Source organism: Accipiter gentilis, chromosome 8 (genome assembly GCF_929443795.1).
Source record: "Accipiter gentilis chromosome 8, bAccGen1.1, whole genome shotgun sequence".
NCBI classification, from domain to species: Eukaryota; Metazoa; Chordata; class Aves; order Accipitriformes; family Accipitridae; genus Astur; species Astur gentilis.
Genome location: NC_064887.1, coordinates 17356459 through 17623331, shown reverse-complemented (window position 1 = coordinate 17623331; position 266873 = coordinate 17356459). Strand labels below are relative to the sequence as shown.

General features: G+C 38.9%; 5 protein-coding genes across 7 annotated transcripts; 2 read left to right on the top strand and 3 right to left on the bottom strand.

The window, feature by feature from the left end:
• Positions 1-35195: 35195 nt before the first annotated feature.
• On the bottom strand, positions 35196-126303 carry HS2ST1 (heparan sulfate 2-O-sulfotransferase 1). Its single transcript, XM_049808305.1, has 7 exons — positions 126009-126303; positions 57863-58101; positions 51378-51463; positions 47066-47204; positions 43416-43513; positions 42054-42211; positions 35196-40995 (listed from the first exon to the last, which is right to left on the bottom strand). Exons 1-7 carry the CDS (start codon positions 126130-126132, stop codon positions 40769-40771), a joined length of 1071 nt encoding a protein of 356 aa, XP_049664262.1. The 5' UTR covers positions 126133-126303; the 3' UTR covers positions 35196-40768.
• A 755-nt stretch (positions 126304-127058) lies between these two features.
• On the top strand, positions 127059-155664 carry SELENOF (selenoprotein F). Its single transcript, XM_049809393.1, has 5 exons — positions 127059-127204; positions 130137-130304; positions 143131-143194; positions 152141-152190; positions 154664-155664. Exons 1-5 carry the CDS (start codon positions 127136-127138, stop codon positions 154793-154795), a joined length of 483 nt encoding a protein of 160 aa, XP_049665350.1. The 5' UTR covers positions 127059-127135; the 3' UTR covers positions 154796-155664.
• A 19654-nt stretch (positions 155665-175318) lies between these two features.
• Positions 175319-201943, bottom strand: SH3GLB1 (SH3 domain containing GRB2 like, endophilin B1). 3 transcript variants are annotated; one of them, XM_049809390.1, is made up of 11 exons: positions 201742-201943; positions 197023-197164; positions 194245-194373; positions 192343-192476; positions 191860-191952; positions 189654-189740; positions 188222-188245; positions 182684-182773; positions 182049-182149; positions 176797-177028; positions 175319-175792 (listed from the first exon to the last, which is right to left on the bottom strand). In XM_049809390.1, exons 1-11 carry the CDS (start codon positions 201811-201813, stop codon positions 175685-175687), a joined length of 1212 nt encoding a protein of 403 aa, XP_049665347.1. In that variant the 5' UTR covers positions 201814-201943; the 3' UTR covers positions 175319-175684. The 3 variants fall into 3 exon arrangements, with proteins under 3 accessions (XP_049665347.1, XP_049665348.1, XP_049665349.1); XM_049809391.1 differs by having other exon boundaries at positions 189702-189740; positions 201742-201942; XM_049809392.1 differs by lacking the exons at positions 188222-188245; positions 189654-189740 and having other exon boundaries at positions 201742-201940.
• A 9684-nt stretch (positions 201944-211627) lies between these two features.
• LOC126042364 (calcium-activated chloride channel regulator 1-like) lies at positions 211628-229778 on the bottom strand. Its single transcript, XM_049809388.1, has 14 exons — positions 229603-229778; positions 227665-227805; positions 227284-227434; positions 226519-226636; positions 225619-225787; positions 224525-224752; positions 222536-222760; positions 221240-221417; positions 219362-219468; positions 216366-216590; positions 215937-216204; positions 214577-214741; positions 213481-213708; positions 211628-212110 (listed from the first exon to the last, which is right to left on the bottom strand). The coding sequence occupies exons 1-14, from the start codon at positions 229759-229761 to the stop codon at positions 211683-211685; spliced, it is 2790 nt and encodes a 929-aa protein (XP_049665345.1). The 5' UTR covers positions 229762-229778; the 3' UTR covers positions 211628-211682.
• Positions 229779-242674: 12896 nt separating this feature from the next.
• ODF2L (outer dense fiber of sperm tails 2 like) lies at positions 242675-265231 on the top strand. Its single transcript, XM_049809389.1, has 15 exons — positions 242675-242809; positions 243293-243425; positions 244718-244854; positions 246395-246457; positions 246681-246752; positions 248540-248656; positions 251841-252056; positions 253353-253462; positions 254848-254983; positions 255548-255658; positions 256821-256925; positions 260357-260442; positions 260529-260691; positions 261587-261712; positions 263700-265231. Exons 2-15 carry the CDS (start codon positions 243305-243307, stop codon positions 263826-263828), a joined length of 1692 nt encoding a protein of 563 aa, XP_049665346.1. The 5' UTR covers positions 242675-242809; positions 243293-243304; the 3' UTR covers positions 263829-265231.
• The last annotated feature ends 1642 nt before the right edge of the window (positions 265232-266873 follow it).

Below are 266873 nucleotides of genomic sequence, written 5' to 3'. Positions count from 1 at the left end.
AAACCCAAGCCTTGTTGCTGGAACTAATTTTTAAACAGGCTGTGTGTGGATGAAGCAGATCAACCTTGGCATTTTCAAGGTGCTTTCCCAGGTCTTGGTGTCTCATGAACCTGGAATTCCTTCTCTAGTGAGAAGGAAAAGCATCTAACTCTAAAATTCATCTTAGTAAGTGTTTCCCAGAAGCCCCTTGACTTCTCCAAGGTTTGTGGGCTCTCAACGGCTGACACAAGACTTCCATGAACATGAGGTAATGAAACAGCTAGAGATTTGGTCATAAAAACTCATATAATGCTTCCATAGCTTTTAGGTATGAATGTTTCACAATGTCTGGATGCACAAATCCTCAAAACAGAGTCCTTTTCGACAGGAGCAATTGGTTCCTATTAACAGCATGAGACCAAGCACCAGATGCACTGAGGGGCCAGACTCGGCATCCACAAGGGAGAAGAGGAGCTACAAGCCCCCACCCCAAACCATGGGCAGTACCAGCAACTTAGCTATCAAGGAGACAGGCAGTGAGAATGGGACTTCAGCCTATGCCTTGCAGGCAGGTATGCGGGAGCCATCACTATTTCACCCATGGCCCTGGTCTGTCCTGTCGAGGTACCCAGCACAGGGACTACGCTTGCTGAGCTTGCCAGAAGGGTATGAATTTTTAGGTAGCTGTTATCATCTGAAATCTCCCCTCCAGGCACCCCAAAAGCTCCTCTCCTGGCTCACAGGGCAAGTCCTGGACTGTTATCCCTGAGCAGGCTGATTTATGTCAGGCTGCTGACAAAGACTCAGAAGGTGCCTACCAACAGAGTAAAGCAACAAGATGTTTAACAGTTCTCCTCCTGCTATAGTTTAGATATTGTCACCCTTAAAAGCAATGGACTGAGCTACTTAAAAGTAATAACTCCCTGTACCTTTTTTTTTTATTCTTGAAGCCGTTCTTACATGCAGCATGAGGGGAGGTTATCTGGAAGCGTAGCAGAGAAATCCGTGTGTTTTATTGCAGTTGGATGGCACTACCAGGAAACTGAAAAAGCTTTCAAACTTGCTATCAATCACTTGATATATGCAGGAGGTGATCTTTATTGATATGCCTCTAGTCACCAGCTGAAATGGTTTGTCTTTCATTATACCCTTTATAGGAGGCCTTTTTCACTGCACTTGCATGGCAGTTTCTGCAGACCTGGTAACAGTGAACAAAACTCATTTCCCAAACCAAGCTTATTGGATAGAATATACATATTTTTTTTCCTGGGATGTAGCAGGCAGAAAACGCTCTCATCTGACACTTTCTTGGCTGCAAGGAGAGCAGGTCAGTGGTACCATTAATGTCCTACAATAGCAGGCATAGAAAAGAGGTGAGGAACGGATTTCACTCTAGACAAAATGATCATCGCTATGTCAGGATTGACTTCTTTGTTAACCCAACACTGTCATACCTATTAGCATGAAAAAAGGCAGGGGTCATTTAGCACAACCCTATTTATTGAGTACTGGAAAACACACCTTCCAGCTCCTGTGAGTCTTAACAAAGCTGCAAAGAGCAAATCGCAGCAGTGTGCTCTATCCCCATCTCAGGTCCTCTAGGCAGCAATTATAAAAAACGGTTGTGTTATCGCCACATTTCAAAGTCAGAGTATGGCCACACTGATGTGTGGCTTTAAACCCAGCAGAGCTTGATCTATTAAACACATAAAGGGGTCTGTGTGTCAAAGGAGTCTGGCCTAATCATGGGACAGAAACAACAAACTCCCAAATTCAAACCCCAGGTTTCTTTGGCTATTTGACCAACACTTCAGAGCACATCCATACATTTTAAATTTCACACTCTAATAGGAATACATAGCAATGCTCTTTTCAGAGGTGTTGCGTTGATTAATAAGCTTGTCACCAAGGATGGAAATTGCTACATAAGTGTTAAGCGCTGTTAACTAACGAAAGACAATTCCATACATTCTGGTGGAATCCAGAGAACTTCAGCAAAATTTATTAGTTTCATTTGCATATATACTCTGTCTGACAACAGTGATCAAGCTGGTGAAAGTTATTTCAAATGTTTGTTATGCTCCATGACTGCAGAAAAAAATAGAGTCAAAATTCTGGCTCACAAGGCAGAATTGTGCCTGCTGAAAAATCTTTAATTTCTGAAATATATAGAGAGCACAAACAAATACTTCTCTCGTCAAATTTGCACATGCCTCAGTGATATTTAGCTTAATAACTGTGCAAAGAAGGAACAGTATTGACGAAGTTAAAGTACAGAACAGCATTCTGCAGGAAAACTGCTAATGCTTTCCGTTTCAGCCACATGTCCTCATTAAGGGCTCAGGCTTCTTGGCAAACTGGAGAACATCTGTTTCAGGCACTTCTAGCTCAGTTGTTTCTGTGATTGACCTTCAATGCCGTATCACCAATGTGAAACACTATGGACCAGCTGAGACTTCCCTGGCACAGGGCTATGGGCACTGATTTTGGATTCTCAGAGGTCAAACCATGGTTTTCCTCGAATAAAACAATTTGATGAATCTCTGTATTTCTAGATTGTATCATCCTTTTTGTGAAGACTTCCTGTGGCAGAGTTTGGGATTAGAAACTAGGTCCTTAAACTCCCATTTCTATGCCTTTGCCACAAAACCATGGTTTCTCTTGATCAGCTTTGTAAACAAACAAACAAACAAAATCAGCTGAGCAAGACTGGAGGCTTCTGCCTCCAGGACTTCCAGAGAAGAGGCCTGCTGAGTTTGCGAGCAGATGGGAGGCTGCAAGGGTCTCAAGAACATAGGATACTTGTCTGACACTGGCCTACTCTGTGATGAAGCAAATAATTTTACACCCAGATCTTTCCCTTTTCGTTTTTCTGGGCCAAGGCTGTCTCTTAATTTATGTTGGTGCTGCATCCCCCAGTACAACAGGGTTTGGATGGCTCCGTGTGCTGCTGGAGTATGGCTTTCTCTGTGTCTCTTTTGTTCTAATCAACCATTTGGAGGTGAAGAGAGATTTATATCTCTTTCCATTGCATCGCTATGGAAAGAAAAAAGAAAAAAAAAACCAACAATAGGCATAATTTCCTGCTATATTTGTACACGCCCATTTTGCCAAGGGATGTGCTGTGCATCTACTGTGAATTGCTGAAAATGTAAGGTAGCTGTGAAACACGATGTTCTTGTGTTTACCAAGAACCACCAGCCCTTTGCCTTTAACAGAAGATCTGTAGCCTGAACAGGCAGCTTTAAGAGCTCTCCTGACTCAGTTGCAATCAAGATACCATCTACTTAAATAAGCATTTGTACTCCCAGTGATTTTAGGAGATGAATTACTGATCTTATTACCATAGTAAATACCCTTGAGGCAATGCACAGGCCAACAGAATATTGCTTTCTGCTGGTACAGTACCCATTTCCAGGAGAACTCTAGGAGTATTTCTAGCCATATGGTAATAATAAAAGATTTGCTTAGTCTATATTTGCCAGAAAGTCCCATTTGCAGAAGTGGCTTTTAAATCTTTGACACTGTTCATGGGAAACAGCTTGTCAGCTATGAAAATATTCCTACCAGCTCCTGTATATCAGCCTTACCGGTAGGGTACAGAGATTTGCAGGTGGCATAGCGCAGTACCAAGCAGAGCAAGTTTTCAGCTGACATGATGACTGGCAGAGTAACATTACCTTGATGGGCAAAAGCGGCTCTTGCCTGCCAGCAGCAGTGCAACCTGCGGTGCCCTTTGAGGCCAGTCCCCTTTCCCTGCACCGCTCTGTGTCCAGGGAGGCAGCAGGAGCCGGAGAGGGGCAGGGAGTGACAGCCTGTGGGAGGCCTCCAGCTCAAGCACACTCCATTTATTTATGACTGAACCATCACCTGGTCAACAGGAAAAGTTGCCTCCGGGGCTCCATTCTCCTTGGGAATAACAAAAAGGTGAAGCTGGCTAAGGTCAGTGCACAGGAGGCCCTACTGAAGGTAGGAGCAGGTTGGCCATGAATTACTGAGCATCATCTGGTATCACAGATAAGCAGAATGGGTAAGAGACTAGGCAGGCTCTACAATAAGGGATGGATTTAATTAGCAGTTGCACAGAGGGAGCAGACCATAGCATTTTGGCACGAGGACATCCTATATCTGACAGTTACTTAAAGAGACGGGGAGCACCCTATTATAAAAAAATATATTACTCCTCAATGTATTTTAAAAATTACACAAGAAACAATAACATATTGTATTACCCATTCTCTCCAGAGCTGCCTGGTTACACCGGCACTGAGCAGAGCAGGCTTTCTGCAGATATTCTGCACCGGGGCCTATTTAAAAACATTGGTCCAAACTTGGTTCCAAAAGTACAACTCTGCTGAAGTCAGGGGGTTGTGCAGATGTAACTAAAGGCAGATGTTGATCCATATTAACTAAACTATTACATACATCAATCTTACCCAACCATCTGATGCCTTGTCCCATTTCCCAATATTTTGTTTCCCAAAAGTTTATTTAAATTCAGCCAGCTGACAATTTGCAAGCTTCTGGGTAACCCCTTTTTTGTAATTTCTTGCTTGGGTTTGGTTTTTTTTCTTCTTTCTCTCTCTCTCTCTCTTAAAGTTATTATTTTAATGTTAAGTGAATCTTTCAATTATTTTGAAAGTTAAAGACGATTATCAATGCGCAGTTCTAGCTATTCCTCTATTCAGTCAGTAAAAAAACGACCAACAACCACAACAACAAAACACCCAAGGAAAGAAGCTGAAACAAATCAGAGTTCAATTCTTCTTTCTTTTCACATATGTGTCAGCAAAACAATTAATTAATCCACCAGCTCCTTACCTCATGGGTCTGCATTCAAAGAGCAGACAAGTGACTTCAATGATCCCAGTCTCAGTGCCAGCAAATGTTTAACCACATCCCACAGATCAATACAGCTTGAGCAGATGGACCCTCCTCCTGAGGAACTGAGCATGGGACACACCTGGAAAATAGAAAAGTACATCCCTGAACATACCTGCCTGAGTAAATAACCTCTGTTCTTCATTCACCTGAATAAAGCACTGCCCAGTCATTGGAAACAATCAATGAGGGGGGAAAATTATTTACTAATCAATCTACAGGAAAAAGGGTTCACAGAGTTCAGAGCTTCCCTACTGGTAATGCATTTGATTTTCTGTGTTATTACACCAGCTTTGAGACCATACAATACGACTTACTCTGGGCCTTTTCACTGATGACAAGCAAGACCCACCACCGTATCTTGGTCCTTCTCTAAACACATCCGTTTACTAGAGCCCATCCTGTAGTAGCAGATTGCTTTTTCTGAATCATATTTAAAAATCAGTGCTGTAAAGTGTACTCTCAAAAAAAAATAAGGCCATAGAAAAGGTGTGACCTGAATGCATAAGAATTTTTTGAATGAATAGAGCCCTTAATATTTAGTTTTGCCTAATGAAGTAAGGCATGAATGTAAAAGGATTACTATTCCCGTAATGTTCAATTCACACACACAAAGTGTAATTCATGGAACCTGGCTTTAATTTTTTTCATATAAATAATTAATGCTGCATTTAAAGCATGTTAAAATGTTTTATTTCTTAATCAGCTAATTTGACTGAGAAACAAAGATGCCTTTATTTTCATTTTCCTTGACTAGAGTTACTGTAGTAAAAGGTCCCCTCTAGCTTTGGCCTTCACTCTCAAGTTTGCTGCTGCCAATTAGTTTTCTAAAGTCACTATTTTACAAAATGTTTCTCACTTTTTAAAAAATGTAATTGAATGTCTGTACATCACAGAGTTTCTTGTGTTCAGACACGGGGTGTTAAACATTCTTTGGGTTGACTTGGGTCAGCTTTAAAAAAATCTCAGACACTGAAACTTGAGAAGCAGTCGTGTGCTATAGTGTTTTCTCCACATCCTGTTAAGTATTAAGTGGTTATTTAAAATAGAGTTGTTATACTCAGCAACTGACTTAAAGTGCTCGATATAGTTTACAAGACGATTAATTAAATGAGAGCATTGCATGTGATGCACATGTATTTCCATAATCATTCACATTGGCCTATAGTTGCCCTTTAATTTTCATACTAATTAAAGTAACACATTGAACTGCAAATTGTAAATGGCTGCATTTCTCAGTAGATGTTAACACTGATGTAAGCTGAATGGTGAATAAAAAACCCCAAGAATTAAGCAGAGTGGTTTTTGACTCTGATCCATTCAAGTTTCCCTACTCATTCCATTACTGGACCATGTCCATATTTTAACAAGACTGCATTTTTTTCTGTGTTTTCAGCCCCATATTTTTCTGAGGTACAATGTGCTTATTTTTTTGTATTGTGGTGTCTGGTTAGTTGGTTTCCATCTGATACAATAAAGCAGTTATACAGGGTTCACAGTTACAGATTAGTTTTTTTAAGTGGTAGTGGGGCTGAGGTTTGTAATCTGATGGGCAGAAAGAAAGAAAACCGAAATGTGTAGCTATTTCACCAGTAGTTTTACCTCTTAATTACATCTGACCCATTATCCTCCTTGATTCTTGTTCAAATCTTGACACGGCTGACTTGGAACCTGAAATGCAAACCGGAGGGCTGTACTTTCAGGTTGCATCAAGGAAGGGGGAAGTTACTCCCTAGAACATTTACTGGGACTTGGAAAAGAGAAGGAGCAGATAGGAACAATTATCCTGTGGCTCACACAGCTGCTGGCATTTCGACTTGGCACACGCTCTGATGGGGACCACTGCATCCACCTCAAGCAGTCTCCAGCATGTAATGGACATATGGTAATTGCTATTGAATGAGAAGTAACCTTGGACTATAGGCATATGAAAGACACCTTTAAAAAAATAAAAATCCTTGACATAAAAAAACGCTCTGTCAGGGCCAACAGCTCAAAAATTAACAACTAATCACTCCTTTCAATGTGTCCTCCATCTAATTGCTTCCATGATGAGGTGGGGTTTTTTTCCTTTCAGAAATGAGCATTATAAAAGATTTCTTTTTAATTTAAAATGAAAAATTCCTCCACTCCCAGGTGACCTATCCAAGAGAAATAATAATAAGCACTCGATTGCTCAGAGAGCATCAGCTCTCACACATATTACAAGGCTGAGCGTTCATGCTCTTACATCCCCCCACCCTGCTCCCTTCCCGCAGTGTGTCCTATCTCCAGATCCTAACTTGGCTCGGCCCAAGATGTTATTTGTTAAAATTAACTTTCAGATCAGGCTGGAGTCAGTGTACTTGGCAAGGAGGAGAGGAACCAAGACTGCAAGGGAGGGAACAGCTTCTGGAGGCGGAGAGGGAAGCTGCAGCCCGGAGCGGGGGTTTTTGGGGAGGGGAGCGGGCCACAACAGTACTGCAGCAGTTCACAGCAGCAGAGCTGGGTTTGCTCCCAGGTTTGTCGCAGCCACCTTGAGCACTGTGCTGTCCCCAAGTCCCTTCTTGTGGGCCAGCAAAGGCTTCCCCTACATCTGCCCCCAGCCCCCCTGGCTGCAGCCACGCAGGGCTGAGCCCCTGCTCCTGCCTTGGTGAGGGCACCCCAATGTGACCGCTCCCGTGATATGCTTTATTCTAGCAAAAGTCCTCTGAAGTTCAATCGTGGCAACGCTGAAGCGCCACGCATTGCTAAATGAATGGAGTCACGCTGAGGGAAGACTGATAGACTATGGTAATAATGCAAGACCTTTTTTTCCCCTCATAAACCAAATTTCCCATACATTTCTGGAAGATTAATTTAGATTTAGGGACATTTTGTGTGAGGTACTGGAAAAAAGACTCTAAATGCAAGGCTGGTTTCTACCTGACCTTAACTACTACATCAGCTACCACTGCTCCAGTACATTTATATATGGAAATGTACATGCACTTCAGCTTAATTACCTAAGAACTCTACAAAAGAAAGCCTTTAAAATGTTTTAATTGCAAATTTAGTCTTTCCAAGAGCTACACGACAGTGGTATCATCCATTGACTAATTAACCATGTATTTCAGCAAAAAAATAAAATAACTCTTAGCTACATGGATGCAGTCCTGCTTGCCTTAAGTAGATGATGCATGTAAACATGTACACATACAGAATTCATTTGAGTTTGTTGGATTTTGTTTTTCCTTTGAGACTGGTTGCTGTGAGTGTAATGTTAGTTTTATTTTCAAGTTTACCCTGAAACCCTGTTGTAAGAAAGCAGGGGTTATAAAGGAAGAAAAAACAAATCCTAAAAGAAAAAGCTCTTGAAGCTTTCCAACTCCTGTGACACAAAAGGACTTGATGCCTGCTATGTTTCCGAGTGGGAGGTCCAGCTGACTCTTCCACTTGGACACAAATCTTCTTCCCCGCCCCCCCTTGCTTGCTCCCCTAGCTTTCCTTTGCACTAAATATACTACTAAATAAAGTGGGGACTTTCTCTTCCTCTGTTGTAGCCTGCAGAGGTTGCCTCAGGTGGGATATGGCTGGTGAGGCGCAGTCGGGCGGTTTCAGTTGCTGGCACGGCAGTTTGTTTTGCAGAGTGCCAGGCTGGCACTGTAGCCCCAGCGGGACCATAGAGCAGCCCGGAATAAAAGCAGGGCTGAGCAGGGCTGCTTCAGCTCAGCAGGGTGCTGGGCATCCGGAAAGGGTGCTTACACAAAAGCCAAGGGCTCTGGGAAGTCTTTCATCGTTCCAAAATCAAACCCTTTTTACACAGACTCATGACAGCTGGTTATGATGAGCAAATTAAAACTAATTTCAAAGTTACTCTTGGGCACAATTGTCAGGCTTTCATTCAGGAAACTCTCTAAACAAGCACTTAACTTTAAGCAGGTGCCTAAATCCCATTGAACACAGTAGGATTTATACACCTGTTTTAGTGTTTTCCTGGGCAGGGATGGCCCTCAGCAAGTGGTATGTCACATCCCAGGAGTCCCAAAGTCCAGGTGGCTCATTCTCATCCAGGTTTGATTGCCAGTGCCCAGCCAGCACTGGGATCACACCACCACTAACCGGATTTTTATTTTAGTGCGCATCCTGCCACACTGCAAACCTGCTGCATCCCTGCAGGCAGCTCTCCTGCTAACAAGCTGCAGCACGGAAATCTGAGCATGAGAGCCATCTAAGAAGGTTCACAGTCACAAACTGCCACTGTGGATAGCATTGCTGTTCTTTCAAGCCACGAATAGCACATTAGAGCCATTCCTTGAAGTTGTAGCTGGGGCTTTTTTCCCTTTTTCATTCTTCTGAAGACCATCATCACAGTCCTGGCACAGCCAGGATAGCACCGGGAGCCCCAGCGCCAGAAGTCCTCTCCTACTGTAGAAGCAAAGTGTTGGAAAGGGTGCACATTGGTGGTAATCTCCCTTTTACAAGATACAGATGAGACTGCTCAGCGGCAAAATTAGCATGCTGAGAAAAGCTCTCACCCTAGACCAGCAAACTGCAGAGCTGGTGGGAGGAGAAGGGAAAGAAAAAGGGGAGGTTGGCAATATGACAAGTAGTGTGAAGTATTTTTTGGAACATTAACACTGACCTAGGCAAGACACAAAGTTGAAAAGCAGCAAGCATTTTCAATGAATAACGCTCCATGTTTCATAAACTTCCAGTCATTCTTGTTACTTAATTGGAAAGCAAAACCAGAGTTTTCATTTCTCTTCCTCTTTCTCCACTGGCAAGAGGAGGATGGGGAAGGAAACAGAAAAAGAAAGGGTCACCGCTAAGCTTTCTAAGGTCTTTCCTTTTGATACTGTGACTTGCTTTGGTTATTTTTTCATTATGTATTTTCACTAAAATAAAAGTTCTCCAGAAATGCATTTGTTCTTGTTAAAACCAAAATTAAATCTGATCTACCATTCAGGGAAAAAACCTACTGGCTCCAAGGAAGACCACCTCCGTATCAGTGTGCTTACTTATTAAAGAGGGCATGTGTGAGTCAAAAATGCACTGACAGACCAGCATAGGTCAGATCCATGAAAAAAAAAAACCAAAATGGATTTTTAACAATCTTTCAGCCCTCTCTTTATTAGACCTTAATTAAATCAGTGGGTCAAAGCAACCGCGGGAAAAAAAATGGTTCAGCTAGGGGACACTAATCAACCCCTTTCAGTGGACTGAAAGATATCTCAAGCAAGAACTAAGCTTTAAACCAACATCTGCCTCATGTAACACATAATCATAGACATTATTTCTTAAGAAATAAGTATTTGCAGGACTACCTTTTCTTGAAAATAAAAAACCTATTTATAAATGAAAATATTGCTAATAATCACAAGGTAAGTCAGTGAGCGTGCTTGAATGAGGACAACCAGGCAAACCTTTTGGGTTTTGGTTGAATGTCATCCTTACACATGTTGTGAATTTTAGAGAACTCAGTGCTGAACTGAGCACCAGCTCTTGAGTCAGTTGGTGTTGTTGGATTCAGATGATGAGACAGCTGTGTTGACCATTAGACCTGTGAGCAGTAACTGAACCATTTAATTAGATTAATTGAAAGTCTGGATTTGCCTTTTTTTGTCCCCATACACTTTGGCTAGAAAGCTGAACACTCCGTAAGATCCCACCCTTATGCATGACAGAAGGGACAAATTCGGTTACATCAATGCAACCTCAGTAGTATCAGGAAAGCTGAAAGGCTTCATCCCTGTGATGGTGGGTGGCACTTGAGCCACAGTGGCCAACTTGACTGACAGAGTGAGTGCTGGCAATACTCAGCAACAGAGCCTGGCCCCCAAATTAGCATGTAACCACCCTGCAAGAGCTGTATTGTAAATACGGGCAATGCAGAGAGAACATATTGAAAGAAAATGGTTAAGATGAGCACCCTGCTTTGAAGACATAAATGATTGCTTGTGAAGATATTCAAACACAAAACCACCATCCCTGTTCTTCACAGCATACGTACAGCATGCTTGCCCTGCAGGAGCCAAGCCAAGTGGCGAGGCTGAGCTGGCACACAGAGCACTCATGTCCCTCTGTCCCAGCACGAGCCCAGGGGAAGGAAACATGACTCAGAGCCAGAGTTTTCTCTCCTGCTCACTCCTGGCTGCGGGGCAAGTCGACTTCCCCCATGCCTGGGTTGTGGCTGGGCACAAGGAATGCCTCCCCACTTCTTGTCGCTCTGCTGGTTTTTGTGCAGATCAGGGTCATCTTGAATACATCTGATTCTTACCCTAAATGCAGACCCAGGATCCTGGAAGCTCCTGTTATGGCCCTGCAAAAGAAAAGACAGATTTATTGCCTTCTTGATTTATGCCACGTTAGGAGACAATCTTGCATCCTAAAGATGAAAGAGTAGATTTTAATTAAAGTATAGCAATCAGCAATGAACAAAGACCCATTCCCAATATTTATCTATTAAATAACATATAATACCTTAAATTAGCTTACAATTGCAAACCTGCTGGTTCAGGTACTGTTGGTCGTGGCTGTTCTGTAACACTACTAAGGGAATTACTCTCTCTCTTACCTGAAGAGCATTTGGAGCTGCATTACGTGTGCCAGTTAGTCAAGGAGAGTGGTGGTCTCTCCAAACCCCCTGAACGGCTCTGTGCAGTTTTCGTGACAGGCTGCATCCAGGAAATATCACCATGTTGCCATACATTATCTTGCTTTATTATAATAATTATTATTTGTCTCTACTGCTTAAACCACGGTTGCATGAGAAAGTTAATATTTCCAAGGCACTGGGTGGGATACCTTTCCTGGAAAACATGCTCTCAACAGGAAACCCAAACACAGTGCTAGAGAGTTATCTTAAGTAGATTTAAATAATTAAATCCAAAATTCTCAAACCACTTGCTGTTTCAAATTTATTTCTTTAATAACAAGCTTGTTTCAGCAACACACTGGATTAGGGTTTCATTTATTCAAAATTTAAGGTCTGTCCCACTCTGAGTGTTATTTTAAGTATTTAGAGGAATTTTTGTGCTTGTGAAAACCAAGAGATTGTTGCATTATAAATTCATTTCCTCTGTTATTGCACAGGCCATGCACAGTGCAGCTGTGAAAGCGCCGCAAGAGCCCCAGCAGTGTCCTCAAGCTCAACCTAGATGGGCAAGCCTTTGCTTTTGCACAAAGAGGAGCTGGCCCTTTCTTACATCTTCAGCTACAAGTACTTCCTAAACAGCGATGCCGACACCGCTCGGCTGTGCCGAACGAAGAGGAGGCGTTTAATGACAGCGATGACTGCCCACCGGGGAGGTGGCCCAGGTGCAAACAGCCATTTTCGTGCAGGACTTCCAAGAGGGGTTGAGCCCGGTGCCCGCAGAGCTGCACCAAGTGGCGTCAGCAGCTCCTCCAGCAGGTGTTACCTCGTAAGGAAGGGCTCAGCAGCGCTTGCCATCCGCATGAGCAATTTTACAAACAAGCAAGTTTCTTATACGTTCTTCATCACCTCCAGGCATTCATATTCTTTTTAAGTACAGGAACATTAATTAGATTTTGACCGCAGACCCCGGATTTGACTTACCCTGACAGGGTTTCCATTAGTGTAATCTGTAGGGGAATTCACTGTTTTAACATCTGTGCGCCTAAGGCCTATCTCACATTTACTGCCGTAGTCTGAAAAGCCTCCCTTGTAAGGCTGTGTGTTTCTTCATGCTCCCAATTTCACAGAAGTCATTTCAGCACCAAACGGTAATTAGCAAAGGGATGGGCCTCGGCTGACATGAATGCAATTTATTGTTTTCCACAAGGCCCTGAACCGAGCAAACAAAGAACGCAGTCTTGCTGTCTGGCATTTTATTAACTTGTATTGTGCGACGTACCTTACTGAAGGGAGATCTCCGAGTAAATGCAGCAGCTAGTATGCAGTAACATGTGTGCTTTTGAAGAATATTAATTTCAGTTCAATTAGGCAAGTTTTGCGGGACCTCAGCCTCTAAAATAGGACAGCCACTTTTATAATTATCTTCTGTATTAACTTTATCACCACCCGACTTTTTACATAAATGCAACCTTTCATCTTTAAAATGCCAACACTTCTTCAATTTTGGCAACCGTACAGCATTGCTAATTATTTGCTCATTATGTGTGGTTAACTGATGAATCATTAATAAATGAATGAATGGCTAATATATTTTTATGGTAATTGGAGATATAACTGATTGCAGACTTCCTTTGCTTCTCAAAACTGCCCTGAATGAGCAGTAGCTGCTTAATTGTTTACAGATGATATTTATGCTACTGACAAGCTCTTCCCATCACTGTGGTTTATCAGAGGTGAGCCCTCCCTGTGCCAGCCACCGTGGGCATGGAGGGGCGATGCTCTCCCTTCCCTGCAGCCTCGCAGCAGACAGGCACGCGCACGCATTTCGAACGGGTTTCCCACCAGCTCCTGGCGACGGCTGGGAGCAGGAATACTGACACCATTGCATTTATTGTTGGCATTTCCAAGTAATACCATACCGTGACATGGAAATGATACCTTTCTGCAAGTGTTCTCCCGCAATCTGGTTGTCTGCAGTGAGTACCGCAGATAGGGCAGAGAAATCAGGCTCCAGTGACATTTTGTTTTAGCTCCATACCATGCATTACAGTAAATGGCTTATATAACCTCTCGCTGCCAGTGCGCAGTTAATGAATTCAGAGATAATTGCTGGGTTGATTTCTTTCTTTTTTTTTTTTTTTTTTTTTTTTTTTAATAACCTATCTTTCCATAAATCATTCTTAGGGTATACAGTTCCAAAACACACCATTTAAATCTGCTTGACAATTCAAATCAAAAAGAAAAGATAGTAAGATGGCCAAACAAGGCTTCTTTAGCTATGCACACACGTCCTGAAGATCAAGTTAAAAATGCAAAGGAGATTACCAATTCTTAATTATAATTATTTAACCAGGTGGGTAGTTTCTCTAATGAACATTTCTATGAAAACAGAATAACTAATGATGGTCTTAAAGAAGTCTTTGTCTTCCCATGTACTAATGATCACATTTATAAATATGCAGGAAGGCCCCCATGTACATTGCTAATGATAAGTAATTAAGCACCAGGCGTCAAAAGCTATAGAAAAGGGTCAGGGTAATGCAAGAGAAAATTAAAAATGCAATAAAATAAGTTGTGGAGCAAGATTAAATTTCTGGCTTCTGCAGGCCTGGCTATAAAGAAATCTTTTCCCCCTTCAGTATAAACCAGGGCTGCTGTGGGGTATCAAAACAAAATCTTCTAAGCACTTTCATTAGATTTTACTTGCCTCTGTGCTTGTACTCATATTAAAAACAAGTGAACCACCAGCCATTTAAAACAGACGCTGTATTCAGTAAAGCTGCAGTTTCTCTCAATGTTTATGAGAAATCACTGTGACTGAGATTATGACTATCACCAACCTCTTCAGAAGCATTTCAAAACTTCTGATGAAAGAAAACAGGGACATATTAAAATTGAAACCTGATTTTGCCATTATTTTTTTAATCCGGAGGTCTGCGCATGAAGGGCCCGCGATTCGATCCCTGGCAGGGTCCCCACCGAGGAGGCTCAGACCCAAGACGTGCAGAGGGCTGGCTCGAGCCCACGCCTTTGGTTCAGCCGCTGAACCCACACCACAGACCATCGCGAAGCATTAAAGGCAGTTTCCAAACGAAAAAGAAACGGGTTGTCTCTGGTAGCAAAGACTTGTTTGTCTCTCTGAATGTAAAGCCGTTAAATTCAGGTAACGCTGACACTCTTTCCTGGGAGCTCAGCACAGCGCTGCGGGACAGCGGAGGTCCCTGTGCTCCTGCTGGCCACCGCAGCGCCCCGCACCGGCCTCCCTCCGGCATCCGGCATCCACGGATCCTCGCCACGGCTAATCCCCCTGTGCTGAAACCCAGTTTTCTGGTGCTGCAGTTCAGGGTTCAACAAGATGACAGTCTGGGTCTAAGGGAAATAATGTACTATTATTATTTCTCACCGAAAGCAGAATTAAAGTTGTTTTTAAAATCGTGGTGAGGAAACAGTAAAGAGTAGAGGGAGGGAGAGACCGAGCGAGGGGGACGCAAACAAGCGCCGCCCCTTTGCCGAGCACCTCACAAAATGGTGTTTGTGTAGCTGCTGCAGGCCTGCCACATCGCAGGGCCACGGCCTCCCTCAACACGCACCCCATGGGCAGCAACTTCACAAGATTTCTCGGCCTGAACTCAGATTTAACCAATGGGGTAGATTATAACACACACCTCGTATTTAGAGCTTGTGGACACCGTGGCATTAATTGCAAATAATGCTGTGGCATTTCTTTCAGGTGAACCAGTGGCTCTCCTACATTTCTAGCCTTCCAGGACCTCTTTTTGAAAAGAATCTTAAGATTTGGCTTCCAAACCGACCTTTCATTGCCTCACACCGGGTATTTCTAGCACCGCCTTTGGCCCGGCCGTGGCTCCGGCTCTCACACGAAGCACCACGGCCAGAAGAGCGTGCAAGCCCTTGCCGGGCAGTGCGACGTGCGCTGACAAGCCAGCCTGGTTTTCGCTTTTATGGGCTGTGCAGGCCAGCCTGCCTGTTCGAGCTGTTTCATTTTGTCTGCAGTCGAAAATCAAATAACCTGAAATAAAGCCTTGGTGGTGAGCCACTGTGGTACAAGCGAGCGCACTTGGCCCTGAGAGTGGAGCGCGTGCTGCTGAGTGGCGGCATGTGGCCAAGCTCCACCCGGGGCTGAGGCCCAAATCCACCCTCCGGAGGTGACCGTCCCCTGCAAAATGTCTGAAGGGACATCTCTGAAGGAGACATCCTCGGGGAGTCCACGATGTCCCCACTCCGTCACCTCGTTCCCTTGGGGCACGGGGCCGCACTCGCTCTGCCAAATGCTGTGCGAGCCCCCGCGGGCCCACGCAGTCGCACACCCCTGGGACTGCCCGTGCGGGACAGTCTGCACCGCCGCAGTGCTGCTGCTGTGGCCGGGGGCTGCAGGGAGAGGGGACGAGTGTCTGCGCTGCTGCTTGCAACTGCTAAAATACGAGAGGGTAGGAAAAACAGGTATTGAATTACAGTTATCTTCAATTAAAAAAATGTTTATCTTTGAAAATACGTATCTGTTACTGACAAGCTCTGAAAACCACCCCTCCAAGCCTGTCAGTAAAACCAAATGTTAAACGGAAAATATTTGCCAGGATTTAAAATTAGACCTACACATTACTTACAGATGTTTCAATGAAAAACACTTGAAACTCAACCACATAGAGTAATAAACCCCACAATGGTGTATTTTTTTTTATACTTCAAGTTAATTTTTATTATATAAGTAGCCATACGAAGAAGCCATTGCATACTGCTTAAATTAAATGTGGAGGAATGAAATCAGCAGTATCCCTTTACAGCATATGGTCCAGCAAATCAAATTATAAAGCTTTCCACATCTCATTAACTGCAATGAGTACAGTGAGATTTCTAATAAGTCACTTCTTTTTCATGTGAGAGGTGAGCAGTGACTTATTGTAAGTATTCTCACAGGATGACCCTTGCGCTGAAATTAAGAACTAATCTAAAATGGGAAAGGTCATTTGGTCAAGTCTGATCATAACATTTCCTCGTTATTGTTTTAGTTGGCATTGAAGCACATGCTTTCCCAGTGCACCAGCTGAAAAATGCCTTTGATAATTTCACTGACAGCGAGTAACCCACACACTGCCATTTAATGAGTTTGGGCTGGATTAGCTGACAATAAAGAATACAGTATAAATGCTTTTATAGAATGAATTTTTCAGCAGGAAAATTTCATACAGGCGTACTTAACTAATTTATTTGCATTTACCACTGAGATGTCAGTCCAAGTACCGCTCTGGTGAAAACTCCTGGTCCCCAATTAGACAGCAGCCTCCCGAATCACAGCCTCCCCTTGGACAGAACCTGCTCCCCGCCCCCTGCTCACAGCCCACCTGTAACTGTGGCTTTGGTTGCAGCGGGCATGCCGAGGAGAGAACCGCATTCAAACACTCACTTCCTCCTCTGCACAGAAAATCAAATCATTATACAATTGCTCATCATGTGGCTTTGCTTTATGTGGATTCCTGATTTAGTGGCAGATCTGGTCCAGGAACTGAGGCATTCCTGGCTCCCCATCCCAGGCTCAAATCTCTAACCTGAATCCAATCTCCCTTCCGCCATCAGCCTGAAATTGTTTGCTATAGGATATGTTGACCATAAAAATACAGCACAGTGCACAATGAGGGAAACATCTCAAGACAGTGGAAAAGAGAAAGCTCAGCCAGGCCAGCTGAAACACTTGGGAGGAAAATCAACAGGCTGTTTTTAGCAATTACAAAGTTGTTGGCTGATCTGATGTAGCTGGGCAGGAAATTCCATAGTTTTTGGAAACCATTGACAAAAATGTTCTGGCACTTGTATTCTCCATTTTGTACTTCAAGAAGAGTTAATGCACAGTGCCCAAGAAGTTCAGCGAGCAAAGGAAAATGGGAGAGAGCTTTTCAAATATGGAGACGCACCGTTTTCCATGGTAGAAGAAAAAGACAGTGACTTACTCAAAACCTCCTGACACACCACTCTAATGACTGGGCAGTAGCAGGAACGTGATCGTTCCCGCCAGGACGTTTCACTTGGTTATTAACCTCGTGGAAAATTCTGGAGTACTGTAAACGAATCCTCAAAGGATGGATTTCTTATTTGGTCTAAAAACACTGCCTTACTTTTGTGCAGCCACTACTGAGAAGTCTGAAACCAAGCTACTGTTTAGATTAATTTAATTCCCCCTTAATGTTCATTAAATACTAAGTTGTTATTTTAGGGCACCTCAAGATGAGTTGCTGGAGCTAATTTTTGGAAAAAGCAGTGTTTGAGTGCAAAACCCAGCGTGCAGGGGATGTTCACGTCATTTCCTTTGAGCTATTTTAAGCACCTAGCATCAAACCTGTTCAGAAGCCCTGAGGTCCTCAGGTCCAGGATTGGGGACTGGCAGGCACCTGCGCCCACCCCAGGCCCCGGAAAGAGGTGGGCACCTCCATCAGATGGCAAGCAGCCACGGGCTTGCCCTGAGCAGAGGCTAGGCCTGGGATCAGCGGCAGCGAGGAGGAGAACAGAAAGAGAGGGAGGATGGGCACCATGAGGCCGCCCGGTCCCACTGCACCACGGCCACACCTGCGGGGCACCAGCTCCACTGTCAGCTTGTGTTTCCCACGTCCCGTCTGCAACAGCCAAGCCTGCTCTTGCCCTGCATTCCAAAACATTCGGTGGGTTGCACGGTGGTTTTTTTTAAGTCGCGTCTGAAAATTCAGGGGGTGAGGAAACCTTAAAAACACAAGTTGGAGCAGTGACACTCAGACTGCAGAATGCCTGAAATAACTTTTTTTTTTTTTTTTTTTTTGGCAAACATGGTCAACTCTCACATCTCACTAGAATTAACTTTTGACCTCCAGGCCTCAGAGAGTCGGAGTTTCAAAAAACGCAGCTTTGCACAATGTGCACTGAATTACTGCAGTTCTCATGTGCGTACAATTGGATAACCATGTATGCAAAAGTTTAAATTCATTAAGGCCAGAACAATGTACTTTAAAACAACTTGAGTTGTTTTGCCACAGTGAGTTAAGCTGAATGCAACAAAGAATTTACCAAATAAAAGCTCTGCCTCTTCCTTTGTGCAATGATTACGTTGTCCAGAGCACAGTCCTTCAGCACCCCCAGTTACATACCACCGCCTTTAGCATCTGCTGAAGATCCACAGCAGAAGAAGGACAGCATATGATGGCACAGTTGCAGGGCCTTCAGTGAAAAAGGAATGCCTCATTTAAGAAGGCATTTGCCCCTCTCCACTGAATTCATCTGATGCTCTTGCTTGTGCCTACTTACTACATTTATCTAACTGCATATTGACATTCTGGGCATATGGGAAAAAAAATGGGAAAAAGGCAAAGTGATGATACACTTGAACACAGCACCCTGCAGCTGTTCTGGAGGGATTAATTTCCAAAACATGGGGAGCCCTTAGTGAACTTGTAGTTCCTACTTTGAGAGCTTGGCCAGGCTGGTCTGCATGAGGGTTCAGGGCGTACGGCGTGAACGTGAGGTCACTCTCCCAGGCTTGTCAGAGTCACGACTGAGCAAAGCTATCACTTTCCAAACACCAAATGTAGGCAACTGCTATTAGCATTTCCATGCATGTTTTACTTTAAATAGTTGCTGGTTGCTCATCCTTCCCGTAGCTGAAATTACCTACATACCTAAATGCATACACTTGTTATGTGCCTGCATATATTTATTTTAAAATAGCTTATGCATATATAACTCAGAGAGACAAAAGTTCTCCGATGCTTGTTCCTGGAGGGGTAATAACACAGAAATATTTAAGATGATTCAACAGTGGACGGCTCAGCAGATGTCTCCAGCATGGTGCAAGACATTAACGTCTGCTGACTCATCATCGGAGTTAATTCGTGCCTGGCTCATGTTCCCGTCATCTCAGCAGCAATTTAGTACTTGGTAAATTTTCTCTCATCAGGAGTAAATGTTATCACAGACTTGTGATTATGTGCTATTTGAAACTGGTAGAGCTAAAGCCATGTGTGATAATAAAAGGTAATTGTTTACCTTTGAAGTTGATATCTACAGCCTTTGCTGCACTCTGCAGGAAATTGGGCCAGTCCACGACCGCTGGGGCAGCCAGGCTACGTCTGACACCCCTTGCCAGGGCGTGAAAATGAGGTGGGTGCACGTGCATAAGTTGAAACAAGCTAGCGGCACTTTTATAGACTTGTTTCCCCCTACTGAGTGAAGCTGAACACAATAAAAAATTCAGTAAGGAAAAAGTTCCCCTTCTATTTAATGTAATGACATTGCTGGCTAGTGTGGAGTAATCGAATTTTCTGCCAGTGGAAGGATGAGCAATGCAATACCATCTAGGTACCCATAAGCATACCTGAGCATAGACGCAAGTGTCACAGTCATGGTGGAAGGTACGGGAGTGTGTCAGCATGGGGGTGCCTGGTGGCTCAAGCCCAGCCCTAAGCCAGCAGCGCTGCCGTCTTCGTGGGGTCCTGCCACACTTTGGCTGCAAGCGGTACCCGAACACCTGAGGCTGCGGTTTCCTATGTGTACAGCCACCACGTCCTGGGACACAGCACAGCCACCATCACCTCCACATCTAGGACAGGTCACTCTGGCATCCCCACAGCCAATGCGCTCCAGCTGATGGACACCCTGCAGGAGACAGCATGTTGGGTGCTCCAAAGGCAATTTTTCCTTCAGCAGGCAGTAGCTGGGGTGCAATTTCACACCAACCTTAGGAACTGGAGCCATCAGTGCCCAAGCCTGGCTCTCCAGTGACCAGCCTGGCCACAGGCAGCCACAAGCTCCAGCTACCATGAATTGCCTGATCTAAGAAATAGGGAAAGGCGTAAATCAGAAATACCAGTTGAAGGGATTTAGTGTGTGTAACATACGCTATTAACATGCTGTTAGCTTTCACAACTCATTTTCAGCGGCTTATAACTATTCCTAACAGAAATGGCCAGGGAGATGAGAGGTCTCAACATTTTTGCCTGCTTTTCCTTATTCCGCCTTATCCTCCCAAACAATCCACATTGGAATTCATAAATAAAGACATATGCGCATTTGGAGCATGTTCAGATCAATTATCCCACATCTTTTTTTTTTTTGGAGCTGGGAAGAAGGTATATTGCCTAAACGCTAATGCCTATGGATCTTTAATATTAATGTGATGCTCAAGAGATAATTACTTCTCATGAACCGGAATGAGTCTGGCCAAAAAGGTTGAACACATCCAAAATTCAGCTGATTTCAGTGCAGCTAATTCTGGTTGAGGCTTTTTTCTCCCCTGCTGGACACACTGCCAGATGTAATAGAAATAAGCCCCATTGAAACTGGCTGAGGATACGTATCATATTCTGATTGGTAACAGATTTGCAGATGATTGGAGGGGGGGCGACAATTTACTAAAAAACAAAAGTCAGTTAAAAATACTATTATGGTTCAGGCATAACCCCCCATGAAATAAGTGTCTTTCCCAAGGATGATCCTCAGATGGAAACATACCTCCTGCCCTGGCACGGGATCCCAGAAGGAAGTGAGAGGAAAGCGCTTTCTGTAACCCTGCCCATGGCTGAATGCAAGAAAACTCTGGCGCCAATGGGACTTCTGGAAAAAGAAGAAAAGATTAGGTTTGGATTGAACTAAAACCTAGGAGCGGCAGACCTGTGGCAGTATGCTTTGTGGGTAACCTATAGGGAACGGCAAGGTTCAAAGCCAGAGCGAATAAAAGCTGCCTCTATCACTTTACAGAGGGAGAAGCATCTCAGCCTCTTGCATCAAGGCACAGGAAGGGGATAGCCCTCACGTGCCTGTCCTGCAAAGCAACACGGAGCCTGGCTGCCATGAGTACGGCGAGTTAATTCCTGCAGCCTGGTGAACGGCTCCTCACCGTGGGGCTGCCTTCCAGAAAGCTGCCCAGAACAGGGCTGGGAAGTGAGGCAAGGAGCTCCCCGGGCGGCCCAGCTCTGTCCTGGCTCCTCTGTCCTGCTGTGGATGAGTCATATAGGGAGCCGGAAAGGAAATAAATGCAAACACATGGCAGTCAAAATGGCTTTCACAGAAAAGAAAACATCGGGCTGGAGCTGCTGGAGGTGTGCAGCACGGAGTCAGTCCCGTGTGGGATGGGCACCTCTCAGCGCGCAGCTCTGCACGGCCGTCTGCCATAGCACAGGGAGTTACGAACATTTCCTGACTTGCTAAAGCTGTTTGCCAAGGTCAGGCTAAATACCTCGTTTTTTCATAGCTGGGTTTTAAATGTTTAATTTACATGGTCCTGTTTGACATAGAGAAAGGCTGCAAGAGGGAAAAAGGGGCAGTAGAGCAAAGGAAAAAGAGAACAACCCTGCAAACAACAGGAACGGAGGGAGGTAAGAGGAAAAATCTAGCTGGAAAGAATAGATCTGTCTACTTCTAGTATGAAATGCAAATATACACTTAAACACGTAGATTACAAATTCAAATCTGGAAACATCATATATTTATCCCATGGCACTTTTATTTCCCTTCCTCATACAAGGGCTGTTCAATGGTTTTAATTGCACTATCATATTCTCACCTTTCTATAGCACCTCCCTGCAAAGGAAGGAGGTAGCAGAGGTCAACTGTGCTGTAGTAGATCCCTGCTGCAGGATCTCCATTTCCTTTGCTTTGGAAGAAGGCTTTCAGCCAAGCCTGGTCTTGCTGCTCCTCAGGAAGTACCTCTGCAGCTGCTTTTGCTGAGCTTTCTGCTCTGATGGGAGCACCCATAAAACATCCCCATAATTTTTATTTTCGTGGTCTGACAGCATCTTCCCAATCAATGAAAGGGAAAAGACAACTATATTTTCAAGAAAAGCTCTCAAAATTTGATGGGACAACGGACCAAGAGAATTTTCTCTCTTGGCAGACTTACTCTACTCCCCTCCAGAATGATGGGACATTTTACAAACCACGGCAGTACTGCAGGTTCCTAAAAAGTCATAAAGGTTTTTCTCTAAGAATGGTCAACGTAATGATTTTTACCAGACTCCTCTACCAACGCAGTCAGGACCTTGCTATGTGTTCCTGGGCCTTATTCCTTTTACCATCTGGGAAGACCTTTCTATAAACAAAGAAGATGCTGTGTTTTAATAACACAATGCATCTCCAAAGTCAAATAAAATACTCATAATCAAAGATACTCACAGAGCGGGGCCATGACCTTTCAAATGCCTGAGTGATAAAATATTTCAACCCATTAATATTAGCACTTCAAAACTGAGAGGAATTCAGTAGTTATTCCCACATATACTTTTCATATGTATAGCATGGATCTCAGGTTTTATGATGAATACACACATACATTTCAGGTGTAAAGGTGTAAGAGAACAGTCAGCCACGGCCTGTTTTGTTAGCATGAGGCAAGATGCTCTGCTCAGCTTTTGCATAATGATTCAGCCATGACTTTAAGTATTCAATTCTACTTGTATGACTTCTTAAGATTCCCTGCAATATAATTATACTGATGGGAATGTAGAAAGATAATTGCTTTTAGAGAAAAGTTTCTCTTTTGTTTCACATTCATCTGGCTTCCATAAATAGAACAGGAGACCTTGAACAGCAGCAATATGCATCCATGTGTCTCTAGCTATTTATTTACAAAGCTAGACCTTGACAAATGTAATTTGTTCAATAAAATTAAAAAGGATGCACAATAATTCATTTAGACAAAAAGGCTTGAAAAGGAACGTCACCGGGAGCATGCCTCATCACTGGAAGTGATCAGCTGATTCCTGAAGAACTGGCAGGTGCTCTCCTTTCAGAAAGCAGCAGTGAGGTAGTACTTAGGAGAGGAAAAAAGTGAGCTAGGAATCAGAGCATTTCTTTATTCAGGCAATAATTATACAAATTAGATCCATGAAAGCCAGAGAATGACTGTGCCTTGAACCCTCTCTGTGTGCATAGAACAATGGAGAAATTAATAATTAAATCTATTACATATGCTCATAAGTCAGCACAAAAGATACTTCACTAGCTCAAACAATTCTGCATTTTCATTTGAATAAAGCTTTCACACATTTTTTTCTCATTATATATGTATTATATTTTAAATTTAACAGCTTATTTTGTTGCCTTTATGTCTTGAATTAATAAGGCCACACTTTAATGCACTAATGTTGAATAGCATTAGCATGCTTTACAGTCATTACTTGGGGGGGGCGGAATCCCTCGTTTCCCAGTGGCGAAATCAATTTGCCCATAACTTCCTGTCTCCCATAACCTTTGCTAGCATAGCTTGAAACTTTGTGCCACTTTCCTTACCCAAAGACTTGGTGGCTGCGGACGGGGCAGGATCTGAAGGTAACGCTATTCTGTTAAGTTTGCACAAACAGTTCAAGAACAGACCGAAATCTTTTCAGCCAGTTAAAGCAATTAGCAGGCCAGATACACCGGCCTAATGCTACTTCCCTTGCAAGAAATAATTTAGCCTCAGACACACAGATGGCTTAGTGAGTTCTGACCCAGAATTATTTTCCTTTGGCTGGGCGGGGGGACGCAGACACCCGCGGGGCTGGCGGGGGTGCACAGGAGGGCAGGGGCTGGAGGACCAGCCACCTTCGCCCCTTCCCAGCTGGGTAGAAGGACCGGCTGCGGCATCCGAACGCCGAGGGTGGAGGGATGAGGAGACGGGGGAGAAAAACCACCGAGAGACTTCAGATGTAAAAATTACCGAGAGTTCCTCCCAAGCCCTGCTTCCTAGACGGAGGCTGATTCCAGGCCCTCGCAGCCTGCAGCCCACGCAGGCCCTCCGAAGGCTGCCAAGTCAAATAACGCTAATTGCATTACAGATTGCGAGCAGAATTCGCTGTTCTTTTCAACTAAACTGAAGACTTTCCATTTCCATTTTGTTTGGGGAATTTAAGTGGCGTGCGTATTCCTACCGCTGGCCGGGATACGGGGTTAGGAAAGGGGTGGCAATCGCTCACTCAGAGACCAAACGCAGATCTGTAAACTTGAGAAACCAGAGAGGGGAACTGAGGGAGCGTGCCGGAGGCCGACAGCTGTGGGAAGAGCCGCCTTGGCGGGGGCTTGCTGCCCCTCGCCTGCGTTGGGCAGTGCAGCCTGACGAGGGTGGCTGGACCCCGGCCCAGCGTGGGGAGCGGGGACGCTGCCGTGGCTGGCTCGCCCGCCGCGGGTGCCCGCAAACCTCCCGCTCCCCAACATGGGGCACCCGCACCCGTGCTCCCCAGCCTGTCCTGGGAGGCACCGGTGGGGTCAGCCTGCGGGGGACCCTAAGGCACGGCACGGCTGTCACCCAACCCCGAAAATGGGAGCCCGGGGCGAGCGGTGCTGAGGCTGCTCCCCGGGCGCCAGCGGGGGAAAGAGCCCGTCTCCCGGGGCACAACCGCAGCTGGGGGGTGCTTCCTGGGGTTTTCAGCTATCGTCAGCATCACGGCCCAAAATCCCCTCCGTTCCGCAGTACCTTTTGGAGAGAATTTTAAAAGGTTTAAAAACTTCACTAGGGAAAACAGATGCCCATATTTAACTTAAAAACCTTGCATCATCCCATTATTTCCGCAGAGATCTGTAATACAGAAACACACGCGCATGTGTCCTGTCTCTTTTTGCTTAGCTGCACATGTCACATTCAAAATCCCTAACACGACGCAGTCTTGAAGTACTCTGCAATTATTGGGATGGCTCCCGTTATCTGGCAGCTCCAAGGAGAAATGAACTCCGATTTTTGGAGCAAACAGAAATTCTGACAAACCCTCCCATCGTTCGTTTAATACGGGAAGGCTCTAGCCCTCTTGAAAACCTCTTCAGGATTGCTAACCTCACTCCATCAGCTGCAGCGTAATATACATTTCGCACTGCAGCGTCCCTTTCATTGGCGTTTCAGCTGAACAGAGATGTTATACTGTCACGCTTATTTAAGCGGAAGGGCTATCGCCGTTTCTTCATACAATACTGTACAGCTCAAAGGTGCAATAAGAAGCCAAGAAATATGCCAAAAAGGTTTGGGAAAATAAACAACGTCAATTTACTCCTCTAAGTATCTCCATGACAAATTTACCTGGCGGCGGGTGAGATAAAATGCAGCACTTTAAATACCTAAACTAATCAATAGAGAGAACCGAGCGTGCAATCCATTTTCCGAGGACGGCAACCTTTTAAGGTTAATTCTTCATTCACATCAATACGGTGCAAGGGTCGTTATTTAACTTAAAGCAGCCCTTCATTATATTATAATAATTAGGCTCAATTTAGCGCTAAAATTAGCAACCAGGAAAGCCGCCGCGCTCAAAACGAGGGCCAAGCCGGGAACGAAAAACTGACGCCCGCACGATCTCCCGGAGGGGGTTCCCGCCCGCCCCCCGCTGCCAGTCCGAAGCACCGCCTTTGCCGCTGCCGAAAGCCGCCGTTGCCGGTGGCGCTGGCGGTGGCTGGCGGGGGGGGGCGGCCGCAGGCGCCCCCCCCGCCCCTCCCCCCGCCTCCGGGGGCGCGGCGGGGCCCGGCGGGGCGGGGGCGGGGCGGGCGGCGGCTTTCCCGCGCTGCCGCTCCTTGTGCGCCATCTAGTGGCGGCGCTGGGCGGCTGCAGGGCCGGCGGCTGCCCCCCGCCCGGCGGGCAGTCACCGGGGGTATGTGTGTGGTGCGTGTCGTCGTCGTCGCACCACCACCCCCACCCGCCCACCCCCCCCCCCGGCGGGGTTCCGTGGCGGCTTCGCCGCACGGCAGCCTCTAAAGGAAGCGAAACGACGACGGTGAGGTTGTCCGCCGCCGCCTTAACCGCTCCGGTCTGCTCTCGGAAGCGAAGGGCAAAGGGCAGCGCGGGCGCGAGCGGCGAGCCTGTCCCCGCCGAGCGGCGCGATCCCGGCTCCTGAGCCCGCAGCCCCGCAGCTGCCTCCCGCGAGCGGCTCGGGGCCTGAGAAGGAGCGAGCTTGGCAGCCTGCCCTTCCCAGGGTCCGCTCCGAACGCCAGGCCGTCGGATTAGAGAGCAGGCCCTCGGGCGGCAGTTAGGGCCATAAGCAGCACGAATGGCCTTTCCGATGACCAGTCCTGTCGCTGTAACGGTACAACGGCCACCCCCTACGAAGGGGAGGAGGGGAGGGGAGAGGAGAGGCGAGCAGCCCACGCGCTAACCCGGGCGCAGGCCTCGTCCTCCTCCCCACGCCCCGCCAAGAGCCGGCGGCGGCCTGCCGTGGGCGCGGGTCCCATCGCCGCCCCTGGACGTGGGCAGCCGCCCGTGGGTTGGTCCCTGTCCCAGAGCGGGGCCTCGGCGAAGAGCGGGTGAGGACGGGGCCTGGCCCCGCTCAGGCACCACGCGGCCGCGCGGGACTTACGTTACTTGTCGGCCAGATCGCTCCATGGGTTAGTGCCAACAAAAAAAAAATCTCCTGTGTGCCCGTGGGGAAGCCACTGGATACTGCCATGCCTCGACTTTCCCCTTTATAATATAAAGAGAGCTAAGTACTTGTTTTAATCGTATCATAGCACCGTAAAAATCCAATGCTGTTTCCAGTATCCTCATCTCTGAATATCCCTCCTTTTCTAACACGTTACCTGATTTCTGTCCCCTGATGGGCTCAACTGCCGCTCCGTCACCCTTCAAATATCGCTTGGAGAAAAAAACCAAAATGCCTGTGATTAAACAAACAAGACACTGTTTACAAACCTTGCCCTGGAACATTCTCCACTGCGTCCTAAACGACACCAGGGAGCACTGGCGTCTGAGGTACAGCACGCAAGTGGGGACAAACAGAAACTATCCGCACAGCCCTGGGACAGACAGCGCTCTCACGGCCGCCAGCCCGCAACACCGTCACTATTCGTGTACATTCAACTTCACAAGAAGGAAAAGGATTAGCAGCACTTCTGGTCAAAGCAAAGGAGATAGCATGAGTTTAAACCGGCTTTCCCATGGGCACACAGGAAATCTGCAGCAAGACAGAGGGTATGACCGGGGACTTGTGACCATGGTTCACGCTGGGAGTGGCAAGGGGCCACCCCTTCAGCAGTGGTGGAAGGGCACATGCACAAACTTCTGAGATACAAATACGGAGCGAGATTAATGCCTTTCCTCGGCAAAACCTATCAGCAACGCAGTTGCAATTGGCCTAAAAGGTGAATTAAAAGTGAACTCCCTCTCAGCATTTGCATTGGATTGCTTTGCTTTTGACTTTGTTTCTCGTAAGCAGAGCATTACGTAGATCCAGGAAACAGAACTTTAAAAAAAAAACCCAAAAAACAAAAAAATAAAACAATTCTTATATCTATTTATTAAAAACCCCCACAAAACGGGTCTTTTGCCTTCCATGAGAGTCACCTGCAACACGCAGCCACGGAGTGTCTGTCCCCTGCGCGTGCTGAGCGCTGGCAGCAGCCCGCAGCAGTTCCGGGCAGGAACTGATTTCACTGCTTTTCCAAAGGTAAGTGCATCAGCACAGATCCTTGCCTGAGAAAACTGAGAAGTCGGAGCAAACACAGGAGACATGCAACGTCTCTGCCAAGGAGGCCAAGGGAGGTGGCAGAGCCGTGGGGTGCTACTGCGCCAGGAGGGAGGGAATTGATTGCTCAGAAGCAGGGGCAATGGCAGCATGCTCCTGATGAGCACCACAGATGTCACATGCCCTGGACAGAAAGATCCTTGTATCCCCGTAAAAATGGAAAAGCTTCTTTTGAAGGGGGGGGCAAAGACATGTAGAAACACCCAAGTTCAAACAAAGTTTTATGAGGAGAGTTGGAGTGCACTCAGCCTGTAAAAGAGCCAAACGGTAACGGTAGTGGCAGGCCACCGCCTGGGCAAAGGTATCCAATGGTGGTGTATTGTCAGGATATGCTGCAAGTTTTATGAGAGGGATACCACTGTCAACAGGTGATTGAATAGCTTTTCACATAAGGAGCAAATGACGGACCTTGCCAGGGATCAGCAAGGGGAAAGACAGAGACGGCCATTTACCTTGACATCTTTCTTCCACACGAGCCAAACTAATTGCACACGTCAAAAGGAAAAGGCAACGCATGGCTTTTGTCCGCTCCCGATAACGATCAGATAGGCTCTTCCTGTCTTCTCCAGCAGCCCTTCCTCCAACATAGCATGCAGAGGAGTAAGAAAATACATCTTTGAAGGTCAGGTAATGGCCTAATTAAAGTGGAATTCCAACTCCAACGCTGCGGCCCTGCCCTTTTAAAGAACAGTGCTGGGTCAGGCTGTCAGTTGAGGTTTAGTGCACTGGTGCTGTTAGCACACCCCTAGTAATATGCTCTTTGGCTTAACGTGGGTCATTTGACATGCCGGTTTCTAAATAATTGCAGCAAGTGCAAAGAGACACGTGTCAATTTTAAAGCTGTTATTGCCCTGTGTAGCGCACCTACCCCCAGCCCCTCTGGAGATGGGGAGAGCTTGCAGAGGTCATGAGAGCGGGTCTCCCCTCCAAAAACCAAACCACAGAACGGATGATCAGGGACGGGGAGGACAGTACAATGGCCTTTGCAGCAAGTGGTTGGGCAGACTTTAAATCTCTTGCTTGCCCAGAGCCCCCCAAAAGACTGCAGCGATCCTATGGGCATGGAAAGCCCTGGGGGCATCGCTCTCAAAAGCAGGTGTGATGCTACAGCGCTCAACTTGCACAGGTGCACATTTATGGCACAACAGCATTTCTTTAGCGTGTAGTGGAAGGTAATAGTCCTTTTGACAGCGTTACTGCATGGCAAGGACACAGGTGTTCTTGGGCATGTTTTTAGTTGAATGTAAGCCTGAATGTATAGCAAAAAATTAAAAGGTTTTTGGCATGTTCTCATGCTTTCATTCTGTAAGACTAGTCCTTGCTGGGGCAGGCGAAGATGCTTGCTTTCTTTTTCAAAATGAAGGAAAAATAACCTGTCTTTACCCTGTTAAACATTAGTAGAGTTTGGAGAAGAGGGATGTTGGTCTGGGAACACAAGTGGGCAGGTTCTATATAACATGATGTTTTCTACATCTCCCCAATTCTTCCCACCAGCTGCATACTTCATCATAAGGCTATCTGAAACATTTACTAGCCACGACTCTGAAACAACACTGTTCTCAATGGCTACAGAATGCCTAAAAGGATCAGATCACCTTCTCTGATCTTTTTCTCTTTGGTTTTTGAAGTGGTTAATGTAGCGGACAAATGAAGAAGGTAATCATGGCATTTCTCTTCTCTGATCACACAAAACCTCGGAAGCAAGAATCAGACTTAGGGAGAGAAAAGCAGGCGCAATTGCTGCACTCTAATCCCCTAACGCTGCCAGCACAGACAGCTGTTCCTGCTCTGACCCTTTTCCAAATGAGTCAAAGGAGTTAGTTCCAACTTTCAGAAAGTTGTTGTATGTTGCTTTATTTCCCACTTCAGGGGCTAGGATTAATTTTGGAGTCTCGGAGAGCAACATCTTGTACCCTGATATGGCTTCAGCCAACAACAGCAAGTTCAAGGGATTCATAACTCATGACTGGCGCTGCAAATACAGTGCTCCCCAGACACCCACACCTGTTCTTTGACCCTTCCCGGTGCCTGAAACATGATAGGCAAGTACATAATTTATTATTTTATTACATTAAAATGCTAGAGGTTAGTACACTTTAATTGGGAGCATTAGTCATGCCAAGGTGGAAAGTTACATGGGAAGAAGCTTTGCGAAGAGACATAGGAGCCCTTGCAGGGCTCAGGAGGTCTCAGCCGAAGTCCTGGCTCCTCCACAACGTTCTTGCATAGCTGTAGGCAATTCACCTACACCAACATCCCTGCTATATTTGCAGGCAACACACTCCTGGCTTAGGAGTGCAATGAAAAGCCCAATCTTGCTGTTTTCTCAGCAAGAATCAATATCTAAACACCTCAGCAGGCATACCCACCAGGGCAAGGCCCCGTTCCTCAAAATTGTTCCTGTTTTCTGTACCCGACGGCTGGCAGCAGCATCCTTGCTGCCAGCAGAAATAGGAATCCAGCTCGGCCATTCCCTCCCCTGCACGGGCCATCCCTGCTGAAGCAGCAGCGGCCCCACGCTGTAGCTGGGCGAGGGGCAAGCCTGCACACAGGCAGCAGAAAGGATCAGAAGATGCAGTTTCTCAGGACAGATAAATCCCACTTGTGTTTCAGTGCCTTACCTCTGATACAGGATAACAGTACCAGATTTTCTAACAAAAACAATTCAAAGGATAGGAGGGCTCTATTCAATACTATCTGGTAATAATCAGATATTATGGCAGCCACATGCCAATACTACTTACCAACACAGGCTTCCTTTTGATCTACAGCGCTATTGGTTTATGTGCCAATAAAAATATTTATGTGCAATAACACTAACACAGCTCTTACACCAAGTTATCTACAAAGAACAAGCACCTATACTGCTCCCAAGTAGGAGAAGAAAGCTCTTACCTGATGGAGAGACTTTTCTCTACTGGGTAGATGATGACAACGACAGATGCCTAGAGATGAGTAGAAAGAGGAGTAGTGCAAGATGCAGGCATTCACCTCCTCCAATCTACATTAGTCTACTTGCTTCACACGTGCAGGGTGAAACATCTGTCTCTGATGAGTAACTGTCGGGAAGTTGCTTAAACTTCTCAGTTACGCTCTATGTCATCTGACAGACTGGAAAATCATCATTCCTAAAACCAGACACCAATATTCCATAACTAGCCTCCTCCTGCTTTGCCCAGCAGCCAGTTTTGCCCATCACCTGCATATTCTTCACAGAAATTTGAGGCATGAACAAATGTTGCTAATAAGATAAATCTTATTATCTGATGCATTTATAGACAGCTGATGTATCAGCAGCTGAAGCCTACAAACCGATCTGCAGAACCCGAAGAAACACTCCTAATCTGAAGGGACGTTCGGAGAGCAGATTCCTATCCGTTTTTTAAGTGATGTGGGTGGGGTTTTGCCCCAGTTTTGGGCAGGTGGAGAACTTGGCTTTGTTTTTCATTTATGTTGCTTAAAGATTGTTTCTCAAAAATCTTTTAAGATTTTGTTGCTGGCCTGTTTTTTATGGCAGCAACAGCACATGAAAAACAGCTATTTGTTCCTTGAGGGTTCCCCCTGCCCCCACCTGATTTGGGAAGAACAACAGTATGGGGTTTTTTTGATTTATATGGAAAGAGGAAACCACCTTGGGCAAAAAGTCCACAGCCAGCAGAAGCAGCACTTTGTCTTCAAAGACTTAGACACAAGGCTCCCAAATGATTAATGTTCCTAACTCACATTTTTCTTGCAGATGTGATTACAGAAGAGAATATGAAGAAGAAATGATTTTTAAAAAAATTGTTAGAAATGTATTTTCCTAACAAGGAACAACAGAAAACAACTTTCTGGGAAGTTTTAAAAGAATAAAGTCAACAATTACAAACTCAGATGCCAAACTGTTGACGGATGATAATACCTTGGCACCAAAACTAGATATTCTCCTTTCCTAGAAAGTTATTGACAGTTGCTCAACCTGACAAAAACAACCCATGAACAATTTATTAGACAACTACTTACTAACAGAAATATCTAAATTCAGGCTCTACGTTTGAAAAACTGACAAATCCTGTTATCACAACATTTAGGTTGCGTTGCTTTTAGCTATGGAATATCACAGACTCCAAGAAATTTTGAATATCCTGTATGGCTGCGATACCCAGGTCCCCATTTCCTAGTCTTTTGCAGTATCTTTGGAACTAGACAGTAAGATTTCCAGTTATCAATCATAATTGGAATTTGGATAAACAAAATGAGACTGGCATGGGGGAGAGTCTACCAACACTGCTATAGAGAAATGCACGTTCTTTTGGATTTTCAACACACCTTTTTCATGCATATGAGAAAACACAAGAAAAAGAATGATTTTAAATTAGCACACGTAAACAGAACATAAAATGATGAAATAAATTTGAACAGCCGTCTCAATGTCTATGATAAACCAGGACATCAGGGTTTCTCCCTCCTCTCTCGGGTCACAAGGTACACGACTGTCTTGGAAAACACTGTTGTTGAAGGAGCAATAAGCTTTAATATCAGGATCTTTCACTGTGGAAAGCTCTTTTAAATTTGTTTCCTAGGTACTCGAACCAACTAAACCCCAAACTGGACTGCTCAACAGACACTGAGAGGCCATTTCAGACACGCAAAGAAGCTGGGTTTTGAAAGTGCATTCAAGGGTCTGCCTGAGCATGCTTCGCTCCCTCTGACTACTGACAAGGTTTTCAAACTTGGCTTCCAAAGCTGTCTTTGAATCTTTTTGGCTTTGTAATTCACTCTTCATTTATCTTAGTATGATCAAGCGATGAGAACCATGACTATATATGTGTAGACACACACGTGCACATATATATGTAAGAGAACATTTCCTGGACGGGTGAGTTGGGGAGGAGGAGGAGGTATGGAACCACAGTTACACATGAGCTGGCTGCAAAGCTTTAGTTAATAAAACCTGTTGATTGCAGCCCGATTCTCGGCTTGTCAGGCACTTGTCCTGCACAAAAGACTTAAAAAAAATATACACAAGTTAAGTATCCTTGCTAGATGAAGTGACTGTCAGATATATCGGGTAAATGTATCCAAACTGTTGTATGCACAGTCACTGGCGTGCACAAGCCAATTCAGCACAATACACAAGCACTACCTCCAACATGCAGGACAGGGACCTCTATTGCCACCAGAGTCTCAAAGGTGATCCTGAGTAAACACCAAGTTTGATAAAACTCCATATTGGTGCATGATCTCATGTCCTACAACAATACCTGCAAGATAAGACTTGTCCTTTGGAAGGCTTGTGAAGGAATGAAACCTATTACGCTATCTCACAGAGCCAGCTCAGAAAAGGGAGAGGCTGAACACAGATGTCATATTCTCTCACACATTTTTCCATGCACTTGGGGGGAAAAAAAAAAAAAGGCACTGACAAAGAATGTTTGCTGGGGTAGTGGGGGCACTGATGTTTTCCTGTTTTCTCTGTTTTTAAGGGAAAAATTCCCCATTTGTCTTATGAAAAAAAAAAACCCAAACCCAAAACCCAAGAACCCAAAACCTTTGTTGAAAAGTTTTGTGGAAAAACAACGTTTACGGCAATTTTTGCTAAAAGTAAACCTCAGGTTTCCGACCGTTTCTCTGAAGTAGCCTTTAGTATTAACAGATGTCTGGTTGGAATCTGCCCGAGCCAGTGAACTCATTCTGAATGGACACCAAAAAAAGCACACAATTTTTGCTCCACATAAGATGCTTTCTCCCAGACTTCATGGATGTGACTTCTATTGTGCAATTACTGACTATTTTATCTTCAAGAAGCAAGGACCTCAAATGCAGTGCAGACAAGCCTCCCAGTCAACGTAATCTGCTTTTCCAGATCTATAGCTTAGCTACAAGTAGTACTGGAGCAAAGTGCTGGAAGTAGGTATTTGCTCCGGGGTTATAAATAGGAGACATTTCATTTGTCGGTGTACAGGCCTTGCTTGTAATAGCAGCAGCCTTGATGGCTGCAACTTTGAATTCATTAATTCAGTCAAGGGAAGGCACTGAAGATCCAAAGCAGATAATTAGGCCAAAGATAGCCATCATAGCTGTTAACTCAAGGAATTACTGCAATCTCATGTAGCGGTTTATATTTCTGCCTGCACTTTCCTCTGCATTCTTTACAAACTGTCTTCACAGATGCATATATACCCTTTCTTACTGTATCGACCGCTTTATACAATGTTTCCCATGCAGTCACTCATCATTACACACTGCAGTGAGGCAGTCTTGACAAAGCCAGCCTGTAAATGCACAAGTCTCTAGCAGTTAAGCATTCCTTTTCCCCTTGCCAATTCTCCAAGTCACGCAACATTTTAAAAGTTATTAAATTCTAAATAAAGGAGATTAAGGATGCCAAATTCTATTCTGTGCTAAAAATGGCAATCAATATTTGTCAAGACAATAACGTCTTTAGGGCCAGAAGACCATTATTCTCTAGACTTAATTTTTTTTCTTTTTTTGGTAAAGAGACAGTTCATAATATTTTCCAGTAACTGCTGCTTCAAACCCAGAGTTCTGGTTGAGTTAGAGCATTTAAATTATCATACCAAATTAGGTATGTTTCTTGCTCAAAATAGAACAGTGTTATTCCTTCTTAATAATGAATTTATGTTTGAAATACAATGCTTCTTTAGTTGAAAAATACAGATGAATTCATGTCAATAGCAGGGTGAAACAACACACGTACATATACAGCAAGGTAGTGAACTATTTCTTAAGTCATCAGAGGAATGCGATAGCTGTATACTTGAACTATAACCACAATTCCCATGAATCGCCATTTTAATCTATTTTTCTCCAAGATAATATATTATTTTTTTCAATAGGAAGATGGGTAGCTGTTCTTTGTGCAATTATTTTGACAGTCATATTTGTTATGAGAAGTTAATGTCTGTGTGCAGCAAATCTGCGAGTGGATTCAGGACCAGCCTTGCAAACGTGCAGAAAATGGGCAGAGAATGTTTATCACAGTATTTTCCATTTTTATGAGGATGCAGTTGGTTATTATGACAAGGTGAAAGGTCTCAAAGCCTTCATTTTTAGGCCACAGGTGTTCTTTGTAGAGTTTTTTTTTTTAATAAAGAGTATTATTAGTCCTTTAAATTAGCTCTTATTGAAAGTTACCACATCTGTGTTATGTGGTAATGAAGCCAGGGGGAGGTCATAGCAGGGGACTTGTGCTTGAAGAAAACATCTGGACATTGCTTTGACATTCACTAGCAACTTCTTGTATTTTATTAAGAAGTAAGGAAATTATACTGAAATCAAATGCAAGATTCAAACAATAAAGAAAATGAAAATACAGGACCTGAAAAAAATATCTAGCTTTGAACCAAAAACCCCTTTCCCTTCTTTCACTCTCCTCCCATGAATTCCAACCGATGAGATTAATTACCTGTGCAAATGGCAGCATCAGTTAAAAAAAAAGTTCAGCCAGTATTTAATACATATCTCTAACACTACAGTCATTCCGTCTTTCACAGGAGAAGCTACTGTCATTTTAAATAAAGCATTTTTTGTGTTGTAATTTTTTTTGCCTGTCATTTTGTTTACTACATCATTTCAGCAAGAGCTGCAGTGACCTTAGGAAGTCCTGTACCTTTATACAGGCAATTTTTTCCTCCACTTCCCCCTGGCTGATAAAAGCAGAGAGACTTTGTTTCCTGTGCACAATTACACCCATCACTTCCACTGATGGAAGTAGGGAAAAGTCTACTTTCAACAAAAGGGGGATTTAAAAGCCATCAAAATCCTCAAGTGGAAGTTGCTGAGTAACTGCATGATCGTTCTTAATCATCAAGGCTGACAACTAAATCTTTAGGAACTCTTGCATTAAGAAACTTGGCTGGGTCAGATGACCGTTCAGCCCATAGTGCAGGCAGCTAGGAGTGTTTATAGGGCAAGGGTTACAGCACGCATCAGAAATCCCAAACAGAGTAGCGTACCCATGCTCGCTATATTTGCTTGGTTTAAGTGCTTGCTTACAAATGCAAATGACATTTCTGTTTTACTCAAGTTCTTATACCATATTCATCACCGCAGTAACTGAGCGTCTTCCAGTACCACAGTAATGGGTCAGGTCATTTGTTTCCTCAGGCAGGGAAACACGTATTTATCAATGCATTGTTTTAATGCCGGTTTTCTGTTCTTACAAATCTCAGTTTTAAAATTAAGAACTTTCCATTGACACTTGCAGCACAGTGTATACCCTTTGCAAATTTATTACATTTCTGGCAAGAAAGCCCAATGCAAATTCTAAAGGCCTATAAATATATTTGGTTATAGCTATATGAAATTATTACTGATGAGCTACGCTCCAAGCTTGCCCCTGCCCTCCAAAATCGCAATAGCTGCAAACGAAGTTCACAATACTGCATAACGTCCTCCAGAAAAAAAACCAAAAACATTTAATGTGAATGTGACATGCAAATATTAAGACAGGACACCAGACTTCTTTTCTTTCCCCTTCCCACTGGGTGTTTTATTTTATAGCATTTGCATTAGGTAATCAACTGAAACACTTCAACAACAGAAAGCTGGCAGCATAGTAAGGAAAAATGGAGATTATTTCTCAAACAGCTGTGACAAAATGGTTTCAAGTTGGAATAGTATTGCACAAACGAATCAATTTACGTAGGGTGAGTGGGAGCGAGCATCTTCAACATGGATTGTGAGGAAAAAAGGCACTATTTAGCTGTGTGTGTTAAAAAAGAAAAAAAGTAATGAAGCACAATCCATGTTTTTCAAAATTACATTCAGTACTGCTTTAGAAATGCTCACAAACCTGTCTCTTTTTTACAGAAGCTACAGAAAGCTGCTGATGTAAATATCAGACAGTACAAGTGTATGAACATTTATAATTAAGCTCCAGAAAAGTCTCAGGAAGAGGGCTTGTTCTATAAATACTGCTGCAAAGGTTACATAGTTGCATAGGCTTACAGCAAAGGAAGCATCCATGCAACTAAGCAGCCTTACAGTTTCCTTAAGTTTAATCTCTAGTAGTCATAAAATATGCTCCGGTTTTGAAGAGCCAAATTGGCAGTGCACTTGAATCAGGCTTTTCCACCAACTGCTTAAGGAGTACAGTTCAGAGAGCGTCATCCATTTACCTTTTTGTCATATACACACTTAGCAACGCCAGGTAAGCTTAATGGAAAATTTTAGCAGAATTGTAACAGAAAATAAGTGAATTTTCCCTGACATAAAATAGAACTGCTCTGAGACCATAAATAAGCAAATGTTTATTCCTGGAAATTAAAAATAGTTAAGTATCTTCAGAAAAACTAAGTACCCAGAAAAGGCATTTCAAATGACCAGGATGGGCTGCTTCTTCCTCTCCTGTATTGTATAGCTATAAATTTCCATGCCTGTTTGAAAACGAAGCCATGATCAGCGTATCATTAATAGAGAAGACCGCTTGAAAATGAACCCAGAGCAAGCAGGAACATGCACATAGGACATTCTGCACCCTAGCCTTGTGTCTGCTTATAGACACACTAACAAAATAAGAGTGACATTCTTGTTGCATGGCTGCAGAATTATTAGGGGAAGGAGCTAAAAAAACTGTTGCTCTCCTGTCAACACTGCCTGGTGTATCACAAGTGCTGTGCTCCAGGCATGCTGTGGTTATGGCTATGTAGTTACCAGCACAGCAGGACCTGGCACCATTATGCTGACATTAAGAGTTTCAACACGGCTACAGTTTTGCACAAAATCTGGTTGGTAATTTTGTACAAAAAGTACAGAACAGTGTAGCAAAACCTACTCTCAACCATATACATAGAGAGATAGAAAGGAGCATTTCAGCACCTTTCAAACGAACTTAGCCCTGCAAAAAGCCAATCGCACTCCTGTGCAGACACTACAGTGGCTTCAGTTAAAAGATCCATGTTCAGGAGGTTGCATAGTAAGTTTACTGATCATACAACCTGCAACAACAAAATCTACGTATTGCTGCTTTTCATTATAGTCATTAAGGGAAAATACACAAGATACATTCTGTTTATACACTGTAAAATATTTTTAATACCAACAATTTGGATTGTTTCCATTTCTGAATAGAAGATGAAAAGAGCAGGTTATTAAAAATCTGTAAAGCTCCTTTCCCTAAACTGTCTTTTAGGAAATCCAAGTTTGATAGGTCTGAATTCAAAGGATTCTAAAAGTTCACTGTTGACTTAATGGTTGCACTAGATATAAAAGTAGACAGTCTTGATTCCTTCCGTGTTCCACAGACAACAACATTTTCAGAGTATGTCTGGAATGAATACCTCTCCAATTGCAGCTAGCATTTTTAAAAAATATTCCTAAAATTCTTGTTTGTCTCAACTCTGTCAGTTCACAGCAAAGAACAGGAAGTGATACCTCATTGAACAAAATGTGTTTTCTTATATGAACTATGAAAAATATATTGCTCTTAAAAGTAAAAAAGAATTACGTTGTTCTATTATTTTTGTTACTGAATACTCATAATTAAGAAATTCTAAATCCTGGAAGGAAAAAAAAAAGAAACACAACTTTTAAAATTGCTTACAGAATAGAAGAGGTTTCTGTAGACCCTACTGAAACCAGTAGAAGTTTTGCCTATTTTTTTCTAGTCAATACAGAAGCATTTGTCTAAATACCTATTTTATTACTTAGATGAATATTTTATGTTTTCACTTGGTAAACTCTTTTGCTCTCTTAGAGGTACTCTTTTGAAAATTCTGAAGGAGACTCAAGAAGGTAAACTGATCCAAATTATTCTGAAGGAAAACAACATAGTCAAAATAATACCTAACATAAAAGTATCACTGAGTGGACAATCTTTTCTGGGATGATAAATACTAATTTTTTCCCCCAAAAGTTACTGCTTTCTTATGAAAATTTTTAGATCTCCGTTAGCTACTTCTTGCGTATGACTCCTCGGTTCCTTTCTTTAGGTAGGAAACATGTCTTCACGTGTGAACTCACACATCCTATTCCCAAACATGTTGGCAATATTAATGACGTCAATAGACAAGAACTAGAACAGGAAATCTTATGCATGGTTCATGCTATATAAATGGTAAGCTATCAGAAGGAAATTCCCTGATTATTTGGGAAGAACAAAGTGAGATCTATTTTTAAAATTCAAAGGGAAAAATCCAAGAACACAAAGAAAATGCAAGATGTACTTGATAGTCTCTCATTATCCTCTCTGTAATTGGGCTGTTGCTTTTGGCTGCAGACATCCAGTTCACAGACCATTTTCCATTTCCTTTGTTTTCATTACAAGAACAAGCTGGTTAAAGAAACTCCACTTGGTAATTTTAAACTAAGCTTTCAGCATCATCCCTTAGGATTTTAAACCTTTACCACCATTCCTTACTTTGTCTCCTCAGTGCCTTCCCCCATATTAAACCCTGTGAAAAGCACTTTAAGAAAAGGCAGGTGTAAGATGTGTAAATACTCAGATCTTTAAGAAAATTCAATAGGAAAATTCTTGTAGTTCTCCACTGCCATTTGTTATAATGCAGTGGCCCCAAACATCTGTTCTCAAATTTCAATTTACTTCATCTACCAGGTGTTTCACATTGTTAATAATGGCAACTCACAAATTTACAATAGTCACATAAGGCAGTTACATAAATACAATTATGTCAATCAAGTTCACTGCATCTTTCTCAACCAGACTACACATGACATTTTTCTTCTTTCCCTCTTACCATAATAAAAGGACGAGGACTACATTTCTGTAAGGAGAATCCCTGGACAATGTTCTGGTATTGAAGTCAGAGAGGTCACTGAAGTGCATTTCAGCAATGTCCAACAGTTTACCAGGAAGTAGATGTGATGTTTTTCACTTCACACATAACAGAACTGGTGCAAAAACCCACTTTAAACTAGTTACTTTAAACCTTTTGGTCCAAATACATAAAATAAGCAGTATTTACAGCATTTTACTCCTTTTGTAAATGCAATGCTTTAAAACACATTATAAAGCACCTTAGTAAAAATATTCTACAGGTAAAAGTATCGAAGTAGTAGGAAAACCCTAACCATACCACAGCTCACTAATGGAGTCATAATATGGATTCACCAATACCTCAGTTTACAATTATTACAAAGAATCCATGGAGAAACTTAATACTGAATTTATGATTTTTATACCACTGTGTAAGGATCAACTAGAACTGCAGACAATACCAACTTTCTTCATAGTTTTCCCAACCTCAGTCAGTGGTGGTGGGGATAGAAAATAAAACAAAACCCCCACTGCTCTGATTCTTTAACTTTTTACAATATTAATGTGGAAATGATGTTTTAACACTAATGATTAGTTGTAATTTTTTAATAAAACCACATATATAAATATGGGCAATTCCAGCAGCAGCAGCATTTCTCAGCAGAACATGATTAACCATCCCAATCAATATCATGTGACATGGTTCACAAAAACAAAGCACAGATGTCAACCAGTTATTAACACTACTCATGTTGTACACAATCAAAATTTCCATGTTGAAAGCTGGGAAAAATTATTTCTTCTTCACAGAAGTGTAAATGAAAAAAAAAAAAAAAAAAAAGAAAATTAAAAAGAGCATCAACAGAAGCATTTTTTGTTTGTTTATATTTTCAACTAGAACTGTTGTATATTAATTGCTCCAAATTAAAGTGTAGATTTCTTCAGGTAAAGGATATTAACTCCCACTGAAAGTACTAGTTAGATAAAAGAAATGAAGCCTTTGCTTCTGGATTACCAACATAGTTAGCTGGTATCCAACGCCCTGGAGGTGATCCACAGCCCATTTTTCTCAGATCTATAACGAAACGCCTTGGAGGTCTACAAGCAATCTAGTTTCCATGGCTGAGGACTAAGATGACGATGTGACCAAAGATTTAGGTCCATAAATCTAACAGTATAGTGTTCTTAGTTTGATTTAGGGTAAATCTTTTCATAGAAAAAGTTTTGAGCCAGAATATACAGTTCTCCATCTTTTTCCCGAACTGCATGTGCTCTGACAAACTGAAATTGCTCCAGTGCAAATTCATAGAACTCATTCTCCATTTTCCAGATTTCGGACTGTTGTAGCTTGGCAATAGTTTCTTTTGTGGGAAGTTTTTTCTCAGTTGTTTTCCTAAGATGGGACTTCTTTCCTAAATGCAAAATGAAAGCAGTAATTTCACTTTAAAGTTCACATGATTAAAAAACATTTACAGTCCTTTTATTTACAGAGTTTTATACTCTTAGCATGTTGATAAACTGCATTAGAAGTGACAGAATTTAATCCGGGATTTATTAACATAACATGCAGGGTTGGAAAATTGCAGTCTCTCTCACTAAATGTTAATGAATTTTGCATCAGTTCTTTCAATTCTTCCTTCTTACTCTAATAAACCCAGGGAATGAACACTTCATTTAAGGAACAAGATTACTCCACATAATGTACTTGGCTTAAGATTGGTCTTTCAAAATTAATTATTTAGATGTTAATCTGGTATCAAATGTTAAGAATTTTAAAAACTGCAGAGCAAGAAACTTCTTTCATGAGACAAAGATGACCAAAATGATGACAGCATTTTCCCAAAGAAGTGCTATCTGTTGCTTTATAATCAACTTGTTAATACTACATGTCTAGGCTCTATATATCAAAGCCTTTTCTCCCTCTATTTGCAGATTGTAGCCCTGCTAAGATGGACCTTTTCTTTGTCATAAGTTGGATGGCCAGCTCCCAGAAACTGAGCTACTAGCTATATAACAAACGTCTTACTATGACCCAGGAAGATAAGCATGTACTTGGGCCTTTGCATCCCTTGGGCCTTTTTGCACAGCAAACCAGGTTGCATCAAGCACAGCTGATCTCGTCAGCCGGGCTTCTGAGGAAATGGAAATCTGCCCCTGCAAGGCTTTCCAAAAACATTCTGATAAACACCTGTCACAATTTTTCAAGTGTGGAATACTTACAGAACTGCCTTTACCCCAGTCTTAAATATTTACAATTTGTGTAAGGCAGGAGGATACTTGGGTTGCCCTCAAAAATTTGAACTGATAGTCTTTTAAAGAGTTTGTCTCTTCTGTAGGAACATCAGCCAACGGAGAGGCAAAACTGGCAGAGACTCAAAACTAGTCATCCAGGTTTAAAGAATTCACATTTTAAAAAGTGACAAGAGGATGAAAAATCCATGGAATCCATGGAAATCAACCATTTAAATACCTGTACGATACAGTTCTGTGGCACCCCTGAAGAACCGGGGCAAAGCCGCCTCCAATAACATGATAAAGTCTTCAAGCTCTTCAGTAACTCCCACTAGGAAGTATTCATTAATCAGATTGTATTTGGCTTGTTCCAAAGCCCATCTGCTTCCCACATTCCTAAAATGACAGAGAACAATTGCAGCAAATTGTGATGTCAGCCAACAATCCTTGGTCCCTAGATGGGGATTACTTCATAACAGGACGTTTGTATAGGAAAGGCAAGACTCATTTCAAGTTATAACCATTCCTAACTTCATTTCCCTTTCCAGTTTCTCTCATCTGTGTTATCTAAAAATTTGGCGACTCTAGTTATTTTCACTAATAATTCATCCACAAAAAACCAAAGTGCGTGTATAGAGTTACTCTCTATTAATGCAATTTTTTATGATTTACATTTTCTCAATATCAATACTTGCTCTCCACTTTCACATTAGATAGCAGAAATGGTTCTGGTAAGAAGACACCTTCCCTTTTGCACCCTACAAGCATAATTCTGAACTACAAAGTCATTGTGCTTAATGGGAAGACTTCCCTACTGAACGATAGAAATTAAACTAACATTTTTTCCTCCTTTTTATAGCTCTAGACAGAGTAAAAAGACAGGTTCAGAGTTTGTTCTTTCTTTCTCTGCTTCTCCACCTGGCCCAAGCATAGATAGGTATGACCAACAGGCACTGAAAGAGGAGCTCCCAAGTGGTGATTTACTTTGCTTATGTTTGGATAACAGTACCTCTGACAAATAATCGCCCTTGATTTCACTCAGAATCCTTCAAATCATCTATGTCCTTTGTCTTCTTTTTTTTTTTTTTTTTAGTTTGCTAAAGAGTTTTTTAAAGTCTGTGCCATTGTTATAAAATATGCTGCATTGACAGATGGACACTATTTGCTTTTGTTCAGTTTCTACTAAATAGCATTGACTACTAGATGTCTGGTAAAGGTTTAAGAAGATAAATTTATCCTGATCTCAATTATTTTATTATCCGCAGAAACTCTAGGAGCTTGAACAAAATATGTTCAATCAGAAAGACGGATATTGTAGCCTGACATAAGAGAAAAACATCAAGAATCCAAATCTACAAAAATTATTTCTAAAATTGAAAACATGTGTTTTCTCTCACAGCACTGCTGATACAGTATCCTAATATATTGCTTGTGTAAAAAGCATCTTCAAAAGAAAATACGTTACTAAAGTACCTGCTGCTTCACTCTGTCCAGTCCCTCACACTTTCCCCAACTGTGCTACATATTAAAAATTTGTTAAGTTTAGATTTCAGCACTGATATACTTGACTAACAACTTAAGCTACATTTATCCCCCTTACCAGCATTCGGAGCTGTGGCCACAGAAGAACGGAATTTGAAGCCAAAGTTTCTCTGGAGCACAGTCTGAACCTCCAGCTGCCACACATTCATCAAAGGTCTGGAACAAAGACAAAATGGACCTGAGCTTTAAAATCTAGCATATGTATCAAACATCTCAACCTGGTTAGTTGCTAAATGTAGCTGGGACAAAAAAACCACAAGTTATGATATGAAAGGGGAAAAAAAGCCCAATTTTTTCAAGCCTTGCTTTCACGGTGGTATTAGGAGGACCTATTCATCTCAATTAAAATAGTACTTGGACAGACTTTTATCGTTAGAACTAATGAACAATTTGATCTTACCTCATACATTTGATATACCTTTGATATAACCTTGATAAACACTATATGTTAAAACAGGCAAAAACAGTCAATAAGTGTTGGTATCATTATTTTTCCCTTACAAAAGAAGTCACTAAAGATACAGCATCAAATGCCATCAGGATTACTAGAACAGCTGGATCTTTATACCATAGAACACTGTGCATTTTATGTTGTAGATTAAACAATGTTCCATTACATTTCAAATATTATGACAAATAACTGCCATTTCAGAGGCTAATTTGGTTTTGGCAATCACAAGAAGTGAAAGCAAGTTGTTCACTGCATAACAGAATATTCCATACAACATTGCTCTATGTGGATAGACAGCTGTAGCAACACAGAGTTGCAACTGCAATAACACAGTTACAATAAGAACTCCATTAGCACTGGAAAGAATTTGTAAATATTTTACCTAGTCACCATAAAGTAAATAGTTATGCTATTTCTAATCAAGATATAAGCCATGTATCTAGGACAGATTTTTTAAAAAATATTTAATAACAAATAAGTGATCACACAGACAACTTTTTAGAGTGTTTCTTCTGTACAATCACAAGTTTCTATTCACAACAACTATGTAAAAATGCATTTGTTTAATTATTCAGTGTTAGAACAAGGACAATGTCCTTTGCTTCTGTTTTGAGGTGAAGTTTCTGAGACAATCTGAAAAAACCCTACTGTTATCAGGCCAAAGCAGGGATTAACCTGTGGTGTCTTGGTTCACATTTCACTTTAAGTTTATAATAGCTTATACATGTCACATACCACAGATAAAAATGCAGCTTAACTAGGAAAACAAGACATTGGTATGCTTTCTCTAGCATAGTTCTCTAAAGAAATTCTGCACCGATCTATCATGAGTACTTTATAACATCAACATTACCTAAGAACTAAATTATTTAAATGCACCTCCTAACTTATGAATGTATATACTAAATATGAACTGGCATCTGTCAAAAGAAAGACTTCTTTGCTTATACCTGCAGGTTATTTTATAATTAATACACAAAAGCAAGTAAGTAATTTTCTAAGTAAGATGAAATAAGACAGGCCTGCTTCCCCACTTTCTCTTATATTCTTACCTTGACTACCCCATCCAGAGATTTTATTATAGGAAACACTTGTCTTTACAGACTCTGTTCTTGGAGTCAAGCTATCTATAACTGTGGAAGCACAAGTATATAGAAAGAAAATGACTGAAGAACTCTTGCATATAAATGCTGTGGTATGGACTATGGGGGGTGAGGGTGTGAAGTACGTTGAGATTCCTTTCCACTTAATAAAGAAACAATTAACTTCCATTAGAAAGATTGCATTTTTGACCTTCCCTACTTTTCATTTGAAGAGCTCTTAGTGAATCTACTATAACACAGATTAGAATAGTGTTATAGTAGTGCAACGGGGTCAATCCATTTTTGAGCTTACTGAATTTTTTATCTAATGTATGTAAAATTGACACCATCTATATAGGTACAGTTTTCTTGGATACAACATGGAAAAATAGTATTACCTGATTTAAATGAAAGAAACCCTAAAACTTGGCATAACAAATCAATTTCACTTCAAATGACCTAGAGATGCTTACAGGACAAGTTAAAACTGTACGGCAACAACTAAGTCTCAGACCTAAATAAAGTGGTATGATAGTGACAAAATGAAAAAAAGCATCTTTAATAGAAAAACATAAAATTATTAATGCAATGTATTACAAGCATTATAAATAGGAATGCATTTCAACTTCTTCCAGCAAATCAGAGCTTACAGTGCAGTCTACCAAGCAGTAGCATTAGGGATTTTGGCTTAATGTTTCCCAGTGACTACCTAACAAGGCTGTTCAGATTAATTCAAAACTAAACCAACACTGTTAAATTTCACTCTTTTTAATAAATATTAAGTCCTATAAACAGCTTGGACTTGGTAGCATGCTCAGCTTTCCAACTCGTTGACCTCCACCAGGAAGGAATTCCACTGGCCAAATCATGCTCCTCATGAAAAGGAACAGAGTAGGTTACAAAAGATGAGATCCTATCTCTCTTTTTAAAAATCCCTCTATGATACCATATCACCAAATCATTTCTGTAGCCAGTTCCATGAAGACACAGTTTTTAAGCTTAATTTCAATTTGTTCTGCTCGAAGCTTTCCTCTGCCTATGCTGTAGGATGTCTGTATAAACTGAAATACAGTAGCTGAAGATGGCGCCAAACCCTAAATAACAGAGGAGCAGTTAGTTATCAGCTGGAAAGAAAAAGGGAATGGTCTGTTCCCAGTATTTAAAAAACACCGTTTGGATGGGGGGGTGCACACAAAATGATTAGTCACATTTATTAGTTGTTACGGTGTTTATAGACTAAGCTGTCTTCAGTGTGATTTTTGCTTAGTTTTTTTTTTTCTTTTCAAAGTCTCCTGCTATTCACATAGTGCTACACTAAATTGTCAACATTACAGAAAAATTTCATCAGTTTAAGAAAATGTTGCCACTGAAATTTTAGAAAAGGTTTGGCTCTCTAAAGTACAACCCCCCCTTACAGCATATAAAAGCTTCCACACTGTTCTAACTATACTTTTATAAGCTATATTCATATACTTAATACCCTACTTTTCTTCCTGATTTAAGAAAAGTCCAAATCAACATGCTCTAACAAATGTCTTACTGCAAAACATGACAGTGGATGTATAAATTCTTTCTGGAATAAATATATTATGTTCCCATTCTGAAACTGTATTAGTAATCAAGGTTTGAATAATGCTAACCTGAACAACTCTTACAGCAACCTAAGACAGATGGAAGAAGTATAGAAATGTATGAGTCATACTCCAGTTTTCAAGCAGAATCTTTATACAATTCCATTGCAATATTTACATTTTTAAAAAAAATTGCTTGTTCATTATTAAAAAAACCCCAACATCAAAGTCAAAGCATCAGCAGTTCTACAGCTTTTGGTGAAAAATGTCTCTCAGTCTTCAACAAGAAGAGATGTAGATTTTTTACATAGGAGGATAAGCTTAACTTGATACTTACAATTCTGAATACCTGAAAACAATTTTTAATTTTATTTAATTTTTCTTAACAAATTGCAACATACGGTGAATTTATAAGGTTACAAAAACATACTTAATGTTACGCTCTGGTCCAGTACAGACACAGAGGGGGGAATATATAATTTACAAAGCCACCACCGTCACCAAGGCTGATACAAGAACTATTTAGCTTTTATCATGACTTTTTTAAAAATAGTTTTCACATTAACTTTGGTAAGAACAACATATACAATAAAGCGTACTTTACCTTTTTATCCCCCTGTTTTCGCCTCCGTAGCCCTGGTCTGTAATCATCTCCAAAGCGCAGAAAGTAATAATAAGAAACTAGTCGTTCTATAGGATCTCTTACGACATTTATGTAAATAGGTTTCTTTTTAACACCAAATCTAAAGTAAAAGAGAAAAAAAAAAGTCTTTTAAAGGCCAAATCAAAGCTTCTCATCTAATACTTAAAAGCCTGTCCCTACTGATACAACTGAAATCTATATACAGAGGTGATGGTGGTGAGAGGAAGCTTAAAGATCACTTCCTCCCATCCTCATATCCAGTGCATTACGTGGATGTGAAAGTCAGTTCACTTTCAGTTTTCGTAGGATTGTGATTTTAGGCTTTGTTATTAGAGAAACAAACAAAACTGAAACATTCTCACATAATAGATACTAAAAATGTTTCTACAACCATCCTGACTCTAGAAATGCCTTAATTAGTCTAGCAGGCACATATGTGTTTATAATGAGGACAGGGAAGTTTGATACTGATTCCTGCCCTCCTGAACTGTGCTACGCAACGCTGCAAGTGGTTTTCCTGGCAGGTCTCCAGTTGCCAGAGACGTGAACTCTAAGAGAAGGAAGACAGAGCTCAGAGCCCATCCATTACCTAGGCTGAATCCAAATGGCTATGCTTATTAAATATAAGCCTAAGACAGTATCTGTAACCATATTAACTTCTGTATCTAAAGATACAAATTTTTCCCTTAGACATTTACCCCAAGCAAATTTTGATTTACTATGGTACAAACAGGAAGCTTCATGAAATGAGGTGGTAAACTCATAGGACACACGAGAAAGATTTAAACCTCCAAAACTGTTTTGTGCAAATGCTACCTTTCAATGATCTACGTTCAAGTCAGCTTTTACGATACGTTTCTCTGTTTTCTTTTCTATTTGAGACATTACTGTGGCAAATATATATGGTATCCAAACATTAAAGAGGTTATATCACAATGGAAATTACAACTGTGTAAAGTGCCCTGAAGTAAAGCTAAGAGCTGGAAAAAAATTTCTCTTTTGTTCCCACGCAAACTGGTAAAGTGTTCTGCACTGACAGAGGGCCATTCTAGCCTCCTAGCTTGGCTAAAACGGGGACCACTGGTAGTTTTAAGATGCAGTACCTTTATTGATAAAGTGGCACTCCGTAAATTATAAAACCAGATACTGCTCATATGGGGAATCTTAAGTTGAAAAGCTGAAGAACAGAAATATAGAATAAGCAGCAGAAAAGAGGAAGTTAGAAAAACCCAATAAAAGGCATTACTTTGGCAAAGACCAGCACTACAGATACAGAAATTGTTAAAGGCTACAGAAAGAGCAATTGATTCTTCAGATGTTGCTAGTAGAGTACCAATGAATCAGACTGTAGCAGTTAAAGGCAGCATGGCTGACATCTGTCTGTATGCCAGCTCTTACTCCCCACAGTCCGCAAAATAGGAGCGTGTGAATGTTTCAACCATTTTGATGCAAAGTCCAGACTTTGAAGGGCACCCTCTTTCAGGTTCACTGAAGTGCTTGAGACATGCACGTGTGTCCCCTTCTACAGACTCTACTGCAAGTGCTGTAGAAGGCTATAACAAACCATTTTGATATAGTAGCAGCCTTAATCAATAATATGTATCTGTGGGTTAAATGAAGGGGTGAATGTCCTGGTTTCAGCTGGGACAGAATTAACTGTCTTCCTAGCAGCTGGTGCAGTGCTATGTTTTGAGTTCAGTATGCGAAGAATGTTGATAACACTGATGTTTTCAGTTGGTGCTCAGTAGTGTTTAGACTAAAGTCAAGGATTTTTCAGCTTCTTATGCCCAGCCAGGGCACAAGAAGTTGGCACAGGACACAGCCAGGGCAGCTGACCCAAACTGGCCAACGGTGTATTCCATACCATGGGACGTCACGTCTAGTATAGGAACTGGGGGGGGTGGGGGGGGGGGGGAATCGCCGCTCGGGGACTGGCGGGGTGTTGATCGGCGGGTGGTGAGCAATTGCACTGTGCGTCATTTGTACGTTCCAATCCTTTTATTATTGCCGTTGTCATTTTATTACTGTTATCATTATCATTATCAGTTTCTTCTTTTCTGTTCTATTAAACCGTTCTTATCTCAACCCACGAGTTTTACTTTTTTCCCAATTTTTTCCCCCATCCCACTGGATGGGGGGGTGGGGAGTGAGTGAGTGGCTGCTTAGTTGCTGGCTGGGCTTAAACCATGACAGTGAAAGACCTTGAAAATGTTTGTGCTGGATTGTACATTCACATGGATTTGCACATGACCTCACAAAACTAGCTTCAGGTATGATAACATAAGCCACTTACTATTGTAACTTTATTAATAATGATAATAATTTGGCAGTTGCATTGTCAAAGAACTTTTTCTCCAACCATTTATCAGAGAAAGTAGGGAATAAGGGTGGATCAGAAATAAAATTAAAAAAAAAAAAAAAAAGAGCAAAAAAAAAATTTAAACTTTTGTTACTGTGATTTCTACATGGATGGGTTATGATAACTGTCCTCAATACTGTAAGTCATTGACTGAATCAAGTACTTCAAGCTTCAGCATAATTTAAGATGTACTTCTGATATTTGACAATGGACCTAAGTCTGATGTCTGCATATAAGCAGGCATAGAGTTTTCTGAAATATTTTACATCTCTCCACTGCAAGAATGTTCACTACAAGAATGTACCTCACAGCCTTAAAAGTGTGGGCCTTGCCAAGCACAACCAGGGTATTCAAGATATTCTTTCAATAACGAAAACCCAAAGTATGAGAAAGCAAGGTGTTGTAGGAAAAAACTAAATCATCTAGGTGAAAGGATGACAAACAACAAACAAAAGGATAACACAGACCTGAAGGGAATATGCAGATCAAAGAAATCTGTGAAATTGCTTAGGTGCTTTCTAGATGTAAAATAATTATTTTAGTTTAAAAAGTTCTAGTATCTGAAAGCGTTTTCAGCTTTATGAAGTGAGTAATGTATAAAGTAACATTCACCTTTGTTGTTCCAGAAAGGGTTTATTAATGTTCAAGGGTTTATTAATGTTGCAGCATTTTAACTTTAAAAAGGCAGAAAGAAAGCTAACAAAATTTGACACATTTTATTTTATTGAATTATTTGCAATTAAGACTTCTTGCCTGTTACCTTTTGTAAAATTCAGGTTTTTACTTGGTGCCATTGGTAATTTCCAGCTACTACTGTAGCTTTTAGCATTTACTATTATATAATATACTGTACTGGGAATCTACGAAGCTCTCACTTCCCCTTCTCATTCTTTGTAATAAAAAGCTAGAATGAAAAATCAGTGTACATAACAGAACGAATAATTAAAAGCAATGACTAAACAAAAGAAATTCCTACATACAAAAACCTAATTTCATTAAATAAGTGTTTTAATACACGAAAACAATACTGAGGATTGACCACCAGCAAGAGGTAAAAGTAGTGGTTACTATTGTTTGTGCAGTTGAATATGCTGAGATCTGAAAATTCCACTTTCAATTTTAAATTTCATTTTCCACATGCTGCAAGTGCAGGATGAAGCACTGCCTAGTAAGCATCTTAAGCAAAACTGACTTGCCAGTTCAAGGGGAGGTTTCACAAGACTGAGCTGCTGAGGACCACTGCTTTAGAACCAGAAGCAAAAATAAGACAAGAAAAAAACCACATGGAAGCTGCAATTGAGATATGATTCCTGAACCTCTGAAGTCACTAGGAAGATTTTTACCTCATTTTCTTTTAAATTAATTTTATAAGTAGCAGGATTTAATTCCACAAGAATTATTTCAATGTTTTTTACAGCAAGTCAAATTACTATAGGGCAGAAAACTGCTTTAAAATAGAACTTTTAATATTTTTATAAAGTGTAAAGGGATACTCTGATAGAGAAGAACTACATAACTTAAGAGGAAGGTAGTATTAGCTGTTATACAAAACATATTTGAGAATAGGTATCTTAAACCTCCCAGAATGGGAAGCCAATCCTAAAGCAGAACTGCCAGTGTTCCAGAGACAAGCCAGGATTTTCAGTAAAACAAGCTTGTAATTCAGAGAAGGAATACTAAACCTAGCATATAAATAGTTTTGAATGAGACTCGGCTACATTTATCATGCAAAAAGACAAGAGAAAACTGTGAAAATCAAACCCAAATATTGCTCATCATAGAAATTTCAGTGTGTGAATTTTTCAAAACGGCAGTTGTCAGACTTTCATCACTAGAGGGCACTAATATTCCAGCTGGATCCAAGCAACTTAAAACTACTATGCTACTCAACAGATAAATCCAAGGGTAACATACTTTGCAAAGTCCAAGTAAGATATATGTCCATGGTAAAATCCTGGTTTCATTTCCTTCCAGGAAGTCACATTCTTCACAAATCGGACCTGTAGAAGTACACAGCAGAAAGTGTTTCTGCACAGCTGGAACACATTAAGTTTCCCCATACATGGTGTTTTCTGGTTTGTAAGTAAAATCTTACAATGCATTAGAAAAAAAGTCTATTTTGAATATTACCAAAGAACTTGTGCCAGCTAAAATAGACTTTTCTGCAAGCATACAGTTGACTCATTTTAGATCATCACTATTTAATGATCAGAAACTAAACAAAAGCAGAATACAGCAATCAGAACAGCCGTTCAAGGAAAGCTACCACAAAACCATTAGCAAGACAAGCATTTAAATTTTTGTCAGTCCATTTTATTTGTGATTTGAAGCAATAAGTAGAAATGCAAGTACACCTTTGAAGGAATTGTCTGATCTGTATTTAGTCCCTCAAATAAAAGTGTACCAGGTTTACAAGCATGTTCTTAGACCTGTTTTACTGGGACATAAGAAACAAATCTGATGGTTCATTTGCTCCCCCATCCCCAGATCCAATGTATGAGTAATCCAGATATTTTATAAATGTATACAGTGTAAATTAGATTTATAGTTTACCATTTTTAATAGATACCTTAAGCCTAAAATGTCAGTGAAACTTCCATGTTAAAGCATGAAGTAGCTCTTAAACAAGGGCTGATAAAGCAGTTATCGGCAAACTTCACAAAAATAGGAATAGCTTTACATTTCAAAGAACAAAATAAGATACACGCTCCAAACCAGAAAGTATGATCAAATTAAGTGGGACATGCAAATCCTGATATAGCTTGGCTTTATTAAATGAACAGAATATTTTAAACATCAAAGCATTTAACTCTGAAAGTTATTTCAAAACTAGTGAATTGGATAATAAAGAAAAGATGATAAATTTGTACTGCCTGAACTGTCTGAAAATGATATGCCATTTCTGAAGCTGAGAATTAGAAGATAGCATTCCCTGCACATCTACAATATCTTTTCTGTTATACAGTGACATAGATAACCGTTAAGATACTGAGGTGAGACAAGAGAGTCAAAAAAATGAAGGTTTGAGAGCTCAAGACAACACACTAACATTCCATAAGGTCTAACGGATTGAAAGTATCCTGAAACATGATATTTATCATTTATTCTGACCAACCAATTGAGGATTTTAAGAGGTAAGACTGGCCTGCTGCTGTTTCTTCAAACATGCAAACCTCACAGTCTAGGATTTAAGAGGTTAATAATCTTTACTTCTTCAAACACTAGCTCTTGGACTCTCAGGTAAAAAAAAAAAAAAAGCACATTACTTTTTAATAACAGGCAGCATTCATTTTTTCAGTGTACAAGTTTCACAGTCTGTGGCATTTCACAATTTAAAACATACATTGCACAGGAAAACTGTGGCAAATCTAGCTGAAAAAACCTGCACAATGTTATACAATGGTGTTTCATAAACTGCATTTGCTTTCTGTCTGGTTTTGTCTGCAGCACAAACTGGTAATATATCTATGAGACTTTGAATCCAGTTGAACTACCTTTACTGCTACTGAAACAAACCATACTTTCATTGACTGTACCTCTCAAAGACTAATGACATAATATTTTCAGTGGAGAGCCTCAGCTATGAATATTTCTATTTATAGAAAGAAAGTCAAGAGACTTACCTGGGAAAGAAGCTTCCTAAATGCAAAGTATACATTATCCTCCCTTCCCTCACCCCCAAACCCCAAAATGTCATGGTTGGTTGATACAACTCTGCAAGTAAACCAGTTATGCTATCTATTGTGTGTAGTGCAGCATGCATATTAAAGCCTACATTTCAGTTACATTTCCATGAACAAGCTTTCTGAAATCTAGCACCAGCTAGATGAAGTGCAAAATCCCAAGGGTCAGTTCTGTCTTAGATCCCCATGCCACCATCTGGCATCAAAACTTAGATGTTCCAGTAATGGTTAAAAAAATCCTGTATTGTCTTTGCCTTACAACGTTGTTGTCTGCTAAGGAAATAATTTCTATGAACATAGGATGGATGTTCTAGCCTTTTATTAACTTTAACACTAGGCAAGCTAAGAGAAGGCTAGGAAGGTTTTGTAAGACAGCTGTGACATTTATACATCTGCATTAAGATGGACTAGCAACACGCTGTGCCCCTGAGAACTAAGTTTTTAACACCTATAACTAGCCTGCAGGCAAAGGATTATTTCCCTACCCCCAAGCCCATCCTGAGTTTGAGGCATTCCAAAAAATCAGAATTGTTCCAGGTCACAGCCAGCCTAATAAGTCTGGATTCACACATTTTAGGGCAGAGATGAGTATTGCTTGCTGCTTCATACTGTTAAATATGATCAATTTTACCTTTCTTTTCAGGGCTTAGCAGATACTGGAGCTTTCAAGAGACTGAGCAAGCTTCTCCATCTGAACCCAACTGAATAAAATTTGAGGTTACTTGAAAAGTTCAGATAGACGTGAATGGAATTCCTGTGAAGTTGTTTCATGGTGCTTTTATATAATCAGCTACAAAGTTGCTTCACAGCCTTTAGTAAGTGAGAAATCAGCTGAGCTTCACTGAATTAAAAAGCCAGATCAAACGTACTCTGGGGGCGTAAGATGTCCTGAAAGGTAAGTTAAATACATTCAGTTTCTAGGATGATAAGAATTTAAAACAAGTCCCAGTGAGCCAGAAGGAAAAAAAAACCCAACAAAACAAAACAGCATACTTGGTCTGAGCAAAAAGCCCTGGGAAATCTGTGCATGCAAACCAAGGTGATGTAACCTGTCATCTCTGTCCACTAACTGCTTCCACCAACCCCTCTTCTCTATAGTCCGAACACACTCATACATACCCTCTGCCCCCAGAAGGTCATTACCTTGTGGCCTGGTATCACATCAACTTTTGGATATCAAAAAGCCCCAGCTTTTCACATCATCATATTCTAGTTTTGTTTGTCAATTGCTGAATAACTGACTTAAAACTACAAGTAACTGGGGGTATGAATATCACAAGCCCAGTCTGGTGAGGACATGTGAGGATCTTCCATTCAAACTACAAAAAAAAAAGGGCTCCCAAGTAAGACTGAAGACCAACACAGTGTTCCCATTAACAGAAATCTCAGATTCAGATTTAAAAGGCCAAGCATGATGGGATGCCTGAATCAGAATCTCTCTGCAGGAAGTCACTGGTAGCTTAGCTATCCAAATTGTCATACAAGCTAATGACTTCTAGTTAGCTCTAAATCAGAGGGTCAGCAGTGCAGGAAACAGGCTAGCAGCACACCTTTGGCTGCATGCCATGAGAAACCACAAGCAAGCTCAAGGCAAGGGCAGCTGAGAAGCAATTTTGTGAGATGCTGAAAAGACAGAGTTCACCAGTTCAGCCACAATACAGCCAGGATAGCCACCTCGCATGAGCAGTTCTTCCTCAGAAGGAGAAATACAATTGGCACATGTACAGCAATGGACACTAGTACTCACTAGGCCATCTAACTCCAAGAGAAAAATTCTTAAATGTTCAGGAGCACATGACGGTACTTCCACTTCTAACAGCATCACTGCAACTTTTTACTTGTTCCACTTCTGGAACTTCCACTGACAGCCACTGAAACCTTCACCAGCAGAGGAAATAAGTACTGCTAAAGTCAGTATGAGTGTGCTATCCTCTGAGAGGTCACTGTTATAGAATACATTTGGAAGTGAGATTATATATTTTCAGGTCGTTCTTTTGAGAAAAATGGAGAGAGAAATTGCAGGAGAAAAAAGAACATGGAACAGAAAAACAGCAAGCTGAGGGAGCAAAATGGATAATTGTATCATGGCTTTTCTATGTTCACAACAACAGTACAGAGAACGTGTTCTCATACCCTCTTTTCTAATAATACATCAAGACTACATGCTGCAAGACAGAACAGTAATTTCATTTTAAATGTTTTAGATGACAATTTCACCATGTAACAAAAAAGCTTAAGTTTGTGTGGCTGGTATGCCATCCAACTAGCCATAACACAGGCATACTTGTATGGACAAAAAGTATCAGTACTGAAACATGCAAGCAACAAATAAAATCCAACCAAACGACTACTCCAATTTAATGAAAGCAAGTCTTTTTGTTACAGACCACACAGGTCACAAACGCAACATGGGCAACATGGCACTCAGCTTGCTGCAAAGAAAAGGCCCAACCTGTGGAAAGAGGGGCAGTTCCCAGGATCCTGCTGTCAGAGAAGCTGCAAAAGAAAGGAGGCCTGCTGGGAAAAAGTTCCACTTGAAACTAAAATGGATGTGTTAGGGACTCTTATCAGATCATCTCAAATCAGATAGATTATATTTGGAGTGGATTTTAAATAGTGGTTTTTTCAGATTGCATTCAAGAAGTAAAGGTTTCACATATGGGCAGAGCACTTAAAATCTGTTACAGAATTAGAGTAGTTTGGAAAAAGTACATAAGTAGTGCCTCACAGAAGGCTCACTATTTTACAAATTCATGTCAGGCCCAAGACAATCTTCACCTTGCTTAGGGAGATTTCCTTTAACAAACAGTATCACTGATAAAACAATTTTGTCTCTATGATATGTTTATGTATTTTACTACCGGTGCATATACACCTAATGCACTGAAGTGAGCTGTACTGATGAAGGTGCCATGTGAATATTTCATGCAAATCCAAGCCCACAAAGAGTAAGCCTCATCAGCTACTACTCAGCACCCTTGCCATCTCCAGAATTATGCATTATGACTTACAACAGCAAGTTGCTATCTCAATACACTAAACATAAATAATTATTTCTTCTTCTTTGAACAACTACGCAATACAAAGTTTTTCATCAGCAGCAACTCCCAGTTAATGACCATTGAAGAAGAGGAGTATCAATTGTCTAATTAAACAACATAATTTACCACCTCGGACAATAGCATAGTATCAAACGAAGGCAGGACTGCCAGTATTGTATACATGCCCAGCACTGATGGACTTTCATTTTTCAGTAGTTAATTATTACAGTGGAGATGAGGAGGAGAGTTTCTCTTAGGCAAAGCTAAACCAGAAAAGAACAAATCTGATTTGAATGAAATTCAAACAAAAGTAGAAATTTAAGGCACTCTGACAGAAACATAATCTGTGGCTGGAAGTGCAGCACCAAGTATGACCGACTTGAGCATGTTTTTTAATTAACAGACATAGGCTTGTTAAGTCTTTTGAAAAATCACTCTGCTTAGTGCACAGGTCTTTAGTACTTGTTCTATGCAGTGGACAGGACTACAGGGATGGCTACCAGATTTACTCTTAGTAATCTCAGTAATCCCGTATGACACTATCACCTTCATATTTAGGAAAAGATTTCACAACAGCAAAAACCCAACAGTAACACAACCTCACTATCACAACAAAGGTTCCCAGTACTACCCCAAGTACACTCTATGTCCCCTGCACTGAGATCCCTACCTCACTCTTTCTCCCACGTACAGAACTGAAAGTGGAGGGCCCATTACCATCTGCTTCCCCTCACCCCACTCCAGCAGCTGTTCTGTGCTGCTTCTGCCTGTAGGCATGCACTTCTAAAGGAGCTGGAAGGCTCAGTGCTGACATGCTGCAATGCAGAACAGCTCCTGCTTCTGCTGCATATCAACTTAAGATGATCTGCATACATCCAGTAGTACACACCTGAGAGTTTGGAAACATTTGTTTTACAGACAAGGATGATGATATAGTGATGTTTCAGACCTTTGACCTGGGTTCCCTGCATGTGCAGTCACAACGAGCAAAGAAATATTATTTTAAAAATTAAAACAAAATATCTACTCCCTCACCACACCCCACCCCATCCTTCATCATCTTTTTTTAATACTCATCATCTGATGCAGTGGTAGCCACGATCATTTCTAGCCTGGAACTACACTAACTTTAGTGAGAGCTTTAAGTGGATGCAAAGTGACCCATCCTTTAGAGTGCAAGCTATTTACAACCACTTCTTTCTACCGTTTTTTATCACCTGCGCGACCTGACCAGACCTAGTGCCAAAGACAGAAGTATAGCCCTGACAGCGTGGCACAGTGCCTGCACTACTCAGAGAGGAAATCACATAAGACTGCATTCACTGCAGATGGAGATGACAGGCAAATACGCAGCCAAAAGGCAGACAGTTGACAATACAATAAACTTTTACAGTTATAATAACAAAGGTCATTTCTTCCCTAGTTGTACCCCTCTTTAGCTTTGTTTTTGTCCGAGAAACAGATACTTACCACCTCCAGTAGCCAGCTGTGGATTAATTTATTATTAATAAATAATATTCTCTACAAAGAAAATATAAACACATTAGAATTCATTTATATTGGAGAATGTGACATAAAAGCCAATTCCATCAGACCATATAAGTTTGCAAGAGTAAAAAAAGTTTTCTATACTTTCCGCTTGTTTAATAAAGGCATCCCAAATGCAGCAGCTTACCTGATCTTGCAGAGACATAACAGGATTATTTTTGGTTGTATTGATATGTAGAACATGATATTTGTTCTTTGCACAAAGATCATAGGCAATATTTGTGAAGGATGTGCTGGCAGTCTTAGGTACTCTGTTGTAAATAATCACCACATCATCTTCTTCATCCAGTGTCACATCTTGTCGCGGGCCATCTACTGTATGACGTTGCTCTATTTCTCTGACTTCATGTCTTGCAATAGCCCTTTCTGTTCAAGGATGACAAATACAAAATTTTGATGTAAAAATCACTAATTTGAATTTCAAACCATAGAATGCAAATAACCTGGTAAAAAGCAGTAACTCCTCAGCAATAAAGGAAACACTTGCTGTCATATATATTTCTGACACATCTGAAGCAAAACTTAATCTATAAAGTGTATGAATGATAAAAGGTGAGTTATTCTGACACAGAACATGAAGACTAGAAAACAACATGCTTAGGGAACACATACCGTATTCTGTGACTCACACGAATGTTAATGAAAGCCATTGCCTCTAAAGAAAAATCTCTATAATGCACTATCAAAATGGTGACATCCCCAAGATACCCTAAATTTCTATAAAAGACCTATTTAAAAATTATAATTGAAGTAATAACTCAAGCAATTTAGAGAATATGAATTTTCTGAAAACAGTAGAAACACTAACACTAGAGATTTAGTCAATTAACTGTGTAGAGGCACTGGAATTCAGATGAAACCATTGTTTTGTTATTTCAATTGATACAAGCCCCAAGCATAAAGCATTACAATAAATGGGTTTGCAAAATTCAATTGGATTTATTAATTTCAAGTTTGACAAGAATAGAAGCACAAGATGCTTACGAAACAGTTAACAATAAGGTGAAGAGTGATCTCCGAGTACTGAAATACATCAAATACATCAATAAGAAACAAACATAGACCAGCAAGCTATGAATAAGACATTTTCGCAAGGTGAGTACATTGCAAATAAATCATTTTTCCGTTTACGCAAAGGGCAACACTTTGAGTAATTGAACTCTGCTTCAAGTGTTAAAAGCCTATTTGGAAAATAAAACCCACAGTATTACAGCTTCCCCCTTCCCCCCCCGCCGCTGAATATCAAATAGTTTGTGCTGATTCAGACACAGCTTTATTCTGTTCTAGGTAAGTATATACTTGTCCTGGTTTTGGCTGGGATAGAATTAATTTTCTTCCTAGTAGATGGTACGATGTGTTTTGGATTTAGTGTGATAATAATGTTGATAACACACCGATGTTTTAGTTGTCACTAAGTAGCGCTTATCCTAAATTAAGGATTTTTCAGTTTCCCATGCTCTGCCAGCAAGCAGGTGCACAAGAAGCTGAGAGGGAGCACAGCCTGGACAGCGGACCTGAACTAGCCAAAGGGATATTCCATACCATAGACCATCACGCTCAGCATATAAACTGGGGTGGAGTTGGCTGTGAGGGGCGGCTCGCGGCTCGGGCATTGGTCAGCGGGTAGTGAGCAACTGCATTGTGCATCACTTGTCTTGTTTGTGGGGTTTTTTCCTCTTTTTCTCTTATATTCCTTTCCATTACAATTATTATTATTATTATATTTTAGTACTATTAATGTATTACATTTTATTTTACTTTAGTTATTAAATTGTTCTTATCTCAGCCCACGAGTTTTACTTTTATTTTCAGTTCTCCTCCCCATCCCACTGGCAGGGGGGAGGAGTGAGCAAGTGGCTGTGTGCTGCTTAGTTGCTAGCTGGGGTTAAACCGCAACAATAACAATACTTTAATACAATTTGTAATACAGATGTCAAAGCATCTTTTCTGATTCATTTATTGTGATATTGCCTTTAATAATGTATTCAAAGAAATCTGCGTTGGCCAACCACAAGCTGAAGTTGGTATCAGAAGAGTAACCTGTAATTCACTGTATTATGTTCTTATGCAGGGTATAGCTCTTTCTGGATGACACGCTTTTAACAGCAGCAGCTCTTGGCCCTTACTTCCCTGGCTTGCTGTAACCCAGCTCCTTCTACTCTTTTTCATTACATCTCTTTAATTATAACATAAAATCATTTTTAAAGCAGAATCATTAAGCTGTGAACACCACTAGCCTGTAATTCCACATAAATTGTCTTCAACCACAAACTTCCATCTGTCTGAAATGCTTCAAAGCTTAAACTCACTCACTCTCTCATATGCTCGTATCTCACACCCCATAACTAAGTTACATCAGTATGAAAATGTTTGTAGAAAATGCTTATTGAGTATATCTCAATTTTCCACATGACATCTGTTGCTCCCCACTACATCAGTCACAGTTTTTGCTCCTTCCTTTCTCATTTGCTACCTCTCTCATCACTGCTGGCAAACGTCCTATTTTGGAAAGTGATGAGGCAACAGACACAGGTTTCATCTATCTGAAGATGACTACAACAAAAAGGGACCAGCATGTCTACCCGTCCTGCCAGTAACAGATTAGAGGAAGCATTTGGTAGGAGACATAGTTAACCACATAACTGCCCAAGGCTACATGGATACTGCATAGCAGCTAGAGAGACTGAAATGAAACAAATTTAATTTCTATTTTCTACACCAGAGTAGTAAATCTCAGCTAGATTTGAATCATAACTCCACAGACCTCCAGAGCTGATGAGGCTGGCTGGTGCAGAGGGAAGCTTCCCCTTTTACATGTAAGAAGTAAACATTTGTGAGAAATAGACATGATTTGCATGAGGAGTGATGAGAAGTGTTCCTCTAACGAGGTATTTGAAACCATGATGATTCAAGAATTCGTGTGATAAGTGCACCTTAAGGGCTATGCATAAGATATAAAAGATGTATGATTAGATGCAATTAGCAGAAAGGCTATTGCATACAATCACCTTCAACTTCATATGCTGAGAGGGGAAAGCAAGAACCCATGCAAGGAGGAGAACCTTCACAACTGTGAAGTACACAGACAGTCCTATTATCAAAGAATAAGGAGGCTTTATATTTCAAATTAGAATGAAAACTAATCTTTATGATGCAGAACCGAAATCACTTTTTTAAATAACTGCACTAGTTAAAACGCAAAAGCTGAGATGCAGTGCAGGATATAAACCGCTGAAGTGCAAGAGCAGCTAAAGCTAGTGAGAAGCAGATGAAGCATCTGAAAGTGTCTAACTGGTCAGCCATCCTAATGGCCTATTTCACTGTAGTCTATTAATAACACAAGGAAAATTGTAAGTTTTGTAAATATACATGTTATTCCCAGTCATGGATAGTTTGCAGTTTTCCTGTGAAGTCAGGAAGCTTTTTCGTTACTTTCTGAAAAGTCAGTTTCACTCTTAAAATGGCACATGATTTGAGCCGTATAAATTTTATTTATTTATTTATTTATTTGGGGAGGGGCAAGAGGTCCAGTGATGGTAACATGCAACTGAGAATAGTTTTGGGGATAACTAGTTAACCAGGAGTTAGAGAATTTGAGGAGTTGATGGGCATTTGATTAACAACTTCATTTGCTCTTCTATAAAATTTAAATAATCTTGGAAGTAAAAGTCCTGTAGTAATGGCTGAAAAATGAACATTGCTTGTATGGTTTTAGAAGTACGGTAGAAAATGCAATGTATGCATTAATGACTTTTTACCTGTGGAAGATGGGGAGGAAGAAGATGCTAGGTATTTATTAACTATATTTTGTTTACCAAATATCTCCTTAGATGACAGCCCTGCAAATTTAACTTTGATTATGAAAACTTGTCTATGTAAGGTTGGATTGGTTTCACTGAAATAAATATTAAAATATCATCAGGTTAGGTCATTTCTTTCCCATCAGAGATCCTGTGGACAAAATGATGTCCTACAGTCTCATTGCTTTTATTGCATTCTATTTAAACTTGATTTTGTAACAAAAACAACTAGGCAAAATTATTAAGAATCAAGTGTCTAAACTAGGTTAAGACTGTCCACACTAAGTTTGACACTAATTAACTACATCAACTTAAAAAGATAAGCAGCATTTAAGTAAGTGGTACTTTGAATACAAGACAGATTTTCATAGTAATATAATACAGGATAATTTTAAGGCATAAAATATTCTGTCTCACTTTTTTATTACTGCCTGTTCAGGTTCACTGTAATAAATAATTACTCTACAGTGAGGGAAAATGCTGTTCTGTCAACTGCAATTGTCCCACGTGCAAACATTCATCAACTGCAAGGACAGTTTGCACACAGGCAATACCATATATGATCAGCGTAATAAAGGTTGCTACAGTGGTTATTTACCAGCAGATGAATTACTTGCAGAAAGTCTTCAGTTGGCAGAAGAAGCTGTTTTGTAAACAACAGAACAAGCTTATTTTCTCACCTATTTGTCTACATGTTCTTAAAATCCTCCTTTACCCCATTTCTGTAACTGTCAGCATCTTCCCATGACTTATATTTCTTGAGCCATACTCTTGTAGCAATAAACCAGGAAATATCATGGCTAGCAACAAGTTGTTTTGCCAGTCAGATGCTACCAGAATAATAACATATAATGGGCAAGTTATGTCTTCTCTTTCAGCAGAAGCACTAACAGCAAAATTCAATCTGTATGCCACCACTGATTATGGAAAAATTCAAAATTATCTTGAAGATCACTGCCCTTTCAATCAAAGCAGTTTCTCAATAAATTTGTCAAAAAGTTATTCACAGGAAAAGTAACACTTGGAGAGAAATGGACAGACCAAGTTTGATTGCTTAAGCGTTATTTTGTTAGGATCTCAGCCAATAAAATCACCTGTGAAAATGCACCAGACCCATTCACATCTATAAAAATATTTGAAAACCCAACTGAACAATATTTACATAATTATATAAACAGATCACTGTGATCATAAGCAGTTATTTGTCTACATTCCTTGCACATTCAAACAGATGAATATCTTGGGTAAAACAAGTTTATTAGCATTTACTTCAAATCCAAGCGTTAACTGCATACAAAACACGATCTTCCCAAACAAAATAGAGTGGCATGGATTTTAACAACTTAAAGGTTAACAAAACCAAACATTTCAAATTCCTCAATTTTTTCACAAAAGCACAAGACCCTCCTGGGACTTCTTAACAAGAAAATCTATCAAAATCAGAAACTCTTCTTTCCCCTATAGCTTAGCACTCTTGATGAAGGATACATTTTGAGCCTCACTGGCTGTCAAATTCAAGTTAACTAAGTAGCCAGAAGAATAATTCAGAGCATACTGCTCTGGTTCCCCAAACCATGCTCTTTGTCCTCTATGTCTGTTGTCCTTCTGTATGTATCTATGGATATTATTTAGGCTCTCTCTTCAACGTGTCTTATGCGCCTGCCATGCTTCCTTGTGAAACCTCCCACTCAGATGAGGAATGGCTCAGTCTTAAAATAAATTTCAGCTCAGCAGCCTTCAAGTGTTGCCCACAGAAGAAAAAAATGTGGATTCAAACTTCACTCACACTGATTTGATGTGAAGGAACCGGACAGCTAGTATTGATAGCACCATCCCTGAGCAAACAGTTGCTGTGTATTCACAATACTGGATGCCACTTCAAACCAATAAGCAGGTTTCTTCCAGTTGGGAACAATATTGAAGCCAGCTGACTTGGTGTATCAGCTTTCTTTCCACTGTGCTCCCAGGCCAATTAGACAAGCAGCTGGTAGCCTGAGGCACTGAGCAGCTCTCAAGCTGTTTCCCTGCCCAAAAGCTGCATTAAACACATGATTGGCCTAACTACTGAACCAGGGCAGGACCGAAATCCTACTCACCATTGACTCCATTCTCCTCTGATGAAGAATGAAAACTGAACAGCAGCTTAAAAATGAACCATAATTATGTTGCAAAGTTAATGTCCTGATTCATTTTCAAATTATATACACCCACCATATACACGTAGCCTTCATCCTTCACTGAAATGCAGCCCCCTCTGGGAGCTGTTTAGCAGCACGCTACTTACAAACCAGAGCAGTGCTGCTGTATGTGGATATCAATACTTCAGGGATGGAGAGGAGGAGAGAAAGAATCAATGGTGCTATGACTATACCCAGTTAAAACTGCAGGAAAAATGTAGATTGAATTAATTAAAAAATGCCTAAAGTCTAATTTGTTCAAGGTATCAGTATTAACACACCAACTCTTTCAAAGATCTTTAAGAATAACAACGATCTGTACTGCTCTAGTTTTAAGTCTTAGTAACAGCAGAACCACTACACTAGTTCTTCAGCAACTTTGTGACTCAAAACCAACATTTTGGGCAAGCCTTTGGTTTCTCCGACTTTATTTTCCTCTGTAAAAGCGTTCCATGAAGCCTGCTGTCTCTCTATTGCTGATTAACGAACGCTTACTCCTCTCCAAGGCAATTCTGGGTGAACCATTGGGTGGAGGGGGAGTGTCAGTAAAGTGCAGCAAACCTTACCTTCCCGCTCCAGTAACTACAGTGCTCTTCAAACCAGTCCAGGGGACTTCAGATTCTCTCAAGTGTGACTGCTTACAACTATCTCTATGTGACCATCCTTTGTAATTAACTATTCTGTTTGCCATTAGCATATGTATATATACATATTACAATCAACATCAAGAAACAAGGAAAGCAAAATGCTGGCTATATGATAGAAGTACAAACTGCTCATCTTGCAACGTCTCTGTTTATCAGAGGTGAGTGACTTTCCACTGGTAAAACAAATACAACTTAAGTGTGAAACAATACAACACAGGCACATTTACCCCCATCGTACCATATTTTTATTAAGAAAAATAATAAAAGGATTGCTAAGAAACAAAACTGCAATATTAGTTATGATTTTGCAGTCACCAGCGAAACCTGACTCTAGTGAGAACGTTGGTACTCAAGCAGCAGACGACTGCCCTTAGACAGAGGCTAGATAGTCCTATTGTGTTCCCCCCCACACTATTGTCAATCACTTCACATCTCCAGAAATTCTGGTTAACAAAGATACCACTCCGGGAACCACAATTCTGGAAATCACCGCTAATGCCATATGCAATAGCCATAATTTATTCTCCTTAAAAGGAGTAACTTGGACGTTTTGCTTTCTTCTTTTCTTAGAACTTAGCTGTGCAGCTCAGAACAGCTTACTTAACTAAAAACGTCTTAACACTTAAGGTATTTTAGCTATTTGCATTTTAGACAAAAGACTACTGGTCTCATTTGCAAATCTAGCTATCTTTAATCAGCCTATGAAATATCTACTATAACTTCTGATTTAGTGTTTGTCTTTAAAAAGTCCTCAAATTCCAGGACAGCCTCAGCACATATGTGCTCTGAGCCCAGTTCTGACCCACAGCAAGTGAAGATCACGTGCAAAGCACTTAAAAGGACTGAAACGGAACACAAAATAATACCAGAAAAGTTATTTTAAGTTTTTTTCAATCAGGTCAAAAAACCCCATCTTTTCCTTCCCCTTCTAAAAATTCAGTTGCCTTAGTGTCAAGAGGTTCTAACGATTAAATTAGAAATTTCATTCCAGCTTGGTTTTTTCCAGTAAGGCATGAAAGAAACAGGTATAAGAGATCTCCTGTAATAAAACCCGGTAGTTTAGTGAACAATTAGAAGTCGCTAACACTGCCAAAACATTTTCTTTAATAGTGGTTAATGCATTTTCAGAACAGAAGGAAAAAGAACAGTCCGCACAGAAGAGAATTGTTTTCAAACTCCAAACTTTAAACTCCAACAAATCCACATTGGAACTAGTTAAAAGCAAAAATAACCCCCCTAAAAACCCCAACAAGAACCAGCAAGGAGGCACCTCCAGCTAGGCACTGAGATCAGTAACTAAAATCTAATGTAGCAGCTGTCTGAAAATTAGAAGTAGTGATGCTGAAAAACCTGCTACAGTTTCATTAGCATTTGATACTTGTCATTTAATTTCAAGATAGCACTTTTGCCAGGGCTTTATTTTGAACACATAAGTAGCATATTGATTAGTGTGTAATATTGTTAAGGGTTTGATTTTAAACTAAGAAAAAAAAAAATGTTTACCAAACAGTGAAATCACTATCCCACATATACATCCAAGCTGGTTTTAACGTCAGAGCCTGCACTTCTTATTTTTCTGCAAATTGTTTTTAGTTGATCAACTGATCAACTGCATTTGTAAGGAAGAGAGTATTTGAAGATTAAGCTCTGACCAAGTACTTCCTTTTTTTTTTTTTTATAACTACAGTTTACATACAGCCTTACACATTTTTCCTTCCAGCCCTCTGTTGGGCAGAATATTTTAATGAAAGACTATGTTGTGGTCCTTTTTTGACACAAGATCAGACATACCATGCATGTACTGTAAAGTCAACCTCTGTTTTAGTTACATAATACATAGGACCGGTAAGGGCCTACATCTCAAGTTGTCCCAGGAAGGGCAAAACTAAACTAAAACCTATGAAAAGTCACAGATCAGATGAATTGCATTTATGGATCAAAGTTTAGGTACCTCAACAAGCATGGTAACTCCCAGAAAAAAAATGGCTTTTAGCTGACATTTATATGTAATAACATCCAGTAAACCAGAAAAAAATGAGGGTTCATTCCACCAAATATGAAATTTTGAAAAATTTGTAAATGCTTGAAAAGAAAGGGTGCATATTAAAAATACATCTTCAGCTGTAACTATAGCATCATTACTATGACTCCTGAATATTGCAAATAATACTAATTACAAAGTTACATAAAAATTTACAGAAACATTTTAGGCAACATGATATAGTAGTAAGATTTAAAAATAAGCGTATGTCAAACAGCTCCATAAACTCTCCAGCTTCAGACTGAACTGTTTTGCTTGACACAGGTGTTGAATCAAGTTAATGATTTAGCATGAGAGCAAACACAATAGACATCATACATCTTTTTTTCCTCCCAGTCACTTGCAATTTCAGTTTTCTTTAGGACAAGGAAACCTGAATAACAGATAGCTGTAAAGAGAAGGATGTAATCACACAAGGGAAAGGTTTGTGGCTTTTCAGAACCCCCAAACTGTCAGTAGACTGTTACGAAGTACTGTGACTACGATAACAGCAATGAAAAATACTTGCAAATCACGAATTTGTTCTCTAAGTAACAAACCACAGCTGAGCATGTAGGAGCAGGGCTTGCTCTTATTTATAGTGCCTTAATATCATAATGCAGGTCTTCAGTGTTAGCAAGAAAAGTTAATGGAACTGTTTTATACACGGATACAGTTGTCACAAGCGTTCTACTATACAAATGTGCGTGTCACTCCTTCAAGCAAAATCCAATTCAAATAATGAAAGCAAGCAAGATCAATATAGATCATCTGACTCCATTTAGTAAGGCAGCCTGGAGACTGTTTTGTTATTTTATACAGGCTTTCTCCAGACGTACAATCATTTACTTTTTCTGAACGTGTACTGGCTAGCATAAAAGCAAAAAGGATCACTCAACTGTCTGTTGAAATAACTGAAAGACATGTATGTATGGACAGTGCTGTATTACAGTAAGTCACCACTTTTAATAAAGCTAATTGGTATGATATACTGTTATTTCCAACATATTACACTTATACCCCTGCTTGTCTTCACACTTCTTGGTTAAACTAGCCTAATCTAGAAAACAAACTATTGCCAGCGGGTCTAGCAGCCAAAAAAAAAAAAGGAAGGTGGCAAACAGCACTGCCTTCTGATCAAAACAGCAACTGACATGGTTAAGGTAGAAGATCCAAATATTTTATTAGGAATCTTAGGAAGTTAGAGTACCAAGAATAAGCTTATGATAACTCTATGTAGTACCAACAGATACAGCATGGTATTTGCTTAATTAACATTGCCTGTATACAGAATAAGCATTTACAGTGATAAACTTGATTTCTGATCTTAATGTAGTTATAGGGGTTTGTGTAAAGTCCTTTGAAAAAACAGAAATGAGACTGCATGCTGAATGAGCCCCACTGTTGTTAAGTCATAACAGAATTAATTTTAATTACATTTTTTAAATACTGACTAGATAAGCTCTTGATTATATTTTTTGTTTTCTTTGTGAAAACCATTTATCTTGCTCTTAGCTTCATTTTAAGAACTTCACTTTAATTCTACACCCTGGTTGCTTTATATACAAATCAAAAGTATGTCTTATTTTTCCCCCAAACCTGCAAATTGTTATTTGAGAGATTTGCTAGCTCATGTAGCTTAAATATCAACATATACATAAAAAAATACTGCTTTATCTTTTCTTCCAATCTTAGACTTGCAGACTAAAGACCTCATCTGAGATGGAGATGAAAAAGATAAGCATGAATAAATATAAGCTCTAACAACACACAGACCACTCAAAAATTACATTTCAGAAACCTCAAAGCCATTTTAAACAAATTAAAGTACGAGAAAAATTCTTTTTTAATTAAATGCTAGAACTACAACAAACACTAAATTAAATAGTTCTTAAACTACCTCTGTAAAACTCTTCTTGCTATATCTTACACCTCTGCACACCCTGGGGGTTCAAGCTCAAGCAGAACCAGGAAAACAAATACATGCAGTATCAACCTCGTTCCTTTCCGAATAAAATAATCACCTGCTTTAAAGGTAGTCCTTCCTCTCCGATTTTCAGAGGATTAAAAGGACCAGGGGCCCAGTGGACTCAAGGAGTCAGTAGATGGAATATTACAAAGGAAAGCCTGCAAGTCCTCGCAACATGCACTCTCCCCAGCTCTACCCTGGAAGTACAGTTGGGCTTTCATGAGAGAAACCCAGATTAAATCCCCAGGATTAGTTCAAAATCATGCATTAGAGAACACTTGTGACACAACTAGCCAGCTAATGCAAACCTTCCACATCCATCCTCTTCATGCTAAGAAACAGTGGCAGTCATACTTAGTTCAAATACATTTGCATACCAACAACACTACTATAAAAACTCTTTGCAGCAGACACTGATTAGCAAAATAAAAATTATACAAGCAAGAGCTTTATCTAGTTTCATGTCAGTGCGATATGGAGCTCCTTGTCCTTGGTAAAAACAGAAACAGTACAGGATTGGTGAGGTGTGCAGTAGGTGGTTTTGTACAAAAAACTTCCCACTGGTAGGAGAGCCAGCTGCTCACTGAAAGCTTCTGGGTGTTAATCCTGATTTGGGTTGGATTAAGCTTTTTAATTAAAAAGAATTGTTTTCCTACATGCATGAGAAACATTTTGTTCTTCCCCCAAATCAGTCCGTTTTTGAACAAGGAGGACTGTTTGATGAAAATTGGACCAGAACAAAAGGGCATTCCCTCACTGCATCTTAGGTAGCTGTTGCAAACAGGTAAAAACAACTCCAGCCCCTTGCTCAGACTTTGGGTCCCACAGCAGTAAGGGATACAACAGGTTTGTATTAATCAATCTCTACCAATGCTTCCTGACTAAAATACACGACAATTATTTATTATCAGATGTCATTACTGACATCTGACTTACTAAAAGTCAGAATTGCAGAAAGTTATGCTGGATAGTGCAATGTGACTGAAATGAAAGTAGAAAAGAACTCCTACAGATACCACCAATAAGATCAGAGAAAAAAGGAATGAAGATTCTCTTTTGAGTATTTCAAATTCATTAAAATATTCATTTTATGAAGGCCCCTGGAACAATGAGAAAGATAATTTAGCTTTACTATCATGTTGTTGGCAGTTGATGTAGAATTGCACAGCATATAAAAAGCTGACTGGTCTTGGAAAAAAAAACCACAACAAAAACAAACCCACCCCCCACCCCCAAAACCCAACAAAAAATCTAAACCAACCACCAGAAACACCCACATATTTGGTCAGATTATCTTTTGCAGACATTAAGACTTTAAATTGTCAGATTTTATTTTATACAAGCAAAGCTGCTTCCAACAATAGTCAATAGCCTAAAATCTAGCATTAACCCATTTCTAATATGGCTGAAACCTGTAGAGCTCTGTAAGGGAATAATCCTTTTGCTGTCATTCAGAGAGAAAGTGTTTTGAACTGTCAATATCGAGCCACTTAAGATATTTTAACTTGATGTTGAAGAAGGTATTACATGGTCAGCACAGGTAAGAGTAGCAATGCTAAAACTACATTTTGAAGTAAAGATTTGTTGAAACATCATGGCCCATGTGTCCAGAGAAAGAAGGTGTGTGATGTTGAGAATTACGTGCTCTTGCCAGAGATGCAAGTTTTGGTCTCAGCTCAGCCTTCCCCAGAGAAGCTGTACGGCCGTAACGCTTCCTTTCTATGCCAGTATTGAAGCTACTATAGTCATCTAAAACAAGCTTTTACTCTGTTCTTCACATCTCCATAAATGAACCCCAAGTTTCCCGAGTTTTGGTTTAAGTCTCCAGTGACCACTGATGGTTTCCATGTATATAATTTAAATTTGTCACCATTAAGTCACTATCCTCAAATTCCATTAGTCTCAATTACTATTCTTGTGTATATGAATAGTAAGGTTGAAAAGTTCCTTGTTATGTTAACAAGCTGTAACCATGTAAGGAGATATAAAGCATGTATGGAAAAACACACGTCTTCCTTTTTGGTATATGAAGTGGAAGTTACTTCTTCAGTGTTAAATCAGAAAGATACTTTAATCCAAGCTATTACTCTGGAGTGAGTGGGCCTGTTATAAATTTCTGTGGGAGGATATACCAATTGATACAGTATTTTGTAAGAAATAGCTTATTTATCTGGGATACTTCAAAGCAAAAAATACCACTGGTGAATTCTGTTTCTAGGGAGATGACATGTTACCTTACAGAAACATGTCACACACTGAAGTTTTTCTTCAGATTGAGTAAGCAGAGGAAAACATGAAAAGGACTTCTTTGCCATGACACAGACTCTCTGGCAACATTGTTACATAAGGAATAAAGTAAAATAAAATATTAAAAAATAAAATAAAATATAAAAATTTAAAAATAAAAATAAAAATAAACTTTGACTCATGATCCTCAGCAAATCTAGTTGCAGTGGTTAGAGAGGGAACTACCCATGTACCAACAGAGCCCTAAAGACACCATATCATAGTAGGAATAATTGAGACACAAGTATGGGCAGAAAAGAGGAAGGAAAAGCCAAGAGGCGATAGTCCTTTATAGAACCACATGGTTCAAGGAAAGCTCCAGGATTAAGTAAATAATAGTGAGAATGTGCATACTCCCACCCTTGGTCTCCTCAGTCACTGGTCTAGATCCACCCCATCAACAATTCATGTCAAGTTTTAAGGTTATCCTCATCTCTTCATACCGTTTTCTCTTCACTGGACTTTTCTTAAAGGAACCAAGAAGCTGTGTAGGGGAAAAAGAATGAAAGCTTTCACACAATGAGTTCAGTAAATAGGTACTTAGAAATAAATAATAGACAAACTTATACTGTTTGGTAACAAATAATTTAGCAGTACAGTATGCCCCTTACAGAATAGCGTCTGCATACCAGTCTCCTTCAATTGCATTAGCTCATGTCTTCTTAAACCTTTCAGTTTTTTGCCACATCATCTTCCTCTGAATCTTTCAGCTAGCTATAGCCTCTCCTCATACACTCCTGCCACCCTGCTAATAATCGTAAGTCTCTGCTCATGGTTCCCCATGAATCATTTAGACTTACAATGACCTGTTAGAATACAGCAAGGCCCACATTCTACTGCCTCCTTGGAAGGCTAGTGTTAACGCACTTCTCCCAAACCCTGACATCTACAAATGCTTTTTAAAGACATACACAAAAGCCACATTGCTACTGCACATTTTTCAAGTGTAAAGTCACGTGGCCTTTTGATTCAAGGTTGTTTGGTTGTTATTTTGGGGTTTTTTTTGTTTGGGTTTGTTTTGGTTTTTTTTTTTTGCAATACACAATTTATCCTTCAAAAGGAGGAAATACTTCAGCTGGATGTAAGTTGTAAACACATACTTCCCTTGCTCATACCAAAATAACTTCTGAAGTCTTATTACTTTTACGTTCCCAGATAAATGTAACTTCTCTTAGTTTCTGAACAGCTGCCTCAAAATATTTTCACACCTCTTTTGACACCTAGTTCATACCATGCTATCTTCTTCTCAGGAAGGAGAGGATATCATCGGCTGACATAATTTGCAGAATTAAAATTGACTCAGGGTAAAAATTCTCACTATGTTTCAAACATCACCATATCAATGAGAAAATGGGTCACTTTTCATCAAAAGAAAATTCTGTATCAAAATTGCTATAGATCAGGACTTTACATCTCTGTATGCTACTACCCTATGGGCAACTGAGAAGATAAGAGAACTCTCAAGCAAGATAGAGTGCTGTACTTCAGTACTTTTTTTTTTTCTTCAGCAAAATTATGTTAAATTTAAGCGAGATTATTCTGTCCAAGTGGACTCCCTTCTATGTTCCCAAATGTGGACAAATTATCGCAATGATAATTTGGTTAAAACAGTAGCTGTTTCTTCCAGACATTATAGAAATGCCCCCCTCTGTAGTCAATGTTACAAGCCTGCAAATTTGGCAGAGAGCAGAAAATTCACTTGACTTTACACATGTCGCTTAAAAAACACCTGGGCCTTCAGTAATTTTTTGTATGTCCCACAAACTGGTTTTAACCCATTCTTCAGCTGAGGTACAATTTCTGCAATATATTCACTTCTAAAAACTATATTTACAAATGCACGCAGTAAGGTTTATTTCAAAAATATAACATGTTTCCAAACAGCAGGTTCCTGTTGAACCAAAAAAGCTGAGCTGCCACAGCTCTGTGCTGCTTTTGTGTCTTCCAACTGCTCAGAGGGGGAAAAAAGTTGGTTTAAGTGTTGTGGGGTTTTGTTTTTGGTTTTGTTTTTTTAAATCATGGCTCTCAACATCTTTGAAGCAAAGGAGTTTCACGCTGCTTCTCTCTGAGGAGAAAAACATGACTCTGCATCAGAACACAACAGACGTCTCTCCCGGTATCAGAGGAAAGATGTCGCAAGCCGCTGTGATGTGACTGGCAATGGGGTAATTGACAGAAGTTTAATGGCGCTGTCTAGCCCAACAGAGCTGTGGGAGTCAGACTAGCTGTCTCTGCACATCTGTTGTGGATATAAGCATTTGAGAACAATCCCTGCTTTCAGCCCAGATACTAACTCATTCAGTATATTCATCAAAAAAGCAGTTGAATCCAATGGCTTTCATTTTACAAAATGATAGATCCATCCTCCCTCATGACTACATACATGAGTAGTTCCAACTTCTGAACTTCAGAGGCATTACTACCTCCTCCTCCGCACAGGGTCACCCTGTGCAAAGTGTACAGCCACAGGAAACAAACCATAGGAAACTAGCTTATCTATAGACAACATTTTCAAATTGATAACAACTGAGCTGCAAACCCCATAAAAAATCACGTTCATGCCATTAAAATGCCTGCAAGAAACTGTCCTGGTGAGAGGAAATCCAACGTGGATACAAAACACATTTCTTTTCAGGAAGTGAGAGCTCTTTCTAATAATTACTTAGGCTATTATAAAGCTAATTCCCACTAGAGGGAGCACAGCTCTCCCTCAGAGGCACGTTCAGCCCAATTTGGAAGACACAAACAGCATCCTGGCTCATTTAACACACAATACAGTTGTCCCTAAGTTAGTCCTAAGCTGATAAATATTAAAACCGCTTTCATGTCAATTTTACTATTCAGATTTTCATTAAATGTGAAAGATGGAAACTCCTAGGCAGTAAAGATATTTAAAGGCAACTTGATTGCAAAGCTTATGAAGAAAAGCAACAATAATTTACCATTTATCATAGAATCGCAGAATAGGATTGGGTTAGAAGGTGCCTTTAACGGTCATCTAGTCCAACCCCCCCGCAATGATTTACAGTCAGTTGTACAAAAAAATCAAGATTAATGTGTGATGAAGAGCATGAATAACACAGGTAAGGTTTTTTTATTTGCCTTCTTTTTTTCCCACCATAGGGATACATCTGGTTCCCATTACCAAGCCTTCTTCCCAGCTGTGAAGGATGGAAACTTTCATTTTAAAACATATGCTGACATACATCTTTCAAGAGCTAGTGTTTTAACACTTTTATCGATTACTCTTAATACTTGAAGAAATCACCAAAGTTGTCAAATTTAAAATGGTATCTGTTACCGTAAATGCTCTTTAATCTAGTCCTCACTAGCTGGGAAACACACCGCAGAGATCACAAAAGTTAGCTACTATGAAGCATTTCACCAACAGTTTTCTGTTTCTGCTGCCTACTTTTTCTTTCCCTTTGAATCTAAGGGTGCATTTTATTTTCTTGTTTTACCATGGAAGTACAAATATTCAAACCCTTCTTTTAAAAAATACTGGCACTAGAAAAATGAGGCACTATCTCAGTTAATTAGTGGAAATTTTTGCATCAAGGAAGCTGTCTTTAAAATTAGTTACTTTCTTCAAAATTAAATGAAGCACTCATTAAAAAAATAATTAGTATGTACAACAATCACTTGAAAGCCTATCTCCTGCTATAGGACATTTCTATTGGGCAGCAATCTGGACTGCATTATGAAACACTATTATACATGAACAGATGGAAATCATAAAATGATATTTAGCTACAGATTTCCTGTCAGAATTTTATATAAAAAGAAGGGGGGGGGGGATATGCTCAACATTTTCCATTAGCCAACATCAAATCACTGAAAAAAATAAGAGGAATCCATGTAATGCCTATGACACAGCAACCTATTTTTAACCCATATTTTTTTCAAGTCCCTTGCATATAAGATAGGCATAAATAAGACTATGTTTTCACCTTTAAGCATACAATATAGGATCAAAACCAATAAACTACCCACCAAAGAACACAAAATGAAAATGCATTTCAGTTACAGTTAAAAATTAAGACTTCTTAGATTTGAATTCTTACTTTTGGCTGAACATCAGTGGAAGTCAGTGAAGCTCTACAGAGCTTCATAGCTTTGTCAGAAGAGCTGATTATAGGATCATGGCCCAGAAGCATATTAAACTTTCCCATTATAAGCTGTAATGAACTTTCTTAGCTAGAATAGCAAATGCATTGTTTATTTCATTCAGATACGAAAGTTACTCGAGTTGCAAAGATCAAGGTGCACAACGTCAACTTAGTATGAAAATAAACTGCTCCCTTAGTTTAAGGGCAAAGTATTATCAGCTGTTGCAATCAATACAACTATTCTGAAATACAGTCTTGTCTCGGATTACACTTAATCAGAACCTTTTCCTTCATTGCCAGGACTTTTTTTTCAGGTAAATATTAATGCTATTAAAGCACAATACAGAGATGATTATAGAAAGGATATAGTAAAAATCCAATGTCAGAGTAACAGTTGCTGAACATGCCATTCAAGAGGAATGTGGGGGTAAGGGAGGCAAGATACAGATGTGAAGGGTGAGGCACTCCTTGAAATACTTATCATAACATTATTAAATAGATTGTGTTCAGTTTATTGTTCAATATAAATCAGAGTTGTATTTCACAACTGCTAAATTAATGAAGCTACCTGAAAACTAGCTAATCTCCAAAATATTATTTCATCAAGACTTCAGAACACAGTAAGTACTACACAAATATTTCCTTTAGCATGTAAGTCAATAGTAGCATAAATTTTTAGTCTGTACATAGACCGAATTTGCTATTTTTTTTCTTCCTAGACTCACCGATGAAAGCTTTTAACATTATTTTTCTAGACATTCAGCTTCTTTCATTTCACTTCTCTTTCTTCACAAGTACAATACAGGCAACGGAACATAGACTTCCTTCTGTTTCAATGGTCTTAAAGGCAAACCAACCTTCAAGATCACCGATTACCTCCAAAAGGATTTAAATAACAGAGGGCCTTACTGTTAATTACTCCAAGCTAACAACAGTTAGTGCTTCAAGCACATCGAAGACAACATTCTTAATTCCCCAATCAACGTGTTGAATTCACTAAGTCAAAGTACATTAAAGGTGGGGAGGAAGGAAATGAATTGGAAAGAAAAAATAATGTAGATGTTGGCTATCAATTAGAATATACTATATTATTCCACACTCCCCTAAAGAGCAAACTTTGTATCCCAAATTTCTTATTTGTACGGACACATACAGTTGCATAAAAGTTCAAAAAGTCTAGATTATTTTGGTGAGAGCTAGGAATAGAGTCTATACAGAAAGTAAACCTGGCAGCTCACAGCTATCTCAAGCTTACCCTTGGGAAGGGCATCAGAATTCTGCAATATATGTCTGGACACAGTTAATAAGGCTAGTCATTTATAATGTAACAATGTTCTCCTTTTATTTTACATTATGCAGCTAAAGAACAACTCTCCTGCTAACCCAAACTGGAGAGGAGTCTTAGGCTTTCTTGAAAACCACCATTAAAACACAAATGTAGTTCAAGCAAGTGAAGTTAAAAAACAGACAGAAAACCACTAAAAAAGGTGGGAAATCATCTCAGAGAGCAGAAAAATATTCCCCTGTATAGTACAATGAAAGAACACCAGACACCCTTGAGGTCTAACCAGGTGCACTGGAGGTAAAGAAATAGTGCTAGTTCCATACAAAAACCCCAGCAGTTTCAGAAGCTTTTAAAGTTTTTTAGGTAGCTTTTAATAGACTCGAATGAGAACAGTCTGAGGCCAGGAAGCAGTGAGAGGCCTGAGGATCCCATCTTCCAACCATCAGGCTTATGCAATCAACTGCCTCAGCCTTTTTTCTGTGGTTCTTTATCAAAGAATGAACACAAATGCTTGTTTAGAAAGCCTCGGGAATTTGAGGGGGAATGGACATTTGGCTTGCTTTCTCTATACAGAAGAACGATAGTCTTCATCTATCTTTTTATATGTAAGGCAGTTGAGATAACATTAGGTCTGGTCTTAATGGATTTTGGTTTAGTATCTTCCAACTCAGAGGTAATATAACATGACATACAAAAGCCTCATGAAGCAGGCTGAAAACACTGGGGACATCACTTTAGCTCCCCTTAAACTCCCTCCAAGCACAAACTTCTGCTCTACAGAATGTACCTATTTCTATAAAAATAATCAAGACATTTCTTTGCCCATTTATTAGAGACTGAAAAAAGAAGCAAGTATACAGAGTCACTCATCTGTTCAGAGAAAGTCTACTAGTATTCAGCAATATATCAAAGTGAGGAACCAGAGGATCTTTCAATACATTTGGTATTTGTGCTGGCAGACCAAAGTAAACAAGTTTTTTGATTGCAGGCCTGTAAACTAAAGGGGAGGAATATATCATCCAGCTCCTTTCTTCTCAAAGCTCTGCCAGTGGGAAGACAAAGCATTTACTTCTTTTTGGGGAAAAAAGATCTAGTACTCAACTACAGTACCTCCTAAAAAAAAAAAACAAAAAAACAAAAAAAAAAAAAAAACCAACAACAAAAAAACCCCCACCAAACCAACAAACCGAACCAAACCCCAAAATAATTTCCTGCCACCAACATCAAAAACTGCTTACCAGTACACAATTATGCCACATACTTTGTAATAACATCCACAATTGTGAGTTTTCAGCTATGATGGCCCTATTTGTGTTCTGTTCACAACTATTAGTGTCTTCTCAAACACACCTTGCCCCCCCTTCCCTGACTTGGTTTTAAGCACCAAGCCTCTAGCTCTTCAGCTTGCAGTGTCAGATCTCCCCAGTATTCCCTGAAAAACCCTGCTTCTTACTGAGTACGCTGAAGCTCCTACTCTGTCTTAAATACTCTCAAATGTTAAGAAGTCCACATCCAAGTCGCTGTTGCCTAGTTTTCATTTACAATTAAAACCAAAGCAATAGGAACAAAGAAGCTAAACACTTATGGATAGAAACATTATTCTGCTTATCTAAGAAAATCCACGCTTTATCTGTTGATGCAGAAGTAGTCTCTAGATTAAGATAATGACAGTTCCAAGATAGCTCCCCCAGGACAAACACACCTACGGAAAATGAACTGAAATTATGTTTTTTGAAGTTAAAAGAAGAGTTTTCTTCTACTTCACATTTCACAAATTCTATCCCTACCTTAACTTTAATTGTTAAGTGTTTTATTAGATATTTATCTTTGGTAATACACAGATGCTTCCTGGCAAGATTTCACCTTCACTCTGAAGAAGCAGTGAACACTAGACAAACAAAAATCACTTGGATATGTTTATTCTTAAGCTTTCTTATATATGCCAAGATCTGGGTAATTACTACACTGTGACAAATGGAACTATTGGGGGTTTTTTTAGTTGTTTTTGTTTTCTGCTCTATGCTATATTTTTGGAGATTTATCTCCCAATCCAAGTTAGCCATATGTATTTTTATGCCTATATTTTGCTTGCCAAAGAAAAAAAAGAGAATGCAAAATTCTTATACAGAATAGAACACTGATATAGCAAGCATGCTGATGACTAATATATAGACTAGATGCTTGAAACTGGTACTTCATACTTTCCCTATTCAACTATTCTGTAAAATGAAACCAACCCTTGACTGACGAAAAATACAAAAATGTCAAATTAAAAGAATTTTTCAAGTTCCAGACATGTAATATTCTGCTGCTCATACTGGTGGTCTATAATTATGCAGCACAGATATAGCATACTTATGCAAATGAAACTTATGCTAAGGGATCAATTTCTCCATCCTTGAAGTGCAGAGACCCAGTGGAATATCTAATGACACCAAAATCAGAACTTCCTCCGAGTGGAAAAAATTTTGCCAGTAAAAAAAAAAATCAAATAGCTCTCATGTATATTTGAAAGAATGAGTTAAAGACACTAGACTTCTGATGTCAGTGTGAAAATAATCACTCTTCCTTCTCTCACAAGGAGAGTCCATTGTCAATATCTGTTTTGGAAGCACACCATCATATTCTCATTACACAACTTCAGCTACTATGTACACCTCATAAACCAGTCAAACTCTCTGTAAAATCAAAACCAGTAATTGTCTTTACAAGGCTGGTCATTAAACTTGTGCTATACTACCAGAGTGTCTGCTTCTATCAAAGCATTTGTAGTAAAGGTGATGGCAGATGTCACGCGCTTTTGTTTGGCTTTCCTAAAATTCCAGATGTCAGTGCAATATTTGTCAGCTCCTTTGGACTCTCAATTATTGTACAGAAGAGCTCAGATAGACACAGTAGAGGCTGGGAAGCACCATTCCATACCAAGAATGAGGAACAGGCCATGTATCTGCTCCTCAGCCCTATTTCCATCTTAGCCTCTTACCACAAACCTATCTCCATTGGTGGCTTAAGCCAGTATGGTAAACAAGCGATATAACTTTCAAGGAAGATGCAGCAGAGAGCTGAGGGAAACTGAGGGCAGATGTACTTTTTCAACAGCCGCATCAAAATACAGCAAAATTCATCTACCAGGACCAAAGAATGATCCTCAATTTGATCCTCTTACAATTTTTGCTTCATCTGGGAAGCAACACTAAGGATGAAGAGGAAGTTCTGAGAAAGGCATTTTGTCAAAACTGCCTGGCGCTAAGGAAATGTCATAGTCATTCAGACATAAAAACCCAACTTTGGGATGGCAAATCCCAGATCACTATTTGTTTTGCATAAAGGCAATCAAGAGAAAATTTGACATTTTCTCAGCAAATCCATGGGCTCTAATCAAATAATTCACAACAATAAAGTCACCATATATAGATGAATATTATCAAGAAAGTAAATTGTCTTTGTTTTGCTATTACCAGTATTAGTTCCTCTTTTTTCCTGCTGTTGTCCTACAGCTGTACACACAGACATGCTATTTTTCCAAAAGGAAACAAGTTGTATGAGCTTACTGCAGAGTAAAAGGTGCAGCCTGAAGCTCTATGTTTTAACACTGATAATGGATGATTTATCTCAGTGAAAAGCTGATAGAAAACAGTGATTTCTACCTGTGAGAACCAGTATCAGGGACAGAATTGCTTAATACAGTTTGCATATGATTTTTATGACAATTAAAAACTAGGAGACAGTTAGACTACTACATTAACTGATACCTGATTCTAGTCATATTGGAACTGCACTGAAATTTCAAGGCAGGCCCAAAAGAACCATTACGAGCACGACTGGTGCTAACAGATGAAAGATGCTGTCACAGAAGCACTAAACACAAGCCTGTGCTTCAAATAACTGGCTAAACACTTTCAGGAATGCAACAGATTACACAGTACATTTGTACTGCTCATCATTTCCCTCATAATCTGATTCTTACAATATGCCTGAAAGTATACAAGTCCCTGTAGCCTTGCTCTGTTTGCCACTGAAAAATAAGAAAAGCACATTTTAGCCGTTTCTGAAAGATGGGGCTGGGGGGGGAGGGGGGGGGGGGAGAGTGCATAGTAGATGTATAGTGTGCTTTGCTCTTTTTTAAACAAACAACAGTACTGAAGAAAGCAAAGTAGCAAAATGGTCTTTTTTTTTTTTTTTTAAGTCTCACCTCTTTTTCCTATATTCTCATCCCTCGCGTTTTTTACCTTTCCATTTTACTTCCCTGTGCACTGCCACATCATCTTTTGGCCAGAAAAATCCATTCTCACAATGGGATCCAACACACATTTCTCTTACCTCCAAATCTGCCCCCCAGCAGAAGCTTCTTTTCCTCCTGATTCCAGAAAGGTAAATGCTAACTTTTGGACTGTCAATTAATGAAACAATGAAATACATGACACTCTTGGAATAGGAAGAAAAAAAACAGACACACCCTCCCCCAAAAAAAAGGCCAAAAAATTTTAAAAATTACATAGGCAAAACATGTTGCCTGTGACTGCCTTTTTTCCCCCCAACTAAAATGTCACACATCATTTTTTACACACAATATTATTACCAGGAACAAAAGAAGCAAACAAATTACAACAGGCAATACCTTGTCTAAAAATAACTAATATAACTTCTAACTCTCTGTTTCTGTGTTTCTCTTAACTTTAAGCTGATTAGATTTCCACTTTAACACTAGAGAAAGGAGAAAAAGAAAAGAAAAACAAGACTGCTTCCTTTAGACTCTGAGACAAAAATCTTTAAAGATGTTTATAAGCACTTGTTATTCTCTGTTTCCAAAGTTGAAGCGGTACCAAACTAGCAGAAAACAATTATCACTCCATGAATAGCTAAAAATGGGAAGTGATCATCTAAATTAAAAAGGTTGAGAAAGATTAAGGAACGTTCAGATAAGATTTATGTCTAGAGAGCAAGCAATAGGAATGAATTATAAAATACCAATCTATAAAACATCTTAGAAGAACATTTAATATAGAGCTTGTAGAAGGGATAGTTAATATCGGTTTTCACAATGACAGCAACATGTAGTTTAAACTAGTTGTTAAATTTGTGTTAGAGACATGCACACACTAAAAATTAAATGTAAGTCCTGCCCTTTTCCAAATGCTAAGAACAAGTGCTTGATTAACATTATGTAAATGTATTCCTATTTTGATCATGACCAAGCAGAAAACGTTCATTAAGATGCAAACACAATATGCTGAGAAAGTGTCAGTCCACTTCTTTTGCAAATTATTCATTAGGAGTCAGGCACTACATTAACACAATTAAATTTCTACGACAATAAATACACATAGATCTGAAGCTTAATGCAGGATGAAATGATGGGAACACTCACATTTTGAGACCAACTTTAATATACTGCTACATAAAGTTTCATGACTGGTGATGGTCTGATTTACATTTTGTGAAACAGCACATTAGATGGAATTTTTTGGCTCTTCCCCAGGAGTGCTATTAATCAAAAGTTTGTAAAACATTTTGATAAAAACTGCTGCATATTTACAATTTTTATACATTAAACAATAAAACTACTACTGCTACAGTTACAGTTTTAGTCTGATCTTTACACTGCACTGGAAAATAGAAATCAAAATTAGGGAATGAACTTATAAAGTTTCTATCGACAGTGTGGTTTTTCATAGCTTTAAATGAACATTAAAATAAGAGAACAAATGCCAGGCACTGAATGGGTATTTCAAAGTAACAGAAAAATTAATACAGTTTCTGGTTTGAAGTTTTTTCTTGTAAAAATCTTCATGTTGTGATCAGAGGAGCCATTTACCATGTCAAAGGAATCTACACATATGCTTTTGGAAGCAGCTCCACAAGGATGGCGCTAAGTTTTCATGTTTGGCTGAGCCTTGTATCGACTCCATGTACAGAAGTGATTCCTACCCTGCTCCTTCCTCCAGCTACCCTTCCAGATTCCACAACTGAGAGAGTAGGTAGAGGGAATGCACCTGCCAAGAATGTTACCCCTTGCAAAACTAATTCCCATCTGACTTTCTGATACGTCACAGTGCCTGATTGCCCAACTCTGTTCCTAAAAACGTCCCTCCAAATCTACAGTGATCTCCCACCCATCCCTTTGGAGTACCACAAAGGGCTGGAATGTTGCAACAAAGCTGCTCTTTCCTCCCTGGAATCTGCTTTCATTTCTTCTCTTTCACTTCTGGTGAGAGGGAAACAACCCACCACAGTGCAATTACCAAATTTAGAAAAGAGTGCAACTATTTACTAAACTAATATTGGCCTCAAAGCTTAAATTCCTAGCAAGGAGAATGTTTTTAATGTTGAACAGGGACTGTTTCACAGAAGTAGTGAGAAAGAATAACACAGCTGATGCTAAGAAAATCTAATCACAGTTACCTATAGCTATTTGATTCCAAGCTTGTATACTCCTAAAATGAAGGAGGATCTTCTGTATAAAAGATTTTTAAAAGTAGAGGGAAAAAAGGAAAATATTTCTAAAAAGAACCTAACTAGTATACAGTGGTCCTTAACTTGACCATTGTGTCTAGAGCATTTTAGTGCAGGGTGGTGCTTTCTTCTATCTTGGGAGTTTCTGAAGGGACCACGGTGATCATATCTGCCATGAAATCTGCATGCCTCTAGAATTTATAGATTTAATCTCCCCAAACTCCTTTGAGATTGGAAGATGCATCCTTCCATTTTATAAACATTTTATAAACAAGGAAGCATAGCGCAAAGAAGCCATTTGCACATGCACACTCACACACCAGAATTTAAAGCAAGACTGCATAAATCCTGGGCTCAGACCTTAATTGTAGTATCAGTTTGACTTGTCATAGTTGTCTCTAGACCCGAATGATCCGATAGAGCAACTGATATTTCAGGAAGGATGTCTTGAAATCTTGTTTAAGTTTGCTTCCCAGAATAAAAACTTCAGCTGCACACCAGAATGCACATTTTATTCTCTACTTCTTCACCAAAATGTTTTGTCAAATAGCCAGATAGAGTTTATTTTGCTGCAGTATCATCTTATGCCCTATTTTGCCACTAATGCAGTTCTCTAGTATGCACAAAATTACCTGTTTGGGCAGTTGACACTGAAGTAGCTGGATTAAAAGGACATATTGTCCTAGGTTGGAATCTTGCATATGGCAGAGAGTCATGATAGCAACGTAGCTGACATTCAGTGCAGACAATTCGATTACATTATTGCATGAAGTGCAATATCTTATCAAAATCAGTTAAGTCACTGGTGTTCTTTGAGGATAACAATAAACATCACAGAACTATCAGAAAAAAAATTCTGTGATCAAAAGTTTACCTTTCCCTACTCATTCCTCTGGTGTACTTCAAATTACACAAAATTATATACTTGAGGAAAAAAACCCAACCAACAGGTGAGCAAGTGTTCAGTCCCTGAAGTGTCAGGTCTGACAAGAAGTGACACTTTCCAAACTAATTACCGTTTCAGAGAATTGTGCTTAGTTAAACTTAACTATGCTAATTAGGCCCCTTGAGACGAAAAGGATAGCTGGCTTTCAAAGAGTTTATTAGCATGGGACCAAGTTGCTAGTACCTGTATAAAGAGACAAAGATTGCTACATACTTGTCAGTGAAGGGTTAGTGGGGTGGGGGTGGGGTGATAAAAATCGGTGTCTCTATCAAGTACAAGGATAATTCAACCAAATTTTAAATTTTAGTTATCAGACTTATTTTACCTAGACACCTTGTAGTTTTCCCTGAGAATAAGGCCCAAGATATCAGTGATATTGTACTACATTGCGATTAGATGTTTATCCATCAATTATTTGAGAATTTGTCCTCGTATTTTAGTTCCACCAACAGGGTTTCCATGTGGACAGTCTCAGACTAAATAAAATACACAGTTGAGATTGTACACACACAAAATTCATGTACTTTGATGTATTTTTTCTGAGTGTCCCTTGAGAACGGCAAGCTTTACAGTTACTGCTCTTGCAAGGTCTGGTACCATGGGATGTTTGTTGCTCTTTATCAGTAATGATTTAGTAGAGTGGTTGAGCTGTTTGAAAGCTAGGTGAAAGAAGTTCTGGCAGATTCATTCAAGATACATGTTCCCCCTCCCCCCCAGTAAAAGTAGTAATTGTGTAATGATTTTTTGAAGACATTATTAATTAGGGAGTTATGTGACTACTAGAGATGAATATTGGGGAAAAGGGCATCTTTATCTTAGATAGTAAATTTGTACACAGTATTTATTTAGCTTGTTAAAAAAGGAAGCTTTTTCTCCCTATAAGAAGTCCTTGTTAAGGGAAAGTCATGCCAAAATTGCAAAGGAGAATGTCAGTAACATTAGCCTCAAAAATAGATGCAGTGCTACATAAGAACCTGGCTATATTCCTCAGCTTGCTTTGTGGGTGGCAGCTAGTTTTGCAGAGGTAGGTTTGCTGGCCTTTGTAAGCATCCCACTTGTTAGACCGAGCTCATTATTGTTTGGTTGGGTTTTTTCCCACTTTGATACTAAATGTTAAAATTGATCTTAAAAATACTTCAATCACTTCTTTGTGCTTTCGGAGATGAAAACAATTCTTTGCATCTTGCAGTTTCTATGGCCAATATTATTATCTGTCCTTTCTATCACATATACATTGTGATTTTTTTTCTTGGAGACATTGAGTAAACTCATATTCTAAACAGTAAGCATTAGATTCATTAAAAAAAACAAACAACTTACATTGTACATTCACCCTTCACAGAATTAAAAACTGAGTTCAGAGCTTTAATAAAAATTTTAAAACATCTCATGTTGACCACAGTTTATCATCAATCAGTACGTTTCACTTGCTGGCTAGAATAAGAAACTATCAATCCATAACCTAGTCTATCCAATGAATTATACAATATTAACTAATCACGAGTTTTAGAAAATGAAATCAGAGAAGTTTAAGGTTCTGGCAATACATGCTCTCTCTCAAACTATGTGTTTTGTCATTCAAGATACTCCAAAGCCTAGTGATAGAACTCAGGAAAATAACCCATTCCACCTGTTCCCAGCTTCCACATTCACTTCAATGCCTGAAGAGCTGTATAACTCTCATAGCTCCCTCAAACAATTACTGCTCCACTGCTTTGAAACTACATGCCCCCAAAGTGGATTTTTCTCCTAAGATCCAAGTATTTAGAGGAATGTAGAAATTTATGATAGGTTTCCCTGTTTTCAGGTTTTTCTACAATCCTGATAAGAAATATTTACAAATATAAATCAATAGTCCCACAGCAGACCCAATCAATGAGATCAAGAGCTATAATTTACTGTAATACCCGAGAATTACCTTCTATACCTGGCAGTCTGCACATAACCCATTTATTGTTTAAAACAAATACAGCCTAACTGTAATGGATGCCATCAATCAGCACGCAGCCTCTATCTATGCAAATCAGCCCCAGTTGACTTCTAAATATTACAGACGTATTATTTACATTAATTTTTTTAATTAAGGATTTAGTGGTATTTATAACGCACTATACCAACAAACTAGCACAACTAGTATAGTTGGAAATACAGCTATAAACTGTACAGAATTTTTCTGGCAGCAAAAAGAAGCTGAGCTGGTAATGTCAATGTAAAAACCAGGCCTTAATTCACCACTATTCTCATGAGAAAATACTGTTATGACTAGTTTGCTGTACATTTTAAAGTAACAGAAGATACCCCAAGGAAAACAGCAAGCATTTTAGTGCAGCCCTATTGATGACTGAAGAGCCTGTCAATGTATTCTGGAATTTCATTAAAATTTATAGTAAAACAAAAGGTCTCCTCATCTCATTTTGTGCAAGAAAGATAGCCACATAATTTAACTTTATAATCCAAAACTCTATTAAGAATTTAAGTATTACTCCGTACCAAATATGATCTGAATGTTCATATTCATCTCTTTTTCCTTCATGTAAATGGAAACAAGGGTAAACATTTCCATTTATATTCTATAATACATTTTTAAAAGGACTTTAATTTTTTTCACTTTTCCTGGACAAATCAATTGTGAATGTGTCAGCAGGAAAAGCTGACATTCTAACTCTTAAATTGAAAGGAATTCTAGATTTTATATGTCACAGAAAACAATGAGAGAAAGTTGCAACAGGAGTCGGGGTAATAGGCTGCTCATCTATCTGCAGCAAATATTGAGAGTATCTGTTTCATAAATACGTTCAAACCCAAGCACTTAGTCACTGACCAAGCAGTTCCCTACTACACATTTCCTGTTCACCATTGCAATAAAATGGTATTTATAGCCATAAATTGGAATTGTTTCTCTCTTCCTTATTTTCCATTATGGTTTTTTTTTCCAGAAATAACTTCAATGATTTCTTTCAAGAGTTGTTTTGTTTCCCTTGTGTCATATGTTTTTTACCAATAGATGCATCAGAGATGTTCCTGTGTTACAAGATGGGATGGGGGACATTTTTCAAAATACTTTCCCTGGAGACCAAGGGAATCAGTTCACATGATATTAAAAACAATAGTCAGTAATGTGATATCTAAAGGAAATGCAAAGAAATAATTAAAAAAATTTAGCAAGCTTCCTCCAAGGGAGGTAAAGTGTCCCGAGGTTAGAGACATTCCCATTACTAGTATCTTAAAGGTGAAGATTAAAACAAAAGCATTGACATACAAACGCAGACACTATTTGCATCAGGCTACTTCCAGAATTTTTGTATCTTTATTCTTGTAAGCAAATGTTGAGGGCCATTCTTTGCTATTGGTACACTAAATCAGATGAAAACTGAGTAACACTTGATTGCAAGTACAGAGGAAAACCTCAGTTAAGTAAAGTATGCATTAGAACATCTTCAGGATCACTAGTACCAGTAATGAATAACAAAATACATTTACTATCCAGATGAACATACAGCACTCAGCAGCATACTTTTACAGGTCAATGGGTTTTCTATAGAGCTAGTGCTGAGAAATATTTCTAAAGTAACTTCTCAAATACGCTTGTCTAAGTCTATATGTCCAACTGCACAAATAAGCTGTCAGGCCATAAATAAAGCAGACTATTTGGCAAGCTATGTATTTATTTCCTCAGACACTGTTTATACTGTTGCATTTCCTTTTAAAGTGCTGCATCTGTAAAGATATTTCAGGTTATGTATGTAAAGAAGTACTATTGAAAGTATCAACAGTTAAAATGGCTGTTTTCTTCTTCTAATAGCAGTCACAGTTTTCATAGACCTTACGAAGTTTTAAACCCTGAAAAAAGAGTGATGCTTGGTTTGAGGGTCTTGGGCGGGGGGAGAGGGAGTGAGGGTGATCAAGTGTGCATAAAGAATCCATGAATACCATTTCCAGCAGCTGCAAATGACAGATAAAATCCCTGTACTCTTCTATTTTTACTGCTGTAAAACTGAAGCCTTATTTATGAATAAGTGCAGAACTTCAAATATTTTCAGAGGCTTAAAAATAGTACAATTCTAATCATAAGTATCTGCAAGAGACACTACCAGTTGCACAATGCAAAAAACAAGAACTAAAGGAAAATCTGTTCAAGCTAGAAGAATGTAAGATGGAAAGGATCTCAGCAAGCAAGGAGGCTAAAAAAAATTACTAATCCACATAGACAGCTGAGATCAATGTATCAAGCCTTGGAAACAGCAAGATTCAGGCTCATGAAAACCAGAATGGTCTTAATTGAGCAGGCTGCTAGTGCGTCCACATATATATCAATATATGCCCCATAAAGTCAGTCTTTGGGTATATGAAATGTCAGATAATCAAATACTAAGCAATTCCAAGAGTAAACTTGTAAATAATGCAAAATACAGAGCATGTTAGGCTAGCAAGCCCAATTACAAGCAGTTTCACTTGGAAATGCTGATTAGAGCAAAATGTCAGGCATAAAGTATGTAAAGAAAATGTGTGCTATAGTAATCAAGTCTAAAGATGACAAAGATGGATGCCTGCAGTTCTGTTCAAATCCTCAAAGAAAAGCTGCAATCACTTGGCCAGCTGGAGACAAATATATTTTCCTGGCTAACCAGGCTATCCAAAGAACAAGCAGTAAATCTCTTGCAACTCAGACTGCAGTTCACCTTCACAACTGAAGGCCTTATGCCTTCAAATCAAATTTCATTTACCAATCCAGCTAATTTCTAAAACCACTGCACCTTCTGCCCAACACCATCGTTGTTTTTAGCAAAACTAAAGTGCATGTCAGCTAGCCTTCTGTCTCCCTATCTTTTTTAGATACTGGGAAGACAAAGAATGTTCAATGAATAGATGGAGAAGAAAGTATTAGTACAACGTCTCAAGACTTCCCAAGGAACAGTTACCACAGAAGATGCAGATATCTGTGATAATGCAGAGAAATGCATAAAACTATTCCATAAACGATGAAATAGGGACTATGGTATAACCTACATCTAATGATGAAGTGAAAACATAGTAGAACAATTAAGGCTCTTTCCTGCTTCCTGAACTGCAATCTTCCATCTTTTATGAAGTCTTGATTCCAGTGACTTCCAACACGCCAACTTAAGACAAAGGAAAAATAAGAAATAAACATCAATCCTTGCTACTTTTCTGTCTCCTTTACCTCCCATTCTTTACTCTTCGTCAGAGCTCCTATACAATGGGATGAAACACACCTTCACCATACTTTCATTAATAGTTTAATTGTACACAGTGGTGAGGGGGAATCTAATCTTACATAGACTAAGTTACTTTTGGGGTATATTTTTTCACCTTCTCCTGCTACCCCTACTCTGAGATCACCTTTGTAATTTCCTGTTCCAATGTCCAGCAGCAATACTTCAGAAGCTAGCTTCTCTCTATGCCAAAGTATCTATTTTTAGAGAAATAAAGGAGATAAACAGAACACTCCCACACCAATATACAGATATTTAAGCAATATCCACATTCTCCACTGTCCTTATCCCTCTCAGTACCACTTTTTCTACATGGTAAACCAAGTCTCTGATTCAGTTTACCGCTGTCTCCCACAAAGATTATACAGCATTTGGAACAAGCAGCAAAGGAAGGAGCAGTGGGGTATGCCTAAGTCAGCATTGCTGCCAGAAATAATGCATGTCAAAGTACATCCCTAAGACATCCAGAACATTGAGGAATGAATAAATAATATGCCTGGATTCTAGACTGCCTTTCAGAAAAGCAACATGCTGCTGAAAGCCTCTTTGCCCTCAGTGTAATATTTAATATAACCTATGTGATACCTGAAAACAGAATATAACAACAGTTGTCTTAAAAAAAGCTAATTTAAAAAAAACCCAAACAAACCAAAAAATGAAAACCACATGATTTTCCAACAAGGTAATCTACATTTCAGTGTAATATGACTCAGCTTTCAGGAAGAAGCCTTTCCAAAAACTATTTCATGACCTAAGTGACAAACATTTTAATGGAAAAGTAAGCAAACTTGTGTATTTCAGAATTTTGTAGCATTACTTCCTGAAATTAGAAATTCTAAACCAGTAACATATAGCTAAAGCAATTTTGCAAGCTACAGTTATTTATCCTAATAGAAAAAAAGCTCTGCTCAGTGTTCCAGAAAGGGAGGAGAGCCCAGTTAGACAGCACATTCACAAACAACATGCCCCAAGAGTTTAATTCTTGGACCTCTACGTGTAAGTGAGATAAACATCTAATCCTGTACTGGTTGAAGATACTGCTAATAGCTCAGTTTCCAGTTCAACAAGATAATTAAGCACATGAGTGAGTATTTCCACTCACTTGTACAGGACTAGTCACATTTAAAATGATTTGTTATCAGAAATTTTAGTTTTCTGGGCCTTTGTTTTTCATTTGTTTAGGGGGCACTTTTTTTTTTTTATTCTTGTATGATAGAGATATTCATATACCCTGTGCATCAAAGAAGTGTTCATAATAACACCAAAAAAAATTTTAAGACATCTCTGTGAATACACTGTATAATATTTAAACACTTTGCCTGTAAAATCAGTGTCATTTTGTCCATCACTACCAAAGCAGATGGATGTTTGATGCGTTTGTTCAAAACAAACAAAACCATCAATTGCTGTCAGAAAAATCACTTATGTAAAGAGCAAGGCCAAAATTCACAAACATAAAACTCAGAAGTGCTATCCCTTTGTCTATTAAACATGGAGGGCAGCACCTACTGACTCACTGAAGTGAAAACAATTCTAGACTTGAGAAATCACGTAACTTAACTCCTATCTAATTAAGGAAATCATCAAGTTATATCTGCACAATCCTAATACGCAAGCACTTATTTCTATAGAAATTTCTTAGGGTTGTTTTCCTCAGGTCATAGACTGATGTTGACCTAAAAAACCCTGCACCTTACAATTCTTGACTGCTGACCTCCATCAGCTGATTACGTGAGCACTCCTAAAACAGCCTCAGGCAAGGTCAGGTGAGTTATCTCGTATCAGCAAAACAGTGAGGGCAGCAGCAGTATGTTCTGTAAAGCACAGCTAGATCCAGAGAAGGACCTCTGTCCCAGGCCTTACACATCTCCTGTTTAGTTTTATGGTGGAAAAAGTCCTGGCTGGGAGTCTCAGTACTGATAAAAAGAGTTTGAAAGGTTGTTAAAGTGCATGAAAAGAAGCAATGTGTATCCTTGCTTAAAGAACGGTGCATGTTTTCAGTACTCATCCATTCCTTCTGAGCATCGCTATTGATTGTATGTATTTAGCCACTACCTTTCTCAGGGCTGAGCTTACATTCCCCATTTTCTAAATCAGAGCTATAAAGCTATGACTGCCTTGTGATTTACTCTATATTCCAGGAGACTTTATATTCTCCTTTTAATGGTAGAGCTTCTCAGTGACACCTGCTGACACACACAAAGCCCTGGACTCTTACCCTGTGTGAAAACACTGAAAATTTAAAATAGCAATACAGTTTAAAGTGAATAGCATCTGGTTAATTTATATGCATAAGGCACTTGTGAGTACCACATACCTATATACCTCCTATTGCTTCCTCTCCTCCGCCTCCACATCATTACACCCCATTGAAATACAAAAACCCTTTCCATGACAGGGCTCTAGCTCTTTCGACTAGTTGCCCACATAAGAACTTCTATCCCTGTTTCAGTAACTGTAACTAGAATACATGCTCTATCCTATAAAAACACACCACAAAGTCCTAAATACAGTACAGTGTGTATGAATTAACATTATAGTCAGTGATACTCCACATGTTGCTTACCATTGAGTCATGTCATGCACAATTAAGAAAATTACACTAAGCTTTAAAATAGACTTGCAAAACCTACCTGACAAGTGCCTTTATGTTATACTAACACTCCCAATATTTAAGCTATTTTCTTGTATTTATTCTGTATTAAATAGGAAATAGTTTCAAACTCCTTTTCTTTTGTCACCTTTTTTTGCTCACAAACACTTGCTATATCCCTAGCTACTGTAAAGGAATGTTACAAATGTTAAATAATCAAACTAATACTAATGGGAAAAAAGGTTTACGTTAAGGAATTGTTTTCCATATTATTCTGGTTTAAATCTAGACTACACAGAATCAAGACACTTAAACCATGAGAAGCAGCTCTAACCTCCATGAAAACACCTGTGCAATCTGAAAAGGACATTAGGGAAATACATTCTGAAGTGAATTAAGTTAAAAAGCTACTTCTTACTATATCTAAAGTAAAAAAGCCAACCAAAACTAACTGAACAAATCACAGTAAGCAAGAAACTGTTTCATATTCACCAGAACTCCCATTTACTAAATTGCATCGAGGGAGAAAATATAATCACAGTGAATTGATTATGCAATTATGATATGATTATGTTGCGTTTTCCCTCTTGGTACAATTTGGTAAATGTATGTTTATGCAAATGTTAAGCAATATTCCACAGGTAATGGAGTGACACTTTTTTTTTTTTTATATATCTTTAGTGGAAGTATCACCAAAAAAACAGGAGTCATGAGTGCATATTTAATGCCTTATTATAGCAGATTATTTCAAATATACATGACTGTGAGAAGGGATAAACTGTCTAGATCATTACTATTACACCTTAGTAAATTCTTGCTAGTTTTAATTTATGTGTATAGTATGTATTTTAAAAAGCTGAAATTCACAAGTCTGCTCTAAACTTAATAGTCAGAAATGTAACAACAAAGGAAGACCACAAAAGTGGAGGTAAGAGGATGAGTTGGTTTTTGTTTTGGGGTTTTTTGGTGGTTTTTTTTTTTTTTTTTTTACTATTAAGAAACACACAACGATGTTTTTGTTAATAAATCTGTCTGGTCTGCAGGCAGACTTAAATGCCTATTTTCCTCACCTCTCTGCTTCTAAAAGCACAGATTTGTAAAGTCCTAAAACAGAAATGAAAGAGATCTATAACTCTAAGCCAGACACCATAGAATAGTATGAAATATAGTAAAGTATTTTCAAAGATCTGAAAAGTACACTTCACATTTTCAATTTCTGCTCTTAAAAGGGAAAATAATCTGGCAGAGTTTTCAGGGTAACTGTTTTGTGCTATCCTCCTTTCCAAATACCATTAATAAATATTTGTTCTTTGCTTACAAGTCTGTCTTTCCTGTACTAATTAAAACCACTTTCAAGACTAGTCAGGGAATGCTTAAACACTTTTCAGCTGAATTGTGATCATCTTCACCTCACCCCTTTCATCTATTTCTTCCTTGAACAATCCTTATTTAAACTGATACAACATAATACCAGAGCTATGAGGCATTAAGTTTTTTTATAAAGGAGATTCTAAGTCACAGCACAATGTGCTCTTAAGTGATCCTAACATAACACAGAGCCATTAGTTACAATGGTTTAACTAGTAGTTTGAGTCTTTGCCCAGAAAGTTGAAAGCTTCATTCAATGTCCTCCACCAGAATATAAGCTCAGATGGGCTAAAGGTACAGTCAAGTTAGTGCATTATTTAGGTGGTGATCACTACTAAAAAACAACTCACAAAGCATAAAGTTGATCTTGATCGACCCAAGTGATTATTAGAAACCTCACAACTTGTCACTGCATTAAATATTTCATTATTCAAGCTTAGCTAGAGGAAGCCCCAGGCTAATCTTGCCAATATCAAATTGCTATTTAAAACCAGCATTAGATCATGTAAGTATTCTAAGATACTTCAAAGTATCTGTCCCATGCAGACTTCCAAATTCCAAAATACAACTGGCAGGCTTATACCGATTGTACCAGACAATAACAAAGCAGTTAACCTACGTCCATAGAAAGAATTCTATTTAGCAAAAAGCCAAAGATTACATTCTTGTTTTTTTCCCCACCAACTTGCATCAACATGTAGCATTCACTATTTAAGTCTGTGTTTTAGTAATTTATTTTGCAATGATTCACCTAACCTTGACTTGCTTTAAAAGTAATGAATCACATTATCACCAGATTTCTGCTCAGGACTGAAGCTTGATGGACTTTATTGAAAGTACTCTTGTAAATATAAAGTCTTACACCATAAAAAAAAATTCTTTTCCTAGTAGTAAACTACCAAGCACCATGATTCCACTGTACAATGTGCTGGTTGGCAGAATTATGTCAATACCAGCAACTTGCTGTGTAAATATCAGTTCTAAATAAAATTTTAAGTTGCAAATACATAGCTACCCAACAAATATATTTGTATTAGAATTTAAAACTATGGAAGAGAAAGCTTTTGTATTCTACTTATCTTTCAGTTTATAACATAGAAGACAAGTTTGGAATCCAGACATGCACTTTTAAACCTCTAACAAGCAAAAATATAGCTGATTCTAAATATTTTGGCCAGACTTCACTAACACTGATTAGAAAGATAAGGATTCTGAATTGTAAAATAATTCCTCATGTGTTTAGTAACACCGTGAATGAGGATGTACAAGGTTTAAGAGCCATTCTCATTTACATTCTCTACCAGGCAAAAATCACTCTTTAGGAAATGCCTGAAAGCAACTGTAATTGAACACTAGAGTTATTAAACAATTGTATTTCCATAATTAAAAAAAACAAAACAAAAATAATAGGAGGCTATGGAAGCCTTAAAGGTACAAAGGGGCATGGGATACATAAAGAAAAATTTTCTCATGGGAGAAAATCTGATATGCCAGAGTACTGGTTTGTTAAGAAAGACCACAGGAAAGGGAAAATGCTGCTTGTACAGAACTTCAGAGACAGAAGGCTCAACCCAATACAGTAACTCAAGTCCATCTATGCTTTCAGTACTCAAATATAACGCTAACAGTCTTGTCAATGGCAATTAATTCTCTCTCATCAACCCTCCTCACTTGTGAATTAGGCTGGGTAAGATAGGATTTCTCTTGCTAATCAATGTTTAACCATTTTAACAGAGACACTTGAATTCTATGTTTAAAGATTACTTTCAAAGGAAGTTTATCAATTATATATGCTTTGCTAAAACAAAAGATCATAAGCTATTCTCAAAAGACTTTTGATCTATAAAACAGAGCCTGGGAAACCAGTCATGAAAAGTCCATTTTGTAATCTAGCAAAATGTAATGATTTTTTGCCATTAAATGAAAACAACGGAAAAAATGACACTCTTCTATACAAGTATCTGCAGAATCGTGACAGATGACAGAGCCTGCACAATCTAAAACCCTACATTGCTCAGAAAATCTGCAACATTGCTGTGATGCAGTCTCATATACTTTATAGAAATTGAGGAACATCACCTGGGCTTGGAGGTAAAGAAAAATTGAAGTGAAAGGTCGTATTTTCCAGTGTACTGGTTCTGAAAATAGTATTTAAGAATTTTGTTTCAGTGACATCCGTGTTCAGTCTGCGATACCTCTGTAGCGCTTAAGGAATCAGAATAAAAACGTTTCATTTGGGTGGCACTTTTTCCAAGAATGCCATCTACAAATTCCATTTCAAAACCTGATGCATGAGCCAAGACTTCAATGACAGAAGTTAAAGCATATTCAGTTATTTCAAGCGATAACAAAAAAATTTAACCGTAAAACCATTTGTCAGGAAATACAGCTCCATTTCAAAGCATGTCCCCAAAAATCAATGTCACTTAAAAAGCCAACTTAAAACTTCTATTGCAATCTTCGTCTATACCGCACTAAATCAAGAGGGTACCCTCACTGGTAACACAAAGCACTGCCTTAAGGAGAATGGCGGGGATATGTGGCATTGTCCAAAAATCTCTTCCAAATTGTAGAAAGCAGGGGAGAATCTGTTGCTAGGCATTTGCTAATACTTTTAACGGTTTTCCTGTTATTAATAGAGCTTTATTCATATTGTATTTGGAAATTTCTGACCAGTGAATCCAGTCAGACACTTCACATGCCCATGCCCTGACTGTGAAGCCTTTCTCTACACTCACCCCCAATTCCCTCAAAGAAGTAGGTAGTGATAAAATTGCCTGAATGTATCTGAGCAATCCAAAGACTAATGCGCATGTACTATGCTGTTTCTTCTGCCAAGACACTCTGCTTCTGGTCTAGCTTAGAGTTCATGTCAAACCTTGAGGGATATCAGTGTAAACGGGTCCTCAAGCTGGCATAAAGCCCCTTCCACCATCTTTGCCAAGGAGCACTACCTTTGGCAGATGGTAAGGTCAGGCCCATGAGGCAGAGAATCACTTAAACCAAGATAGCAAAATCCATCTGGGAATATGAATCAGAGCTCTTTTATGAAGGAGGGGCACCGGTTTTCTAAACACTTAGCTTCCATCTACTGTACTAACATTGACTGCCAACCACCACCAGCCCAGCTCTCACATGGATTTATAACAGCACATTTGGAAAGGCTAACTCCTATTACCAGGAGATTAAATTTTCTTGAATTAGTATTCCAGAAATATGATGATCAAACTCAAATCCTGCCACTGAGATACATTAATATAGAGGAGCCAGAGCAGAAAAAAGGAACAATTCTATTATTATACAGGCTGTCCCAGTAGAAAAGGTTTGAACTCTTTAAATCAAAGTAATGTTGACCAGTTACAGTAATGGGGTTATTGAAAGTTCAATTACTTTTTTAAGAGTTTTTGCGAATTAAAAGTGTTACTTCTTAATTGGGAAAAAATTACAGTATATTATTATTATTACTTCTTCCCTTTTTAAGTAATAGGGCATTTGTTCACCAAAATTAAAATGTCTAGATTACCCCCTCTATAATTTTAAACTAAAGATGTTTAGATGAAATTGGAGACTAGCCAAAAAAAATGACTTGAAATATTTGCTTCAGTTGAGTAAAATAAAGCTTCTCTGTTGGGTAGCCTGGATGAAGGAAAATGACTTGCAGACAGATTTGGTTAATCCACCTTGATTTATCTCTATGTCTGGATACTCAAAAAAGGGTAAATAGTAACTAATCTCATAAAATTTCTGTTCCAGTATCAATCTAAAATCCAAATTAAACTGGAGTTAAGCACAATAAACACACCTGTGCAACCCTACGGTTACAGAGAACTGGCCATACTTAGCGTATTGATTGGTTCATTCACTTCACTATCTTGACTACCTGTGGCCAAGACTCCTGTCTCCTATTTTGTGAAGACATAAACAACTAGCATCAGAGGGAAGAAAAATTAAATTTCTACCCGACATGACTGAAATATAGCAGCACTACAGCAGAAAAGCTGAATAGCCTAAGTTGTCCTGTAATCAAGATCAGAGAGTCTTTGCACAGAAAGAATCTAGTTATAGGTATTCATATAAACAATTCACATTAGCAAAAGCTGTAGATCAAAGCCCTCATCATCCCCCACCTCCAAAATTAAAGACAGAAATGCTCCTATTTTCCATTTAAAACTCCTCTTTGCCAAGGTGGTATTACTTCTTAGCTTGCTATTCCCATCTGCAACATGTCAGACATATCAATTAGACATCATAAAAACACTCTACTCCCATCAGTGTGTTTTGTAGGCAGTAGCTGGGAGCAAGTGACACTCTAAGTTACAAGTGGATACAAACATAAATAGCACCTCCCTGGAGATCTGTATGTGGACCCTAAATCATCCTAGGGAACAGGTTCCCAGACTCTGAACTTTAGCTGTGCATGGCTGCTGTCTTTATGAAAAGAACCCTTTGGCTCAGCTACGGTTGTCATGGAAACAGCAACTTTGATTTTTAGATCTTTAGTATACGTGGTATTTCAGCCATATGTTGTGTGCATTTAAGTTCTCTACATATTCCTCCTCTTTAAAAGTGAGGGAAGTAAGAGAAACTGAATGATTCCAACATTCAAGTTAATGCACGCAATGTACTTCTCAAACTGGGGAAACATGCTTGCAATCCAGAATAATCATGAATTTAAGCTACTATGAGCATACTTGATCCGTGTTTTTTCCTCTGTCCCAAAGATTTCCATTTGTGACGAGACTGCACTTGAAAAATTAAGTCTCTCTATAAAGCCATGAGATGGGCTTAATCTTGCTTCTTAACACAGCAAACTGCTCATTGTGCATTAATCCTGCATTAACAATGCCTGAGAGAGGTTCCAAAACCAATCACACAAGGGGTACTGCTGGGCAGAAAACAAGCTCCCCAATACTCTGATTGGTTTGTCTGTCTCTCTCCAAACTGGGACCAGCGTGGTACTTCACAGCACCTTAGGAGACACACTAAATACAGTCTTGGCCTGACAGCATGCTTATGTGATAGTAAGCATCATATACACATTCTCTTCTAAAAAATAGCCCCAATATCCAGTGACATACTAGACTGAGCTATGGTCTTGATTCCAGAAAAAAAAAACAAACAAAAACCAAAGACAGCAAAATACTGCTTAGCTTTTAAAAAACAATTAAATAAAAAACCAGTGCAACTGCTCACACTACGATTGCGTGTCTTTCCCTATTTTCAGCTTTAAAAGAAATGAACAGAACTATTACAGCTGCTCTATTCCTTCATCATCCAAAAAATCTGGATAGGCAACCAGAGAGACAAAGAGCGTCCACTCTTCTATCACTCAGGGTGCTCAATACAGAGTCCCAACCCCAGTCCGAACAAACTAACCACATTTTTTCATAAAACAGAGATGACTTCCTAACAAGTTGGCAATCATTTTCTCAGCTACATTTAAACTCTTCACTTCAGAAGCCAGGAACACAGATACCTGATCAGTGATTCTAAAACTTTACATCTGAAGAAACAATAATTACTTTAGGAAAATTGAGAACCAGGTGAATACTAATGGTCAGTATGAGTAAGATCCTTTGCAACAATTGGCTTAAACACTGTACTGCAGCTAACTCACAGCTTCTTAGATTAAACACAAATCCCACTCTTGCAATATATGTATTTGAACTTTAAAGAGATGCCCTTGTTTTATTTTGCACACTTTCATTAATGAGGCTCAGTTCTAATTAAAACTATATAAATAAACCAGACCCAGAGGACTTCGGTCTTTTGAACTTATATGCTATTAGGAAGCATTCAGCATACTCCTAAATGAAGGCTTTTTCACTCTGGATTTCTCCCTCCCCACTCCTGGGGATAAGTAAGCAAATGGATCAATCAATAGTGAAAAAAAAGACAAGACAGCAAGTTACTTTGCCATGGGAACAACTCTCAAAATTCAAAATAGATCACTTTCTCCTATTTAAATATAAATGCAGTGTAAAGCAGCTGCTATAATGAATGACACGTTCTCAATGTAGAGCTACTACCACAAGGGTTTCCAGCCTCTAATGTGTGACAGTATCAGCTACAGAACAGAAATACAAGCTACAAACCACTCTATCTCCAGCTTAAGCACATCACAAACAGAAATCAGAACACTCAGACAGGAAAGTTGTCCTGGGTTCAGCTGGGATAGAGTTAATTTTTACAGGAACCTGGGAGGTGGGGGCATAGCCGGGGCAGCTGACCTGAACTAGCCAAGGAGCTATTCCATACCATGTGACATCCTGCCCAGTATATAAATGGGGAGCGGGCCGGGGGGTGGTCTCTGTTTTTTTTCGGTGGGGGAAGTGGCGGAGCGTCGGGTCCCGGGTGGTGAGCAGTTGCACTGTGCATCACTCTTTTTTGTATACCTTTTTTTTCATTAGTGCCGTTGTTGTTGTTGTAATCTCTTTTGTGTTTGTCCCAGTAAACTGCCTTTATCTCAACCCTCGAGGTTCCAGTTTCTTTTCCTTTTCTCTCCTCCGTCTCCTCCCCATCCCACCGGAGGGGGGGCGGAGGAGTGAGCGAGCGGCTGCGTGGTCCTTTGTTACCGGCCGGGCTGAAACCACGACAGTCCTTTTTGGCGCCCAACGTGGGGCAGAAGGGTTGAGATAACGACAGATCTGGCCAGAGCGTGTTGAAACAAATTTGCCAAACGCATTTCTTAGATATATAGATGTTAGTCACAATGTTGTTTCATTTGTTTACATGGTGGCGTTTTGTAAGCTCTTATATGCTCTATGTATTGCCTGTAGTTGCGTATCTCATCTCTGGGAGAGTGATTGGGATTATCATTTTGCTGTACTGGGCAATGTCGACTTATGAAATGATTACATCACTGGTCATGAGGTTAAGCTGGTATCTGTATGAGGCAGTGATATCATTTCCATACTTTGGGCGCCTTCTGTCGGATTTTATTGGTAATTACACCCAATCCATGGGGAAATTAGGGGGGGATACCTCCCCCCGTCCGTTCACCTCCCTCTTCTCCTTCCGACTAATTACAACAGCTTTTGAGAATTTTGAATATCCTTGGGATGCGCAAGCCAATGTGCTGTTAGTGCTATGCCTCCTGAATATGTTTCAGGTCTTGTTTAGGGCTACAAAAACGCTCTTTAAGAGTACCACTCAGAGATCTCCCCCAAAGCTGGAGACTCATGGGTGGCACGGCATGTGGGAGCATATGGGCAAGTATCTAGAGAACTTCTCACCGCCAGTGACTTGGAAGTTCACTCCCGAACAACTACAGAACCCTTATGAAGTGACAGAATATTTGAAAGAAAAATGCTGTGGCTATTCCAAAGACATACAACTCGCTGCACTGTGCTGGGCTCTGGCCAATATCTACCAAACACTGCTTGATATTATGCAGCACCCTCGGGGGGAAAAGGGGGAAAAGATGGAAAACAGGACAACATGTACCGTGGCTACCCAAACCCTGACAACAGACACCGTGGCTGCCCCTACCCCGACAACAAGCACCGTGGCTGCCCCTACCACGACAACAGGTACCATGACTACCCCTACCCCGGTGACAGACACTGCAGCTGAACCAGAGAACCAGCCTGTGCCAGTATCAGTCGCCCCTGTACAGAAAAAGAAACACACAAAGAAATCAGTTCGCTTAGCGAGAGATGAAGATGAACCAGGGTCATCGCGAGAACAGGAGGTAGAGGCAGAACCTGAAATAATTACCCGATCTCTATCCATGAGTGAGTTGCGTGACATGCGAAAAGATTTTAGCCGCCACCCAGGTGAGCACATTGTTACCTGGCTGCTCCGATGCTGGGATAGCGGGGCTAGTAGTGTGGAATTAGAGGGTAAGGAAGCCAAGCAGCTGGGATCTCTGTCTAGGGAAGGGGGCATCGACAAGGCGATTGGGAGAAAAACACAAGTCCTCAGCCTCTGGAGGCGACTTTTGTTAGGTGTAAAGGAAAGATACCCCTTCAGGGATGAAGTTACATGTCACCAAGGCAAGTGGACCACCATGGAGAGAGGTATTCAGTACCTGAGAGAATTAGCCGTGCTGGAGGTGATTTACAATGATCCAGAAAATGCGCAGTCACCCACAGATCCAGATGAAGTCCAATGCACACAACCCATGTGGCGGAAGTTTCTACGAAGTGCACCACCAACCTATGCCAACTCATTGGCAGTAATGTCCTGGAGAGAAGGCTATGGACAAACGGTGGATGAATTGGCTGTCCAACTCCGGCAATACGAAGGGAGTCTCTCTTCCTCCCTACGGGCCTGTGTCTCAGCTGTGGAGGAGTTGTCCCGAGAGTTCCAGCAATTCAAAGTGGATCTGTCCTCCTCCTCACCTGTACAGGCCCGCATCGCAGTTATTGGGAGTAAGCGTTCCTCTGCCCAAGAGAGAGGAGAGAGAAAGTACACTCGACGGGCTAACCTGTGGTTTTACCTGCGTGACCATGGAGAGGACATGAGGAAGTGGGATGGAAAACCCACTTCAGTCTTGGATGCACGGGTACAGGAGTTGCGAGAAAAAGCAACCAGAAAAGAGAATTCTTGGAAAACTGCTGCTCCAGTTTCCCGTGAGCAGTCCCCCAGACGCAGTAGATGGGCTGATCTCATTTCCGATCCCCTTGAAGGGACTTCCGATTTACGTGTGCAGAAAGTGAGTAACGGATGTTCTAACCAGGATTAGAGGGGCCCTGCCTCCAGCCAGGTGGAGGAGAGGGACAACCGAGTCTACTGGACAGTGTGGATTCGATGGCCTGGCACATCAGACCCACAGGAATATAAGGCTCTAGTGGACACTGGTGCACAATGTACCCTAATGCCATCTAGTTATAAAGGGGCAGAACCCATCTGTATCTCTGGTGTGACAGGGGGATCCCAAGAGCTAACCGTATTGGAAGCTGAAATGAGTCTAACCGGGAATGAGTGGCATAAACACCCCATTGCGACTGGCCCAGAGGCCCCGTGCATCCTTGGTATAGATTATCTCAGGAGGGGGTATTTCAAGGACCCAAAAGGGTACCGTTGGGCCTTTGGTATAGCTGCATTGGAGACGGAGGAGATTGAACAGCTGTCTACCCTGCCGGGTCTCTCCCAAGACCCTTCGGTTGTGGGGTTGCTGAAGGTTGAAGAACAACAGGTGCCAATTGCTACCACGACGGTGCACCGGCGACAATATCGCACCAACCGAGACTCCCTGATCCCAATCCATAAGCTGATTTGCCAACTGGAGAGCCAAGGAGTGATCAGCAAGACTCACTCACCCTTTAATAGTCCCATATGGCCCGTGCAGAAATCCAATGGGGAATGGCGACTAACAGTAGATTATCGTGGGCTGAATGAAGTCACGCCACCGCTAAGCGCTGCTGTGCCAGATATGTTAGAGCTTCAATATGAACTGGAATCAAAGGCAGCTAAGTGGTATGCCACAATTGACATTGCTAATGCATTTTTCTCCATTCCCTTGGCAGCGGAGTGCAGGCCTCAGTTTGCTTTCACTTGGAGGGGCGTCCAGTACACCTGGAATCGACTGCCCCAGGGGTGGAAACACAGCCCCACCATTTGTCATGGACTGATCCAGGCTGCACTAGAAAAAGGTGAAGCTCCAGAGCACCTGCAATATATTGATGACATCATCGTATGGGGCAACACGGCAGAAGAAGTTTTTGAGAAAGGGAAGAAAATAATCCAAATCCTTTTGAAGGCTGGTTTTGCCATAAAAGAAAGTAAGGTCAAGGGACCTGCGCAGGAGATCCAGTTCTTAGGAGTAAAATGGCAAGATGGGCGTCGTCAGATCCCTGTGGACGTCATCAACAAAATAGCAGCTATGTCCTCACCGACTAATAAAAAGGAAACACAGGCTTTCTTAGGTGTTGTGGGTTTTTGGAGAATGCATATTCCAAATTACAGTCAAATTGTAAGCCCTCTCTACCAAGTTACTCGGAAGAAGAACGATTTTAAATGGGGGCCTGAGCAACGACAAGCCTTTGAACAGATTAAGCAGGAGATTGTTCACGCAGTAGCTCTTGGGCCAGTCCGGACAGGACAAGATATTAAAAATATGCTCTACACTGCAGCTGGGGAGAATGGCCCTACCTGGAGCCTTTGGCAGAAAGCACCTGGGGAGACCCGTGGCCGACCTCTGGGGTTTTGGAGTCGGGGATATCGAGGATCCGAGGCTCGCTATACTCCAACTGAAAAAGAGATCTTGGCAGCATATGAAGGAGTTCGAGCCGCCTCAGAAGTGGTTGGTACTGAAACACAGCTCTTCTTAGCACCTCGACTGCCAGTGCTGGGCTGGATGTTCAAAGGGAAAGTTTCCTCTACGCATCACGCGACTGACGCCACGTGGAGTAAGTGGATCGCACTGATCACACAGCGAGCTCGCATAGGAAACCCCGGTCGCCCAGGAATGTTAGAAGTGATTACGGACTGGCCAGAAGGCAAAGATTTTGGAATGTCGCCAGAGAAAGAGGTGACACGGGCCGAAGAAGCCCCGCTGTATAATAAACTGCCAGAAAATGAGAGGCAATATGCCCTGTTCACTGATGGGTCCTGTCGCATTGTGGGAAAACATCGAAGGTGGAAGGCTGCTGTATGGAGTCCTACACGACTAGTCGCAGAAACTGCTGAAGGAGAAGGTGAATCGAGTCAGTTTGCAGAGGTGAAAGCCATCCAGCTAGCGTTAGACATTGCTGAAAGAGAAAAGTGGCCAGTGCTCTATCTCTATACTGACTCGTGGATGGTGGCAAATGCCCTATGGGGGTGGCTACAGCAATGGAAGAAGGGCAACTGGCAGCGCAGAGGTAAACCCATCTGGGCTGCCGCACTGTGGCAAGATATCGCTGTTCGGATAGAGAAGCTAGTGGTAAAAGTACGTCACGTAGATGCTCACGTACCCAAGAGTCGAGCCACTGAAGAACATCAAAACAACCACCAGGCAGATCAGGCCGCCAAGATTGAAGTGTCTCAGGTGGACCTGGACTGGCAACGTAGAGGTGAGCTATTTATGGCTCAGTGGGCCCACGATACCTCAGGCCATCAGGGAAGAGATGCAACATATAGATGGGCTCGAGATCGAGGGGTGGACTTGACCATGGACACTATCTCACAGGTCATCCATGAATGTGAAACATGTGCTGCAATTAAGCAAGCCAAGCGGCAAAAACCCCTGTCACATGGAGGACGATGGCTGAAATATAAACAGTGGGAGGCCTGGCAGATTGACTATATCACACTCCCACGAACACGCCAAGGCAAGTGCCATGTGCTTACAATGGTGGAAGCAACCACTGGGTGGCTGGAAACATACCCTGTGTCCCATGCCACTGCCCAGAACACTATCCTGGGCCTTGAAGAGAAAATTTTATGGCAACACGGCACCCCAGAAAGAATCGAGTCGGACAACGGGACTCACTTCCGAAACAACCTCGTAGACACCTGGGCCAAAGAACATGGCATTGAGTGGGTGTATCACATCCCTTATCACGCACCAGCCTCCGGAAAAATTGAACGGTACAATGGACTGCTGAAAACTACATTGAGAGCGATGGGGGGTGGAACTTTCAAGCATTGGGATACACATTTAACAAAAGCCACCTGGTTAGTTAATACTAGAGGATCCGCCAATCGGGCTGGCCCCGCCCAACCAAGAGATCCACATACTGTAGAAGGGGATAAAGTCCCTGTAGTGCGCATGAGGAGTATGTTAGGAAAGACAGTCTGGGTTAGTCCTCCCTCAAGCAGAAGCAAACCCATTCAAGGGGTTGTTTTTGCTCAAGGACCTGGGTACACCTGGTGGGTGATGCAGAAGGATGGGGAGGTTCGATGTGTACCTCAGGGAGATTTGATTTTGGGAGAGAATAGCCAGTGAATTGGGCTGTATGATATTTAACTGCTAAATAACCTGCCAATGCATGTCATTGTATCTATAGTGTCTATATGCCATATCAAGGGTATTATTGTGAGAATTATCCAAATGACTACAGGATGGACTTTTGAAACTGAGCCAAGTACAACAGCGATAGAACTTGAACTGGCACCCACCAATTTCCTCAAGATCAACATCTTCGACCTGCAGACCAGGGGCATGAGTTGCACCAAATGTACTAGCCACAAGTTCCAGAGGCAGCGTACAACAACCCAACATCTCACACCATCTCTCTCTTATCCTGAAGAACTGTTACAACAGATAGAGCCCCAAAATTGATGGACACATTAGAGGGATAGCCCATAGGCTAAAGGAACACCGTGTGTGTGTGTGCGAGGTCAGGGGGTGGAGTCCATATACTTATATATAAGACAAGGAAAGTTGTAGTGGTTGATTGGAAAAAAAAAAATAAAAAAAAAGTAAGATCTGGGCATGATGTAGATGGTATAGAATAAGGGGTGGATAATGTCCTGGGTTCAGCTGGGATAGAGTTAATTTTTACAGGAACCTGGGAGGTGGGGGCATAGCCGGGGCAGCTGACCTGAACTAGCCAAGGAGCTATTCCATACCATGTGACATCCTGCCCAGTATATAAATGGGGAGCGGGCCGGGGGGTGGTCTCTGTTTTTTTTCGGTGGGGGAAGTGGCGGAGCGTCGGGTCCCGGGTGGTGAGCAGTTGCACTGTGCATCACTCTTTTTTGTATACCTTTTTTTTCATTAGTGCCGTTGTTGTTGTTGTAATCTCTTTTGTGTTTGTCCCAGTAAACTGCCTTTATCTCAACCCTCGAGGTTCCAGTTTCTTTTCCTTTTCTCTCCTCCGTCTCCTCCCCATCCCACCGGAGGGGGGGCGGAGGAGTGAGCGAGCGGCTGCGTGGTCCTTTGTTACCGGCCGGGCTGAAACCACGACAAAAGTAACCGTTGCTCTCCTCTCAAGCAGAGGCAATTAAATTTCAAATATTTAAGGTAGTCAAACAGCAGAAATACCACTTGCCAATTACAAAATCCAAAAAGTCTAACTAATTCCTCAAGGAAAAAATGGCGAAAAAGTTTCCCTTAAGGAAATAAAAAAAAACAAAACAAAAAAAACCAAAAACCTGAGAGATAAAAGTGTGAGCTGTTTTCTCTTTCACTGTACTATTACAGTAACAAAGAAGAAACATATTATCTTAAGATCTGTTATTTATCCCACCAACACACTCAGAATGTAATCCATCACTCTGCCTTAAATGTGTTCTATAATGTTTCATACTGTTATAACACTGAAAATTATGCAGTGTTTCAAATAAATACTGAATTCACACACATTTAAACACTCTCCAAATGCTACTTAGACCTTTAAAATTAAGATATGGGGTTGTTTAATTCCCCAATTTGCCTTCTATAAAGAAATCCTACTGAATCCCTGAGTATCATGTGGACAAACCTGAAACCAGCTCAAAAATAAAAGCAGCACAGTTACACAAATATGGCTCCCCTGAAAGCTCGACTATAGTGGTTTTGGACTGGAACTAGAAACTCCACATTACATATATTTACAGTATTTGGCAGGAAAATCTATCATCTACCATCTATCAGTAAAATAAATCAGTAAATACCACAAGTATCAACTCTTCAAAGGAGTTTGGGGAAGTTTTTAGCTATACTTTCATCTCCATACTATAAAAGCTCTCTATTTTGATTTACAAACTAACTCGCTAGTATCTAGCAAATAAATTGAAACTGAGTATTTGTTGGCATTTTTAGTTTGGAGATATTATGATAAATTCTCCGCTTTCGATGTCATATAATGCTGCTGTTATCAGAGTTCTATCTACTATTTGATTTCAGTAAAAATTGAGAAGTGTCGGAGCATGGCAGCTGGTTAACACAACCAGCCACTTCAGCCGTATCTGCAGCTGCATAATGCTGCCAATCAACCACACAGACAAACAGCACTCACAGACAGATCAGGAGGGCAGAACAGAGGAAAAACAACGGAGTGCACGGCAAGGAAGAAGCTGCTACTGAAACACTGCATAGTATTTTTGTCCACATTTTGAAGTGGTTGGTGGCAAACTAGAGAGGGTGCAGAAGTGCCATAAAAATGATTCAAGGATCAGAAAGCTACCTTAAAATAAGAGGCTTAGGGAATTCAATGTGTTTAGTTTTTCAGAGAGATTGAGAGTTGAGATGATTCCAGGATATAAGTACTTTCACAGGGAAAAGTACTGCAGGGTGGTGGGGAGCAGAGTACAGAGAACGTAATAACAAGATTCAGTAGCTGTAACATGAGACCAGCCATGTCCCAATTTTAAGAAATGGAGGCCTTATTTTGAAATAGTGAAAGGTTCCAAAAGTCATTCATAAATGAGCAAAGGAAATGCTCCATTTCTTGATGATATTTTCAAAGCAAGATTGGATCCCCTCCTGGAAGAAATAGATTAGCAAAACTTTTGCTGGGTACCACTTGAAATTTATGTGTCTAATGACAAACAAAAGGTCAGTTTCATCTTCAATTGCCTTCTGAAAAGGCAAAAGCTATGAATCTATGCAATGCTGAAGAACTATCAGCCAAGTCCTTGCATGAAAAGGATCAATAGTATGCATTAAGGCACGTGGTATTTAAGGGAAGTGGCCTGGTGCATACATTACCTAACGGGCTTTACTCTTTCAGACCAAAGCTCCAACGTCCTGTTTCTGACAAAGGCCAATAGTTGTCTGGAGAAGATATAAAAACAGGTCAAGCACATGGTCTTAACTTCCTGAGGTATTTACCATTGTCAACCTATTTGCAACTTAGTAGATTAATGAATTGTTAGATCAACAATTTTTCCACCCCTTGTTTGTCTAAGCATTTCAATAATCATTATATGCTGTGGCATTGTGCTCTACAGTTCACCAGTATGTTACAGTATTTCTGAAGCTACCCACCAATAGTTCATTTTTGGTTGTTTCCCACACTTGTATAATAAGCATTCCTTGCTCACTTTTTCCATATTACTCATGATTCTACAGGCTCCTACCTTTAATTTCCCAACATGTTTTCCAAAGTCTGATGAGCCTTGGTCTACTTCATCATTCCCTATATGGGAGATGCTTTGTTCCTTTGATTATCCTCATCAGTCATATACCTTTTCCAACTCTGCTATAACCTTTTCTGAGATCAACACAGCAGAACTGCTGTATCCAATGGAAAAAAAAAAATTATCACATGGTTCTTCATTTGTTTTTAATGGCTTCCAGCATGCTACATGCATTTTTGACCACTGTTGAAAACTGATCTGAAGTTTTCATAAAGCTAACTTCTATGACTCCAAGAACTCCTTCCTCAGTGAGGACAGCAAATTCAGAATCTAACGTATGTAAATTTGGGATTGTTTTTCTCCAAATACATTTAAATATGACAAAATTGAGTTTCACTTGCCATTACCCAGTCACCTGCTATTGAGAGATTCTTCCCCTGAATAGCTCCTTATCATCAAACTGTCATCCCACAATGCACAATAATCTCTAAAACAAACAGAAAAGTGCGTATCACAAGTTCAAACCATGAATTAATGCTGAGTAAAAAATACAAGTAACAATTCTAATCACAATCCTCAAAAGATTAATATTTTTTCAGCTAATTAACAGGACAGAAAGGCTTTTAAAAGCATTACAAATCTCATTCAGCTACCATTCAGCCCTCTCTCTAAAGCATTAGAAGGAGCAGGAATCAGATTTAAAGGCAGAGATACCTGCAGAGGTCACGCCACATGGTTATTTTTTAAAAGCCCACACAGGCCCCAACACTCAATGACTTAAACTCCACTATTCCAAAATACATTAAAGCAGTTTCCAAGCCATAAAATTTTTTTTATTTTTAAACAGACTTCTTCAGAATTTGAATTTAAAGATACATATGCATATACACTTAAATAAAATGCAAAAGCATTCCCTGGGTACTACTGTATCCAGTGTGACTATATTAGAAACTCAAGAAATCTACTTGCAGAAGGACACTCCAGATTAATCATTTTTACTATTAACAACTATCCACTCCTCAACAAGACACCAAAACCCACAGATTTAAACCAACCCTACCATGTGGCTTTATCAAAGACTTGCAGGGCAATCTTTTTTTTTTTTTTTTTTTTTTTACTGTTGAAACTTGAGCTTCAAAACCTTTTACTACTTAATATGCAAACTAATGTTACAATGTTGAGTCCATACAGCTCCAGTCAGTGTCCTGGTAACACTGTCCTCCCTCAGTGAAAGTGCTGTGAAACCATACAGTAACAATTTCTCATGTGATTAACATGAGAACAGCACAATGGCAATACGGAGGGGGAAGACTATCAAATTCACTGTCTAGCTCCTATCTCATTTCAGTAAATCTGTGCCTAACATGCCTTTATAATTTCTGTGCAACAATACATCTGCTTAGCGTTTTATGTTCTCTTGATAAAACCACTTTCTGCAAGAGTTTAGATTACACAAGAATGCATCATTCTGAATTCATTTTGTTCCCAACCATTTGTGACATTATTAACCAACCGGTTTTCCTGTGCACATATAAAGTTTTCAAAACTTCAAACCGTGTTTTATAATGGTTTTTGTTTGTTTCATTTGAGGCCCATTATCCTGGCATAAATTCCACTACAGTAGGATTTAAAAACATGGTTCATGCAGACATGTCTACAGTTAAATTATTTGTTGATCTAATGTTAAATTTATATTGTGTGGTTTCCAAAATAAAAAAATATGTTCAGTTTAAATTACTTAGACCTACAGGGTTTCTATTCTTTCCTAAAGCCAAGCTTGCACAGACTCTTGACATCCTTTGGTTGTCTATCCTCGCCCTGCAGATAGTTATGTCTAAAAATACAGTTATTCTGGTTTTGCACATACAGTGTCATAAGTTTGAATGGCCAGGCTAAATTAGCTTAAGATGATATTTGTTACTCTCCAACTTATGTAACTCGTCTTTAGTTCCACTGAGAGATTACAAACACATTGCCATGTTCTGCAGCAACAGGCTTATGACAGTTCAGGTAAAAGAACATGTGAGGCTGGAAAGCACCAAAAATTTTACACTGTTATTCTGACCTGTACTTCCTTTGTTCCCACAACCAAACTTCAAATAAATCACCACAAGCTTTTGTGTATGTGTTCTTACAAATCCCTCTACAAATAGAGAGGGAAAAGCTCTCTCATTTATGGTAAATCCTATACTTTTTTAAACTTACCACATTTTTAGAGTAACAACAAGGCCTTGCAACAACAGCTAACATAGCTATCATGGGGAATAATTAATATGCAGCAACTTCTAAATTCATCATCTGGCAAAGGGGGTAGGAGAGAAGGAGAAATTGTCTTGTCCCTTGTTCTGAAGGAGATGTTAAGTTTTCTTGTATTTATCACTAACTGAGAAACCTAAAGTTGCACTAACAAGTGTATTAATTAGTTGGCCTCTGATAAGTGGAGCACCAGGCCAAAAAGAAAACACACAAAAAAAAAAATCTGTATTCATACAGGGTTTACTCAATATCTCTTCTCTCCCATTACTTTATTCGTGAGCAAGTTGGTGGTATGCTTCCATGAAGCATGACTAAGGAATCACGTCTGCAGAAGTCTGCTATCCATTCACACAGATTTCAGTGAAGTATTCCATTTGCAGTACCTCATAAGGGATTTTTAGAGAACTCCCTCACTGACTGTTCCACATCCAGTAACAGAAATACTGCAGCAAGTTTTCCACTTAAACAGTAGGGCCATATATTGTCATTAGAGAAGAAACACTGTTAAAATATGACCAATTTCAGATCTGTGGTTTCAGATCAATATAGCAAGTCTTCAAGGAAGGAATAAGACTCCTTGAAAGACTACATTTCATCTTTGCAGACGGGGGGGGGGGGGGGGGGGGGGGATAAAAAAAATAAGAAAAAAAAAAAGAAAATCAATACATGAGAGGTTGTTTTCCAGAATGTTATGAAATGTTATCATCTTACAAGCAATTTTACATGTCTTTTCTGTTACCAGCATCATTTACAGTATGCTGTTCTCCTTAGCTGATTTTATTTAACTTACTGCTGAGTAAGTGGTATTCAAGCTGCTCGCAGGAAGAAACCATGGAAGCATCAAAGCGGGTTAAAACCTTGAAATAGCCAGTGAGTTCCCAAGGCTGACTGACTACTGCTTATTTGAGGAATGGAATAATAAACATAACACATTTGTCCATATACACGTTAAACATAGAATCATGCTATTAAAGACCTTCCTATTACAAGGTACTGCAGAGAAATTATATACTGTCCCTGAAACAGTCATCAGTCTTCTAAACATAAGCACTCTCCTCTGAAACGTTAGTTTAATGAGCTTAATTCCAATTAATCTAAAAAGTAACTAACTCTATAGAAGGTTTTATTTCAATGCCTACTGAACATAGTTCTTGAAATAATCACCAATCCACATGCACTAATAACTAAAAATATTTCAGGAAACCCTTTAACCCCAACTATAAAGATTCACTCAGCACTAAAATGGGTGCAGGAGTCCAAGGGAAGAAATTGCTCTATATTCTGTGTGATGTACAACAGAACAAATGGCATAGAAAGAAGACCTGTAAATCTCTATTTTGCAGTAATTTCAGGGCAACACGTATCATGAACAGACCAATGCTTAAATCTACATCATAAATGCAGCACTTCAGAAACATGCAAGGGAGCCGTGGAACAAATACCTGGGCAGAAACATGCTTCGAGAAGCCAAGTTCATATCTTGAAGAGAGGCAGCAGTAGCCTGAGTAAATGTACTGGCTCATTCAAATCTAACCCATGTAGCTTTAAACAGGTAAGGGAAACTACACAGTTCTCTGTCAGGTGACACAAGGATACCAATACAGTTTTCCATCCACAGCAGTATTTCTCAAATTTGTATGAAGAAATACCAAGTTTAAACTTGACTATAAATAACAAAGAGTGGCTTTTTGTACATATACAAGTTTATAATGTTACACACCTGCAATGTACCTGTGAAGGACATGGGTCAGATAGACTGTATCATTTCTGTATTATGGTGGTCCCTATGGACATTTTTAAAATTACTTTCCATCTGAAATACAAAGATGACTTCATTTATTCCCCGCCCTGATATAAACCAATCAGCTATATCCTTGGGACTCCCCAGGTAGGGGGAGCAGAGGCTGAACTGTCACTGAACCTTTCCACGCTCGATGGCCTATAGTGGCCCAAACCATTAGCACTAACCTTCTCCTGTCCTGTCATCTCTTGTATTGCTATGAATCATCACAAGACTCTACAGCCCCAACCTCCCCCCTGCTTCAAGTACGGACTCTTTAAAAGATGTGGGAAAATGACTTTCCCCAACAGATTCTGTTTTATTTGATTGTTACTCCATGTTACAAGGCTGCACTTTATAGTCTGTAAAAGTTGTTCTGTTCAGTCAGTGGCTCACAAATTAACCTGTAAAATGGCAAAAAGCTCAATAAAAAACATTCATCATTCTAACATCGTAGCCAAGGCTCACAAAGCATAAAAGGGAAAATTTCCACAAAACACGCAAACAAGGAAAGCCCCATGCACTTTGTTGATCCAGTGGTTGCTAGACCACTCAAGGCAAGAGATCTTAAGTTTTCATTAGAAAATGCCACTCCAGCAGTTGGCATTAGTAAATGTTCTTCTTGGATGTTCACTTTAAAAAAAACCAAATAGTTTTATTCCAACTGTTGTAAAATAAAAAATACTAGTCACAAGACTGCCGCCAGAGTTGTTAACATGTGAGTCTACCACATAAAGTTCTCAAGTACAAGTTACACTGAAATTTTCTGGTCAAAGCAATCCCCTTTATTAAAAAAATAAAAATAAAAATCCAAAACACTCTAACTCCACCTGAAATGAACTGCAGTTAAAACAAAAAAAACCAAAAACCTCCAAAATTAAATTTAGAATGTTAAGCACCTCATCAATGCTTTAACTACTACCCTACACAATTTTGTGTCTGGTTCTCGTTTGGAAACACAACTACTTCATTTAACAAGCATTCTGTGATGCCTACTGAAGTTTAGAGTCACAGAATGATTAATAAGTACTAAAGTGCAATTTAGGAAGTTTGCTTTAGATGGGACTCCTTTATTCAAAAAAAGGAATCAAAGCATAACTATTTTTTACGTTTATAAAAATCAGTACTGCTGTCAAGGCAGTAGAGTACAATAAAACAATAGCACTAAAATGTGTAATTATTGCAGTAAGCTCAGTCATAGTTTGGAAGAGTGCCAACTGTTACTTGTTCTCTAAAGAAATTGTTAGAGAAAACCAGCCACCATTATCCAAGAATACTTTTGGCAACTAATTCATATGCTCTTTGACATATGCTAACAGTTCTTGAATGATACACCTCCTAAAAACTTTGCTTTCGGTAATAATTTAAGTGCAATACTTTTCAAGGAATGTTGGGATATATTTTGCTATTTTTGACCTTGCATTTAGATCAAACAGGAAGCAGCATTAAACTTAAGAAAATAATTATCCTCAGACCATTAAGTTCTTTCTCTCTACAAACTGCCTAAAACAAGTATTCTTTGCTCTGAAACCAAAGCAAACACTCAAAACCTGTACGAGGGTCTCCCTGAGATAAGACGAGGACACATGCACAACTCATTAGCATACACTACATTCCCATATTCTGTCTTGTACAGCATGCAGTTGCTTAAAATCTTGTCACCACAAAATGCTGTATATTAAATACTGCAGGAAAATTATGAAGGGTGCTACGGAAATTGCATAAAACAACAAGTTTAGTCAAGTTTGAAATTAATGCATTTCCGATCCTTAAATATCACAGTGTTTTCAGCACCTCAAATTCCTTGTAACAAAGGCTTCGAACAAATGAAGAAGAACAATCCCTTTTTTACAGTATTATGTCTGTACTTGGTTAACCCTTATTAGTTGGTAAAGCTTTAAACTGCCTGGTAGTTCTGCCTGATATCTATTTGTGAGGTCTAGACATTTTCCTATAGAGAAGCCAAATGTTCTTAACAATTCAGGTCAGTATTTAATTGTGGAGCCTGATACAGCAAAGGTTGAAGGATTAACAGAATTTGCAGAGAGTTTGTAGATACACAATTCCACCGAGGGCACAAAACTCATCCAAATCAATTCCTGGATATCTGAGAGGATTGTCATATAGGTTTCTCTTGCATATTAGTTATCTCTAGAGTGCCATCTCATGTTTACATTTACATGCACATACTTAATATATATTAAGTAAAGTAAAAGCAATGTAGTAACAATCACTCTACTTCACATTCCTGCTGCTACATGAATACTCAATAGATTTTGTTGCTTAAGTTTCATGTTGTCAGACATTCAGTATATTTTTTAATACTTAAAAGGCACATAAGTGTTATTTTTAGTTCCATATTGTTTTAAGATGGCATAACAATGAGAGGAAGCAAGTCTAAAAAAAGTTTTCCCTCTTTTCCAGTGTTCATTCTTGAAAACTAGTATTTCAATCTCAGTTAACATTTAAAACCTTTTCTCATCATCTCCAGCAAAACAACTATTTTGTATGTAAATTTTATAGCACCAGTTTAAGAAATTTAAGTTTATTACATCCCATTACTTATCAGAAAACGATACGTACTTTTAACTGCAACCTTGACACAAGTTTCCACCAGTCAAAGAGCGTGGATATTTAAAATTATACATAATCACCACTAATGCTCCTGGAAAATATAAAAATGGTCATTCAGCTTTTAAGGGCTTTTTTCTATGGCTTAGAACAACAGAGGAAAAAAAAAAAAAAAGAAAACACCTCTTTCAGTATCTTCACTCCTTCACACGTGTTTTTTTCTTTAAATTTGATATGTGAATAATTTACCATCTATTTCTCTTTCCTAATTCTCATATTAAAACTACCTTGCCATCTGCACTATGCAATCACACATAAGTAGGCACATAAAAATCACTAGAAACAATGCTTTGGGTTGCTCCAGTGACCACAGATGTTTAGAGAAATGCTCCCACAAACATGTTAGCAAGACCATGTTTTTCAGAGTATGGTTTGGAAAGCACAGACAGGAAAACCAGAAGAGGATACATATAAATGTTTTACTATTTGATTTATTGTTTCTTTCTGCTGAACCACCACTTCAGTTTTATGTTGGTTTTTTCACATCAGAAAGGAGGGTTTAATAGTGTTGTAGAGAGTAAATGACAAAGCAATAGGAATCAGAAGCAAATACATTATCAGACTGTTAAGCTAGAACGAAGCCAACCTTGAAAATAAGCACATTCCCCAAAACTCTCTGCCTTTTTGTTGGGATCGGGCAGACTGTAGATAGCTCACACATGCAAAAGTTGCACTGATCCTCACATACACATCTGTTCTACTCCTTATTTCCCCTCTTCAAAAGTTCATCTTTAATATTCTCCTCTAAGCTTGACCACGTGCTTACAAGATAAATTTGCCTGTAGGCCAAATGCATAATATGCCTCATGAATAACTAAAAAGCCTGACAAATATCCTCTACCAATTTTTTCCGGTTTGGATAAAGGGGTGGCTGTCCTTCTCTGTCCAGAAGCAAACATATGCCATCTCTGTAGCTCAAAGCCCAAAGCATTAAACTAAACTGAAATAAGAGTGCTTTAACTTCATGGTCCATGCTCTGATCTCTGCTGGGCATACCTCTGGTTGCCACTCTGGCTAGCAATGGGGTGATACTCTCCCACAAGCGTGCTGGGCACACTGCTGGGGGAACACATTCTGTATGCCCACTGCTAACTTCAACGGCTCATCTGTCGAGTCTTGTGACTTCTCAAGCCCTTTTATGCACCTGCATGACTGACAGCAATTTTACTTCATTAACCACTCCAAAATCTCTCCTCAACATTTCAAAATTTTGGCATAAAATTTGCTCCAACTGAATTCCATGGAAAAGTTTTTATGTAATCCTAACTGCTTTGGCCATTGAATAGTTTCAAAGATAAATTCAAGTTTGTACCTGACATGACTGGTTATGAACACTGCTATGTTTAAATGTAAGCTTCGGCAGGTATTTCTGGTCATTCAGCCTTCGCTCCTGGCTCAGAAAGCATGTTTGTGAGGCAGTTTAAGATAAATACTAGTTTAAACTAGATAGTTTAAAATAAATACTACTAGCCTACTAGAAAGTAAGGCATTCTGGTACTTCTCACAGCAGAAAACACCTAGACTACTGTATACACTTTAAACACACAGACTGTAAGCCCCGATTTAGAAGTATAAATCAAGCAGTATGCCAGAAATTTTCTAGGCTCTTTTTTACAGCTTGATCAAACAAAAGCATGAAGTACACTCCTATTGAAGATAACTTTAAACCTTAAACAGGTCCTTCTAAAGCAGCAGAGCTACTGCAACTTTTGTCTTCACTCAAACCAACAGCAGCTGCACAAGCAGCATGATAGGATTAACAATTTAGAGAGCAAAGGGAAGGAAGCCCAAAAGTATTTAAAAAATAAAATTTGTTTTAATAAAAGTAGGAAGACAGTAAAAATATAAAACATTCCAATTCCTACTTAGTAAGTGAAACAGAGTTCACAAACATATTCAGTCCAATCCCACTTTACACACTTTGAAGCCATCAAACTGGACAGCAAGATCTAATTGCTTCATCATAGGACAGCAAACTGTTTATTAGGTACTTGTCTTCAAGAGCTTGCCTTGTTGGCAGCATCACCGAAGTTAATAAAAAATAGTTAATTTGCCTAAAACCCTATTAAAACAGACTAAATTATTCTCAGACAACTAGGAGGGCTTTGCAAGCTTCTTTTGGTTGGGGTTGGTTGTTGGGGTTTTTTTTAATAAATAAAAAAATAAGATAGGCAAACTATAAGACATTCAGTATTCCCAAAGGCACTAACTTGATTAAGGGAAAGCATTTTAGTGCTATGGTCATCTCAGCACAGTTCATAGGATAATGTATCAAGAATAGTATGCAATTACAGATATTTTGCTAGGAAAATAGCTTTTCTCACTTTTAAGAGCACACACTGCTGAAAGTTTACTGAAAAATGAGATGCTGAAAAATCTTGTCTCCAAAGTTGTCAGTGTGAGTGTAGCTGAAACAGAATTCTAACTATGAAATACCCCATTCAATGCCAGAATACAAAAAGAATCTGACATGATGAATTTCTTTCCAAAACCACAGATCCTCATGCAAGATATTTTGTGACTGGGTACAAAACCACATCTTCAGAAAGTGATCATACACTTGTGCTCGGATGTTTTGGTCTATAGACAAGATGTAGTATTTTTGTCCTTCAGCATGGGAATAAAACCCTGTGAGATACTACTTTTACCACAGACAATGGAAGGACACGGCTGGACTCAGCTTTTGTAAAAATTAATCCCTGTTTTTTAAAGGAATCAAAAAATTGAAATTAGATCTTTCAAAAAGTTATTTCCTCCTCAATTTACATCTGTCATTGAAATGCTAAAGGAGTCAAAATCTTAGACTGCTTTGTTTTGTTCTGGAGACAATTTTTGATCTATTTAATGTGTCAGAACAAGATTCTATCATTTTCACGTTGTACTTTTTTTTTACTTCATTCCCTTTTACTCTAAATTTGTAAATCCTTCTCAGTATTACAGAAATCCTTTGCTCAGAATATGAAGGATCAAAATCAACTCCAATATAATATCGGCAATTGCCGATTAATGCTTTATATATTAAAAACCATTGCAAACATCACGTTTTGCAAAAAGACTTCTACTACTACAAAACCTCTTCCAAAGCCCCCCACAGAATCCATGTAAAGAAATGCAAATATTTCAAAGAAAACACAGATACGCTATTTATGCAATCTTTCTGAGAATATTCAACAACAATATATGCAAGAAAGAAGATAATAGAAAGATTGAAAATTGAAAGATACGCAGGGAAAATATTCAGGAGGAAAAAAAAAAAAAAAAATTAAATTAGCTGGATTTCCCCCTCCACTTTGCAGAAAGTGAGAGGAAGGAGCATGATCTTTGTTCAATTGCTCTCATATCTCCAAGTTCCTTCATGTTCTCAACAGCCTTTTTGCACCTTTTTCAAAGTGAAATGAAATGTTACTGCCTTTCAATCTGTTGTCCAAGAAAGATCAGTCCAACACCACAACATAAGAAAATATACACAATGAGGGTGAGGAATACATACATATTTAATATTTATATTTATTAGAATAATATACATTATAAATTCATATAATTCTTACTCTCCTCTGTTTATGTATTTTTTAATATATATTTTAAAAAATAGAAGAATAAAGTAAGATCTTCTGAGAGAAAAACCACTACAGAAGTAAATGGGGAAGATAGGAATTCAAGTAACCTAAGATCCCATCCCCACACTCTTTACAGTTTTACAGCAATTATGCACAAGGTTTGCATAAACACTTCAAAATCATCAAAAGGTGTTTTATCAAAACAGCACTTAAGTTTTACATATGTTTCAACACAAATTAGTATTCAGAATTACACAGCAAGTTGATAAAAAAAAAAGGATGTCAGCTGTCATTTTAAACTCTGACTGGATATATAGAGAGAATGGATGTAAAGGCAAGCAGACAAAGACCAGGCCAAAGTGATAGATAGCTTCCTTCCAAATACTTTTTGTAATTTAATTATCTTATTAATTCTCTCACTGCCCTAGACTCCTAGCTACTCATGATGAATTTTATCACTACCAGAAAGCTTGAATAATAATTATTATAGCAGTAAGGTTATTGGAACCCTGATGACACAAGGATATTGCAAAGTGAGGACAACAATAATACACTGAATAGTGGAGACAATAAAAAGACATGCAGATGTAGTTGGGCTTCCTGCAGTCACATTTGCAAATGACACCTCTATGGTAAAAACATGCTCTTAATTTATAGCCAGAAAAAGCTAAACTACAGTGATGAGTTAATTACTTGGGAACATACAGACACTCAATACGAAGCCAGACCCTGACACTCCAGGACACATCCTGCAATAACATTGATGTCCTGATAGTCAGCATATTCCTGACACAAAAACATGTATGTATGTGCAACATGAATGCTTCCACAATTATTGTGAATTTATACCTTTAGTGAAGTGCCTGGGCATACCAACTATAATCAGCACTAGCAGTAATTTTAATACAGGCAATTACTGATAGGAATGCCAAATGGAGGGACTTCAGTTCTCCAAAACTTAAAAGGGTCAAGTGGAAAGGAGTTGGGGGGGTGAATAAAGGACCAACTGACCCAATTCCAGGAAGAAAAGAGTTGGGTTTTCTCTCTTAAGAGACTGAAGTCCTCTGAATGTTGCCTTTCTCAAGATGCTGGGCTTTGAACACAACAACTTCACAAGGCCACAAGTTTTTAGGGGAGTGGGCAAATCCAACAGAATTGATGGGCTTGAGCATCAGATGAAGCCCAGGGTTTGAATAAGATACTCTCCACCCCCCATCTAGATAGCGAGTAGGATAGATTGCAGTTAAGAGTCTGTACATATTTATGAAAGGCTGCAGCCAGCTGGCCAAATTTCAGATGCCTCTCTCAACACCGGACTCCTTTCACTCAGTCTTTTACCTTTTATTTCTGGTTAAAAAAATAATGCAAATACACCTAACAGTTCAGCTATTATTCTACAGCATGGCACTTTCATTATGCTTGCTAGGATAGTATTTCAGATATATAAACAGATAAATAGCACCACATTTCAAGCAAAGCACTTACCGCTATTTTAATACTGCTTTGACAAGGTTTAAATACACTTCAGATAAGTGACAAAAACTACAGATTGCACACAATTACACAAAAAGGCTGTCTGTCTTTTGACCCAATTAAGTGATAACTTGTGGAGGATTCCATATGCAAAAGCCATCTATTTCCTAAAGTGGAGAAAGATTTGAGGGAAGGCATTCATTATTAGAAGACAAGTCTGGCCAGAATAAGTCCAACAGTGAGGGACTCATGCTTGCCAGTCAGTAGATACAGAAATGACTTATTCATGAACTGTTCAAATGTCCCTAACTTTATAGCCAGGGGCAATACAAAGCTGTGCAAAAAAAGAATCCAGCTGCAAATACGTCAGTTTTCTGAAATAAGGAAGAAAAAAAAATCCCTATGATTTATTTCACTTCAGGTGTACATGTTAAACTGGAAAGCAACGGTTTAACCTGTTATGCTAACTCCAAACTTTAAGTAGTTTAGCAAGGGCTGTTTGGGGCTTTTGTTTTATATATATATATACACACACACACATTTTATATGTGTTTATATACATACATACACACATATACATATATAAAAGGCACAACCAATTTTAATTTTTGGGAGTATTTGGGGGGGTGTCTGTTTTTTTTAGGGTTTTCCTGTGTTTTAAACCAGTTCCTTTGATAATAATCTCCAGTGAGAACTACCAAAAAAGACATAGTAACTTCCAATAATTCAATTTCTAAGGCACACTGCAGACTTGAAAATTGTAGTTACTTGCGCCATGCTCAGAAGTAGAAAATAGACAAGAGAAACAAAGGGAGCATTGGCATGGCATTATGCCATAACATCATTGTTTTAGTTGCTTTATCACAGAGTAAAGGAAGGCATTAAAAGTAGCTTTTCTGGATTTCAAATAGCGCTACCACTTGTCCTTTTACAGCGCCAAGTACATTACTGAAACTTGCCAGGTATTTCATTATTGAAATAACCCAGTCTCCCTTCCTACGGAGAAAAACAATGATATGGAAGAACAGGACCTAGAACTCCTTTAAATACTTTCTCCTGAGGTTCTCAGCCTTGAACTAATTCCCTGCTTCACTGCTACCGTTACCAAGTCCATAATAATGCATTAATTTGCAAAGAAGAGCATGGCACTTGCATCCCTTTGGCTGTCCAGCAAGACTTTTCTATCCTAAACAGCTGACTTGAATTGTGGCTCCTTTCCAAGATTTCCCTGGAGCATGGTATTGTAAGTCTTTGTGCTCTTCAACTTAAAGTTGTGCATGAAAAAGTAACATACATAGATATGTACTGGCCCAAACTTGACCTTTTCCAATGGAGAATCTAGAAAGATGCAGTGCCTTACCTGGTGATTACCTCATCCACTGCAGTCCATGGCTGGAGGGACTGGAGCCATACGCTTTATCTGATTGCTCAAGTCCATTTCATCTCTCAGAACTGCCCTCAAAATATCTCTAACGGAAATATCGCCTTGCCAGATAACTCTTCAGAACAGCATCTGCTATTAGAAGCGAAGGCACAGCTCTCACCCCATCACTAATTCTCAAACCTCTTTCACTAAAAGCATGCAGCCAGCAAACTAGGTACAACAATACTAAGGTTTCTCATGTGTAACCTTCCAGAAAAGGAAAGAAATTTTAAAAAGCTGTGCCTCATTTCCACTGTTAGATGTTGGAGTGCCACTGAAAAGGGGTGAGATCAAGCCTCAGAACCCATTAGCAAGACTGAACTGTCTTGGTACATGCTTGGGAACATGCACAGTTCTGTATTAGCCAAAATTCAGATATTACCAATTTCATAGAGAACGCAACAGCAGCAGCTGCAACACTTATTCCCCCAAAAGTCATAAATAAATATAAAAATCACAAACAGTAACATAACAAATAAATAAATACAATAGTTCTATATCACACATTTCAATGGGAAGTACAAGCGCAGTACAGGAATAGTTTAAAATTTATTCTGAAAGTGTCTGGAACGACTGGGGACATGGTGATGGGGAACAGTAAGGGCGAACTAAATGATGAAGTATGATAAAACCAGCAAGGCAAAGTGGAAGAATGTTTCACTGGTTGGAGATAGAACTGAGGAAGCAGCATTAAAACCCTTATTTCGGGGAACCTGGCACACAAGAAAGCAGCTTCTGAAAGAATGCCTCAGGCTACTCAGTGGAAAATAATAACTATTGGACAACAGAGCTATATTTAAAAGAAATGCTAGTAAATTATTTGCATAGCTGTGTGCAGCCAGACCTGCCAACAATTACAAACTACTCTTCATAAATGAAGTTCAAGTATAAATAATATACTAAGGAACCATGCATGCTATATTATGAGGGACAATTTGAGAAGTTTTCTGAGGTATTTTCCAAACACATGCAACTGGCAGGCCTACTGACAGGAGATTTTTTTTTTTTTCTAAATGAAGGAAACATAAGATGCCTATTATTTCAACATCCTGAAAAAATAGAAACTCTTACATTTCTAGAAAGCATAAGATTTAATCATTGGTAAGTTAAATCATTTAACTTCAAAGGAAGAGTGGTTTGTTAGGTACTTGCACAGTGCTTAGAAGGATACTACCCCAGCAAGGGCCACAAGCGCTAGGAGAGTACTTTAAAAAAAAATAATAAAAAAATCTGGCAATCAGTTAATCATCAATTAAATTTTCTTCCCTGGGCTTAGGAAAAGAGCCTAAGCCTTTCAAATTATTCATGTATTTTCAGGGGGAAAAAAATATTTAAGTAAATATTAAGAATTTTCTTTCAAGTGACAGCCTTCTATATGCTGAATTCAAGGTACTGAATTAACAGATATGAGCGTAAGTTTGTTTACCACTTAGCAGAAGAAATACTCCCACAGTACAGCTAACCAGTGTTTCAACATGATCTGAAGCAATAATCTGAAACAGTAATAAAGTTGTTCAATCCTTGCTCTCCCTGTTACGGTATATTATGTTATTCAGACATGGACTATTCCAATATATAAGTATCACTAAACAGCTAGAAAGTATTACTTCACCTCCACCCACCAAAGAGTAATCCTTCCCCATCTACTATCCTCACCTTCTCTGATCAATCTTACAGACTCTTCCTTGAACAAGGCACTGTCTTCCCCCACCCTGAAGTGCTTCTAGTACATGCTATTGTAGAATAAATCTAATTTAACAGAAGAGCTAGAACACATACAAACCTCCCTCTTCTCTTCCTGCTCCCCACCAACGCATTACAAAATTTTAGGGACGGAAGACAAAAAATGGATGGATTACTTCCAGCTGGATCAGTTTTTTGATCCAACTCACCATGAACACTAATGGCAATGCAGAAGATGGCATAGTACATGTTTAACGCTAGGCCAGTTTAAACCAGAGGCAGAGTTGCACCCACAAGGCTTCCAAAAACCAAAGGGGATGGTCAGTCATTATTTCTGTTCCAAGAATGATAGTGCAAACCTCAGCATTTGCCTTTCATGTGTAATATTCTCTATTAGGGCTGTGCATTCCTAGAGCTAATGGGCAAGTGCCTACACCAGGCTTAAATAAAAAGATTAGAGTTCTCACTGGCAACCAGGGACAGTTTAGTCTGGAGAGAATGCCAATTTAGCTGCCCTTACGTGTAAACTTGAAAATAATATGAAAGATTAATAGCTGTATATACAAATCTCACCAAAAAAGTACTTGAAACTGGGTTCTGACTGGGCTCTGCTTGTGATCTTACCACTACAAATCATTTGTAAAGAGCTTAAGAAGTCCAGCAGCCGCAGAGAAGTTACAATTAATGTTCTGATTTTCTTCTTTTTTTTTTTTTTAATTAGGGAGTTATCTTTCATATGATGAAGAGACCCACAGGTTTACAAATACCTTTTAAAGTTATATTAGGATCATAATAATCTCATTATAGAGAAAAAAAGCATCGCCAGCATTTGTGATGGTCATTTGCTTTCATCTCCTATACTTCTCAACTTAGAAAAGTTCGCCAGGGTGACTGAGTTTTACCTGAAGTCTTACAGGAAGAGAGAGGTTCCCATTCTTTTTTTTTTGCCCAGAAACACACTCCAATTTCATGTTATAGGCAAGATATTTTAAGATGGTGAACTGAAATTAACACGTGCGCACAGACACACACCCCCCCCCGCCCCCCAAATTGTTCAGTACAGAATCAGGAGTTGCTCATATGTGAAGGAATTGGATAAACCCCTTTCTATCAGAAAGTATGGCTGAATATGATTAGAACTGCTGATAAGACTGCAGAATTATTTTCTGTCAAATCCGAAGTCATTCCATCTTCCTAGTCAGCGCCTAATTCTTACAATTACTTTCCAAGATGACAGTTTATCATATGATCTATCGATGCAAACACGTAGCACAGTTCAAAAGCCAGTACCCAAACAATATGCAATGTGACTTCTAACATAAAGCACCCACTGCAACACAACTGAAAGACCAAAAGAACTAGTTTGTTGTTATCGTCAAATCATAGCATCATTGACTCTTCACATACCCACTCATACACACCTCATTCTTTTGGGGGGCAGGGAGAAAGATCGGAATTCAAGTGCATTAGGCCAACTAACTACTCTGATTTGGAGAAAACCATTCTCCATATTATAGCTCAGTAGAAATATCACCAACCGTGATGGTAAAAAATTTCTGTAATTAAACCTTAACATTTGCTAGTCATAAAATACATACCAAACACATAAAAAGGGAGACATTCAGACAGCTAGAAGCTCTTTAACAGCGCATATTCTCACATTAAAAAAACCGAACCCAAGTTCAAAGCTGTTGCAGAAAGCCCTTTTTTCTCCTCCTTACCCAGGTTTTAGAGAATCACTGGTAAGTTGCTCACAAAGCAAATCTTTCCATCATACTCTTAATAAACTTTACAATAGTTTTGCCTTCTCCTTAAGAAGTAAAATCGGCAGAACATAGTAATTAGATTCTTGTCTCAAAGCAGTATTTTAGCTGTGTATTTTAATCCTCTAAATATGCAACTTAATCATGCCCATTGCATATATACTAAGGAGGAAGTTTTAGCAGCAAAATTCTGTATTCTCACATGCATTCTGTTAATCTTTTCATGCCAGGAGGTAGATTTCCCCAAAGTAACATACACTGTCAGCAACAGAGGCACTGAAGCCACAGTACCAACCAGTTTAAAACAGATGGATGCAAAATTCCACTGAACCTTGAGCACTGCATCAACACCTGCTTGAATTATCTTCCGATTTCATTCATCATCTTCTTCAAATTTTTTTTTACACCTATTGAGACCCTGCAAAAATTACGCCTCGATTATAACTGGTACGGACTTTCAGTTGAAAAATATGCAGCGTAAGAGCATCCCGTAACTCAAGCAGTCAACCACTGCCATGTCCAAAGTCCTAATCTCTAATATCCAGTCCAGAAAGAGCAAAGTGGAAAAGAAATGCTGAGAAGTAAAATCCCAATGGCATTCATACAGCTCAACATTAAGTTATGCTGACTCTGGCTCTGTTAGAAGCTCACTGTTAAACTTCCCATGTCACTCAAAGTCCACTTCTAGTTTTAACACCAGTAGGAACACATGCATGGAGCAAGTTTCTGGGCAAAAAACGAACGGGAACCTCTTCCTTCCTGTATCACGTGCAGTCTTCTTCCTACAAACGTGAAGTGTTCATAGTATAGTCAAATATTACGAGAAAACAAATCAGCAATGTTTGTAAACCAGCCCCTGCACTTGTATACACCAGAAGTCTCAGTGCTGTGTTTTTACAGCTGCTAGGCACCACAAACTAGGTTCAGAGGGGTATTTTTTCACAACCCCGAGACCATAAATCAAGTAACGTAAAAGCTATACAAGTTCTGCAGCCTTAGGTACAACAGACAAAGTAGTAAGATGTTACCTACCAGGCAGATGTTACTCTAAAAAGGTCTTTTTAAGGCAGGAAAAGCAAAAGAAGTCTCACACAAGAGTTTTCAAGTTCATCATTATTCTGTTTACCTGCAGGTCAGTGACGGTCTGGGAGATCAGTAACTACGCTCAGTAAACTGCAGAAAACAACACCTTACGTTCCACGAGAGTAGAACAAATCACCCGTTTGTCGTTAAGAACGACGTCTTTACCTTTTTTTTATCTGACAGCGTGCTTTCCTTTACAATGCCAAGCGTTAGTAAAACGTCTGAGGTAGAAATTAAATGTGAAGAAGACGGTAATTCGCTGCAGCAGCAGGCAGCAGAACTAGACTCACTTTTGGCACCACTACTGCTTCTCTTCTCCCTTCCCAGGCGCCTGTCAGAAGGCACACGCAGGCCAGCCGCTGCTCCTAATAGCCTTGAACACCACCGCTCTTTTCAGGAAACCCATTTAGACACGCTACAGAAATATTTATCTTTCCAACACCGATCCCTCCTAGGTCTCATGGTCTCGCAAAGCACACATACAAATGAACTCAAAGGCCAAGGCTGCCGCCTCTGCTGTTGACAGCCCCTCCTGCAGAGTCCCCAGACCGTATCGATCAGGTCCTTTATCATTTCGGGCATGTAAACACAAGGAGCCACACGGGAAAAGTAGCCGGCGGCGGGCGTCGTCGTCCCCCCCCACCCCGGCCCCGGCCAGGCGGCACACCGAGGCGGGGGGAGCCGGGCCGGGCTGCCGACCCTTCCTTCGCGCTCCCGCCGCCCCCCCGCGCCCTGCCCCGGCCCGTTCCGCCCCAGGCCCCCGGCCGCGCCCCGCCGCCGCCGCCGCCGCCGCTGCCGCTCACCCAGCTTGCCGCGGGACTCCTCCAGCTTCTGGATCTGGTTCTCCAGGAAGAGCACGGCCACCCCGAAGACCAGCACCGCCAGCAGCTGCAACTTGGGCGGCAGCATAATCCTGAGCAGCCCCATGAGCAGCAGCAGCAGCGCCGCCCGCCCGGGATCACGACATAACGCGGGGCCCGGCCGCGGAGGCCGGCGGGAGCCGCCGCCGCCGCCGCCGCTGCCGCCGCAGGGACGGCGCGAGCGAGGGGAGGCGAAGGGAGCGCGGCTGGGGGAGCGCGGCTGGGGGAGCGCGACAGGGCCCACCGCCGCCGCCGCCGCTCTCACATCGCCCCGCAGACCGCCCGGCCCCCGCCGCCCCCCGCGCCCGTCACCAACCGCCGCGCGGCGGCCACCGGCGCGCCCCTCCCCCGCCTGCGTGCGCTGCTCAGCAACCGAACGCCCAACCGCGCGCCCGCCCCCCGCCGCCGCTGCTGCTGCTGCTGCTGCCGCCGCCACCGCCGCCGCTTCTCGGCGGCGGGACCCGCCCCTCCGCCCTCCGCCATTGGGCGGTGCTACCGCCCCCCCGCCTCTCCCGCAACTGGATTGGCCGCGCTGGGGCGACGCCCCGCCCACGGGGCGCTGACTCCTCCCCCTCCCCCTCAGCTCTGAGCTGCCGGACCGAGGCGATGTCCCGCCTACATGCGACCCTTCGTGATTGGGAGGCCCTTCTTGAAGTCCCGCCCACCTGCTCACGCTCATTGGGCACAGGCACGGCGGCGCTTCGGAATGGCACAATAGTACTGCTCAGGCCGGCTGTCAATCGACGGAACCAGGGGCCCTATGTGCCGGCTGGCAGCTGCGCTTCGGCCTGAGGAAGGACCTTATTCAGGGTAGCTTCCGCAAGGCCTGTTGAGGCCGGGGAACGGGAATCTCATTTAGCCTCGCTGTGTAAGCGCTACTTTGAACAGACCGGAGTAGCTCGGCTCTAGATTTCCCGTAGAGGTTCTGGGTTAGCCGTTTCTGCTGGTGGTGCCGGGCGTTGGGAGCAAGTCTGCGCTCTCCCGCATCAGGCAGTGTGTCGGGCATCCGCGATGGGTGAGGTCCTTCGGCGGCCTCTCGGCGACGCTGGCGGGAGCCTTCCAGCAGCAAGATGGCGGTGGCCGCCGAGCTAACGGCTCTGGGGCGTTGCTGGTTCTGGATGCTAGTGGGGCTGCAGGCGGTGAGAGGCCGTTCCGGTTTATTTGCGCTCCGGTCTGAGTGCGGCTGCGACTTCCCGAGAGAAAGAGAGAGGGTGTGAGGCGGGGTGGGGCAGGAGTGAGACGTGTCCCATTACGGGAGGCGGAGGCAGCGGGCCTTGCCTTGCCTTGCCCTGCCCTGCCCGTCCCATCCCCGAGGCGTCGTCCCGTGCCTCGTCCCTCTCCTGCCTCCGTGGCGCCTCTCTTGCTCTCCTTGCCGCAGGCTGTTCTCTGCTTCTGCCCTCTTCCCTCCTCCTCTCGCTGCCTCTGCTCCTCCGGACAGCGAGAGCCGCGTTCTGAAGCCTGAACGCTTCTCCGCCGTGTCTCTCGCCTCGGCCCCGGTTTACTCTCTTCGCTCGGAAAACGCGGCGATCGCTGCGGGTGTTGCGGTGACTATTGAAATAAACTTACAGGCTTCCTCGCCCACTTTTAATGAGATTTTGTGTGTTGTTATAAAGCTCATGACCCGGATTAGCTTTAGTAACAGAGTTAAGAATGGGTTTGGAAAGTGAAGCTAGGAGGCTTTTGATTTCTAACTGAAAGTGGTCCTGTGAAGGCAGTCAGTCCCTCGAGGTTTGCCAGACAGGTCAGTTTTCTCTATTTTAGTGCACCTGATGCCCTTAAAGTTCTGACCCACCTGAGCTCCAGAGACATGACGTTATGCAGAAGACCTGTTCAAACGTTTCACTCTAATAACTATTAAATGCTTCCTAAAGCAATTTGTATCGATGCTGTATTTGTTTTAATATATTAAGTCATCAAATGTGAAAGCAAAGCAGTTGTGTAATGTGTATTTGTAGTCAAAGCTTTAAAGAAGAGCATGCTGCTGAAATGAGGCGCATCATTGGCTAAGTAGCTGAAATTACCTTGTTCTGGTGGGAAATTAGTTTCTGAAATGTGAGGGTTCTTTTCTAATCCTAAACAAAGGCATTTATTATGATTGATGTACTTATTATTTTAGGCTAGTACAATAGTTACAGTACTAAAAATTGAAGAAAAATACTAGGGAGAGCCAGTTTCTTCCTTTTTTTTTTTTTTTTTGTCTCCTCTCCCTCTCTGTAGTTTTATTCTCAAGCTGTTTTGAGCTTGCTGTGTAACTAGAACCTCTTCACTGAGATATTCTCATGCAATGGAGACTTTACTTGCTTTCATACACTGTTTTTTGGTTGGTCTGCCACAAAAAACAGGATAGTATTGGTGTTATATATGTAGATGCTCTAGCACTCTGCTGAGGAAAGGTGTGAAGGGTGTTGCTGATGGAAGCAAAATGACAATGCCGGAAGTACTGGTTTTGCTCCCAGGTGAACAGATTCAAAAGTGAGGAAAAGATGACAGTAAAGCATAAAAGGGGTTGGTGGCAAGCAGCAAGGTGCAAGAAAATGGTTTTACCTACTGTCATCATCATTAAATTGATAAGTCAACAATAATTAAAATGTAGCTTTGGAAGTGTTTGGCATCCTCCTTAGATTTTCTATACTACTGTGGTGGTATTATATTTCTTATTGCTCATATCCCTCAGAAAGGAAAAATAATAGATTATTCAAGTATGGTAGGGTCCCATTTTTGCTTGCCTGCTGTCATATATAGAAATTCCTTTAGCAGTGTCCTGTAGGAAGAAGAAAAATAGCTTTCTGCCTGAGAGAATAGTAATTTCAAAATAATTTTCAGTATATTATACTTCTCTGTTTATGCTTTAACTTTTTTAGCAGATACAGAGAAACAGAATAATGAGGCACCTAATGTATTTTCTACCAATTCCTAATCCATAACAATGCCTATCTGTCACATCAGTGACATGTCTTTCCTTTGGCTATAGGTTGACCACTTCAGGGGAGGAAATGGGTTTTGTCTCTATCTTACTTGGGTATGCTGTATATATTAAATGTGAAGAGAAGTCTGATTTGCTGAAGGACAAACTTAGTTTGTTTGGCCCAGCATAATTCTTTTGACTCTTGGTCTGTTGTCCAGTCCAGTTTGCTAGTGTTATCTTACTCTTCCCTGAAAACAGAGATGCTTGCTGATTGTTTTGTTGGTAGCTTAGATGTGGGTTTTGCCCAAGGTCTTTCACCCAGACTGAGAAGCATCTGGCAAAAGGAAAACTGTCTCCTCCTCTCCTTTCTTAATTTCCTCTCACTCTACTCTGCCCCCCAGCATACAGCTGGCAGGAAGGATTTTAAACTAGGGTGTAAGAAGTCCCTATGTAGGGAAGTGGGAATGTGGAAAAAAAACCCCAAATATCATTTAAGTGCTGGGGTAGTTGGTAACATTGTTTTTGCTGCTCACTAAAAAAACAGAACTGGTGTTTTACATAGAAGCCGTGTAATCGAGTTGGCTATTTTAATGTGTTACTAGTAAATCAGAATTGCAGGGTTTTATCTACACTTCCACTTTTAGTATGCAATTTTCCTGTAACATTAATGCAAACATGAAATTAAAATCCTACTTGTATGCGTTGTTGAGCAGTGAGGTCTGTTTCATCACTCCCTGGTTGTGCTTTTCCCAAGCTTAGCTGTTATGCTTATTTTCCAAGTGTGTTTTTGGTGATATGAAATTTACTGAAATTGTTTTGAAAGGGGAGGCTTTAGAGAGCTGTAACCATGTGTGTTTCAGCTGATTCATTATGTTTGGCTTTTTTCTTAATTTGTAGCTAGCAATAGGAAAACAGTAGAATTGTCAGAAGTGTATATAAATGAATTTTGGCAGGTCTGATACCTTGAAATGTGCATAGTAAGAGTGTTTAAAATTAAGACCATTCTTCAAAATAAGGTGGTGTTTTGCACTTATGGGCAGACCGTTAAGCATTGCTGAAAAACAGGCACAAGAGACTTGTTCTTACTAATCATTAAAGCATTTTAAATGTTCCTCTTTTTAAACAACTAATTTAATACTAAAGTATAACATTGTATTGCTTTTCAGATAAGTGTATATGGAGCACAGTTGTCATCAGAAGCTTGCAGAGAGCTGGGCTTCTCCAGTAACTTGCTATGCAGTTCTTGCAACCTTCTTGGACAGTTCAATCTGAATCAGTTGGATCCGTTCTGCCGGCAGTGCTGCCAAGAAGAAGCTCAGTTGGAAACTAGAAAGGTGGGTTTTGGACCAAATCCTCTGTGGAATAATTTAACACATTATGTGATGTATATGAAACTTTTCATTTTAAAAATATATGAGAATCTGGATTATAATCTCGAGAAAAATGCAATGTTTTTTGATAGTCCAGTATACATAGGGTCTAGATTTGCAGACTTGCCATAGTGCTCTAAAATAACATTCCTGTATGAGCAGGGGAACCTTTGGTTCTGTGACAGCCCTTCTCTAGTGTGAAGTGACTAATGGGACCTATGCCCAGCTTCTTTAAATTGAAAGATGTATGAGATTTGAAGAGGGGAAAAAAAGAGGGTAAGGAGACTGGTGTTCTTGATTGCAGCTATTGCTTGGTCACTGACCCATAATGTAATGGCCAGCATAGTTCAGTTCAGTCCCGAGGAACAAAAGGCTGGTGCAGCAGTCAGGTCAACTCCTGAAGTGGCATGAACCTGCCAGAAGCAGCGCTGCTCAACTCCATTCTGCAGCAGTGAGAACAGTTAGGTTCTAACAGCTAGAAATACTGGGAATGAACTTGCTCAGAGCCCATGCTGTGCTTCAATCAGTTAGGCTAAGGCAAAACCTTTCATTTAACTGCAGTAAATAATATCTATCTTGCTTAAGGTACGTCAGCAAGGAAGAATTTTTACAGAGCTCTTGAAAAGAATACATGCTTTCAAATATGTTGTAATTTAAGAGTACTCCAGAATGCATTGAAAACCAGTCAGGATGATAGAGATTTCATGGAGAAGAGATGGTGAAATTATTTTTAACGGCTAGAAGCTAGCTAAATAACTGACAACATGAAATTAATGAGGAAATCTAGCAGGTTTCTCGTCTCAGTTAAATTCAGCATAGTATTAAAAAAAAAAAAAAGTCTGCCTATAATTTTTAACAAAACCACTGATTACAGTGTTAGGTACAATGTATTAAATATCAAGAAGCCAGTGTTTGAGATTTGCAGAGAATTAATAATTAGTAGTTCCTTAATATTGAAAGACTATTAAGGTAAGAGGTAAGTCTGTGAATTGTGTTTCATATATTGACAAAATAATGCTTGCACTAATGTTTCAGTATAATCCTTATGGGGCTTGATATCTAAGACTTTTTCTTTGCTAGATATATGAATCTTATAAAGGAAAATTTGTCTCTGGAAAATGCTGCAGTTCTATATATATATACACACATATACATACAAAAGCTGAAAAGTTTCAGAATAAAATCTAATGAAATGTACTGAAAGGTAATGGAAAGATACAAAAGAGTCTTCAGCTGTGCTGTGGTTGTGTACCACAACTAGTAACAGTTGTGGTGGCAGCAACAAGGCTTCCTGTCCTCATGTAAGGAGCGCGAATGCTTTTATTTGTTCAGATAATATTCTTACAGTTTTGCCTCAGCGTGCACAAGATGTAGCACAAGAACTTGTGGAGCAGGATCATTTCTGTTGTCATTTGTTGGGAAAATAAAGTAGAGGAATTGTGTTGTATTTCTGTCAATGAGACTTATAAGGAAAAAAAAAAATCCGTCTTCATCAATTATCAGTTATTTACTTAAGATGTAACTTTGTATTGTAAACATTACACTAATAAAAGTTGGATCAAGCAACAGGATTTAAAATCAATAGATATTTTTCTGATTATCCTGAATCAGACCTAGATTTCACAGTGTGGATAATCACACTTTTTGTGTAAGACTAATCAAATGCCATTTTGTCGTCAGGGCTTTACATTGTAAATATTTTTAGTCTCAAAACTTTTTCTATTTTGGTCATGCTGAATGTAGTAGAACAAATAGCGTAGGGCTGCACAGGGTCTCGAGGTTGTTTGACAAATCCCTTCAGAGTGAACCAGAATTTGTTGTATATTCATAGGAACCAAGAAACTATATATTATAAGTTGTTTCTTTTTTAATGTCTTTGTGTTGGTTTACCCAGTTCCATTTTCTGCTTGTGCTTTGTAGTAAACAGGAACAATTTGCTGCTATAGCACAATTCAGTGCACATCTTGATTATTATTTTACCTTACTTCTGTGACATTTTTGAAGAAATTTAATAGAAATGATACTTGAGATTTGGAGCTAGCATGTTATATATTGGCTTGAATTATAGGAGCGATTATGATACTATTTTCATGAATTTTCTTGTCTGGGTTTGAATGCAGGCTTTCCATACTGTGTGTATGAAACTAAATACTCGATTGTTCTAGCATTATGGTTATATATGGTTGAGTGCTAAATTACAACATAATTTCTAATATTCTTTTGAATGCTGTTTCAGAAGATGGAAATTTTTTATACTGTTACCACTGCTTGGAAATGTATATTTTGGATTTGCTGACCTTCTTTTTTTTTTTTTTTTTTTTTTTTTTTTTTTTTTTTTAAGTTTAAAAAAAATTTGCACCAAGTAACTTCCCTTGACTAGCCAGTGGAAAATTAGCGTTGGGAGAAATGACCACGAATATTATCTTAACAGATAGTCCAAAACGTGATGATTCTGAATACAGACTTGTGTTTTAACTTACTGCTGGTTGTAATAGTAATAGGTGTCTGTAATTGTTAATTTTTACATAAAAGTAACATCTTAAGATCAATCTAATTTATAGTAGCTTCTTGCTGAAGTAGTATTTTCATGATATGTGTGTGGAATAGAAAAACTGAATGCTGCCTTTTGCTATATTTTTTTCCCATTCCCTAGTTTTTTCAGATTACCATAGAAGTCTTCTTTCTAATGAAAATTTGGTAGTCCAGAGTGAATGGATGTTAAAAATCTTAAGTTTTTTTCCTCCCCTCTTGCTTGAAGAATTTTTTTAATCTTACTCTAAAAACCTGCATCTAGTTGGAAGGTGTCTGACTTGCTGATTAACAACCTTCTATGTTGCTGAGTTCTAGAGCACTGATGCTCTGGGTTTTGCTAATGCTGTGACTATGTCCTTTAACATCTTCAAAGTACCTGAATCTTTTTTTCTGAACTGTGATTCCAGTACATGACCTAGCTTGTTCATTATGTGAGCAGATACTTTTTCCCATCATGTGACACAGCATGTTGGTAGTCTGTGCTACAGACAGACTTCCAAACTATTAGAATTCCAGGACAGACTTCAGGATTTTAAGTATGTGGCAAGTGTTAGAAATAGAGAAAGTGAGAGTTAGTTTATTGCATGACTTGTGCCTGAGTTTTAAATGAGAATTTAAAATTAAAGGCATAGAGATAGCATGTGTATCTGAGAATTTTTATATATCGTTGCTGCTTTTCACAAATGATCTGTGAAATATGCCCAGTGCTAAAGATACTTTGTGCTGAATAGCATCAGTGCAACCTCAAATGAGATGTTTACAGATTTCAACTGTTTCATATCCTTGAAAGATGTTTAGTAATCCTCATCTTGTTATTGGTCCAGTATTCTGTGAATTGACATTGCAGAAAATAGCTGTGAGGTGCTCTTGCTACCCAATATTTGTCTTGCTCATAACTTCTGCTGGCACCTGTCCAGTGATATATTTTAATTACTCCATAATTGTACTGTCGGTAAAATGAAAAAAACCTCTTTTTGGTTATTTTCTCATTTTCTCCTCTTCTAGGGATTTTGTATTCACTTTCAGCCTAATTCAGAAACTATCTTAAACGGTATTGCTTTAGACAGCTGCAAGTTTTAAGCTTCAGTCTGTCAGATGCAGAGTAGTGCTGGTGTGTAAAACATAGAAGGATGAAATGGAGGTGAAGCTAACTGTGCGTGAAATTGTAGTAGCAGGAGAGATTGTCCATATTTTGCAGTAGCTGAAAATAGCCGCACTCCATCTGCAGCTTCAGTTATGCTGTGTGATCATTTCAGACACAGCTATAAGCATATAACATTAATTGTATATTATAATCTAAGATCGTATCTCAGCAATTTATGCGTGTCAAAATCCATATTGATCTTAAGACTCAACTCTGTGATTAAATTTGCCATACATTAAATTTCACAGTTGTGCTGTGCAGCATTGCTACCACCCTTTAAAGTCATCAATATTTCTAAACGGAGCTTTGAAATATATTTTGCTCACTAAGATATGTTGAACTTCAGCATTTTAAATTTCTGTTGTCAAGTATTTGTCATGTTGTAATGTTATGGAGTTTGGTGAATTAGATAACGTGACATCAGGCGTAAGCAAAAGTTGACCAGGAAATTTGAGACACGAAAATAGGTGGGTTAGATGGCAAGTTGTCATGGGTAACATCGCATGTGTTTACCATACACTATTTCTAAATAGTTTGATTCTGCCATAAAACAGGGCAAACATAATGATACAGGAGTCTATATGCATACTTTTAAAGTTACATAGAGATGGATAATAACTGCACCACTGTAGAAATTTAAAAAAGAACATCCAAAATTGTAAGATTTTTAGCAACTTTCTTGTGCACATATTCAGTGTTGTCAAAATATGATAAGCTGTCAAAGCATGGTTTAATAACTTAATGGAATATCTGGCCTCTGCATTGCTAAGATAATAGGAAATTTAGGATTATTTTTTACCAGCCTTGTACCAGATGTAACAATATAAATAACTAAAATAATTCAGAAACTTGAAATGGATTATTGTGCTGTCAGAGGGGAGGTTTCCAACTAGGCATTTTTCCCACACCAATAAATATAAAAATTTCCTTTCATTTTGACATCAGAATACTGTAAAATAATAACCTGAAATATGTGTGGGCAGCTTAAACTTTGGTTATTATTTTTTCCCAGAAATCTTAAAGCCCATCTTAAGGTTGCTTTACATTCAGATCCCCATTCTACATCCTACCTGAATCCAAAATAATTTTCAGTATTTATGACTGCTGTTTGAAAGGTAATACAAGTCTATGGACATAACCCCGTTAGCTGTAGACAAACAGAATAGATGAGATTTAGAAAATAGTGGTATTTAGTGACCTTTAAGTATTGTTTTCTCAACATTTTGAAAAATGCTAAAACCAGAGAACCAACTTGGGAGAAAATCCTAAGAATGCATATTAAAATACTCTGGAAAATGGAGAGAAAAGTCAAGGCACAGCAGAAGAACATTTCCTAGAGTTTTATTATGGATTTCCACTGGCCAGTCAGGTAAGTATGTCTTGTTTTGCAGTTAGATTGATCAAAACATGTGGCAGCTAGGCATGTTGCAGACCTGTTGCCTAGTTGTTGCATTGTAACTGGTGCTATACTTAACCAGATACTTTGATGGTTCTGCAGGAAGATCATACCGTGTTTTCACTGCATCAACCTGAGATTCTTTTCCTTGCAAGTCCTTGGTACTTGAAAGTGTGGGAAGTCATTTTAAGACATGAACAATTCAGCCTATTTCAACACTGCAAAAACAACAGAACTTCTAGTCTGTTGAAAGTGAACCCTGGTCTCTGAGCCTGTCTTCCATGTCAGACGTCTATTTCTGCATGGTGTCACACAATTTGAGAGGGTTTTGTGCATGGAAAATACAGAGGTGAGGGATGATATGCAAAAGAAGAGTGAATTATACCTATTTAGCCCATGTAATAAGTAGCTGCTAGTGTTCAGCTTGGTCTATTCTAAAATAGAAATGACCCTGAATTTCACTGAAAGGTAAAAAATACTCCTGTACAAATTCAGTTTTACGTAGTCCACCTTATCTGTCACTCACGCCTTTAAACATTACAGGTTAGGAGACAAGCATGTACGCAGAAACTGTTCCTCAGAACAGGTTATTTTAATCCTAATGGATAATATTTATATTCTCTTTATGGTGTAGTTTGACCATAACTTAAAACCAATTCTTTGGGTGGAGTTAGTGTTAGACCCCTCCTGGAAATGAATAAATATTTAGTGTAATATTAGTAATAAACATGTCCACTGTAATCATGACTGTGTGCTACTTTTAATAAAAAAAACCCAAAGCACTGAAAGCTTTCTTAAAACTCCACCTTTTTACATGTGCAGACCTTTTAAATGTGCTGTTATTACAAGGAGGAATAAGGTGACATTCTTGTTCAGACTTAATTTTTAAAACTCACAATAGTTTACAAAACTCACAATAATTACTGAAACTAGAATAACTTGAAGTGCTTTTAATGCTTTAGGGTTTTTTTGCATGTGACCCAATTTAATTTCATTTTTCAGGGTTTTTTCTTTTCATTTCACTAATTAAGTGCTACATTCAAAAATTACTGTTGGCTGCCTGCTTGTTCTGCCAGAGGCTCTTAAGATGAATAGTTCCAATGAAGCATTCTCATCTCTTGGTTTTTAACTCGATGGGTAAAAATAGAGAACTACTGACATCTCAGTAGTATAACATAAGTGTATGTCTTTCCAATACTTGTATAAATGAATTAGAATTCTAGTTTACTTATAGCTGTTTCTCAAAACCCTCAGCTTTGTCTTTTGATGTGTTCTAGAAAATCCTTTGTCTGATTTGTAAGAATCAAACTGTGTTTTTACATAGCTGTACTCCTTATTTCTAACATGCTACATAAAAATGGTTCATGTTCATTGTTTTTACCAAGTGTAACTTTTAAAAATAGCGTAATTCAATGACAGCATATTTAACACTCGGGTAAATAATCGGAACTCTGTAGTTAAGGTTAATATGTCAAATGATCTCCCTTCAAAGTTTACTTTTAACTAAAAAGTATCCCATACAGTTCACAGAGGAATAATTTTATGGGGAATATTGATAGGGAAGTTGGGGAATTGAGATGATTGTGTTCTCTTGGAGAGTCTCTTATCAGAGTACTGTTGCTTCAGAATATTATGCACAGCCATTCCTTGTAATAAGGTGCTGAGGTGGGTGTCCTTCTCAACTCTATCATGTACGCTCTTTCCCTTCCTTCTGTACATGATGTTATCAGCAGTGAAAATTAATGTTGACAAACAGTAGTCCTAGATAAGGAAGGTGCAGCTAGCTAGTCAATGCCTAAGATAAAAATTTACTATCTTTTGTCTGGATCAGATTCACCAAAAGTTCATCTGTATCAGGTAAACTAAGATAAAATACATTATCTGTCTGTAGTAGGGCAAGCCTTACCTATGGAGGACCTCCTTCTAGTCTTACCAGTGAAAAAGAAAAGGTATGGGAAATTGTAAATGTGAATTTGCTAAATGTGAGTTAAGGTTTTAGATGTGTATCTGTGCTGGTGAATGGAATAGGTTTAGCTAATTAAGTCTGATCTCCTTCAGCTGGCTACATGTCTGGGTAAAATACTGGCATTTGACTCTATATTTGTTGAAACAACGTCAAAAAGTACAAAGTCTCCAAATCACTTAAATGTGCAAAGTCAAATAAACAGTTGATGAGTTCCGTTCTCAATGTTTTCTTTGCAACTCTTCTAAGATGCTTTCTTTTTTAATAAAAGCACAGATTCTGGAGAATAAGAGATGTTCAAGGATTATACTTCTAGAGGTAAGTAGGTGGTTAGATAGTAAAGTTAATTGGACGGTATATTACAAAACTGGAACTTAAACTGTGAACTTGCTGCCTCTACTTTTTAGCTTACATAATTCTGTTCACTAGGTCCAAGTGACAGCCTGTACATAGGAGCCCTTTTTCCACCACCCTTCTCTATTCCACTCTGCCCCCCACCCAGATAAATTGCACCACCTAGTCCATGCTACAGCTCCAGAGGTCTAAAGTTGATGGTTGCTCAGCTTCTGCATTTTCTCTCACCCTTGTGCCAGATCTCTTGCTCACATGACCTTACACCAAACCATTTCAGAGAGCAAAGTTAACAAAAAATAGTCTGTCAGGAGGGGAAGTTGTTTTGGTGCTTTATGGTGGTTGTTGGATTTAAACAGCAAAAATGTTTACATAATACTGTAAGGGGGAGATTGTTTAACACCAAAAATAAAACACTTAGGTGGATGACACGTTTTCTGTATGCTGAAGATTATAATGGTAATGCACAACTATGTTATGTACATACAGAATAAAGTTGAATCTCCTACTCAAAGCAGAACTCAAAGTTCTGAAGATCTCTAAGGATACAGATTCTACAACTTTCTTAGGAAATTATTTCAGTCCTTGAACATCCTCATTGTGACTTCTTTTTTCACCCTTCTATTCATTTGGAATTTCCTTCCTTGCAAATAAATGAGAGCTTAGGTTCTCTTTCAGCTTTGTTCAGAGGAATTTGCCTTTAATACATAGTGCTGATCACAGGAATAGCACTAATTCAGATAACTAGTTTTTGGCTGTTTGACTCTGTTTCCAAACTCTTATTTAGAGTTAGGCATCTCCCTTCACAGGATAATGAGTTGCGAATGGGAGCAGTTTCTTTGTTGCTAAATTTACTGATTACATCAGTTCTGAATGATGTGTGTGTGTGTAGCAATGACTTTATTGGCTTTCTGCGTTACAGAACAGTAATTCATAGTGTTCCTGGCTGTGAGGCTTTCTGACTGTTCTCTGTTAACCCAGAGATTCTTGCTCATTTTCTGTCTCCAGGGAAGGGGAAGACTAGAGTAATTTTGAAAACTTCTAACTGTCCATACAAATACCCTGCATTCTGTCCCCCATAGAAGAGAAAATACTTTATATCTCAGTTTATATTCCTTTATTTTAACTAACCTAGTTTTCTAGTAAAACTAACAAATGAATTGGTAGTTATAGGAAAGAGCAGAAGAAACTTGCACCAAATCTCTTTCTTTGTGACTTCATTTCTCAGAAGAACAAATATCAAATATTAACTTGTTTTGCTTCCTGGGTGGGTGGGACACACTAGAAATTAATTTGCATGCCTTTCAAAAAAGAAATCGTGCACCTTATTTTAAAACAGTAGTAGTTTGCCTATGCCAAGCAACTTTGGCTAATAAGAATAATAATGTCTGTATTTTTCCTGACTTCTCTTTGAAGTAAAACAATAGTATGAGTTGATAGGAGATGAGGAGGTTTCCTTGGCAGATCTGCTTATATAGTCATATGAAATCAAAATTACAGTGAATTTCATAAAAAAAATTTCTTTGCATGGGAAAGAGATTAATTGTTGGTAAATGTTTAATGGAAGATTTTCTTGTACCTGAGGCAAGTGAAAATTCCAATTTTAGTAGTAGCCATAAGTTGTGTTTTACTGCTTGTTCCCAGAGCTTAACTTTATTTTTTAAACTGTTTGATATTAGGAGAGGAAAATATGCAGATATCAGAGGGAATCCAGATACCATAAGATAGCTATTTACCGTTGTGTGGCTTTATCTTAACAGCCTGTTTCATTGTGTGTTTTAAGACATGATGGTACTCTATAATTTTTTCAGCTGATTGCAAACAGCTGTACAAACCCAGTTTGAGTGACACTTTGTAACCTGTGCAGGGTCAGGCTTAGTCAGTAGTTAGAAGAAACTAATGTGCAAAGTATATGTGTGCTACAGAAGTAAAATTAGGGATAATCTATTGTATTTTACAAAACTTTTTTTGTCACCTTTGATTTAACACCATTTTATTATGATAAAGGAGCAATCTCTGCGAAGTATAATTTTTTTCAGTTCGGTTTGATCTCAGTTCCTGTTTACTTGTAAGCATTAACAGTTATATAGCAGCTTCATAGCAGGAATGTAATTTTTCTTTTGGAGTTTTCACCATGAGTAATTGTGATAACAATACCGTATCTTATTTATAAATGAGGCACTGCTGGAATTTTGTCTTGCAGAAATTACATCAGTTCCCTTCCTAATAACAACTGAAATGTTTTCTTTCACTTAAGTTAAGGTTCCTTGCTTTTAATTGATGGAACAATTATATTTACAATACATATTTTTATCTAACACTCTTCTTATGTAAATGGTGGTTTATTCTGTTACAATTACCACTTTCCTTCATCATTAAAGCAGACATGACTGATAGCGTGGTCTTCCTCCTCTCAGTTGTGAAAAGCCATCTTCATTACATCAGTGTGAACTATTAGAAGACATTCAGGTGCTTAGAAAAAGCTTTTGAATGAAATTTGGCTCAAGTTGATGCTTTGTAAAAGATGAGGGAGGAGTTCAGGTTTTGTCAGACTAGCCTTAGAAAGCATGCTATTAGAATGCTTTAAGAAAAATCTAAGTTATTTTTATAGGTGCAGACATGAATTAGCCTGGAAATCATAACAGCACTTGTTTTGGATGTTAAAATGGACACTAGTAATAGTTTAGAGAGTCTTTATTTCATTGCTTGTAGTATGAAACTCACTTTCATGAGCACTAAAACAAGTGAAGCATTATTTTAATATGAACTAAATTCTGAGTTAAGCATTGTGTAATGAACTGACTCATCATGTTTGTGTGCTTCCACACTGAGTGATATGTGTCATTCTTAGTAATACATAGTAAATGCCTTCACAAAGAAGTTTGGAGGACATCTGCTCAGGACATGATGAGATGGTAGCAGCAGTAGATATTAACAAGTATGCTTTTGTTGTGGGCTAAGTGATGCAAATAAACCTGTTTCTTGCAAAAGACACCTTTGTTTAGAGTTATAAATGAAGCCAATTGATTTTTCTTTTTCTCTTGTCTAGCCATCTAGAGAGCAGCTGTTTGTCCCAGCATGAATCTGAACTTTTTTGTACCAGCACAGTTGGGCTTCAATTACAGCAGAGTTACAAGCTCAAAATACAGACATCAATGATTGAGCTGTTTTCCTTGTTAAACATCACTTCTATCAGATACTGGCTAAGAGTTACAAACTGGGAGTAGTTTGTAATTACAAGATGTCTTACGTAGTTTAGATTCCTACAGTGATCGTGTTCCATAGAAATCCTTGTTTGAAAGGAAGAAATAAACTAAGAATTACTTGCAGTAATGAGAATTGAGAAATGCTCGTTTTGCAGTTGTACTAAATATGGGTGCGCTTAGTTCTTTATACACATATATAAACTAATTAGTTAACTAGATAGACGGAGGGTATTTATTCCATTGTCTACTTCTTTGTACTAACTTCTTGATAGCAAAATGCAGATAACTGTCAGTATCGGAGAACCAGTATAAATGTTCAGTGTGTTAGTGAGTATGCAGACTAATATCTAAATCTAGGATTGCTGATATAATTGTTGTTGAATGTTTTTAAAGAATAGCGAGTAGAGACAAGGTAAGTGAAGTTTATAATCTCACTATTCCATGTTTGCTCCATCTTTGTAATTATTTCATGTTTTAAGTCCAGAGGAACTTTAATTATGCAAGCTAGTATCTGAGCTGTTTATCTGTGCCTTTTTAAATTAAAATCTTTGAGTGGTAAAAAAAGCTTTAAAAAACGTGGTATTTTTGATCTCTTGAGTATGGTTTCATAGCAGTTCTGAGTTTTAACAGTCAAATCTTAGTTTTTATCTTAAATCTAATGTCTAGTTGAAAACATAAATGTAGCTAGGCAATTTCTGAATGCTGCTCTGAACAGATAATGCAGTGTAACATTTTTAGTTCTGTTTCCTGTGAAAGTAATGATTACTGATTAGTTCACATCAGGAAAGAAGTTGTAATTTCCCTGCAAATTATTAGAGTATTTCTTACGTTCTAATTCATAGTATTTAGGCAAATATTGAGTTGGACCTGAATTCAGAAGATTTATATTTTGAAATGAAGATGGATTCCTGGGTTCCATAATGCCTACATAGATAGGTGACAAAGTGTTAATAAAATTGTCTTTGAGATTTCTGTCATGTTGTGTGTTGTTTGCTTTTATGACTCGTCACTCCTTTTTCAGAGGTGTTAGTACTCATTAAATTTCATAGTGAAAGCTTATTTTTAATTACATGTATTCACTGTTCATGTTAAGTGAAATGTGAATTTACTTCATTTCAGTAAGGTTATGTTTTTGCATGTCCTGACTTGCACTTTTGTTATGAAAACACTGTCTAAAAGATAATGAAAGCAGAGGTCTTAATTGTTTGTAGTAGGTAGTGTATTGAATTAAGAATTTTTAACTTAAGCTATTCTGTCAGCTTCTCTATAAACCGTGGGATTTCAGAGTCAGAAGGACGTGATTTGGTATACAATATTGACAACTATTTGTAAGATTAAAATGCCTAACTTTACAGTATGAAGTTCTGTTTTAGTAGCCAGAAAAATGTGTTGTTAATTTATATTTAAGATTCAGCAAACTATGGAATCAATTGCATGTTGCCAAAAAAACCAAAAAAGTTTAAAAACGTGTGACAGTATACAAGGTCAATAGGGGTTTTCTTTATTTAGATTCTACGTTAAATTGAAATGAACTTATACGTTAAGAACATTGAATCTGAGTATCTTGCATAGCTGATGGAATTGACTGACATCTAAGTGCAAGCATCAAAGCTAGCCCAACCTGTATATATTACTTCAGTTAAGGCCTATTAATGTGCTCTGTCTTCTTTCTGCAATCACAATTAACTACAATAAACTACTAATAGTTAGCCCAAATGAGAAGTCTAAAGTCACTGTGTTATCTTTATTATAAACAGTATTTCACTGTCCAAGTTAGGTTTAAAATGGAAGCCAAAATTTCACTTAATGAGACTTTCTTAGCATCTCTGGGGAGGAAGAAATAAAGTTTTCCTGTTACTAGTCCATCATTCTCATTGTAACATGTCCCATTGCATTTTTTTTTAATGAAGCTTTGCTTCCAGCAACAGTATATCTCAAATGATCTTCTTTTTCCTGTTTTGATATTTTTAATACAATGAATGAAAATTATCATGTATCTTGAGTGAATAGTCAGTTGTTGCATAAATCAGACAGGTCTGGGATTGTGATTCTATTTAGGCTCTTATTTGTCAGTAGTTAACTATCGACATAATAGTGTCTTGTCTCCTCAAAGCAAAATAGTTCAACACATAACACACCATAAGTAAACTAGTAATTTAATTTTTTTTGTCATTAACCGCTTATGTTTATTATTACAGCTTTATGCAGGAGCTGTCCTAGAAGTATGCGGATGAAAATTAGGAAGGTTCCCTCAAGTCCAGGGTAAGACAAGCCACTACTGTTCTTTCAAATATGAAATATTGTCACAGCTGAATGACAAAATGTGCTTTTAAGTACTACTACAACTAGTCATAAATTTCATATATTATATCAGGAAAGTTGCATTGACCTGAGACTCATTGAACTGGTCTCCAATAATTGATAGATGAAATTGTATTGTGCGCTTAATGGAACTACTTTCTTTTCACAGATCCTGCAGTATAATTGTTTTGTCTGTGGATAATGACAGTCAACTAAAGGGAATGCAACACAATAGTGTAAAAGGAAAGTCAGTACCATCAGTGTGTGGTGGGAGGAAGCTGCAGGAAAAACATCTGTGAGAAATTTCAGACTGGAATTTTATTATAAATGGGGGAAGAGCTTAGGCGATAGCAGTACTTTGATCCCACCCCCCCTGGTAATGAAGATCCTAATACTGTACTTTGGACATAGAGAAGAAAGACTAATCTAGCTTTAGACATAAAATTGCACAAACATTCTCTCTCCATCTACCATGGCCAGTATTAATACCTCGCTGTTTGAAGGCTGACTGACAAACAAGTAGAAAAAGGATTTTAAACCAGGTTACAATTAACATAAGTTACGCTGCTTTAGACCCTCTCCTGCCACCTCTACCCACACACAGTTCAGTTAATTGACTGCAAGACCGGAGCAAAGCTATTTTCTCTTTTCCACTGTTTAAAATGCCAAAACAAGAATTGTTTAAATTACTTGTCCTCCTTCAGGGGTGTAAGGAGATTAACTTTGTTAGCACAGGAGTCCATACTATCTCCATGACCATTCAAATTTAGCAAACATGAAAACATTCCCAACTGTTGTTGCACATTCACTCAGCTTCTTTATGGTTGTGAATTTGTAACAGTTAAGTGCTCTTTTGAGCTATAGGTTTGAAAGAAAAGGTCAACCTGTCAGCCTGACTCCAGCCCTGCATTATGTCCTCGGCTATCTTCATGTGTAGGTCCTAAATCGGAATGGTCCTCCATTTCTAATGTGTGCACACTATGAAATATGTTCCAAAAGCTTACAGAACGGAAAGAAAAACCTGAAAATTTTAATGAATTTTTTTTTTCCTTTCAATCCTTGGTTATCTAAACCTGCTCAAAGATTTACATTCCATTAATCATATAGCTTGCTTTTAAAAGTGACTGAATGAATTTCAGTGGTTTTTCAGTAGGTTCTCTGTTTTGACTACCAGTTCTTTGGTACGGTAAGAATTCAAAAAAGGACTGAGTAGTGCACTTAAGGATCTCTTGCCTTTTCATCACCAATTTCTGCAGTTACCCAATCTAAATTTATCCTGACCAAATTTACTGCTAAGGTATTAGAACAGGTTGGAAAATGGGATAAATTTTAAGAGCATATTTAGAAATTTTAAAAAGCAGTAGAATATATTCTTCCAGCTGGTATTTGTCCTCACATTAGTATTAATCTCAGAATACTTTTACTTAGATTTCCCCTTTGGTTTTAACTTCTACCAGAAACAGTATTTAATGTCTCCATCTTAAGACATTAAAATTCAAGAAGTGTTTTTTTATTTCAACTTTTCACTTGGATGTTTTCTATGGAAGTTAGTTTGCCTGAAGGTCATGTTGCTGTGTTTGAAGCATTGTCTTTGTAGGCTTCATTGAACTGTGTACCCTGTCATTGACAAATGTCTTATTGCAAATAACTCCGATTCCTTTCCCATAGCTTCTGCTAGGATTTTGTTGGGGTATTTTATTGCAAAATGTACACATAATGGCACTACTAATTGCAGGACTGTGTATGTATTAGAATTACATGGATTAGTTACTTCTGTATCTGACTGTGAAGTCTTCACCTTTAAATACCTGTCTGAATTGTTTTGTCACTTGGCTTACTCCCATAGACTTGATTTGTCATGGACTACTTCTGGATTATATTTTATTTGGCCAAAGGAGGAACAGTGGGGTTTTTTATAATGAGATTCACATCTTAAAATTGTTAAGGATTAAGATCTATTGAATTAATGAAGGTTTGTAAAAGTTACACAGTAAGAAGGTTACACAGTTGGAAAAACCTGTGCACTGCTCATGGTTACTAAAGGTAATATTCTATGGTCCTTCTATATCAAAATTACTGGTTATATAATTTATAGCTACAAATAGCTGCTGAATACACCTGTGTGCCTGAAATGTGAGAATCATTACATATGGAATATATTTGTAGATACTAGGAAAGCAAAGAAGTGACAAGTGATGAAAAAATCTAGTCCTCAGCAAGATTATCTCAATCTTAAACTGAATGTTATTCTTTGTAATATCATAACAAACTACTAAATGCTTTTGTGAATATGCCCAAGGATGTCTATTACATTTTTCAAATACAGCTTCTTGTGGTAAGTCAGGTAACAGACCAGATTTCTGTAAGTCTCTTTATGTTCAGTACTGAAATATTTTTTCCTGCTAAGTTTCCCTTAAAAATAAATTGCTCTATTATGAATACTGTACTGTAAAATTGATTCCTGTAGTACATGTATTTTGAAATCGTTCTGTATAAAATTGTTCTTAAATATTTATCACTTAAAAGCACTCCATCGAAGTAGAACATTGAAAACATAAATGACAAGATTCATAGATGAAGCAATATCTTATTGTATCAGGTAACAGAGAAAATATGACAGTTTTTGGCTGACATTCATAAAACTAAGGCTCTGAAATAGAATAATAAATTAGCTGGGTCAGTGATTAATCTAGCATATTTGCTTTAAGTTGACTTTTCAGTGGCAGCTGTGTTCTGCTCATGATGAGATAGGAGATAACAGTGTCTAGATTCTTACGTTCTTTCCAGCTTGTTTAACAAAAACTGATTTAGACTGGTTTTTTTCATTTAACATTTCTTATTTCTCTGCATTCTTTCTGTTCATCAGTAGAATAACTCTCACATTTCCCTGTATGACTCTGTTAGCTTAAGAAATGGATGTGGTCCCAGAAAATCTGTTACAGAAACAAGGTCCTTAATCCTTGAACTCATTCAGTATGCAACTGCATTAGATCCTCTGACTTCAGAGTCAGTAAGCACTCTATTATATTGCCCAAGTTCTGCAAGTGTGAGGGGGATTCTTTTCGCTACTAAAATGTAATTTGTTATGGATTTGTATTTTTAGGTAAGATGACTTCCTTTTTATTTTCATCTGCAATTCTCAAATACTGGTGAAAGTTAGGAAGTTATATTAACCTGAAATCTTGCATTGGTAGAAATGTTAGTAAAACTCTTGCTAAGAAATGTAGGATATTGTAGTGGGAGACACGCATTGTTTTATCATAATCTTTTGTAAATAGATGATACACAAACTAAAACAACACTTCAGATTTAGAAATGTCTCTTACCCTACTGCTTCTACAGAGTACTCTGGGGTTTTTTTGTGAAGTTTCTTCAGGCTTGATCAGAGCTCTGTCTTGGATTTGCTTTTGAAAGTGTGTGGTGTTTTGTATAAAATCATGAACAGCTGCACTGTAACTTGATTATTAGACTACAAATAGTAGTTATTGATGTTCCATATGAATTCTTAAATTCAAATTCTTATCTCAAACTGCGGTCCCCAAAAGGTAAAGAGCTATAGCCATTAAAATGTAAATGAGTGCTTGACATCTGCTGTAGTTCCGTCTTTTTGCTAGGTTCTCATGGTATCTTTTGAAGCAGGCTCATGCGATCTTCAAAACTGCAGAGCATGTATTTGTCCCCAGAATAAATTATGAAAGAGCCTGAGGAAAGAAATAAACACTTTTGGTTTGCCTGTATTCCCAGCGATTTACACATTCACGTTTTTAACAAATATTGCCAGTTGTCTTAGCAATGCTTAGATATTTGTGATGTAATTAAATGTTGCATTTTCCTGTCTTCATAAAATATGTACTCTTCCTTTTGTTTTGGTTGTTTTTCTTTTCCATGGGTTTAACACTTGATAATTAGCAATGCCTCAATAAAACCATTGTTTTATTCAAGTTCATTTCAGGTACAAAATGGTCAAGTCTGTGGTATGGTTAAGTCCTTTTTGCCTTTTTTATGTACAAATCTGTGACATTCTGCACAAACTTGTGTTTCTAGAAAAATTTATTTTTACTTTCAAACTGCTTGTTTTCATTGGTTTATGCTAAGTAATATTACATTTGCTTTCTGTTTATTGAAATTAACTCAGAACAACTATTTATAGATAATCTTAGATGTACTTTAATCATTCTCTTGTATTAGTAATAGATCATTTCCGTTATTTCCTATAACACATTTTCTATACATTTAGTCTTTTGAGTTTTAAAAAGCAGTTGTATATGCTGCATTGAGTTGCACAAAGTACTATGCTACTGTTTGATAAAATGTCTTTTCAAAGATAGTAATAACTCACGTGCTTCCTATTGCTAATTCAATGTGTGAAACATTTAAATGCATCACAAGAAGACTTTAAATATTTCCCTAAAAATAGATCATCCTTTATACTAATTTTGAAACATTCCTCCTTACTTATGAATGATGATGGAAGCATTCCTTTCTGATGGTGCTCTCAGAGCACTAACATTCTTTGCCATTATCACATAATGTGCTCTTTTTGGTGTGATGCTGAGGGACAGGAGGGATAGTCACCTTCATGAAAAAAGTATGCTGCTGCTTTTCAGTGCACAATCAGCATGTTTAATTAGACTTACCTGTAATATGAATCTGTGTATCTGTACATAGCATCAAAAGTTTAGAAGAAGCTGAAGGGTTCTGTTTACTAGAAAAATACCATAAACTGAGAAGGGTATATCCACTTCAAAAAGTTAGATGAATCCCCATGAACATACATAGTCCTTATAAGTAGTCCAACAGTAAACAATGGAATAAATCTAAACTAAAAGCACAGCTTTTTAAATAACAAAAGTATTAGAAGTTTGAACAAGTGGACTTTTCCATTACTGGCAGATACTTAGTCACATTAGATTCTTGCCAGAAGGTATGCTGTAGCTTACCAGGAGGAAAAATTGTACAGTAAAAATTTATTGTTGACCTTATGCTGAAGATTTGACTGGTTCTGACTTTTGGTTTTCTGCCAGTAAAATCTGAAACTGATATAATAAAGACAGTAAGGGTTTTTTTTAATCTCCTGCAGGCCTTTCTGATTTGAGGCCATTATAAGCCTTCTGATGCGTGTAGAGACAGACAAGGTTAAAAATGCTTGTCTATGTGCATAGTTTGAAAACTAGTGCGAGATTTTACTGCCATTGTATTGGCTCTCATGCAAGTATTAAGAGATTAGCTTAATTTTTTCTCAACGTCATTTTGTATCTTTTCAGTTACAGATGAAGCAGGAGATATTTGCTCCTAAAGCAGGAATCTAAATAATGTGAATATTTCTGAATGTAGATATCCTTGGTAGTCTGGATCACGCCCTTAATATATAACAGTAGATAGTCAACTCTGTTTACAAAGAAGTTATGCCTAGCATATAGATCTGCAACTCTGCATGGAGAGATGTGGCATCATGTCCATTTTGGGTCAGGAAGTTTTCTTACGGTCCATCCTACTGTACCTCAGAGAGAATAGTACAGGTGCGTGCATGCATATACATAGACTTGCCATTTGGGCCCGAGTGATTCTTAGATTCCTTAGTAATCTCAACTTCGGACTATAGGCTTTAATTCCACCAGACTAGTTTTCACAGACTTTCTCAAAACAAAGAGGTGTTACTTATCAAACAAAGTGACATTATAATGATAGCAGTGAGTTTCTCTGTTCTACGGTGTTTGTAGGCAGAGGCTGCTCTTAGGTCTTTAAAAGTACCATTCAGTATTACCTCTCTTTGCAAAACAGTTTGGTGCTGAGCAGGCTTTAAAATGCCCATATGGACCTGATCCTTTTCTCTGACCTTTTAGTTGTAGTTATTTGTGTGGCAATCAAGCCTGCTCTGTAGGCTTACCTCAGGATTGCCTTCAAACAGAAGGCATATGCTTTGGTATTGCACATGTTTTATAAGAGCATAAGGTGAAGTGATTTTCTTAACATTATGTGAAAGGACAGTTGCAAAGCTGGCAGTGGAACAGCTCTGACTTCTAGTCTGGTGTTTAATTCACTGGAACGTAGTGTCACGGCACCAAACTCGGAGTTCATCTTATGGAAGTCAAAGTGGAAAATGCCTTTCCCGCTCACCCATGAATGGACTATATAAATGCTTGTTTCTCTGCAGTGTGTAATTTCTAAAGCTGCCACAGGGAGAAACAGCCGCATTTTAGTATTAAACATCAAACTTACACCATTATTTAAAGATGTGCAAGTAGCCTTCAGACATAGGATCATAGCAAGCGGCAATGTTGCTGTCAGGGTGTAGAAGGGAAGCTGCTGGAGCAGTGCCGAAGGTGGAGCATGTGCACCACATCACATGATAAGCATGTCCCAAAATGTGCACTGTAGCTGCATCTGACTTCCTAACCCCATTAATTCCATTCAAAGGCTGTTTACTCACTTAAGGCATGATTCTGTGGAAAGAAAAAAGTGTTTGATGGGATAATATGTATTTTTAATGCATGTCAGTATATTAGTTTCTCGCTTTAGCTTCCAAAATTGAAAATATACAAATTATTTGTACAGTGAGTGTTTTTTCTCTGTTGCATTACAAATTCAAGTGACTAATGCAGAAAGGCACTATGATCAGCATTAGAAATAAATAGGCCATTAACAGAAACCAATTTTGTTCCAGCTGTCTAAAATTTCAGGAGAAATGTTCTGTAGTGCTTCAGCTTTCAGAAGATTTAGACATGTGACACTGATACAAGTGTGTAATAGCTACTTTTAAAGTGACAAAATGTAATACTGCCTATAGAATACTTTCTTCTTCCACCTAATTCTGTTCCCATTTTTTGTGAGCTTGTTGAGTCCAACACTGCAGCCAGAGAACAGCCACTCATGTCCAAATGAGCTTTTATCTGTCACTCAAGTAACAAATCCTTACACCTGTTACAAGCTTAAAGTGCTGTAACCTGAGTTAACCCCCAAAGGCTGTTCTTTAATACATTTGAGTTCCACAGTTTGGATTTGCTTCTGAAACTTTATCCATTTTATTATGCTCTCTTACCGTTTTTCTTTAAGTTTTGCAATTAAAGTTACCCACTGCACTGACTGCTTCTTACAACCTTCTTTTCATATAAAGCCCTAGAGACTGATTTCAGCTTTAGATTTAAATTGAAAAAAATGTGGAAAAATTCCCCATAAAATAGTTCAGTGTGCTGTGGACTTAACAAAGAATAAGAAATACCTTTGACACTTTTTTGCATGTTCCTGTTGATGACAGTCAAGACAACTAGCAGGTCACAAGCAAATGGAAACACTGAAGTTGAAAATTATGTCTTTGTGAGTTTAAATCAGAATTGAAGTGCAGTAATGTGAGCAAGTACTGGTTATTTAGTGCTATTTGAAATTGTTATATAAGTACAGCTTACAATATGACATTAGCGTATACTTCTATAGAAAGAATGAAAACAAGCCTTATTTTCTTCTTCAGGGGTCTAGTATATCTGGCAGCTCATTGGGCCGTTGGTATTTTTTTAACTTGTTTCTGCTGTGTAGTGGTTGGTGCAGCAGGCAGAGTATATGATTTTGATCTGTACTGGGAGCACAGTGGAAGATGGAAGAAAATAAATGTCACTCTGTATATACATACTGAGAAAGTGTTAAGGTAACTGTCTACAGCAATATAAAGATAGGTATAAAGATGCCAGAGGACATCTCTACAATTCCTGAGGAAAGCACTACATTTTGTGAGGCAGCATGAAAAATTAGTCCTGAGGTTGCACTCATCTCCATGCAGCAGCTGGATGCAGTGCAATTTGTGAGAGGTTCATTGTTGTCTAACCTTGAAAAAGCAGCTCTAACATGCAGCTAGGACCTTTGTAAGAGCCAATCTGTACTGACAGGGTTCATCCTTGGGGAGATGCTACTGACATACTACAGGAGTGTCCTGAATCCACTTAATGTCAGTACAGATACTAAATTCAGCCTTGAATGTAACCTGAATGTAAAAAGGAGGAATGAAGACTATGGCATTTTCTAAATAAATTTTAAATACTTCTAGAACTCAGACATTCATTAGGCTAAAGCGTTTGGAAGTAGGGGATTATGCTCACACTTTGTTCTGCAATAATTCATATCATCTTTTCAATGTTAACACAAGGCCTGGGTTGTGCTGTAGGGATACAGGGACTATGCTACAGTTAATGCGTACTGTTTGCTGACTAGCACTTCAGGTGAAGAATTGTTCAGCAGCAGCAGACCTCAGACCTGAACTTCTCTCCATGTAGCTACATGACGGGCCATAGGGTCCATCTTAAAGCTGATTGCCTTTAGGAGTGTCAAGAGAAGAGGAGATACCAGCCTCTCTTCTTATTTTCAGCTCTTGTTTCTTGCTGGTTTTCGACATGTAATCTCGGAGATCTCTGCAAGACAAGGTTGTCCATCTTGTTTGCAAGAATAACACCTCTACCCACAGTTTCCTCTGTGCCCTTTCACCTGCACTGCTGCAGCTTTTGTGGAGCGTGCTGATGGGATGTGTCATAGTTAGCCTCCCTCACAAAGCTTATCTTCAGCCAGATTTTGATTGCTCTAATGCTTTTCCTCACATTTGCATATCGCAGCAGCATATGGGCCAGTCTGCTGAAGACTGTCAGTTGTACATGCTGATAAACTGATTTAGACAGTTGCACTAGTGTTTGAGGAAAATCCAAGCAGATACGAAGCTTGTTGGGAATACTAGCAAAAATAGAGTGTTCTTAGGTATAATAGGTTTAGTATTACTAATTTTTGTGAGGATTTTAAGAATTTTAACATCAGAATATCTTCTAAAGCATCTTTCCAAAAGAAATAATCCAGGGAAAACGTGATTGTAAATCTACTTTATGCAAGTGGAGAAGAGTTTGATTATCTATCTTTCTTTTCTCCAAACCATAGCTTTTGTCAGGAGTGATAAGCCAAAACTCTTCAGGGGACTGCAAATCAAGGTGAGTAGTAACCTAACTTTTTTTATTTGGGACGTTAGGAAGAATTAAGCTTGGTGGAAACAGTCCTTCTGTGGATTGTTCTTTATTTGCTGACCAAGTAATCCTTTAGCAGAGGACATATATTTGCATTGCCAGTATAAATCTTTACAAGTTCCTGCTGCTAATTTTAATTGGTTTATTGCTCAGTAACTGTTTGGTACCAATTCTTTGTGGTTGTTTTGGGTTTTTTTGTTGTTTCTTTGTTTTTAATCCAAGAAAAAAAAATAATACTGGAACCCATAAGTACTAGCAGATGCCAAAAGAATGAGAGGAATGCTTGCATTCTGTCCTTACTCTGTGGATATCTTGGATTTACTGAAGCTTACTCTGCCATAGTTTCCTTTTTTTCGTGTTCTGTTCTCCCCTCATTTTCTGATGGAGCTGCCATTTCCGTACATTCAGTGATTCTTACATTTTTCTCCTCCCTCTCAGACTTTCCTTGCTGTGTTCTATGATACTGTTTTTCTTTATAGTCGTCAAACATCCAGCTTTATAGAAATGCATATACTGAATGGTCTTTCTTGCGACTTGCATATATGCAGAGCTGCATAAGCTGCAGTGCCTTGAGCACAAACAATTCTTTGGTTTCAAGATCTAGTGTAAGACTTCACCTTCCTCTTAAAATCCTGTGTGAACTTCCAGCGTACTTCACAGATACACATCTTGATTCTCACATCTTGTGCTCCCATCCCTATTCACCAAATGGCACCATCTGGAATCACTTCATAGCTATGCATGGCTGCAATAAGTGATTTGTCTTCTCAGCAGCAGAATCCATCTAAAACAGATTTCCTCTGTCTGTCTCATGCATTCATGTCTCTGTCCTCCAATTTCTTTCAAAAGCTTTCTCTTCTTCTGCGTGTCTGTTTCATTTTTATTTTAAACTTTGTAGCTGTATTGAACATCAAAGCAGTCTAGACTACAATTGGTATAAAGCACTACCAGAAAAAATTTAGTGTAAATGGATCTGTATTTATTTTACAAGACTTTTGGAAAACGGATTAGAGATGCCACTAGCTTCATTAAGTAAAACCAACTAGGTTAGCTCAGTAGGGTAAAGTAAAATACTCCTGGGGAAATCTTTCCATAAACTTAAATGGTTAGAGCCTTCTAATACTGTTAAAAGCTTTTATTTGCATTACATATTTTGTGACTTAGTGAGTCTTCAGAAGCATTAAAGTATTATGTTACCAGCAAAGCCTAGGAGGCACAGATATAACACAGCAGGAAAGAACGTGATTACGTTAGAAATTGATAGTAGAACTTTGAACTGTTACAGGGACTAGAAATTTCTAGAATGGTAAAAAGGCTATTGATTATATGAGAAAAATCACTCAGCTGCTTGATTCAAAATTTAACTTTGGTAACTTAAAACAGTTGAAGTAGAATACCACCTTTCAAAGCTAGGCTTATGGCATTGCCCCCCTGCATATGCATTAGCTTGTGTAGTAGGCCAAGGAGAACAAGAAGTAGGTGTTTCTGACACACACACCCCTGACACCCACCCACCCATCCCACCCTCCGTTCATTTGACTTGTTCCTCTACTTTCCTCTCTTTGACATTAAATGCAAGTCAGATGTTTGAACTGAAGCTGTTTCCTACCTGTTTATTTAAGGCAAGTAACTCTGTTCTGGATCTCAAGATAAACATTTACTGCTCTTAAATCAATGTTTTAATTTCCTGTGAAATGAGGCCTCTTTGTCCCTTATGCTTCCTTCTTTTCTCCCACCCTTATTCCTTAGGACTAGGCAAGAAAGCATCTAATCCAGAGCTGCCAACACTGGCCAACAGCTGCAGGTGGAGTGTGCAACCTACAGCATCTCTCTGTCTTTAAAGCTTCAACATAGTATCTCCCCTCTTACTGGTTCTTCATTTGCATACACACATGCACACAAGTTCTAGCTTTGAAAATCTACTTCTCCTTTGAATCAGCACAGTAGGTGAAAAAATAATGCAGAGGAGGTAGCAGCATAGGAGAAAACAAGCTGAAAGACTGATCTCATAAGCTTAATTTGATTTTTATAGATCTGTTTTCTTCAAGAAAAGTAGAATACGTTGTTGTTAAACACTCTAGTAATGAAATTCATAAAATCAGAATAAATATGTGGCACTGGACTATCTATAGCAGTGAGTATTGTCAGGAACAACCAAGCTTGTCTGTTTTTTAAGAATTCTAAGCTTTAAAAAGCCAAAGCTTAGGTTCATTTCTTAGCACAAATTGTATTGCCAAAGTTTGCCCAGAATACTCTGATGTAATTTAGTGGTCTGTTCTTAAGTGTTCATGGTGTCACTCTTTGGACTTTTTACTATTCTTGCTTTGACATAATTTTAACTGATTTAAATCGGGGGGGGGGGGGGGGGGGGGGATGTTAATATGGAGAATGCGTTTCCAGCACAAGATAACTGATTGCTTTTTTTTTTTTTGTCCTGTAGTATGTGCGTGGTTCCGACCCTGTACTAAAGCTGCTGGATGACAGTGGGAACATTGCAGAAGAACTGAGCATCCTCAAGTGGAATACAGATAGCGTGGAAGAATTTCTAAGTGAAAAATTAGAACGTCTATAAATCACTGCTTTCAGTCCTCTTTCCTTTTCATGTTTTGTCATGGTAATCTTCTTAGATGAACTGTGCTACAATTGAAAAAACATTCCAGCTTCCTTATTAATTTTAAAATATCTATTGTGCTGTACTAAACATCTTGCAATTAGAAGGGAAAGCTTCAGCACACATCTAACAAGTTGACTGACGGAATAGCTTGTCTTAATATATTTCAGCTCTTAATGTATTTACCACTAACAAAATGCTTTGTTTCAAAGTTAATTATGCAAATATCAGTTTGTTATAATTGGACCTGGTTTTACAAATGCTCTTAAAACTGAAGAGCTTCAAATAATTGAAAGGATTACCATGCTTTTTGTCTGCTGCTGTTTGTAAGAAGGTTGGAACCAAATGCAATGTACTATCTCCCAAAGAAACTTGACTTCTAATGCCCGCTTCTTTTTTGTATCTGAACTGTCCTTTTTATAGAAGCATTGTTTACAGTGAGTATCTAGTTCACAGGCTTGAAGTGGGTCGAGGAACTCATGCTCTGGTACTGTGAAACACTTAGTTAAGTACACTTTAGTGAAGACTACATAGAAAACCTCTGAGGTGTATGGAAGTCAGATGTCAGGTGTGCTTTACGTTAAGTGTTTTGCTTCAGAAAGCATGAGATACAAGTCTTGAGAAACCTTTCCTGCTAACTTTCACAAGTTTATTGGAAGTCTGTTTATCAAATGAATTTGTACACTGTTCTTTTAAAATGTGTATCTATCTTTCTCAGTCAAAATTTGTGAGCAGGGAATATAGACAGTGTGTATGATAATAAGTCAAATCCATTATGACTTGTTAGGTTTTTTCCACTTAGAATGAATAAATATGGTAAACAAAAATAATGTGGGGGTTTCTTCTTAAGTCTAATTAGCAAATAAGTCTTCCCTTTACTTTATGCACACCAGTTTTTCATTGGATGGGTGTTATGCTATAGCCTGAATTGGTACTCAGTTTTTATCTCCATATATAATCTTATATCTCAAGAAATTTCTCTAAAATTTACAGATTTTATTCCCAACTTTTGAGAAGAAATCATCAGCTTCATAGCAGAACAGTAAATTTTGGATGGAGACCACACAAAATTATTGGAAGTAATACACTAAGGTGATTCTTTAGGCATAGCCTTCTGAGTTTTTACTCCTGAAATAGTCTTATAAACTCTTAGAAGGTGCATACAGCTAAGTCACATGATGTTATCCTCTTTGTTCTTGCTCTCACTCTTATTCTATGCCTTTCACTACTGTCCCTGTAGAACATGCTGCTCATCTCCCAGATGACTTGGTGTGGGACACCTACAGTAGTGGTCACCACTGTCTTAGAGAATATGTCAGAAATATGAACTACACACAAAAAGCACAAATCTTTACAGGTTGTGCTAACTTATCAAACATGGATTTGTTCTTGGGACATGTGATGTATTAGTCAGCAGATGAACTGCAACCAAAACATGTGACCTGACAAGCCAGTATTTTGGTAGTAAAAATATGCTGCCATCCACTGGTCTTTTAATATACTGACTATATCCCATACTTCTCATTCCTATATTTGCCAACAAGGGATTTCAGTTTCTGTGTTGATGATTTACCATGTGTTTTAGAGGAATATTTTAACCTCATCCTTCTCTCCAGCCTTAGGTCGTCTTTACAACTCAATGGGGAGATTGTTTGCTTCATTTGATATTTACCAAATATTTCTTTCTGCTGCTGTCTCAGTATTTTCTTCCTCCTCCTCCTCTTTAACCTGATGGCACATGGGTTTCTGACCTTCAACTTCCCTTTTCTTTCCATGTCTTCCTACTGCTAGCCCACTGCTTCCCTACACAGACTTCATCTTCTAACACCAGGTCCTTCACTCCTGCTTTTGCTTGTCTTTCACTGAAGCAGGGAACTCGCTCTTGCACCAGGAGATAACCATCCCATAGTAAAGGAGGATGACAGGCCAAAGAATTTCTCCTGCAGAAATTCTGCAGTCCCAGTATTGTTTCTGCAGCTTCTTACCTTTCCCAGTATTGGTTCTCACTTATTTTCATCAAGGAGACTGGAAATTATCTTTGCTTCTAGTTTTCCTCCTAGTTTCCCAATTTGCTGATTCCTATTCCACATACTAATCTTGCCTTGTAATACAGATATTTATTCCCTTACCTTAAAAGCATGCACAAAGTACATCCCTGTATTTCCCTATATATAGGAACACGGTGAGTCTTCCATGATTCTGTTACTGAGCTGCTGAGCCCTGAACCTACTCGATCTGGTAGCCCCTAGCAAAAGCTTTACCCCCTATGCTTCTTGACCTGTTGACTGTTCTCCATGCTGTTCTCAAATTCATACTGTCCTTGCTTTATTCTCTCTCATTCTGTCCTTTAGATGATACTCAGGTTCTTGGCTCTGCAGACACATGCTAGGAACATCTAGCATTCTGGCAAAAATGAGCTGGGCTTTGTGCTAAAAGAGGCAGTTGGAGTGAGGAATAATTTCTTTTGGAAATTCTTAAGTTTCTGTTTATCAGTGGGGTTTTTTTCCTCCAGTCTGCAGCTGTGAAAATTCATAGAGCTCAAAAGGTTATTTTGGCTAGTGGCAATTAACTACACAAAATACAAGGTTTAAAGCTCCCGTTTAAAAAGGAAGTGATTCATTTTTACTTATAGCCATGATAAGCACCCAGTACTTCATGGAAGGCATTCACTCAGATTTACGTAAGAATTATTTAGTCTTATATAATGCTCTTGTTGTTGTGCCAAGTCTTGAGAGAGTTAATGAAAGGAAGAATAAAAGCAGCAAGCATGCATGACTGAGTTGAAACATGAAGTGTCCATCTACCCCTCCTATCTTTCTGGAAAGAAAAAAAGGCCACTCATCTTGCAGAAGAAAGTATGAGTGCTTTAAAAAAAAAAAAAAAGAAAAAATGTTGTACATTCCATTTTGTACATAGATATGATATGAAGATGAACTTGAAGCATAGTGTACATGCTACTTGGAAGGGTTGCCTGGGTACCTGCTTAGTCATAGATTCCTGCAATATGAACCAGAACGAAGTGATTGTAGCAGGCAAAAATCTGTTTCAGAGCTAAGGGAAATCTTCCAGCAGACATTAAAATAATGGAAAGAAAGTAAGTATTCAGCTCATTCTTTGAAACTGTTTTAGCGTTTCATCACACAGAACAAGAACAGATTGCCAACTTAATGAAGAGCAGACACACAAAAAGTATGTGTGTTCAGAAACCTGGGCTCCTATTGAGAATGACACTTTTTTTGAACCTTAGCTTTCAGAAGCAAAGTAAATCTTCTGATGTTCCTCTTCACCCAGGGTGATTAGACCTCCTTCCCCCCAAGAAAGAAATAAAAAGCCAAAAAATGCTTTATTGTCATTCTACTTCATTAGCATGGAAGCTGGATTTGTAGAGCTGCATTAGAACTTCTCTGCATTCTACCCATAAGGCAAACAGGCTCAAATCTAACTTGAGATAGTTTCAAGAGTGCATTGCAAGGAACAACATCACTTGCTGGTTCTTGCAGTGTGTAAAGAAGGTTAGACAAAGCACAAAATTTTCGTTGCTCAGGATGCTTTGACTACTTAAAGTAAATGGACTTTGAAATTTGTCAAGTGTGCTTAAGAAAGGTCCATCAAATGCTAAACCACAGAATATTTTTATCAAAAGCATCTAAAGGAAATACCAATTCTGAATTTTTGTGGTTTTCCTTAAGGTGTGAACTGTTAAAGCCCAACCCAATTACTCTGAAGCAAATTTACTGTCAAGTCTAAGAGGAAGAGCCCAAGGGACAAGATAGCCAAGGAGACAAAGAACAGACAGCCCCCTGACAGGTTATGTTACTGAATGCCTGTGGTTCAGAACACCAGCTTCCCTCCCAAATGCACTCTTGTAAAAAGTCTAAGCAGAGGGTAGCTGGAGAATATTTTCAGTAATTTTTCTTCCTTATCACTTGTCATAAAGGATGGACAAAAGGAAACACATTATGAAGTTACCTAGTGAGCTCAGACAGGTGACAAACTACAGAAGCAGAGTGTTCTTGCACGCACTTATTGATTTAAACAGGAACCATGGCACCAGGTGAACACAGACTGTCTCAAAGAGTACCTCATTATCTGTTATGTTTTGAAATGGATTCGTGATGCTGAATAAGGCCTATCAGCTTTGTCCGAGAAGCAATGTATCCAACTATGTGGTTCAGTTGCACCTTTGTACACTGAAAGCCTTACATAGAGCAGCACTTCTGTCCGCTGACATACAAGTCAAACAAAGCTACTATACACTGAGAAATGGAGTGTGTCTCTCAACACTTCCCACTACTAAGGCAACCAAGATGAGCTGACCATGATTTACCTTTGCATTGAGCAAGCACTTCTTTTGAATCATAGTTCATTTTGTCTGCTCTCGGGATGTGTCAACCATATTTGTTTCAAAGCATTTACAGTCATGCAGTGGTCCCAGATGACCTAGACAGCCTAATGCATAAGCTTCAAGTAGACAGTGGTGACGTACATATCCTCATATGGGTATTCCTACCATCAGTAATTGTTTTCCTTGAAAATAAACACCACACATATATTGTACAGGGGCCCCGTATAAAGCTGGATTAATGACATATTAATTGTGCATCTTTTGGAAGTTTCTAGCAATACTAGTGTTTTAGCCTGACAGCCTTCAGAGGCCATATATGCCTAATATAGCTTAAAAATTTTGTAGAAAGTGACTTGATCCTAGTTCATAGGAGTTCAGTTAGAGTTGCAGATACGTGCCAGGATGAGCACTTCAGTGGCCATCATAGGTCTCGGTAGGTCTGTACCACATCAAAGATGATAGGTAAGAGCACATGTTGTGCCTTGGGAAGTTACAGTTTGACTAGCTTAAAAAAAAAAAAAAAAAAAAAAGACACACTGGTACGAGTATCATTACAAGCTATAAATACTCTGAGTATATACCACGGTTGCCAAGCCCACATAATGCAAGTTGCAACCACCTGTTTGCTACAGCGTGCTACAGTGCTTCAGTGCTGCTGCTTTGTCTCCCTGAGGGTTATCTGTTCCCTGCTTTCAGATAGAGATTACGATCAGGTCACTTCACTAAACATAAAGTTGTCCTTACCCATTTCTGAAATACAAAGAAAACTCTTTGCTCTGAAGATCTCCCAAAAGTGACAGCAAATACAAAAGCATATTAGAAATGAGTGGAAAACAATTTCATGGTTTCAGGGGAACACTTAACAGTGTTTTATATTTAGTAGGAACAAGGGCATGAACTAAAGGCAGCAGGACAGTAACAACTAAGCAGTAACTTGAATAAGAATAAACTTGTTTAGTAAAAATCGATGGATACTACAAGGCTATGAAACAACGTAGTATTATCTCATAAATAACTCAGGGTTTCGATCTCAATAAGCCAGCAAAGATTTGTACACAAAATAGAGCGCTTAATTTCTTGGTTTAAAAGCCACACTTAATTTACCGCTATATTAATTACATAGGCTTTCAACAAGTTATTCTAAAGAAAAGTAGTTGTATGTTCATGTACCATACAAAATACATCACAAAAAAGTACAAGTTAACTATCAACCTAGCAGAATCAAACTCCAGAGAATAGGATACTGCTGCTTTGTCTTAGTTTTAAGAAGTGCCTGATCTACTCAGCAGCAGCAGGAAAGCACTCTAGTGAGTTAACACTGTAACAGAGCACAGTATAAGAGTGTCTTAGTTCTCCCTATTCTTCCCAAGATGTTACTGTGGTGAGCTCTCACTATAAGTCATGCTGGATGGAATGAGAAGCAGTAAATAAGTCTCATTGTAAATCCACAAATTCATCTACGAATATATTTCCTAGTTTCTGTATAATTGAAATCATCAGAGGAGGCTGTGTTAGCACTTGATATATAAGAATAACTAGATAATGGATTTACAGTGTAGAAATCTTTTGATTCACTAGAGCAGTTCCATACCTTGACCTTCTCAGACAGTATCCAGCACTGCAGTACAGTACATATCCTGGAGCTGGGAATACACCCCCTTGGGGCTGAGTGCATCAAGCACAAAAGAAACCATTTCTGAAGTCACAAAGGCCAGTCCATGGGTGAGAACAGAGGGAAGAAACACTCCACAGCACTTTTATACCTACCAGGTAGATGGGGCGCAAGCAGATGCCTGGTTAGGAAGGGCATAAAAGAATACTTCGTTGTTTCTTTTAGAAAGCTCTGCATGGTATGTCTCAGTAACTCTATAGAAAAATGGTTCTGCGGGACAGGTGATAACCACAGAACCTGCATGCCAGGGTGCAACCATTATTTGGGAATCCCACAAACAAGAAGGAAACGGGAACCTCGATTGGTCTCCAAGAAACACAAAATCAGGAATATGGGTGTGTACAACCTTATCAGAAGAGAATCTCAGTGGTACCTAGAAGTAGGAGATCTCTGGCCTTTGTTTTCTGGGATATTAGCTTCAAGGTCAGCTCAAAATTTTTCCTTAAAAGTACTTCCACATGTGTCCGTCAATAATTTTAATTGCAAACACTCTTTGTAAGTTTTCTATCCTGAAAATACAGTGGAAGATGTTCTCTTGACAATGATCTTTTGCGGTTGGATTTAATTTGGTTAGCTAGGAGCCTTTCTGACTCTCCCCCCCCCAAGATTAAAGTGAGACTGGTAGGAAAAATACATCATTTAGTATTTGCTCTTATGTGCTTGCAGCCAAGCTATGCTTAGGAGGGCAATTCACATTTTGGTATATTCTAATTCTTTCTAACCCAGTATTAGCTTCATGTAGTTATTTTAGTAGAACAGTGGCTCAAACCATGGACTAAAGCACTCTTCATCTTAAATATGGGCAGAGAAAAATTTCCACATGTAATTTGAAGGCAGGATGTCTACCAAACCTATCTCTAGGCTACAGTTCCTGACTAGGCTGGAAATTCCATGGGCAAACACAGATTTTTGGTGCAGGGGGATAAGCAGAGAACAGGATAGTTAAGATAATTTTTTACTCTGCCTTTCCCCCCTGCATTCAATGACTTGGTTTCTCCAATGTTACTCTACATTTTAGGCCATCTGACCCAGTTTCTGGAAGGCACTGATCTTTGATAAGGAGAGGTCTTGAGAACAGGCAGACACATCTCTTAATTAGCAGATTTAGGTGGCTCACGGTGAAACACCTCGGAGCCTCTGCACTTACTCAGTGCAGCCAGGCTCCAACCCGCAGAGTTTCCAGTCAGACGGTATGACTATCAAAGCTGCCAGCTTGTTTTTTCCCCTCCTGGCTCTGACAGAGCTGAGCTGTAATGAAGTACCAAACCGCAGCTTCCCTCCGCTCCCAGCAGTGGTGACACACCCGCATTCACACTCCAGCATTAGTCAGCCATGCGTGCCCCAAGTAAGCAGCTCTGCCTCCAGAAGGGAGTCTTGCTAATGCTTTTATTAGATTGTCTGCATCGGTCACAGAGTATCTAGTTTTATGACTCCTCACTTCTGAACTCTGCCACGCCACACGCCTCCCTGGGAGCCAGGCCAGGCTTTCCTCACCTGGGCACTCGGCCTCCCTGCCGAGGGTCACCCACACAGCCAGCGCCCAAGGGGAACAGCCAAGTGCCACCTTCGTCTCGCCAAAAGGTCGCTGAAGGGACCGTGTGTGACAAGGAAGATCCACAATCCGATTTTCCCCGTTGTGTGGAACAGGCAGAGGTGTGTCACTGGCTGTGGGACAGCCTCCCCGTGACCTCCCAACTGAGCCGGCACCTCTGCCGTCCGCAGCGGCTCTCTCTGGAGCCTGCGCTGGTTCCTGTCGCACCAGAGGCCACGGCCCATCAGAACAGCAAATCCGGAGAAACTACATCAAAGCAGAGCTCTTGCTTCTTAATCCTGGCTGCAGATTCGGGATTTCCCAAAGAAAAGCATGGCAGCTGTCAGTGGCCCTCAAACAGATTTGCCAGGCCAAGAAATAAGCCTTGCGGATCATTTCTGCATCACTGGAACAAAAGGCGGATCCTACCATCAGGCAAAGCACATATTGCCGTGAAACAAATTATTAGAGGACATTTGACACCCACATGAAGAGGTGTGTGTATATACAAAGGGAGAGAGCGACTTCTGCCTGCCCTCTTTAGCAGCCAGCGCGGCCCTGCCGCAGGCTGCCCAGCGCCATCTTGGCTGCCCTCACTCCTGCCGGCAGCACTGACCACCGCAAAGGGGACTGGTCTCCATGGCAACTGTGGACAGGGATTAATTAATGTCAGGCTGACGTTGACACATTTTCCTAAGGTGATCTGAGAGACAGAATCACGTAAGGCAGCGGGGGTAAGAGTAGGCTTTTCTTTCTTTCTTTTAAACAAAAAAAGGTAACAGTAGGCTTTTCTTTCTTTCTTTTAAACAAAAAAAAGGTAACAGTAGGCTTTTCTTTCTTTCTTTTAAACAAAAAAAAGGTAAGAGTAGGCTTTTCTGTCTTTCTTTTAAACAAAAAAAAGGTAAGAGTAGGCTTTTCTGTCTTTCTTTTAAATAAAAAAGGTAAGTCTAAAGGGACATTAAGTTTGCTTGTCCTAAGCTTCAGAGCTGTGCACAGCTTCAGCTCCAGCCAGCTGCAGCCAACCCAGCTCACCCTTTTCCTAGTTTACTGACAGATTCTTCACTGTGAAACTGTTTTATTTATCCTCATTTATCATTGTAACAGTTGGGGGTTGCCATAAATTATTTCTGTGAATGTGAAATTCACCCCTTGGCCGAACATGAGCACTGCTGCTGCTCACCATTCATGCATGTACAAGCACTGGAAAGCCACAAAATTTAATAATACTAGGCACATTTGTTCCCCCGTTTCTTGCCTTTTCTGGGACTGGGCCCCAGCCGGGTCCTGCTCAGGATGGGAGTGTGGTGATGAGGACCGACCCTGCTCGGGGCAAAACGCGGGCTGCCACCCGCTGCTTTTAAATTAAGATACATAGTCATATCCCTCTCCTTTTTAGCAGATAATTATTCCTTTAAAACGTACTCACAAGGAACATCATTTATACACTATGAATCTGTATTCAGTGAGAAATTTTACCCCAGTTTAATTGTGTGTCTTTGGTTACAAAATCGGAGGGATAGCATCGCTTCATCACCAATTCACCCCAAGCTGAGCATTAACAGTGTAAACCAGGCATGGAGAAAAGGGCCATTTGGACCATGAAGATGACACACACATGACAGATACGATGTCTGCACTGGAGCAGCACGATTACAGACGTCTTTCATGGGTTACTTGTAACAGTGTTCAGTGTTAGCGTATAAACTTTGTATTGAAGCAGGCTTCTGAAACAGCCACTGAAAAACTCTCTGCATGAATTTCTGTGGCAGAGTCAACAGTTTTCATGTGATCTGAAGTTCACCATTGTCCTTTGCTATCCAGGTGTCCTGGTTTCAGCTGCAATAGAGTCAATTCTCTTCCTAGCAGCTGGTATAGTGTTATGTTTGGGATTTAGTATGAGAAGAATGTTGATAGCAACAACTAAAACCAACAGTGTGTTTAGTAGTGTTTATACTAAGTCAAGGATTTTTCAGCTTCTCATGCCCAGCCAGCAAGAAGGCTGGAGGGGCACAAGAAGCTGGGAGGGGACACAGCCAGGACAGCTGACCCAAACTGGCCAAAGGGGTATTCCATACCACGTGACATCATCCCCAGTATATAAACTGGGGGTAGTTGGCCTGGAGGGGGATTGCTGCTCAGGAACTAAGTGGGCATCCGTCAGCGAGTGATGAGCAATTGCATTGTGCATCACTTGTTTTGTATATTCCAATTATGTTGTTGTTATTATTATTATTGTCATATTATTACCACCATTGTTTTCTTCCTTTCCGTCCTATTAAACTGTCTTTATCTCAACCCACAAGTGTTACTTTTTTCTGATTCTCTTCCCCATCCCACTGGGTAGGGGGGAGTGAGCGAGCAGCTGCATCGTGCTTAGTTGCTGGCTGGGGTTAAACCACAACCATCCAGGTAAGAATTGCTGCCATTAGCAGATAAATTCTATACATAGAAAGGCACATATGTGAATGTTACTGCAGTGAAGTGTCTGAGCAACAAGCTGCCTATTACCAACCTCCTCTTGTTCAGGCACTGAGCAACACCCAGAAGCCTCACCCCTATGGATGAAGGGCCTTTCCAAGGGGCTGAGCCTGTCGGCATACGTCTAGGGGTTCTTCTGTTGACACAAGAGCACAGTAGGAGGATGCTGGCATTTTCAGTGGGTTTTAAAGTGTGTTAGTTATGGTAATTGTCTCTGAGAAGGAAGTCTGTTTGCCTATGTGTTGAATGCCAGTGCTTGTGAGACAAGCAAAAGTTGTGATCTTGCTTAAAGCAGTATCATTTCAAGAATTACTTAAAAACTCCAGTAAAAACTTTCACCCAAGCTCAGAAAGCTGTGAGACTTTTTGAAGAGAGTTTTCACTGCTCTTTGGTGTCACTGACCACCTCTGTCTACATTAGCATGGGACAGAGGGAGAGGGTTACAGAGCAAAAGAGCTGGCACTGAGAATCCAATGTTACATGATAGCACATTCCAGGTGCGCTCCTAGGAAACATCTCCCATTTTCATTTCACATTAAAGGAATCCAGACCACATATTCAAAGACCACAATGATATGAAACAAAGCACACTAGGCAAGGACAACTGGGAGGTTCACATCAAAAGCACACTCCCATTGTGAACCAAAACGCCCATGCAGACAGTCAAACAGTGTCCCTTCACAACTCCACAGTCCCAGTGTCCCTTCCTCTGAGCACAGCCATTTGACAAAGAACACTGCCTGTTCCATGCAGATACACATTTAAGGATGGACACCATTGTAACCACTGTTCATGATCCTACTGTGTGGTTTTAAAAATTGTATTTAGCACATTTGTAACACTGATATTTGCTGCAGAATTGATAGGATGACAAACAACTACAGTAATCACCATTGAACAGAATTGGCATTTGGCAGCAGTGCCACAGAGCGGGCTAAAATAACATACTGTTCTCCACTTTTTTTCCCCAAATGGTTACCGCTGCAAAGCAGCTAGCATTTAATTCCATCCAGCAAAGACCTTACAAATATACATAATCTGAATGTACAAACCACCCCACTCATATAGGCATGTTTGAAAGGTTTGCTGGACTCAGACTCATAAGTATGCTATGCCTTGCAAGTGCAAAGAACAGAGATATCATCATTTTCTTAAACTAGAGCAAATAAAGGTTAGATTCAAAATATGCAGGATTTTGCATAACCTGAGAGCCGTTCAGTGGAGCACAGAAACTAATGCCACTGGCTCTGGTGCCTCTATGCTCAGAGAAGCAGTAGCCTACAGGGGCTGTTGGGACAGAAAGTGTCTGGAAATGTCCAGTCTGGAAGAGCTACCATCTGTACAAGTCTCACATACATAGTGATTCGTCTTCAGGACGAATTAAATAAAGCTACCCGCACACCTGCTCAATATTCATCTGGCCCCAAAACTTAAATACCTCTCCAGTCAAACTCTACAATGCTTTAAAGACATTAAGCTACCAGTCTAGCCCGTCACACCCTATCCATGAACTCACATTGAAAGAGACACCCTTCATCTCTAATCTTAACCAGTTTATTTATTCCATCAGCCATTCCATGACAAATTTAGGTGAACACTATTTATCCTCAGGCATGCCTATAAATTTAAAAAAAAAAAAAAAAAAAGTGTGTGGTCTACAGACTTTTTTACAGGATTAACACAATTATAAAAAAGCTTTATGTTCCTTCCTTGTTACCACAGATTTCTCCAAGCCTATCAAGTAAAAACATTGCTACCAAAAGACCCCGACTAGGATAGCAACTGGAACCACGGGGTTTCTGCTGCAGACTGACACATGGAGTTTGGATTTTGTTTTTCTAATCATTCATTTCTCACCATCTGTAGTCCTACAACCTCTTACCTTTTCGCTCACCAATAATGGCAGGATTTGAGCCTGTCTGGGAAGCTGGAGTGAGGAAGAATCTGCACTTCTAAGAAGCCATCTCCTGTGGCACAAATGGTGCAGAGAAACTTCAGGCGCCAGTAGTACAGCAACAGAGTAGGTCTGGTGGAGGCAGGACTCACCTTTTGTCGAGTTTACAGCCACAAACTCAAGTGCTACCAGCTGTGTGAGCTCAGTCAAATGCAACTTGGAAAAGCCTTAGGGTAGCCACAGTAACTTGTAGATCTTCACTTGATGCACTACAGTCACTGTATACTGCTCTTAAGAGAAATACCGTTGTCTCTAGAAGTACCTTAATATTAAAATTTACAGAGCTAAAAAAGCTAGCAAGCTTTGAATTGACAGGAAAAAAAAAATCTTACTAAGTTGACACTAGCAGTTATTCTATTAGCACAGGGCAAATATGTCTGTTCTGATCCAGGTTGGACCCTGTCTACTTTTCTGCTCCCCAAGTGGCTGCCAGACCTTCTCACAACTGGTGCTGAACAATTTTTATTTTTTTTTTTTTTTTCAGTCTGTCCAAGAACCAAAGTAACAGAGCAAAATGAAACCTTGGGAAAATTATAAAGTAATATCAGGGTCTCCTTTCAAGACAAGTGAGAAAGAATTCTATCTAAAGCATTTTTCCCCCTCTTGCTATTAATACAAAATGTGAGCACAGCCCCTGAGAGGTCATCTCTGAGCCAAGCTTTACAGGAGAATATGACTAAGACACAAGCCACCAGGGAACAGTACGCTCAATGACCATATCACTAAGACAACATGGATGAATCATCCCCCATTTCTGTGCTGCAGTTTCTCCCAGGTAAACAGAGACAATGACACTCACCTTTGTAAAGAAAGTTCATCATCGGCGATATGGAGGCATTACACTGAAAATAATGAATAGTTTCTCTGCAGAGGGAACAGCATTAGAAACCTAGAAACTCTCCTGGATTCTTAATATTCTCAGTGGAGAAATACCAATGCTGTTTCCACTGGATGGCATGTAAAGGTTGATGGGGGAAATGTGAAATTAAGCCTCAGTGGCATTGGCCTTTACCTTTTCCAAAGATGCATAAAACATAACTCCCTAAAATCTCTAAAAAGGGGAATTGAATATTTCAAAAACTTCTAACACACAACCCCCTTCCTCTATTTGTCAGACTTCTGACGTATAGCAACATCACTGTTGAGTATCTAGAATTAAAAGCAATTTAACTCAGAGAAGTAAAATTGGAAGATTATTTCTCATTTCAAATGTTTCTCCTTTCGAAGAAGCAATTTCCTAGCTCATTATTCCAATTCCAGTACTTTTGCTTCTGCCTATAACTGTGTAAAGACTTTTTAAAGCTTTAATTCTTTTTGCAATTCTAACTAGCTTCCCTTAATCACTCATGTCAAACACCTATTTCATGTTTTTAAAAAATTTATAAAACAATTCTGTGCTGTCAGGAGAAAAAAATTTCTCAGAATTCAGATTATTAACTGCATGCAAGCTCCCTGTGCTAATGTGTTGCCTATCATTCACTTTTGGAAGGATACTATTTGTAAAAAGCATAACATTCATACAGTAATTTAGTGTTTGCATTCATGGTACATTTTCTTGCCATTCCCTCAGCTAAGATACAGAATTCGTCAAGCTACCCAGTTTGTTTGGAGGGGTTCCTCTCTGCCAGATGCCATGCTGAATGCTCCATGTCACTGAACAATGGTAAGGGCAGTAGCATAGAAGATGACTGAGGTTGTGTCTGTCAGCTTGACTGATGTCTTTGCGTTTTCACCAAATACAAATTTGCATGGCTAAGTGAAACTAACAAGCTTGCAATGTACTGCCTTGTACTTCCATTAATAGCTGTGTGATTAATTGGTTACAGCCCATTATATTAGAACATAGCCGGTCAGGAATTCTACTTAAAGAAAAAGGAAATGGATCGGGATTGGGCTGCAGGCCAAGTTTAGCAAGGATTTTCAGCAATTCATAAATTCTTAAGGTGAATGAAATGGAGCAAAAAACTAAAACGGTTTCAAGTAGGTCTGAGATATGGGGATTCAACTCTAGTCTCACAGGACTCAGCAGACCTTGACCCGAAATAAATATATACATTTGGCAGTCCATGAAAAATAAGACAGCCTAATCCTGCAGTCCTTGTTTAGACAGCACTTGTAACCATAGTGCCAGAAAGGCAATGACTAACTTCCCATCACCTCATATAGGGAGAAACATCATCTACTAACTCTCATGGGAGTTTTTATTAAACAGGATTCCAGGACTTAATTTATTTATGCCTGATGGGGCTTTGATAACCCTCTTCCTTTTCCCAGAAGTATTTATTTCAGACCAGATGACTACCTGACCCTCTAAAGGACTACCTTTGAATTGGGATAAGGGAAGCCACATATTATCAACTACTGATTAGACATTTAAACATTAAATCCTTTTGCTCAAAGTTTAATGTGGAGTTGCATGGCTAGGTGGAGACATTCCACAAATTCTGAAAGATGGATGAAAAGATACCAGGTTGCACTGCAGAATTTCACAGGGCTTCACTACCTTCCAACAACAATTTCAGTCTCCATTTTTGGGGAACTGAAAGTCTGTTTCCTTTCATGCTCAAGTATTTTGTGCTGAATACAAATGGGAATATTTTTGCCTGTTCCTTCCAGGTGGAAGCATAAAAATTTCTAATGGGACTCCTGCCAGAAATTTGAGTCAGAGAAGTAATATGATGTCTTTTGAATGAAGAACATTTGTTTCATAAGCCTTTCATATTTGTGGGTTGTCACAAGTGCCTTTCTGCATACTGCAGTACCTGGCTTAAACCCCAGAGCAATGATCTATTTCACATGTCAGTTTTTAAGCCCTCCCAGATTTCAAGGTAGGATGAGGCACAGTTCAGCTATCCCAATTGATTCTGATGGTATTATGTGGACACCAGCACTAGAATTCTTTACAGTGAATAATACTTTTGATTCTGAAATCCCAGACAGGGTGTTTGCACAGTACAGACATAGCCAGCATGAGTCCTAAGAAGTTTTACATTTGTTCTTATGTTTTCCGAATCACAGTATATTCTTGGTGTGTTCTATCATTCAGAAAGCCCATGCCAGCTCCTTGTAAAATCTGAATTATCTAGATATATACTGTACAAAATACAGATGAGGTCAATCCTGCCCAATTTTCTTTCCTAAATCATCATATATAAATCCCTGGCTACGATGCTACATGCACAAATAAAGATCAGGCCTACCACAGTCAGAATATCAGTAAGCTACCAGGCCAGTTCAGCCCTCACCAAAGCTGACAGGAGTCCTTTAATGTACAGCAAAGTCAGTCCCAAATATAGTTTTCCTTTAGGTTTGACTTACAGATCTGTATGGATATAGGAGAGTATATCCCGCACTACAGGAACTTTTTGTACTACACACTGTGAGGAAGACATTTATCATTCACACATCTTGCTGATTGGTGCATGTGACCCCGTCCTTCACTGCTCTTTAAAAAATGCACAACAGACTGTACTCAGGCTTTCTTCCAATATTGCAGTATTTAAGAATTGGCAATTCATGCCTTCTTGAGCTGCTTATTTACTTCTAAATAGTTGAATTTGTTTCAGGGGGGCAGTTTTCTGAAAGCCCTGATGGCCAGTTTCATAGCAAGAGTCAGACCTGGGAGTCAGCTAAGAAAGGAAAACAAACAAAGCAAAATATAAATTAAAGGCATCTCTCTATTCAGTACCACCAGATATACAGAATAACAGAAGAATTATTCTAAGACAGATGAGACTGTGTGGCCAGACAGATTCCTAGAAACCCAGACCTTGGGCACCACTAATCTAAAAATACACCACTAAATTGGTTCTGTTCAATATATTATGTCTTACATGCATCTTCCAGTGTTTACTGGCATTATGCTACAAGTTCTATACAAAGGAGACTTCTTCTCATATCAAACCTTAAATTTTAGCACAGATGCCTTAATATTTAAAGGTATAGTGAATTCTGAAGAAAGGGCAAAACCATTATGAAGCAACCCATATCCCCAGTGGACTCTGCTACGGTACCTTGCATAGTACCTTGTATTTAATAGTACTTTGTAATTACTGGTACTTGTTGAAGTTAGCATATATTCTCAAATGCCTGTGCTTGAAAGGGAACATCATTATAATGTCTGTGTTGTTGCCAAGTCTAAAAGCCAGATGGACAGACTGCTGATGGCAGAAACTCGTTGCTGGAACCAAGCAATCATGACCATAATCTTCTGGCAAAAGCAGTTACATACGTTGTAGTTCTGATGCTTATTTTGTGGCATGACTGATTGAGACAATAGTGAAAAGCATTGTTACGGGATAGTAAAATGACAATTGGTGTTAAAAGTGGCTCTATGCATGCATCAGTGCAACTATTAAGGATGGACAGAAAACATTTGTCAAACTCACAGAATGAACTTTAATGAAGCTGCTCAATAGAATGTGTTCTTTTAAGAGGAGACTGGAAAGGCCAGATGTAGTGTATGAAAAGCCACATTCTACACAGATGTACTGAAGTTGCATATAGTACACCAAGTTTTTTTAATGCTAATTATTTTGAAGCACTATAAAGGCAAATTAACTAATTTTCCATATATTATGATACCTAGGCTCCTAAAATACACTTTGGGTCACTCTCGCACAATCTTCCAAAAAGAACTGAATTGAGATCTAAGAGGCCATTATTCAGTGCTCATAATCAAATATTCAGGAATTAATTGATTTCTATTTAATCTCATTTAATCTATTGATGCCTTATAATTAATTCCCAGATTAAACTCTAAATGTATTATTTATAGCAGAACCAAAACAGTTTTAATGCTATCTCTTCCCTGGGCCAGATTTAAAAGTGGAACTGTCATGTATGTTTCGTCTACTGAGAACAATACAGCAAATTGCAATTACGAAGCTGCATCCTGTGGCCAAACTTAGGATCCAATTGTACAGCTACCTACATCCAAAAAATTCAAGCTACAACTACCATATATAAGTATTTAATCTAAATCACTCTTAAGTATTCTGCCAATGTTTTGTTCCAGAATACACCTATATTTTTTCAGTGGTTACTTACTGTAAGCCATATGCTAAGCATATACATAAACTCCAATTACTTGCATGGTTTTGTCAAAATATCTTTAGGTTTCACATTTGGGCATTTCCCATTTTGCTTCTCTTCGCCCAAAACATCATGACCATCTTTTGGACGCTTCTTTTGGACATGGACTTGCTGGTCATTGCCTAAGCAGCTTATAAGTAATTCTCGCAAGTTCTGTTCTAGCAGAGCACCTACAGTTACTAAACTTCATATTTTTCAATACTTCATAATATTGCTTTAGTCTACCGCTACAGTATCTGCATTGTAACAAGAAAGATACTCTCCTTACAATGTTCCTTAAAGGTATGGGATATCCTAACAATTAGAATATATGGGCTTACCTCTATCCTTTCTTGCAATTTCCATAATGTTCAATAAATTGCACATTATGAGGTACCTGAGCTAGTGATGCTGTAAGAATTAATATGGCAGCATACTAATTCACATACTGTATATGAGATCCAGAGATGCTAGCTCCAATCTCAGAGGCAGTAAAGCTGTAATAACAGTGTTGTTTGTGGGCTAATTATGCTCGCATTTCAGAAGACTAATTAGTTTGGGCAGAGTCCTATGCTAAGTTCAGTATCTTTGCACAGTCATGTACTTCATGGACATATTTCTTTCCTTCCTCCACCTTCCCACACACATTTGCCTGAATTAAGACACTATATACTGATGGCTTTACCTGTAGCCAAAATTTCCATATGGTAGAGAACTCTGCTCCAAGATACAACACTACTCTAGAAAGCAAAAGAAGCAATATAACAATTATAAAAATATCATGGCTTGCAAAAAGTCCAAAACAGGATTTCTGTTAAGAATCAGTAGGAGTTACTTTTCAAGCTTAGCCTAAGCAAGCATTAAAAACTGCAATTATGGTAGAAACTGTTTAAAGCTAGTATTTAGTTTTCTAAAAGCATTCATTTACTCACATTAATGATGCCATATATTATATCCCATCTGCCACAAAAGCTGATAATCTTTGATGAAAACTCACTCAGGTTTGTTACAGAGTATACATGAGACGGCTACTTTGGGTGAAATTGTCCAAAATCTTAGCATTAATTAGAAAAATGAAGTAAAATGCCAGTAAATATAGAAAAAAGGTATACAGTGAACAGCAATGGAAGTATTTATCCCCCTATGTACACATCCTTACGTATCAATTCAGAATGCACTTGTCTTACCACACCAGTTATTAAATATAAAGGTAACACATATTCTACACTTTTTTTCCATGTCTGAAATCTGATTTCACAGATGTCTGGAACTTTCATATAGGGTTTTTCTAACCTGGTTTACTATTTTTTTTCTCCTTTCTTTCAACCAATAAAGCTTGTTCTAAGAAAACAGGGAATTAACTGAAGAAATAAGAGACCCAAAGCCAACTTCAATTACTGTCATATTTGTTGCAAAAATCATTGAGTCTGAAGGCAAACCCAAAGAAATCCAGTCAAGTTTTCTTTGAAAGTTCCCCACAAAATGACACTTAAAGACACTTATTTGGGACTACCTGCAATAAAGTTCTACTCAATTTAATACTAGTGTTAAACAAGCACTTTTCTACTGGCTTCCCTTCTCAATGGTACAACAGAGAACCTCAAGATAGATGAGTTTAAGAAAACAGTAACTACTTTCTTTACTTAAGAGGAAAATTTGAAAATGATTTGAAATTAAACAGAAACAGGGAAACTGAGAATATGGATTTGCAGTTTTGTTATACTAAGGAGTCAACTGCAATTTCTCTCACAGCTTAAGCTGATGTATAACAAAAAGTAATTTTGACTGCTGCCAAATGTTGCCTTCACATAGCTGTACTACTTTTATTCCACTAAACCTCCACCAACTCTTTAAATGCTGCTCTATAACATTTTATTGCTTTTAAATAGCAAGTAAATGGTCCAGTATAGCAAAGAGTCATTTAAATTTATAAATTATTTTACATATGTATTCTTGAATATGCTATCAATTAAGTCAAATGAATAATACCGATTTGAATTTAAACATATTTGATGGCAGTTCACATTAGAGAGGACTGGAGAAGACCACCACTGTGGTTAAAAGTGTTTGGTTTTTTCCTTCTAAACTGTAGGGCTTTATCTTCCTATTAATTTTATTTAATGCATCATGAATTATTCATGGTTATTTCTAATTAATCAGTAATTATTACTATTGTTCCTTATAATCTTTGCATTTAACAGACCAAATAAATCTAGGATTTTCTTGCTAGTTATCCCAAGAAGGTTGCAATTGAAACAACTGAATGTATTTGTTTTAAGGTAACCTCTGCACTCTAAAAATGAAAGACACTATTTCTGGAAGTGCAATTCAAAATAAAAATCATCACTTTTTAATTAAACAACCACATCACCTAGATGAATACAATTTTATCCATTCCACTGCAGTAATTTGTATCACTGAAAGTTTCATCACTACATGTTTGCAACGACAATGTTAAAAATTCTTTACAGAATTGTCACTGCAAAGTTGCTGATCAGAAGCAGTTAGCTAAGCACCTGGTACCAGTGTTCCATGAGAGCTGAAGTGGACTTCGGTCAATGTTGCATGTTCTGCAGGGAGAATAATTTCCTTCTCAATGGAAGGAATTTCCTTCAACAAGTCCAACTCCAATATACTGGAACTTTAAAAAAAAAAAAAAAAAAAGAGAGAGAGATTCCCCTCAATCTATCCTTTTAATCTTTTTATCGCCTTAAAAAAATCTGCTATTTATGAAACATTAAAGGGTGCAATGTTTAGGGAAAAGTTATGTTATTTGCAAATAATACTACTTTTGTTAAAGCCATTTTTAGGTTCAAAACATTTTTTTCCATCCCACATATTTAAAGGAGGTCCTCTTGCAAAACAAAAAAGTGTAATGCTAATTGAATCCAATTAGAACATGACAATAAACTGTTGCATAAGAACTGTGGAAGCAGATTTTCATTAAAACCTATAATCTGAACAAATGTATGCTCATCTATACAACTACTTAAATGTAGAGAGACAGTACATATTTGGTTAGCAAAATGCAGTCCTTAATTTAACATAAAGGCTGATCTGCAGTTGAAAGAATCTTAATAATTACTAATCAAACTGAATTAGCCTCTTTTCTGGAAAGCAATTAAAGGGAAAAAAATACAAGGCAAGATTAAAAACAAGTCAGAACATATGTCACTAGCTTGTGTCAATTCACCTAGGTGCACTTTAAAACCTCAACATACTAGCACTTTCCCTTAAATTTTCAACAGAGAGAACACAACTGTTTTCATTTTTCAAGGGTGATTAAATGCACAAGTTACTCAGCAGATAGCCATATATGCCTCAGCACATTTGAGCACCACAGGTGTTGGGAACAGAACCATATGGACTACTTTAAGGTTTACATTTCACATTTGGTTTTGGTTATTCAAATAATGTGCATTACACCTGCATCAGTTCACAATAAGTTTATTTTATGTGAAGAAAAGCTTTGCCATTAATGAAAAATTTCAGTAGAAAACAGTACCTCCTGCTTTCAATCTAGATTACTCAAAAGTAGAAGCTTGTATTAGTGAAAACTTCAGTAGAAACAAATCTGTAGGAAACATGTTCTTGGCACATGAAGTAAAAGCTTTAAACACATTAAGTTTGAATAGAGTATTTACCATGCAACCATGCTGGCAGAAAAGCCAGTTTGTAATGGCTGGTATTTGTCCCTCAAGACAATAACATGGAAGACACTTAAACCTGCTTACAGAACGTTAATTGTATATAAATATGTGTCGCCATAATTGACAGTCTTTATTCAGGCCAACCATTTAGTTCAGCAGTTCTAAATAAGTAATAGGCACTTTGCCTTTCTGATTTCCCCTTTCACCCATCAGCCAGTCTGAATCCATGCCAGGGATACTGTACACTGTTATCACCTAAAAAAACAGAAACACGTAATTATAAGCTTTCCTTGCCGGGAAAAAAATTACAGTCTACCTTCATGTGATTTCCAAGGTATTAGAATTGAGATTAACAAAGTTATATAGAGCATTTAATATGAGCATTGATGGAACTTAATCTAGTGCTCATAAAAATTATTTCACTGGTCCATTGAAAAGAAGTAGATATAGTAGAACATTTTAAAGTCCCTTTTTTTTCCTGATGAAATTTCATTAATGACTCTTTCTTTTCTATTTTTTTTATCTATAAATCTTGTATATTGCTATCAACTTTAACAGGCAATTAAATGAAAGTTTGTTGGATCTTCAAATGCATGACAGAAAGACAGACGGTGTTGATGTGCTACATCTTAACAGAAATCTTGGGCCACAGCTTCTACCTAAATCACTGTCTAGGTAAGAAAAAAGTCAAATAAAAATGTTTAAGTAATGCACATTGAAAAAAACCAAAGAGTCTGAAAATTTTTTTGTGGATGCTCATCTTCAGGGTTAAGCTACAGTCACATTACCAGGTGGAACTCTGTTCCAGCACTCTGCTTCATTGTATACCTCCGCCTGCTTTGCATAGATTCTCTGACTTAACAGCACAATTGAATTGGAACGGGAGTAAACACAGCACAACCATCACCATCAAAACAAGAAGCAGTTGTATTTTCATATTCTTCCCAAATTGCAGTATTTAATGTTTGAAAGACTAACTGTATTGATAACAGTGCTAAAGGTGTAGTAAAAAGTAGACAGCAGAATTGCACCTTGATTGTCTATCAAATGCTCTTGCAAGCTAAGCTGGTGTAACAAATGTTAATTCTCACTACAGAATATTAGGGTATATAAGTACAAGACAACGCTCTAAGAGTACTATTGAAGTTTAATTAAAAAAATCAACTACACAGATTTCTTGACGTAGCACATCTTTGCTTGCTAGTCACAACCATTCTGATTTTACTTTTAAATTATCAAAGTACATAGAAAACACTTACCTCATCTGCAAGTAGTGATAATTCACTGCTGTTTGCAGCATCATAATCATAGAGAACTCTAGCTTTTCTGCTGCCACTTGATGACTTCAGTTCACTGATGCCTGAAGTAACTATTGAATTGCTTACTGAAGTCAATGAAGCAGAGGCTGAGGCCAAGACTGAGGGAGAAGAAACACTCTGCACAGGAGTTGAGGAAGACTGATTATTGTTAGAGAGGAAAGTAGATGGAAAGCTGTGGGAGAAAACAAACCGAAAAGACTTCTGAGTGAATCAGTTCTACATGGGCAGTTATACATGCCTCCATGCCTAAATTAGCATTCTTGCTTTTATCAGCTACAGAATAAACACCAGGAGACAGTAGTAACAGAACAGCACTGATATTTGTATAAACCTAATTAAAGATACATGTTCCTGACCTGTAGTATAAATCAAACCAATATACTTTAAAAGAAATACTAACACCTTAAAAAAACTTGATAATTGCCTCTTAAAAAAAAAAAAAAGAAAAGAAAAAGGCAAAAGCAGGAAAGCACTGTTGGTCAGACTTAGTTCAGACTGTATTTTAATAAACATCTCTTTTGACACCTCTGCCAGTAAAAGTAGCCTCCACCTCCTCCTGCTTATTCCTCAATTATGTGGCTACACAAAAGATTGTGCTGGTGAACCAGATCAGGGAATTATGTGGGTTAAAAACACAGCCTCCCTCTGAAAGAAGAAGAAAAATCACAACTATTTTTGTAATCTAAATCAGTTCTTTCATTCAGCTAACTGCAAGCTGTAAACCAAAAATATTTCTTACACTAAAGATGAACTTATATCAACTTAAGCCCCTCCTTTCTAGGTCAAGCTGCTGCTTGTTCTATTGCCAGCTGTAGTGCTTGCCAGACCCTTCTATGAAGTCAGTTCAACTCATTAACCCACCTGCAAAAAAAAAAAAAGGTAAAAAAAAAAGTGTATAATCTTCTACTAAGTTAATGAGCTGAATTACTAAAAACTGTGATGAGAGCCAGAGCAGATACAAGGGAAAGGACAGAATAACATGGCTGAAAAGTGGAAGGAACAGAAAGAAGAACACAGAAGCAAGAGATTTCAGGGCAGTGGGGTAGGGGGAATGGAACAGCAGGGGGGCAACGATGAGCTGTGAGATTGTCTCATGTCACTCTGCCCTACAACCTGGGATGCAGTTCCATGGCAGACTCAACTTATTTATTTAGCAGTTGATGTAGTCAATTCCTTGTCCCTTTGCTGCCTTACTTTGTTCCAGCACTCATCTGATTCTACCTTAAAAGCAGGTCAATGAAGGTTTTGAAAAGTGGTGGAGCTGATGAAGTAAAAAAGGGTCAGCAAGTAGAACACAGACTGAGTCAGGATGACATGGAACTGTAGCTGCATTTCCTTCCATTCTTTTGACTACACATCAACCAGTTAGTCAATTCCTGCATATAAGTTCTACACAGATACTTTTTCATTAACACCTGGGGTGTTGACATATTACCCCCCTCCTGCTTTTGCCTACTCTTTTGACATAACGAAGATCTATTCATATTGTGTGTATGAATCTGTCAGAAAACACAGTCTCATCTCATCCCTTCCCACCTATGCTCCCCAGTTAAGTTTTTCTTGAAGACGCAGATCAGTGGCAACTTTAACCATATAAATCAAGATCAGTATATTCCCACAACAATGTCTGCAGCATTACTGGTGTTCATATAATCATAAAAGAAGCTAGTTTAGGGAGCTGATGCAGGTGAAAACTAAATCTATCAATACAGCAACTAATTTTTGGATCACGTGGCCATGAACATAGGTGGAATTGAGGCAGCTCAAGTCTGTATTGGCTGTAGCAGTACTGCACACAAGTTTACAGTTTCACACAATACTTAATCTGGTAAATTTACACTGCCACCAAACAGGGTGGATCCACTCCTCTACACCTTTTTTGCATAAATGTTCATTCTCTGTCATTTGAATCAGATCTAGCAATCTGTTGGTTTTGAGTTGTTTCAACAATCTGATCTAACAAAAATCATCAAGACTGCTAATTGTCCATCAGAACAGCTTGTTAAACAAGTTCACCTTGCAGGCATGCTATTGTTATATCTGACTGAAGGGAAACAGCAGGAATATATTATGAAGGACAGAAGTAGCCCCTTCACAGCTAGACTGAATCGCATGTAAGAATTGGGTAGACTTTCAGGAGACTGGTGTGAGTTTAATTAGCAGTTTACTACTGTCAAAACAAGGAAGCCCCACTTCCCCCTCTGGCTTACCTTCACTTCATTTGATCATAAAGACCTGGTTCAACTCACCAAGAAGACTGCGACTCCACCAAAAAAAATTTTTTTTTCGTTTGCCAGATTAGTTTCTCAAATCAGTTCACCATGTTCGCTGAACAAATCAAATGAGCAGAACAAAGGGAAGAAAAACTAAACCACACTTTTTTTTTTTTAGAGATAACTCAGCTGTGCCTCATGATATATTTATTACTTGATTAGTTGGCATTCAGAGGGATTTAATTTTAAATGACAATCAGCTGTTTCTCAATATTGCTAAATTACTGTTTAGTACACTGCTAAACCTGTTACCTGTTAACACAGTAATTACTTGTAAATCATTCTGCTCAATTCAAAGGGTCACTGGTTTGTACAGGTAAGGGAAAAGAAAGCCAAAGCTTTATAACTGCTGTGTCAATCAGTAAGTAAAGCATTAAGTCCTGTTCTTTTTGCAAAGGCGCATGTAGGCATGTTACCGGAAAACTTCAGCTATACAGAGGTTGTCTGGGATTTGTTTTGAGCACTTAAGCAGCAGGAGTTTCACAGCTTGTAGAGTAGGGGACTAGTAATGGGTAATTTGAAAAAAAAAATAATGATGCCAAAGCTTAGGCTTTGCTGTCAGGGAAGCTGAGAAAATTCAGAGCAAAAGCAGTTATCAGCAAGAAAAGCAGCCAGAGTACCAGGATATTTTAAATAGATTTGTTTAGTTCCTTCTGAGGAACTAAAAAAAAAAAAAAAAAAGAAGAAGAGAGATTGCTTTTGACTGGGGAGATTTGATTCTTTAAGCAGCCCCACTGGAGGGGGAGGCAGTAGAGGGATAAGCAGCTGGTGCTGCACTGAAGAGAAACACCCATAAAACCATGTCTATTTTTATAAAAAGAACTGAAGTTTTTTCCCCCGCCTTCCCTACAGCTGACTCTGGAAAGTACATCAGGAAAATCAGTACTCAGCTTTGGAACTTGAATAGTCTCAGTGTGAACCAGGTTAAGGTTTATGCCCTAGATTCTCACCCAGGTAAAACATATAATATGCAACTATTCTGAGAACCAGGTTTCTGTTTCAAGCAACAAACTATCCCACTTAGAGGCTGAACAGTTCTGGTCCACCAACAACTTCAAAATAAAAATAAGTCCCTCACAGCTCTTGGCTTTCATATGAGAACATGGCACAACGTCATTCTTAGATGTGTCAAAAGAACACGTGTAACTCAGCACTATATATCCCTTGTTAACCAACAGAGTGCTGGCAAATACCAGCAAAATCTAGCTGAGCTGCCTAAACTATTTATTTGGTGCTCTATCTGCCTACACATAACATAGAAAGAACACTACACATATCCTGCTTGTCTGTTTATTTAATGCAACTGCTATGCACTATATGCCTATAATCCCAGGAACTCTTCCAAAGCAAGGACCGCAACTTGAGACCCTGTCCCAGTGCTCTCTTACAGTTCAGTGGGACTTCCTTGCACAAGGAAGGAGACACACCCAAGCTTTAATACCATTACTGTTTAGTCCACACAGACAAACTCATTTGGCTGTTTGAGGCATTTAGGATTTTGTAAAGCTTCCACGCTTCTGGTCTTCTAGCGGTCATAGTAATTTTATCAAAAACTACTAATCAGATCACAGCCACAGAAAGATACATCTTTCTGTTTTCCTAAAGGCAGCATTTTCTTCAAATATACTTTTTTTATACCTGCTAGCGGTTTACACAAATTTTAAACAAAGACAGCTGTTCTGGACATGCTGTACATCCTAAATCAAGAGATTTTAAAGAGAAATACATTTTTCCTTAGGTTAAGGTATTATGCTTAAAGCTTTCTGTACAGATTTTAAAAACATTCTCTCAAAATAGCTGTGTAAATATTCTTCTGTATAATAAATATACTAAATATACATAATTTCTAATTCAAGAGACACTTGTCCTTAATCCAGTAAATGTTTCTTTTCAAGCTATCAATTCTACAACTTGCATTTATGCACTACCAAAAAAGATGTGGCTTTTTTTTGAAATCACAGTTTTAAACTGAGGAAAGGAAATCAAACACCACAGGAAATTGCAAGTCAGGAAAAGGACACAACTCAAGAACACTTTTGTTTTTACTTCCTTGTCATGAAAAACATAAACAGAGATACTTTATAGAGACAGTTATTTAGAATAGACACTACAGTAAACTTCCAAGTACAGACAATCCTTCAATGCATATGCTCACCTAAAGAATGTGGTCTGGTATAACCCTAAGAAATGGTGATTTGTGAAGAAAAATTAGCATAGGGAAACTTTATGAAAAGTAAGTATGTAGATCCTTTATGAAAAGCAAGTATGTAGATCTCTACATCACCACCAAGCACACAAAAAGGACTATGCACACAAACTAATGTCAGTTGCTTCTCTTAATTTAAAAATACTAAACCCACTAAACAGTAAAACCAGACAAACTTGCTTATTCCACTGTGAGTGCTTTGGATTACTAATTATAGATATTATAAATTACATTTCTCCCTAGATACAATACCCATGCTGGCAACTCACACCGGAGAATGCAGTTTCATTGAAAATCAGGTAGTACCCTGTATCAAATTAAGATGTAACAGGAATTTACAGGCAGTACAAAATCTTTTCTCACCTTGCATAGTGGTTTTGTAGCATGAAGCATAAGAAAACTGAATGATTACAAGTAAATCTCTAGAAATTCCTTTTTGTGCCATTAAATGAGGTTACCATGTGCTTACCTTCCTCAATTACAAAATACACAAAATTTCAGTAAATCAACCCTCAAAAGGCATCAGTGCTGTGTGTAGGCTTAGGTAAGTAGTTGCACTGTGGTAATTACACATTAATTACCTGAGAACAGATATATTTCCTTTCAGTCCAGCATACCTGTGTGTTCACCACTTATATCTGCCTAAGTTTTCCTACTATTCATAAGCACTTAGAAAAAAATGGTTTTTTCTTAAGTTTTTACAGTGTTACTACCTTCCAAGTTGCTTCTGGAGATCCAACATGTATTGGTAACATTGTGCATAATAGGTCATCTGAGCTTCAACAAAATCATTCAGACAGCGAAGATGATGTGCCTACAATACAGTAAAGAATTCAAGTTTTTAGTCTGTAAAAATACTATACTGCATTAGAATATCTGGTCTCCTAGTCAGATGCTAATTCCAATATTGGCATATAGGGATTTATGCCACATACACACAGTGCCTGGATTTACCACTGAAATAGGATAAAAAGTCACAAAAATTAACATATTTGAGCACAAAAAATAGGTGCTGTACAAGCATCATGCCATTTACCTACGTTGTTTCCATAAGAGAATAAATATTTTAGCACATTTTTGTAGTTTCAACATTCAGTTGATCTGATGAATGGGAAACTGAGTTTAAAGGATAAAAATGAAAGATCCTGCATGCTTAAGGTTAATGGGAGAGTAAAGTTAAATTCAGTGGATACTTAACTAGAATTCAAAATATAAAAGAACATGGTTTGATACTTTAACGCACTGAAGTGAAAACTCGTAGCCCAAAGCTCCCAGGCAGCTTACTGTAGTTATTTTTAGAAAGTGCCCTGATTTTGACTTTCCCCCTATACCCCTTTTGGGTACTCACATGTGTGCTGCTGATTCCTTCCAGCAGAAGTCTGGTAATCTCTGCTTGACGGTCAAATTCACTCTGAGTAATTCGTACTTCCTGTTCAGACTAAAAGTAAGGATGCACATTAAGTATTTGTACATTGCACTCTGTTACACTTTCTGACTTCAACAGTTCCATTTGATTCTCAGCTACTCATACAAATGCATTAATCACAAGCTTAGGTATTTGAAATGTGCTTTTTCTTTGCAGACCTTTACTAGGCAAAAAGAGTAATTGCATTTGGGGTTCAGAAATGTTGAGGCCCTATGTACACAACAAACAGTTTTATCATCAGACACCTACCACGTAAAGTCAATGTAAGCAAAAGGAAGGCATTTTTCTGCCGGCAGTATTACCCCACCTCTCCCAATAACAAACCAAGTGTTCATTGGCACAACAGTGTCTTCACCAGGGCTTCTGTCAGCATAGTAGTGTGTATTGGGTTTGCATGGCAAAGTTTTGGTAGTGGAGGGGGGCTACAGAGGTGGCTTCTGTAAAAAGCTGCTGGAAGCTTCCCCTGTGTCTGACAGAGCCAACACCAGCTGGCTCTGAGACAGACCTGCAGATGGCCAAGGCCGAGCCCATCAGCAATAGTGGTGAGAACATGTAAGAGAAACAGCTCTGCAGACCCCCAGGTCAGTGAAGAAGAAGGGGGAGGAGATGCTCCAGGCGCCGGAGCAGAGATTCCCCTGCAGCCCCTGGGGAAGACCACGGTGACGCAGGCTGTCCCCCCCTGCAGCCCAGGGAGGTCCACGGTGGAGCAGATCTCCACCTGCAGCCCAGGGAGGACCCCGCACTGGAGCAGGTGGGTTCCTGAAGGAGGCTGTGACCCCGTGGGAAGCCCGTGCTGGAGCAGGCTCCTGGCAGGACCTGCGGATCTGTGGAGAGAGGAGCCCACGCTGGAGCAGGTTTTCTGGCAGGACTTGGAACCCTGTGGGGGACCCACGCTGGAGCAGTCTGTGCCTGAAGGACTGCATGGCATGGAAGGGACCCATGCTGGAGCAGTTCATGAAGAACTGCAGCCCATGGGAAGGACCCACATTGGAGAAGTTCACGGAGAACTGTCTCCCATGGGAGGGACCCCACCCTGGGGCAGGGGAAGAGTGTGAGGAGTCCTGTCCCTTAGGAGGAAGGAGCAGCAGAGACAATGTGTGATGAACTGACTGTAAACCCCTCTCCCCGTCCCCCTGCGCCACTGGGCAGGGGTCGGGGGGTAGGTAGAGAATTTGGAAGTGAAGCTGTGCCCAGGAAGAAGAGAGGGGTGGGGGGAAGGTGTTTTAAGATTTGGTTTTATTTCTCATTACCCTACTCTGGTTTGATTGGCAATAAATTGAGTTAATTTTTCCCTAAGTCAAGTCTGTTTTACCCGTGACAGTAATTGGTGAGCAATCTCTCCCTGCCCTTATCTCAACCCACAAGCCCCTTATTATATTTTCTCTCCCCTGGCCAGCTCAGGAGGGAGAGTGACAGAGCAGCATTGGTGGGCACCTGGCTTCCAAGCCAGGGTCAACCCACCACATAGTGGCAGCCAAATAAAATGTAAATTTTTTCCATATTTTAAGTTAAGAGGGCTCTGACCAAATAATTTAGGGTAAACCTCACATTATTTTTGTCAGGTAACTGCATGGCCACCAGCTGTACATAAATAGTCAATGTTAACATGGTATTTCATAAATTAATGTCTCATACTGGCCACCAAGCTACTACAACTATTTCTGGAGCTTGTAATTGAGGTGTCTTTAAAAATAAATAAATCCAAACTATAGCAAATGTTCTAACTTCAATTAGAGTAAAATTTCTATTAAAATGATTGGATTTAAGTTACATATTTAAATAATTAAAATTTATTCCATGTTACATATCATTATCAGTATTTAAAAAATAATTTGACAATATTATAGCAGTTTTAAAGGACTTCCATCTAGCACAAGCCAAAACTACTTTAGAGTACTTGGGGGCAAGGGGGGGGGGGGGGGGGAACGGACGCACATGGAAGGACTCAAACACACAAATACATAAAAATGTGTAGTAATATCTAAGATTTACTGTTCCAAGACAGAACATCCTCAGCCTGGAATCTGGACTACCTTGCCTCAATGCTTATATGCATTTAATAGCTTGTTTCTAAAAAGCAAACCCAAAGGCAAAAATCTACATTAAGTCCAAGACACAACAGTTACTGTTCTCAACAAAATGGAGTAAGAAAATATATTTTCAGGAAACTTCATGAGGTGATAGGGATAGGCCATCTGTTTCAAAAGGATTTTATGTGTTTGCATACATCCTGTTCTTGCATTCCGCTAAATCAATATGAAAAGTTGCATGGAAGGATCTTAATCTCAGAAATGGGCACAGAAGAATGATGCTGTTACCCAAGAAGTATTTTTCCATCTGAAGTCACTGCAGCTGGGAAGGCTTACACATTAATTAAACAGTGAGGAAGCAGCTATAGACTACTGTGTGTTTCTTAAAACTAAGATAGCAGTGTATGTATCAAGTTACAAACTAATTAGGTTTTCAAAGTTTGTTGAGGCAAGACTCTTTGCTTGGAATTTTCCTATTAAATCTCTATTAATATCAGTGAAATCCATCTGGCAGTCCCTGAGAGAAATGTAAGAACAAACAGAAGAAAAAAGCAGATCTGATAGCCAAGAGGGGAAGAAAAGCATTCCCTTCTGTATTAGCAACGTTTTCATTTCCTTTTAAAAAACCAGCAAATTCACAGGTAAACCATTTATCTGAAGATAAATAGTCTAGTCTCTTGCTTATCTGAAATCAGCAGTTGCTAATACGTTTCTTTCTTCCTGCCAGGTAAGTAAATACATGATAATAGGAACTCATAAGAAGGGGAAATATCCATCAGAATAATTCTATTTGTTTCAACAATATTTTAGCAAATAAACTATTTTCTATAAGAAAATGCAAAGCAAGTAACGTGGTAATATGTATTAACTTAGCCAGTACAGAGTGACTTTAAATACATTGCTTTACAAAAGCCTGATATACTGGCTTTGTACAGATTTACATAAACTGAACTATGTGATGATGTGTTTAATCTGTTTTGCCTATCCCTATTTTCAGTACTGCTAGGTGAACAGTAACAGGACAGCGTATCTACTCTGCACCTTACAGTAAAGGTGAAAACCAGCCAACTTTCAGTCTGGGAAGTTTACAGCCTGCTCACCTTAGTTTCTGAACAGAATAAAGAGCTCAAAATACAAGCCTAAACTTTCCAGTGACCCCCAGCTGCAGTCATATTTTGGTTTTAGAACAATTAGAAGGCCTCACTGGTTATCTCCCATGAAGATCCCTCAAAATGGTACTTGCTCCCCAAGCTCAGAATATGAACCCAGTTTCTGAATATGAATATTCAGAAGTTCATAATCTCCCCAAATTTCACATAAGAATGTGACCTCTCAGAAATACTGTGCAATCCTGTAGTGAAAGGGTAACATACAATCATAAGAGCATAGGAAATAAAATCACTTTCCTAATGTTGTTTTATTAGACATGCTATAGCAAAACAGTGATAATGGATATATTCTTGCTACCCAATATAGCTGTGCCTCCTTGTCTCCTTCGTAGTGAAAAGAGAAGAGCTCCTCTTGATGCTGAAAACCAGTCTAACCTCAACATGCTGAACAGACGCTAAAAGCCTCTGCTCTTTCCCTTGACTGCACCAGACACCTCAGAAGATTCCTAACAAAATTCATGTTTATAAAGTGTGTAATATCGGTACCCACCCTATGTGTTTTATAGTACAGTATTTAACATCCTCTAATTCTACATTTCAGAGGGGGAGTTAAACTGAAGAAAGTTTGTCACTGACACCATGCAGACCTTTTGTTCTAACTGAAAAAAAAACCCGTAATTGATCTAGAGATCACTGGACAGTCCAAAATCCTTGTTGGGACATTTCTTAGATGTAAACTGAAAACATCTATGAATCTGTTTCCCCAACTTTCAAACACAGAAGGACAGATTGCCTTTAGAAACCTGGATGAATTACTGTTTCTCTGGCAGAACATGTATGTTGCAGTTTCTTCTCAATAGTTTCTGCTTTTAAAAAAGGGAAGCTTGAATTGCATAATTTATTACAAGATTTAAAGCTTTTAGTCTCCTTTATGCTATGGTTAAGCACTTTTATTATTTCTTTTTCTCTCTGAGACACAATCTGTTAGGTTTCACTATCCTTAAGAGTTGCTTGTCATCATCTCTGAAAAGCAAATAGTTCTATTCATCATTGTCTTACAGATTCAAGATTAGTTCTCGTTACAGCAATATTGCTTCCCTGTCATCTTTCTTCCCAAAACAGTACCAAGTACTCCAGCAGACAGGCTTGCTGCTTCCAAATTTTTACTTTACTTAAATAGTAAAATAATTCTCAAACTTTGGGATCAAAGCTGACCTAACCCTCCTTTTACAGTTCAATCTCTAAATTCCTTCTTCCCCTAAACTCTCGCACTCTACCTCCTCTGTCTGCACCATAACTTGGAGAAACTTGGAACAGAAAAAGCCTTCGTTTATTTTCTCTCACAAACCCGAAGATTTCACCCAAAGCTCCATATCCCAGCTTTTAATAGCAATTCCCTACACCTCCCACAGCTGCCTATCTAGTCCCCTTTTAAGAATCATACTCCAAAGCCCCTGCCCTCCAGCTACCCTTACTTTCTATTGCTACCCTTAACTTTGATTTCCCCTCACCTATAGAAATCCCCTAAGAAATTTCTTCTTAACTGTTAGCACAACGTCTCACAGCCTGTTCCCAATACTGCTTTGTCAGAGCCAGTAAGCCTGATAACAGCCCTTCTCATGGCACTGGAGCAGCTGTTGCCTAACACTCCATTAACTCCACTGAGTTTGTCCTTGTGCAAGGGATGGCATGACAAGAGAAGGGTGCAGCCCCCATCTCAAGGATAATGCTGTATTTATGAACCAGCCTTCAGTCCACGTACAGTTTTCAGATGTGCCTACCTCCTAACTTCAGTTGCTTAAGGTAAGCACAGCATTCTCTAGTGACACTGGGATAAAGATGTGAAACAAAAAACCCCCAACAAAACAAAACCCCTCCAAAACAGAGTTTGCTCTGAATTTCTTGCATGCACTCCAGCATTTTAGGTACTGTTCCATGTTCTGGGTAAGAGTTGAAGAACAGTGTTTTTCAGGACAGTTTAGATTACTTTCTGAAAATCTTCAGATAAGCTAATTCTTAGGAGGTCATTTTTAACAGGATGCCATACCAGTAAATTTTGAAACAAGTCCTGTAGTCTTGTCACATGAGAATCATATGGTACTAAGTGACAGTTAGCCAGAAACAGCTTACTATAAAACAAGCCCCAGGCATTGTTTCACCAGTGGAGTTAGAAAAGCCCCAGAGGGAACCAGTGTATTCTGATGTAATGCATCAGGCCGCCAGCATTAGATTGAAATCAACAACATGCAATATCCTTTATTACATTAGATCAGCACAAGTTACGGTTTCAGAATTCTGCAGTTTCTAAATTGTTTACTTACTTTTGTCACCTCCTCAGCCCATATCTAGTCAGCATTAAGAGTAGGGGGGGAAAAATAAAAACATACAAACTTGAGACATTGGTGGCACTTTAATACAGGATGCAACCATACTTAGGCTTTTAACTACTTTCCTGTCCTCAGAACTTCACAGGGATTTGAGGAGTGCTGTAAGTCAGTTGCCCAAAGCACTTCATGTACAATGAAACTACAAAAAAGTATGGATAGCACTGTATCTGTGAAATAAATTAGATACTGAAGAGTATGAGACTTGTAGACCTTCTATGTTACAAGAATCTATTTAAAACAGGCTATTACAACAGAAGACATAACTACTTAGAAAATTACATGAATGAGACAAACTAAATTACCTTATGGAAGAATTTAAGTTACCTTAATTTGTTAAAATATTGGAAAACTACGGAAAGCTATTCTCATTTTAACACCATGTTAAGTAAAGACTGAAACAGACAAATGAATGATTTCTCTTGCCAATTCCATTACTGGTTTCCTATTTCACAAGCATTCTTACTGAAAACTAAATTTAATTTAAAATGCTACAGAGGTATCTCAAACTGAGTATTAAAGTAGTAGCAAGTAGTACAGCAAAACCACACAACTGCAAGGAATTTACTTTAGAAATTAATTACTGCAGTTTGCTGTCCCAATTCACTCTTGTAATGCAGTTCTCCTTTAACCTTCATTTTCTGCAGTTGTAAGATGACACAATCAGGACTTCAGTAGGAAGAAACGTGTATAAAGGTTGCAGAAGCAAGTTGTAACAAACAAGTTTATTCGCTCTTTTATCTGATCATGACTGAGAAATCTGGAACACTAATTGAGATGAGACCCGCTATGCTGCGCAGATCCAAGACCCAAAGCAGGACAGGCTGAACAGCACAGTCTATGTTGTACATAATTAATTAACCCCTTCCTTTTCCACTTTCACAATTATGGTGCTAAAAACAGCTGCATTAATGAGTTGCAACAAGTTTAGGATATACTGTACTCTAAGTTAAGCCATTAATTTATTAATTCAGTTTCGATTATTTGTGAAACACTGCTTGAAGGGAATAATTTCTACTTATTCCTGGCCATTTCACATAATGCACTCCTACTTGTATTAAAAAAACAGGAGAATGAAATAATTCCTTTCCCTCCAATGGGTGAAATTAATTTCAGAAGTGATAAAAAAATCAACTCCTTTGCATCCTAATTCATAAACTCATAGAAATTAGAATATAATGCTGTATACTTCAGATTATCAGAAATATTCTGATAAAAACAACATCTAATGTTGTAGTGACATAAGTGTATTTAGTACACTATACAAATCCAGTTTGGAATGGAAAACATCTGAAACAAGACCAAATGAGCTGGATAGCAAGAGGAAACATTTGATAGGAAAATGAATGAACACAGGAGGCCAACAAACCTTTAGCCATTTTACATGCAGCAAGTTGAGCACGTAAGAGACATTTACCATAATGTTATTCTCTTCAGGCTGAGAGGTGTTTAGTTGCTTAAGTGCATAGATAAAAGACAAAAGCAAGTTACAACACTGAATATAGCAGATGAACAGATTATTGGCACAAAACACTGCAAGTTTAAGCTAAGCAAGACTGTGAACAGAATATAGATAAACAAAACTGTTTAGATTTCTATTTTAAATACTGATCTAAGCTACTTCAGTTGTATAGTAAATATGGGAGAATGTAATTTCAAATATTTATTTTTTTTTAAACACAGAAAAAAATAATCAAATATAGATATAATTTATCACTTTATCCTATCTAAGAAAGTAGTAAAACATAAAAGTTTGCATCATAACTCAATACACTTTGCTAACCTATCAGTTCAGCCCTGTTTGTCAGATATCTTCCTTCATAAATAAGTGAGCCAGCAGAAGATGAACCATTTGCATCACACCTATGTCCAGGTTAGTTCTCATTTCTATATTGCAGAGGATAAAGTAGAGATGCAATTTTTTCACTTCTCTGAGAATTCTACAATCCAATACTTCTTAAACATGCACACTGCTGTTAAAATGTAATTAAAATTGAAGTATAGGCAAGGCAGTGAAGTAAGAGACCTAGAGTTTCATACTCTACCAGCACTAAATTATTTGTGCATAAATTGGTGAGTTACTTGCTATATGATTATTTAAGACTGGGCAAGTAGTAGCAGCAGCAACTGCCAATAATTTTGTCCAAGCACCAAGCTCTAGATATTACACTGGTGATGGAACTAAAACTCAAATCTAGAGCCTTTCTTTTAACACTAAGCTCAAGGGCAACAATTTCCTTATGGTCTTTCTATTGCTTTAGAAAGTAAGGTATATGCCTGCTACCACACCACAGAGGAAGTTAATAACAAAAATACTTTTTTTTGTTTGGAAACTTAACTATGAACAAGTACAAGCAAAGGAATAGTTTACTATCCATTGCTTCCAAATTCCACTACTAGCTGACCAAAACCCTACTTTGCTCTCCATTGTTAGTCTTACAAATTAAGAAAGCTCGACAAGTAGAGAAGTAACCTTTTTTGCATAAAATTTACATAATGTAAGGAGAAATGCATGCATGGACTTAGAAAATACAGACAATTTAAATACAGGGACAGTGTGCATGACATGGAAGATTGAGACATAGAAGCAGAACTGTCAGGTAGAGATGACATTGGTTTTTCAGAAGGATCACCATCCCAAAGATGCAAGGTGCTTCATCTACAAAGCTCTGTCTCAGAGATGACACTTCTAAGATCTTTCAGGACAGTGACCCATTTAGAAAAGCCAGGAAAATATGACAGTCCTGCTTCTGCCTCTTCATCATGTACTCTGTCCCTGCGTACTTACATTGCCTGTATTCCCTCAGCATCTGCACGCATGACCCCTGCTGCATTAACCCTTATGGGAAAAATGACTTCACTACCCATCATTACCTGTTGCACTTTTCGGAATGCAGTCAAAGGATAGCTATGAAAATACTATAAGCATACTCTGCTGAAATTGCATGCATTCAATCATCTATTCTTCCATTTAGAGGTGTTTTAAGAGTTTAAAAAGCAAAAGCTTTTTAGTTTATAGTAATTTTAATCTCCTTGAACAAGCATTTCTTGGGGGAATAAGAATCGTTAAGAGATGCAAGTTTTTAAGAGTCTCACCCTGTTTGGTGGTGTGAAATAGTAAACAATATACTAAGAGTAAATGACAAATATTTGATATAGAGAAGTTAAGTATAGATAGGTTCATCACTTGGAAGTAATTATACATATGCTTCAACGCTTGTAGAATGCCAAAACTTGATGTCTGAATGATTTGTATTTACAACCATCTCGGCAGATTGTAGCAAGTCATTTTTGGCAGTATAGGCTCATCTAGTACAGAACAAGGGGAGAATATTTACTTGGGTCAAGTAAGTTCAACTTGATGGAATATCTACAAATAGATGACTAACACCTTGATCAGCAATTTGCTTTTGTTTCATTGTGTTCCACTGAGGCATTTCTTACAAAGTATCATCTAGAAAAATAGTGACTGTAAGAAACTAGGACTGAAAACATAACCAAGCAGTCGAGTTTATAAATATACACCAATAAGTTTAAAAGTAATGGATGAATTAAAAAAAAAAAAATCTACTTACTGCAGCTCGAGCTTCTGCAACTTTTGCCTTCTTCAATCTGGTTTTTGCTGCATCCAAATCTAGTCTTTTATTTTGTAATAGTTTACGTTCTTTCTGAAAGCGAGTTAGGTTAGTTTGTGAGAACAGGTACACATACTCAAAAGCAAAAGCCTGTCTACTTGGAAATCTTTTAATGAAGTATCAAGTGCAAAAAGGTTCTTCAGTTGAACAAAGAGGCAGAATTAGACCTTAATTATTCTCACACATTTTATACTCAAGATACATACTTTTAATAGAACAGTAGTTACAAAAAGCAAGTTTTCAGAATTATTTTGATTTTACCTGGTCAAAAGGAAGGAAAATACACCGAAGGCAAAAATTCTACCTGAGTTTTTCCTACATTAGTTTGAGGAAGGCAATAGTGCACAATTATCTACTACTTCATTTTGAATATTTACAATTACAATTGGTGTGAAATGCTGAAGAATGCACAATTCAACTTACAGTAATAGTTTTGTAGTCTCCTTCAATAAAGTTTCTCAGGGGAGTGAGAAAATTTATAGCAGAAGTTTGAATTAGCTCTCTGTCTGCTGTCCCAATACGCTTCTGTGTTTCTCCACATTTAATAAGTGCATTTCCTGCAAAGGAAAAAAATGTTAGTTTCATAGTAATTCAGGCAGGTGGTTAACAAAACAGGTTTCTACAGGCAGGAAAGTTTAGGCCAGCAGTTTGAAAGATAAGCCAATGTCATCACAAGGGCTTTCAGAATAAATCCAAACCAGCTACAAAAAAACCCCCACCCAAACCAAAAAACCCAAACCCAACAAACCCAAACAACACCACACACCCCACCCCCAAATAAACAACCACCCAAACCAAACAAACCCCCACACCAAACCGAACAATTTTTATTAACAACAGTGACAGGTCAAGGCAAGATTTCAATGAGAACAGACACAGCATTGTAGATGTGGCACCAATATGACAGCTCCATTGTGAACACCTATTTTAGATCTGGATATTGTACCTATTTATTTTAATCCAACAACCTCCTCCCCTGATACCATATTTTTGTTTAAGTCAAGAGTAGTTGGTAGCAAGGAAAAAGCTCATTTAGCTACTGGAAAATAATGTGCTTATCCCCGCCCCCATCTACTCCTACTTCTAAATATGCATTTGTACATTAACTGAACAATACTTAGAAATTTGGTTGTGAGCTAGGTATTGAAACTGAAGTTAGTGTATCAAGAATATAGTTATTATTATCATGTTTCAACAGACTGACAGGGCTGAGTTAGAAAAGACACTGAGTTTTCAGAGAACTAAAATATTTTGTGTCACCATATGAAGGCTAACAGCGTATCTATCTTTATGATAATAGATTTTACTTGCCTGAACTCTAAAAATTCTGCAAGTTAAGGGATAATGTGCCTGTAAGTACAACTTCATTTGATGTTAAAAAGCAAGACTTGAGGCTGATGTTCAGAAGGAAGGCCACAGATACCGGCATAAAACCACGTGGAAGTAAGAGGAACAAAGCCTGCCATTATTGATTTTGTGTCCGTAAGTCTTCTATAAAACATTTACTTTTTTTTTTTTTAAGTGCACTTTCCTTCTTTTGAAAAGGAACACCATTATTTCCAGATATAAAGAACTCATTCTTCCCAGAACAAAAGTTTTACCTCCCACTGCAATTTTGAAGAAAGCAACTAAAGAGAGCTAACTCAGACTTTGATTGCAGACTATATTATATACATAGACACCTATGCATTTCAGTTGGTTAAGTTAAATTAACAACTAAATCTATTATCAGGAACGTTAAGAGTCTTGTTGTAGACAACACTAGAATTACACTTTCTAACTAATGCCAGGGTAAAAACATTAGATATAGAACCCCCAATCCACCTATCATAGGTATATAAATTTGCTGGAGAAGGAAGAAAATTTAGATTATGTTCTACACTCTCATCTTTAGCAAAATATATCATAAGAAAAGCAGTAGTACTGTAAAGTTAGAGAGGCTTCTTTCTAAAGAAGTTAATTTCAGATAACATTTTCAGTCCACAAATAAAATGCATAAATGTTGTTAGATGTGCAAGCATGTTCCTTTAACGAGGAAACCAAATTCCAGAATTATTTGTTCTGGTAAGAAAGTTATCCATCCACAAAGACTGCTATCATTCCAACAGCAGGTTCTATTTCTAGATTTGGATAGAAACCTCATCATTGATCTCCTAATGCTCAAAGTTATATAGCAGGTCATCTCAAACTGATACAAAAGTAATTGAACTGTTTTATCTAGAGGAAGACAAGAAATATCATTTTACATTGTTAAGAAAAATTAGAGCTGTGCATTTTTCCCCCTTCATTTCTGCAATACAAGACATATCTTTTACTTCTACTTACCATAGGCTGTTCCTGGGCCAAATTCATTCCCAGCATCAATCATATACTGGCCTAGTAACTCTGGATTATTCATGCGACTTGGTGCTTTACGGTCCAGCTTCTCATAGACAAATTCTTCTATTCTGGCATCTAAAAAAATGTTTATTTGAAATAATTACTGTCATTCAAAACATAAGTTAGAAATAGTAACAAACAAACAAAATTCAAAATCCAAACATTAAACTCAACATTAAGTGAACAACATTAAGCTGAAGATACTGTTCTTGGCAACTGACTTTATTCCATGTTTGTCATGCTGTGTTCAAGTGTTTCTTAGAGTGACCTGTGAAAGTGAAAAATTATACTCTTCCTCTCCCTTCTATCAGCATATTTATAGTTTTTCAAAATTTTGTCCAGAAGTCTTCCCTGTAAGAGCATAATAGAATACTACTTCTTAACAAAACCAGTCTTTTTGCCCCCTCCAGGAAAAAGTTGTGAAAATCATTCACTAGAATTAAAAGTGTAGGAATTAAGTTCAACAACTACTGTAGGTTCCCTATTAAGGTAGTCTGAAAGTTTGGTAGCCCCAGAAATTATATCCTCTCTTTCCAACTCTCCCTGCTTCCTTGAAATGCTTTGAAAGAAACCACTAAAGATACTAGAAAATGTTTCATTTTGTATTCCCATCTTTCCTTAGTTTGAGCAGCAAAATTATCAAAAAAACCTGTCATGACTATATGATCATTAATATCCATCCATTTATCATAATATTAAGCCACAGTATGCTTCTTGGGTAAAAAAGCCTCACAGACATAAGCAGAGACACTATTAATTACAATAGCAAACTCCTCAAATACAACACCCAATTTCCCTGACCAACTGTTTTGACTTTATAACTAGCTCACCTTATTTATGCTGTCAGTATGAACCAATTTCAGCCTGCAATAGTACAGACAACCACAAAGAAGCTCTCCAGTAAATAAACCTGCCACTTTGATGCAACCAAAAATAATGCTATTAATTAGACAACTTTCATCAGCACTGGATTAAATTACTCTCTCATGAAGGTTACCAAAATCAACCTGACAGAGACAAACATGGGTACGAGCACATTCCCTGTCACCAAGGGTGAACTAAAAATTATCCAAATTCATTGGTTTTAATTTAATCTATCCATAATATTTATTTTTGACTAAATGACAAAAGAACTGAAAAGTAATCTAAAATTAATGGACTATTACATGGGTCTGACCTAAAGGTACAATTAAAAATGTGATTGAAAGGCATTTTTCCTCCCTGAGACATGGTTGCTCTATTAACAACCAAAAGAAGCTCTCTACAGCATGTGATAGCTCTCCCAAGTAGGCTGCCAAAAAGCTGAAGTTACATTCCCTGATGAAGACCACTGCTTAATGCTGAGTATCTTTACACATCAGAAAATTGACTGGTCAGCATAACTGAGATACTACCATACATTATCGTTCAACTCAATCTTCCTCACACAGTTCTACCAGCCTTCAGTTAGTGATTCAATATTCTACAATTACAAGTTTCTGAAAAAGTCAATAGCTATTACAAATACTGAATTAAATGAACAAGATAACTATTTCCTCTGGCCTAGACAAAAGTTGAAACCTGAGCCAGAATATTCTTTTAGTTCTATTGCATCCTTCCCACAGGATTAGTTGTTTTGGTTTTTATGTTTGTTTTTTAAATACTGCTTTTATGGAACTAAAGTTCCATCCTTTTTAGAACGAAAGGATGCAACTGGCTTCCAAAATAATACTTCTAAGATAAACATTATAAAGAATTTATCTATTTGGCATTAGAGAAGTGCTATCAGTGTATGGTTTACCTGTGCTAATAAATACTAACTCAGTACATCATTACAAGGAGAATATTTGTTTTCAGTGCAGAGGCATTAGCTGTATTATAATTCTATCATTTGAGCGAACATAAAGGAGGTTTCGATTTTTTTTTGGTAAAAGTAGTTCACCCAGTGACTAAAGACCAGGTCTTGACTTGAAATCTAGATCTATACACTAAGCAAACTCCTATAGCTGCCAACTCTAGTACAACTGTCACGAATGGCACAGATAACTGTAGGATATAAGTCTGAAACTGATATCCTCAACATTACTACTCGTAGCAGCAATTTAAGAAACAAATAAAATTAACACACCAGAAAACTACATTTCTTCCACCCATGGTTTTTTCTGTTACTGTTACAGTAAGAGATTCACCAGTGATGAAAATTTATTTGAAACTTAATTGCCTAAGTATGGTGTATCAATCTAACCATTCTTTAGCAAAGGAATTGTTAAAGACAGACATTTAAGTTCATCTTGCCTGCTTCAAGCTGAATTGTATGGTGCAGACTGTTTAAAGTAATGAAATAGTAATGAAATTTCTTAAGCCACTGCATCTACCCCATGAAGAACTTCAGAGTTCTTACAGCTACCTAAGACTTCTGGAATTAGGGTGGAAAAATCAATTAAACTGGAAACACCTCAAAAACCAGTCAGCCTGAGAACTGACCAAAGTATGGAACCAATGCTATAGTTTAAAGAGCTCTGTCTAAAGTTTTTCCCATTTGAAGGGTTACAGAAGTACCAGCAATTGGTACAGTGCCTCTGATTCTCAGTAGCTCTTCAAAATGTGCTTTCCCTAACTCCAATCTTCATATTTTAAAAATACTATACTTAGTCATAACTTATGCAATATGTATTGCAGTAAACTTTTACACTGGCAGATCTATTAATTCAAAAGTTGCAAACAAAAACCTGAAGGGCTCCTTACTTGGATTTGGCTGCAATAGTACTTCTGTTTGTTTCATTATTTTTTCTGTCCACAATTTAGTGCACTCTGCTTTGCTGAGAAGGTTCTCCAGGTGAGCATCCAGTTCAGTCTTCTCTGCTTGACCAAGCTTTTCTTCCGTAAACTACAAGTTAGACAGGTTGAAAATACTCAGTTAGTTAACAGAAATAATTTCCCAGGACGAGTTTAAGACAGTAACCATTCATATTAGTTGCAGATCATGTTTTCAAAGACATAACCCTTACCCAGTCATCAATAAAAATCTAAGGATATATTTGAAAGTTAAGTTCAACAACACACCCTTACTATCAGGGAAAAAAAGGGATGGGAGGATGTTAATCAGACCAAGATGAGGAAGGTAATTTACAACATTATGAAGAAATCCTCTGCTCTACTTGGTACTGAGAGTTCTCATTTGAAGCATTTTGTCCAATTTTGGCTTTGAAACACGAGCCAAAAGGAAAGAGGCCAGCAGTAAGGAAGACCATTAAAAGTTTACTTCAATCTTGTATATTTTATAATTAATTTTGTCCCTTCTCCCACAGTAAAACCTGAAGACACAACAGATTCTCATTGCAGCTACCTTTAATGCGTTTCAAAAAATGTTATCCTGCCCACAGCAAACAGGACAAAAAGTAGTGAGTTGAAACTTCAGCATGAAGATTTAAATTAGAGTTTGACATTAGAGAAAGCTTTTAAAGACAAGGATAAAAAGCTAAAATAGACTTCTCTGGGAAGTTTTGGAATATATATCTTTGGGGATGGGGTGTGTTTTGCTCTTTAGAATAGGACAAATTAATGTTTTGATGAACTGTTTAGATACAAGTTATCCTGTTATGCCTTACAGAAACAGAAAGATGACCTCTGTTGTTCTTTTCCAAGCTGTGTTTTCAGTGACAATGAAATACAATGTAACTCTATTTAGCTAAGTAAATCCAGCAGATGATTCATTTCAGTTGATATTAAATTCATGCCAACTCTTATTAATCCACAAGCAGTTTGTACTTCAATCCCAGTTCTCTGGGAGAGGGGGAAGCCACACGTTTCACATCAGGGAACCAAGCAAAACCGGAACTGAGGGTTTTGCCTGCCTCTCTTTAGAGCAGTAGTTCCTCATGACAATGATGATCTCACCACTTCACAGCCTGTTTAAAGTCAGGCATTTTCAGAAGAACCTGGCTTATGATTAAATCCCTAACAAGCTTACCAATTAAGAACACAATAGGACTGGAAGCATTTTTGACTGTCAAACTTCATTCTTAACAAGTTCTTTGGTGGGATATTTAAACTTGCAGTAAGAAACAAGAATACAATACAAGCAAATTACATTGTCCAAGTTTGTTTTAATTTCTATCAGATGTAAAATAAAACCAACTTTGATAGCATGCACATCTAAAGTCTAAATAAATGCTAGAGCATTTCCAGTTCTACATAAAAGCAAACTGCCTTCGTGAAAAAGTTTGGTTGCAGTATAGGGCAGAACGGAGTTTATTTATGGATGTATTACTATGACTGTTTAAAAGGCTCCTTAAAAAAAGATGTCAGGTACTCTAAGTTGTTCTCAGAAACTTTGTACAAATTCATCACAATAAAATATTAATGGTTTTGAAATTATTTTTTACGAATTACAGAGAAGAGTATTTGTACATAAAATGGGCTTTCCTATTAATATTTCCACAAATCTTCTCAGCAGTGTGAAGATTGCTTAGTGAAGATTGCAGTGTTAGATTTGACATATACACTTAAAGGAAAAACTTGATTTTAGCAATACTGAGCAGCACGGTAAATAATAGTTTGACAGAAGTACGGTTTCCAGCATCAGTTTAATGCAACAATGCTGCCACTGATTTCCCATCTCAGCTACCCTGAAACCTAAATTTGAACTGGTCTTTCTGGTTTATGTCCTTTTTCAGACATTACTCTGTCACTTAAGGATAAGAACAAAATAAGGAAGGTGGTGCTGTGAATCAAGAATTTTTCTTCTGCTTAGAAAAAATGTTCCAAAATAGGCAGATACTAATGATTATCTACTTTGATTACAGCTCTAGGAGTTTTGTTTTCATTTTTATTAAAGCTTAAAACATGTCATACCGAGATACTTAATGTAAGCACTTGATGGAATAAATCATATCAGTAAGACATCTATCTTTATCAAATTCAAAATATATACAAAAGTTGCCTGAATATGACCAGCTAACGCAGAAGGAAGTTGTACTGTTTTGTATACAACTGGGTTATCTCAGCCCAATAGACATTTCAAGTCTACACTGCAAAATTACTAAAAGGAGAAATTACATTAAGATAAGCCTCTAACTTCAGGTAGAAGTAATGAACAATAAAAGTGTTTCTGCTACCAAAGAGTAAAAGGCCAGCTCGCTCCCGACCACTAAGCAGGCAGCTTGTCGATTACACAGCCTGGCAAGAGGAAGGACTCACATTCTTATTACTATACTTTACAAAATTATTTCTTTCACCTCAAATATCCCTAACTATAACCATTCACTACTTTGTTCCACAAACTGCAACTACTGCAAGACTGACGGAGAATGACTCCTTCAAGCATCTTCTGCCTGCCAGAAGGAAAGGTAGGCTTTGGACGAAGATGGCCAGTAAGCTTGATTTTTCTGTAGATTACCAACTAGAATATGTCAGTCTGAACACAGTATAATCTCATCCACAGAAGGGACAAGTTTCCTGGAACATGAATATCAGGTAGTTGTGGGTAAAACAGCCCCAATCCCTTTGTAACAGAAAAGTCTGACAAGGCTGAGAAACACTAACAAGATGCTCACCGTCTTACAAGTTGAAATGGAAATTTTAAGTGATTTTCCTACATACCGTATTATGCTGCTGAACTGTTTCATAGGGTTTGGTGGGTTTTTTTGTTTCTAATATCCCAAAGCAACTAGTGTCAGGTCATATCACATCATCTGGTGACGCCTGAACATAAGAGTTTAACTCAATATACAGAACTGTATAGAGGACACAAAATCTACACCCAGACTACATTTAAAAAAAAAATCCACAAAATTAATCAATATTATGTGTAGGCCTTACATAGTAACTTTAAAAAAAAAACAAAACAGGGGAAGCAACAATAGCGCAGAGAATATGAGTTAGTTTGTAAGAACATGTTAGGGATTTGCTCCTCCCCCTCAATGGCTTCATTAAACTTCTCGTTTTAGGGGAAAGTAGCAGCTGGTAGAGCAAAATTACTACTTCCACATTTCCACTGAATTTTAGTTTAGATTAAGCAGATAACTAATGTAGCTATTCAGATGTAAACAAACAATAGAGATACCACATACTGGAGTAAACCACAGTTCACAGCACCTTTCAACCCTGACAGACTGCAAAAACCTACATTAGATTTAATTCAATAAGCTGATTTAAATGTAAAAACTCAAGATAAGAGATGAAATCACAAACATCCCATCACAGGATCTTACAATAAAGGGTGAACTGCATCTCCTTTTTTTTCTTGTCCAGCAAGAAAAGGGAAAGGGGTGGAGGCTGGAAAGGAAGAGATGGTCTGGGAAACATGTAGACCTAGAAGCCGGGGGCGGGGCGGGGCGGGGGGGGAGCATGGAAAGACCTCCATCACAAAGAGAAGCCACAACGACTGCTTTAAGTTCATTTAAATTTGAACAACAATGTTTTCTGACGAGTTTGCATTTTCAGAGCTCTGCTGTGCTGCTGATCATTGGTTCTGCTTGAATATTGAGATTTAGGGCAATACATCAGACCGATCGGACCAGATAAGAAGTTTAATCACGTTCCAAACCTGACTGTGACCCAGCGAGAACTCATGAGAAACCAAAGTGGATTACTGTGCACTGCTTGGATGTCCACCTCCCTACAGGAAATCTGTTCAGGTTTGATTATATAAAGAAAGGGGATTACGGCTCAAGACAACAGCTAAAAAAACAAAAGCCAATTATAGTGCCCTTAGCGTGAAGAAAGGGGCAGACCGATTCGGAAACAATGGGCTATCGAGCAAGCTTAAAAAACGATACTAAAGCTCACACAAACCCCCAAAGCCTAAGCAGACAGATACTTTCACGTGTCACACCAGAGCTCGAATTTTACGATCAGGCAGCGGGATACATTTTTAGCAGCCAGTAAAAACACCAGCTTACTTCAGGCAAGACACACCTTTGTCCTTCCCACGTATAAAGTCCGACCGTGCCTCCCCGCAGCTACTGCCTGCCCAACCCGTCCCCCCCAGCCCAGGAGCCTCCTCCCCTCTTTGCCTGTCTTGATCTTCGGCTGCCCCCGCCAGCCCCCCGAGGCCAGCTGTTCCTGTCCGAAACCCCCGCGTCTTGCCAAGCCCGGGGCTAGCAGGGGACCCGCGGGGGAAGGAGCTGGCTTGAGAAGGAGGCGCCTCACAGCAGCACATCGCTGCCCGGCCAGGCCAGAGGTCTGGGCTCACCTCTCGCCAGCGCAGCCGGGCCTGGCGCTCCCTCAGAGCTGGGAGCCCGCGGCGGGCCCAGCCGCCAGCCCGGCCCGGCCCGGCCCCTCCCGGCCGCCGCTCCCCCGGCCCAGGGCGGAGCCGAGCTCCCCGGCCAACGCCCCGCGCCGGGGCCAGCGGCGGCCCCGCGGTGCCAGCCCGCGGCCTCGCCCGCCTCCCGCAGCTCGGGCCGCGGCGGCGAAGCTCGGTCCCGGCGAGGCCCCCGCAGGAGCGGGCGACCGGGGCCGTACCTGCACGGCGCGGCTCAGGAAGGTGCCCGCGTCGGCCGCCAGCTTCTTCACATTGAAGTCCATGATGTTCATCTTCGGCGGGGGAGGGGGCGCTGACTCAGCCCGGGCACCCGCGGCGGCGGCGGCAGCGGCCGCTCCGGCCCGTCCCTGTGGGGAGCCGCCGGGGGGCGGTGCCAGTCTCGGCCCGGCGCCGCAACGGATTGGCCGCTGCCGCGGCGTCAGCCGCAGAGCCCGGATCGACCGGTAGAGCGGCGGCGACGCCCGCCCCGGCCCCGCCCCGCCCGCCGCCGTGAGGGGGGCGGTGGGCGGGGCGGGCGGCGCGTCCCGCCGCCGGGGGCGGCTGCCCCGCGGGGCCCCGGCACGCGTCCCCGCCTCAGGGAGCCGCGGCCGTTATCGGCGCGCTCCAGGGCCTGCGGCTGGGGCTGCCTCTGGAGCGAGTCTCAGCCCGCCCGCCAGCCGTGGGGGAAGGGAGGCTCCCCGGCGCCGGTCGCGGCCTTTATCGTAAAGACCAGCTAGCGGGGCGGGCGGAAAAGGCAGAGGCCTCTTGTGCGGGCGGGGATGGGCCGCCCGCCCGCGGCATGTTCGTCCGCGCCCCTACGCGTGGAAACCCCGCCGCCCCGGGGGACTGCGGCCCGGCCTGGCCCGGCGGGGCTGGCACCCTCGGACCCGGCTCAGAGAGGACAAGTTTCCCCCCCCGCTCCCGTTTCTTGAGTCCAGTATTTTGTAAGGCAGATCTTGTCATCATGAGGAATAGTTCCGGGATAGACCGTGAAAACGTAAGCTGGGAAAGAATTTTTAACAAGTCGTTCAGAAAAAGGCCGTTTATTAAAAGAGCTTCTTTAGGTGAACGTATGCTGAGACGCAAGTATAAAATAGCACCAAAGCATCACAAAGGGAGTATTTGAGAATGGGTTGGCTGTAGTAACTTAATGCCAGCAATCAAGCAAATTAGAAGAAGAAAATAGTCTCTGTTTTTAATAACTTCCACTATTTTAACATCTGTCATTGTGATTTTCAAATGCCCAGGACAGAAAGAAAGGACCTTTGACATGGGCTAGCGATTAGAAAACAGATTTGCAATGTGGCATCACTGGCAACAAACTAATATTCCCAGCTTGAAAATGACCCTGGTCATTCAGTTAGGTAATTTACCTCATAATCCAAATAGTAAGTAATGCTTGGCTAAATTCGATAAAAGTCAGAGGAAATCCTAGGGCATTTTGTCAAGAAGTGAATTCCAGAGAAAGGAAATAACTGTAACAATCAAAGCAATCTCGCTTACATGCCGGTCTGATTCCAGGAATTAAAACCAAAACAAAACCCAGGCTTTGTCAAGTTCCCATTGTACCTTTAGTACTGATAAGGACGGGGCTTGAAAGCTACTGTGTGTATGTGTTTGCTTTACTTGAATACGTTTTACCCTTTTCAGCTTTTATTGTCTCACATATACAAGGGTGTAAGTGTTTATATATAAAACTATATGGCAAGTTTGTTTCCATTTCTTAAAATGAGTATTACTGATATATAAAGGTCTCATGAGTCTCTCTTGTAATGCTCAGCACTACACGGTCATATAAGAGCTGATTACAATTTATTGTGATATCAGTGTAGGATATGTGAAAAGACAGCAACATCAAAGATTTTAAATTTGGACACACAGCTGCAATTATTTCACTTCATAGCTTTCATTGGTGCTAAGCATCAGCAGTTCCCATTGATGAAGTTCCACAAAAAGACGGGATGCCAAACAACTGAGAGCAGCAGTTCCTGACCTTGAGGCAGAAACACCACCACAGGTAAATGTACCCCAATAATGCCTTGGGAGAGTGGTATGTTCAGACTGGAATTGACAGCAACCAACACAGTCTAGCTCTTCCCGAAACAAAATACTGCTAGTTCTTCCCTGAAGTTTGCACCCTGTTGCTGTCCATGACATGAGCCTCACCTGCCAGAGAGGGAAGCGCTGCTTTCTGTGGTATATTAACCAACAGCCTTTACACTGTGATTTTTCCTTCAGAAAATGGTTAGATACCTCTCCTTTCTAGCATACCTGGGATGGAAGAGGAAGAAGACTCCCACCCTTTAAGCCCCCCATGGGTTAGAGTGTTCTTGTAGTATTTGGAATACCTCCTTTTAATTGCTGCTTTCCTAAGTAGCCCTGAACAGAAGAGTACATTATTAGGAAAATGCCTTAAATAGACAGTACTTCCACCTTTAGCAGATAGGCTGTTTGGCATATGTGGGACATTGGATGTGTTTTTTCAGTTCTCACTTTTAACATCTTCTTTTCATGAATGTTTAAGCAGTCAGAATGTGAGTGAGAGGGAGCAAATAATTCTTCAGCCTCATGATTACTACACCTATCTAAGAGGAAGATCTGTTCTAGTGCATGTTTATGTATTTCATATAAAACCCTAGGTCTGGATAATTTTTTTCCCCGTTTTATCCTACGCTGTAAAAATAAATTCAATTATTGGATCATAGCCTGAAACTCCATGCTTCTGGAGTTCCACAGTATTCTACTACTCTTAAAACACTGCTAAGTTACTCCCTTTCTTGAAATTCTCTTTCTCCACACCCTGTAGGCCTAAAATGCAGTGTTCAGGACAAACTCTGGAATTTTTTTTGGCATCCTAGAAGGAACAGGCATTCAGATGTTAACAGCTGAATCTTGGAGATTCCTGTTGTCATTTTAAGAGATTACCACACACAGGCTTTCTGCCCTGTCTTTATTGGAAGCTTCAATACCTGGTCCTGGTAGGAAATGTGGTCCCTCTCTACAGCTGCTATTCAGAGCCAAAAACATTGTCAGGGATTTGGGTTCAGGATAAACTGATACATCTAGCTCGGGTAAAGAAAGCCATACCTAGCATGTAGGCTTAGTTACAAGCTAGATACTGACCTAGAGAGCTCTGAAGGTATATTCAAAGAATGTACAGTGTGTAGAGATACCCTAACTCATTCTGATAAAATCAGCTGCAAACAGCTGAGGAGTCAGCATGTTTATTTCTGCCACCTGTGCTGAGGAACAGTATCCCTTCAGAAGTGTAGGGTAGACAGCAGGGATGGTCACTTGTAAAAGTACCAAAGTATAAGCCACAAGAGAGTCTACAGAATTGTGTCAGGCTGAAAAATAAATTGAAGCATGCCATGTCCTCTCATCTCTGAGGATTAAGAAGGTGGCAGGTGACTAATGCACCAGCAGGTATGGTGAACACGGTACTTTGCCTACTGCCTGATCTTCAGCCTTGTGTATAACATGTCCAAAAAGAAGAAATAACCTTTTACAGCATTTTACTGTCGGATATAAACAGACCCTGGAACATCCCTGCCTATGATCAGAAGTAGAATTTATATAGAGAACTGCAATACTGTTACTTGGTAATAATTTGAGTGCAGGCTTTGAGGCTTTGTGATTAAGATTTCCTGAAGTGGGAGACAATAAGACCAATGGTTAGAATTGCTGTAGTTCTAGCCCTTTATATCTAGATCATTACATTTGTCTACCTAAATCTTGATCATGTAGCTGTGAAGTTTTGCAGCAAGTATTACATTTCAATACACTGCAAAATAGGGCAAGAAATTTGTGATCTGTAGTTGCTGTTAGTAACTCTGTACTAACTTTGCTTCTGTGTCAGGCTTATCTGTGAAGAAATTAATCTTAAGGTTTTATTTCTTGTCATTAGACCTTTCTTGAAAACTTGCTGAAAATCAAAAGCATTGGAAGTGTGTGGAATCTTGTGCTTTTTTTAAAATCACTTTGCAGAAACATTGTAGGTTTAGCACAGTTTAGTATGGTTCAGAATGGCTTGATAGAAAATGCCAATTTTTATAGTGTTTGTTGAGCTTGCCATTAAGGTGTGCTTTAATTTTAAGGAATGTATGATTGTCCTAAAATATCTGAATTTTAAAGCAATCCTTTGAATACCACTTACCAATATCTAGTGTATCCATTGGGAGTGCTTCCAGTATTCTTTCCTGGATGCTAACAAGTCTTGGACCATATCTATGAAGGCTTACACTTACCAAAAAAACCCCAAACCAACTAACCAACCAAAATTATATTAATATAAAGGTTTATAGTATAATTAAGAAAACAAAATATTTTAATATAAAGAATAATAGCTTATACCTGAAATGCTTCTAAGCTGACTCCCAGTACTGCCTTCTGACTTTATGAGAAGGTAGTGTTTAAAACAAAGGCTTTGGAGTCAGAGGTTTAGCAAAGACAACCCAAAAATGCCTCCTTAAGTCTGTTTATGTCACCATGAAAACATGGTAAAATAAACAAATACATTTTGGTAGCGTGTGTAATCCCAGTAATGTAGTACCCATGTTGGAATTAATACATATTTAGTTCTATAATACATTAAATTATATGGGTCACATCTTGTGTCACTGTGTGTATATCCACTGTTCCCCTTCCCACACATGACTTACATAACTGCAGCATGTATTTGCATTAAACAGCTGTTTTATGAATATTTATGTATTTATGTCATCTTTTAATGCAGTTAAACAGTGGGAAATGAAGACTTCTGGCAATGTATTACCAGTCACAACTCTGCAGAGCTCCAACTAATACTTTGAAGAATAGCAGCAATCCTGGAACCAGATTTTCAAAACAGATGTGCATGAAAATCTGAAGGTAAATTTGATTTAGCATTTATTAATGTAGTTAAAAGACATATAAAAATAAAAGGAGCAGAGTGTGTCATTTTAAATAAACGTTATTAGACTTTACCTCTATTTAATAGTCAAAGCTTGTTTTACTAAAATAGGTAAGGGCATTTGTTTGTGTGTGAGTCTACAGCTTCTGTGCCAACATTAACAACTGTGAGTTTAGCTTGATAATAACCAGGCAAAGATTATAAAATCAGTAGTGCCAGCTGCCTGGCCTGTGTACAATCAGGCTTTCATGAAAAATCTGGGGACTGGATTTGACAGAACCAGAAAGCAGCTGTTCTCAACAGCACACTTCCGCTTAGAAAATACAGCTATCTGAGTGAGAATTAATGGTCCTTTTCACATTCGTGCACTTTCCACTGATCCTTGTGGCAGCTGTTGCTGTGCTTCCTCTAAACACTTCAACTGGAGTTGTACTAGAACTGCATACAGCAATTGGTGAAAGCCCTGAAATTTCAGGGAATTCGACTAGGTAAGTCATGTGTTGTTTTTGTGATCTTTGTCCTTTCAGTATCACACTTCCCAGAGCCATAGTGGGTTAGTTTGATACCCAGGCAGGATAATAATTTGGTCCCACACTCCAGCTGTCTATCTTAGAAGCAGCTGACTCTCTTAGACTTGGAGGAAGACTGTATGGAAAATTCTATAGGCCATAACTGGCCCCTATAGAAATAAAAATTAAAGTTTTGGGGTATCTTCCTTTTACTATGCAATGATAGTTTAATGACTGGATGTGTATTTGCAGCTCTACTACTTCCCTGCTGATGACTGTGAGAAGGTCACTTTATTACATGGTACTACAGTTTCTCCATATGTGATATAGGAATAATCAAGCTTATCTTCTCCATGGAACACCATGAGGTCTGCATGGGAAGCTGGAAGCTGAAATTATTTTAAGAGCATTGAGAAGAACATATTGAGGAACAAAGCTTGTACAGTTTTGACTTTAACTATCGCATCTTTTCTAGCTAGTCTGAACGGGCATGTGGCAGCTGTGTCAGTGACAGGGAGCCCAGCCCACATAGCTTTTAAGCACACATACTGTAGTGTAGACATAATCATTGAAATCAGTCAGTGTTACCCTGTCATTTTGTGCCAGGTGCCCAGCAAAGCCATTCTATCACTCCCCAGTCCTCAGCTGGACAGGGGAGAGAAAATATAATAAGGGGCTTGTGGGTCGAGATAAGGACAGGAGAGATCACTCACCAATTACCATCACAGGCAAAACAGACTCGACTTAGGGAAAATTAGCTCAATTTATTACCAATCAACCAGAGTAGGGTAATGAGAAATAAAACCAAATCTCAAAACACCTTTCCTCCACCCCTCCCTTCTTCCCGGGCACAGCTTCACTCCCAAATTCTTTACCTACCCTCCCCACCGGCACAGGGGGACGGGGAATGGGGTTTACAGTCAGTTCATCACATGTTATTTCTGCCGCTTCATCCTCCTCAGGGGCAGGACTCATCACACTCTTCCCCTGTCCCAGAGTGGGGTCCCTCCCACGGGAGACAGTCCTCCACGAACTTCTCCAATGTGGGTCCTTCCCACGGGCTGCAGTTCTTCACGAACTGCTCCAGCATGGGTCCTTTCCATGGTGTGCAGTCCTTCAGGAGCACACTGCTCCAGTGTGGGTCCCCAACAGGGTCACAAGTCCTGCCAGAAAATCTGCTCCAGTATGGGCTCCTCTCTCCACAGATCCGCAGGTCCTGCCAGGAGCCTGCTCCAGCACGGGCTTCCCACAGGGTCACAGCCTCCTTCAGGCACCCACCTGCTCCAGCCTGGGGTCCTCCGTGGGCTGCAGGTGGAGATCTGCTCCACCGTGGACCTCCCTGGGCTGCAGGGGGACAGCCTGCCTCACCGTGGTCTTCCCCAGGGGCTGCAGGGGAATCTCTGCTCCAGCACCTGGAGCATCTCCTCCCCCTCCTTCTTCACTGACCTGGGGGTCTGCAGGGTTGTTTCTCTTATATGTTCTCGCTCCTCTGTCTGGCTGCCATTTCTGTGTGTCCCAGCAACTTTTTTTCCTTCTTAAATCTGTTATCCCAGAGGTGCTACCACTAATCACTGATTGGCTCAGCCTTGGTCAGCGGCAGGTCCATCTTAGAGCCAGCTGGCATTGGCTCTGTCAAACACAGGGGAAGCTTCCAGCAGCTTCTTACAGAAGCCACCTCTGTAACCACCCCCCCCACACACACCCGCTACCAAAACTTTGCCACACAAAGCCAATAGAAAGAGCAAATTTTGTCTGTCTTTTGCAGAGGTGTTGGGGGAGTGCTGAATCCTGCCTTACTTGAACTTAGTTCTTCAGAGCTTTTACAGTAGACAGAGCTCAGTAAACTGAAGCTCCTAATTCAAATAAATCTTCAGGCTCCTGTAGTAAGAGCCAGCCTTAAGTACTAAATTCAACCTTCGACTATTCATTTTTGATTGTACTTTAAAGTATGCATTTATATTAAAGTCAGAGCATCCCAGAGAGAAATGCTTTGATCTAAACCGATTTTTGGAAGATTTGGGAAAACTGGAAGTGTTGTTGGAGCCCAGTAGATGTCAGTATCGCCACACAATAGACTACTGCAGCTCTGCTTGCTAGGCAGGTAGGATTGGGTGTCTTCAGAGTAATGGATGAATTGTCTTGGATCATGGAGATTGGCTATGTTGTATTTTTACGTAACTCTAGGAAATAGTTCCTGGAACACTGCTGCACCCATTTATTCTGATTGTACAATGTAGTTCCTACCATACAATTTGTATGCAGCAGAAATACTTTAGGGAATAAGAAGACACATCACAAGCAACAAAACGAAGTATTTCTGAATAAGTGGACATTCAGTGACCTAAAAACTATTCAAGGGAACTGATATCAGCAAATAATGCTTTGATTTCTGACTCTCTTCTCTGAAGGAGTCTCTCTCTAGAATGTGACAACTATTCTGGCCTTGATACGAACTGAAATTTTGGCATTTATTATTACTTGGGGAAATGGAATTTTAGATCTGAAAACACATCTAATAGTAAGATTCATTAAGAGATGGTTCATTAGAAGTACAGAAACCCACAAAAAATGGGAAACCTAGATAAAGAAAAAGCAGAACTTGTAGAAAGTCTAGAAATAGCAAAGGAAAGGTAGAGAAATTCCATTAAAATATTAAAAAGTTGGTGCTGTTAAAATGTAAAAGTTAAGGTAGAACAAAGGGCAAAATTTCATGTTGCAGATATAAAGACGGAGAAGAAAACTTCAGATGATTATTCAACATTTGCATAGATTTGTTGGTGTATGCAGGAAAACACAGAATCATAGAACAGCCCAGGCTGGAAGAGACCTTGAAAGATCATCTGGTCCAGCCTTTTGTGGAAAAGGGAGCCTGGATGAGATTACCTAGCACACCCTGTCCAGTTCCATCTTGAAAACCTCAGGTGATGGGGACTCTACCATGTCCCTGGGGAGGTTGTTCCAGTGATTGTTCTCGCTCTAAAAAATTTCTTTCTTGTATCAAGATGAAACCTTTCCTACTGCAGCTTGTACCTGTTGTCTTCTCCATGTGGCTCCTTGTCAAGAGAGAGCCTCCATCCTCTTTGTAGCCACCCTTTAAGTATTGGAATACTGTGATGAGGTCCCCCCTGAGCCTTCTTTTCTTCAAGCAGAAGAGATCTAACTCCTTCAGTCTTTCCTCATAGGGCAGGTTCTCCATTCCTCTGATCATCTTCATGACCCTCGTTTTGGACCCTCTCCAATCTGTCTGCATTTTTTTTTAATTGTGGAGACCAGAACTGGACACAGTACTCTAGGTGCAGCTTGACAAGTGCTAAGTAGAGCAGGGTGATCACATGTCTGTCTCTGCTGGTAATGCAGATACAGCCCAGGATCTGATTTGGCTTTGTTGCTGCAGTGGCGCACTGCTGATTCATGTTCAGCAAGAACTCCGCAGGACCCCCAGGTCCCTTTCAGCAAGGCAGCTCCCCAGGCACAGACCCCAGGCTGTACTGGGCTCTTAGGTTATGTCATCCCAGGTGCAGGACTTTGCACTTCTCTTTGTTAAATGTCATACCGTGCTTGCTAGCCCACTCTTCCAGCCTGTCCAGGTCTCTCTGTGAGAGGCCTCTGCCTTCTGACATATCCACCTTGCCACCCAGTTTAGTGTTATCAGCAAACTTGGTGAGGGTGCATGTTATATTATATTAATTATAAAAATTGTATATTGGTTCTGAAGTGTAATTCCCACTATCAGAAATTTCATTGATAGTATCAAGCTTGTTAATAAAAATACTCATGTTTGCTAGACATGGTATATTTACTGGGTAATGCTAGACTGTGAATGATAATTTGACTGTTGAATTTAACATTTTTTCATTATTATTGTATATTTCTCCCAGTTTTTGGAAGGCAGAGGTAAAAAGTACTTGGCCATGTAAGAAGCCTGAAGCATTCTGGTTTGAGCCAGTTGTTAATTTGCTAGTCAGCAACCTAAGAGTCACACAGATCACCCTTCTCCCTGTATCCCTCACACTTCTTCTTCATTAGCAGCTTTTAAATTACCTCTTATTATATAAAGGTTTATTCTAGCTCCAAATTTATAGCTTTGTTTAGTCTCCCCCTAGGAACATGTTCCATGTGCTCATTTGCATATACTCTGCAACTCTCATTCTGAAAGCATTTATATATTCAACTCTTCTACACACGTATAGATATGCATACTTAAATATTTTTTGAAATATAATCAGCCTGAAGGAACATATTTTTTTAAAAAAACCAACCTGGAGGTACATATTTTTGTTCTCGGCACACTAAGCCTAACTGAAAACCTGCGGAAGATCCATAGGAAGTCATTGCACTACTTGAAGTTTTTTCTGATTTCTTTCCCACCTTGCCTTACTTGATTGTTATGTGGAGAATAAAAACAAGGAAAGTATCATATTCCTTTGCCGCCTTTATTTAAGAAAAAAACCACACTACATTGGAAAAATCTTGCAACAGAAGAGTTAAGTATTTTTATCACACAGAAACAAATGACGGTACACATATTATACTTTACTATATTTCTGAGTACGTGCTTTCATGTTTAACATTTAATCAGTGTACATGTACTTGAATATAAGACACACTTTTGAAAATCTATACCTATAAACCTATGAAAAAAGACAAATACATCTGTTTAAAATCAGTGCACTTATTTTTGAATATACAAATACCTCTTTCCCTACTTTGAAACTTGTATAGCAAAAATTACAGTAAATTCCTTCTATTTTTTTATTTTATTTTAGACATGCTTTTGCATTTTTTCCATCTCTAGTCTTCTCTTTTGTTTTTGCAAAACACACAGAGTTGAACTTACGATAGTACAGACAACTACTACACACAGACCTACTATTGCCACTATTACTGTACTGTTAGCACCCCCATTGTCGCCATCATCATCTAAAGGTACAAGTGCTTTTGGAGGAATGAACCATGTGGCTTGTGCTATATTAGACACCTCTGAAATCAAGTTGGTATCATCAACAGCACGTATAGCAAAGTAGATTATGGTGTCATTTTCTATTATGAAATTTTCTGGTTTTATTTTAAATGATTCTTCTCTACCAGCCTCCTTAGGTATGAGATTAGAGGAATTCAGAGAAGTAGCACGATCAAAATGATTTCTTAGGTCCAGAAGATTTTTACTACTTTTTATTATGTAGTGATCAGCTAGGGAAAAAAGAACACATGTTAACAACAAATTAAAACAGATGTTTTAATATCACTGCTTGTGGTGACAGTATAGGACTTATAGAGCCATTTTGTAAAAAAAAGTGCTGATGATTCCTGTTTTACTACTGACTATTGCTCAGCATGGAGGGTTGGCAAGTTTGCTTTTAAACCTTACTTTACAGCGTCAAAGGTCTATTGTTGCCCAATCTGGGAACTCCTTCTTTTCAATAAAAGTTGAAATTGAATCTGCCTTAAAAATACTGTTTCACCAACAGTCTTAGCTTTGTGCAGACCTGTACAAAATGTACCTGAATGAGAAACTGTGCTGTCCCAATACAAACATAAGATGAAATGGCAATTAAAATATATGTGTAGATAGCAGGGGCGGGCCTTGCATCTGAGCTGTTTTTTCTCTCTCAACATGAGGTTTTGATAGCAAAAACTGTGCAAGACACAAAATGATTCTCCCATTTGTAATCAAAGAACTGGTACTTACATTGCTATAAATGTGTTTGATTAATTTTGGGGGGTTCTGCTGTTTCTCTTTCAAGTCTGTAGCTTTTCAAGACTTTCCCCTCTTCCCTCCAACTTCTTATGAGTATCTTTTTCTCTTTAGATAGTAGAGAGATGTGCATGATATGCCCAGCTCAAAACCAGTGCAGGGCCTGCTATCTTAAACTATAATGCAATAACTGACCACTTTAGCTGTAAAAGTTTTTAGACATATAGTTGCTAAATAGAAATAAAAGAAGTTGAGAATTTTTTTAATTTGAGGGTTTTTTTCCTTGTGTGGCTGGTTATTAAAAATTTTAGATAAATGTAAGATTTTAATCTGAAACTGTAGTCTGTGTAACTGTAGATTGTATTTTTTTAACATACAAGAAAAATTTATGCAAGTTTATGCAAGAAAAATCCTTGTACACTTCACCTGGAATTAGGTTTCATTTTTCCTGTACAACAACTTTAAGTGAGTATTTTGGATAGAGTGTTACTGCATTTCTGTAATCCACTTACATTTTTGTAAATAGACCAAAGCTTTGTATTGTCCATATTAGCTGATTTTCTTTTATTTTTTTTTAATTAGGCATAGGCATGGACTAAGACTTGTTGCTAAAGTCTCTAGTGGTTGTACTATAATTTTATTTATTTGATTTGTTTATAATATTCCTTGATTTACTTGGTTTGGTTTTTTTTAACATGAAAAATTAAGAACTAAACCAGGTATCATGCAACAGGGTAACCTTCTGTTTGGTTACCTTTCCAGGTAGGAAAGATGTAGCCCTCATTCCTGAGTGGTGGTCCTCAGGGTATGTCCTTTCAGATAAAAATAGCAACTTAATCTCACAAAAATATAGTGTCTGACTCACCTTTTCCATTGTCAAAGTCACCTCCTGGAGCTGTCCAAGACAAGACTATTGTTTTGTTTTCTATACGAGCATGAAGGTCTGTAACTTCACAGGGTGGATAAAGAGGAGCAGAATCTCCTGCTGTATTAACTACAAGAGAACTTGTTGAAATTCTGCTGAAACTTCCCAGCTTGACTTGGATTTCTTTATCAGCAAATTTAGGTCTCGGTGCATTCATATGAATTTTACCTGTTTAAAACATTTTTCAACTTTTCATCATGACAGAATTCAGAATTGCATTTTCTTTTAATTTTTATATCTATTATCTATTCTCATCCTGTAATTTTTCTTTAGCTTATTCAAATTTAGTGGAAAGTTAGAGAAGTAAAGACAGAAAATAAGGTGATCTCAGAATTCTGAGCAAAAAAGCCCCAAAAGCAAAGTCTGAAATGTGTAAAAATTGGAAATTATGCAACCAGTAAAGCTGGTTGCAGATGTTGGTGAGCCATGGCTGCATTAAGGTAGTTCCATCCATCTCTTCACCCATATTGCAAGCCCTAAGAGAGTTTCAGTTATATAGGCCATACTTTGTGAGTATTTTAGACAATTTTTATGCTGGGTTTTCTAAATTTCACAATGTATAAGTGGGAGAATATTAAATTGCAACAACTAATATATTTTTCAGCATTAAGATGAAAAAGTACTAAAAAATCAAGAATCTCAAAAGCTAAGTTTTCTAGCAGCATTAGTTCGTATACTAATGTTTCAGGCTGAATTTATTTACCATAAATCCCCATTTTAAAGTCTCAAGAATAATTATAGATTTGAAATTCCTGTTGTGAGATGCTGAAATACAGATTCTGAGCAATATTTATCCTTCTCATGGCTGTAAGAGAAAATAATTTTTAGATTAAAGACAAGATATGCTATTCCCATACATAGGAAACAGTAGTTAGAGCTTGTTTTGTTTGGGCTTTTTGTAGTGAAAATGATAGATGGAACACATTTTATGATCAAATGCAATTTTTGTGAATCTAAGTGATCCCATTTGCTAAACCTTTACATCCCCCTACATACATATCATGCAAAAATTATCTGTTTCATAAACGCTCTTTACCATTTACTCTGTAGCCTGGTATATACAAGGCTCGATTTTGCTTGAGGCTAAGTCTGGTGGTTATATTTCTCCCATGGGCATTCACTTTTAGTCTGTATCTTCCAGTGCCTTGTAAAGAAGTAAAGTACCTTGAGTAGATTCCATCATCCTTCATCGTGTCAGCGCCTTGGTATAGAATTATTGAGAATTAATATCTCAAATAAGATACCTGCTGGTAAACACGGTTATTTTTGCTATTCATACATAAACATAAAATGTGAACATTATTACAGAGAAAACCTGACAGTGTTTTTGTAATGTGGACATCTTTAAAAATAGGAGTGGTCTTTCTATGACAACCTGCATTTCGTATGTATTGTGTTAAAAAGAACCATTTTCCATTAACACCTTTAACTAGGTAAATCTCTTGTTACTATATGGAACCACCAAGTTAATACTTATCGACCATCTACTACATAAAGCACCTTTAAATTAGAAAAATGTCATAATTTAACCTTTGGCCAGGAATTCATCAAAACAGGATTCCTTCTCTAAGTGAACTTGGGCAGTTGTACCTGACTAGCTCCAGTGGATGATCTGTTGGTGGCATCCAAGCTAACTATTTTAAAGCCTGGCAGCAATGTAAAAATAACCTCTTGGGTTCAGAAAAGAGAACATGTTTAAGAAACACAGGATAACACATTGAAATCTTACTATATTTTTAAGTATAGCAATGTGAAAGCAAGTACAGAACGAGGAAGCACTGCTGGCTACTATTGAACTTACAAAGCTACAGGTCTACAGCAGTGGTGAGAGGAAAGGAAGAGGAGAGATGAAAAGAGATCTATGGATGTTGAATGCCAGGAATGTCTGGCTGTTGCTTTAAGAAAGAGTATTCTTGAAAAGAAGAATAATGCACTTATTTAGCAAACAAAAGAGAAGAAGCTAACGTTTGGTGAGCTAATGTTAAGACTGTGGTCCAGCTTCATTGAATATGAGATGGACTAATAAAACAGCTTGTTTTCTTTTTACTTCCCTGTTGAGGGCAGATGATTACATGTACACTTTCAGAAAGTAGATATGAGCAATGTACCCTCTACCATGACAGTTCTTCTGCTTTCACCCTCAATGACAGCACAGGAAAGAAAGAAGAACAATTTTTCAGGTAAAGGCCCATGTCTTTGTTTTCCTCACCAAGAAAAAGCTTTGTAGCTTATTTCTGTCCTAAAGCAGTAGGGTTCTATGTCTCCCTTTTAATTTTTTTCTTGATTTAGGTCATAGCCATGACTCAGTCCTTAGGGATAAATCTGAGGGGAGCATGCAGACTTGGATTCCAAAATGCATAAATGCAAAGGTTTTTACTATGTAGGTGGAATCTTACCTGTGCCATTATCAAGAAGTTCAAGTGTTACTGCTCCAGCACCATCCTTCTCTATGGTGGCTATCACAGTTGCACCAAGAACAGGCAAAAACCCTTGGCTAACTTCTGCATAAATAACAACTGGATTAAATGCTTTATTTGCCCTGTTCATGTGAGCTGCAATTCTCACAGGAGGAACATCAGAATATGCTGGTCGAGAGGTAGCTGTTACTGATATAGTTTGACTTGCTGTATGAACATTTTTAATACAAAACTGCCAATCACCCACCTGCAAGTAAAATAAAAAATATAAAAAACTAGTGAAAAAGCTTCATGTTCTAACAGGGCCATTGACTCCCTTATATAACAAAAACTTAACTAAAGAAAAGCTGTATGCTAGTCTATAGGAAATGTTAATTCAGAAAATAAAAGAAAATATTCAGTCTTTACCTCTGCAGTGCCACTTATACTGAGTCTGGCTGTGTTTGGGTTTGAATTACTGGTTGTAAAGTCTGAACTTCCATATTCTTTTCCTTTGGGGTCCCTCAAGAAAAAAAACGGCCGAGATAGACTCCATGCAATATGGAAGAAAGTGTCATTTCCTACAGTTTTGTCCACAGGCACAGTAGTATTCATCCATCCAGAATGCTGAACAACTAGGTCTTTGCTTTCAAGCTGTTGTTAGAGAAATAAAATTTATCTTACTGCTATTTAGTAAAAGCATTTAATGTATTTTCAGAGTGATTCCTTATCCATTGCACAATGTTGTATCCATTCAATGCTGACTTAAAATGGATTAGTCTTGGAGAAGAGAATTGAAAAGCATTTATGCCTTTTGGAAACTAGCATAAAAAAGGATCTCTGCTTACACATTTATAACTCAGAGTTATATAAAGAAGATGGCGGGCTTTCTAGTTCGGCTGTCTCTAGCTACAGGAAAATTAAAAGCCATTTGGCATAACTGTTGAATGAAGAAAACTAATAGAATACCAGATTCACTTTATGAAATGGGTGCTTGCATAATAACATTGATTTTAAGTGTGAAATTATGGCAAACAGAATAAGTTACAGTAAGTGGAAGTCCTTCATTTTGGTATCTAAACTATTTATCTACCTATCTAACCCATTGTGCCAGTAAGCTATATTTCCACCGCAGTTCGTCTGTCTCAAAATCCTGGGAGAAAGAAAATGTCTCATGTATGACTGTAAGGCTTATGAATAATGAGAGAGACAGAAATAACAACAGAACAGAGGAGAGTATATAGAAGAGAGACGTAAACAATATTTCCTTTATTCAAATTAAAATAATTTTGTGTAATTTTCTCACTCCTATATTATGAACAATAAAGTCTGCAGTTAGAAAATAGCCTGCATAGGTGGGACAGAAGAGTCAATTAAAGGCAGTATAACAACTCAAAAAATCCTAGACTGCTTTTCAAATCTACATTGACTGATGCTTATAATCTGGCTATTTTTGTGAGTGGTATATTTTTGATAAAACATAGGACTCGATCTGTGTTAAAATATTATCATTCATATAATTTATCAGCAATCCTGGTCAACGGGGGAGGACCCAGACAACTGGAGGCTTGCCAATGTGATGCCCATTTACAAGGGTCGGAAGGAGGATCCAGGGAACTACAGGCCTGTCAGCTTGACTGTGGTACTGGGGAAGGTTATGGAACGATTCATCTTGAGTGTGCTCATATGGCACATGCAGGACAACAAGACGATCAGGCCCAGCCAGCATGGGTTCATGAAAGGCAGGTCCTGCTTGACCAACCTGATCTCCTATGACCAGGTGACCTGCCTAGTGGATGAGGAAAAGGCTGTGGATGTTGTCTACCTGGACTTCAGCAAGGCCTTTGACACTGTCTCTCATGGCGTACTCCTTGAGAAGCTGGCGGCTCATGGCTTAGACAAGTGTACTCTTCGCTGGGTAAAAAACTGGCTGGCTGGATGAGCCCAGAGGGTTGTGGTGAATGGAGTTAAATCCAGTTGGCGGCGGGTCACAAGTGGTGTTCCCAAGGGCTCAGTGTTGGGCCCCATTCTGTTTAATATCTTTATCAATGATTTGGATGAGGGGATCGAGTGCACCCTCAGCAAGTTTGCAGACGACACCAAGTTGGGAGGCAGGGTTGATCTGCTTGAGGGTAGGGAGGCTCTACAGAGGGATCTGGACAGGCTGGATGGATGGGCCAAGGCCAACCGTATGAAGTTCAACAAGGCCGAGTGCCAGGTCCTGCACTTGGGTCACAGCAACCCCATACAGCGCTACAGGCTTGGGGAAGAGCGGCTGGAAAGCTGCCCGGCAGAGAAAGAGCTGGGGGTGCTGGTTGACAGCCGGCTGGATATGAGCCAGCAGCATGCCCAGGTGGCCAAGAAGGCCAACAGCATCCTGGCCTGTATCAGAAATAGTGTGGCCAGCAGGAGCAGGGAGGTGATTGTTCCCCTGTATTCGGCACTGGTGAGGCCGCACCTCGAGTATGGTGTTCAGTTTTGGGCCCCTCACTACAGGAAAGACATTGAAGTGCTGGAGTGTGTTCAGAGGAGGGCAACCAAGTTGGTGAGGGGCCTGGAGCATAGGTCTTATGAGGAGCAGCTGAGGGAACTGGGGTTGTTTAGTCTGGAGAAAAGGAGGCTGAGGGGAGACCTTATCGTGCTCTACAACTACCTGAAAGGGAGTTGTAGTGAGGTGGGTGCTGGTCTCTTCTGTAGGTGGCTGGAGATAGGACGAGAGGAAATGGCCTCAAGTTGCGGCAAGGGAGGTTTAGGTTGGATATTAGGAAAAATTTTTTTACTGAAAGGGTTGTCAGGTATTGGAATAGGCTGCCGAGGGAAGTGATTGTGTCACCATCCCTGGAGGTATTAAAAAAGCGAGTAGATGGGGTACTTTAGGACATGGTTTAGTGGGCATGTTTGATGGTTGGACTCGATGATCTTGAAGGTCTTTTCCAACCTAAATGATTCTATGATTCTATGATTAACAGTGAGGAATGAGTTGCTCAATTCTAATTAACAATTGGCCTAGATGAAAAGTCTAAAAGTTTATACATTAAAACGGTACATATGGCTTAGGAGAGAAACTGTATTTTAAATTGTATCTTTGTTACTTAAGTTAGACTGTTAAAATGGTCTAAATGATAATATTTCATGTAAGAGTGAACTAGATATCCTGGGGTAATTCTGCTTGCTTTTTTCTCTCAAAGTCCCTTGGACTTTGACAATTATGAGAAATAATTTTCTTGAGTTTGTGAAATGAAGAATTATATACATTATGTAAATTATATGCTTATTTCATTGCAGTGAAACGTAGATCACTAAAAAATGTGCTTGTTCCTACTTCCACATTGAGCCACTGACAATTATGATCATTAATGTCTAATTTCATTCAATTACTGATCAACTAAAAGCATAGGAGGAAAAAGAAGTGCTGAAATTCAGACCTGAATAGATTGTTCACAAATATCTCCGCTTCTTGATGTAATTGCACTGAATGTCTCAATTAATTTACTGGGGACGGCTCCATCTACAGCATAAAGATTTAAACCTCCTGTAAGACAAGAGCAAAAGAATTAGAAATACTATTTTTTACTCTAAAATTGCTAAATTTTATGTGACTTCTGGTACTGGTTCTACTGAGGCAGCCAATTTGTTACAAAATAAAAAAGAAATGTATCTTTTTATTACTCTTTTAAAGCATGTGTCATAGTAAATTCTGGCTTGTGTGATCAACTCATTGAATCTCTAGCAAAGTTTGCAAAAAAATCACTCCCTGCGGCATATCATCAAGTACAGCCTTTTTAGACTTCTAGTACTTTTGGAGTCACATTATCCCTTCAGTGAAATTCTGCTCTGAAAATACCTCTGTAGAAAAGACACAGTGGCATTCTATGGTTTTTGACTCTTAAAATCCAGATCATCTTTATTTCCAAGTGTGAAGTTTAGATCTCTCTTCATGAATACCGAGTTCAAGCAGCTGTAGTCCATTGGAGGTTCTCGTACTCGGTGCAGATCTATTAATGAATTCATTGTGAATATGGCTTCACACTTCTCTACTGAAGCATCTGCACTTCACACATTTGTTGCAAGTCTCTCTCAAACTAGGATCATGCATGCTGGACATAAACTGAGCCATCACTGTGTTCCTAATGTACAGGTCACTGGAATCCCAGAGTGGGGCAGAGACTGCTGTGCAGCACTGAGCCCTGTGGAGCCTAGTCGGGGTGTGCAGAGGCTGCGCACAGCCCTTCCCTACCACCTAACACCTCTCACACACAGACTGACACAAGGTGTGCAGGTTACATCAGGTGTATGGGTCTGTCTCATGAGAGATCACACGGAGTCATATGAGCTGGAGGAGGTGTTAGCTCAGAGATCTATTCAGTATCTTTGGAAAATTGATTTTTGTATCTAAGGAAGAAGGCCTGCTGGTTGATGACTATATGCTAAAGGACTATCTGGGTTCTTTCTGGCTCACAAATCATTCTTAATAAATACTCCACAAGTGGAGCTTAAACAGCAAATTCTGTCTTAAAATACAGGCCAGAATAGAATTGAACTCTGGACTCTCCCATAGTCATGTTGATCTAATGGTGTTGAAGAGTGTATAAGGGCATTCCAAGTTATTTAAATTGCTAAAAAAAGTGGATTGTAGTCGGAAAATGCACAGCATGTGCACCTCTTATTAGAATATTTATTCACCATTTTTATTTGGAGTCAGCTTGCTTTCTAGATCTACACAAGAAGTTTCTGTTCTTCCATGGCATTTGCAGGTGCCTTAGCATGAAGCAACACCACTATGGATAGTTTTTAAATGATTGTTTTCAAACTGATTATGTAGCTCCAGCTCAGCTGACAGCTATGCTTGCTAATGACAAGGGTAGTCACCATGTTTACAATTTCCTAGCCAGTGCACTTCACCCGCAACAGTTGGAGAAAATTATTATTCTTTATGTAATAAAAAATGCTTATAAGTAAAAGCATATAGAAAGTTCTAGGCATTGCATGTAATGCCAGGAATAAAATTCTAGACATTTCTTTTTATGTTATATAACAACATCATAATTAAATCTCTTTAGTAATAGGGTATTGTCATGTTACTGCAATTTTTAAATCAAGACAGCTCTTAAAGCATATCTATGGATCTAAAGAGTTCTGCTTGTTTGAATTAAAAAAGCCTGTCATGAAAACCAAATTTCTTTAAAATTAGATTTGTTTTACATTTCTTAAATTTCTTTTTTCCAGACTGATTAATTGCCATGCTTTTACATTTTCATACTTGAACATGCATTCCAGACAAAAAGTGCATTTAGAATATTTACCTGTTAGTTTTGAAAATCTTTCTAATTCTTTGGATGCCAATGGCCCCAGTGCAATGGTGTGAATTGTTGCTGCACTTTGTTTCACCAAATCAAGGCAAGTTGCTATACGTGGGTCCTCTCCATCTGTCAGTAACACAATTTCTGAACCACATGTAGTAGTCATTTTTTCTGCAATTAACTGCATCAAGAAAAGAATTCATGATATAAGCAGCAGAATAATTTTTGAATACTAGTTTATCCCAGAGCACAATCAATGTATGCATTTAGAGCTGTTAACTTCAAATATAAGACACATTTATTCTTTAATAAGTGCTTAAATTTTTATGTAACACTATTACAGTATTAATTATTGCAGTTGATATTGCAAGATATAATTGCTTAGATTTAGTAAGTGTTCAATTATAAACAATGGATATTTAATATATGTTTTCCTAGGGAAGGAACCTGTCCCAAATTGAAGATGTCAGAAGCATTCTGCTTATACATGTTTTGCTGGTTCAGGGACTGGATGTTTAAGGGCATCATATTAAAAACTTATGTCCATTGTCTGGAACTACTTTTTATTCTCCATCAAAATTTCAGGAGTAAAGAAGGATAGACTTCCGTCTAAGGGTGGACTCTGAGGTAACTGAAGGTAGGGCAGAAAGGCATAGGGGGCAACCAAGGGGGAGGCCTCTATCTGTGTCTGGTTGCCAGTCTTCCTCCTGATGTCCCCCTGTCCTGAGCCTCCTCTCTGCCCTGGACCGTCAGCTATCTCAGTAGTCTCATCCTTCTCTGTTCAATTTCTGTCTTTCTCTTTCTTCCTTTTTCCTACACGTTGCTCCTGATTTTCAGTTTTGCATCTGAATTAGGTGACATCTTCTGGGACTTTAGACTGTCAGCCCAAGGAAGTAAAACAGACAAATAAATAATAATATATATCCATCACTGTTTCCCAATCTCATGATTTGTATGTGGTTTCACAATTTTAGGGGCTTGATTCATGACTAGTGAACTGTGGGAATTATTCTAAAATTTAGATCATTCTTTTAGTTCATTTTGGAATTTGATCTTATTTTTAAATATCCTTTTTGAAGCATGGACATCACATCTGACCTGTTTTCTGATAATACTCCTTCTAATACCATATAATGGTCGTGCCAAATAGTTTCTATACCAAATTTTCTCCTGATAGATTCAAGAATCATGTTATCTTTCTTAACTCTACCATTGTGTATAAATCCACGGTCAGGTATGTTTCTCGCTTCTTCCTCATTTTCCATACATTCTAGGAGATATTTCCACATTGTACTTTACCTTAAATCCTTTACGTATGCCTGCACAGATATTGGTTTGTCCACTAGCAATTGTAGGCAAACATTGAACAAGTGTTTGGCGTGCTGTGTCATTGGTTATTTGTTGCAAAGGAGCTTTTTCAGATGCATCAGAGTCAAATGTGACAACTCCAACCCAGGAACCAATTTCAATAATATGGAGCAGAAATATCTCTGCAGCACTACGGAGATGTCTGAGGCGGTCATGCTGTATGTGAAAAAAACCAACATCCTTAGAAGCAATCTCTTCTGAAAAGCTATGACTATGAACAAAATGTAGGAATTTTTGATGTTGATCAAATTGTAATTAAGAATTAAAAACTAGTTGCCATAAGGTAACTTGTATGTATGCTCAGTTCTAGGAGAGAGGAGATGTAAACCATGTTCTGGTATTGTGAAAGTGCAGCAAACTGCAGCTTCCAGGAAAGAAGTCACCAGGCAAAGTCCATCTTCTGATGTTATGACTTTACTCCTAATCAAGATTTTTGTCACTTTTGTCACTTTTTTTTTTGATAGTGTGATGGCAATGCAAAGTACAACACCTACAAGCCTGAGGAGTAGGTTAGTCTAGAGACTAAATATTTTGAAAATATACATAATATTAAAGTATGGCTATTTTAAATGCAAATATTCGAAGGGATTACTGAAAAAAAAAAAGTTATATTTGAAAACATTTATCTCTGGAGCTAGCTATTCTTGCAATATTTATTTCATAATTATCTTAATTTTGGGTTTTGTTATTACATTATTTACTAACTGATTTAATAAAATGTATGATTGGGAGACATCTGTATTACAAAAATAATATAATTTATTACAATTGCAGATCTTTGCTGAAGATCAGCCTCAAGAACAGCTCTGGACTAGAACAGCATATCTGGAAATAGATCTGTTGATGGAGCCCTATGGGAGAATCCCCCAATTATTGTATGTATGCCATAACTACAGAGTTGGAGCATATACTGCTTTATGCTTCTTCATGTGTATTTTGGTTTAAGGTATGACTGTCAAATATTTAAGAGTATTTCTCAACAAGTTTGAGCCTTTTGAATTACTTTCTTTAGATGAATAGTCTTGTTTTTAGCCTTGAATTCCTGTGGGAAATGAAACACTGAACTTGCGGTATTTTCAATAAGAGAGCAATGGCCATTGGCTCACTACTGAACTGTGGAAGAGGTAAGTTACGGATAAGAAAATGCAGTATGTTGTCAAAAGAATATATAAGCTGATTTTTAAAAGCTGTTAGAGTATGCAAAGATGTTTGAAGTCTATTAATAAATCATGAGATAGCTGCCTTATGTACCCAGATAATTTTGTCATCTTTCTACTGATGATCAGATTGCTTACAGCTTTATAAAAGTATTAGGATATTTATGCAAATAAGCACATATTCAGTGCTTGCATCCATAAACAAGCTTAGTATCTCATGCCACAAGGAGCTGTGAAAGAATAAACCCGTGTAAAGTTTTATGGAAAAAAAAAGGAAAAATAACCTCAGCCTTGTTAAAATGACAAAACATTATGCCAGCTCACATTCTTGATTCCAAAGAGCAATATTGCAATGAGGAAAGAACATCTAATTTATTGACGTATTGTGACCTACATATTTATTTTAAATTTTAGAATCATTCATAAGAAAAATAAAATGTGAAACTCCATCTATGATACATTTTCTGCTTGGAAGAAATACAAAGGCATTATCATTCTAGGTCTGGAACAAAGGAAGGAAAGGATGTAAAACTGAGATTTTACAAGAAAAAAAAGACCAAGTCTGGGCTACAACTGTCAGTATTTTAAGTGGTATCTTGTAGGAATTCCTAAATAAAATTACCAAGGAGAATAAGAGTAGTCCTTTTTTCTTCTAAAATAATCAAGTTAATAACAGAATTAACTGGTTTTTTTTTTTATTTTGTAACTTTTTCTGTTTCTTAAAATTTTTGCCAAAAATTGCTTATAAAATGCATATTCTTACCATTGACATGCTCCCAGAAACATCAAGTACTAAGGCGACTGCTCTGGTTTGGGTCTGCAGTAGTGTGAAGGTAGTCTCAGAGGGGGGTGCAGAAGCATTTATAACAACCGAGTTGCGAAAGTCATCAGATTCCATAATCACTTCCCACGTGCTTTTGTGGTTGCATATCTTATTCTGCATATTTGGAGCCTCACTATTGTGAGTCTTTTTGTCACAAAATTCAACCACCTAAAAGGTCAGATTGAAGCTGATAATAATTCTGAACTGAACAGTATAAGCATAAGAAAATATCTCAGAAAATATGTGGTGGAGGACAGGACAAATGGAGGTGTTCCCCTAGAACATTAGTGTGTTATTGGTACTGTTTTGGTCAAAAATGTAAACCATAGCACCATACGATCTGTTATGAAGAATATTAACTGTATCCTAGCCAGGCCCAGTATACCCACAAAGTTCTTGGTAAAAGCTTGCCCAAAGAAATAAGGTCAGTAACTGGAGGAACTGTGATCCTGTACCACAGAGATCTAGCTTGCAAGGAGACTGACTGTCCTGCTAACCCCTGTCCCAGCACCCTCTCCCAGACACTGGAACAGTACAGAGCTGGCATAAGGAGGCCTGCCTGGTTGTCCTGGCTGCTTTCAAGAGAGGTGGGCTGCTGCTTCTGTGTTAAGGATATATAGACAGACCAGACTGTTCTGCAATGGAGTGTAATAGAGCTAACGAGGTAACACAGTTTAGGTGCCAGTTTACATAAGGAGTGATCAAAAACCACAGTTGTCTTATGGACAAGGCGTCTGGCAAGAATGCTTCATTTTCATGCCTGTTGACCTGATTGTCCAAACATGGAGCAAGAAGGATGCTGACACTGCAGTACATCTCACCCTTATTGACAGGAAACAGCTGTCAAATCATTTGTAGTAGCTCCTTTGTCTTCTCTTTTGAACAGATTTTGATAGAACCGATAGCATCATCCATATTCTTTTAAATAGAAATTAATTAAAGAAACACCTGACTGATCATTCTCCCCAGCAGAAATAACTGACTAGACCCCAAATGTTACTAAACTCAGTCCAGAAAGGTATAGTAATACTTACAGAAGGTAATTGCAAATACATAACAGAAAATGACGTATTTTGTTGTATATCTGGAATAAATGTACATCCTTTTTCATATAGCTGACCATCATATCTACAGATTCTTGGCTCACACTTGTCTCCGCTGCAGTCTTGGAAAACAGGTATACCAGTCACACCAGCTGGACAGCTAAGGAAAGAGGAGATAGGCAGGGCTGGTAAAGAACCCATATATAGTCTGTAACTGGTTATTTATTTGAATTTTGGCTGCCCAAAGCCAAACTGCTGCTGAGACAGCACTGTACTAGACACTGCACAAGTACATAGGTAGGCTGTTTCAGTGCCTGGCATGGTCCTCAGTCTAATCTAGAAATAGTTAAAATCATAAAATACTTGCGGTCTTTTGTGATCTTCCCTGTCATAATTATAGGCTAAGCAGGAAAGACATCCTGCTAGTAGTTGCAATACAAAAAAACTGTATTGGTATGCCTGAGCTAGGAAAAAAGGCGAGCCTGAACTAATTCTCTACATCCATTCAGTTATTGTCCCTGTTTGTAGAAACTGTTTAAAACCACAGTGGTTTCAGTAGGCAATTTCAGTGTTGTTGATAACTGCTCTTTAATAAAAGTATGTTAAATAAGTACGAAACAAATGGTGGCTGAAGTCTGCAGTTGCACACAGAGCACAAGATTATCCAGCGTGATCTCCTGAACCTCTTACAAAACAGCACGAGACAGCTGTGGTTTTCTGGGCTGCAGAGCAGGCAACAGAGGTCGCTGACTAAGCATCTTTTAATCATATGAACAGGTCATGGACACTCTACAAAGTACAAACTCAGCACAGAGAAGGAGAATATTGAAAATGTTATTGAAATGTTTAAACCTGTGTAATGTAAAAGGAGAAATAAGAAAAAAATAGTACCTAGTTGCTTCAACACTTGCTTCTTCAGAATTTCTAGACACATAAAAAGGTGTGTCATTACTATATTCATCAAACACCCCCCACCGAAAGTGAGCCCATTCGTGGACAAAAACTCGACCTGTTGAAAAAGAATAGCACACGTGCATTCTAAATACAACTGTTTAAAAGCTACTCAGTGTTTTACTTAGACATTTTAACAATTTACAATAATTCTTATCTGAGGTAATACAGGAAGATTGTGAAATATTTAAGCAATTGGGATAGTAATTTTTTCTTGAGGTAAAACTAGGAAGGCATCAGTTTAGCAACCAGGACCAGAATTTTTATTCATATTTGACTCTCAGAAATGCAGCAACTGTTCTAGAGGCTTTCTTCCAAGTTGGCAAAAATCTCCTAAGGAAATTTGTGAGGTTTCTGTCCCATAGAGCAGGAAACCTTACATTTTTTGATACAGTGTAGTACACAAACACTGGATAGTTTATTTAATTAAGTGGTCATAAAATGAAAGCTACTGCTAATGGCAGTAGTTAAGTGCAGAGAAATAACCATTTAAGGTTTTCAAAGGGATGAACACCTTCTGGATCCAGTGTTTGAATATTTAACTTCAGAAATTTCACAGGTAATTGCTATTTCTGAAAAATAGGTCTCTCGAAGTTTTTTTCATTTTAGCAAGCAAATTAAAGTACCTAAATTCATTAATCACTTTAAAAAATCTTGGCCATTTTGTACGAACAATAAAACAGACAAATGAAATAGTAGTATTACCTTTTTCTCCATAAACATTAGTCAAATTGTCATTTAACAGGAAGTTAGGTGTGAAATGGATGTACTGTCCTTTCTCCTTACATCCTCTATAATGTAAGGTATAAGGATCATCTACATGTGTCATATAAGGGTCTGCTATGATGACATCTGCCTGAAAAAGTAAGACCAAAGTTATACATGACATGAGTGTAGAGAAAAGTTAGGTGATTCTTCTTGAATAAATTCAGTCCTGCAATTTTTTTTTTATACTATGAATACTCTCAACATTTTTTAGTAAGAACTTCCAGGATTAGTGCTAGATTTTGCTGTGATTCATAATGTAGCCTTATTAGTCTAGCTTCTCCTTGTTGTTCTAATTATGAAGAGTTCTCTAAATCATACCTTATCATATGATTCTGTTTTTAATCTTGAATAGTTCGTGTTTTTCTTCCACGTTTTAGGAATTATAATTTTTACAGACTTGAAGAAAAGTCGATGTTTTGTCATTTCAAACAAGTAATTAGAAGCATTTTTAATCATGTTCTAGGGAATGAAAGAAAATAAAATATTAATATCAATGTTAATATTAAAAATTTGACTGTATGTGCAATTAATAATTTAGCCTTATCAAGACACACCAGTACAATAAAGTAGAACTAAGTACATAACACAAAACTAGAAAGTATTACAATCTTTGCTAAGAAAAGAATAAACAAAGAAGCCAGGGACTAAGCTGTAATTCTTGGAATCTCTCACGCATTCTATAATCCTGCTTTTAATCAGAGATTGTGGTAAAATTCACACTCTAGCCTTCCTTTGAGATGAAAACTACTAAATACAAGGATTTTACCCTTAAATTAATACTAGTCTGACAGCAAGCGTGGGCAAGTTTGAACATTGCACCTGCTTTTCATTTATCTGATTAATGTCATAATTTTTCTGTCAAATTTGCTGTTTCACATCTCTTCTTATTTGTATTATAGCTACTATACGCTGCCATTACTTTCCTTTCCTCTTGCTCTTTTACCACCTCTCTTGGAGTAGAGGCATCAGAAAAAGCATTCTCTTTGTTTATTTTTCTCTCCAATAACAACTAAGTGTTTAGTGGAAAACCAACAAACAGGAAGGAGGGGACTAAAATTTGTCCCACAGGCTTTTCATAAGCTAAGAAACAAGCTGTGACAGAGGCTTTGGAATAAAATGTCCACGTTACATTCAGCTAAAATTCAGCTAAAGGAGATTTCTTAAAGAGGTTCAGTTTGCCAGGACTGAGTGATAGTGAGTGCTAACCCATGAGAAGCTGAGCAGTAATGGGACATGCCACTTCAGCTGTTCCTGTGCTACCCCCTTGCCTGCTCTGCAGATAGAACAGAGCAGTTTTAACTGGTTCAAGGGAACTGAAGGAATGGTGTAAGAGCAAGTTCTTATAAGGTCAGCTATAATGGTCAGCTATAATATGTGGCAGGTATCTCACAGTAACAGTAACCATCACTCATACACTTCTACCCTAAAAAACATGAAGTGCTTTGTCCTTAATGAAAATGGAGTGATCTAAACTCTAGTTATTGTTAAAAAAGGGGACAGTCAGTGACTGATGGTAAAAAATAAACTATTGGGTCCACTTTTACTTCATGTAAGCCTCTTCTCACAAGATGAAAGAAATCTGGAAATGTTAAAAATGTCATGGTATCCTTTGTACTTGATCTTAGATGGGACTGAGATAACCCTACATCAGGGTCTAGTAGGCACTAGACATACTGCAGAACCTGGGAATTTGTCAGAAGTGTCCCATTCAGCAGGTTTTCTCTAAAATCATTTGACTTTGTAGAAAACTATTTCTTTACTTTGAGACCTGGCCAGCATCCTATTCTAGGGCGATTTATCCATTGAGGCATCTACTTGGATTGGAATAAAAGTTAAGGCCAGAAATGCCACTAAACCTAATTTTTTTTTTTTTCATTTACAATTTTTAAAGGAACATTATGCAACATACTGACAAACAGTAGTATAATCGATGGCTATTAAACAAGCATTCATAGGATATTCTTTCAGGTAAACATAATTTGGAAAGCTACTTAAAGGAATTTCAGTCTGCCTCCCAACAGAGATATTACAGCATTGTCTGAGGGAATTAGTGCTCTTAGTAGTGACAACAGATGGCAAGACAAATTAGAAGTTACTAGTTTAGTAACCATGGGATTAATCCATAATTAATTCAAAACAACAAGAAAAAAACTATTGGCAAGCATGGGAGCTAGACCTGATTTGTGCTACTTTCCAAGCAGAAAAGTCAAGTCACAACTGCTGAGAAACAATACATGTAAATGCAAATGTTCTTACCATCGTGTTCAGGATGATGTTGGCATCTTCTGGCACCTGGGGATTAATTGCAACAACCAAATCCTCATAGCCATTCTTATTTAGCCATACCATAGAACTTTTTGCCACATGCAGGAACTGAAAAGGCAGCAAAAATATCAAACTCTTAAACACCTCCATTACTTGTTCCTGTCTGTGAGGTTCTTGGTTAGAAAATGATAGCTTATCAGTCTTATTTATATGACTGCCTGTAGGGTGGGAGAAGACTTCGTTATGGTAATCCAGGATAGTTTGCCTCCCCCATCCGAGTATGGAGAGTCCCAAGCACATGTTATCTTCTTGTTACAGCAACCTGGGATAGTTTGCTTCTTCCTGTCCAAGTATGTAGAGTGCCCAAGCGCATCTTATCTCATTGTCATAGTAACCTGGGGTCATTCACTTCCCCCTCATTGCGTGGCCACCAGCATGACAGCCAGCTACGGATTTTGGCATTCAGACAACAGGACCTGCATTACATCAGCGAGTTCACTAATGAATCAAACAGGACATTGCATATGTATGATATGTTAATCAGCCCGAGTTTTATTATCCACCCCTCCCGTGCTTTCCCTTGAGCTTCACTCCCAAGCAGGGCTTCACTGCACTGGGTCCCCATTTTGATTAGCATCAGTGCCTTGGGGCTCCCACCATGGTAACACTACTCTTTCCATAAAGCCAAAGCTTTCACTCACTGAGTGTTGTGCCTCATCCTCGAGGGATTTGAACCTGATCTTTGCTCCTAAAACTGCCTTTATGTCAAAAAGAGGTATAACAGTTTGCAACAAAACACTGATGTTCTATGCAAGTACAGTTATATCAGATTTGTTGGCTGCATTTAGTTATGTGTTAATTTTAGGAGAAAATACTTGATGTTTTATTGTGAGCTAAAAAAAACACAATTTCATTTCCTTATGCCTCTTCAGGTGATCTATGCTTTGTTATTCATTTTAGAAGAGAGAAATAATTGCAAAAGCACAATTGGAATTTCCTGGAAAAAAATTCTGAACAATGCAATAATTATGTAATATGAACTTGAAACAATAGAAAAAGCAAGATTAGATCAGTGAGATAGTAAAATGCTGATAAATTCTGTATACAATATTTGGTATGTAAAATCTCCGCTTTTAAATGGCATTGTTTGCCTTTAGATGAATAACCATCCCATTTGGAATAAAATGTGTTTTTCTTGAGTGGGAACAGTTTGTCAAGCAAGCCAGATTACTCTGTGAGGCTGTCCTATCCCTCCTCATAATTTCTCACTTCATAGTCAAAGAAACTTGTCCAGAAGTTACTTTATATTTTATTCCAATTCCTTGATAAAGTATTTAACAGCATCACGCCTATCACAATTTGCAATCCTTTGCGAAATGTCTATTAGATAATGATTCCCTACCAGCTACTTTTGGAGATCTCCCAGCTAGGTAGCTCCTAATTTGTTAACAAGGTGCTTGGTTAATCCAACATAGTACTATATTTTGAACTGAGCTATCACACAGTAATCAGTTCACAAATATCTCCTGATACAGCTACATTGTTAAATTCATAATTGCATTAAAAATAATAACAATGGAATAAATGTGGTAGTGATTGACCCCGATTATATTTTCATCCTTTGATCCATTCTTGATTAAATTCTGTATCAGCTTTCCTATTGTTTTTGTGGGACAGATGTTAAGGAGACTTTCCAATAATTTTGCAGGTCATCCCCTCTGCCTCTTTTTAAAATACTGTGTCTTCTTGGTGATGTTGTAAGAATCATTAATAATCAAGACAGTAAACTGCTGCTGAAGGTCTTATGCAAATCTTTTAAAATCACTGTGGGAAATTTATCCAGGCACATGCATTTAAAAGTACTTCAGGCTGAAGATTTATCCCCATCTGTTTTCCTAGTGTAACTCCTGATAGTCATGGTATGCAATTACATCATCCCACTTTTTCTGAGATATTGGACACAAAAATTAGCCAAATTCTTTGGGGGGCGGGGGGGTGTCCATATAAATATGAAATAATTATTGTTTTCAGTTTGTCTTTAGCAGTCACTGAAGCCTTGGAAATAGTAATGACCAATTCCTTTTTAAACACCTCCACACTACTGGTTAGTGAAACTATTTAACTTACCTTTGCAGCCAGCATGCTTAGGTGATAGACGGCAAGTGTTCACAAAAGCAGTGTTATAAAAGTTGCCTCTTAACAGAGGAGTCTCACCTGTTCTGATTTCATAACTTGCAGCTGAAAATACAAATATTAGAAGATAGTCATGTGTGTTAGCTATCATTCAAACTTTTGATGTCTTTCAAAATACTTTCAAAATATTACTTTCTTAGTATCAGTTTCATTAATTAATTCAGCTACTGGGAAAAATAAATGCAGCATGGCAGATAGATCTGCAAAAAACTTATTTTATTACCAAAACTGAGTGCTTGAATGATTAAATTTCTCACAGCACAGCACTGAAATGAATACATGATGGCAGCCATCATGAACCCACACTGAAGTCTCCCAGTATTTCTGACTTCACTGTATTTGACCTTGCACTAAATGAAGTAAAATTTCTATTTCTTGTTCAAATGTGATGTTTCTTTCTAATCTTCCCTTATATTCACAGAGTATATGTCTGTCTCCCATGAGTAACAAAATACTACAACATAGTGAAAGAGAGCCTTCCATTAAAATTCCAAGAAGCTCTTTCTAAAAACGTATTGGTTAATTCCATTTAAAATCTTTGCAAGAGTGGAACAAGAATAAAGCCCTGGAACCACTGCACAAAATTCCCACTGGTGTCATTGAGACTAAATTCTATTACAGAACTTGTGTTGTGTGATGTATATCACACAGGATTACTAGGATAGCATATTTAAGCCGTTTACAGTCAACACAAATTTGATTCATGATGAATAATGAGAAATGTTGAGTCTTCAGTTTCTGCTACAAAGTACAGACAAAAATTGAGTTGGCTCTTATACAGGGTGTTTCCAGATGCAACAAAATACTGTTGATAAAGGTTGAGAGCTCAGTTAAAACGCCCACAGAAAATGTATTCATTTTGCAATTTCACCTTGGGCAGGAGGCAGGATAGCAAGGCAAAAACGTACCTTGGCCTTCATCAAAATAATTTCCTGATGCAGTCCATGATAAAATGACCTTATCATCTTCTATGCTGGCATCAAGATGAATAATTTTACATGGTGGAAACACATCAGTGTAAGGTCCCATTGAAACTGCAGACACTACGAAGGAGCCTTCTGCAGCTGTTCTATGGAAACTTCCTCTTCTGATCTGAATATCATTTTTAATAGCTGAGGGTCTTGATGGGTTTGTCTTGATTTTACTGCAAGCTTTAAAAAATGCTGATTAATCTTAACTATATGCATATTCTTGTAGTATGCAGGTGACCTGAACTTCACCTCATTTATATGGTTTTAAATCTGAAAAATTCATTAACCTCAATTAAGTACAATAATTTCTAGTGCAATGGCTATTTCTTTACAGTTTCAAGAGTGCTAATTACTAAGAAAGCTACTATGAAATTGAAGTAACTGTTGTTATAATTACAGGACAGTTTAATTTACTGAAACTTCAACAGTTCTTAATTTAAGATGACTGATTATAGTGCTCTAGTTAATAAACCTGCAGTTATTCTTTTCACAGGCAAACACAAATCCTGTCTATCTGTAGTATACAGACACTGTTCTATTATAGCTGTTTACGGTCTACTTTAAATATTCTTCTGGGGAATGCAGACTTTTTTGTGTTAAAGGGAAACAACCACACACAGTGTTTGAAAAGTGTTCAACACTAAATACCTCCTAGCTGGGCTGTCATTGCTCTAGTGCCTACCCTTTGTATTTGTGAAGGGACTTGACGTATACAAATGCTGGAATAAATAGCTGTATAATTTTCTCTGCCTTACTTCACTGTACCATTTTCTACATGACCTGGTAGAGACATGGCATGACTCCATGGCATTGCAGTTTGTGGCACGATAGTTCTGTTAGCTTGGATGTAAAATTTCAGGCTGTATCTGCCATTCTCAGGGAAAGTAAACAAGTACTTGGAATAGATCCCATCATTCTTAACAATATCAGAACCTAGCTATAAAAATGACATAAATTAACATCAAACAAAAATGGTTGTATTTATTCATGCTATCTAGATTCATTTATCCAGAATATAAGAATAACAGGAAAATTCTTCTCTGATAACAATCTGTGCAGGTCCTCTGGTTTTGATGGTATGTTAAAACTGTTCGAGAAGACTGCAGTCTTAAGTTAAGATGCCTTTTCTTATGTTTCAATGAAAAGAAATGCTAATTTCTTAACGAAATAGCTTAACAAAAGCTATTATTTCATTATAAAGCTAAAGAACAGATTCTTTTCAAAATCTGTACAGTTTTTAATTACTTCCCATGTGCTTCTGTAGTCACACATTTGATTCTGCAGATTGGGTGCTTCTCTGTTCTGGTTATGCTCATTACAGAATTCAGCCACCTACAATGATAAACAAATAGACAAAAATCAGAATTAAGCAACAAAAGAGTAACAAATAAAAATAGGGATGGAAATAAATCTTAACTGCTGATTTATACAGTTGAGACCTCAGCTGATGGTAAACTTCATTTTACAGTTATAACAGTATGCATTCCAGTTTATTTACTTACATAAAAGTTGAAATAAACATTACATTTCAAAAAGGAGGATATAGCAAATTTTATAACAGTATGTTTCATTGAAAGAAATCTGTTCTTATGTGTTTGTACTTACAGATGATAAACTTGGCATATATATTATTGACAATTCTGCAGTTTGACTTCTTTCAGGAATAAATGCATATCCTTCCTTAAAAAGCCATGTTAGCTTATTAATGACATAATTACCTTCAGTGCAGGCATTTTTTTTCACAGATATAGATGCTGGTAAGATCAGAGGAACACCTACGGATAAAACAGAATACACTTCCACTTAAAAACCGTATCTGAATATAGTGCTGACATTAATGGTGCTTGGAGTGTAGTCTGCACTCTGTCCATGTAAAAAAGTTACGCTTATAAAAAGATATGAATATACATTCCAAGATGACACCAAGAATCATTATTGATTTGTTTGCTTCTCCATCATTTCAGTCTATTGCCTGAGTAAAAATATTACAGTTACAGATTTAAAGTTTATAACAGCAGAATTAGTCTTATTAATTCAGTAGTTACCACTTACAAATATTGCTGTACCCTGGAAAATGCCCGTGAAATTGCTTCCTGATTATGTACAGGCACTTGATCAGTGAGTTGCAGGTCAAATAGGCTGTAATAAAACTTTGTTTCTTGAGGTCCATTGGCCATATGGACAGAGAGGAAAACAGATAGTGAGCCAGGCACTCCTGCAGTGGTAAGAGCATGGGGTGAAGTTTTGCAGAAGTAGCAAAAATATAAAAAATGAGTTTGAAGCAAGGGAGACCCAGAAGCTTAATAGGAAAGCCCCAAAGTCACAGTATAGTCTGAGAAGGGAGAGGTGAGATGAGAAGGAAAAGCTTAGACAAACACTGTGAGCAGAGAGGAAGGAGGATTTCTGTACAAGCACCATTTCGTCTCCAGTGGTGAAGAAAGCACAGAAATGATAAAGTGTCTAGTGTCAGTTCAGAAAAAAGTAATGCACAACATCATCGCCAATCCATCAACCACAGAAATGTGTAAAGATGAATGCAGAGAAAATCACATGATCTTTTCATAAAGTAGGAAAGATATGTAATGAGGGATAAGATAAGGACTAAAAGAAAAAGGTTTATAGAAAAAGTTTCTAGAAAAAGACCAGTCAGGTTTCTAAAGCCCAACACAAAGTGCTTGTAGATTGGAGGAAAACGCTGAGCTACCTTGTAACTTTAAGCTACCTTGTAACCTGATTCTGCCCAGTTGCATAGAAATGCCTGTCACTGTCATACTCGGGAAACACCCCCATCAAAGGTGGACCCACTCATGAACAAAAATTCTGCCTGCAGGAAGAACAGAAGGGCAAATGCTTGATAACTGTAGTCAGCCATTATATCACTGTATGCAAAATTAGCCAGCAAAATTATATGGTGGACTTTCTGAACAGCAACTTTCCAGCAACACTCTACCTTAGGCAGTTTTTAATATCAAGTAATTCACTTTTGTGGTTACGTGTGACTAACTTTAAATAACACCATTTGAAGGTCTTAGCTTTTATGTCTTCTAAAATTGGCTTTTACCATTATGCATTTGAACTTGAATTCTGTCTCTGCAAATGTATGATAAAACAGCGATGCTTTTTAATATACACTTATATGAGAGTAAACCACGCATCAAATTGTAATTTAATATTTGACATTGTAAGTGGAACTAATGTCAACAAACCAGTGCTTCATTTTCCAGTTAGACACACTACTAAGGGGTTAGGAAAAGAAAAGGCTACCTTTATACATTTAACGCAGGTTTTACACAGCAGTCCATGCTACTGAGACATGTAGGAAACCTACAGGAAAGGGTTAAACAACACATGCTCTGTATTCTTCAGTCTTTTCTTCTCAACATCTGAGGGCAAACCAGAAAAGTATAACGGTTTAGGGAAGTTACCCTGTGAGCCTTAGACGTCTATCAAATAATGGTTTACTAGGAAGTTAGGTGTGAAACTGACACATTTCCCATTTTTCCACCTGCTTTCATGTTGTAGGGTGTACAGGTCATTGCCATGTTTCCAAGAAGGAGCCGCCACTATGTATGTAGAGAGCAGCAGGCATCCAAAGGAGGGAGGAGGAGGAGAGAATGAGTTGGCACTTGCAGATCAGAGGGTTTTGTAGTGAGCATCTACCTCTGCTTCAGATAGACTAGAAGGCAAACCTTGAACATGTCTCTCTCATCCTTCGCTCGGGCTCTGATAGCTACAAGTGAAAAGTGGCATGTACAGAAGCAAGGCTAACTAACCGTTACGAACTAGTCCCTACTTCTTTTTCTGCCTCTATACTTCTTGTTCTGCCTCTACCCTTCCTTTTCTGCCTCTGTAGCCACAACCTGCCTTTGTTCTCCTTGGATTTCTTGCCACGCCTTCCCTCATGACTCTGAAACTCCACCTAGACAAGTATTACTGCTGTCTTCAGCACAATTGCCAGCCAGGAGTTATTAGAGGGGTGATGGGTTAAGAAAGCAAGGCAGGAGGGCAGAATAACACTGGAACATAACACTACATAGCAAAGGTTTCTGACTTGCAATAAATGTAAAACCACATGGAGAAATGAAACTGAGTATGAAGGATACACAGACCAGACAGGCTATTCAGACCAAAGCTATTCAGACCAGTCACAAACCAGGTTTCTAAAATGATTTCTCTGGAGGAAAGGGCGGGCAACTTGGGACAAGTACAGGGATCTTGTTAGATCATACAGAGAGAAAATTAGAAAGGCAAAAGCTCAGCTAGAACTAAATCTGGCCGCTATTGTAAGGGACAACAAAAAATGTTTTTACAAATATGTTAACAGTAAAAAGAATCCCAAGGAGAATATCTATCCTTTAATGCATACAGAAGGGAACATAGCAAGCAGAGATGAGGAAAAGGCCAAGGTACTTAATGCCTTCTTTGCCTCAGTCTTCCTCAGGGTTATCCTCAGGGTACTCCACCCCTTGAGCTGGAAGGTAAGGATGAAGAGCAGAACATACCCCCCTTAATCCAGGAGGAAATAGTTAGTGACCTACTACGCCATCTGGACACTCACAAATCTATGGGACTTGATGGGATCCATCCAAGAGTACTTAGCGAACTGGCAGAGGTCCTTGCCAAGCCACTCTCCATCATCTATCAGCGATCCTGGTCAACAGAGAAGGTCCCAGAGGACTGGAGGCTTGCTAATGTGACTCCCATTTACAAGAAGGGTCGGAGGCAGGATCCGGGGAACTACGGGCCTGTCAGCCTGACCTCGGTACCAGGGAAGATTATGGAACGGTTTGTCTTGAGAGCACTCACATGGCAAGTCCAGGATAAGAAGGAGATCAGGCCCAGACAGCATGGGTTTATAAAAGGCAGGTCCTGCTTGACCAACCTGATCTCCTATGACCAGGTAACCTGCCTAGTGGATGAGGAAAAGGCTGTGGATGTTATCTTCCCTGACTTCAGCAAGGCCTTTGACACTGTCTCTCATGGCGTACTCCTTGAGAAGCTGGTGGCTCATGGCTTAGACAAGTGTACTCTTCGCTGGGTAAAAAACTGGCTGGATGGACGAGCCCAGAGGGTTGTGGTGAATGGAGTTAAATCCAGTTGGCGGCGGGTCACAAGTGGTGTTCCCAAGGGCTCAGTGTTGGGCCCCATTCTGTTTAATATCTTTATCAATGATTTGGATGAGGGGATCGAGTGCACCCTCAGCAAGTTTGCAGACGACACCAAGTTGGGAGGCAGGGTTGATCTGCTTGAGGGTAGGGAGGCTCTACAGAGGGATCTGGACAGGCTGGATGGATGGGCCAAGGCCAACCGTATGAAGTTTAACAAGGCCAAGTGCCGGGTCCTGCACTTGGGTCACAGCAACCCCATACAGCGCTACAGGCTTGGGGAAGAGCGGCTGGAAAGCTGCCCGGCAGAGAAAGAGCTGGGGGTGCTGGTTGACAGCCGGCTGGATATGAGCCAGTAGCATGCCCAGGTGGCCAAGAAGGCCAACAGCATCCTGGCCTGTATCAGAAATAGTGTGGCCAGCAGGAGCAGGGAGGTGATTGTTCCCCTGTATTCGGCACTGGTGAGGCCGCACCTCGAGTATGGTGTTCAGTTTTGGGCCCCTCACTACAGGAAAGACATTGAAGTGCTGGAGTGTGTTCAGAGGAGGGCAACCAAGCTGGTGAGGGGCCTGGAGCATAGGTCTTATGAGGAGCAGCTGAGGGAACTGGGGTTGTTTAGTCTGGAGAAAAGGAGGCTGAGGGGAGACCTTATCGTGCTCTACAACTACCTGAAAGGGAGTTGTAGTGAGGTGGGTGCTGGTCTCTTCTGTAGGTGGCTGGAGATAGGACGAGAGGAAATGGCCTCAAGTTGCGGCAAGGGAGGTTTAGGTTGGATATTAGGAAAAATTTTTTTACTGAAAGGGTTGTCAGGTATTGGAATAGGCTGCCGAGGGAAGTGATTGTGTCACCATCCCTGGAGGTATTAAAAAAGCGAGTAGATGGGGTACTTTAGGACATGGTTTAGTGGGCATGTTTGATGGTTGGACTCGATGATCTTGAAGGTCTTTTCCAACCTAAGTGATTCTATGATTCTATGAATAAACAGCTTGCAAGGACTCCACTTATAGACTACGATAGATTTAGCCTGGAGCTTCTTACAGTCCAGCACTGTCATTGTTCATTTATAACCAACAGGATGGCACAGCTGTTATTACTGATGTTGTTAATGATGATCATTACTGATATATTTAGTAATGGTGGTTCATAGATCATGATTTTGCCAGTTCTTAAGGGCACTCCCATGCGAATACTTTTTCACAGCACTTTTTAAAATTTAAGGTACATTGGGTGCAATAATAAATGTGTGTAAAAAAACTGTATTGCACTCTACTCCCTGCAACAGGCTTTGAGTTGTAACTTTTCACAGGACTTGTGTTTTAATTTCTCATTGGTGATAACCAGAAGTGCCAAAACCAAATCCTGCCCATGAGCGTGAAGGATGCCTGAGCGGAGCTGGCGCAGGGCGCAGAGGGCTGGAGCCCCACGCATGGGAGGGCAAGGCGGTGCCTGCTGGGCTCCCTCCTCCCTGGCCGGCTCTGCCCCAGCAGGAACCCCAGGCTGGGCAGCGATCCCCAGCTCCCTCCCAGCTTCCCAGCATGGGGTGAGTCAGGGCCTTTCCAGCCCATCTCTCTCCTGAGTAGTCATCCTTGGCCAAGTGCTGCCAAATCCCAAGAGCTGGAGCCCGCCAGTGCCCCATGTGGGCCTGGCCTCTGCAAAGGCATGGCCAGGCTGTGCTAACTGTGGGCAAGTGAGGTCAGCCCTCCCACCATGGAAGAGCTGGAGGTTTTAGCCATAGGGACTGCTGCGACCACAGAGAATGCCCAGGACTGGGGAACCCACAGGCTACTGGGGCTTAAGCAGAGGTTTGGTGAATCTAAGAGCATCTTCCCTGAGCAGCACCATGAATGATCAGCTGGGGATGGGTTCCCTGCTGTTACGTGCGGAGAATGGCTTGACATTCATTATGGTGTGTTACATCCAGCCAGGTTTCTGCTCACAGTTCCAGCTAGTTCTGGGACCTCACACTGCTCTCTGGCCATTTTGCAGTGTAAGGAAGGGTCTGTAGCAATTTAAGAACTGGAGCAAGCAGTTTCCCAGGATATGCATGTGCTAAGGAAGGGGAACAAACAGGTCCCATACTCACGCCCTGGGCTGCACTGCACAGGGAAAAATCTAAGTTGAGGAATGAATGCAAGTGGGTTTAAGGACTGCTTAATAAAAGAGAAATAAATTAAAGATATTTTTGCCTCCTTTGAAAATGTAAAAAGTCTCCTGCAAACAGCTGAGTTGTCTGACTGAGCTGGAAGTGACTCGCATGGAAATGAGTAGTGGCACCAGTACAGGAGGATTTATGGTTAACACTGGGAACTCTGACCCAGGCAGGTCAATACACGTAATAAGGAAAGTTCTGCATCACTGTAGCTGCTATAACCTGCATCTGGGCTAAGGTGTTCGCAAACGTCCTTGGCCAAAACCTAAGAAGACCACCATTGACTCCGCAATCTGCAAATGAAGGACACGCAGACCTGCTGCCATGTAACATGCTCTTCTGAAGAAAGCACTCCCTGCTACTTCCCTGTATCTTGGGATTGCCTTATATTTCTTCCATCACTTAAGTGGGTGCAGAAATACCCACTGCTGCTCTTTGAGCAGTGAAGATGATCTAGTGCTCCTGCTAAGTCTTCTGTGCAAAAGAGATGAGGCTCCTTGAGTGGGTGACTGGCTGTGGGGAACTCAATAGCACTACAGCATCATAACCCCACCGGGCAGCTCACACCGGTGCCCGCTGCCCCCAGGCACTGTGGAGTCAAGGACTTTCCTGTCTCCCTGCTTCAGAAGCTGTTACGCTGTGACACAGAGTGGGAGATGCTGAGAAACAGCCAGGGAAGTAGCAAACCCCACCATAACTATTTTACAACATTGTGTGGGAAGAAACGTTGTCATCTCTCCATCTCTGCTGGATATGTATTTCTGCGTAAGGCAGTGAGTGTCTAAGGATTACTGGGAGAAAGACATTCTGGTCAGTATTATACCACACAGTGCATAAAAGGATGGGGAAGGAAGAGTGTATAAACAGGGTTGCAGCAAATCTGCTGCTTTTGTGAGACTGTGATAGCAGGCTATCGCCAAAATTAAACAATGAACAAAAGCAGGCATTGGACTTTTGAATTTCTGACACAGAAATTAAATTTTCAGTTATACCTCTAGAGCAGATAAAGTCATGAGCTGTGACAAACACTCAGCAGAGTTCCTGTGGTATCTAAAGAAGCCTCTCTCCAGCACATCTCTTTTATTAAGGCTTGCAATTATGTCATCGTAGAACTGTGTGTCATATTTCTAATTATTTTCCAATCTGTGGATTGTGCCACAGTCATTAGAATGTGGTTTTGAGGACTGAAACTTGTAATTCATTCTTTGTTTATGAGGTACAGAGTGCAGTGCTAATTATCATCCTAATTAGCCCTCACTGATAGATAGTGGTTGCTTATTATATAAGCGATAACCACATTTTTAGGTAACTGCAACAATTTATTGCTTTCTTTTAAAAAAAAGTCAGTCATATAGCAAGTTCTGGGAAGCTAAAATTATGAGTTCTGTCTAAGATGACTATGAGACACCACAGCCACAGCTCATGAACTGCAGTGCTGAAGCAAAGGACTGACGGGGATGGTCCATTCACAATTCAAGGCTACGGGTCCTATAGAGAACAAATCATTAGGCCTTTTTGCACATGCAAAGACAAGATCTCCCTTGTAATTCAGGTACAAACAGGCACTCACTCCAGAATGGATTTGGAGTGATTTAATCTCCACTAGTATTAAAAAGATTGAAATTTAACCTTCAATCTGTTTTTATTATGGTGGACACATGGCTAGATAATATTCTCCAAAGAGTGTATAAAGGGAATAACTATTCTGTTTTCTGAAATTCCACTGCCAGCAAGAGAAGAAAATACAAACACATTGGCATGTTTACAGGTGATGCCGAAGGATATGTTTTATATTTTGATTATTTCCCCCAATGCCAAGATTTAAAAAAAAATACAAGTTGCTGACACTGCTATTTACTGAGCATACTAAAAAGTAACATTTCTATCAGTATGCATCTTTCTAAACAAAATGTGCAGATTATCATTATGTATGATCACATGTATCTACACATATGATCTATATGTATCTATACATATGATTGTATTCATACCACATGATCATTCTGGTTTGCACACTTAATTATCTGAAAGTGATCTTTCCCTACGTCTGTTGCGATCCCCTGGATATTCTATAAAGTGTCGCCTCAAGTGTCATTAGTGCTTTCTCATGCGATGCAAGAGCAATTGGTTTTTCATCAGAACGTGTTTATTTAAAAATATGTGGCTCTCCTACAATGTTTGAGAACCGTGTGGCCAAAAAAGCTTCACATACAGTCAGGTTACATGGGTTCTCACTGTTTAACCTCAGAAAAAAATATATTAATGGAAACACCCAGAAAGAAACCAGAGGATCCAAAGCTCCCCAGAGCTCTCCAACTTTCTTGTCCATCTCGCTCCGACAGCAACCTCCTGCGTGCGCACGACCACCACCCCGCCCGCACAAGTTACGCGGTGGTAATGGATACAGCCACTTCTTGACGCGCCTGGGAATCCTGACGGCTTGAGACTCTTTCTTTGGGGGACGGGGGCGATGCTGCTTCTCCAGGCCCGCGGAGGTCGCAGGCCCACGCTGCTCCGCAGAGCTGGGAGCGGCCCGCACAGCTGCCTCCCATACCCCCGTCTCCCCGGGCCTCCGCGGCCCGCACCGGCCCCCACCGGGGTCCTCCGGGGCACGTCCGCAGCCGCTGCGCCGCGGGCTAGGACGGGTCCCGGCCCCTGGCAGAAGGCTGGCTGCGGGGAGGGCGCCGCCGCCGCCTCCCGCCCGCCCGCCACCAGAGGAGCAGGCCGCGGCAACGGCTGGTTGCTGCGGCAACGGCTCCCGGCGGGCAGCGGCGGCGGCGGTGAGGGGGCGGCGGCGGCGGCGGTGAGGGGGCGGCGGTGAGGGGGGGTAGCTGCCCCGCGGGACACCTCGGGGGCAGGAGCGTTGGGCTAGGGGAGAGGGGACGGGGCCGGGGGTGAGGGCCGCTGTTGGGGGGCCCGCGCCCCCGCTCCTCACCCTCTGCGCCGGGGAGCGCGGGAGTGGGAAATGGCAGCTGGGAGCTTTATAAACGCCGTCCTTCGCGTGTATTCGGTTTTCTGCTGTTGAGGGGATCGCTTTCTGTGCACCAAACGTGTGAATTCTGTGATACTTAAGAGATTACAAGTTATGAATATGTGTGCAAGATTTCAGTTGCATTAACTGCATTCAATCCTGACGAGACTGGGGTTTACGTGGTCTGGTACACTGTGTTTTCTAGTGGGAATGACCAGGGATGCCGGTGATGTTTCAGTTACTGATTCACAGAACACCAATATATGTTAACATATATTGTCTTGCTGCACAGCGTTAAAACAAAATGTCATCATCATCGCAGTCATCCTCGTCTTTACCTGTATGTAGCGGTACTGCTCCTTTACTGGACTTGGATCTTCAGGAAAAGTTTCTTCTTCCTCATGCTACTGAGGCAAGTTCATTCTGTTCCTGTTAAGCTTGATTTTTTTCATTCTATTTACTCGGTTAACAAGATTCAAAACAGATATTTCAAAACATACTTCCTAGCTACAGATGGGAAGTAGCTGATATTTTAAAAAATGGGTAAGTGAGAGTGCTGGACATAAAAAATGGTATACTGAAACTATGGAAAAATTCTTATTTGTTGTTTTCTGCTTGCATCGATGGGCTAGGATAAATGAAACGCAATGTTTAATCTTCCAAGATGCTGTTTTCACTGGAAGTAATTAAATTCAAGAACTTAGTTTTGGTTATATAACAAAGAAAAAGCTGTAGAGACCTGCACTGTGTTACACAAGTTGAGGTCTGCCAGGAAATGTAAGCCTGTAATAAAAAGACACATAAATATATATATAAAAAAAAATTAGACGTTTGGAGTGTAGTTATTTGCGTTATGGCAACAATTGGAAGCAGAGCAGTCTACATTCTGATGTGTGAGGAAGTGATTTATTTCATTGGGGACTTCCAAAATTCTGTTACTCATTTTCTCAATTATGCTAAGGAGATACGGATATAGGAATATAAACTCTTAGTCTGACAAATCCTTTTGATGGCGATGCACCTGGCACAGGCTGAAAGCAGGAGAAATGCATCCTGGTGGGTGGAGAGGGCAAGACAATGAGCTTCTGAAAAATAATGAGTAGTCAGTGGAGCACTGAATAAACAGATAACTTTGTTCTTGGCGAGGACATCAATCATGCTGGAGTGCAAGGGCAGAGGCAGAAGAGAGGTGTTTGGAGAAGGGGTGAGGGTGACCGCAGGTTCCTGGTGCTTGACAAGGAAGCGGGGAAAATGGGAGGCATTAAGGTAGTAGGCACCGATACTTGGCTCTGGACTTGCCGTGACACAGGCAGCATCATGTTCCTGTGCAGCCCTGCCTGGTGAGGAGTTTTTGCAAACTGGGAGAAGAGAAAAGCCATTGCTGCTTCCAAATTGGAAGAACTCTGCTGTGAAACATAATGGTGTCTGAGCAGGACTTAGTTTCCACCTTCACTGGAGGTAAACTGTTTACCTTTGCCTTATAGGTTAGGTGTGTTCTGTGAGTGATCAGTTTGAGGGTACATCTTGTGATATCACAGGCTTTTACCCTTGTTGGAAGTCATAAATGAGAGATGTCTTTGATCTTTAAAATTTTTCCTCCATGATTCTCCCGAAGAGCTGACTTGTTTCATGTTGAATTAGCAAGATCAGTGTCCTAACCATGAGTGATACTAAATTGTTACACAATTATGAATGCTATTTCAGGGAAGTACGTAAGTGCTGCCTGGAGAAGCAGAAAAACTCTGTTCACCAGTTCAGCTGTATGAAAAGGATTATCACAGAACTACAAAAGCCATCCAAGATGGAAAATATTTTACTGATCTAAGCAAAGAATCTGACAGTCTAGAACACCAAGTAAGAAAATATGTAAGGCATAAACATAGAACCAATGCAAATACACATTTTTTACACAGGTCTTAAACTAACGTTTAGTCTTATTATCTTTAATAGACGTATTGGGACGATTTTTTTGTTATGTCCTGGGCACTAAGAAAGTTCCTGCAAAATTGGAAGGAATTTGGTGGGCTATGTATTTTAAAACAGGAGGTGGATCACAGTGAATTCCTGTTTAACAGTAGTGTCATATGGAACTCACACAGAAACCTGATGGACTGAAGAATGTAGATTTCTTTTAAAATTAAATGTGATTTGTCATTGCTGACTTTCTCAGCTTTCTTTTGGAAGCCATAAAGCTAACCTTTTGCAAGCTAACAGAGGTAGGTGTTTATTCTGGACTTTTTAATTTTAAGGGTAACCTTCCTGATTTTCAGGTTTTCATAGACATTGCTAGCTGTCTTACAGCATGAGGCCTTTTGTTGTTCATTAGAGAGGAAGTTTATAGAGAATTAACTGTGGGGACGACAATTCCCTGAGAATGGAATAATGGTATGAGTAATTTAGGTTTCCGGTCACTTCTCAGTTCTGGGAAGTCTTCTAAGCACTTCTGGTTTTGCTGATGAATTACTATGGGGTCACAAAACACCATTCCTGTTTATATATTATTTTTTTGCTGATAGCAAATCTGACTCAGTGTAGTCAGGAAAGGATAGGACTACTACTGAATACAATGTTTGTAAGTTTGCAGTGCATGTGGAGGTGGAAACATGGATGCAGAATTGGGGTCCATGTACTGACTTTACAGATAAACATGGGATCAAGGTTACAGAACATTCTGAGGAATTACATGCAGGCCAGGATAAGATAATGCTTTGCAAGGAGTTGCAGTAGAACTTCTGATGCCAAGGTTTCCACCCTGAGGCAATGGGTTTATGCTCTCACTAGTGAAATTAAAATGTTTAGGATTTACAACCTGCAAGTCCCACAAGTCTGTTTTTTTTAAATGGAAAGTTACCCAACTCCCAGAATCAGACGTTTTAAGATGAGAAGTTTAGCTGACAATATGATAGGCACATAAATTCTTTTGTATTTGTAGTAACAGTAAAAATGTAGGTTTACTTGTGTGATCTTCTAGCCTATGCTTTCTGGTTCAATCTTCAAATTCTCCTATCTAACTTAAGTTCTTGAAAGGCTTTAATACTTAATCTTTAAAATATTACAAGTTGTAAAAATGCTTTTACTATTTGACTGAATGTTTAAATAACACTTAAGTATTTATGGTATTTAGAGTCCTTTTAGCTAAAATAAATAAATTGGTGTGTGGAATGAGCCTAGTTTGTTTTCTTCAGCTATGAAGTTCTATGCGCAAAATAAATTGAATCTTTAGGGTTTAAACCACCAACTCTAAGTAGCTCATAAGTATGCAAGCTTTTACATTCATATGTACCAAATAAGAAAATGTAGCAAATTATATGTGCCAAATTCAAAACTGTTGAAAAATGCTACATCAATTATAATTGCAAGTAATTTTTTAATGTTTCCGGTTTCTCTCTTGCAGTTAAACAGTAAAAACATTGACACTTTGATGCAGAAGTTAAGCGAAAATGAAACCCAAAATACTGTAAGTAAATTAAAATTTCTGTCACTTTTGTTCTATGCTGTACATCTGAAAATGGCTACGTCTTGGGATCATACAATCTCAGGTGACAGTGGCAAAGTGGGAGCTTTTGTGTTTTATCATTACAAATTGTTTTACAGCTGAAATGTTCATCAGTATACATTACTGTTGCATTGTTGTGTACAAACATTAAAATAATTTCTTTGTTATTTTTTTTTCTATGAAGAATCTCAGGAGAAAAATACTTGAAAGGGAGAAACATGTTAAGGAACTTTTATCCAGGCTTCAGCTTGAAAAAGTGAGTGACCGGTTCTGTTGGAATGAATGTTTTCTCCCAATATACTAGATTCTTATTTATAAATTTTAAATTTTGAGAAGAGCAATTATTTCAAAGATCTATGGAAAAAAAAGGAAAATCCTTAAAGATGTTTCCTACAGAAATATCTTAAAACCGTTGAGACTGTATCCAAACCTACTGAGGATATAGGTTATCCTTAACACTGATGTCCCATGGTTCAGGGAGGGGCATACATCTAGACTAATGGCTTTTGGCTTCTCATTTACAGATTTGCAATAGTTCTGGAAAAAAATACTTATATTGAAGTAATATGGAGTAAACTAAACAGATTACTGTTCACAGTTAGTTTCCATGACTCTTTGAGCTCAATGAATAGGGAGAGGTAGTACTGACAGCAGAGCTAGTATCATCAAAGGGTGACAAGACCTCATGCATTCTTGGAGCCAAAAGAAGGGGCTCAGTGCAGAAACCAACATAGGAAGAGAAGAGTTATCTGTCCTGCATAAGAAGGTACTATGAAAGTTTCAAAATTATTTTACTGGTAGTTTAGCAATTTGTGTTACAGTACTCGTATACCTAAAGTGCACTTTATGTGTATACAATGCAGTGTGGTTCAGTGTTAGTGACGGACAGAGTAGGGTCAGTTAAACCTTTGAGGGGACAATGGTGTACTTTGATTTTTTTTAACTCCTTGGGGTTTGTTGAGAGCCATGGTTCTTTAAGAATTTTTCTTTGCTTAACCAAGAGAATATAATGCTTGGCTGCAGGATAAACTTAGCCAGCTAATAATAGAGGAGCGTGTGTGAGTGCCCCCTTTCACACCTGGCAGTTGGCACATCCTTGTCTTTATCTTGAAGTGAAGCAGCACTTTTTCATAGAAACGTCCTTTTGCTTGAGAGTAGAAATGCTGAACAGAAAAGCCTATAAAGATTCTGAAGACCACAATGCCATCAAACCTCAGCGTTGATGGCATCTGCGCAGCACGCTGTGCCCTGACTAGAGATCTATCTAACATTGAACAATTTGGTGTGCTCAGGATCTGAAGGGAGAAATAATTATCTATGCTATCCTTTTGTTCCTTCTTATGTTTTCTCCAATAAATGGCATTTTCATCAATGCCTGAGTCCGAGTCTGCCTATCTTACTGGTATCTGTAATGAACACTTGCACTGGTGCATTACAATGCTTTTCTAATCTATACTGATAATATGACTTCTTTCTACCTGTTTTCATTATTTCTTATGTAGAACAAGCCAAGGGAATCAAGTTGCAAGAAATTTCATAGAATCATCTGACCTCGGTTCTGGTGACATAAGCTGCCTCTTCCCTTATGCTTTTTTTTTGAGTTTGAATTAAATGTATCAATACTTGTAATAGCAGGTGGTGGTCTTTAGTATTTAATGAAGATCAGTTCAGGCCTAATTAGTTAGGGCAGAGCTGATCCATGTGGCTTAATTTTGGTCAACCTGCTAGCTAAATGCCTTTGCTTAGCCTGGATGTCTGAGTTTGTGCTTCCAGGCCTTGGTCATACTACTTCAAGAGTCAGATTAAATATGAGGCATCAATTTTACATACACTCTTTCAAGTTTGTGATTTCTGTTTAACGTTAATACCATTAGTAACAAGTTACTGCTTATGAATATAATTGTAGAGCATGTTTTATCTTTTCCAGCTTTTGAGGACATTCAAATGTCAGTTAGAAACTATGGCAAAGTAGAAGGAACATAGATAGCATCTTACAGCATATCTCCATAGACCAATAAATTTGTGTTTGTTTTTCTTTCTTAGGTCAATGTACAGAAAGGAGACCACCTGTCAAGATCAGTAAAGGCAGTACAAGCTCACCTGCAATGTCAGATTCAAAGAAAAGAAGTGGAAAATGATGAGTTAAAAGTGAAAATACAGGTCAGCATATTTTTACTTGTGTTTCAGTTTATTGAAAAAAATAGCAAATCCTTATTGTGGTCCGAGTTTAAATCAGGTGTGAGAGTTAAATCTTAAAGTATCACTTGAAATCAAACCCTTGGTAAAAGAAAAACCCCAAACAGTAAAAATCATTAGCATTTATATTTTGCACAGTCTGCATGACCACACTATCTTAATTGCAAGTTTGTTCTTTTTTCTTCTTTTCTTAGCTTGTGCATAGTAGTAGTTCTGCTGAAGAGCAGCTAAACACACAGAAGTATTTGCACTCACCTAACTGTGCTATCCAGATGATAGATACCGATCCTGAGGCAGTCTCCATGTAGTCCATAGAAGGAGATGGGCAAGTCCCCAAGATGAGTTTCTGTTGTAAAATAAGGGTAATGAATCACCACCTCTTTCTTTTTATTGACTGTGAAGGAATCAATAAAACTCTTAATACTGACTGAAAGAGGAACACTTAAGACTAGTATCTAACCTCACTTTGTTGAAGGTACGTGAAGTTATTTTCATTTCCTGCTCTAAAAAGCAAGAGGCATATTTGGGCATTTGCATCAGTTACTGGCTTTAGAACAAGGCAAGGAAGAGGTCATGAGTCAGAGGCTGGAGCTGGCCTCAGATTTCAGTATTTGAAATTTGTCAAGAACTTAAGCATGAATGAGAAAATGTTGGCTAAAAATAATGTATTTCTAATTTCCAAACTTTTTTTAGTAGCATGCCCTATTAATTGTATAATTTGAAGTTGTCAAGTAATCTATAGCAACTAAATTTCAAAAAAAGTCACATATGTCTATGTCTGTATAAATACCTCGTTTTCTTCTGAATAAAAATTACTTTCTTGTTCTACCTAGTACCATTATAGAATTCCTGTTCTACCTAGTGCCATTATAGAATTCCAATATTTTAATTACATAAAGTAACTTGATATACAGCTGTATCTTCATTCAGTCTTTATTTAGAAGTTTTGTTTGCTCTGCACAAAGTGCTGAAGTCAGTTGCTAGCTTAAATCCTGATGATGATTTTGGTAGTATCTGGACAAAAGCTTGTGAAAGCTCCGCATTACCTTTATGAAATTAATTCTTGTTTTCAATTTACCTCAGCCACTGAATAATGCCCAAAGCACTTACTCTTAGTGTAATTGTGACCTCCTGCGGTTGTAACAGGGGATAACAGCAGTTTACTTATATCAACAGTTGAAGTCTGTACATAGACTGATTTTCTATTTGCCCTGTTGATTGAAGGTGTTCTGCTGCTGTCCCCGCCAAATCACATCTTTGTTTATTAAATGCCCTATAAGCATCTATATATGAAAACTGCTTCCTGCATATTTGGGGGGTTTTGTCATTTCTGTTTTTTGAAGTAGTACTTTTCCTTTTTGGTGAGTACCAGTACCTGAGACCATCTTTTACTTGGAAAACCACATACATTTTGCATTGATTGTTGAAAAGTTTGGGGGCCATTAGCAGGACCTGTACTGATAGTTACCCTCTCATATACATAATATACATATTTTATAGCAACTGGCAAATCGTATCTTGAATAAGGCTGGTACATTAAAGTAGTCAGTAGGTAAATGGCATCTCATTCTGGTCTTTATTCATGTATAACATAATTAAGTGTCAGACCTAGACTCAAATGCAAGAAGTAAATGCATTAATCATTCTTATGATTAGGATATTTATTAATGACTTGAGCAATTTATTTACACTTCTAGCCTACTTACATTGCTGTAGTTTGGCAGAGAATAGTAAGCAATATGAATGGAACTTGCACTTGTCTTTGTGAAAGTAGTTGTCTACTGGTAGCTTGCTCATGTTTTTGATAAGCTGTAGCACCTTAAAAATAACTGCATGTGAGATTCTCTTTGAAGCAGAGTCTGATATTATTTTTATTGTATGTCATCATGTATTGTTTTAATGTCTGGTCTTTTTTTTCCATTCACATTTAAATAACAAGTGATATGTAGATGAAAAAATACAAAGGTCATGAAGTTAGAGAGGTCAGCTTCCTGGGTTGGATGGGATCAGTACACTGCCTTCATCTGAGTGATGTAAAAATCTAGTTAGTCAGTAATATTAACAGCAATAGAAAAGATAATACAATGGCAGTTGTAGATCCCAGCTCTCATCTCGATTGCATTGTACACATCTGATAATATAAGTAGATGCATTAAAAATACATTTAATGCAAATGTAGTTTTACATGTATTTAAATAAAAAATATATTTAATGCAAAGGTATTTTATTTCCTGAGTGCTACAAAACCAAGCACTCAGGAAATTATAAGTTGTCCTTACAATGTGTGATTTACGGCTGTAGTATAAGCTTTATCATAGCCTGTTTTAATTATCTTTAAACAATTGTCTGCTGTGGGCAAGGGAGCGCTTAATCTTTTCTTTTTGCGTTTTCTGTTTCACTATCCATTGAACACATAAAAAAATAGTTTCTTCACTAAACAATTCTGTTTCATTAAAAGAGTGAGGCCATTATATGCATTGGAAAAAGTCAGAGATCTTCCAAGAAAATAGTATGTTGTCATCTAGTCACAGACCATATCATAATACATATATTCAAGAAAAGACCCCGGCCTTTCCTAGCTTCTTGACTTAAACCCAAATCCAAGATCTTAACTTTCATATTCAAATTTTGTATGCAGTTATACTGATTTCCAGCCCTAGTTGTGTGCATGTTCACTATAGATTCAGAGCACAGACTACTACTACATCAGTGAATATCACTAGTAGTGTCATTAAGGTGATACTCTTTACAGAAATTAGTTGCTAGGGATGATGAAACCACTTTTATTTTCTTCCTCATAAATGTGTTTAACATCCATGCCATGCCTTCTACACTGAAATTCTGGATCCATTTCCAAAAGCACACAGTGATGGTTAGACTGCTGTCTTTCCCCCTACTCCTGCCTGATTCTGCACCTCCTCAACCTCTTCTCTTGATCATCTTTGTAATGAGTTTCCCAACATGTATTTTCTCTTGCCTACTGTTGTACGTATCTTGGCTATCTCTTTGTATCAACCACAAGATTTGAGATACAAAGATATTATGGAAACAGATTATAAATGTAATTGGTATTCTTGATTATGTTATGTCACAAAATGATCTGTAAGTTACAGAATTTTAAAAGAGTTGATCTTTAATTATGCTGCAGACTCTAGAAAAGAAAATAGCAGAGTGGAAACATCAAGTTGGTGAATACAAGCACCAGATGTTAGCCTTAAAGGAAACAAGTGAGCAAAAGAAGACTGCTCTGAAAAAAGTAATGAGATCCCAGAAACAAAGAGCACAACACTTTGAAGCAGCAGTGGAAAATTTAACCTCCAGAATAAGAGAACGTGTGAGTGACTACACTGTGAGCGACTACACTGTGAGCAATGTCATCCTGTATTGTTTTAAATTGAACAATTGACAGACTTTCACCTGTGGAAAATAGGAAAAGTTGGTTGGTCATGCTGTCTTTTTATCTCATTTATATTTTTGCTCCTTGGTTAAAGATAAAGTTTGCTGTAAGTGACATTCAAACTGTTACTACGTTCACTGCCTTTGTTTTGTTAAAATTTAGTGAATGTCTTAAGCCATGAGGTTGTACACTTCAAACTATAGTAAGAGGAGTCTTACTAGCTTTCAGTTACACCTCTCCTGTCTTCCTGTTAGACCTTTATGGATATACACTAACTCAGAAGTACAGTATACTAACTGAGAGTCCATGATTGGGGATTGAACTCTTTGTTTTCTTTATTTGTTGGTGTAGGACATCTCATATGGATACTAAGCTTTCTTTTTCCCAGCAGCTTGCTCTGAACCTTTTCAAAATCCAAGTACAAAACTTCCTTAATCCAAATTGTTCCTTAGATTCTTGCCCTGCATATCCCTACAGTATGTAAATGTTCAAAAAGGCCAGGTAGATCAGAACTGTGCTGAGATCTTTATTGCCTTATTTAGATTTCCTAATAAGAGTATGTTTTCATACTATTAGATGTGTTGCCATCATTTTTGATATGTCAGTATTAAAGATAAATTTTTCCAGTTAGTATACCAGGAGATGTTTAATAACTTTTTTTTTCTTTGATTTTTGTGAGAAGACAGTAGTGGATCTTTAAGCACACTTTGCAGTGCAGAGGGCTGGCAACTACTGAACTTTTGATGTTTTGTAGTCACACTGTTGTTTTCTTTCCCCATTGAAGACCCAGTGTACTTTCAAGATAGCATGTGTTGGTTAATTATCCATACTTCTTTGAGGGACTTTACCTAACTTTGCATTTCTTACCTAGCTATTATTTTTTATTCTTAAAATGTTTTGGCAGAAATTAATTTTTGTATTGATTTATGTAATTTATATATAGTAGACATATTGGAGACAAATATTTTTGTTATAAGAAAATATTTTCATCTTAAATTTTGAAATATTCTACAGTTGATATACAGTGCCAGTGTTTAACTGCATCCCTGACTTGAAAGTAAGTCTGTACTTAGACTTTAACTTTTTAAAATGTGGGTAGTTTTATTTATTTTCTTCTTTTGAGACAAGACAAAACTTACATTGCTTTGTACTAGGGAGATCCAGTAAATCCATCTTATATTAAATAGCTCTTGTGCTTAGAAAAATTTGTACAACTAGATGGCATTATTTTGTAACATTATTTGTAATTCCTGTATTCTCTAGGAAGTCGAACTGTCTGAGATACTGTCAGCTTCCGATGTCTGGAAAAACCAGCATGATAGAATGGTTGAAGGAAAGACAACATTAGAAATTCAAACAGAAGATCTTAAGAAGTAAGTTAAACTGTTGATCTGGGTTTTCTTCTGTAGTCACACAGTGTTGATATTTAGTAGTTTAGTACTCAGTGTTGACAATGTAAAAAAAGTCTATGTATTCATATTTTAAAATTTGGTGCAGAATTTAGAAGTTGGAAACTAGAACAAATTTAAGATTTTTAGCCTTCTTTCTGCTGCATTTCACAACTTTTTAAAAAACTTCATTCCCCCATACAAGTAAGGAACATCTTCGTTCCCCTGCATACTTCCAATTAGCCTGAACTTTCTAGTAGCTACTATGCTGCTTCCTGAGAACCACTTATTTAGTAACTGATTCAACCGCTTGTTAACCCTTGAGTGTTAACCCTTCTGTCTGCTGCAGTATAGAATAAGGTTCTTAGGCTTCTAGTTTCTACTTCAGACTAATGATGGCAAAATTATTTCAGTTCCACTAATGTCTCACCCCACTAGAGGACAGAGAAGGACTCCTCTCAGGTGAACATTTGAACAGTTTATTCTTGTAAGGAAAAGCAACACAAAATTGTCGAACCTTATTCAAACTATGTGGTCAAATCTTAATGCACATGAAGGATATGCCATTTTCTTTGGCAGACAATGACATATCCTTTTACCTTTTCTGTTGGTAGAAATATAGATTGTAATTCAAACAAGCAAAAGAAACTGGTAGGTGCCTTTTTATGCTAGGTCTAACACAGAATATTTATTTTACAAAGAACTTGATTCATGCTCAAATATGTAACAGCTCAAATTAATTTGGCTTGACTCTTTTGTTTTTGTTTCAGAAAATCTGACATTTCTGAAAATATTTTCAGCATATTTTAGAATTTAACAGGAGTGCAGGTACATGACATCAGTCCAGAAATCTGTCTAGCCTACTATTGGTCCAGTGTACATGAGGAGGCATCTAGGAAAGAATAAGAAAAGGGAAACAGCTATGAGACTTCCCTCAAGTACTCATTCTGCTTCCAGCTGGTTTTAATTCCTGTTGCTTTTAATAATGGAAAGTACCATTCCTAAATTAGCTATGGAATGTTCTTAATAGGACATTATCTGATAGACCCTATAAATTCAATATCGTTCAATTTTGTACAGTATGTATATGCATAATTGTCTTGGAAGTATGCTTGGGTGTTCTAGATAATGGATTTATTTATATTTGAGCTAGGACCACTTCCTTGGTGGACCACTCTTTTGGATAGTTTCTTATTTCAATAGATACTGCTTTCTTGGGATGCTTAAATGCATTCTCTTTTGTTTTGTTTTGTTTTGTTTTGTTTAAATAAGAACAGTGAAGGAGTATGTGTTAAGGTACAATTTAATTTGCATAGTGAGAGTTTTGGAAACCTTGTATATTATACAGAAGTTCTTGCATATCTAACAAGGCAGATCACAAGCCTTTTGGAAGACCTGAAAAGAAAGGAGGAATGGAGAAAAAACTCAGATGAGGAAATTATTGGAAAGCTAAATTGTGTTAAGTCTGAAAATGAAAAGATTTACCTTGAAAATGAAAAACTAAAGGTGAGATCATTATAAATCATTGTTGAATGGCTCTGTATTTCTGATACATTAATGAAATAACCACATTAATTCCCTTTGGGCCTTCTGTCTAGAGATCCCAAACGCGTAGAATAAATTTTGCCATCTTTTTTTTACAGTAAGTGAAAATGAGACATTGAAAATGTGTCAGAAATCTGTGGCAAAGCTAGGAACAGGGTTGTCTAATCATCTACGTGCTTAACCAGGATGCCATTTATTTTACTGTCAGTAGCTACAAAATTGCTTAACTAGAAATTGTTCTTTTATGTTTGTAAAACTTTCTTTCAAATTAAAGAACTGAGTTTAGCTCAATTATTAATTTCAATTTTTAAAGGGTGTACAGGTTTTGTATTGTGTTTATCCTATGAAGTAAGTGTTCTCATGAGCTGGCAAATGAACTGTGGGCTATTATTTTTGTTTGACAGGATAAATGATTGTGTGGGTCTTTTTAATGCCTGCAGGTCACTTGCTAGTACTATCATATTGTAGATTGTGCTATTTTAATAACACTCTTACAATTTTTATATATTCCATGTTTTAATCAAGGCTTCCCTTGCTACATTGGAAAACAATACCATTTCTGTTGAAAATGAGCTGCGAAATCTGCAAGAAAAGGCAAAGCTGCAGGAAAACCTTGTTGAACAGTATAAAAATCAGGTGACTAGCATATTTGAAATGTTCAAGTATGGTTTTTAAAGTTGTAAAGTTGTAAGCAGCTTTGAGGAAAAGATGAAGGTTTTGTTTGTAATAAAACAGATTTGTTGTCATAGTGATTATTATACTGTCTTAACGCTGAGGATGATAGAAGAGAATGCCATTACAAACCCTATCCAAGAGTAGTCTCCACACTAGTACACATAATCCTTACTGAATTGTGTGAAGCCCAGTTGAAGCTCATTGAAGCCAACAGAGCTAATTACTTACTTGCTTAGAAAAGATTTGCTTCCTAAAAAGCAAGTTGGCAACCCGGTAAACTATATTTAAAAAGTAAAATTTGAGTCTGATGTCTTTGGTGGACATATCCAATGATATTTAGCCTCTCCTTGGTCATATCTTTATTTCCTCATTCCTAAGAACAGTAAACCAGCATTCAGGTACTGTTGTAAGAGTCATCTTATTTAGTCATCTTATATCTGCAGTTCCACATTGAAAATACCAGCAAAACATATAAATCAGACTTAAAATGGGCTTTTTATCAATTCCTTTTTTGTACTTGGCTTTATTTACACAGAAGGCATTCTAGAACATTGATTCAAAGTTGTATATATTTCTGCTATAGTATAAACAGCATTTCCCTGACCATCTTCACTTACCTCTTTTTAAAATCATTGACAAAAGACATAACACAAAATCTAAGTACAGCCAGTGTGCCTTGTCTGTGGAATGCATCACCACAATTAAAGTTGCCAGCTTTAAGATGGGAGATGTAGTTCCAGGGAACACCCAGCCTTAAAGCAGTGAGTGGGATGAAATACCCTAGCTCGTAGCTGTGGTGACTCCAGATGGGAACTGTTGGTGATACTTGTTATGTAGGGAGAGAAGGGTAAGTCATGCTGCTGCTTCTGTAGCACAACGGTAGCTCATCCTCGATTGTTGAAAATGAGATTTTGATATCTGAGCGCTCTTCACCTGGTAACCCTTTTATATTTGCTGTGGTGAGTAGGATAACGAAAATAAATAACTTCATATAATGACAAATATTGAGATTCTATTTAGAAATCAAAGGTTTTCCTTTATGCTCCATACTGATGATTGTGTCTTTTCTATATTTAAAAGATACGCCTTGCAAATGTATGTGGAAAAATATATGTTGTCCTAGGTACAAAAATTACAAACAGCAGTAGAAGAATTGAAATCCAGATATGAAACAGTCTTAAATGAAAACAAAAGAATTACTGAAAACAAATGCTTAGAAGTAGATAAGGTAAGTTTTGCAGTAGTGAAGCATGTTTCCAAACAATTCTGTAGGACATTGATCTTTCCTACGTTATTGTGATCCACTTATTAGAAGTCAGAAGGTACTGGTTCTTTTTTTGTTTTCCATATATAGAATTGTTTTTAAATTCACTGAATGTTTTACTAACTCTTACTTGTGAGCTGGTGGGTTTTTTTGGATACTACACGATTGCAAACAGGTGAGAAATGGTTCTTAGAATAATGACTAAAGAGTTGGGCTGCTATTTTAGAATTCGAGAATTCTTTTATCACTTTTTAAAATGTGATATTAGTGTTCATGATTTTAAAACTAGGTCTCTCGACAGAACAGCTGTGAAAGTTGCATAGGGAAGCAAACCTACTGTAAGACTGCTTTGTTTGTTTTAACTAGCAGTTAAAACAGAGAATCCATACAGAGATAAGTTTTAAGTTTTTCAGCATATGGAGCTGAATACTGGAACACAGCGCATCCTTAAGCATCAGAAAACAGTAAAAAATTGGTAGGAAAATCACTTTCCTCAGTTCCACAGCTCATCAAAATACATATTCTTTTAAGTGTAAAGCTGAGGCAGGGACAGGTTTTCCATTGCCTGCAATGTTCTGGTTTAGAAAGCAGAATTAGTCCTCACAGAGAAGCATCTTAGATCGTTCATTTTATTTCATACTAACTTTATTTTTCCATGATTGAGTTGTATAATGGAGAAAAATATTTTCTGATCCCATAAATAATACTTGCACAACATTTTATGTGGCTTCAGATGGCATTAGGTGTTGCCCTCTTTTCAAATACTGCAATACTTGTATGGTCAGAATTTTTCCTGTAAGCTGCATAGTGTGTCTGTATGCCATCTCCCAAAATATATTGCAGTAAAAATAAAATCAAAATTTGCTGTTGCATGATGAACTGCTAACACTTGCATAATTTTGTGTATGTTCATTGTGAGTGTCACTGAGTCTTTAATGAAATGTAGTCAGAGGTGGAAATTTCTCGAATGATGAACTTGTAACTTTGTCAGTATTTTATAAATAGGCGATATGCAACTTGTGTAGAATTTCAGATTTATTACTTACATGGAAAGCCATTAAGTATTGCAACAATTAATTTATGGTTTTATACTTACATTTTTCTCCTGTGATGCTACTATGCAGGTGAGGGACAAAACAGAGGCTGAGTTAAAGGAGTTAGAACATGTTTGTGACTTGCTGAAAGCAGCTGAGGAAAAGCAGCAAGGATATCAGGAAAAGCTTATGTCCTGGGAAAGGATCCATGCACAGAAATGCAAAACCCTTAGGGAGCTGCAGGTTCAGGTGCTTAGAACATGCTGATTTTTAAAGATAAGTGAGAAAGTTATGTGGAAGAAAGTCTCTGGAACATTTTTTTCCTATTAACGTGTTGGACAGTTGTATAGTTTCCTTTGTTATTTGCTTCATAAATCAAAAGCTTCTTCTGTAGAAACAGCATAATGCAAATGAAACTATTGCCAACTGTATATATGTGAATTCAGTACATGACAAGCCTAGTTGCTTTTAGATTCTGTATCTTTTAAGTGAGTATATTCTTGATCCTCTTGAATACTTATGTCCAGAGATGTGTTGCAGAATTCTTCCCTGGAAATAAATGTGCAAGTCTAGTTATTGTTTGTGTCTAGTGGAATAATTTAATTCCACATTAGTTTTGTTTTTAATGACTGATTTATGAAGCAGACAATATTTACTCAGATAAATAGTCATAAATTTTATTGTTGATGATGTATAACTTTAACATTTTAATGATTACATTGTGTTGGCTGATAAAATATTTTTAAAAATATGCTTAATAGGATCATTTCTATTTTTAGTAGTATTTTAGCACTACTGCTCGTATTTTCTCTTAAGGCTGAATATGAATATTCCTCAGCTTTTTTTTCTGTCAATTTCAATGGCAGGGCTAAGCTTGGGGTTTTTTGTTGTTCTCTTTTCTCTCTTTTCTTTTTTTTTTTTTTTTTTGAAATGTGCTTTTGAGTTAGAAGAAAATACTCTGCTAGCACAATTGACAAAGGTGTTTAAATCAGCGGGGGGGGGGGGGGGGGGCTTAATCTTCTCCCTGCGTCAGTGGGAAAACTTCAGCGGAAACACGGAGAGTCTCTGTGTCCCTGTAGACTTTATATGCTTATAAAAAAAAATAGCTCTTGATTTTGTTTTAAATTTCTTGTCAAGATGATCTTTATAGCATTGAATTTTGTTCTTGTTTGTATCATTTTAAATACTCCTTCCAGGGATGCTCATAAGCTCATAAATCCATCTTTGCTTAGCAAAGTACGTAAGCAACAATTAATTTTGAGGTGCATATATAAAATGATGTATATAATTTTAGTCTTAACTACATGTTTTCCTGAATAAATGCAAAAAACCTCTTCAGTATAGTGAAGTAATTGGGAATATAATCACTAGGCTGGTGGAACAGCAGTTAAGTTTCAGCCTTAAATCTCGGTGATGTCCTTTAGAACTTCTGATCCTTGATCGTATGACCAGAATTTAGGAAAATTCCTTTTGAAGCAGCTGGACCATGTGTAGAAACCCTCTTCTGGGTTCAGCCAGACCAGGACATCAGTTTACTGCTCCTCTGCTGGAGATTTCTGTTACTACCAGTCTGCTAGCTGAACAGCCTGTAATTCACGTAAACAAAATCAACCAGATTAGCTCAAATTACTGGATGGAACCACTTGAGGTAGTCCAGTGAATGATGAAGGTTGCCCCTTAAATAATGGTGCCAGCAGGCTGGTGACGTGGCTATTTATTGCTAATCTGCTGTTGATGTATGGTAGCAAGAGCATTAATCTCATCACTACTGTTACGACATTTAAAAGAAAACATGTAAAAATTTGTCAGTCTGGATGCTGCGCAGGGGAAGACAGTTTGGCTGCTTGCTTTCTTCAGCTTCCGCTACTGATATACCTCTTTTTACGAACTTGATTGTCTTTTTTGATATTAACTACTTTCTGAAATTCCTTGCCAGTGCTACAGTGTTCTGTGATAACTGTATATATATGCAGTATTATTTTTATGCTTCCTTTGACTGTAGTGTGAGAGAACTTATTTTTGCTGGAATCTAAAGCTTAAGAGTCAAAGTTCACAAGGAGGTAGACCCAGCCAACTCCTAATACACAAGGCTGTGTGAGCAGCGTATGGGTTTTGTTAGGACTTCACTTTGTTACATACTGGGTTTTCAGTCTTAAAGAGTTCACACAACGTTTTAGTTTGCTACTTTGGCTGTATTTTATTTGTTTTAAATACAAGATAATGTTTACTTCAACATAATATGGCATTTACCTGAAATTACAGTTAAATTGTTTGATTGGATTTTAATAGGCAAGCTTACTTTACTCTGTTATGTCCTAAATATAGGTCTTTTCAACTAGAAACTAATTGTCATTTTCACAGGAGGAGGACAGTGTAACTTCTGTGGGTAGTCATTCCTTAGAAGAAGAAAACTGTAACATTCAGAAGAAATATGAAGATCTTAAAAGGTAACTTTTTAAAAATCTGACTGCAATTAATTCCTACACTTTTCTGCTATAGTGAACTATAATGCGTTAATCTGTTTTGCATAAAGGCAATTAGAAAAGATGCAATTTCAAAATGAAGAACTTGCTTGTCAACTCAAAAAAGAAGATGAGAGTCTTCAGTGCAGTAAATTGCAGCTTGAAGAGAAAATTGCAGAATATAATGGATTAACCAGACAACTGGAATCTGCTTTGGAAGAAGGGAGAAAAATGGTATTGATGATTTAATACATCTCTTGATCTTGTTTGCCATTTTCTATTTAAAAATAGCATTAAACCCAAATGTGCTTGAGAAGAAAAGATGGGACAAGATTATTTTGCACATAGGGAGCAATACTAAAAACTTACTGGGAATTTCTGCATGTTGAACTATAGATTACACAATTCAACTCCTTTGTAGTATTCAGATCCTATTGAAATTAATGACAAAGGTCAGTGGACCAACATTTCACTATAATTTTTTTGGTGGCAAATCAAAATGCTTTAAGCACCTAATACTAAATCCCACACATGTGGCAAAAGTTTCTGAACAAAAGCTTAATTTTGCCTTTTTCTTATTTTCTTTAATGGACAGCCCACAAGAACTTCAGTGTTGAAATCCTTCTCATTTTAGAGGAAGGCTTTGCACACTTTCAATACTAAGCAGAAATTTCTCATTTGTAGAAAGGATGCAAACAGTAAATCAAATGGAAGAGGAAATGTAGGAATTTAGATTACAGTGAATTATATTAGTTTAATCAGAAAATATTTATGAAGTTGTAATTTCTGTCTCAGATTAATCATCTAAATAAACTATCTGAATTTTCTCAGTACTGTGTGAGGATATTGATTTGGGTTTGAAAAAATAGCAAGTTTGGCTTAACTTAAAAATGAGTTACAAAAGTGTCTCCCTCCCAATAATATTACATTTTTTTCCAAATTGAAACTTCTTTCAAATTTAGCCAGAATATTTCCCATGTTAGTTTAATTTCTGTGCATGGGAAATAACTGAAGTATTAGATGACAGAATAGGAAGTAGAGCTATTAATGCTAAGGTATAAGAAAATAATTTCGTTTGGGCTTTAAGTGAAAGTAAACATACATAATTTCTCTCTCATTACTATTATAGGTAGCTGAAGAACTGGAAAAAATGTCATACAAAGAACAAGCCCTTCAGACAAAAATGCTAGCACTTGAAACTGAAGTGAGAGAGGGGCAAGAAGAGAAAAAACAACTCCTCTCCATATTTCACCATGTAAGTAAATAATACTGTTTATGACTTAAGAAATTACTTACCGCATCACCATTTACAGTAAAAATTCCTTTTACTGAAAAACACACTACTAATACAATTGATACACACTTTCAGGAACAGTAAATTAATTCAACTTGACAATATACTTTTGTCTGTTGACATTTCTAACAGACTTAACAGATGCCCAGTCTAACTAAATCACTAGAATAATACTGACTTTACATCTCTTACTCAATCCAGTTTTCCCAGCAAGGCAAAAATAAAAAAATATGTATGAAGATTAATCTGAGAGGGAAATTACAACATGTTCAGTAAGCATGCCTAGATTTGAATAAATGAGTAACAGTTCCATAATGACATAGTGGTATCTGGTATTTTTTTCCTGAGCTGATTACAAGAATCTGATATTACTTCAATTTGTGAAAAGCTTTCAGCTCACATAGCAATGTCCTACATAAATGTAGTTAGTGACAAAGGAGATACTCTGATTTTTCAAAGTGTCAAGCCTTTAAATGCCCAAGTTTTGATACGTTGATACTTACATATTCAGCAGAGCCACAGTCGAAGAAGGTATTTTGGATGAGTAATACTATCTGAAAACAAAACATTGTTTTATCTAAGCCAGAAAATTTCAGCACATTTTCTATTAATAAAATGTCAGACATCACTGAATTCCCTAGATTAGTGATGGCAAATCATTTGCTTTAATCAAAGTTTTGATACAGTTAGAGATCTGTCCTATGATCAGTGATAATAAGCTACAAAGCTATATAAAATAATTACAGAGGACACTAAAAATGTTTACTATCACTCTCCTAGACTTTCAAAAACAATATTCTGTATTCTGACTTGCAGTATTGAAGATTAAAATCAAGCCAACCTAAATGCAAACTCTATTCAAGATTTAAATAAGACATCAGAGATACTGCTCTGAATTCAGTATGCTTTAATTAATTTTTGTCTCTATCAAGTGTAACTTAACATCTGCATTTACCCTAAAACAAAAGTGTTCTTAAAATAAAATCAGGCATTGGCTAGTGTTTTATGCTACTTCAGATGTTTTTTCATAGGAATTTCTTACTATGTTAAAGTAAAATAGAAAATAAAGAAAATTTTCTTGTCTTTCATCCCAGAAAAACTCATAGGTATGTTTTCAAATGGTTTCCATTTGAAGCTTACAGGTAAAGTATAAATGTGAAAGATATGTCTGAGCGAACTGGTCTAAATTAATTACTTGCTTTTTATTCCAATTACATTTACATACAACTGAGAATGCATTACAGAAAATTATAAAATGGTCTTATTCCTGTTGTTGTAGTGAAACTGGAAACAAAATAGGACTGTGAAGGTAACTTTATTCAATTATTCATTCTAACCTGATTATTTTTTCCTAAGGCTGGATTTAAATCTGGTGACTATAATTCCATTTTAAAAAAATTAAATTTATTTTAACCAACTAGCATCTGAAATCTATAATAGGCATAAAAGGAAATACCTGAATATCGGTAGTATTTATATAACATATTATCTATGGTGTGCATCATTTATGGAACTAATGAGCAGGTAATATTGCTATCAATCATCTTTTTATATATTAGGAACTATAGGCATCAAAAATCATGTTGCATCAGAGATCAGTAACAGATGTTTCCTCGAAAAGTCAACATGGGAGAGAGTGTTAAGTCCATAATAGATTTAAGATGCTAGGAATCTTTCATGATAAAAATCCAGAAGGTTAGTTTTTATGTTCCCAGGCCTTTTTTGGATTATAAGCCTATTTAAACATGTTCAGTTGGGTCCTGACTAAACATAAATAAAGCTTCAATATTCTGAGGCCTTTGGGGGAACCTTCAGTTTTGTGGAGCCTCTGAAAACTTTTGCAGGTAAATAAGGCTTATAAAATTAGGTACTAGTTGTCTTACATTATAATTTTGATTGATTTGTATTTTATTTCTAAGTTGCATTGCACTTCACTTTTTTTCTTTAGAATGAAAAGCACCATGAAGTACGTTTGAAAGAGCTGGAGAACAGCCTTCAAGAGTCAGAGAACAAGAACCAGAGCATCCAGAATTATGTCCAGTTTTTGAAAGCTGCATACATAACAATGTTTGGCTGAATTCTTTAGATTATTTATTAATAAAGAAACTTTTCAAGATTTGGCTCTAAATCTTTTTGGAGGCAAGGCTGTTGAAGCCTTATAGTATTTTACAGGATTGCATACTCTGTTACTTCTTCCCTAGGAAAACTTGTGTTGTGGGCAAGGAAAAGCAGGTCAGTCATCACTGTATATCCTACTGGCTGGTCACATATGGAAAATTTGCCTGGTGTTACTGATACAAAGAATTGTATTATTCATGGAACAGAAGTGAAAAGGCAGACTGCATGATGGTAGTGACAGGTGTGTGTGGGGGGTATGCACACAAAGTTGTGAATTGGTCAGCAAATTTACCATGTGTTATGTCCTGTGCTGTAAAATCTTACCTGCGTCCTTTTAGTCCCTGGTAAATGCAGGTGATCACAGATTACCTTTCAGTTTGCATGGGGGAAGAAAACACCCATGGACTGGTTGCACAGTAATTTCCATATTTTAATTATTAATAATTATATCAGTCATTATACTTCTGTTACTGTAGAAGTCTAGTTGCCCAAGGTAATGATATCTCCTATTAAGACAGGCAAAAATTTAGAGACCATTAGGCTCCCTTCCTTTCTTTTCCCTGTAGCTTAGCACCAATATAGCACATGCTACCACACTGCATGAAATATTTGCAGCCACAAGGCTGTCCCATCCAGCCTTTTTTTCCCTACAGCCCATTGTGATCAGTACTATACTATAGTAATATTTAAAAAATATAAGTAGGAAAGTATTTTAGATACAGGCATATTTTAAGCTCTGACTGTCACCCTTTCATGGTGACTCAGCTTCAGTAAGGTATTTAGATATTTGGCTGTGTTTGAGTACAAGAGCTGCTGTTCACTGAAGTGAGTAAGACTGACTTATGCCTCAGGTTAAACACATGTAAACATTCAGCTGATACAGAACTAATACAAAACCACTTTTGATTGAGAAAGTAATTGTTTTTATAGATATATGCTGTGATAGGTTTTTTTTAAAAGTAGTACATTCAGATAAATCTATGTAATTTAGAATGTATATTTAATTTTTTTTTTTTTTTGAATGAAAACATAAGCTAATTCATGCATGGACAATACCTGTGTGTTAAATGTAGTATTTCAGTGTTAGTTATTTATAATGTGTAAAATGTTGATTTTTTTTTTTTCCATTTTTGCAAATGCTTAGCCATCCTAACAAATACTGATACGTGCTAATGATCTGCTTGTGTGCACTTTTTAAAAGCAGAATTATAATTTATTATATATGATGTGCTAGTAGCAAATATTTCTGTTAAATTTGGGGGTTTGTTGCATTACACGCATATACTTACAACCATACTTGTGTTCATCTAGTTCTGCTTGTGCTACTTATAAAATATCAAAAGCTTTTTGAACATCATCATGTATGAGGGAAAGATTTCAGAAATAAAGTGTTGAATCTAGTCCGTGACTGGTTTTTAAAAGGTTTTAAAAATTATATGCATTTCATTGATAAATGATACAAAGATGTAGAGTAACTGGATTTCAGCCTATCTTTTGCTATCCAGGTGTCCTGGTTTTGGCTGCAATAGAATCAGTGCTCTTCCTAGTAGCTGGTGTAGTGTTGTGTCTTGGATTCAGTATGAGAAGAATGTTGATAACACACTGATGTTTTCAGTTGTTGCTAAGTAGTGTTTAGACTAAGTCAAGGCTTTTTCAGCTTCTCACACCCAGCCAGCAGGAAGGCTGGAGGGGCACAAGAAGTTGGGAGGGGACACAGCCAGGGCAGCTGACCCAAACTGGCCAAAGGGGTATTCCAGACCATGGGACGTCATGCCCAGTATATAAACTAGGGAGAGTTGTCCAGGGAGGCAGATCGCTGCTTGGGAACTAACTGGGCATTGGACAGCAAGTGGTAAGCAATTGCATTGTGCATCACTTTTTCTGTATATTCCAATTATTTTATTAATATTATTGTAACATTATCATCATCATCATCATCATCATTTTCTTCCATTCTGTTCTATTAAACTGTTCTTACCTCAACCCACAACCCACAAGGTTTACTTTTTTTTCCAATTCTCTCTCCCATCCCATTGGTTGGGGGATGTGAGCGAGCAGCTGTGTGGTGCTTAGTTGCTGGCTGGGGTTAAACCGTGACACCAGAAAATTAGATATTTTTTTTTTCTCTCCTTTTTTTGCTTTTCTGCCTGTGCCAAAAGAAATAGATCTGGAATTATTAAAGTTGCTGACAGCTTCAGGTACCTATTTACCTCTAAATGTCTACAAACAGAATAAATTTAAGGTACATCAAACTATATGTGAACTGATTTAACTTATAAAATCAGAAACTTGTATTTTTTTCAGCTCAACCCATAGTTTCCATTCTATTAATCTAGACTTTCTTTCCTTTTCTTCATATTCAATCACTGAAATATACATTCTTCATCTCTGTAGTCTTAGGAATATCTTAAAAATGTAGACAGCATTTTCCAAATGATGGTGATGTGTTTATGGGTCTCCATTACAGATTTTTTTTTTTTTTTTTTTTTTTTTTTTTTTTTTTTGCATGGTAGCAATAGAGCTACTAGTCACAAAGATCACTTTTTTTTCCCGCAGTTCCTTTTTGAATTGGTGTTAGCTGGTCATGTTACTTGCATTTTAAATCCTTTTAGTTCATTTAGAGGCAGAAGTTGCTGTCTTTTTTTTTTTTTTTTTTTTAATAAAGAATGAATTCTTTTTCGAACTACCTAAGGATCTTGCATTTACTCTAGATTGCTGCTTGTGCTTTCAGTCATGGTGTAAAATAACAGCTAAAGTAGTTCTTGCCTTGTTCATTTTACAACATAGAAAACCGTGTGTCATGCTGCAGAATTCTTGGTTACAGCTGTACTGAGTTGACTGTATTTTGGGATTCTGATATTTTCTTTAAAACAATTTATTTTTACTGTCTGCATCACATAGCAAAGTGGCACTCAATTTTCTGGAAGAAACAGACTCATTATGCTTGCTTTTCTGGGAACTTTCATCTCTAGACTATTTCAGAAGCCCTTGATAATGATGGTGT

Coding starts and splice junctions, on each gene's coding strand:
- HS2ST1 (XM_049808305.1), bottom strand. CDS start 126,132: ATGGGGCTGCTCAGGATTATGCTGCCGCCCAAGTTGCAGCTGCTGGCG. Junction 58,102..126,008: donor GGAGTCCCGCGGCAAGCTGG/GTGAGCGGCAGC, acceptor ATCCTTGAACAG/AAAGGGCTATTGCAAGACAT. Junction 51,464..57,862: donor TTATGTCTCTGCAAGATCAG/GTAAGCTGCTGC, acceptor GTACTTCTACAG/GTCCGATTTGTGAAGAATGT.
- SH3GLB1 (XM_049809390.1), bottom strand. CDS start 201,813: ATGAACATCATGGACTTCAATGTGAAGAAGCTGGCGGCCGACGCGGGC. Junction 189,741..191,859: donor TTGCAGAAGCTCGAGCTGCA/GTAAGTAGATTT, acceptor TATGCACTTAAG/CAACTAAACACCTCTCAGCC. Junction 175,793..176,796: donor TATCACTACTTGCAGATGAG/GTAAGTGTTTTC, acceptor CTGTTTTTTTAG/GTGATAACAGTGTACAGTAT.
- LOC126042364 (XM_049809388.1), bottom strand. CDS start 229,761: ATGGAGGTGTTTAAGAGTTTGATATTTTTGCTGCCTTTTCAGTTCCTG. Junction 224,753..225,618: donor TGTATTTGCAATTACCTTCT/GTAAGTATTACT, acceptor CTGACCTTTTAG/GTGGTTGAATTTTGTGACAA. Junction 222,761..224,524: donor TTTCTGGGAGCATGTCAATG/GTAAGAATATGC, acceptor TTTCACATACAG/CATGACCGCCTCAGACATCT.
- ODF2L (XM_049809389.1), top strand. CDS start 243,305: ATGTCATCATCATCGCAGTCATCCTCGTCTTTACCTGTATGTAGCGGT. Junction 248,657..251,840: donor AGTTAAAAGTGAAAATACAG/GTCAGCATATTT, acceptor ATTATGCTGCAG/ACTCTAGAAAAGAAAATAGC. Junction 255,659..256,820: donor TTGAACAGTATAAAAATCAG/GTGACTAGCATA, acceptor ATGTTGTCCTAG/GTACAAAAATTACAAACAGC.